We start from the raw sequence: 266,845 nt of genomic DNA on the forward strand, positions 1-266,845 counted from the left end.
CTCTCTTTGATATTAAGGGAACTTAAATAAATAGTCCTAAGAGTCTTTATGACTAATTAAACTAATTTTATTCATTCTCGTAAAATATGTTTTCAGGATTTATGATTGTAGTGTTATTATTCATTTGCCTTTTCTATTTTTATAATTTTAAGTAGTTGTCTCCCATTTTTTTTGTCGTTCTTAATTTTTGTCTTTTTTATTTACTAACCTAGTTCCTTTTTTTGCTCAATAAGTACTTTTACACTCCATTTAATTACATGATTTATTTAATCTCATGTTTTGTTTTATTTTTAAATGTGTGGTAATCGTGATTTTAAATTGAAATCCATAACCTCAATTATGGCTACAATTTCAATTTATCGCAATCGTCTCACAATTACAATTAGGACCATGTCAACATAATTGTCTCACAAATGCAATTAGGACCATGTTAAACACACTTTTCCACAATTTCCAACTAAGGTGCTAAAGTCTAAAGATACTAATTAGCAATACCCAAAAATACAAATAATGTGTGGCGGAGGTGAAGCTAAGTCGTCTACACTCCTAGATGCCATTATGCTGCCAACATCGCGCATTAGAGAGATTACAAAATGACTAGTGATGTGCTGAGAAACATACATGGGGCTAAATGGTAAATTGAGAAATGTAACTTTATTTATAATGTTTTAATATAAAAAATTAAAATATTAGACATACTTTAAAAACAAAAGACCATATCTAATACTAGAATACCTTTCTTAATTAACAAAAGCAAATTATACTCATTTCTCCTATAATTAGCATTTATTACACTCAGTATTCTTTTTTATTTTTGTATTACTTTGGTCTCGTGTTGATTAACGATTCTACTTTTACATTAAATGACATAATTATCCTTCTCTTTTACAAAACCAAAATAACACTCACTCTCTCCGTTCAACTTTCGATTTCTTCCTTCCATAGAATCCCTAATCTTCATCCCTCTTTGTCTTTTCCACTTTCACCTTTCGCCATGAATCAGATATAGATCTCATCTTCTTTGCCACCAAATTGTCCTCTGTTGTGCTCACTTGTTGTCGTTCTTTGTCGGATCTACGGCCTACGCTGCCCCCAACGGAAGAACCTCTAGGCATCAACTGTTCTCTGTTTGTGCCGCCGCGGACTCGCCTGATCTTGTGATTAATACCTTAGGCACTAATCTTCTCATCACAAGTTCATTTGTCTCTAAAAAAAAATGTTATTCTTGTCTTTTAGAATGCAAAAAGGTTTAGATCATTTGTCTCTAAAAAAAATGTTATTCTTGTCTTTTAGAATGCAAAAAGGATTAGATGTAAAGTATAGCACTGATGTTTTTCTTATGTAATTTGTTTTGTTTGTAAAAAGAAAAACTAGATCCCTTTTATTGTTCTGTTTCTAGTAGTTACTGTGTTTCAAGAGCAATGTTGATTTTCTTTTTAATTACTTGAGAAATAAATGGTTCATTTGTTTTGATTTTGTTCCGCCACTCTCGTATCTTAGGCCCTTGATTCATATGGTGTTTAAATGGGTTCACCCGCAATTTTTTTTTAATCCCTTTATCTTTGAATGGCTTACCAAGAAGAAGAAGAAACGAATGATATTTTTGGACAAAAAAAATCATTGAAAATGCCATGTTACCAGGCACATGATCGACTGACATTAGTGGTATTGACGCACCGGGTTAGGGGTTCATAGTGTCATGTAATTCAAACATTCAGAAATGATTTATATAGGATTCTAAGAAAGAGGAATGGTGAGTGTAATAAATGATAACCACCACACTATAATTTGCTCTAAAAACAAACACACACATAAGCGAACACATCAAAACTAATTGCAGTGTGATTTATATTGACCTATGTTAAATGTTTATATTTTTTTCGAATACATGCATTGATTCTAAAATATTTTTAACAATACTTTTTGAAAGTAATTTTCAAAATTAAAATCACTCAAATATTATTTGAGTAATTATTATTTGATATTAATCATGTTAAACAATAATGAAATAAATTTGTTTACATGTTGGTAATGAAAGGTCAGAATCACTTAATTATAAAATTTTAACCAAAAATTTACGGTCAATAAAAAATAAAACGAGAATTATAATGTTATATTATATTAAAATTTCAATACAAACTGTGTCTGTGACTTTGGAAATTTTAGGCACATACTAATTTTATTTCAATTAGGTTGATATTTAATTTCACAAAATGATTTTATTTCAATTAGCTTAGCTTCCACTTCTAGATTTTTAATTTATAAACTTTCAGCTTATTTATAAGTTTTTAGTAGTCTATGAATTAATATTGTCAACTAATGGTATTTTTGAAAAATTATTAGACGATTAAATAAATACTGTACTTTAGAACGGTGTTATTATATTCGGATGGCTACTTTTTATCTTATACTGTGATCATGTTAATAGTTTTTGGCATTCAATAGCCTCAAGGGACGAGGGATTAGAGAATGATTTTTTTGGCATTCAATAGCCTCAAGAGACGAGGGATTAGGGAATGAATATTTGTACGATACAATAGTACGCTCATTGATTCTATTTTATTCTTAAAAAAGGAAATAATCTTCTGAGGTGCTATTTGAGAGAACTAACAAATACTCATAGAATTCTAAATAGAGAACCATTTTGTAGGTCATATAACTCTGTCATCCTTTACTTTTATTATGCAAATTTTTAAAATAAAAAGCTTTTTAATGAGCATCTATGTTTGGAAAACTGATCGATAACCCACCAAAAAAAACATCTTTCGAGATAATTTTATCAACTTTTTGCTAAATAACGAGATAATCATAAATATGATCGAACATTTAGAATAAAAAAAGTTATAAGTTGTGGTTTTTATGTTAACTACACTAATCTATAATTATCCTACTCTAGGCAAGTTTGTATTCGGTGGTTGACTAAATAAGTTTTATTTGGATTCAAAGAATCTAACAAATTTAAATAATTTTTTTTATCTATTACTAAAAAGATAAAAATAACTCATAATACTAGAAATTATCTATTATTTGAGAAAAATATAATAAAATCATATATTTTTCTATTTATATTATCTTAAAATGAAAATTGAGATATAATAATCCAATCTCACATCTATAAAAGAGAATTATCAATATTTAGGTAGACTAATATAATTCCTACCTACATAGTACATACTTATATTTATTTATCTCTATGTCACTTATTTGAGTGTGATTATATATATCTCAATTATTTGTGGAGAATTTCATGGAGAAATGTCAGAAGATTGTGTTAAATATGATAAGAACAATAATTATCATAAATGTATTATAATTTGATCCAAATTGTTGGTCAAATTTATCAAAATAAAAAAATGGGAATGAACATTTTCTTAAGGTGACTCTCGATTTTAAGCAAAGAAAAAAAAAGAAAATTTAGAAAAAGAAGAGAATAGGGTAATCAATTAAAAACTATAAATTATCATTTTCATATTGTAACGATAAAAACTTTATAGTATCAATCAATTAAAATGCTATAAATATAAATTTTAAATTAATTATTATAAAAATTAATAATCCTATCTTGCATAACGTAATATAATTATTATAACTAAATATTATTTGTCCCATTTTGTTTATATATTTATATGAAATTTGCATAGATTTATATAAATTCATTTAATCTCTTCACACGTAGGATATATAGGAGTAGGACTCAAAACGATTCATTTAAGCGAAATTGTGCATTTTTTTATATGAAAAAGATCAAACAAGGACGGCTTAAAATATCTATTTGGCACTTTATAACCATTAACCAATATTTTTTCTCAAAAAATACATGTATCTTAAAAAAACTGTTTGGGGTATGCATATGCATTGAAAATATAATACGAGGGTGGCGTATGGTTTGCTGTCGGTGTTGAAATTATGGCAAGGCGGTCCACCCGAACCGCACCAGATTTTAAACTTTAGGGTAAAAAAGCATAAATAAATGAAAATAGTGGAGGATTATTATTATTACTAAGGTTATTTACAAGAGCAAGTTGATTAATTGATTATCATTAGTCCAATCTGAAACAGCACGTTGGTCAGGTCAGCCGCGGATGAAAGAAAAGTGAAAATTCAGGAACCACCTTTTAGCTTTTAGCTTTTGAGTGTGAGCATATCACGCAGCACATGTAATATTAACGTCACGCCATTTTCGCTCTCCTCACGCTCAGTGTGCATGTGAATCTCTCTCTCTGTATTTACTGGCACTAGCTTGCAAAAACTAACTGCAAATATACTCATTCAGTTACGCAATTTCCAGCCCAAGAAGATCTCGTTTCGCCGATCCAAACCAATCCGAAAATGAAGCCTAACAAAACCGTAAACCCTCTCATCACCTTCGAACACAAGAGGTATTGTTCGTTATTCACTTCATTCCACGCGTCTCTCGCTCCTCCACTCTCGCCTTATGTTAGATCCGTCAATTAACACTTCATTATCCTCTTTCATTCGCTTTATGTTTTGCTCTGGATTTCACTTGGACTACCATGCGACTTGCCGTTGAATTAGTGCATTTTGAAGATCGATCTCTGTCCGTTGAGTTTGAGTTGACGCTGATTGCGAGTTTTTCTTTCTTCATTTTAATTTTTTGTTACTTAGTAGTATTAAGTAGCGAATAGTGATAATTGGGAATCTGCGCTGAGGCAATCAATGCCGAGTGCCTTGGGAAGTGCGTTTTGTGCGGAATGTGTCGTCGACGGGCAATTTGAGTAGCGTCTTTCTTTAATTTGTTGTTTCGTCTCGTACTTGTTGTTTGTGTGCAGTTTATTATTTTTGAGTCTCTGCTGTTTTTTTTTTTTTTTTTATCTGTTTATTATTGGATTTTTTTATTTTTATTTTTTTGGAAATTAATGAGTGTTTGGTGTGAACACTGAACAGGGATGCCTATGGGTTTACTGTGAGGCCTCAGCACCTGCAAAGATACCGTGAATATGCTAACATTTACAAGGTCCGTCTTGATATGCTTTGGGTTTATGATTCCGGCCTTGCCACTTTTAAGTTTTTCGGGAAGGGTTAGGAGAGTGTTGTGTAGGAAAATTCACTTCCTGCTAAATTGAAGTATCTTACGAGAGTGTACTACTTGTTGGTGGAAATTGTTTTTGTTTTCATCCTCAAAGCTAGAAGCACTTAATTTTGTAAAGTTGGTGTTGTTCCAAGTGTAACACTCTTTTAATTTCAGGAGGAAGAGGAGGAAAGGTCAGATAGGTGGAACTCATTTCTCGATAGACAGGCTGAGTCTTCTGAATTGGTCACAGACGGATTAATTGTGGGGGAGGGGGGTGAGAAGGTTTTAGGTGATGAAGCTGCTGAGCAAGAAGCTGATGCTAGCTTGGAGAAGGGTGTTGATGGACATGAAGCAAGCAACCAGGTGCCTGGTGGTTCTGACAGTGCAGCGGAAAATGGTAGTCAGAAGGAGGAGGTACTGCTGTCTGAGGAGACAAAAGTTCACAGAGTCCAGTTATGGACAGAGATAAGATCATCTCTTCGAACTATTGAGGATATGATGAGTGTTCGTGTAAAGAAGAACACCGGATCAGTAAAAGATGAAAGAGTCAAGAAAGGTTTGTTAAAAGATGAACAGATTATTGAAACTGCAAAATCACCATCACATTCTGATGATGTTAAATCACCAAAAGGAGCAGCATGTGAGGAAGACTCTGAGGAGGAGTTCTATGATGTTGAGAGGTTAGATCCTAGTCCGGAGATGCCTGTTGTTGATGGCACAAATGCCTTGGCAAATGGTATTACTGCTGATGCTGCACAACCAGAGGCTTCATTTCCTTGGAAAGAAGAGTTGGAAGTTCTGGTTCGTGGTGGAGTACCAATGGCATTGAGGGGAGAGGTATGCATTATCTACTTGAGATTGCATTTGTTGTGAAATTTATTTATTGTTTGGTGAGTTACCCTCTTTTTTGTTATTGTGTTTCAGCTTTGGCAAGCTTTTGTTGGTGTAAAAGCAAGGTGGGTGGAGAAGTATTATCAGGATCTGCTATCCTCAGAAAGTGATTCTGAAGTTAAAACTGATCAGCAAAGCATGGAGTCAACTGACAGTAATGGGAAAACAGGTGCAGATTTTGGACATATGCCAGAAAAATGGAAAGGAGTCAAAGGACAGATTGAGAAGGTATTTTCTTTTGATATTTCATCCTTATTGTTCTTAATACTGTGATATTATTGGTATGACACTTTAAACAAGTTTCTTCTTAGTAGTCTATTATCATTGTTTGTTTGTGCAGGATCTGCCTCGAACATTTCCTGGTCATCCTGCTTTGGACGAGGATGGTAGAAATGCTTTGAGACGATTACTTACTGCATATGCTCGACATAACCCCTCAGTTGGTTACTGCCAGGTCCTTGCTTCTTTAAAGAGTTGCATGTTCTATTTTTCCCAACTTTTTTTTATAAAAGCTGTTTTTTCCATTATTTTTCAGTCAATCTAATGAGGTGTTTATATGAAAATGAAACATCTATACATCTGACTAGACTTAAAGGACTTGGTTCATACTGAACTTGTTAGTTAATGAGATACCACAGTGCAACGAATCATCAACTACAGGCATTTATGCTGCCTTATTTGTACTAGTCTTTTTTCCTTCCAAAAATAAAAATTGGCGACTTGAATTTCATCACTTTTAAATGATGAGTCAAGGAATCCAATGGCAATTGATAACATGAATTTTAAAAATCTTGCAAAGCTAAATTTGCCTCCTATTTACCTTTTACTAATATCTGATGTAAAATATTTATATATATGAATTCTAGAAAATGAAACTTTTGGATAGTCATTAACCTTGCACTACTTTACTTCAACAAAATATATTATTGATCTTTGTTTAGATAGTTTTGGACTTTGGAGCAATGTGTTTCTCCAGGTTTGTGTTCGATAGTATAATGAGTTGAAGATGATCTGTGTCACTGTGGTATAGAAATACTGTATCTGATATCCTTAGCAAACTACTTTGTAAATTGATTAGATGAATTTAAAACTACTTTGTGGCAAACCTCAATCAGGCAGGAGCTGTTTTGAGGTTGGATGCCCGACTGAAGGTGCATAGGGCCCTTATGCCTCGTGGGCACCTTTCTTATGTGTGATGTGCATGATTCATAAATAGTAGTGATCCGTCCTATACATGGATAATTAAATAATTTAAGCTTGTCATTTATTATATGCCCTCTCACATGGACATATCATGTATGTTCATGAAATCTATAACCCACTGATTTAGTTTGTTGAAATAATTTATATTGCAGGCCATGAATTTTTTTGCTGGCTTATTGCTACTTTTGATGCCTGAAGAAAATGCCTTTTGGTATGCCCTTAGATAACTGCTTGAGTATTATTTCTAGAGTATATGCACAAAATATGCACTTTTCGAAGTAAATTGTGGATAGAGCATCATTATTATAACTGCTGCTGTGTTTGATGAACACTGTTTCCCTGAGGAATGCCTGACTGATTGCTTTATGCTTATGCAGCATCTTCAGCAGCTTTTACATTGCAAATTTGAACTAATTTAATATTCAATCACTATGGTTTTCCCCAGGACCTTAATGGGCATTTTAGATGATTATTTTGATGGCTATTATTCAGAGGAAATGATAGAATCTCAGGTATGGTTTCTTTACTTTATATTATCGATTAAATTAAATGTGCATGAATAACTGTTACATTTTGACATAATCATTCAAATATATTATCATTTTATCAGGTGGATCAACTTGTTTTTGAGGAGTTGGTGAGGGAGAGGTTTCCCAAATTGGGTTTGTAAACTATTTTAATTCATTTTTGTCATTGAACCCACCAACTGAAATTTGTTTCTAGTGTCACATTTCTTACTTGTTATTTTCTTGTGTTCACTTTTTTTGCAGCCAATCATCTAGATTATCTGGGAGTGCAGGTGGCATGGGTTACTGGACCATGGTTCCTGTCCATTTTTGTGAACATGCTTCCTTGGGAAAGTGGTCAGGTTTTATGTTCTATCTATTTAGTAGTGTAGCCTAGTCTTACTTCACAAAGTTGCCAATGTGAAATGAGCATTTGTACGCTATTGTTTGAGCTTCCTTCTGATCCATTGTAATTATTTGGACTTCAGTTCTTCGAGTGTGGGATGTGCTTCTTTTTGAAGGAAACCGAGTCATGCTCTTTAGAACTGCAGTTGCTTTAATGGAGCTATATGGTACTGTCTGAAAATGTTTATTGGAAAAGGTAATCTAGCAATACTTATGCCATACATATCCTCACAACTTAATTTCATCATGTCTTGTAGGTCCTGCGTTGGTAACAACAAAGGATGCTGGAGATGCAGTTACTTTACTTCAGTCGTTGGCTGGCTCCACATTTGACAGCAGTCAGCTGGTACTGACAGCTTGCATGGGTTACCAAAATATAAATGAGACTCGTTTGCAGCAGCTGAGGAATAAACATCGGCCAGCTGTAATAGCTTCCGTTGAAGAAAGATCAAAAGGGCTTAAAGCTTGGAAGGATTCTCAGGGACTAGCATCAAAGCTAGCTGATATGCAAGTGCTTGGCAATTTATCTCGTACAGAATCTGGTTCCACTAATGCAGATGAAATTCTGATTAGTCTGACTGGAGAGGGTGAGATAGATTCCGTTCCAGATCTTCAAGAGCAGGTCGATTTTGTCTTTCCTTTTGACCCATCTCACTTTTTATCTGATTGTTATATAGTTGATGGTGCATTTTTTGCTATCTTTTCACATATATAACATTCTTCAAATTACTCAGACTGAAGTAAACAATATCCATGTTTTATAAAGTGAGTAATTAGTTTTGGCTACTCACTAATGATTGTGTTAAAATAGGAGGAAACAAAGGGAAATTGAATGAAAACCCCGTGTTTGAGAACACCACGGTTGAGGAACACAGTTGAGCAACTAATTACAAAATGCCATTGTTCTTATGTTGTGAACTCCATGCAGGTTGTCTGGTTGAAGGTTGAACTTTGTAGATTACTAGAGGAGAAAAGATCAGCCATTCTTAGGTACTTAAAAATATGACTTCTCTTGCAGTCGTACAACTGTTTTTCTTTTCCTCCTAACCTACTATAAAATCTAAACCATATGCCCAGTTCCATAAAGCATTGGTTATAATATATAATTATAGACTTGAGTACTTCTGTCTATGTTAAGTGTTAACACAAATGTTGACTTGCTGTGCAGCAAGAGAAGTTTAAATTTGTAACTTCAGAGTATTACGAATTATTGTTTGTGTCGGAAATTGATCCCTAAATTTTTGAGAATCACAGCATCTCATAAATTTGAAGAATTAAAGTCAACTATTCTGTTTTTATTTCATTTCTGTAACTTTGGATTCGTAATTAATTCTGGGAATATCCTATTTATTATTTCCTTTTCTGTTTTCTTCTTTCTACATAATGTATCTCTGCAAATATGAAATAATACTTAGACGAATCATTTTCTTCATACTCTGCTCATAGTTTGTTGTTTGGGTAAAATGTGTTTTAAGTTCTTCCATGTCAACTTACTCTTAGTATCTGTGTTTTAGAAATATGGTGTAATTAGTCCATGGTTCCACGTGTCACTCGTAAGCCACGTCAACATGGTATTATGGGCAAGGGACCAATTCTACGGATTTCCATAGATGTGAGGGCCAAATTCATTGATTTTAAAATACAAGGACTAAGATCTGACTGAAAATAGAGAGACCTAAAAGGCTAAAACACATTTTTCCCTTGTTGCTTTAATATGTGAAGAGTTGGGGCATGGGCAGGGCTATTAAGATCTTGTTTCTTTTTTGGGTTTTTTATTGGAAAATTTAGTGGATGATCTGGCCCATTAACCACTTGGGTGATTAACCCACTTAGAAAGCGGTTAATGATCAATACTTAACGAAAGGATTAATATGGTTAACGGATTCTCCTTTATATGTATGGCCGTCCATTGGTCCTTGATACCTATTCTCCCTTTGTTTTTTTTTTTTTTCTTTTTTAAACTTAAGTTACATGACATTGTATAATGTATGTATGTATATGGAGAGAGAGAAGTTTTCCCTGAAAGTTGAGAGATTCACTTTTTTGCAATCATTTACTCCTTTCAATTTTTTTTTTTATCAGAGCGGAGGAGCTGGAAACAGCATTAATGGAAATGGTCAGGCAAGATAATAGGCGGCAACTGAGTGCTAAGGTAAGTCATGAGTGCACATGGTCCTCCACTTCTCCGAATGTTCTTATCACACATTTGTATGGGATACTGATACTTGTATAATACTTCTACATCCTTTTTTTTTTGTCAAATTCCTTTTCTGGGATACCCACTGCTTTCAAAGTACTACTTGAAAATTCCAGGATACAGATTCAGGTCCATGATACACAGACAGGAAGTTCTATGATGTTTATACCATTGAAGTAGTATTTATGTGAACCTAGTTAATTAGATGAGAATAGACAGTGTTATTAAAACCAGCCCAGCTCGGCCGGTCAAACCACAGGAAACTAGTATGGCCAGTCCAGTTAAGTTTTAGGATCATTTATGTATTTAACCCTGTGAGAACCAGTTAACTCGGTACTAAACTGGTGAAAATTGAAAATTCATCCACCTGGCTCAGGCGGTTTTTAAATTTACAGCTTCCGATGTGCATCATATATTTGCAGCATATAGAGTGCCATCATCATCATGTCTTCTCTACAATCTTCCAAATGGTGTGATTCATATTGTTGATATAGAATTGCAGATTCATCCATATATCACACAATTCAAAATCATCTACAAATCATTTCTTCGTGATATACACATATGGGATCACGTGATTCAAATTGCAAATCTAAAGCCTCTTCTAACTATAGATTAGATATCCTGTAGACTAGGTTCTAATTTGTTATTTGAGTAGTTAAAGCACATAACACTTATCATCTTCAGGTAGAGCAACTAGATGAAGAGGTTGCTCAGCTTCAACAGGCACTTGCTGATAAACAAGAACAAGAAACTGCTATGCTTCAGGTCTCATTTTTGTCTGTTTGTATTCATTCTTGGGATAAAATATGCTTTCTCGTATGTGACGTGAGTTTTTGTTGCTGATAGGTCTTGATGCGGGTGGAGCAAGAGCAAAAGGTGACTGAGGATGCTCGTAGGTTTGCTGAGCAAGATGCAGCCGCACAAAGATATGCTGCGCAAGTCCTTCAGGTTGCCTTTTCCGTTTTTTCTCATCTTGTATTGCTCTTGTATTTCGTTAATATCTGTCACAAATACAAGATAATCATATTTAAAAAAATCATTGTTTTTCAGAAAGCCGATCCTGATTTGGGCATCGTTGTATTATAGGGGCTGATAGTATTTTGTAGCATCTAAGACATTATTATTCATTATTCTGTTGTAGGCTATACTTGAGCGCCATCTGGAATTTAGCCCTGGATAATAATAGATTATGTTTGTTTCTCAGTTATTTTATGGGTGGGGGGGATTGTGGTGATTGCACTATGCTCAACAGTCTAATTAGCATTATTTGATTTCAGGAAAGTTGGCTCGTCTTGTGCCTATTTTGAATTGCACTAATATTTAATTATTTATAAATCTCTATGCCTATCCAAAAAAACAAATCTCTGCTTAATTGTTTATCCATATGTCAAGTCCATGTCAATGCCTTTTTATACTGCTATATTATATTTCGACTAGCACAATGATGAATTTTTGTACTGCAACATCTTACAATCATACATATTATATTGACAGGAAAAGTATGAAGAAGCAACTGCTGCACTTGCTGAAATGGAGAAGAGAGCAGTTATGGCAGAATCTATGCTGGAGGCTACATTGCAGTACCAATGTGGCCAAGTTAAAGTTCTACAATCTCCACGGTATATTTAAGTTTTTGAAATATCCCTGTAGTCTTTACAGCATGTGTGCACCTACAAATTTTTTTCCGGTAGGGTTTTCGATTTAATATTTTTATTTTCCAAGTCTTGCAACGAACATCTGTTGTGATTTTGACATACATACCATCAACATTCAGTTTCTGGTGGTGATCCTTGAAGCACCACTGTAATAGTTGTGAACCTCCCCCAACGGCCCAAACTTTAGTGGAAAGGAAATGAAAATTAACTGCTTGACTTAATGTCTTCTTGATTTACAGATCTTCACAGTTAGATTCTCCAGTATCGAGAAACAATCAAGAGCCTGATATCCCTGCTAGGAGGATAAGTTTGCTTTCTCGTCCATTTGGACTTGGATGGCGTGATCGAAACAAGGTTAGCTTTATCAGCCATTCCGGAAGGTTCAATGTTTTAGCAATCATGATTACTTATTTGTAGTTGATAACCTGAATTTGTTGTCTGCAATAGGGGAAACCCACTAATGAAGAGCCAGCTGAGGGAAAGCCCAGCGTTGAGGAACAAAATACGATCAGTGAACAAGACGTCAATGGCCTTAAAGTACAGGAGGAGAGTAGAAAAGAAGTCAGTGCCTAGATTTTCTTTATATGCTTCTCAAGACAATTTGACGAGGAAAAAGTTGGTTCCTTCTTCCTTGTCTGTAAGTTTTGTTTAGGGTGAACATATAATTTCATATTCATTAATTGTTTGTTCTTTATGATGTAATAGAATAATAGTAATTGGAAAGTAAGTGAACGGTCGAGGTCAATTGTAATACATCTCTCTCGTTTATTCCATGGTTTTAGAATAAACTTTATGATGGCGACGGAAACATTCTAAGTATGTTTGGATGGAGTACCAAAAGAAACCGGGGTGGTGGAAAATACTAATTTATATGCATTGGTAATGTAAATTTTTTAAATTAATAATCAATCATAAATTATAATTATAATAGGTAAAAAGTTTAGTATAGTTTTTGTATTATAATTCCTCGAAATGCAGAATATAATTCTTTGAAACATCATTTTTTATGAACAGTTCTCTCAGATTGAAAGACTATGGAAGATTGAATAAACCAACTTGAACTGGAAGCTGAACAAGTAGTACATCCATGTACACAATTGATCACAAATTTTCACCCGCAACGATTTCTTCTATTCTTTCTAAACAATCACATATATATTAGGTCACCTCAATGCATCTGTACGAACATGTACGAAAATAACATTATTGATTCCCCGGCTAACTCTGAGCTTCTCGTCACTGTATCTGCAAGGAAAATTCAACTAGTGAGGGACATAAGAGATATGCAAAATATTTTAATTTGATCTAGTTTTTAATCAATTTTCAAAAACCATTTTTAAGGAATTTTAATTGAGGGGGATTTTAACTAAACATTATGTCTGGTTAAGAAGAGGGGAAGTAAGGTAGTTATTTTCTTGTTTGGTTCACAGAGAAAGAAAAAAGGTTTTAAAATAAATTTATTTTTGTATCTTATAATTTTAAATTTTAAAACATACGTAGAACAATAGAAATATTTTAAATTTCTTTCTCCTTCGCTCCAAATCCTCACAATATTGGAGGGAGCAAAAATTAGATGAGAAGGGATTTTGCTCTCTCCATATCCCAAAAATTGAACCAAATAAACGTGATCTGCATATATTGGATGGATTAAGAGAGAATATGAAGTCATCTTACAGAAGCTCCAATATGAAGTTGTTTTTCAGTTCTAGGGGATATCCGAATGGACCACCAATTATGGCTGCATCATCCATTGTAACGTCATACACTCCGGAGCCAGTTTTTCTGTCAAATTTGTCGCAAATTATCAAAGAACATTCGGTGGGGCTCGTATTTTCAAACAGATAATTCAAGGAACACGTATAGAGATAAATGGATACATGGATGAACTTTGTTTTTCTAATCTGTGCCCATCAAGTTATTCGCTGTCACTAGAACTCACTCCTATCCAGGCAACTGTACTGTGGTTTACTCATCAGATTGTCATATATCAGTTGCATACCTACTTATCTAGCAAAATACGGCTTGATAAAATACAGCCTATATTTTTGGAGGAATTTTACATACAGTTGCAGCATTGCTTTATTTCATCAATGCAAAGACCGTGCTTGTTTCATCAGCAGGATCTTTCCATTGACATTCATTGTCATTTGATCTTCCCCTCAGTTATTCCTTTCTTCAAATTAGTTTCTAGAATCTCTTTCCTAAATACTCGTTCACAAACTATTGCCAAAAATGTTTAATGAACTTGATCATCTAAAATGGACAAACACACAGGATAGATTTGAAATTCTTCCTCGGCCATCATTCAGGACATCTTTGAGATTCTTAACCACTGATCCTAATGATCGGCCCCCTCTTTTTCAATAAACTGATTTTCCAATAGGTTGAACCATGAAACTTTACCTGTAGCTTTTTAAGGGCAAAACGTAGTTGGAGTTCTTTAAATACTTTTAGTCTTATTTAGAGTTTCATCTCAGAATCGGTGCTGATCTTAATGTCAATTTTAATTTGAGAACAGTATAAAAAATATTTAAAGAATTGTACCTAAATTTTGTCCTCTTTAAATAAGTCAACCATTTCAATTAAAGAATATTCCTTCCGCGCAAAGAGGCAAAAATATCGTTATAATCTTATGAGAAAAGCAATTAGTTCATGACCTATAAAATAGCTGACATATCAAGATATAGTCACAATAACATCCTAAGAAAGACTAGAGCCCCTACCCTAACTTTAACCATGCCCTTAAGTATCAAAGCTACACACTTCATAAAAGATCCTTTGTCTCAGCCGCTTAGTACAGGCAACCCATCGCGACACCCTAAATAAGCTCTTATAGTCTCACAGTAAAACTAAAAATTTAGTCATTCTACATATTCCCATTAATGCCCTCGCAGAAATTCTCCTACCTATAAATACCCTGTTATATAAAGTTAGCTTTGGCAAAGAATTCCAAGCATACATTAAGCATATATCAAGATATATGTCACAATAACATCCTAAGAAAGACAAGAGCCCTACCCTAACTTCAACCATGCCCTTAAGAATCAAAGCTACACATTTCATAAAAGATCCTTTGTCTCAGCCGCTTAGTACAGGCAACCCATCGTGACAACCTAAATAAGCTCTCATAGTCTCACTGTAAAACTAAAAATTTAGTCATTCTACATATTCCCATTAATGTCCTCGCAGAAATTCTCCTACCTATAAATACCCTGTTATAAAGTTAGCTTTGGCAAAGAATTCCAAGCATACATTAAGCATTGCCTAGCATGCTTACCCGGGTTCTAACTAGTACTTCTATTCTCTCAATTCCTTAGATTCCCTTAAAATACCTTTACCTCGAAGCCTTAGCACATGTACTCTCTGGAGGTGGCGGGTATGTGCCCTATGGCTTTAAGCTTATCCTTGTCCAAGGCCGAAGACCCACCTTCCTCTTCGTTCACAAATTCTAGATCTAGCCCCTTAACTATCCAAAGGTTCTCCACTATTTGTCTATAGTCGCCACCAAAGGCAGAGAGGCTGGTTCTGTCATTGCCACTAAATGCCTTCCTACTTCCTTTGTTTTGATGACCCTCTCATGAACATCATTCGTAAACATGAAACAGTGGAAACTTACACAAAATTTCCACTCATGGAGAACTTAAGCCCAAGCAAGATATCAACCAGAAACTTTATTCCTCCATTCTTCCTGATAATCTGCAACAGCCATCATAATATACACTGAAGATTTGAGGCAGCATATGTGGAAATCAAAGTAAAGCTGTGTTTGTTTGAGGGGAGGGTGAGAGAAATAGGAGAGAAATAATGTTGGTTTTATGTGGGTCCTACACCCTTCACTCTACTTTAATTCAAATATTTTTCTTCTATATCCATCCTCTAAACCAAACACAACATAAATGCAAAAGATGAACCTGATACCTGCTTGCCCATCAGCCCATTGACAGCATTCTCTATCCAACTATCCGTCACAGTCTGTAGATAATAAGTTGCTTAAATAAGAATAGGCAAACTTTGCAACAAAAAATGTACCCATTTTAATAAGCTTCAATCATCATTGTCCAAAAAAAAAACATCAAATTAGTAAGTGATTAATTATTGGTGTTCCTATCTGACCTGTGAATTCCACATCATCTGCCACTCACCGTCTTCTAGTTCTGGTTCTTGGCCAATATTCTGCTTTAAGGAAATAAGTTCATCTATTGCCTGTTGGAATTAAGAGTGTGAAAAACATTGACAATTGAAACGTTCCAGTTATGTTTTAAAAAATAATAAATCAGCACTCTGACCTCTTTAATACCCTTCCCTGAGGAAATAGCTGTCAATAACCTTTGCCTAGGTTCAGTTTGCTTCTGTAACACAAATGTGGTTCCCTGCACTATAGATATGTTGCTAATAATTCTTAGAAATATAAAGCATATATAGAAATACTTTATGTTATTGACAATTAAGAATTTTACTCAGGGAATGGAACAAAAGACTACTAGAATGATGTTTTTACTGAAAATGCCTAATCACCTTATTTCCTTTTGAGATATGAAGGTTTCCTGAACTCGACAAATATGTGGTGTCTAACCAACCCTTTGCTTCATCTCCCAGTAGCCTAAATGGAACTGGATACGGAACTTTAAATGGAAGAAATTTAAAAGAAAAAGCAGCTCTGTCAAACCTAAAAAGGATTCTTTTTCCATCTTCAATTGATGCTGCTGCCTGTGTAAATTGAAAGACATAAAAACAAGAACTACAATAACTAAACCTTTATCCAACTATATGGAGTAGGGTAGATAGATCGAACAAACCAAATTTTCGATAGATGGAAGAACAGAGATGACAAAATATATGTACAGAGATATGATATCAAATTCTCTGTATGAATAAGTGCAAACATAAATGGGACTTCAACCATCATGCTAGATGTATAAAAACTATTGGAAAAAACTCCAGTCCTACATTGGCTAGAGATAAGACCAAGATATAGTATATAAGTGGGGGACAACCCTTACAAAAGAAATAATCCTTACAAAGTGAGTACTGATTAGTAAATGCTAAAGAATTTAAAGTAGAGAAGTGCTAAATAGTATGAGATGAAGTGTTACGAACTGATAAAAAAAAAAAAAAGATGAAGTGCTAGCACAATTCATTTACTAATATGGACTATTGGCAAAGCTTCTTAAGCTAAATGGCTACAGTGAGTGTCATAGTGTTACCAAGTATTAAAAAAAAGAGTAATAAAGTTGAATTTTACACAAATGTATATTAAATTTATCATATCTTCAACAGAAGTTATTTAGTATTACCTCCACTTTGAGCTCACCAATAGCATCAGAAAATGACACAATATTGCATACGCGTGGATCATTTGTTCGAAGATAAATCTCTTGAAATACACTAAAAAAACAACCCCGACAAAGGTTCTCCGAAAGAGCAATATGAAATGCCACATTGAGACACATCATCAAGCAATTTACAGAGTCTGTCTTGAACAGGCCATGACACTTGTTCTGGTAGGCTATTATCAAGTCTAAGAAAATTTCAGTTCAATATGCCTAAATGTACAGACAGTATTACATGTAGTAAAGGATAATATGTTTTGCTTTCCCTTAGGGAGTTGATATCAGTATTGATTAAGACTGTTGCTTCCTCCTGTGTTATTCACCTTATGGTTTTCATGATACTGAATGAAATAGTCGTTCCAAGAATTGAAGATGAATCCATGTGTTCCAAGATGAAGAAGCTTTTCATAAGGTTTGTGTTTCATAATAATAATAATATATGTCAAAATAATAATAATAATAATAATTATAATGACCTTTAAACTTTGAACAGCTGTAAAATACTCAAATTGTTATCACCATCATCATAATAATACTAATAGTAGTTTCAAACTTCTATTTTTTAATCGGATCCAAATCATACAATCTACAGTCAAGTACTATTGGAAAAGGCTGAGTGGGCGAACAATTTGCTGACATGGTAGTCGACTTTATGATGATTCGATAATAACTAAATTTCAATAACCTTTCTGAAGCAATTATCCGATCATGTGTATTTTTTTTCAAAGACACGTGGTATAATCTAGACAATAATAAAAATATAAGTAAAAATAAATAAAATTGGAAAATATGTTTCATTGGACATTCAGAAAAAAAAAATAAGGCAAGACAGAAACTGAATGGGCGATGCAGTTCCAGGTCTTGTGGTGAAAATTAGCTGCCAGCGACCCTCGATCAAATTTGAGTTTGTCTGCAGAATTAAATTTCATGGACCAACGGAAATTTGTCTTGCCTAGTAGTATGCTCGGTTCCAAACTTCCAACTACTGGAAAAAAATATGTGCAAGAATAACTAGCTAATTTATTTTAGTTGTGATTCATTGTGACTTTAGTCTCTAAAACTAATGAAATTAAAATAATAAAAAAATCCGAAACCACGTCACTCAGTTTAGTATTTTTGTTTAATGAAACACATTGTCTACTAGTAATTTAAGGGGAAGGAAGGAAGGTTTAAAAACCATATTGGAAAAGAAACTTGGAAGTAAAACAATGAGAATGCGATGAAATTGAAGACGAACCGGATCAGGTACACCCCCTAAACGTTCCAGGACTTGAACAGCACGCCTGAAAGACGAATAAAAAACAAAATGAATGCTGAATTCAAAAAGGAATTGAAGAAACGTGTCTGAGAGAGATAGAGACGTTGAGCTGCTGAGGAGAAGAAGAACGTCCGCGTCCTTGAATGCCAAGAAGGGCTTCGATGAGTGAGTTTTCAGATTCAGTAAACGATATTTGTTCCACTTTAGAGCACCGAACCACGAACCGATCTTTCAAGGGCCTCGGAGAACACGGGATCGATGAGTGAAACCCTAGATTTACAAGTTTCAGAGCCATTCTACTTGTTGTATGCAAGCTCAAGCTAAATTCTGTTATGTGGCGCCAAGATCAAATTGAATACGTGGCATGCCCGGAAACAATATATAGGTAGAATATCGCTTTTCTGCGCCACCCTCAAGTTTCAATATCCACACAACCAGATTACTGTACTCCATGTTTGTTGTTAGAAAGCCATTCATTTATTGCACAATATCTGTAAAGATATTCTAGTGTAAGAAATAATTTCTAGGATTAATTTATTCAATTAACATAATCACACGCTTGTTTTTTTTTTTTTATGAATTTTCAAGGCATCATATATTAATGGTTAAAATGAATTATTTAAAAAAGTCATTATTTTTCAGATTCTTTTAAGTTAAAAGAATTATTTCCTCGCAGGTATTATATTTTCATTTATTATTCACGAACGAAATTGAATAAAACTAATATTTTTGCCGACACCGAATATTTTATCTGTAAATTTTATAAATCATTATTTTTTTTAATTAAATAATCACCACAAAACGGGCCAACACTTTAACCACAACTTGAGACAGAATGCAACGGGGATAAAGGAACGTTAAAAGAAACACTACTTTCGAACCGGGCCAAGAGAAGAAAGAAAAGAAAAACACCATTAACATGATCAACAGCATGAAAGTCACAGGTCAAGCATTCAATTTAAGTGATACTTGCTACGTAACATGCTGAAAGAGTAGCTAATAAGACAAAGAAAAGACTGAAATCACGAAATCGGCTCCTTCACCATACAAGCAATTCCTGGACACATGACTGAATAATACCAAGTCACATTGAACTCGTTGAGGCACAAAATTAAGAAAAGACCAATGATCTCAGCAAACAATTCTTTTGGTTTTGCTAAGACACCAAGTGCAGTTGTGCAGAGCCTGCAGGCATGAATAGTGTCTGCGGACAAGATGAAGCAGCAGCTATTACGTATTCCACGCCAATTCCTAACTTTATATTGCCCTGTCTTTTTGAGATGCACTACAAACTCTTAATACCACGTAACTACAAGATTTACGAAACTGTTTGTCACAGGCATATTTTACACCTTTTGACTTGTATAGCCTAGCAGCAAATAGTATCTGTAAACACAAAAAACAATGGTTAGAATTAAAATATATATGCACCAGAATAGATAAAAAGTAAAAACAGATAAACAGTGAAGAATGTAACAGACATGAGAAAAATGATCATAAGTAACGGATGCCCATGAATTAAATTCAAAGGTCAATATTTTTTTATTAAAAACAAAAGAATAGATGGCTTTCAAATACACAACTGTAAAATGTATTTAATTAAGCATTTGAAGTTCAAGGAGAATAGGAAAACCAGAAATATTAGAGAAAATACCAGCAAAAACACTTCCATTTTCTCTTTCTAAAATAGCATCCCTGCATCCTTTTCTGAGCCAACCCTCACAATAATATCGAACCCCTGCATCATCCATCTAATTCCTCGGGAATATCCAACACAGTAGCAATTGGCACATTTGTGAAACCAGATATCCCATCGTAGTTAAATCTGGCAGAAATACTGCTTTCTATCAAACTTGGAGTCCAAAGCCACCAAACATTATGTTAAAGCAATCATTCACTTACATGTGAAAGAGAAACTCATGCATAATCAGAATCTATCCAAAAATCAATCAAGCTAAATGTGACTTACACAACTTGTAAATAAGAATATTTCAAGAACCTAGCATTACATGTAAGTGAATGATAGTAGTAGTATATTGGAAGAAAAAACTATAATTGGTCCTTTATGAAAAGCTTTCCTCGTTAAAAAGGATTGATTCTATTCAGCATTGTCTGATGAAGTTCATTATGGTAAACAGTGAGCATCACAAATAACTTTTTAATTAAAAAAAGACACTCATTAAGAGAAGGGAGGATAAATAATCAACAGAAACAACCAATAAAATATACAAAATCAATTGATGCATGAAATTAACTAAAAGTAGCTTCAGTACATAGTGTCATTAGTTCTCCTCACAAATTCACAGGTTCTTTACATGCTAATTAGGATAACACTTTGGCATACACTTAAATCCCTTGTACACAAATGAACCTGCAAACCTAAGGATCTCTCTTACTATTTTTTGAAAGACCTACCCAACCAAACTCTACCCCAGAAAGGAAAAAGAAAACGAAGGAAAATAAGGTCCTAGCCATTATGGCCCTCATTAATGTACATGAGATATGACAACGAAGAACAAAACCACTAGTCCTCCCCAATCTTTCATATTACCAAAACATACAAATTAAAAAAATATATAGCCACAAAATAAAAGTAAACCACTAACATACGATCTACAAATTACCAACATTTATGTATTAAAAAGTTGTAGAATTAATTTTACTCTAGCCTTCCCCTCAAAAGTCTATTCAGATGAACAACTTAAGTTGCTAACATGGGACAGACAAATTATCATCTCCGGAAGTGGTCTCTAAGCTTGTCCCAACTACTTGATTCTTGCTTCCATCCTTCTCATTTAAGACCAAGTCATTTGTGTTTTCATCTGTTGCTCCTTGACTTGTTGATTCTTCATTTCTGTTCAGCATTTCAAAATCATCACTCTCTTTGTTATCCATAACATCATTATCTTTTGCAAAAAAATTATCTGTCAAACACTGTTGTGTCACTACTTCATCCTGCTGCTCATCCTTCTCCTTCACTTCATCAAACACACAATCATCCCCCATTTCATGACCTCTGATCTCATCCTTCTTCGCAATAGCCTCATTTGGAACAGACCCTTCCATAAAAATATCATCTACACCTTCAGCCTCCAATACGCCATCATTATCCAACTTAGCACCAGCCTCAACATTTCCAACTCTCCCACTTTCCGGCAGCGAGTCAGCCATCTCAACATTGTTCTCAATTCCCAGAACTGGAACATCCGATCCACCCTCACTCTCATTATCAGATCCATTCTCCACAACTTCCTCGTTCACATCCTCCACAGCTTGATTCTGCCTCTCAAGAAACAGCAACCTCCTTCGCAGATCGCCCAACTCTCTCTCCATCAGGAAAAGGCGCTCCTTCAAAGTCAAATTCTCTTCCTCCAATTGAGCTATATGGGAATCCTGATCATCAACCCTATTCTCTAACACATTATTATACTCACCTCCATAATTCGGGTATATCATCTCGAACCGACTCAAATCATGATCCAGCCTCCTCTCCACCTCCACATGTTCCTCTACATCACTCTCACTGGACCCACCGTCCTCTTCATCCTCATAATCATGAACATCAGCTTCATTACCCGGCGATCGAAGCCTAATCAAACCCTTCATCGATCCATATCCATCAACACCCCACTCCTCCTTAGCCATATCCCCTAACACCTCCCTTGACGGCGACAATATAGGCGTAGGCAGCACTGCGGGGGTCACAGGACAAGGCGACACAAGCGATGCTATGCCACCGGACTTCTTGGCACGAATAATAAACGACGTCGTATTCCTAGGGGCATAAGGAGCGAATCTATTATTAAACTTCTTCTTAGGATAGAACTTACGCGCTTTTAAGCGATTTTGCGATTGCAACTCGTGCAGCGTTGGGGGCTGGTAACCGACGACACCGCTGTTGGAAATACTAAGAGTAGCGATTCCACTTGGAATGGGTTTTTCCATTCTTCTAGGGTCCTTGCGTTTGTCAGTTACCTTCTTCCCCTTCCAGTTACTCCAGTAGTTCGGTTTCATAGGGTTCTGAAACTTCATGTTAGGGTCCAGAGGAGGATGCTGAGACCAAACCTTGTTGTATCCACGATTCATCATCGGAGGCTGAGGCTGAGAATGGTTCATCATAATCTGCGATGTCTTCATTTGAGGCTGCTGCGCTTGCTGATTGTGCGAGAGCATCTGAGGCTTCACCTGATTCATAACCTGAGGTTGGTTCATCTGGTTCAAATTCATAATCATCTGCGATTGGTCGTTCATCTTAACGAAACCCTAGGCCTAACGGTTCGGGCTATAAATCGTTACGATTTCTAACGAACTGTCAAGAATAAGGTAGTATCGCCGATCGCGAAAACCGGCACCGGTAAAGAGAGACCGAAACCCTAAATTCCTTTTTTTTTTCTCTGAAATATATTCGGAAGGGAGAATATTAGATTTAGGGTTTGATCTTAAGGGAATCGAACTACGGCTGAAATCGTATTCCTCTTTCGAGATTTTCACGAATCTGAGAGAAAACCCCCAAGTTCTTGATTTTCTTTTTTTTTTTTTCTCGAAAATTCTGGTTATTATCGCTGAAGATTATGCTTCTGTGAGGTGCTCCTCCCAATCAAAAGGGGTTATATAGTGGGTCAGGAATAAATTAGACGGCTAGATGGTGATTTGGTGAATGGACGGTTTGGATTGCACATTCGTGATGAACACGTGGCACTCGTCTCCGAAAAAGTCGATTCTTGTGATTTCCCGTTTCAAGGTACGACTGCTCAGGGGAATTTTGAACCTTGCCAATTGATGTCTTCATGAGCATTTTATTTTATTTAACAATATTTTTTTAGGATATTATTTAACAATATTTTGAACCTTACGTATGTAGTATTATTTTTTGTGATATTAATTATGTAAAGTTACTAATTATATTATATTTTTTATTACTTTAGTAATATTTCAATTATTATAATAAATTACTTATTTGATTTTAAATGTTTACCTAAAATTAATTATATTCTTTTTCTGAATAAGTCTTTCAAATCTTAAAAATATTTTATTTTATGATTTTTATATAAATTATTTAATGTCACAAAAATTTGAAATATTAAATTAATTTCAAAAAATAAGAAGATTAAATTAAATACTTTATATAAAAAATCTAACTTTTAGCAGCCATTTAATGATTAAGATAAGATTGAATAAATAATTTTTTCCTACTCCATTCATAAAATATAATTTTCTTATTAAATATAATTTTCTTATTATGTTTGTTTTAGAGCACATATATTTTTCCTTTAAGACAATTATATTTGAATCGTGTGAGATTATTATGGACAATAAATCCTAGAAACTAATTAAATTAAAATAATCTAATATCAATTTTATTTATACGCTTAGTGTTATAATTTCATTATTTTATTGAATTGATCAAATGTGAATGTTATTAATGTTTTATTTGTTTGAAAAATGCTAGCACACTTTTTTCATATTCTCCCTCAAAGATTCTTATTATGATTTGTTATAATTTATTAAAAATTAAATTTTTGGTAGATTACATTAAATTTTTATCCATCAAAAAGAATTTTTTTTAAATAAAGTCATATATAAAGTGTCGCTCACATTTCTTTTTCTCGAGAGATGTTATTAATGTTCTATCTATATACACAGAGGACTATTGACTTTTTTATTTAGAAAAAATAACTATTGAAATTCAATTTGAAAAGAAGGATAAACTTTATAGATTAAAAGAGATCGACGAATAATAAAATAGGATGAACATAAACGGTTAGTGATTTGAAATAGTTAAGACATATTTTTCTGAAATAGTTATTAAATTAAATTAAAAATGGAAATTATAAATATATTTGGAAAATAAAAAATATATGAAATGTGCAGTTCATGAGATTAGAATAAGACATGTAACCAGGGACATATCTAGGAAATTATTAAATGGGTTGGAATTTTTTATTTAAATATTTAATTTATAATAAAAAATGTTATTTAAAGAGTCTTAATTAATATAAAGTTCATTTATATATAAAGTAAAATCTGACTAATAATTATTTATGTCAATAATTTTAAGATAATACTTAAATGATTCAACTTTAATTTCAACATATTAATCGTACAATTACTTAATTAATTATTTATTAGTTTTATACATAATATTAAAATTAAGTTTTATTTTAAATAATAAAAAAAACACGTCTTGATTTGTTTCAAAAGATTGCTATTAAAAAATTTACATATTATAACAAGTACTCATTTTTTCATGTGTTTGTCTATATTATTTTTACTTAAAATAAATAATTTTTTAAAGAAACAAAATTTATTTGTTTTAAAAAAAAACTTATTTTAAAGTTTTTTTTAGTTTAAAAAAATTTATCCATTATTGAGACTAGAAACATCCGGAAAAGAAATTTGAACTAAATCAACTCTAAGTTCAAATATAACGGAAGGAAAATCAAATACATGGAAATAGAGGAATAACTCGTGATATGATAATAACTAAAACTCATCAAATTTTATTTTGATTATATATTATATATAAATATTTTTTATATTATATTATTAATAATAATTAATGTTATTAATTAGATATGTGGATGGATAAATAAAGACTTGTAACAATACACAGAATATAATTTGTATACATAAAAATATTTGATAAAAAGACACTCTTAACGGATCCATTAATTAATATATATGTCTTTGGATTAGAATATGATTAATGATGACTTATATTATTAAAAAATAGTATATAATTAGTAGTAACATGTATGAACAGATTTGTTAATTATTATTAAATATATATATATATATATATATATATATATATATATATATATATATATATATATATATATATATATATATATGACTCATTGTTAATAGTTGAATAAAAATATTTACTTTTATGACAAATGAGGAAATATTTTATTTATAGATTTCATAATAACTTAAGAATATAAAAGAAAATTAACAATTAATAATTTAAAAATAATATCACATTTGTTATGATTAGAATGAAAAAAATGTTTTCATTTATTTCTATATATAAAGGATCAGACGTATAACTAAACTTTTCAACGTATACAGCCCACTAACCCAGGAAGTTAAGAGACAGGTCGAATTGGCCTTTCAAAGTTAATTTTTTTGTTAGATGTTTTATGGATTGTTTGCTTAAAATTTTTATTGTAAAGTATGAAATTTATGTTTCTTGTTATTTTGTATCATTACAATTAGCCATATAACATAATGATGACCGGTGAAGATATTTTGTATCCCCAAGAGCAAGTGCTTTCTCTTGGAGAATATTCAAGACCGGTGAAATTCATGTTAGAATCCTATATATGTCAAAAAGGCTTGTTCTTGGAGTAAATTTCTGCTTTCTTTCTGATTTTTTTTTTCCATTTTGTGTCAGACGGTGTCTGTCGGGAGGCGAAAGTTCAGTGCAGATTTTCAACTTGTCTTCCGGCTAATAAAGGGGTTGATATTCTTAACATTTATCTCAATTCTAGTCACCATGATTGCCCTACCTCATATGACAATTCAGGACATTGTTGTTTGCATTCTTGCCTTCATGCCAACTGGTTGGGGAATGCTACAGGTGAATGCTCTTTCTTTTTACTCTGCACTGAATAATTTATTGCTCTGGACTTATTTGCTATATTCTCATCCATGAAACGATGTCTGATTATGAAAATGTAAAGATTGGACTCGTTGACATGTAAAAATTATACACATCAATTTATCGAAGCACTTGTCTGCAATGAATCCTAGTGTGGTATGGTTTGGGATTCCCATTAATTGGACAATTGTTTTACCCTTATTTCCCTCAGTTTACTTGTTTTTAGTTTTCCTTGTCACTGTTTTTATTTTGCAGATTGCACAAGCATTAAAGCCTCTAGTACGCCGAGCTGGATTTTGGGGATCCGTAAAAACTCTAGCTCGTGGTTATGAGATTGTCATGGGTTTGCTTTTGTTTACTCCTGTTGCCTTCTTGGCTTGGTTTCCTTTTGTTTCGGAATTTCAGACCCGTATGTTGTTCAACCAAGCATTCAGTCGAGGTTTGCAAATTTCTCGTATTCTTGGAGGTCAAAGGAAAGGGCGCTCTTCTCGCAACAAGGAATAACTTGTCTACACAGGGCTTAATTATATTATATGCTCTACATTTCGTTGATTGCAGTAACAATTTGAGCACAATTTTGGTATCCTAGTTGTATGTTGTAACTAGGAACAATTTTGTTTATTTGGAACATCAATGAAAATTATTTCAATTTGACAAACTGCATAGGAGAATGCAAAATTAAGAGACCGGTTTGTTAACCGATATTTAGCTTGCTTTCTGTGTGGGATGAAAATAAGTATAGCCTGGTTAGGATCTTATAGTACCTGTCGTCATATCTGTGTTAAAAAAAAAAACCCTGTACCTAGCCCCAGCAACTTTAATCTGCATTCCTGCACCCGCCGAGTGTTAATATGCTCATACAGCACTTACGATCCTCACTTTACTAATGTATAAAATTAATATATAAATAAAAAAATTAATTTAAATAATTATTACAAGTAAATTAAAAATATCTACACATAATATTAAAAATAAATAAACATAATATTGATTATTCAAACTCTAGTTATAAATAAACAACATTACAAACATAATCATTCAATATATGGATTCTTCTTAATAAAAAAACATATTCTTAAGTTAATATTTTAATCGCTTAACAAAAAATCTAATTAAATTTGGACACCATGTGAAGATAGTATTCTTTAAGACTTGTTAAAAAATAATATATTGAAATTAATTAGTTTATAATTATGTTATAAAAAATGGATAGGAGATTTTACCTCATCACCATAAATCATAATCAACTTCTCAATATTTTTGTAAATGCTAATCTTCCAAGTCTACATGTATTGTTTTGGTCTACTAATACCAATAGAAACTAAACAAGTCTAATGCATAATTTTTTTTATAGAGAATTATATATATATAAATATATATATATATATAGACTTAAATATGTTTTTTATTCGTGATATATACTTAATTTTGTGTTTGATCTGTGGTAATTTTTTTCTTCACATCTACTTTCTGATATTTAAAAAGTTTTATTTTAGATCCATGTGTTAGTTAAGTTATTACGTGCTCGTTAAATATTTGATGACACGATACGTGAGGACTCAAAAATCGCCAAAATTTATTTTAAAATCAAATTTAAATTTTCTTACGGTTAAAAGTCGCTAGAATCAATTTAAATAAACAATAATAAAACAAACATTGAGAAAGAGAAAGCAAGGTCGAATGTGTCGTCGAAGAACAAGAGGTTGTTTAGTTCTCCTATATCCTGCTTTCAAATCCATCACCTCAACTGAGAATCAACTTGGATCATCGTGAGCAATTGTGTATGTAGTAGTATTGTACTTGACTGCATAGCATTGGATGGAGGTGAAAGTAGTAGAAAAAAATTTCCTTTCATCGGAGGAGCCTCATCGCCAGCGCTGCTCCTCCATCTGCTCCAATTACGACTACCCCAGTCGCGTCTATCTCTGCCATGCGCTTCTATTTCCTCCAATCTAAACCACCACCCAAATCCTCATCGTCTAACAACCCCAATTTGCATACTTGTTAGTTGTTGTGTTTTCTAAGTGTATCACCTTATTCGTTCAGGTTTTAACAATATATTTCTTTGTGGGGGGATCAACCATGTTTGGTTGACATAGTCAACAAACATTGACCATGATGAACAAACAATTTCAAATTTCTCAAGGCATTCATCGTACTCTTGTTCAAAAGGACAATCCACCAAATTCCTTCAGGTTTTCATGACATAATCCCATGCATTTTTTTTTACCAACCAGGGTTTTACACTTTGTCTTCACATTCTTATTAATGTGAAAATTGAAACAACAAATTGGTAGCCTTAGGGAATACAAACTGCATTCATCAATGTTATATCTCTATTGGTAACAATAACTTCAGGGAGTGTATCACATATGAGGAAAATGTCTCGAGACCATTGTCCAGAATGTCATCCCCGTTGGTGTTACACCAACAATACGACAACTTGTACCTGTTTATTTTGTATGTACTATCTGTAAAAAAAAAATACCAAATTATAAACATTGGTTAATTTCACAGGATGACTAAAAAATATGTCATGTACAACATCTTTATCTTTTAATCTATGTCAATGAATATATTGACATTGTACTCCTTTAACGTCAAAAAAATATTTCTTAATTTTACTATTCACTTTATCATATTAGCCATAATAATTTTTTCATTTTTAATCTATCAACCAACATATCAATATTCAACTAATGACTTAATCAATTTGATTGTGACTTCCCCACGTTAAAAACTTAGAGGAAGCACAAGAACTTTAAATGGTGTACAAAGTAATTGCCTTGAAGAACGACCCACCCCAACCAACCCAAACGCTATTCGCCTGTAACCGGTAGATCCGGTTGCCCACTACTTTTCCTTTTCTTTCACTTTTCTGTCTTCGCCATTCCACTACTGCATTTTTTTAAACAAACAGAGCAGAAAGCACAAAAACCGCTTTTCAGTAATTAGAGTGCGATTCTGCTCCTTTTTCAACTCGAAACCCTATCCCTAGGGTTTTTCAGGTTTTCCATTTCCCATTTCCTTCGCTTACTCTTGCTATTCCCGTCGTGTTTTGTTTTTCCGAGAAAAAAATTAGCGCGAAAACGAAAGCTCTTCGATCTCGTGTTTTTCTTTTTGTTTCGTTTAAATTCAAGTTTCTGAACTGCGTGAAACTTCTTTCAGTCTGAATCGCGTGATCTTCTGTTTATATGTGAAATGGTGGTTCTTGTAGTTTCTTGTTGCATTTCTTGTGCTTTTCTGAACATTGGAAGGTAATTTGTCTTGCTGCAGTGGATTGCTTGCTGGTGCTACTGATTTGATGCTATAGGCTGAGGTTGAAGTGGATCCACTCGATTCGATAACTCTTCTCATCAACTTTTCATCGTTTGATGCTGTTGTGAACCTTTAAGTTCAATAGGTAATAAGTACTGTGAAGCTTTTGTGACTCCCTAACGTAATGGTTGTTGGAGATGGTTACTCTGTAGTCTGTAATGCACTTTAAACATCACCGGAGTTCTTAATTTCTTATGATTCTATTGCGGCATGCATTTCATAATTGATTTTTGTGTGGAGGCTTGCATCTTCCACTCCACATTTTTGTAATGTACAAGTCAACTTTTGAGATTTAACAATAAGACAATATTGGTGGATGGATGGCGAAGTAATATTTTAACAAACATTTCTCTTGTTTACATTGTTGGTTGTTTTGATTTGCACTTATGTTTTTCCTGCAGGAATGGTTTTTGATTTTGACATTTGTTTTCTGAATTATTAAGATTAACTTGTATGTTTTTCACTTTATATTAATAGAAAATGTCTCGAGCTGAGGAACATTGGGAGCGGTTAGTTCGTGCTGCATTGAGGAGGGAAAGGACTGGTGATGATGCATATGGGCGACCTGTTGGTGGTATTGCGGGAAATGTACCATCTGCCCTAGCTAAAAATAGGGATATCGATGAAATTTTGAGAGTTGCTGATGAAATTGAAGATGATGATCCCAATATCTCAAGAATATGTATGTTTGTCACATCTTGCTTCGTTTTCCTTATGTTTTTATTTTATTTATTAATGTACCATTTTTCATTCTAACATATTTGAGATGCATAAAATGGGTTATTTGGCATTGAAGGTATTGTCTGCAACTCTGCATACTGGATTTTCATATCAACAAAACAAGAAAAAAGAGGAGGCAAATTATAAAAATTACCTCATTTCTCAATTGTTCACCATAAAAACTTTAAAATTGCAATTAGTTTATAATATATCTTTTTCTTTGGTGGAAAGCTAAGGTTTTCTTTGACACTATGTTTTGGATGTGGAAGTATGGAGAAAAGAAGTAAGAGAGATGAGAAAATGGGTAGATATTTATGAAAAAGAAAGCTGATATATGGTCTCTGCTACCTTCTTTGCCACATCATAGTTTTGAAGTCAATTGAAGTTTTGTAGTTTCATATTATCTCTGCTTTCTTGTGTGGTGCATGATAGGAAATTGTTAAACTTAAGTGGTGAAAAATGTGAAAATCCCTTTGGAAACATTTTTCTTGAAAATTCCTATATATACGTTGACCAACAAACACCTATAGATACGTATTGTTTGTTCTAATAATTCTTATTTGTTTGCAGTATGTGAGCATGCATATTCATTATCTCAAAATTTGGACCCCAACAGTGAAGGCCGAGGTGTTTTGCAATTCAAGACTGGTTTGATGTCTGTCATCAAGGTATAAATTTAGAGTCTACTTTTATGTAAGATAAAAATTGTGCTTGGGATATTTGACTTGTGCATACTGGTATCAGTGGTATGTTTTTATTTGTTTGTGACTTTGTGGTGCTTGATTGGCATGCTAGAATTTTGCTGCATGGTCTCTGAACTCATATTGCTGTCCCCCCATAGAGATATGCATATGGCCCTGTCTATGTGATCTTTCTTCGTCTCCTGAATACACAGCAGGTCAACATGGTGTTTCTGAACCATTCTTCTGATAGCAGTCCACTTCACCCCTCTCCCTAACCCTCTGGCGTTACAGGATAAAATATTCATGATGGACTACTTCTTTTTCCCAGTAACTCTGCTTCGTTCCTGTCTCATCTCCATTGAAGAAATTTTTTCAATGATTTTTGGTTGTTCTGACCCCCATGTCATCCCCAAATCTTTTGCCATTTCCCATTGCGCTGTAGCTTCTTCGATAAATCTGTTGCTCCCATGGTCCCTACTTTTTGATGTCTTCGTTTGTTCTGGCTGTAAGTTAGGATCTATTGAGTCTGAATCATAATCTGAAACTGAGAGGGCTGAGTATCCTTGGTTGCCTCTAATTGCTGTTTGCATTCCTTGTCGGGGTTGTTTTTGGGGATGTGTAGCTTTTGTTTTTATTTTTACAGGTAAGTTTTCTGTCCAGCTTGGTTGGGCCACTTTCTTTCTGCACCCCTTGGCCCTTACATACACCTTAAATGCACTCCCTTTCTCCATTGCCTGCTCTTGGTGTTTTTCCCCTTCGCAATGTGCAGCTTCTCCTTCAGTATGGATGGTGAGGCCCAAATCAGGATTAGGCCCAGTAGGTTCCAAGTGTGGGTCACGTGAGTTTTTGAATTAAGTTTTTTGTGACCCGTTGAGATTTTGACCCTCAACCTCTTGTTGACCAGTCTCCAAGACATGTTCTGCTTTCCCATAAATGCTTTCCCTGCACCCCGCCAGCTCACATAACACACTTTCCTTTTTTTCCCCTACGTTGGCAGTGCTTTTCGCGTTCCCGCCTGCACCTTCACCGCTAATGGCAATTTCTTCCGACATTGGGCCAGCTTCGAGCACGGTGGTTGTCCCCTTATCACATTCTGTCACGCACAGGTCAAGTATAGAGCCATGTGCCTTGCTACTTCCTTCAATACCCGCTGGGTATTCATTCCCTGGGAGACCGCTGGGTATTTTCTGGACCCAACGGATGTTGCTTCCATCCATGGAATCGGCGGCGAGACACCTCGGCGAAGGACTGCTGTACCCCGTCAATGGTGTGTCGAAGTCACTACCGTCGGATATGATTTCTTCCGATGACCCAAAGAAGCTCCACCGGTGTCGGGTTCGCCTTCCTTCTGCGCTGTGAGTTTCTTCCACCAACTGAACTATGTGGGTTTCGCCACCGATGAGGACTGCTACTAAATGGTGGATTAATGGTCGCCAAGGGGTTCTGATAAGGATCCTTGCCCTGTCCAACCTCCGCCGTTCTTCCACATCGTCATCGATGTCCACCAAGTCACAAATTGCTGCAACAATTTTACTTATGTTCCCAATGTCCCAAGCGAGTAATGGAATCCCCCAGCATTGGATCCGTACCATCCTATTTCCAGGCCTCATATCTGGATTCCATTTTTCTAAGGTGTGAAATAGGGACGCACCATGCTCAATTTCTTCTGTAATCATCTCCTCGGCTTTTGTGTCTGTGAGGCCAAGAAGGAGGACCATATCATCACCTAAATACTTAGGTATCTCATCTGACCCTAAGATCCATGGGATTTCTTCGTCAACTCTTTCGAAAGGCTCGTGTTTCTTCAACCTTCCCACTCATGCATCTGTGTACCATTGTTTCTCCCCTGCCAAAATGTCGAGTTGGACCGATGAGTGTGAATTCCCGTAGTTTACCTGGGGGGTGATGGTGTTCCTTCTTTGTTCGACCTTGTTTGTGCGTGTAGCAACAGCATCCGCGTATGTCCTTTGAGGTGCCATAGTGTGTGTCTCTGATTGTGGAGTTGCTGTTGTTCCGTCATTCTTGTCTGCTCCTCCCTCCTGCTTGCTTTGGTTAGCAATATGTTTCCTTTGATTCGCCTTTCCCCTCCCATATCTTGGGATGTTCACGTACAACTTCAGGCCCCCAACTATGATGTTATCCAGCTGCCTCTCCAGTCTGTTCACACGAGCTACTCCCTTGAATCTCACGAACCCATACCTCCTGCCTCCTTTGTTCCTTTGTTTAGATATGAAAATCTCCCTAACCTCCCCCCATTTTTTGAATTGGGTCCAAAGCTCCTTCACAGTTGTGTCCTCAGGAAACCTAGTGAAGTAGAATGAGGTGATGTCTGTCCTATCTCTCCATTGGGGAGTATGTGCACACTTTCGAAATCCTCATTGCCCAAACCAGGTGCTATACTAGAAGGGCAATTGTTGGTACTTTCTTTGTAGGCTAAAACCAGAGTTAAGGTGACAAATGCAGGTGCATGACCCAAAGGAGATAACGCGAGCAGTGGAGATAGCTTGTGCGATTGAGTGGGTTGGAAAAGAGAGGTATCTATTATTCTACACATTTTGATTCTTGAGGTGATTCAATTGTTAAAATGAATTTGTCGCTCAGCAATTCCTCTCAATTGGGATCCAGTAACCCTTCTCTTGAACTGGGAAAAGGTGGCTGGCAACAATAATGCTTCACAATCGAATTCAAGCTCCAAGATTGGGAGGGAGTACAGAGCCTCATTCAGATCATAGTAAGGGTGCCAAACAGTTACCCTACAACCAGTACATGCACAGAATGGAAGAGGGTCAATGTTTTTACTGTGGTGAGACATTTCTTCAAACCGTTGGTGTCCTACCAAGAATTTGAGAGTTATGATCTTAGGGGAAGATGAACAAGAAGGTGAAGGAATAAATAATCATATAGTGGAGATTTTGGGTTCAGAGGATATTGTTCAAGATGGAGGTGATTATATTGAGTGTCAAAATTTTAAGCTTTCCTTTTGCTCAGTGAAGGGATTGAATCCACAGTAATTCAGCTACTGTGTTGGCCAAGCTCTCACATTCGGCCCTAAGATTATATAAGATCATGTAGATATCCTGTTATAACAGTATGTGTTCTACTCTATCTGACAAGTGACAACTGTCAGTTCTAACAGAATGTAACAGAATTTTTGACATGCACTCTTTAGAGAGATTATAACATTTTATGATCTACATTTATTTTTTTTCTCCCTTTATTTTTTTAAAGTATTAACTGTTCTTTTTAAGTTTCTTCACTTTAGGAAACTTCTTCCATTCTTTTAGGGTCTGGTATAATTTATTATAATCTATGTTATTTGTTTATATTTTCAGCAAAAGCTGACTAAAAGAGAAGCTGGAACCATAGATAGAAGTCAGGACATAGCACGGTTACAAGAGTTCTACAAGAGTTACAGGGAGAAGCATAATGTGGATAAATTATGTGAGGAAGAAATGAAGTTAAGGGAATCTGGTGCTTTCAGCCGGGATCTTGGCGAGTATGTATTTTGACTGAGAAAATGACATAATACTCATTTGGATTGTCCTGTGCTTCCACTTTCCTCCTCCTGTTCCACCACCTGCCTCAAAATAAGTTATAAAATGTGGCTGCTTTTTTTTTTTTTTTTAACGGTGCTCTTTCATTTTTGTTGTGTTGATTGTTTACGATGGATTTGCCCCACCTAATGGTATAAAGCTTGATTTTGTTATTTGCAATAAAATTTAGCAAATGTATCATGCTTTTTGTGTTTGTATTACATTGAGTTCAGGCTTTAGGTTTTTGTAGTTGAGTGATGTTTTGTATAAAAGATTCTTCAAATTATTCCAAATCTGACAATTTTCAACTCATCCAGAATCTTGTTCATAGGGAAGAAAGTGAAGCATATGCATACATACCTGTAATAAAAACATTTAAAACTTGTTAGAATGAAGCTGATTCTGCTTCAGAGTCCCAACAAAACTATCCAAGTTAGAATATACTTGCTGCGATGTCCTATTGCCACAACCTCAGTAAGGTTCAGAGGTATATGCCATAACTTATTCCCAAGAAGGGTAGTATTTCCTTATTGAGCCAATAGATTGTCCAACCATAATCCAGGCATTCCAGTCAAATATAATAGCGCCATTAATACAATAATATGAAATACCATTAGAATGCTGCACTCGGTTAATTTGGATGATAGGAGAGTTTCATTAGTGTGTTTATTTGAAGGTTTGCAAAGTCATTCCTAGGAAAATGAACTTGGAAATGTGAGATTCCCAGGTTTGTTACAAGTTTTAAAAATATATTCCTGGGTATTATTGACTTCTAGAAAGTAATATTGTCATGTTTTGCTTGGTTTTTATTCCCATGGTGAGGGGTGAGTGTTGCATTCCCATAGGAATATTGAAAATTATTTTCTGACCCACCCAACTACTGTCTACCATTTTCATTCCCACTTTGTCCTCTTTTCATTTGAATTTTTAAAAATATTACTAGGAATCTTAAAAATTGTCGATACAAAGCTATATGATACAAAGCTACAAAGTGATAAGAATATTATTCATTATATTGTCTCAAGAAATGATATAGTTGTTATAGAGTGCAGGTGGCTTGTGTAATTAGCTGAGCATCTAACTGACAGCTGCAATATCTGTCAGCATAACTAACTGACAGTTATGTCTAACTAACAGAACTGGTGGTCTCTAGAAGACTCCCAGAGAAACGTCTGATATACACTATTATTCCCCCTTCAAACTTAGTGAAGATGTAAGGTGGTGATTGGTGAGCACATCAGCAATCTGGTCTTTTGCTGGAACTTGAAATACTTGAGACTTATTAATGACTTTTTCCCAAACAAATTATTCAGCTCCATGTGTTTCGTGCGCAAGTTAACGCAAGATTGGGACTAAGTAATAGTGCTTTGGTTGTATCAAAGTATTGTAGTAGTACAGAATTTAGAAGTGCACTGAGCAGAGATTGTACCCAGCCATCTTCAGTGGCACTCCTTGTTTTGAAGCCAAGGTTATCAATGGTGGAAGTCTAAAATTCCCATGTAAACATGCCATTGCCGCCTATGGCGCAGCCATATTGATTATTCATTAACATTGTTTGAAGCTGGAGCAATCAAAGCATTTACTCAACTATCCACACACTCAAGTTCAAAATAATTATCAACTGTTTCTCCTTTATTTATTCTTTCTTTCTTACCTTGTCAAAATTTCATTGTTTATCCAAAATAATTGCTCACTACATAAACTTTGTTCACGGACTTCTTTAATGATCTGTGATCTTTGCCATGGCTTTTAATTTATACATGCAACATGATTTGTGTTGATTATGCTCATTCCTTTTCACACTAAGTGTTTTCTTCTGAATACAGGTTGGAGCGCAAGACTCTGAAGAGAAAAAGGGTTTTTGCTACCTTAAAGGTTTTGGGAACAGTACTAGAGCAGCTGTGTGAAGAAGAAATTCCTGATGAGGTTGGGTTCTTACCTTCTAGGCACACTTAAGAATATAAAGGCTTAATTGCACTTTTTGTCCCCAAAGTTTCACATTGTTGCAAATTTTGCCCTCACGTAGAAAAACTGCCACAATTAAGACATTTTGTGGCAGTTTTTCCTTTGAATTGCCACAAATAAGACTATTTTGTGATGGTTTTTTCCATTAATTGTGGTGGTTTTTCTACGTGGGGGCAAAATTTGCGGAAAAAATATTAATGGGCAAAATTTGCAAAAAATAAAATTGGGGGCAAACATTGTGACATTGGCAAGAAGTGCAATAAGCCAAATATAAACTAATAGATTCTTGCTTTGCTTATTGTTATGGATTAACTTTTTTTTTAGGGAGCTCTGTTGTCTATTCTGCTAATGAAGTTGGTTTGCAATTTTGAGAGGATTCTCCTTTTTCAATATTTCTTTTCTTGTTTCTTTGAAATAGTTAGATAACAGTAAAATGTTTGAGACAGATCTTTTAGGGGAACTTCTGATAACCCCCTGCTGGCCCCTCTTAATTTTGGTACTTTTTTTATTTGTTTTCTTACCCTTCTTTCTTTCTTGCTGTTACTTGTTACACTTTTGTTAATTATTTATGATCCCTTGAATACCAGATATTTTGCTGTATGACAGTGGATTTCTACGTAGAATATTTTCTTTTATCAAACTGGATTTCTGTAGGGGGTGGTGGGTTTATATGTGGTTTTAGCGGCTGGTGGTGAAGAGGGTCCAATGAAATCATTCTTTATCCACTATTTTTTCCAGTTGAAAATATTCTTGCACCGATGAATATCTTTTTATTGAACTATGATAAATATAAGCACGTGTTAATATACAACATTGCAGTAGCGATGAGTCTTCTATTATTGCATGGGTAAAGGATTTTGAAATGGAGACAAAGTTGCTTTATGAAGGAAGGCAATGTTTGCCGTGTTGGTATATTTTTTTGCATTTGTTATACAACAACAACAACAACAACGCCTTATCCCACTAGGTGGGGTCGGCTACATGGATCAACTTCCGCCATAATGTTCTATCAAGTACCATACTTCTATCCAAATCATTAAGTTCGAGATCCTTTTTTATAACCTCTCTTATAGTCTTTTTGGATCTTCCTCTGCCTCGAATTGGTTGCCTTCTCTCCATCTGGTCTACTCTCCTCACTACAGAGTCTACCGGTCTTCTCTCTACATGCCCAAACCACCTAAGTCTATTTTCCACCATCTTCTCTACAATAGGCGCTACTCCAATCCTCTCTCTAATAGCTTCGTTTCTAATTTTATCCTGTCGAGTCTTACCACACATCCACCGCAACATCCTCATCTCCGCTACACCTACTTTATTCTCATGTTGGCTCTTGACTGCCCAACATTCTGTTCCGTACAAAATCGCCGGTCTTACCGCAGTCCGATAAAACTTTTCCTTTAGCTTGATCGGTACCTTTGCATCAAATAACACCCCTGATGCTTTTCTCCATTTCATCCATCCTGCTTGAATGCGATGATTCACATCCCCTTCCATTTCTCCATCATCCTGTATTACAGACCCAAGATATTTAAACCGTGTGACTTGAGGGATAATATGGTCTCCTATTTTCACCTCTGAGTTAGAAACCCTCCTTCTTTTATTGAACTTACATTCCATATACTCCGATTTGCTTCTGCTTAGGCGAAAGCCATTTGTTATTTTTGAGTGTATTTTTTTAGTAGAGTGCTAAAATTTGTTGGGATTAGTATTTCTGATATAGTTCCGTTTGAATTTTTCTCTCATGCTTTTTTTTTTTCTGGGTATGTTTTTTTTGCTCAGCAAAGATATATATTATATTAATAGACTAGTACCAGTGGTAGAATTTTTTTCTGGGTATAATTAGCTTCATAAGGAATGGAGTAGAATTTTTAAGTTAAATGATTGTGCAAGTGAGTTGGAGCTTGGAAGCTATAGGTGTATATCTTATCGATTTAGTTTGTTATTTTCTTAAGCTACTGTGTATAGGCTTAACTATGGTTTTCTGTACTTTCATATTTAGTTAACTAACTGACTAGAGTCAGTTGACAGTTACAACTATAACTGCCTATATAAGCTGAGGTGTAACTGATTCTCATTTGGGTTGAATATCACAATCTTTCACCTCATCTATGTTAGTGTTTTTCTTTCTTCTGAGATTCGTTTAGAAGCATGTTTTATGTAATTACTTTGACATTACTCGTGCAATTAGAAGCAAACAATTTCTGAACTTCAGCGTATATTCATCTGTTTTTTGTTACAGCTGAAGCGGCTCATGGACTCAGATTCTGCATTGACAGAAGATCTGATTGCGTACAACATCATCCCCTTAGATGCTTCCTCTTCAACAAATGCTATTGTTTATTTCCCTGAGGTTTGAGTTATTTTCTTTAAGATCCCAAATTTTGCATATTCATGTTTACTTATTACCTGAAAAAATGATTGTTAGGTGCAAGCAGCAGTTTCAGCTTTGAAGTATTTCAATGGCTTGCCGGAGTTGCCTAGGGGCTATTTCATTCAACCTACAAGGAATGCTACCATGTTTGATTTTTTGCAGTGTACTTTTGGATTTCAGGTCTGTATACCAGGGTTTCTGTGTGCTGTCATGTCAAGATTGGTGTGATTCTTTCAATTGTACAGAATCTTTTTGGGTTCTCGAACTAAGTTTTCTTTATCTCTTCTATGTAGTGAAACTAAATTTTCATATTTGTTAGAATGTTAGTTATGGTGGGTTAATCTTAGTATTGGCTTAGTATTTATATTTTATAGTCCTTTTGCAGCATATTCATTTAGGTCTTGTTTGGTAGAGATGATAGAAATAGGGTTGATGGAAATAAAAAGGATGAGTGGAAATAGGTGAGAAATAAAATTGGAATTAGAAGAGTCTGGTTGAAGAGAAATAGAGAAGAGATGAGTGGGAATAGGTGAGTAGTACAGTAGGTTCCACCATTTTAAAAATCATTTCCACCTTATTTCTCCTCCTCCAAACACCAAATTATTTCCATCCACCCTTCCCCCTTAATTTCTCACCTACCAAACAAGGGTTAGGGAGGCTAAAAATCCAAGTTGTTGCATCCCATTTCCATTTTTTCTCTATTCTGATTCAATAACAAGTGATGAATTTACTGGTTTGTTTCCTATATCAATTTTTTTTTTTGTGATTACTGACTAAGGGGAGGTTAAGACTCCTCACAAGATTCCTATTTCCAAACTCATTTTATTGAATTAGCTCTGAGATATGTGCTGAATGAAGCAAGTGCAACATCTATTGTTGTTCTCCCTTCTCAATATCACTAAGTCTCTACTAAAGTGGAAGTCTCCATTTAAATATTCACCTTAAAATCTTGAATACAATACTATCCCACATAAACACCGAAAAGTAACCATTGTTTCTTGGAAGTAAACCTACGGAATAGAATGGGTTAATGGATTCTCTCCAGTGGCATTTTTGCTGGATGAGATCCTGGCCCTTAAATAAATTTTGTTTATAAAATATTTTTTATTATAAAGTGAGTTTTATAAAATAAATGGTGAGATTATCACACATTCACACTTTACAATCTTTCTCATTTTTTTCCCCTCATAAGAGGATCCTTTTCCCTAGAATGGGTTGTAGATATTGCATTGCGTACGCGTGTTGTTTTTATTGCTATATCGGGAGTTACTCCACGCATTGCTTGACAGATAGTGGATTTGTTGTTTGTCTTTTGTTGAATCTTTTTCATAGCTTGATAGATAATTTGATAAGCCAATGATTTTTTTTCTGTGTTTCAGAATACGGTTAACCAACATGTTTACTAATCGATTAGTATAAATTGGATCAATTAACCACCCATTTTGATACCATACGTTAGGACTTAAGCACGAGAGGAGAGCCCAACCCGAAAGACTAGTCCATTAGGTGGGAGAATCTCAAGGCTTAAGTACCACATCAAGTAGTTTATTCTACTCAATGTGGGACTCCTAACGTTGCCACCCTTTTAAGGGATACTGACCCAGTGGTAGCCCTTTTCCATTGGATGGCTTCACTCAGATATTGGTATCCCGATTTGCACCTTAATCCAGCCTATTGGTGGCCTGCCCTTTGCGTGGCCCGACTTTCAACAAAAGCACCAATTGTTAGGACTTAAGCACAAGAGGAGAGCCCAACCCAAAAGACTAGTCCTTTAGGTGGGAGAACTTCAAGGCTTAAGTACCACATCAAGTAGTTTATTCTACTCAATGTGGGACTCCTAACACCATACTTGCTCTAAATTTAAATTAATTGGTGCCATTTGTTTTGTGGTTGAAATCTGTTTCATACATTTGTATTCTTACTGAATCCTTTTTTCTTTCTGGTGCTTATAATAATAACTTGTTGCTTCCAGAAAGATAATGTAGCTAATCAGCATGAACACATAGTTCACCTGCTTGCAAATGAACAATCTCGGCTTAGAATTCCAGAGGAAGCTGAACCTGTAAGTCTTTGATTTTTTTTTTATAATTTGAGGATCCTTTGTTTTATACTATTATTGCATTGGAAAATGTGGGCTATGGGCTGGTAAGTTTTGTAACATAATTGTGTATAGTAACATGGTTAGTTTCATGTTGAGTGCTTTATTTGCATATTATATCGTTTACTGAGTGAAATGAGTGGCTTATCCAAAAAAAAACTGAGTGAAATGAGTGAAGTAGATATTCTGAATTCTGAAAAATTTGGGCTATGGAAAGTTTTGTTGTTCTCAAGGCTGAATCAAAATTTGCACTTATTGAATAATGACTGAGAGTGGATGTGTGGAATTAAAAAAATTCTTTGACATACCAATGGTGCTCAGCTCATTAGTGTATTAAAGGGTGTCATTGTTTTGTGTGTGTGTGAGTATGGTTTAATTGAGTTTTCCAATTGTCAAAAAAAGTCCTGTCAGATAACAAAGGGTGAAGTATCCCATTGATCAGCTCCAACCAAAATCATGTACAGCATGCACTATTACCCTGTAACACTGCACCCTGACAGAAAATTATTGCATCCTCTACTTCCAATGCGGAAGGCCTCTAAAGTAAATAAAAAGGGACTCCCTTAAAATTAGAAGATACTATAATCAGTGGTCTAGCAACCTAATAGATGGTTTTTGTAATTAGGAAACAAAAACCTGTGGGGCAAGGTGTTGTATTGGATGTTGAGAATTCAGGACTGATCATACTGATATATAGCCTGATTTTTTATAGCTATTAGTCTATCTAAAACTATAACTATCTTGTATCTTTAGTACCTCTGGTACTTTTATCTATAAAATATACTTTTGCTGTCCAAAAAAAAAAAAAAACTTCTAAACTCATTCTATTCATAAGAAAGTTGTCTGTATGGAAATGATTGAATAAATGGGCACTTGTTTTTCAATTAATCCTATCTGCATTGAATTCTTTGTATATCTATTTCGGGGGTTTGAAGATGTACGTGAACGTACCGCGTTACAACAGGGAGGGACCGAGGCAGCGCATCACGGGGTGCCAACTTTCCGATAGAGAGGAAAACAACCCTGCCATAGCTGCTCCCATTCATAGACGACACCACAGTAATCAAGGCTCATATGCTGAGGTGCTAAGAAGGAATGTGCACACTGAGAGACCAAAGGAGACCCATAATCAGTCCTCTCAAGGATGTCAGGATTCCAGATCCTCCGTCCATATAACCTTAAGCCCTGAGGATACCAACTGGTTGAAAGGTGCCTGGGTAGGGAGGTTAGCAAATCCGGCTCTGTTTGAGAGAATCGAGGATGAGATGTTATGGGAAACGGGACTGGATATATCGCCTAGGTATATAGGTGATGATGTAGTGCTGTTACTTGGACTAACAGACAGTGGCGCCGAACAACTCATGAAGGATGGGAAACAGGGGGGGCCATCGTTGTTCTGTTCGATGGAAAAATGGACACCAACCTTGCGTACGACTTTCAGGTTGACATGGGTCCAAGTCTGGGGTATACCACTTCAGGCATGGAACCTGAAGCATATCAGGAGCATCGTAGCGGGATTGGGGGACATGGTGGACGTCGATGATGACACAGAGGCCAGACGGAGGCTCGACAAGGCTAGGGTGCTTCTGAAGACACAATGGAGTCCGCCAATCAAACACATGGTTGACGTTCACATCAACGGCGTCACGGGCGACAGCTTCAAAGTGCATGTCGTTGAGGAAAGTGGGGGAGGAAGCCATGAATGCTGTAGAAGACGGAACAGCTTCAGCGGGACGTCCGACGAAATCGTCTCTGACGACTCCTCTATCGGACTTCCTTCTCCGATTGACAGGTCTTGCAACCACCGCTGCGAACGAGGGACCAGCCCGACGGGAGTGGGTGGTTCCGACGACCGCCATACGGACGAAACGGTGAAGCACCACTTGGGGGAAGACGACAAAGACGAACCCCAACAGACAAACCGTTTGCCCAGCGGATCCCGAGATTGCATTTATCCATCAGATAATGCTATTGTCAGTCGCTCATTACCCAGCACCAGTCACACCACACCAGTGATAGTGGGGCCATCACCAACGGACACTTACCCGATATGCATGGATGCTACACGGGGAGGGGTGAGGAGCGACGGAAACATATCTGCTGCAGGAATAATCCTTTCGAATCACCATAAAGGAAAGCAAGGGGAGAGAGAGATAACAAATGAAGATGTTCTGTATGCTCTTCATAATTCAGATGCTGACGTCTCAAATATTCATATCGTGGCAGAATCTTATGAAGTGGAGGTAGCAAATTCTAAAAGCTACGAAGGCCAGGTGGACGTTTGTGAAAGAATGCTACAGGAGGACAGCCAGCCCAACCCTGTGCAGTTAGGAGGCCCAGTTAACTCTAAAGGCATTTCTATATGCACCCCCCCACAACAAAAACAGGTCTTAGGCCCAAATTGGCAGATAAATAACGGAGAACAAGGGAGCAGTTGTAAAGTGTACACACGTAAGAGGTGGTTCCAAAAGAAAAGTGCCATGGGTCAGCCTTCACTCTCTGAGGAATCAACCGTGCACCCACTTAAATCCCAACCTCAACAAGACCCACATCCTTTAAATCACGACCAGCCTGCAACTCCGAAAGAGAATTATGTTACAGAACAGCAATCATCTACACATCAAGGTACCCAGGAACCTGAAGATCTATCTAATTATCAACAGGCTTTGGAAGTCTGGAATCGAGCCAAGATGTTGGGGATTACAGCACAAGAAGGTATGCAGTCAGTTATCCCCAGACTCATAGATATGGACAGAAGAGACAAGCAGGAAGCAGTTAGGCTGGGAAATAGTAATGGTCACCCATGAATATCATCTCATACAATATTAGGGGTTTAGGGAGGGGTGTAAAATGGGCAGCTATCCGTAGGCTGCTCAGGAAGGAGCATGTTGATATGATCTGCATTCAGGAAACAAAGAGAGAGTCAGTCGATAATTTTCTGTGTCAATCTTTATGGGGAGATGATGGAGTCAAATGGGAGTTGCAGCCAGCTAATAATACTGCAGGGGGTATATTGTGCCTATGGTCTGAACAAACCTTTAAATTACAGACAAAAGTTGTTGGAAATGGCTTTATTTTCCTGAGAGGTGTATGGGTGAAGGAAGCTCAACAAATCAATGTCCTTACAGTCTACTCCCCTTGCGAAATTCAAAACAAGAGGCTGCTGTGGGATCAACTTAAACAGCTAAAACAGTCTTTTCTAGGGGACTTGTGGTGTATCCTTGGAGATTTTAATAGCATCAGGGACATTAATGAGAGATTCGGGATTTGTCAAAGGGGCGCAGGGATGACTGAAATTAAGGAATTCAATGACTGGATTGAGGATTTGGAGATGGTAGAGCCTCCATGGATGGGAAGGCAATTCACTTGGTTTAGACCAAATGGGACGTCTAGGAGCAAGATTGATAGATTTTTACTCTCTACCGAATGGCTGGACAGATGGCCTACAACCATTCAATCCACCCTTCCCAGAAACTTCTCCGATCATTGCCCTATCTTACTTAGATCTTCATCAGTGGATTGGGGTCCTAAACCTTTTAGGATCCTAGACTGTTGGATGTTAGATAAATCTTTCAAGGACATTGTCTCTAGTTGCTGGACCTCCTCTCAGATAGCAGGTTGGGGTGGTTACGCCCTAAAAGAGAAAATAAAAATTTTGAAGCAAGTCCTGAAGAAGTGGAATAAAGATCAGTTTGGTGATACCTTCAAGAGGGTCAAGAGGCTTGAAGGGGAGTTAAACAAATTAGAAGAGGAAACAAGCCATAGACAGCTCTCCACTCAAGAAGGGATGCAATTGAGACATTTGCAGGAATCTTTGTGGACAGCGGCTCAGACCCATGAATCTTTATTGAGACAAAAGGCGCGCATTAGGTGGCTCAAGCAGGGAGATTGCAACTCCCGCTATTTTCATTTTCTGATGAAGGCAACTAGAAGGAATAACTACTTGAAGGGTGTTATGGTTGATGGCAAGTGGATTCAGGAGCCAGCTTTGGTGAAGGAGGAAGTCAAAACCTTTTTCTCCAATAGATACCATGAATCTGATTACCATAGACCGACACTGGAGGGCATTTGCTTCCAGAAATTAAACCAGCACCAGAATGAGAGGTTGATTGCCCGATTCCAAGAGGAGGAAGTTAAAAAGGCTATTTGGGATTGTGGGAGTGATAAATGCCCGGGACCTGATGGATTGAACTTCAGGTTCATTAAGAAGTTCTGGTATCTTCTTAAACCTGATGTTCTGTGCTTCCTTGATGAGTTTTATGTCCATGGCGTTTTTCCAAAAGGTGGCAATGCATCCTTCATAGCATTGATACCCAAGGTGGCTGATCCTCAGACTCTGAATGCATATCGCCCTATTTCTTTAATTGGATGTATGTACAAGATTGTTGCAAAGGTGCTGGCCAATAGAATGAAGAAGGTGATGACTTCTATTGTTGATGAAACTCAATCTGCATTTATTGAAGGAAGAAGCCTTCTACACAGCGCTTTAATTGTAAACGAGGTGACTGAGGAGGCTAAAAGGAGTGATAAATCCTGTCTTATATTCAAAGTTGATTATGAGAAAGCATATGATTCGGTGTCCTGGGGATTTTTACTATACATGCTCCAACGTACAGGTTTTAACTCTAAGTGGATCAGATGGATTGAGGGATGCCTCAATTCTGCATCCATTTCAGTCTTGGTCAATGGCAGCCCTACGGGAGAGTTCCTTCCCAAAAGGGGGCTACGCCAAGGGGATCCACTTGCACCTTTTTTGTTCAATGTGGTTGCTGAAGGGCTGAACGGTTTGATGAGAAAAGCTAGGGAGGAGAATCTGTACAAACCATATCAAGTGGGACCCAATAAAGTGGAAGTCAGCCTTCTACAATTTGCAGATGACACTATCTTTCTGGGGGAAGCGGACATGGAGAATGTCAAAACTATTAAGGCTGTTCTAAGGTCATTTGAACTTGCATCTGGACTTAAAATAAATTTTGCCAAGAGCTCCTTTGGAGCTTTTGGACAATCTGACCTTTGGAAGCAGCAGGCTGCCACCTTTTTGAATTGTCAGTTGTTGGTTCTTCCTTTCAATTACCTGGGAATACCCATTGGAGCAAACCCTAGGAGATGCGCTATGTGGGATCCTATCATCCAAAATTGCGAGAGGAAGCTAGCTAAGTGGAAACAGAGAAATATATCCTTTGGGGGGAGAGTGACACTCATCCAATCTGTGCTAACCTCGATTCCTATTTATTTGTTCTCCTTTTTCAGGGTTCCTAAATCAGTGGAAGATAAGTTGGTGCGTTTACAGCGTCGATTCCTTTGGGGGGGAGGACCCGATCAAAACAAAATTGCTTGGGTCAGCTGGAAATCAGTGTGCTTGCCAAAAGACAAGGGTGGTTTGGGCTTAAAGGACATCACAAGTTTCAACACGGCACTACTTGGCAAATGGGAGTGGAATTTAATGCACCATAAAGGAGAATTGTGGGCAAAGGTGTTGGAGTCAAAGTATGGAGGGTGGAGAGGCTTGGCTGAAGCGGGTAGGGTGGGTCATCAATCAATCTGGTGGAGGGATTTACAAAAGGTTCTTTTTAATTCTAATAGTGGTCAGCTTATTCAAAAAGGTATTAAGTGGAAGGTGGGGAGTGGTAATCACATCAAATTTTGGGAGGATAGATGGATGGGGGAGGAGGACCCATGAGCAGTGAAGTACCCTAGGTTGTATTCAATTTCAATGCAGCAGCACCAGCTCATTAGATCCATGGGAATATTTCGAGATAGGGAGTGGGAGTGGAACTTTGCGTGGAGAAGAGCCTTGTTTGACAGTGAAATTACCTCAGCAGCTAATTTTCTCAAAGATGTTGCAGAATTTAAAATCCAACAACAGATTTCAGATAGTTGGGAATGGTCGGCAGATTCAGAGGGTCATTACTCAACTCGTAGTGCCTATGACTTGATTGGAGAGGGTGCAGGAGATAGAAGGCAGGAGGAATGTTTTGAGAAGCTTTGGAGGATGAAGGTTCCAGCTAGGTTTTTGGTGTTTGGGTGGAGACTTTTAAGGGATAGGCTGCCGACAAGGAAAAACCTGCAGAGAAGACAAATTCATCTAACAGATTCTCTCTGTCCTCTATGCAGAATCCATCAAGAGGATGCATCCCATCTCTTCTTCCACTGTAGCAAAGTTCAACCCATATGGTGGGAATCCATGTCATGGCTGCAACTCAACGGCGCTTCACCTTTAAATCCAAAGCAGCACTTCCTCCATCATTTGGGTCTTCAACCAGCTGGTGTGAGAAATAGTAGATGGCAATGTTGGTGGATAGCTTTGACGTCGTCCATATGGAAATGTAGAAATAGCATTATCTTCTCTAATGGGACTTTTGACGCTAACAGATTGTTCGAAGAGGCCATATTCCTTCTTTGGTCTTGGCTTAGGGGCTTTGAGAAGGATTTTTCCGTGCATTTCAATCAATGGTCAACTAACTTACCACAGAGTTTTATGTATTAGCAGGGGACTGCATAGTGTTCACATTGATACATGTAAACTTTTGCTTTTGTATCCATAGTTTGGTTCCCCCTCAGAATTTTAAGTCTGATTGTGGAACCATTTATATGGATCTCTTTTGTACTATGAGTACCTCTGGTACTTCTTTTTATATATATAATACTTATCTTTGCCGAAAAAAAAAAAAAAATAAATTGATTGGGAAAATTGTGAAATGTCTCACAAGAATACGCACCATAAGGATTATTAGTTCTGCTTGATAATCTTTCCTATATTTTACTGATTTGTCACCCAGATGTTGAAATTCATTTTTGCTTGTTTCTTTTTCTTGCTCATGTTATGTATATCTCGTTTTGTTTCCAGAAATTGGATGAAGCTGCCGTGCAGGCAATATTCCTCAAGTCCCTTCAGAATTACATAAACTGGTGCGACTATTTAGGCATTCAACCTGTTTGGAGCAGGTACTATTCCTGTTTTGTTTGAAAAGTTATTGAAATTTACTGGTCTATGGTTGCTAAGACTGAATGGTAGTATAATGGTTCTTTTGCAGTTTGGAGGCTGTCAGTAAAGAGAAGAAATTACTATATGTTTCTTTGTACTTCCTAATATGGGGTGAAGCCTCAAATATCAGGTTTCTCCCAGAATGCTTGTGCTACATATTCCATCATGTAAGTTAATTGGACAAGTCTGAGTCGCAGTTCTTATTATTTTTTGTTTTTTGTTTTTTAAGATTTTGCTTGATTTATTGATATTGGTTGCAGTAACTTTACCATCTAATAAGATTTTTTTTTTAATTTTATTAACATCAAATCTTAAGCTAAAGTTTCAGTGTAAAAGAAGATATCAAGACGACCTTGATAGTGATAACATTTTCAATGTTGTCCAATATTCCCTCTTTTTTAGTGTTAAGAATTATTTACTTATTTTTAATGTAAGTGTAATTTTTTGGAACTGTCATAATCTTTCATTGTTATATAGTTCGATGTGAAAGACATTTTTTCTGTAAAAAGAACTCTAAAATAATAGCTGTAGCACATATTCACCTGTTTTTAGTTCAAACAGACAGGCCAAAACTAATTATGTGTATCATTTTTTTTTTTTGATCAGCAAAGATAAAATATATATATTAATGAGTACCAGAGGTACTAGAAATACACTTGATCAGATTGGTTTCCTGATAGACCTAATCAGCAAAAATGATATTGTATTATATATTAGTCAGTACAAGTTGTATCGGCCACGTCATGTTCTCTTGCACAAGAACTAGGAATCTATGGTGGGAGGCTTTGAGATGGGTCAATAGAGTGGGCCCTTTCCCCATTCAGCCTAAGAATCATTTCATGCAATTCTCACATTGGAATAGCAAAAGTTACATAGACAAGAGATGGGAGGTGTTATGGATAGCTCTCTCCATGACTATTTGGAAGCATAGAAATTTCTTGGTTTTCAATAACCAGATTTTTAACCCTGAAAAAGTCATGGATGAAGCTTTATTCCATACTTGGTCATGGTTAAAATGTATGGACAAAGATTTCCATATTCATTTTAACCAATGGTCTACTAGCTTGAAGGAGGAACTGTCTTAGGGGGGTTTTTTGACCTTTTGCTTTCAGCTATTGTGCTTTTGTTCTCTTTAAGTTGGGTTTGGCAATTTTCTGCCTTTGTAACTATTTGATGATCTTTTCTTCAGTACACCTAGTACTGAATTATATATAATTCTATCTGATTTTTGCTGTGCAAAAAAAAAAAGTTGTACTGTGGAGTTTACACATTGGCCAGTTTGAGTAGGACTATGGTGTCCTAATACATGGTATATAACATGAATTAAGAAACCATAATTCTGACATTATACTTATCCCACAGCTACCCCCACTTGTTGAATTATCCCACTCTAATCACATAAATGCCTCCATGTTGCTGGACCAGTGGTGAAATGGCATGTCAAAACCTTTATCCAGATTTTTTAGCCAAGTCCAGCATAGAAAGATAGCATCCTCCAACAGCTTACTATCATTAAAACTTTTCTCTTCAAAAACAATCTTATTTCGATGCTGCCAAATACTTCCACGTCAAGGAGATCCACCAGCATTTCCATTTTTGAAAACTGCTGCCATTTTCTTTCCCAACCACATGCTGGAGGAAGTGCATTCTCGGGTTCTGCAGAAATGGTGCTGAAGTGTTTGTCCACAATGTTGATTCCCACCAAAGCGGCATAATTTTGCTGCAACTAAAGAAGAGATGTGCTCCAATTTATTTTTCTCATCTCCCCCTGCTGGCCATACCCATTTCCGTCGGGGTTCCGTTGGGATCCTACGCTCACCCACTCTCTGTTTCTCTCACCCCCCCACTCTCTCTCATCTCTCGGCTTAATTATGTGTATCATGAGGTGATATAAAATACTAACTTAATAGTCCTGTACTTCTATCTGAGGTTTTAAAAAAATTATCTGCAACTGTGATTTGAACTGCAACACCAAGGTTTTTAGAGTCTCTGTGACTGCATTGTGACTGCAATTGTGGCCGCATTTGACCGCAATTTTCTGCAGTGTCAAGGATTGCGACAAAACTGAGTTCATGTTTGGTTTGTAGTTGAAATGTTGCGGGGTACGCTCCAATGCAAATCCAACGGATAAAAGCAAAATGAACACAAAAGCAAAGGTCCTGATCCGTTGGCAAAATTATTTTTGCCTCAAACGTAATTTGGCAACGGATTCCCAAACTTGGTCTGAGATGTAGACTGCTAACTCAATAATCCTAATTAAGGAAATACATAAAATGTTACATAAATATCTGATGAATTTGTTGAGTTTTCTTACTCTTAAGTAACATAAATGATAAATCACCTTAATGTATGGTGTGATTCTCTAAAATCTTTTGTATCTTTTTTAACAGCTGCAATGATGCATACATATTCACCTACATATTCGGATGATTAATGATATACTGCAGTACTTTTTTTTTTCTTTTCTTTTCATGCCTGAATTTTTAGTTTGTCTTGCTTTTGTATCTTCGGCTTCAACGTTGTTTATGATTTTTGTGTCATGATTATGATATGCAGATGGCTAGAGAGATGGATGAGATTTTAAGGCAGCAGATTGCACAGCCAGCTAATAGTTGCACTTATGATTCTAAGGATGGCGTCTCATTTCTTGATAATGTTATCTTTCCTCTCTATGATATTGTTTCCGCAGTAAGTTCCACAAATGTTTTATGAATATTTATTTTAAAGGTGAAATAAGCTCATACACCAAAATTAGATGATGATCCCAATCGTAGATTGTGGGTTGCGTTCAAGAGATATACAAGAACATATTAACTTTTTAAGCAAATTTGTCTAACCACTCCAAGAAATGTATATAAAATGGAAATAAATGTCGAGTCTTGGAGTGTGTTTGGAATGTGTGTTTCTTGTTGTCAATATATGAGAAAATGGACTTGAAAATGCGTTTGATAGTGCCAAGATAGAGTATATCAGTGGGGAGCAATCCTCACCTTACAAGCTGGTTTTGAAGGGTTGAGTTGTCCAAACCAACATTCTAACAAGAACATTACTCAGGAAACTTTTTTGAAAATACATGCATTTTTCTGAATTATGATAATTTTTTTTATGAAAACCTTGGCAAAAAATCAGTATTTTTTTTTTTATTCTTTTGCTCTTAAACCATACCCCACTGCCTGCACAAAAAGAAAAAAAAATCTACCCCATTTTGTTTTTGTTTTAAACTTTTGGTTTTGGAGGATATGAGTCTCTTCCTAATGTACTTTAATAAATCCTTGTGTTATGTAGTGGGATCTTTCAAGATAGTATTATGACAAATAAGTTGGTTATGTTCATTGATTTGCCAAAAAGATTACTGTGGCAGTGTGGGTCAGCAATGAAGTATGAGAGTGTGCAGGCCATTTATTTTGGTCATTTGAATAAAAAATAGTAAAATTATTCAGTTATTTTTACCTTTATATTTTGCTAAATACTCAAATTAGTCCTCAAAGATTCATCAAGCAACAAATTAGTCCTATTAAAATTTTGGACATCAATTTGGTTTCTCAATGTTTAAAATTGACATAATTTTAGGCTTGCATTGTATATTTTTACATCAATTTTGTCCTTTAAAAGATGTTTTTTTTTGGGTGAATTTTGTCCTTTATAAGATGATTATTTATATTATGGTGGATTAATTTCATATCCTGTATATCTGTCAAGTACTAGTTTGAGCCTTTACTCTCTCTCTCTCTCTCTTTCTCTATCTTTTGGTTTCTATACTGTAATTTTAATTAATTTATCTCTGCAGTTCATGTTGTCTAAGTGCTGAAATACATTTGTTTGGGACTTGAGTTTATCCTTTTGGTTTAAAAATCTGAATTCATTATTTATGTTCATGGACTTTCAGGAAGCTGCAAACAATGATAATGGGAAAGCACCTCATTCCTCGTGGAGGAATTATGATGATTTTAATGAGTATTTCTGGTAAGAATTCTTTATTGACCATCTTTGACTATTTCAATTTTTTTTATTCCATTGACTGACCCTCCCTCCTTAAGGTCAATCCATTGCTTTGAGCTTAGTTGGCCCTGGCGGAAAAGTTCTCCATTTTTTCAAAAGCCACAACCCAGATCAAAGGTTTGTTTTGTATACAATTATGTTAGACTCCCTTCTAATTACAGTACATTATAATGCAGTTTCTTTCTATTGCTTTCATATTTTGGATATTGAATTCTGACGAGCATTGTGATGGCATTAATTAAAAGGCAGGCAGATTATTGTATCTCTGGTGAATTAAAGGGGCGTTTCACATAAGAAAGGTAATGAGAGAGAGAGAGTAGAGAGAGAAACAGTGGGTGGGAGAGAGTTATGAGTAGAGGTAAGGACTTACAGAGAGAAAAAGGGAGGCTGATAGAGGACCTACGGCGGAACTTCGCCGGAAACAGAGATGGACAACACAAGAGATACAGAAGAAAGAATTGGCGGCACCAAAAAGACATCATCTTTTTACTTCACACGATTCACTGAAGATGTAATTGAAAAAGAGCTGTGGTATCACTTCAGAAAGATGGGAGATGTGAGAGAGATATTCATTTCCAAGTAGCGGAATAAGAATGGACGGAGGTATGGGTTTGTTAGATTTAAAGGGGTGAAGGATGTACACAGATTAGAAAGACAACTCGACAACATTGTACTTGGTGGCCTAAAATTGTATGTGAACATCCCAAAATTTGGGAGGGCGATGGTGAGAAGAGTAAAACCAGCAGACAGACCCAAGGGATATGTTAGGTGAGGTGAAAGTGCAGGAAATCAATGATGAGTGTGAGGACAAATTAGTCTATGGGAGATGCCTAAGGAGGCTATGAGATTAGAGAATGGTCTGTATTCACCTCCCCAATCTGACTGAATACTCTTTATCTTGGTATTAAGTTGTAACTCAACCATAGATTTGAAATTTTTGAAAACAACAATGGTTTCAGCTTTGGATTTTATAGGAAAAATCCATGTGTACCTAGAGAAAGCATCAATGAAGGAAACATAATATGTATAACCAGCATATGAGGGGACGTGTGAAGGTCCCCACAAGTCAGTGAAAATAAGTTCTAAAGGTGAATATATAGAAGTGGAATTTTGAGAAGGTAGTCTATGAGCTTTACCCATACAACAAGAGGAACAAAATTTTGTGAAGTTTTTATTCAAATGGGAAATGTTACAATGACTAAGAACAATTTTCATAACATGATCATTTGGATGACCTAACCTAGCATGCCAAAGGTTGGTAACATTGGTAGAAGAAACAACAGATTTTGAGCCTATATTAGAGCTACTATTGACATTTGTAGTTGAATAAGAGAGGTCAGCATTTGTAACTAGAACAAAAGTGGACATCAACAGGTATGGACTGCCTTGAAGTTGAAGATTCTTAATTGTATAGAGGCCATCAACACCCACAAATCCTTGAAGGAGGACCTTATGTGTCTCCTGAGATTTGATAAGACTGACATGAGGATGAAATTCAAAAAACAGTGAGTTATCTTTGGCAAATTGACTCACACTTAACAGATTTTTCGAAATAGAAGGGACATGTAACAATTTGTGAAGTTTGAAAGTTATATCGGTATCAGTAGGAGAAATAAAGGTTGAGGAACCAGTTTTAGTGATACTTAAACCTTCACCATTGCCTATAAAGATCTGATCTGGGCCATCAAAATGGGTGAACTGCTTAATGTTTTGAGAATCACCAGTAACATGAAAACTAGCTCCAGAATTTGGTATCCAAGTGGAGCCAGCTGGAGCATTCCCATGAGAGGCTGAGTTTGTGAGCATGGCACTGGGTTGATTATGACTTGAGCTTGTTGACTTAGAATTGTGATTAACCTAAGTGTTGGAGGTTCTAGGTGGACTAGCTGAATAAGGAATGGGCTGCATCGTAGTAGGATCAAAAAGAGTGAGGGACTCATGTGGTTGAAAGCTAACATCTGTCCTGAAATGGAAAACATTTGTAGTGTGCCCATATTTGAGACAAATTTCACATTGGAAGTTAGCAAAACGACCAACACTGCGGCCTTTGCTAGAGCCACCACCCCCACGTCCTCGATCAGAAAAGGTACCACGGCCATACGAGTCTCGATAACCACCAGTTTTGTAGGTGTTTGGATGCGAGTAGCCTTGAGTGTAGTTTAGCAACGCAGAATTGGTCGTTTGAGCATCTCGATTGTAGCGTGTAAGACGAGTCTCATGGCCATGTTTATCAAACTCTCGAGTTAACTCGTCAACTCTTACGAGTTTATGAGTCCACTTACCCTTTGCGAGTTGACTCGTGTGTAAACTCTCTTTTTAGTAGATTCTGAACTCTAAGTAAACTCGGTAGAGTCTCGAGTTTACCACCGAGTTAACGAGTCAGTAAGTTACAAAAATTAGACCAAAATGTAAGTTATTTTGGGTTGTTTTATCTATTTAGTGTTCAATATACCTTCATTTAGTATGTTGTTCCCGATTAAAAAAATTGTCACCTTTAATAATATTAAACTCTTGTTCTCTAATAACATCAAACCCTCGATGAGAATGATCTACCACTACTATATCATCTGCAAGTCATTATCTAGTAGTGAGGCCTTACTAGACTCGGTTATTTAAGTATTGTGAAATTTATGATTTACTATTTTGTTTTATTATATCGTTGAAATGTTTAATTAGTATGTTATTTATAGATTTTGTTATTATTTTTATATGAGTGGACTCTTACGAGTCTACAAATCGAATCTATAGAACTCTCATGAGTTTATGTAAACTCTCGAGTTTGATAACCTTGCTCATGGCTATAGAGAAGAGCTTCAATTTCTGCAATGGAGGGAGTACGCTTCTTACTCTCGATAACAGAGATGACTTGTGCATAATTTGACGCTAACCCTTCAAGGAGCACATCAACATACTCCTCGTGATGAACCGGAACACCCACCTCAGCTAATTCATCAATGTTGCCTTTGATTTTGCGCAAGTATTCCTCAATTGATTTTCCATTAAGACCGACCGCGCACATGGCAAATCAAAGTTGTTGCGCACAAGATTTGGTGTGAAGGCTAAAGTACTCATGGATTTTGTCCCAAACTTGATACGAGTGATTGGAACCAAGAACTCTCAACAATACTGACTTTGAAAGTGTAGATTGTAGCCAAACAAGAAGTGTTGGATCTTGAACCTCCCAGGTTTCATATTCTAGATTAACTCGATCAGCTATGCGATCGTCTTTGGTGAGGTAACGTGGAGAAACGATGGGATTAACCAAAAATCGCTGCAGTTTGTGTGATATGATCATTGGCTCTATGTGTTGACGCCAGTGCAGATAATTGGAGTCATCAAGTTTCTCTGCAACCGAATTGGGAAATGACTGAGAAACAGAATTGGGAGGAGCGAAAGCCATGGACGCAGAATAGGAAGCTTCACAGAAGAACAAGCTTACGACAAAACAGCTTTAGATACTGTTTTCGATAAACTGAGTGAGAGTGAGAGAAAATGAAAAAGATAAAACTGATATTATTGCTCAAAAAGAAAAAACTCAACGAGTTAGACACAACAGAGGTATTTAAAGAGTTCTGACTTGAGAAACTAACCACAACTAACTCTAACTACCTCTAACTAACTTCTAACAGAATGTAAACTAACTCTAACTAACTTCTAACAGAATGTAACTACTTGGGTGCAGTTAAGTGAAAACTAACAGCCCTTACAACATATACACTGCTGTCTAATACCAGATGGGTGCAGTTAGCAAGAGCTAACAGCCCTTACAACATATACACTGCTGTCTAATACCAGATGGGTGCAGTTAGCAAGAGCTAACAGCCCTTACAATTATGAAACAAAACTGTTTACACAGTTATGTATTTACATACTCCAATATCAGGAATTATGATTCCCAGGATTCATGATTCCTGGGCACGAAAAAACTTATCTTGTACCAAACACCCCCTAAGAGTAAAATTGATGCCTACTCTTATTTTTTAATGGATGGCTGCTAGTGTTTCACATTATTCTACTGTTAGTCAGATACGAGAGAGGTTTGGAAGGGCTGTAATACCGAAATTGGTGCACATTGCACAATAGCAATGAATTGTTGATTTCTAGGAATTGGGTTAAGGTTTTGAAAGAGCTGATATTTCATTATTTGATTGGGAAAACATGTATCAAAGAATGTTTGATTGGCTCTGAAGATAACTTAAATGTATGACAGTATGAGTATCCACATATGATATTTTCTTTGGTCGATGTCCTTGGTTACTTATTTATCCTTTGTACAATGCAGAAAATGCTTATACCTGGCAGCAGTAGGCATCAGGGAAAAACATCTTTTGTGGAGCATCGAACTTTTTTTCATCTTTATCATAGCTTCCACCGATTGTGGATATTTCTATTCATGATGTTTCAGGTTTGTACATTTATTTATTTATTCTTACATAGTGATGAACTTTTGCCAAATGCTTGCTGTTCTCATCTGCTGTTTTTAGCACTGAACTTCTGTTTTTCCTCTTCAGACTTTTTAGTTATTATTAGAGTATATGCTTGAATTCTTTGTATTAAGGTCTACTGTCTTACAGTAGACCTGCAGTAGGCAGTCATTTGTAATGTAACTAACTTGGTTCTGTCACTAGTTACCAGTCTAGTCAGTTGCTGAGTCAGCACCTAGGTAGCACTATGGAAAATAATATTCTTAGATTCATTTTTCAGTTTCTGTTTCTCTTCCAACTCAGTCTTTTAGTTATGCATTCTTAAGTGGCTTTAGCTATGTATGGTTCATGTGTTACTTATTTTTGTATCAATGATTTTCTTTTTATTGTCAATTTTCAGGGTCTAACCATCCTTGCATTCAATAATGGAAAGCTTAATGCCAAGACTTTGCGAGAGGTGCTTAGTCTTGGACCTACATTTGTCGTGATGAAATTTTTTGAGAGTATGTATTTGTTATATATCTTTCGTCATATATTTTCTTGTCACCCTTTGGTTATATTTTCACATTTTCATTTTTTTCTTAGGTGTTCTGGACATTTTCATGATGTATGGTGCATATTCAACAACAAGACGCTCAGCTGTCTCTCGAATTTTTTTACGTTTTCTTTGGTTCAGCCTTGCTTCAGTTTTCATAACTTTCCTTTATGTGTATGTATGCCTTCTGTTATAATAATTTTGTTCTTATGTTCTCTCATCCTCATCCTTTTATCTATTTGTTTTGATTTTTTTTATTTGTGTGAAGTGATTTTACATTTCCAGCTGTTTGTGCATGACTGCAGAAAAGCACTCCAGGAAGAGAGTAACATAAATGGAAACTCTGTTGTCTTCAGATTGTATGTGATTGTCATAGGGATTTATGCTGGTGTCCAATTTTTCATTAGTTTCCTCATGCGGATACCAGCATGTCATCGTCTAACAAATCAATGTGATCGCTTTCCTTTAATTAGCTTTGTGAAGTGGCTGCGCCAGGTTTTTATTTCTTCAGTTGCATTAGTTGTTGCTAATTTTGTTTGTTCAGTATACTGTGGTATTATGCTGACTGATGGGTTTGCCTTTATTGTCGTTTTTTCTGTTGACTGATGAAGGAACGGCATTATGTTGGACGGGGAATGTATGAAAGGAGTTCAGATTTCATAAAGTATACACTAGATTTTCTTTTTTCTACTTTCTAAATTTCTAATACATGTAGGAAAATCAAGATTCTTGCTTCCCCACTCTATATTTTAGAGAGTTATGTTGATATATTATTGTTTTAAAATATTATGTGTGCTCCGTAATTAATTTTACATGCAAGCTGAAGTTTTGCATTGTTGCACTGATTAGTTTGATACCTTGCTCCTTTTCTCAGGTATATGCTGTTTTGGCTTGTTATTTTGAGTGCAAAATTTGCGTTTGCTTATTTTCTTCAGGTTAGTGATACATAGCCCTTGGATTAGTAGATACACATTTGGAATTATACATAATTTGTTCATGTGTGTATGAAGGTACATATACTGGTGAGCTTATATGCATGTATGATTTATTGTCTTATTTTTGTGGTTTGTAGATCAGGCCTCTGGTGGACCCCACAAGGGCTATTATAAAAGAGGATAATATAAATTACTCTTGGCATGATTTTGTCTCTAAAAGTAAGCACTGGTTTGTTTGACTGCGGTTATGTCTTTGCTGTTTTCTCTTTGATATTAGTAGTCATTAGGGTGCCTTTATTGTTGCAGATAATCATAATGCTTTGACAGTTGTTAGCGTGTGGGCTCCTGTGGTTGCTGTAAGTGCAGTGTCATTGTTTGTTTATCTCCTTCCTCCTTCAAATATGTTATCATAAAAGGAGGACATCTTGTCCCTTTTTAATCTTTCTTTCTCTATAGGGAAAAATGTCTGACAAGAAGTCCTTAAAGTTTGGTGTGAAGTGGCAGGGTTGTTAATATAGCATGTTTCTGTTATGCAGTCTCATAGTGTGTTTGGATTAGCTTTATTTGCATTGACTATAAGTTTTTCAGCGAAAAACTCTTTCTTGAGCAGTTTTAAAATGACATCTTCGAGTGTTTGAAAATATTATATACTTATCTCTTGTAATTTGAAATATTATATCTTCATGAGTTGCTGAAGTTAGTTCTGAGGGTTTTATTTCACTGGTTTAGTAGTTAATAAATAGTATAGAAGCTTTTAGGTGATTGGAAAACCTTCAATTTAACTGCTATTTAAAATTGCTTTCCTCCTCTCCCGTTTTTGAGTGTTTTAATGGCTGTTTCCAATTTGTTAATTTAAATTCTTTCAGATTTATCTTCTAGATATTTATGTGTTTTACACACTTGTATCGGCTGTCTATGGATTCTTACTGGGGGCAAGAGATCGACTGGGAGAGGTAAGTAGTCTTTTTTAAGTTGTGGTTGACCAATGATAAATCCTTTTGATAATTTGTCCTGTACATTTCTGAATTTAAGATTAGTTGGTATAACTTTTTTGTGGCCGTATGTGGTCACCAGATTAGGTCATTGGAAGCACTGCATAGACTTTTTGAGCAGTTTCCTAGAGCTTTTATGGACACACTTCATGTTCCTCTACCCAACAGGTGCTGCTTGTGAAATGTGCTTTTTCTTGTTTTATGATTTTCATTCTGTATTTGGAAGATTGTTGTATGTGTATGTGTCCTATCTCTGTTGTAGCTCTCTGAGAATATATCCTCTCTTCTTTCAGATTTTCCCCTTAAATAGTACTGTTATCTGTATAAGCTTATATAGTTCTTCTCGATATTTTATATTTTCAGGAGTTCCCATCAGTCTTCTGTTCAGGTCAGCCTTTTGCTATAGATAAAGGAAGAAATAATTTAGTTTAAATTCATATTTTTATTTGCTTGATACCTGTGTACTAACTCTAAAATAAGAAACTTTTTTATGTTGATGGGAAGGTTACGGTACACTGGTATCATGTTTGCTGAACATTTGTTTCAAACTTGACTAAATATTACTTATTCAATTATTCTTCATCCAAAGGTTGTGGAGAAAAACAAGGTTGATGCTGCTCGGTTTGCCCCCTTTTGGAATGAGATCATAAGGAATCTAAGGGAGGAGGATTACGTAACCAACTTGTAAGTCATGGATCTGCTATACATTTTTTTGGCTTTATTTTATCTTTCTTCTTTCTTCTTACTTAATATGTGGATGGCCATGTTTTCCTTGTTCACAGCGAAATGGAGTTGCTTTTAATGCCTAAGAATTCTGGGGATCTTCCTTTGGTTCAATGGCCACTTTTTCTACTTGCAAGCAAGGTATTTCAGTTATTATAATCATTGTCAAGTTGTTATTAAAAGGTCTTTTTTTTTAGTGTTTAATCAAATGCACTGTAATTGTTCAAATTTTATGTTTATGCTTGAATTTTTGGTCCTAGTGTATATTTGGATATCTTTATTCACATGATTTTTATGTAGTAGTTTCTAGATTTTATAATATTTCTTAATGATTAATACTATGAGTCTAGTCTATCACTAATGGGGTTTAATGTTCTGTTTTTTTTTTTTTTTTTGTGTTGCATCATAATATACACCAACAATTTGGTATCCTTTTATTCCGAGTCTGTTTTCTCTTCCTTTCTTACCTAAACACTTATCATTTTCTAGTTGTTTCAGTACTCAATTTTAATATCTTGATGTGGATACCATTCAATATACTTAAATGTTTGCTGATACAATTTCTTACTGTATTCATATAAGTGACAAACATTGAAAGAATTTTGGTTTCTAGAAAACTCAATCTTCATAAAATTTGGCTCAAAATGAGGGATGCCACCTTATAAGAAAATCAAATTAAATATCTTGGCTGTTGTGGTCACTTCAAAAAAGTTTGTGAAAAAAGGCAGATTTCCTCATTTGGGTCACAATACAGGACCCCAACTGATGTGGGCTTTTTGTGGATGATGCACAAGGAAATAGAATCATCACTCTACTCTAGCCGCAATTTGTGCCTTCCCAGATTTGTATTGATGATATGAATTGATGTTTTTGAGAATATAATTAAATTGTACAATATGAATAAAATTAACCAGAAGTCAGTCTTTGAACCAAAGCACGTGACGAGACCAGTCGCCATAAACACAAACAGGGAGCAGCAGGAGCATCTACAGAAGGCTTGGGTGGGGCGTTTAAAAAACAGGGGGATGTTTGAGAGGGTTGAGGAGGAACTGAGATGGGTGTTTGACCCTGAAGTCATACCCTGTTATTGGGGTGATGACTGGGTCATCCTTCATAACTTGCAGGAGTCCAAGGCTTCCCAGCTTATCTCAGAGGAGTCGAGGAGTGGGTCCACACCTCTCCTGGACCTTCAAAAATGGTCCAAGGAGATACGTCCAACGCATAGGTTGGCGTGGGTCCTCCTGTGGGGTTTACCGCCAAATGCGTGGGAGCCGGAGTATATGGGACAGGTCGTGGCGGAAATCGGTGACATGGTAGAGGTCCACGAAATGGTGGAACACCGACGGCGTATTGACGTTGCAAAAATCCTTATCAGGACGAAGTTGAAGCCGGGAATCCAAACGGACTTGAAGGTCCTCATCGACGGCGCAGAAAACCTGCTCCACGTGGTCGAAGACATCAGCGGTATAGGAAGGACGACGAGACTCAACCAACCGGCCACATGGTTTCCGCCATCACCTTTCTCGACGGAGCCAAACAGCCCTGCCACTGCCAGAGCTGACACCTTAGGGGACGACTCTACGTGTGCCTTCTCGGATGGTTGTTCCGACGACGGAGACGGAGGTTGTTCCACCTTCGGAGACCAGCCCCAATCCCTCCTAACATCCAAGGACCGTCAGACACAAACCCATGGTCGACGTTGTTTGGACCGGTCCTTCGACTCTATAGATGACGTGGACCAACCACAACCCGACAGGCCTATCTTATATAACCTCATGACCGTTGAAGACGCTGAGCCCAATGTGAGTGTCAACGGTCAAACGTTGTTAAAGGGGAACGTCTTAAATGCTGTGGTTCAAGGGGTCAACAGGGAGGCAACCTTTTTAGTTGATAAACCTGGCAGTAGGCACTGTGGCACAAAGGCAGGTCAGCAGTCTTGCACCTCTGAGGAATTTTCGGTTGCTGTAGCCCCAGCCTCAGAGAGTCACCAGGAGATGCAGAGCCCGAATATAGCTATCCTGCCAGCTCCTCCAAACCAACTCGAAGACAGGGGTGATATTCCCCTTGGCCAATCTGAGGTGTGTTTTCAAAAAGAAAAAGAAGAGTTGGGCCTCAGACCCCAAGGCCCAAATCCTGATGCTGCTACTAGATTCTATGTTAGGAGAAAGGTTTGTATGGGATCTAAAGGACAGGCCCAAGTCAAGCTGAAACCTTTCTTGGAGTCTCCTATATCCCTTAACGAAGGCCAGACTTCTACAGCCCCTATCCTGACCCCAAATAACAATTATCAGGATTTCAATCCGGGCCATTTTAACTCTACTTTGGAGAAACAGTGTGCTCTAGCAACAGAAATGGGTCTGACCCATGGGGAGGATATCCAGAAACTGATGCTTGATATGGAAAATAGGGATAAAAAGGCAGCAGTGGAGTTGGGTATTAAAATGACTCAATCATGATCATTCTATCATATAACTCTAGAGGCCTGGGCAGGGGAATAAAGTGGGCTGCCATTAGGAGATTGAATTTGAAGTATAAGGTGGACCTCGTGTGTATCCAGGAAACTAAAAGGGTTTCTTTTGATAAAGATATTTGCCAATCTATGTGGGGAGACTCCTCTGTATCTTGGGACTTTGTTCCTTCTATCCAAGCTTCAGGGGGCCTGCTATGTCTTTGGAATAGCTCAATGCTTCAGGTAGAAAGGAGGGTCCAAGGAAGGAACTTCATAATGCAGGAAGGGAAGTGGCTAAAAGAAGATCAATGGGTGCATATCGTTAATATCTATGCCCCATGTGACAGTGCTGGGAAAAGAGCTTTGTGGGATGAGCTGAGGCATCTCAAGGCTACTGATCCTAATGGCTTATGGTGTTTCCTCGGGGACTTTAACACCACTAGGAGTCTGCAAGAGAGATTTAGCTCATCCCAAAGGACTGCTGCCACCTCAGATATCTCAGATTTCAATGATTGGATTTCTGAGATGGAACTTCAAGATATCAGATGTTATGGCAGCAGCTTTACTTGGTTCAGGCCCAATGGCAGTGCTAAAAGTAGGCTTGACAGGTTTTTGGTTTCTGATCAGTGGTTATGTGTGTGGCCTGATACATCTCAGCATGTCCTCCAAAGAGACTTCTCTGACCATTGCCCAGTTATCTTGAAGACAGAGATGGTGGACTGGGGTCCTAAACCTTTTCGGGTAGTGGATTGGTGGCTTCATCATAAAGGGTACCATTCAATGGTCAAAGAGGCTTGGAGTGCAGACCAGCAGGGTGGTTGGGGAGGTCTTGCCCTTAAAAACAAGCTGAGAAGTTTAAGACTGTCAATAAAACAGTGGTGTAAGGATAAGGGGGATATTAATGCAATCAGGATTCAGAAGTTGAAGCAGAGATTAAGTGACTTGGAGAACTCAGCTTCTAATAGACCTCTATCTGATCTCGAAGTTAAAACCAAGAGAGCCCTGCAACAAGAGCTGTGGGATACTTCTCTTGCTTATGAGTCCCTTTTGAGGCAGAAGTCTAGGGCCAAGTGGATCAAGGAAGGTGATAACAACTCAGCATATTTCCACAGGGTGATAAACTACAGAAGAAGTTCAAATGCAGTTCATGGTTTTCTTATTAATGGTGCTTGGGTGCAGCAGCCTAATTTGGTTAAGAACCAAGCTGTAAACTTTTTTCTTGAAAGATTCACTGAACAGAACACTTCTAGACCCACCTTGGATGGGGTTCATTTCCCCTCTATTGATCAGAATCAATCTCAGGGGCTGATTGCTCCTTTTTCTGATATAGAACTCAAGGAGGCTGTGTGGAGCTGTGGTGGGGATAAATGCCCAGGGCCAGATGGGTTCAACTTTAATTTCATTAAGGAGTTTTGGGGGCTTCTCAAACCTGATTTCAGAAGATTCATCGATGAATTCCATGCTCATGGATGTTTCCCTAGAGGGAGCAATGCCTCTTTTGTGGCTCTTATTCCCAAAATTCCTCAACCTCAGTCCTTGAATGATTATAGGCCCATTTCCCTCATTGGCTGCATGTACAAAATTGTAGCTAAACTTTTGGCTAATAGACTGAAACTAGTGTTGCCCGGCTTAATTGATGAAAGGCAGTCAGCCTTCTTAAAGAATAGGCATATTCTTCATGGTATTTTGATCCTCAATGAAGTGGTGGATGAAGCTTTTAAGAGGAAGAAGTCTGCTATGATCTTTAAGGTGGATTTTGAAAAAGCCTATGATTCAGTATCTTGGTCATTTTTGGACTACATGTTGGAAAGATTAGGTTTTTGTAATAAATGGAGAAGCTGGATCTCGGGCTGCCTTCACTCAGCTACCATCTCAGTCCTTATAAATGGGAGTCCTACAAAGGAATTTGCCCCCTCTAGAGGTCTGAGGCAAGGGGATCCTTTAGCCCCTTTGCTCTTTAATGTTGTGGCTGAAGGACTTACTGGTATGATGAGAGAGGCTCTTAACAAAAACCTCTATAGGAGCTTCCTAGTTGGGAAACAGAATGTGCCTATAAATATATTACAATATGCTGATGATACAGTCTTTCTTGGTGAGGCTACTTGGGATAATATCCTTGTTCTGAAGTCCATGCTTAGAGGTTTTGAAATGGCCTCGGGTTTGAAGATTAATTTTGCCAAAAGTCAATTTGGGGTTGTGGGTGTGCAGGCCAATTGGGTTCAGGCAGCAGCTGATTTTCTGAATTGTAGGAAGATGGACATCCCTTTTCAGTATTTGGGTATGCCTATTGGTGTTAGACCTTCGAGCAGGACAGTCTGGGAGCCTTTGATTGCCAAGTTTGAAGCTAAGCTCTCTAAATGGAATCAGAAAAACTTATCAATGGGGGGCAAGGTCACTTTGTTAAAGTCTGTGCTGAATGCACTCCCTATCTATCTCTTATCTTTCTTCAAGATACCCCAATCAATTGTTGATAAGTTGGTGTCCCTCCAAAGGAATTTTATGTGGGGGGGTAACCATAATCAGAAGAAAATTTCTTGGGTAAAGTGGGATGTGGTGTGTCTCCCAAGGAGTGAGGGGGGTTTGGGGATTAAAAATCTGTCCAAATTTAATGCAGCCTTGAGGGGTAGGTGGATTTGGGACCTAGCCTCTAAACACAATCAGTTGTGGGGCAGAGTTTTAACTTCTAAATATGGAGGGTGGTCAGACCTGAAGTGGGGCAGAGATAAAGCCTGTCATTCCCAATGGTGGAAGGATCTTAAAAAGCTCTATCACCAGCCTGATTCAATCATATTTCAGCAGAACATGGCTTGGAAGGTTGGGTGTGGGGATCAAATAAGATTCTGGCAGGATAATTGGGTGGATGAGGGGTGCAACCTCCAGCAAAAGTATCATCCTCTCTTCCTGATCAGCAGACAACAGAATCTCCCCATCTCTAAAATGGGGAAGTTTTATCAGAATATTTGGAGCTGGGATCTCAAGTGGAGAAGGAATTTGTTTGACCATGAGAATGAGTTAGCAGTAGCTTTCATGGATGACATCTCTGCCATATCCATTCAGTATCAGGTGCAGGATTCAATGTCTTGGAAAGCTGAACCTAATGGCCTTTACTCTACTAAGTCAGCCTATAGGCTCCTCATGTCTTCTGCTAGCCCTGTTCCTCAAAGGAGTCTCATCCAGAATCTTTGGAAGCTGAAAATCCCCCCGAGGGCTGGGGTTTTCTCTTGGAGATTGCTGCTAGATAGGCTTCCCACTAAGGCCAATCTGCTAAGGAGAAATGTGCTTATCCAGGACTCGTTATGCCCTCTTTGCGGGGGTCATCAGGAGGAGGCTGGGCATCTCTTCTTCCACTGCAATTTGACCAGGGGTTTGTGGGGGGAATCCATGAAGTGGATCCAGGCTATTGGTGCTCTTTCAAATGACCCTGCTAGTCACTTTACCCAATTCTGCAATGGTTTTGGTGCAGGAAGAAAGCATAGCAAAGTTTGTGGGTGGTGGATCGCCTTAACTATTACTATATGGCGGCATAGGAACTCCTTACTCTTTAAGGGCATTCCTTTCGACCCTCATAAAGTGATGGATGAGGCCTTATTCCTTGCTTGGTCTTGGCAAAGAGCTAGAGAGAAAGGATTCCATACTCAATTTAACCACTGGTCTTCCAATCTTTCGGAGTTTTTTGGTTAATATTCTGTATTCCTTTCGTGATGGGTGTTGTTGGGCTTAGGGATTGTTGGTTGTCTGTTTTGGAAGGTGGCACGCCTGGTGCCTTGTATTTATCTTACAGTACCCCTGGTACTGTCTTATCTCATTAATAATACTATATCTTTGCCTTCCAAAAAAAAAAAATGAATAAAAAACTTTACATTTCTGATAACCTTGGTTCAAATTTCTAGATTTTATGCTGCTCTGTTTCTATAATTTGCAAACAGAGGCTTGTCCAACTAGAAAAAAATGTGCATGTCTAAATTTTAGTCATTGGTTACCAATAGGAAAGTGTACAATGTTTTGTGAACTGTAACATAAACAGGTACTACATCTTATTACAGGTTGCTTTGCATATGTATGTATGTTATGTTGGTTTTTCTCATTTACTGACATTTTGCTCTGTTTTCTTTTTTCTTAAGATTCATTGATTTGTTCTTTTGCATGATTGTGTAGATATTTTTGGCTAGGGATATTGCTGTTGAGAGTAAAGATACTCAAGATGAGCCTTGGGATAGGATTTCCCGAGATGATTATATGATGTATGCTGTTCAGGAGTGTTACTATGCTATTAAATTCATTTTGACAGAGATATTAGATGATGTGGGAAGGAAGTGGTAAGTATAAGTTGTTACAGTTAAGTGCATCTAGTTGTGTTTCCTCTATATGATAAACCTAATTTATGGTATTTGATATGTTTGTTTGCAATTGTTGCCATTTTACCAGGGTTGAAAGGATATATGATGATATTAATGCTAGTATCACAAAGAGGAGTATTCATGTGGACTTCCAATTAAATAAATTGGCTCTTGTGATAACAAGAGTAACTGCATTGATGGGTATCCTGGTTCGTATAATCTTTCAACTTATACTTCCTGGTTCGTATTTGTTAAGAAGTGATTACATGGATTAACAAGAGTAACTGCAAAGCTATTTTGAATATGCCTTTCTGGGTTAATCTTCCACCCAGCAGATTGATTTATTTATAATCAGAATGATTACATGGATAATAAATAACTAATTCTGTTTTCACGAGAACAATTAAAATATCACAACTTCCAAAGATACATTGAACCCAACTAACTATTAACTAAGCTACTTGGAAAGGAAATTATCTTCAAATGCTCCTCTTTCCAACAGTATTTAATCTTGTGATATCAAGAGTACATGTCAGAAAATAATGCTCTTGAATTATTTTGTGAAAGTCTGCCTGTTTGTTTCTATTCAGTATAGTTCTGCTTTGGCATATACTTCCCTTTTTTTCCATGTATTCTTTTCTTCTTTCTAATCAATTCTTGTATCTATTGTTTTTTTGAATATTTGTAAAATGGGACCCCTATGGTCTGAACTTATTCTTTATATGACATCCTGCAGAAAGAGACTGAAACACCTGAACTGGAAAGGGGTGCAGTTAGGGCTGTGCAGGATCTGTATGATGTTATGCGACATGATGTCCTTTCAATAAATATGAGGTTTGCCACAGTTTCTGTTGTCTGCATACATTAATTTTTAAATATAGTCTTCTTCCTGCATCAGGAATTTCATCCCTTCTGATTAATCTTGATTTTTTTTAATATAGGGAGAATTATGACACATGGAGTTTACTGAAAAAAGCTAGGGATGAAGGGCATTTGTTTGAAAAGTTGAAATGGCCCAAGAATACAGATTTAGTATGCTCTAATCATAATTGTCTATATTTTTGTGCAAATAGCTTGTCTTTGAATTTTTTAACCATTGATTGCATGCAGAAAATGCAAGTCAAAAGATTGTATTCACTGCTGACTATCAAAGAGTCTGCCTCGAGCATTCCAAAAAATCTTGAGGCCAGGCGACGACTTCAGTTTTTCACAAATTCACTTTTTATGAAGATGCCTTGTGCAAAGCCAGTTCGGGAGATGTTATCCTTTAGGTAAATCTTTTCTCTTGAAAGAAATTATTACCTTAGTGTTTTCATGCTTATCCTTTTTTGTGTGTGTGCAGTGTTTTCACTCCTTATTATTCTGAGATTGTGCTTTATAGCATGGCTGAACTCCTAAAGAAAAACGAAGACGGCATTTCAATTTTGTTCTACCTTCAGAAGATATATCCAGGTAGTTTGATTTTGCTTCTATCAGAATATCAAAGTATAACTGGATGGCCTATTTGATTTAATGTGGCTTAATTGAAGCTGATCAGGTTGGTTCTATTTCAACCTGAGCTGTATGGATTCCTTTCAGGCAAAAATTGCACTTGTCCAATTAATTTGTGGCTAAAATTGGGCCAGTCAAATGCTCAACATACTTCCGTGCTTGTTATTGTTTTTTTAATGACCAAATGAAGGGCTTGCCAATTGATTTTGGGCTAAATGTAAAGCAGCCCAATGATTTACATTCACAATAGCCTGATCCAGTTATTTACTTTTGGGTTGATATTTGGATCAACCTGCTTATTTTCTGTCTGAAAATAATTTGGTTAAATTAATTTGTTTTATCCCTATAATTTTTGGGAATGTTCACATATGTTCATATTTTTTTATTCTGAGCAGTTATAAGGCTAGACTGATTTCAGTAGTTATTCTGAGCTCTTAGTTGCTTTCAGGATATGTCACAGTAATTTATAAAATAATCTACATTGCTTCACCCATAATTCTTAATTACTATCTATCTATACGTTCTTGTATATACAATTTTAATTGTTATCCCCTAATTGATAGTTTTTGTAATTCACTGCAGACGAGTGGAAAAACTTTCTTGCCCGAATTGGCCGTGATGAAAATACACTTGAGAGTGAACTTTATGATAATCCTAGTGATATTCTTGAACTGCGATTTTGGGCTTCATATCGGGGGCAAACATTGGCCAGAACAGGTGATGTTCATTATTTTTAATGATGAACTTGATTTTCTTCTAATGTCTTCTTTGTTACTAGTTCAAGCGAGGTTATCGGTGATGATTAAATATATATTTTAATCAAATTAGGTAAAATTTCAAATTACCATAAAATGGTAAAATATTGTTTGGAAATGTTGAATTGATGCATAAATTATGTAAATCTTATTAGTAAAAATAAATACTCATTAATATTAATATTAATATAATACAATTTAGAATGTAATATTTCAAAGAATTTGTGTGATAAATAACGAGTGATGTATAGCAAGAGCAAAAGGCATGGATTGAAGCAAGGATAACAACTTAAAACCCAAATTTGTATCCCAATGGCAACTTCTGTATTGTGGTAAAATTAAGCCTGAGCTGACCATATCTAACCATGACCGCCTTTGATAATTTGTACCTACTCTAGGATTTTAGTTACCAGTTTGATAAGTTGGCTCCAATTGATCAATGGACTGATTCCGATTTCCGCCAGGGTGGATTGGCTGGTCCATGGTGTGGCTTATAGTGTCTTATCTATGTTCAATCACTTTTTCCCATAATTTCATAGTGTAGTTCTTATGCTTTTTCCCTTTGTAGTTTACACTTGTTAAATGTAGGTACCAAGTGTTGCTCTGCTTAGATCTGACATTTTCTTTTTTTCTTTTTTGCTCAGCAAAAATAAGTATATATATATATATATATATATATATATATATATATATATATATATATATATATATATATATATAAATGAGTACCAGAGGTACTATAGTACATGTAGATACTATGAAAACAGCAGATTCAGAACACTAAGAATCTGTCTGAAGCCATAGGATAAAAATACATGCCCTGCACAGATAAATGATTCTATTACACATATTATCCCTCCCTAAAATTAGAAAGCTGCTTTGAGCTGTGAAGACCAGGAGCTAAATGGCACTGTGAATCCCTTCTCCATGTTCTTGAGCCATGACCAAATTAGAAAAATGGCATCATCCATGACCTTGCTTCCATCGAAGTGGTGGTTATGAAATACTACCCCATTACGATGCTTCCAAATGACCCATGTAAGCGCTACCCACCAACTCTTCCACCTTCTAGCTCTTACTGCATCAGCAGATCTGTTGTCGTGTTGCAGAAAGTGATCTTTGGGATTATGTGGGAATGCACCCAAGGAGTTTACCCATGACTGAGTTTCCCACCAAAGAGGTAATGTTTGCAGAAAGTGATCTGACATTTTCTTACATCACAAAATCTTATTATTAGCTTTGTGATCCAAGTGATACCTTGTTTTCCTACACATTTAAAAATTTCAGTAGGATACATCCATCCTCTTAACTGCATTTTATCTCTACAACTCGAATTGTACAGTAGTATGCCAAATTTTGTTTGTTCGCTTAGGTTTCTATGGCCTCCATGTTATATAACTCTATTCTTGTCCTTGATTGAAAAGCTTAAAAAAAATATTGTACCATCTCTCTTTGATATCTTGATCTTTCCTTCTTAATCCTTAATATCTTGCTCTAGATCTCACATTCTCCATTATTTGTCCTAAGATCTTGGTAAAACTTTTCAAAAGCTTAGGATCATGCCTCACACACAACTTTCCTTGTCTCAGTTCTAGTATTTGATATCTGGCCCAATAAGAGCCCTTTAGTTTTGGAAAATGAACAATGCTGAAATTTACATAATTATGAAGAGTGGGGATTTCAAAGAGGACTCCGACAAGGAGACCCTTTAGCACCGTTTCTCTTCAACATAGTTGCTAAAGCCTTAAATGGCCTGATGTCAGAAGCTGTGGGGAAAGGTTTATTTAGTGGTTTTCCAATTGGCAGAAATAAGTTGGAAATTAGCATCCTCCAATATGCGAATGACACAATCTTCTTTGGTGAAGCATCTATGCAGAATGTCAGAGCAATTAAAGCAATTTTGAGGACCTTCGAAATGGTGTCAGGCCTTAAAATCAACTTCGCCAAAAGCAGCTTTGGAGTATTTGGCATGTCACAACAGTGGACACTTCAAGCAGCAGATTACCTCAATTGTAGCTTGTTGTCCTTTCCTTTTACCTATCTTGGTGTTCCTATTGGAGCAAATCCAAGAAGATATCAGACGTGGGATCCTATCTTGAGTAAATGCGAGAGAAAACTAGCAAAATGGAAGCAAAGACACTTATCTTTCGGGGGGAGAGTGACTCTTATACAGTCAGTCCTAACATCCATTCCTATTTATTTCTTTTCATTTTTCAGGGTTCCTAAGAAGGTGATGGATAAGTTGGTGAGCCTACAGAGGAAGTTTCTATGGGGGGGTGCACATGAGCAAAACAAGATAGCCTGGGTCAAGTAGGACACAGTATGCCTCCCAAAAGAAATCGGGGGCCTGGGAATCAAAGACATCAACGCTTTCAACCTAGCATTGCTTGGGAAATGGAAGTGGAACCTTCTTCAGCATCAGGGGGAATTGTGGGCAAGGGTACTTGAATCTAAGTATGGAGGGTGGAGGAGTCTGAATGAATTACTGAGAGCTAATACCGAATCCATATGGTGGAGGGACTTGAAGTTGCTTTCGAATCATCCGCAACATAGTGAGGCAATGCAGGATACAATTGTATGGAAGGTTGGAAAAGGTGACAAGTTCAAATTTTGGGAGGATAACTGGACTGGTGGAGATGTTTCGCTGTCAGCTAAATATCCTTGGTTGTATGTCATTTCTTGTCAGCAAAACCAAATTATCCAGTAGATGGGAGATTGCAAAGACACGGGGTGGGAGTGGAACTTAAGGTGGAGCTTTTCAGGAGTTATGGAAACTTAAGATTCCAAATAAAATTTCAGTGTTTGCATGGAGGCTACTCAAGGATAGACTACCGACTAGAGCAAATTTGAGAAGACGACAGGTTGAGGTAGAGGATAGTACATGCCCTTTTTGTAGAAATAAGGAGGAGAGCGCAAGTCACTTGTTTTTTCAGTGCAGTAGAATTCTTCCTGTATGATGGGAATCGCTGTCTTGGACGAATATTGTGGGTGCTTTCCCGCTAAATCCAAAGCAGCATTTCCTCTATCATATAGGTGGAATGAAGGGCGGAGTGAGGGCTAACAGGTGGAAGTGGTGGTGGCTTGCACTCACATGGACAATTTGGAAGCACAGAAATAATGTCATCTTTTCAAACGTTACCTTTGACATCAACAAAATGTTGGACGATGCACTTTTCTTACTTTGGACATGGCTTAGGAATTTGGAGAAGGATTGCAGCACTCATTACAATCATTGGTCCAGCAATCTTAGTATAGGTTTCAGTCAGTAGTTGTGGACTTAATGTTACTTGAATGTTACACCTTACTGTCAGCTTTCTAGCTAGACAATGGTTCACAGCTTGACCAAATTATGGTTTTGCGTGGAACCATTTGTGTGGCTACTAATTTTAATATGTATATTGTGGTACCTCTGGTACTCAAGTAATATAATCATTATTGTTTGCCAATAAAAAAAAAATGAAGAGTGGGGATTTCAAGGACCAAATCAATTGTTCATAAGGGCTCAAATACTAGTTTAGATTTAGATAAAGATGCTTCCATTGTTAGGAAATATCAAAGATTGCTCGATAAAGTTTAATGGCACTGCTTTTTCTGGTTTCAATGTATATAAGTATCACACAGCTGTCATGGTTATAGCAAGCATGATGAGTAAGAACAGAGAAATTAGTCTAAACAGATTATATCATTAGAACGAAATATTTTGTTTTAGTGGTGTTGATGGAGTGGATTGCTATTTATTGTTAGCAAGGTAGGAAACTTAAACACATGCTATTATGCAATTGTTGGAAAGATAATTGAACATGACAAAAAATGCCCTCTCAAAGTTTGTTACGAATAATTTTATGTTCCTAAGTTTCACTTGAAAGTAAAGGAACTTTTGTATTTCAGTATATTTTTAATACAAGCACCAATCACAATTTTATTGGCTAAAATGACTAACCCCTGTTAAGGGAAATAATAAAAGTGGAAATGGAGACATAATGAGATATTTGTCTAAATCTAATACTATCAAAGAAGGTATCTCCTGCTAGATATTTACTACATTTTCTGTTCTTTGTTGTTTGAAATGCTCAGTTCGGGGGATGATGTATTATAGGAAAGCTCTTATGCTTCAGACCTATTTGGAGAGGACAACAGCAGGAGGTAGGGACAAATAACTCCATGGTTTCCCTTACGTTAGTATGTTACTATGTTTGTAATTTTTTTCTTCCCATAATATAGATTTGGAGGCTGCAATAGGTTGTGAGGAAGTAACCGATACACATGGCTTTGAATTATCCCCTGAGGCACGTGCCCAGGCAGATCTTAAGTTCACTTATGTTTTGACATGTCAAATTTATGGTAAGCAGAAAGAAGAGCAAAAGCCCGAGGCTGCTGATATTGCTTTACTTATGCAAAGGTGGGTTCAATAATAATATGGATCAAACTTCATGTATTTTCTTAGTTATTGAATGCTCAAGTCTATAGTTGCATCTTTTTAACCCAAATTATTCATGATTTTAGAAATGAAGCTCTTCGGGTCGCTTTCATTGATGTTGTTGAAACTTTGAAAGAGGGAAAAGTGAACACTGAATACTACTCAAAGCTTGTGAAAGCTGATATCAATGGGAAAGACAAGGTGCTATTCTTCTACACTTTTTGTATATACATAAGCATTTTATACTTTTTATATGTATTCTTTAGTTATGATTCAGGACATAGGGTTCTTCTTAAGTTTGGTTGAAAAAACTTAGCTGTTAATCTGTTGTAACAGATTCTAATAACTGAATTATCTACAACAGGAATACGATAGCTATTTGTGTTACTTTTGCTAGCTTCTGTTATTGAATTAGATTGCCATAATTGCTTAGGTTGCTTTCTTTTACTTTTCCTACCTCTCTATTGAATTAGATAGCTTTGATATTTGTCACTCCATTTGTAAGTTTTTTTTATCTCACAGGAGATATACTCGGTGAAGTTGCCTGGAAATCCCAAATTGGGTGAAGGGAAGCCCGAGAATCAAAATCATGCAATTGTATTTACGCGTGGAAATGCAGTCCAAACAATTGACATGAATCAGGTGAAGTTTTAATAGCTGTCTGTTTTTGACTAATTTCATCATAATAGATTGTGTAAGGACCCATGTTGTATTTTCCCTTTGTGCCCCCCCCCCCTTTCCTATTTTGTAAGCCGTTCTGTCTTATGTGATGCATTATATATTTATATGTTATCTTCATGGCTTTGATCCACTTCATTTTATATATATAAACTTTGTAGAAAATTTACTGTTTCAAGATTTGTTTGATAATGTATAATTTCTTTGCTGTTGCTTTATGTTTTAATGCCTAGTACAATTTATTATAGGATAACTATTTTGAGGAAGCTTTGAAGATGAGGAACCTTCTTGAAGAATTTCATTCTGATCATGGGCTTCGTCCTCCTTCTATACTTGGTGTTAGAGAACATGTCTTCACCGGCAGGTATGTGCTGCTTACATCCTTTGATAGTGTCATTTTCGGACTTGGTTTTGCTGTATTTGTGGCTGTGTAACATCTCTGTTACTGTATGCAGTGTCTCATCTCTAGCGTCATTTATGTCCAATCAAGAAACTAGTTTTGTGACTTTAGGGCAGCGAGTTTTAGCAAATCCATTGAAGTAAGACCATTTTAAATTAAATAATGATTTCTTTTGTCAAGAATCAAACTAAGTATGACAATGATGCTCTATTTAGGGTCCGCATGCACTATGGGCATCCTGATGTTTTTGATAGAATATTCCACGTAACCCGTGGTGGTATCAGCAAGGCTTCCCGTGTTATCAACATTAGTGAAGATATCTATTCAGGTATGGCTGTTGCTTTTGCTGCATAGAAATTTTGCTTTTCTGGTTCAGGGGGGCAAAATGCTGCAAATTTGCAATCCAGTAATTTAGCTACCAATCCTACGATTTAGCTGTTTTAAAACCCTCTTTTCTACAGTATTATTTTATAAACACTTCAAAGCATAATTATTATAATAACCACTTTTCCAGTTACATCTATTCTAGTGAACATATTTGGTGATTATAGGAAAGTTACCACACCAAATAAAATGCAGTAGTTTAAATACATTGCTGGTAGTGATGGTATTTTATAAATTAGGCTGAATATAAGGTTTTCAGCTGATTTAACTCCAATGCATTTCCAAAAAAGATGAAATGGGTTATGGGTATTAGTGCTCTTTTCCATGTCCTCCCCCCTTCCATTGGTTGAACATTTGTTGTATCTTGCATTTTCACTAATGGGATTGTCAGGATTTTAATTATTTTACCCACCTCTCTTGGTGATTAGCTCTGTTGAAAATCCCACATCGATTAGTGATATGACCAAATTTATAGGAGTGTACTTACTTGATAGGAGTCTTTTCCTTTTTTCTGTATTATTGATGTTATTAGTCTTAGCTTCTAAGTGTTAGTTGTATCTAGACAACTAGAGTTTGACAGCTGTACTCAACTAACTTCAGTTAGTTGACAGTTAGAATCTAGTATATATTCCTACATGTAATCTGTTCACAATGGGTTGAATTCATTTTATCCTCAACATAGTTTAGCAATAATATCTTGTCTCTAAAACTAGAAAATTAAAGTATATAAGTGGGGAATAACCCTCTCTTTACAAGCTGGTTTTGTAGGGTTGAATAAAAACCAAACTCAAATCATAAGAAGCTCTTCCAAGTAGCTTAGTTATTTTATTTAGCTGAGTTTGATAGATCTTAGGAAGTTGTGATGTTTTAATTGTTCTCTGAAAATATTAGTATTTATCAGGTATCTTTGTAATCATTATTGTTATTATAAATAGATCAATCTGCTTAGTGGTAATCAAACTCAAGCAAATTCAGAAATTTATTGTTTCTCTTCTCTCAACATATTTACTTGTTTACTCATTTATGCTGTGTAATACAGTTTTCTTTGTAGTAGTGATGTAAGGATTTGGGTCAAGACAGACACCTGATGTGTTTTGGCTTAAGCTTTGTTGAGAAAAACTCAAGTCTCACATCGGTTAGGGATAAGACTTCAATATAATATATAAGTGGGAGACAACCCTCACCCTACGAGCTAGCTTTTGGGGTTGAGTTATGCCCAAATCCCACATTCTAAGAAGCTCTTATTGTATTGCTGTTCAAAATTGTGTTTTCTATTTGCCTCATTTTTCCCTCTGCCACTCTTTTTTTATATTCTTGTTCATTCGCAGGATTCAATTCAACCTTACGTCAAGGAAATATTACACATCATGAATATATTCAGGTGAGACTTGTTGTTTATTGATCCCTCTACAACAAATCGTTTTCTAATATTAAATTTACAGGTTGGTAAGGGAAGAGATGTTGGGCTCAATCAGATTGCACTATTTGAAGGAAAAGTTTCTGGTGGTAACGGTGAACAAGTTCTCAGCCGTGATGTATACAGACTTGGACAGCTTTTTGATTTCTTCCGGATGCTGTCTTTCTATTTTACAACAGTTGGATACTACTTTTGTACCATGGTATGCCAATTATGCGTCATTTATTTTTGTTGATTGAATAAGTATGTGAGTGCACCTAGACTACAACACAACACAACAGACAATGGAACCCTTATTACACTCTTTTTGCACACAAACCTTCAAAACTGTCCTTAGAACCTACGTAAACAAATCTCACAAAGTGATGGGGAGATTGCCAGTTGGATGAAATGTAGAAAACTTTAGTTATCATTGCATTTACACAGTGCCTATCAACAAAAAGAGAAAATCTGCCTATAATTGATAACTCTAGTGGTTAATTTTGGGCAATGAAGTGCCAACATGTGCCAAAAAAAATACAAGGGTAGCAGAAATTATAATGTTGAGATGGAGTAGCCTATCGAGGAGAAGATGATAGGAACTTGCTCGAGGTTGTTTTGTACAAAGAAAAACGAGAGTCACTCTTTTTGAGCAAAATGAAGCAAATGAATGATATTCTAATTAAAGAGTCTTAAAGAAGGGTTTTCTGTAATTGTGTTTTGTATCACACATATAATTCTTTATTCCAATATAGGGAAACATAATAATGAGTATAATACCTAATTATCAGCTGCAAATATTCCCTATTTACAAATCATATCTTTAACAAGTCTAGAGGAAGACCTACGAAAACATAAAAATGACCTAAAGTCAAATGGTTTTATTGATTGAGCAAGTCTTCGCGGTAATGGTTGTTTTGTGTAAAAGCAATAGCAGCTGGTAACTGGTTTTGTTTACAATTCAGAATGAGAGGGAGAAGCCAGAGCCATACATTACATAAACACTGAAATTGTAGCACATCTCATGGAAATTTCCCACAGTACCATTTTAGAATCATCAGCATACATATATCTATATCTAAGCTTTTCTTCATCTGAGGATTTTTTTTCCTTTTCATCCTGCAGCTAACAGTGTTAACTGTATATGCCTTTCTTTATGGGAAAGCGTATTTGGTAAGTTGGATTTTGTTAAACTTCTATGATTGTTTATCTGCTTTGTTCAAGATTATCTTTTCCTTTTGTTCAAAATTTCATAGTTTTATAGTGCCAAATGTTTATCATTCACGCCAGATTCAGGTCATGGTTAGTCTTGAGTTGGACATGGTTTAATTTCACTTTTTTTTTTCATAATCTAGGTGGGTTGTTTTTTCATTTTATGGAATTTTTCATTGTTTTGATTTGCAACAATCTCAGTTTACAAGTTTTATTCAGCAATTTATGTTTACATGTTATTGGCAATAGACAAAGAGGTTGTGTATAGAAGTTATCAGTACAAGGACACTGCTAGGATAGTACTATAGTTATGTACATTCAATACTTACTACTGAACTTATTTCAATACTAATGAACACAAATGCAATATGTTTCCAGGCACTATCTGGTGTTGGTGAAACCATTGAAGAAAGGGCTAGGATAACTAAGAACACTGCACTGAGTGCTGCTTTGAATACACAATTTCTCTTTCAAATTGGTATCTTCACTGCTGTGCCAATGATCTTGGGCTTCATTCTTGAGCAAGGTTTCTTGAGGGTAAGTGTGTGTGTCCTTTTCTTGAGGGTAAGTGTGTGTGTCCTTCCCTAGGCATGATTAAAGAACCAAATGCTTTGTTTTTCAGTCCCCACCATACTTTTTGCCCTCAACTATTCTTGGCCATTTTATCTTACTGTTACTATTTGTATTAAAAAAAAAAAGGCCTCAGGAACTTGCATCAAGTGTACATCCTGATTACATCATCTTTTATTTGGCTAGTATCCTACATCTTTTAGGCATTTGACTATTATTTCAGTTAATGAATTGGTATTTTCTTCTTCTCTGTTAAATCTGTCTTGATCTTATATATTGAATTCCCTGCAAGCAAATAATTAGAAAAATATTAATTTTTTTTCTAATATGTTTTTATTGATTTTTTATTTAATATTGCTCTGCAGGCCATTGTCAGTTTTGTCACAATGCAGTTCCAGCTTTGCACTGTCTTTTTCACATTTTCCTTGGGTACAAGAACACATTATTTTGGTCGGACCATTCTTCATGGTGGTGCAAGGGTTTGTCTGCCTACTCTATGCCGTTTCTTTCTCTACTTATCTTCTGAAATGTTAATATGTTTATTTGTCAACAGTATCAAGCAACTGGCCGCGGTTTTGTTGTCCGCCATATCAAATTTTCAGAGAACTACAGACTCTACTCTCGTAGTCATTTTGTTAAAGGGTGAGGCTTGGTATTTTTCTAAGTAGACAATACATGAGAATATCTGGTGTGCTTATTGTGCTACATTAAGTTTCCAAAATTTCAAATTATTTACATGTAGAAATTCAGAGAAACTCAGAGAAAAAGAAGAAAAGAGAGATGAGATTTTTATTGGCCAACCTTAACAGTAGTTTACAACTGATTATTTATAGGCTCAGTTGTCATTGTGGCAACTGGCATAACTACCTAACCGCCTAAGGTGCCCAAGGGTGCAGTTGAATAACACTAATTCATTCTCTTTCTAACATTCTTTGCTTATCTCATCAGTTTCCCAACACTGATAAGAAATTTCAAGCAGCATAAGATTTCTAAGTATGAAATCAACATTTGGCTTCTCTCTCATTATTTATTTCTTGATATTTATTTCAAAATTATAATTATTTGGCAAATTGTTTTCTTTTTTTTTTTTCCTCTTTCTAAGTGTCCATCTTTACCACAATAGAACTTCACATTTCTCATTATGATGCATTTCTTTATTGGGAAAAACCCAAGCCCCACATTGGTTAGGGATAAGGCCAATATAGAGTATATAAGTGGAGGACAATCTTCACCTAAAGAACTAGCTTTTAAGGTTGAGTTAGACCCAAACTCACATTTTAAGATGATATCAGAGCGTATCCTAGATTCATTAAATGGGCCACCTACCATATTATCCACGCACCAAGCTCAAAAGTGTTGGGCATGAGGGGGTGTATTGGGAAAAACCCAAGTCCCACATTAGCTAGGGATAAGGCCAATATAGAGTATATAAGTGGGGGCAACCCTCATTGTATGAGCTAGCTTTTGGGGTTGAGTTAGGCCTAAACCCACATTCTAAGATTCTTGCACAATATGATTATTTAGAACAGTTGTATTTGAGAATTCCAATTGGATTGATAGGTTGAAGATTTAGTGTGGGAATGGTGTTCCATTGAGAAAGAAATGTGCATGGATTGTTTGAGAGAGGGGATAACATGTTGCCTTTGCTCTTTTGATAATATGGTAAATTTTTAGGGGGTGATAAGGTTGTCTTGTTCCAAGGTCTGGACAAGCCTTAAGCCTCAACACTCAACACTCAACACAAGCTTATAGTGATATTTTGAGGCAATCTACCAATGAAGCACCACTAGTAGGAATCACATCCAAGACTTGGGGTCAATGTAGTTTGATTACCACTTGGCCCTACTTGATTACCCTGTACGTATTAATTAAACTCATTTATAAAGAAAATGATGATTGTAGCCTTGATAGCAAACTGAGGTGTCATGCCCAAGTGCCAGATTTAGCATTCACTGGAACCTCAATAACTCGATGGACCTCCTCAGTGTGATTAACAGAGACAAGATAATAGAGAGAGAAACTAAAATTTGTGGATCTTAAATTATGATTTCATTCCCAATTAGATTCAGTTACAACATATCTTTTATACTAGATCTAAGAGTCTTGCAATGCAAGCTTCTAACAGTTAGTTGCCAGCTTTCACTGGACATCAGCCTTGAAATCTTTGAAAGGTGCTTGAGCCTAATTAACCGATTAAGCATCAGAAATCATGGTCTGCTTGTGCTTCTCAAGTCTGCACTTGACAAAGGAGCTCTTAGAAACTTAAGAGAACACTTAGAGAAGATTGAAAATGAAAGAGGAAAAGTTACTAATTCTCATTAACCAGTTCAACAGTAGTTTACACTTACGTATTTATAGCTCAGCTGTCTCTATGACAGCTGTCACAACTAACCTAACAGTTTACTAACTACCCGAGATTGCACTTGAATAACTGCATCTCTTACAGAATACTCTAATACCCCCCCCCCCCCCCCTCAAAGTGGGTGGTACTTTGTTAAAGGCTCAAGTGCATTGTTGGAGAGAGAGGTTTAGTGACTGCATCTAACTGGGGTTAGCAGAAATGAACTGAACTTATTTGACTGCTGTTATTCCAACTGCTGTTACTCGAAGTACTCAAATTGTTGGGCTGATGGTTTAAGAATACTCTTGCATTTCTTTATTTATGAAATTATTCTCGTTTAGATTGGATACCTGTTTTCCTTTCCCTGAAATGTAATAATTGTATTCCTATGTTTTGTCCTCAGGTTGGAGGTTGCACTTCTGTTGATAGTATTTCTTGCTTATGGCTCTAATGAAGGTGGTGCACTCTCATATATTCTTTTGAGTATAAGCAGTTGGTTTATGGCTCTATCCTGGTTGTTTGCTCCATATTTATTCAACCCGTCTGGATTTGAGTGGCAAAAGTAAGTATTATCTATTTATCTTGAACTTTGACAGGCATGTCTCATGATTATTTTCCCTCACACGGTGTTTTTTTAGGGTGGTGGAAGATTTCAGAGATTGGACAAATTGGCTACTCTACCGAGGTGGAATTGGTGTTAAGGGAGAAGAAAGCTGGGAAGCTTGGTGGGAAGAAGAACTGGTAATTAGTGTTTTGCCTTGATCAATAAATGTTTTTTCTTGCTTTTATATTTCTTTTTATCCTTACCGATTAATATAGTGTTTGATAATTTAACTCCCATAAAATCTCAAATAAGATTAGTACAATGATGTCTTACAGATGTGTGTGTCCTATAGGTTCTATCTGGGTATTTGTGCTATTGCAACTGTTGTTCAAAACAACAATATTCACTAAGAACATCAGACACTATTCTAAAATAGTATTTCAACAGTGATAAAATAAATTGGTGTTGAATAAACTGAGAGAGAGAGGGAAGAGAAAAATCGTTGAACAGAAAGGCTGATTTTATTGATTATAGGTTACAAAAGAGGTATATATAGACCTCTGTTCTGTTATTGTAACAGATTGTAACTAACTAACTAACAGAACCTAACCAACTCTAACTAACTCTAGGATAGGTGCTGTTAGCAAAAGCTAACAGCCCTTACAATTAGTTTACAGAACTGTTTTTACAGTTGACTGACAACATACTCTAATAATTGGACACTTTTTTAGAACTCAATGTAGTAGAGATGATAATGTTTTGTTGGATCTTGGATGTATGGACACATTTGGTTTCATCATTGTTTGACTGTATTTAAATATCCGTGTCTCAATATTCATAAATTATTCCATCGACAGGCTCATATCAGGAGCTTGGGTTCAAGGATAGCAGAAACCATTCTGAGTCTTAGATTTTTCATCTTTCAATATGGTATTGTGTACAAGCTTAACGTGAAAGGAACAAGTACTTCACTGACGGTAATACATGCTTATATATAAGTTTATTTTTCTTGTTTCCAGATTTTGTGGAAGTTGTGTGATTAATTAATAATCAGTGTACCCAAGCTTTTATTTATACTGTTTACATGTTTTCTAGTCCAAGATGATCCCTAACATGACTCTCAAATTGCAGAACTCATTATAACTATACAGTTAATACCTAATTACTCATTTATCACATGCTTAATATCTGTAACTACTCTTACTGCTTATCTGTTTTTGAATTTGGTGTCATTTATGATTATAACATTGTTTTCTTGTATAATGTCCTGACTATGTCATGTCATATATTATTAAAAAAAGTGTCATGTTACCATGTATGTGACATGTATTTTATCCATGCTTCCTAGGTATCAGCCACAGCTTTCTGTAGTGATGCTATTTTTTTTTTTTTTTCTGAGAATTGACTTGGTTCTGTTTAAATTATCCATATATATATATATATGAGGAGGGATGAAGTTACTCCAAGAGTAACTCTTTTAGACTTACTCCTCATCCTCACCATTCATTTTCTTCAAATCTAATGGTTGTAATGAGTAACTAATCTTAACTAATCTATTAGAGTTTCTCTTAGAATAACTTGATCCCTCCTATATATATATATATATATATATATATATATATATATATATATATATATATATATATATATATATATATATATATATATATATATATGTAGGATGGCTTGATTTGTTCTATATTTGACCAGTTTAGTATGCAATTCTTTTTACATATCTACATGTACAGAATATGAACAGGTTTTTGAACTGACTGCTTATGTTTGGCATTTTGTATAGGTTTATGGACTCTCATGGGTAGTTCTGGCTGTGCTTATAATTCTTTTCAAGGTGAAAAATATGCATTGTGTTTGTGATCCATTTAAATGTGTATGTTGGTCATTTTGTATCTTGATGCTATCTTTTGTTCTTGCTCAATAGGTATTCACCTTTAGCCAGAAGATATCGGTCAATTTCCAGCTTCTTTTGCGCTTTATACAAGGAGTCTCCCTTTTGGTTGCACTGGCTGGTTTAGTTGTAGCAGTTATATTGACCAAACTGTCTTTACCGGACATATTTGCTTCTATGTTGGCTTTCATTCCTACTGGTTGGGGAATTCTGTCAGTGAGTTTTCTTTTCCTCTGAACCATGTGTTATTATTTGTTCTTTTCGCAATTGGATTGCATGTCTTAGAATTTGGGTTTAGGGCCTAATTCAATCGCACAAAACCAGCTTACAAGGTGAAAAATTACATTTGTTATATCTCTAGTCAATGTAAGATCTCAACCTCTTTTAGAGTTGAGGCTCCGACAGCTGTATTTTATGACTTGGGATCCTTTAAGAAACAAAAGGACAGGATCCTTTACATCTTCTTTTCTTTAATGAAATTGTACCTTGCCCATATGGATGTCAAATCTTTTCTATTTACATTCGTTGACATCTAGAATCTTATACACTTGTTCATTCACTTTTTTGGGGTACGAAGAACACTATTCAATGTGCTGAAATGGAGCTGATTTTGTATACAATGGTTTCAGCATCTCATTTGTATGCAGTGCCTCTTATTTTTGTACTTTGATTGTCCTTTTTTAGATTGCTGCTGCCTGGAAGCCGGTGATGAAGAGGCTCGGACTATGGAAATCCGTTCGATCAATTGCTCGCCTCTATGATGCTGGTATGGGAATGCTCATCTTTGTACCCATTGCCTTCTTTTCGTGGTTCCCATTTGTATCAACATTCCAAACTCGCCTAATGTTTAACCAGGCTTTTAGCCGAGGGTTAGAAATTTCTCTTATTCTAGCTGGGAACAATCCCAATACTGGGATATAGTTGTATTTGGCTCAGGCCTTGTTCCTAAACGAGATACAATCTATGGTGTCTTTTAAATTTTGCGGGGGTGAGTCGGTAAATCTTCTTGTAGGAAGCCTAGATTTCTGTAAAAATCGTCAGCATTGTGAATAGTTGTATCATCAATTTTCTAGTGTATGTCATTTAAATCGTCATGTAGTATTGGGTTTAATGCAATGCACTATCAGTTTTGAATTTTCTTGTATTCTTCCAATTAAACTATTTCCTTCCAGAATTGAAATTCAGCACTGCCTACTTTTAATCGTGCAAAATCTATTAGCTAATTTGCATAAACTCGTTCTCTATTCGTGCTTGTTTCCCCCTATTTTTGTGGATTAATTTGCGTAGACTGTCAGATTTTACAACGCAATTAGCTAACACTAAGAATAAACTTGCATATTTAAATTGTGACATTGGCAATAAACTAGATGCTGAGATCTTAGCTTCATAATAAATGAAGGGTTCATAAGCTCGTATCCTTCAATTAACTTGTGAATCTATAAGGGTGTGTTTGGTTTGCATTTTTATTTTCTGTTTTTATTTCCTGTTTTCATTTTCGGAAAATTGTTTTCATTTTCAAAAGATTAGAATTCTGAAAACATGTTTGGTTTGATTTCTTGTTTTTTGTTTTCATGAAATAAAAATACTGAAAATTTATGATATATTGACTTCTTGTCTTTTTGTATTTTTATATTTGTTTAAAATTACATTCGTTGTCACCGCAATTTCATTTTACCCGAAATGAGTTTTCTGTTCTCAACTGAAAACGAGAATTTATTGTTTTTATTTTCTTGTTGTTTCCTGTTTTCATTTTCACCGAAAATGTTTTCAGAAATCCAATCAAATACATTTTCATCACCGTTTTCTGTTTTCAGTGAAAATGAAAACATAAAACAATCAAACAAAACATCCCCTAATAGTTTCATACAAGTTAAATACTAAGTCCAAACATACTGTTAAAAAATTATCTTTTTAATTTTTAAGATAAAATGTCTACAGGCTGAAAAGGTATAAGATATTAATATACCTTTTTATCAATTGTGGTATTTTTTGTTATTAAAATTAATAAATCAACAAAAGAAAATTTAAACAAAAGAAAAGAAAAAGACCAATCTCAAAATTATTAAAGATTATAAATAAATACTTAAAAAGAAAGATTATAAATAAAATAGAAGACAAATATTATTTATTTATTTATTTATCTAATTGTTTTATGGGTTGTTAGCGAACATGTTTTTAACAAGATACTAGGAAGGGGGTAAGAAAACAAATGTTGTCCAACAATTGGTTAATCATTTGGGGAGCATTTAAAACGTTGTTTTTAATCATTGACACACGGTATTCACCAAATCTGTCCTCTTCTTCTTTTCTTTTTCTTTTTTTCTTTTTAACAGTGACACGTGAGGGAAAGAGAGAGAGCACTGTGTATTTATGTACTGAAGATTGGTAGAGTTGTCATAATTATATTGGCCATTTTAGATGATATAAACCTCAGGGTAAAGTAGACTGTCTCTTTTTTTCTTTGTATAAAACCATTAATTACGTGGCTGATAGTTTTTTTTTTAATTGGTCGTTAAGTTACACGATTTATTTTACACATATATCAATGTTTGTAAATAGTATTTCTTATAGTGAAAGACCTAATTTCATAGAGAATGAATGACCAAAATTCTGTGTCAAGCTATATAGGAGTATGACACAAGTCACTTGTGAGAGCTACATTGTGGTGAATCATGAAATTCGAAGATAAAATCCAGTATTTATTCAACGAGAGAAGGCGAACAATGAAGACAAGACCCAATTAATTAAGCACTATAGACCGTATAAGTGGTCCATAAACACAATTGAAGATTGAATCTGACCCTATGAATAACAATTAAACAGAGTACTAAAACTACTGGACCCTTGATAAGAGATTAAGACCCTAGCTAGCTACAGGCTCCAATTTGATTTTAACAGCTCCACCTCCAGCAGTTAATTTTTCCCATCCAGGAGGAGGAGCAAGCTGAAGCTCCATACCACTCTGACCTTCAACCTTCACCACCCTAACAGGAGGTGGAGGAGCAACGTTGTTGTTGTTTCGTGCCGAATAAGCAAAAGCACTAGTAGGAGGAGCATCGTCAGGAACAACAGTGAGTCCACCACTTACCCATTCTATACGGAGATTTCTCTTTCGGATTTTGGCCATGAGTCTCTTCTTTCTCTCACTCTTGGTCTCGTACTTGTAGTGACTCGAACTCACGTGCGCCGCAAACCGCTGCGACGTCTCAAACACGTGCCCGCACTTGGGACACGTGTAGGGCCCATTTTTCTTGTACGGATAGCTATGCATCCGACCATCGTACTTGGTGTCGCCGCCACGAACATGATTCTGCAAGGTACTGGTTTCATGGGGAAAACAAACAGACAGCGGAGAGGGACAAAGAGAATAAGCAAAATCATCGTCATTAAGAAAACCACGACGCGTTTTGAGTGGGGGCGTTGAAGTTAAACGGTGGCTAAGGCTAATTGGCCTGAGCGATGTGGGACTAGTTTTAGGAGCAAATGCTGAGGCGCAGAGAAGTTTGGCCTGCAGAATCTCGATGGCTTTCTTTTTGTCCGCAACAACAACAACAACATTATTACTGGAAACTGGGGAGGGTGTTGATGATACTGCATGCACCAGTTGGGCTCTTACAATCTGACTTGCTCTTATGATACTCTCAGTGTTGTTTTCACTGCCACCATGAACCAGACACGATCTTTCTTTTGCGGTCAATGAGGATTTTCTCACCTTAGTGATCCTTTGGTTCAACCCTAGTTGGCCCATTCCTTTCACCGTTAAGGCTTCGTTGGTGTTGGAAGCCGACCCAAGAGAGAGGGCAGTGCTAAAGTTGCTGGAGTTTGGAGAATTTAAGGCCATGGTCAAAGCAAACTATGAGTGTGCGTTGTGATGAGGATTCGTTGCCCGCTTTATAAGAGGTTCGTGTTAAAAAAAAAATTTTCTTTCATTTTCTGGTTTGGATAGTATTAATTTCATGCACCTTTAAAAAAAAATATTAATTTCATGCAGGAACGAATTTATTTGGCATTGAAACAATAATTTTTATCAATATAAAACATTTAGACCAGTATAATGTGTCAATTGTCAAACTGTTGCCTTTACTTATTAAATTCTGATGAGAAAATCTAGCAATTGAGCATATATAAACAAAAGTGTTTTAATGGCTTACCAAAAATGGTCCATTTCTGTTGATGACTTGACTGATAGTTTGACCATGAAACCTGAAAAGCAAATGCAAAATTAAATGTTGGCCTTCTTAAAAGGAAAGTATTTATATTTTACTATACAAATAACAAGTTAGCCTTTTAGGTCAACGAATTTAAAAAAATTAAAATATATTTCAATTCTTTACTATTTATTTTTAATATATATATATATATATATATATATATATATATATATGTGTGTGTGTGTTTTTCCTTGAATATGTATCAAAATAGTTTATAACAAACTTATATGAAACTACTAATATATAGACATTATCATTGTCATCACCATCACTATTATTTCCTCCACAATCATTGGCACAATCACATAGTGATGGTGATGGTAAGAAATGGTGTTGGGAGATTGGTGGTGACAATAATAATGATGAGATGATTATATGCAATTGTAATAATGATAGTGAAAGATTGAAAACAATATTGAATATCTGATAAAAAATATTTATAATTGATTTGATTAGCTGTTCTCATATTTTAAGTAAAATATCTTTATAAGAGTAAGCTCCTTATATATGTGATTGTGCTTACATTTTATGTCAAAAAATTTTAATTAAAATATATTTTTAGTTTTCATTATTTATTTTTAATTTGTAATGTGTTATCTCTAAACTTAAATTTAAGAAAAAATATCTAATTTCACGCTAGTTAAGGATATTAGTTAAGTTCATTTACACTTCCTAAATTACCCTTAATCATATTAGAGATTATATTCACATTTGAATTAACTTAAGGATATTTGATATTTTTGGAATGATAACTTTAAATGAAACTGAATTAATTGAAATTATCTTATATTTCAATTCAACCAACTTAGGCATTTTTTTGCTTATAAATTTAGAGGAAGTGTATATGTTTGCTTAATTCAGTCTTTATCATTTGCTATTACTATAACACCATGTGTGCGTGCGTGTGTTTAATTAAGTCAGTCTTAGTTGTTTGCTAATGATATCAAGAGCACTTTTTGTTCCGTAATACTTAATAAAGCTAAAATTTGATGGGAGAATCAACATAACAAAACACAAAAAAAATGATATTTAATAAAAATAATTAATAATCTTAGATGGGAGAATGAATATTTGATGGAAGTAGTTATCATCCTAAATTATTTTTACACAAATCAATATTTAATAAAGCTAAAATTTGATGGGAGAATCAACACAACAAAACATAAAAAAAAAATTAATAATTTTAGAATATTTTAGAAAATATATTTTAATTTTATTTTGTACTTCTAGAAAAAGGTTAATTAATTAATATCACAATGACCAAATTATTACCTCCATCTTCTACTTTCCATTTTATCGTCAATGTCTTTCCTTATTCTTTTTAAAAAATTTATTTATATATTATATCAAATGAAAATAACTCTTAACTCTAAATTCTCTTACAATTTTTATTTTTACATTAATCCTTATAAAAAGGTATGGAATATTTATTTTATGCTATCAAAATATTAAAATAAGTTTATTTTTATTTAATATTTTTCAATATTAAGTGAATATTGTATAATGATATAACATTAATGCTCACATATGTTATTATGGATATTTTTTTCAAGTTTCATTTTAATTTAAAGTTCTAGAGGAAGGGTTAAATTACATAACTTTGATAACTATTACATCATTTTATAACTTTTAACGGGATAATATTTTATTGAAACTCACTCTTAGATTAAAAAAAAAATTCACATAGATTATATATGTAAAATTTCATATTAATTTAAAGTCATTTGTTGTCTCTTTCGTATAAATTAAAATATGGATCATTTGATTATTTTTTTTGTTATTCAATTTTGATAAAATTGACACAAATAATCTTAATAATACATGGATATAATTCAACGGTTGGATTGTAACACCTCGCTATTTGTTTTATATATTTATTTAATAAATAAATATATTATGTATTGCAAAAATATTTTTTTATAAATAAATAAATAAATATTATTTTAAGTTATTATTATGGAAAAATAAAATGGGTTTGTATTTAAAAAAATAAAAAGAGTTTTATGAGTTAAGTTTTGAGCTTTGATTCATGACTCGTAAGTTCTCTTTATTTCCTTGGTTTTTATAATTTCATTCATCACCACCAACTGAACAATTTCATTCTTTCTCTAAGCCAAAAAAAACCTAACCCCTTCTCTTATTCTGTATTTTTTGAACCCTAACCACTGTAGAGTCTTCGGAGTGCACTCGTCAGAATCATGAGTTGGAATCAGATAGAATAGTGTCCCTGGTCTACGTTTTCTTCTTTTCAAGGTAATGGGGGGTGGGATTATGATTTTTTGTTTCCTTTTTTTTTTGTGTCATTTAGGGATTTTGGTTAATTGTTTCAATTACATATATTTGTTTGTTGTTGTTTCTCGACCTTTCTAATTTTTCTAACAAGTGATAGCTATCCATTGTGCGTATCGTGAATGTGCTTTGTATCAAAATTGAATTGCAATTCCCACGTTTTTTTCTTCTTTCAATTAGTTCCGTTGCTTGTGTACATTTACTGTCGTGAATTTTTTGTTGATTGTGTACTTAATTTTAATTTGACAGGATGTGATGAATTCCAATTATTTTTTATTCTTGCGATTGGATTGTCATTTTATTTATAATTAAGTTGTTTGAGAATCAATTTCTCTCTGACTGGATGCCCGATTACTTGTTTTGTGTAAATACTAAAACTTGCCTTGTTTTATATAATTGATACCTGATTACGTTCGTTTTCATTACTTGGTTTTATATTCGAATTATTGATCTATGTGTGTTATTTCATCATGTTAGTTTTATTTATAATCCTGTGGTATAATGGATATTTTATATGATTTTCAGAATTTCTACATTGAAGGATTTTGGCGAAATGATTTTGTGTGTCAGGACTTAATCCTTTCAAGCCTTGTGTTTTAATATTACTTTATACAATTAATTTTTATAACTTTTCTCCCATCTTTGATCATAGATTTTGGAGTACAGATTCTATGTTTTGTGGCATCACATGAGTTATGTATAGAAGCCTCCATGTTAAATGTTAAGCTATATTAAGTACAAAGATATATATATATATATATATATATATATATATATATATATATATATATATATATATATATATATATATATATATATATATATATATAACAAGTACTTATTTATATTATTAATTAATGTTTATGATATTATAATTTTGTTATTGTATAATTCTTAAAATTATTAATGTTGAAGTTTGTAACTATTAAGGTTTGATTGGATGTGTATGTGATGTGACACTGCATAATGTTCATGGGTACATGGGATGAATCAAATAATGTCTTGGTAATAGTTTGAAAAGATTTATATGTGACTCGAATTTCATGTAGGAAAAGGACCAGCATGTCAAGATGATATGAAAATGTCATGAATATCTTGAATGTCTCATGCATCATAGCATGTCAAGATGATATGAAAATGTCATGGATATCTTGAATGTCTCATGCATCATAGCATATCGTGTTCTTTCGAAGGATGTTGTTGAGCTAACCGAGGCAAACATGAATAAGTTAAAGTATGATTTTATTCTTAGGGGTTATTCAATTTGGAATCTGTGTGTGACTCATGCTGATCCCATAAATTGGAGTATCCTTACAAGATATAATAACCTTAACTCGTCACCGACAATCTTATCTCAATGAGAGTGTGTTATTAGCTTTTTCATGGTGCGGAAATCTAACAAGTGCATGTTCTTTTGAGCTTCTTTTAAAAATGTTTTATTGGTATCACATGCTTATAGAGTCTTAAGTAGAATCTGCATCATAATACATGTGTGTCTATGAGAATGTAAATGATTGTGTGACTATACAAATGTTTGTTAGTGTGATGATACATTATTTTTTTGTTAATTGTTTAAAATACATATTTTGTTATATGGGATGAGATGTATCTCATTCTCCTATCTTCCTGTCTGTGTTTGGATTGATTGTCATTTGTAAATGAAATTTGGTATCATGCTAAGGATGATTCTTGAGAGATTTAAACTTTAATTTAGAATCTATTTATTTTTTTTTATGTTTTTTATGGTTTGTAATGCTCTAATAGGTAGTCACATTAGGACTAGACTTATGTTCATTTTCTCTTTGAGTGAATAGACAATTTAGTCCCTGAGATTGTACCCATTTTGCATATTAGTCCCTAACTTAATATTAAATTCAAAATAGTCCCTATCTTTGCATAAGTGTTGCAAAATAGTCTTTCCGTTAAATTTTAAAGTAACGTTGTTAGTGAGGTCAATTTTAGTGCCACGTGAACTATCCACGTGACACTAAAGGATGACGTGGCATGACACGTGGACGTGCCTGATGCCACGTCATTTGATGATAACAAAACGAGTAAATAGGTAATTTAGTCTCTGACTTTGTACCCCTGTTGCATATTAGTCCATAACTTAATGAAAAATTCAAAATAGTTCCTATCTTTTGCATAAGTGTTGCAAAATAGTCCCTAACTTAAAAGATGTCAGAAATCATGCTTAAAGTGTCCATGCATTGCAAAGGTTGTGCCTAGCACGATTTCTAGCAGCGCAGATTCTTCCTTGGATTCCTTGTCATCTTTTGATTCCTCTGGTTTTTTCTCTTCTTCTTTCTTTTCTTCTTCATTTGCTTTTTTCTCCTCCACTTTGTTTTCCTCTGGTTTTTTCTCTTCCTATTCAAAACACACAAAAAAATCAGAACCCAAAATGATACATTGATGGTAATTGAAGAAAAAAAAAAGGAAAAGAGAATGATTATGCAGACCTCGCCCATTGGTGTTGACAACTACAGAGATAAGGTTGTTGCTGTGGATTTTTGGTTCTTTTTATTTGTGCAAGTGTGTGTGAGTTCTTTTTCGTATATATGCTTCAATTGATTCAAAACCATCAAATTTGAAGAAGTCACTCATTCTATCATCATCAAATGACGTGACATTAAAATTGACCTTACTAACAACATTACTTTAAAATTTAACGGAAGGACTATTTTGCAATACTTATGTAAAAGATAGGGACTATTTTGAATTTTTCATTAAGTTAGGGACTAATATGCAACATGGGTACAAAGTCAGGGACTAAATTGCCTATTTACTCGTTTTGTTATCATCAAATGACGTGGCATCAGGCACGTCCACGTGTCATGCCACGTCATCCTTTAGTGCCACGTGGATAGTCCACGTGACACTAAAATTGACCTCACTAACAGCATTATTTTAAAATTTAACGGAATGACTATTTTGCAACACTTATGCAAAGATAGGGACTATTTTGAATTTAATATTAAGTTAGGGACTAATATGCAAAATAGGTACGATCTCAGGGACTAAATTACCTATTCACTCTTTTCTCTTTGGATTTATGTTTTAAGTTATAATAATTTAGTTATGAATTTTAATTGGCCCGTGGAAAATCAATATATCTAAAATTGTTATTATCTATCTACCTGGTGATTACGAATACATCAAAGTCATGTGATACCTTTTATTCTATAAGAAAGTTTTTTAATCTTAAATGTTATACTTGCTTTATTTCTACAAATAGATTTGTGGGGTAAAAGGGTATTACAATTGGATCAATAAAAGTCACATTATATATCAAATTATAAAAATAATGTAATTAAAATCACACATATTATTTTTCTATTAAATCTATAAAAATAATTATATATTTTTTAAATCATAATTTATTTGTAACTACTAATAAACATTGAAATATATAGTCAACTTCATGAATAAATAGTGTATAAGAAACCATATATTTAATGTGTAAACAAAAGATAATTTAGTAGAAAAAATAAATTGTGTTAAGTGAATATATATATATATATATATATATATATATATATATATATATATATATATAACAAAGAGTAATAATGAAAAAGAAGTAGAAGTAAAGTTATAACAATAATAATAGGCTCCCTTTACGTCCTTTTAACTGAAAAAAAATATTATAAGTTAAAGATAAATATAAAATAAAAGTCTCATGCTATGAAAAAATACATTATAAGTTGAAGATATAAAGTAAAAATTAGATTTTTTTTCTTTCAAAATGATAAAAGATAATATAGTAGTGGTAAAAATAAAAGAATAAGTTTTAAAAACTTAAACAATAATAATGATCAAAATATAAAATAAGACAACAGTAAAATGAGAAATGAAAAAATACAAAGATATTACTAAAGAAATAATAAAATAATATATTTAAAAGTTATATTAATGTTCAATCTAATTAAATTAAAACAATGTTATTGTTAATTATAACTTCCGATCAGTGACTTAATATGATTAAATTAAATCAAGATTTGTAATGAAATTAAAATCTCGATTCCTCCTATCTATTTTATAAGAAACAAATACACTAAAACTTTTTTCAAAAGTAGTATAATATATAACAAAAACCACCACCAACCATTGTTCCAAATTTAAAACTTAATATGACCATTATACACCAAATTATGCATAAGTCTATCCTAGGTCAGAAGTATCTTACAAGTAGGAGTATAAAATATTACTATCATCTAGTCATAATAATAATAATAAAAGGACATATTAAATTTGACACAACTACTCATCAATATAACCGAGTAACCGTACCTCTAATCCTCTATGACATGGAGAAATGAAGATCTCCATTTCCTTTAACTCACACGTGACATTTATATTAAAACTAAAATTGATGGCCAAGATTTAAATAAAGTAAAACTTTTTAAAATAAAAGATAAAAAGAGATCCAACATATTTGACATATCATCATACGACGTGTAACTTTTTTTAAAAATTATATTTTTAAACCTTCATTTGTTTAAATTAGTTGATAGATGATTAATTGATAACATTAACCAATTAATTAAAAATTAAAAACACAATTTATATAGAAAAATAATACATGATTATGTTAGATTTTGTGAAGATGTGATAAATCACTATACTAATGGAGGTTACATATTGTCATCTGTTGACATTAAATACTAAAAAATTATTAATACAAAAAATATATAAAAAAAAAAAATTGTCTGTTTTTGGAGGGTTGTCGTTCTGCTTTTTTTGTTTTCGAACTTTTGTTTAGGAAAGTTTGTGCTGAAAACAGGTAAGTTTGATTGTATCCAAAGCCACCAAGAAAGACCCGTGTAGCCACCAAGAAAGACCGCCCTGTCATACATTAAAATAAAACATCAGATCTCGACGATCTAGAAGACTTCCCTTGCATTGTTCTCCAATCAAAACCGATTAATCAAGTTTTTTTTACCCCATTTTTTAAGCTGCAATTTTCTAATTTATCTAAATCAATCATCTGGTTACCTTGCCAATATTTATCGAACAAGGTTACTTATTAGTTTATTAAAAAAAAAATTCAACCCATAACATCTTTCTTCTCACTTCTTCCTTTAATCACACTAAATCAATTTTATAATTCTCATTAATTTTATAATTTATCTTATAAAAAAATTATATATTAATAATATAAAATTTTTTACACCCATCATAATCTCTTATATATATATATATATCAAATTTATTAATTCTAAAATAATTATCTTAAAATATTTTAAATAACACATTAAAAGTTGTACTTTAAATGCATACATATTAAACTTTTATCTTTTTCAACCACTTCGTTTTTTCCACTTTACACCGATTAGTCTAGTCTTTCACGTACACCAAGATTTGATTCTTCTGCCTCAACCATTATTCCACGAAAATTAAAAAAATGGAGTGTAGATGGCTATGAACAAATATACTTTAGAACTGCCGAGTCAAGCAAATGACACTTTTTAATATTTTTTTTCTAGATTTCTAAAATAAATATTAGTTATCTAAGTTATAAAAAAAATTATTGATTTTATATTTTGTAGTGATGAAAATTAAATAAAAAATTATAGGAACCAAAAATAAATTTTGCTTATTTTATAAAGACTAAAAATAATATTTTTTTTACAGGAATAGAATTAAAACTCGCTTATTTTACAGGATTAAAACATATTCAAATAATTATTTTTTTTAATCTCCATTCATCTGAGTTTTAATCTCAGACAGTTTACTAGTATTTTTAGAGCACAAGCGTAAATTGGCTACTTCAATGTGTGGCATCAATGGATATGGGTCCGTGCAGTCTCAATTTGCATGCCGCCGAATACTCCTCACATTTCATTTCACTCAAATGTTTAATGTTGCACCTGAAGTGTTGAATTTTCTTTTTCTGACAGTTATTCATTATTTCAATTAGAATAATTTTAAATTCTTCTATATATTTTTATTCTCTTGTATTTCTTTCTAACATTGAAAATTTCAAAATTCTCTTATGTCTATAATATTTCTTTCTTTACCATGCACCGAGGACTTTCGTCTCATTTTGTTGAAGCATTTGCCCTCAATGACTTCGACAATTCTTAATAGTTATGACCTATTGACAAAACAATAAATTTGGAATCATACTTAAAACATGAAAATTACTGCACTTTTTTTACAAAGGTTACATCGAGCAAAACTATCTCAATTGAAAGTTAAAAAAATAACTTAGTGTTTGATAAAATTAACTGTTTAAATAATTAAAAAAAATAATACCATAATTTATTTAAAAAATATAACAAAAAAATTAATAAATATATCAAAAATAAAAGTGAAAAAAAATATAAAAAATTAAAAATTAGAAACTAAAGTTTTAAAAAAATACTAAAAAAATATATTTATCAAATAAATAAATAAATTGTTTAGATAATAAAAATAATTAGAAATTAATTAAAATATCTTATGAAACTTGATCATTAAATAAGACTCACTGAATTAATCTAAATATCTAATTCAAACCAAATGAAATAAGTCTAAAAGCAACGGTGGTTTAATATATATCTAATTCAAACCAAATGAAATAAGTCTAAAAGCAACGGAGGTTTAACATATAATAAAGAAGAAAGATGAGATACGTCATGAATTGTGGTTTAATATATACGTGAACATGCATGTGCGCCCATGATCAGCCATCACAGACGAGACAAAGGAATTGTTTATTTTAAGGAAAGTTGAGTCCTAGTCAATTTTGCGGTGGTGTATAAATTCATAGATGAATCACATCACATATATTGTATCGAGTCTAGTCTCTACAATCACTCCTTCCTCTCATCCTCTATAAAGAAAGTGCTTAATTTGTGTTGTTACTTGGTTCAGTTTCCATGGATTGGGGGCTTGCTATATCTTCTCATCCTAAACCTTATTCAGTCACAACTGGTACCTATGTGTCCTACTTTCTTCTTCGATATCATGCATCCATAGCTTGGGTATTTACTGACTAATGTTGGTGATTGTAGGTGGAAATCTCTGGCGGAGTAAACACACCACCAAGAATATTTACTTTGCAAGTATGTATCACATATACTCCTGTTCCTTTAATTTTGACCGTTATCATTACTTCTTAAATATCTCAGTCTTTTACATTCGTTCACTTGCTCACAGAAATATATATTAGTAGAAGGAATCACTTTTAAAGCTGTGAGTTTTTCAATAAGGAGGGGTGTTTAAAATAAAATGATCCAAAATAAAAATAAAAAAACACTTAAAAAATTAAAAATCAAACCAAACTGATTTCTTTTTATTTATTTGGATAATTTTTTTTCCTCAAATCGATTTGGTTTGGTTTGGTTTATAGTTTTTGAAATCGAATCAAATCATAACACTTATGCTAACACTTATATTATTTTAGTGTTATGTATGTACAATTTAGGTTTTATAATATTTTGTAGTGCATGTATCCCAAGCTTATACAATGTATATCACTTTTTTTTTATAATATGTTTTTTTAAAGTTTGATTTGAATGATTTTTTGATGAAAAATGGAACCAAAATGAGCCATGAACACCCTTATCAATAAGTACTTGCAAGACAATGAAAATAAAAAAGTCAACATTTTAAAAAATAAACTTTTCAAAGAAAAATCATTTTTTTCAAATACAAACAATAGTATTTTCATAACTAGAGTTGACAAAATGGATGAACTGACCCAACCGTGTCCACTAGGTTAGACCTAATGGCCTACCAATACTCTACGTGGATCATATTTTTTAAAGTCGAGTTAGATTTAATGACCGTCATGTTAATTCATTTTAGTCCATTTTATTTTTTTGTCTAAATGACTAGCAAAATGAACGGACCAATCCAACCCAATCCATCAGATCAAGTGTGAAAAATGGGTTAGGTCGAGCCTACCCATACTTTATGTTGATCTTATATTTTAAAGTTCAATTAGGTCTTGAGGACCATCAGCTTGATTCATATTAACTCATTTTATTTTTTTGTATGAATTTATATAAATTCAAAAGAAAAAATAAAAGTTAAAAAACATTGGACCAAAATAAGTCTGACTGAATTCGAACCCATGTTTTTTGAGTCCAACCTAGTCCAATGGGTCAATCCAAATAGGTACAATTTTATTTGGGTCAATATTTTTTCAGTTCAATTCAACGGACTACCTTGACAAGCTTGGTTCATTTTGTCATCTCTCTTAAAAAATAAAAACTATATATATATATATATATATATAAAAGAAAAATTAGACCCATCAAGCCAAAAAGAAATTCTTAAAAAATTGTTCCATTTAGCTAAAAAAAACTAGCTAATTTTCTTTTAATTATCTATATTTTTCAAAATACAAAATAATGTAATAAAAAATAGAAAAAAAATCAAATTCAATTTATTTTTCTTATTAAGTGGGTAAAATAAATACATCCAAAGTTGTTAGATCTTGTGTGATTAATTAGAGACATTTTATAAAGAACATCATACACTATTAATATATTTTTCTATGTGTAAATGACTCTTGAACCTTACTCTATTTTTGAAAACTTTTTTTAAATCAACGTTTTTTTTTATGTTTTCTTTAATAAAATAAAATAAAGGTGAATTCTCTTATTTTAGTTTGTAATTGATATTTTTTAGTTGTGCATGGTTACTATTACTACATCCAATATTTGGTATTTTAGGTTCTTGGATATCAAAAGCTTCACGACACAAAAGGGAAACTCAAATAGAACATAATGTTTTGAGGTTCCAACAACCAAGTTTGGATCATCATTACAAATGCATCGGAGGAGGGTCTACATATCAAGAATGCAATAGAAAATTTGTTGTGAAGGCAATCTCTAAACAACCTCTTGGTTTTGAAGCTCATGCTTCCAATCCTAAGAACATTTTGGACTCTGTCAAAAATGTATTGTCTGCTTTCTACTGGTTTTCCTATCCATACACAATGATTGGCATAGTAAGTCAAACTTCTTTTATATTACTCTCATAAATAATCTCCAAATGTTATAGTCAATACTTAATTCAATTCATTTGTATCAAACACTTTTTTTGGATAATAATAACATCTTTAATGTTTAAATGGGCCATTTTTATTTGTCTTTGGACAGACATTATGCGCATTTTCTTCATCTCTTCTCGCGGTGGAAAAATTATCAGATATATCTTTATCATTTTTAATTGGCGTGTTACAGGTGAGACTCTAAATGTGTTATTTTCCTTTAAATAGCTAATTGTAGGTTATCTTTAAAATTCATTAACATTGAGTTTTAAAAATGTTTCAGGGTGTGCTGCCTCAATTGTTTATTGAAATTTATCTTTGTGGTGTGAATCAACTGTATGACCTTGAAATAGACAAGGTATGAGACTTACTATTAGAAATAAATAATCTAAATGAATAATAAATTGCTTTTCTTTATATCTTTTGGGCTTATGTATTATTTCGTTAAAAATATGATAACCAAATTCCATGTGGTATTTTGGTTGATGAAGTCTGACTAATTATTATAGCCCTTGATATGGTCGAAAAAACATGCAACTTTTTATAGCTTAACAAACTTTTGGGGTGGAAAAGTACCGTATGATTTGTCTTATTTCTAATTTATGTTACATGTTTTTTGCAGATAAACAAACCACATCTTCCAATGGCATCTGGACAATTTTCCTTTAAAACCGGTGTCATTATTTCTGCAGCATTTTTAGCTCTGGTGCCTTTAAGAATTTTCCTTTTCTACAATGTTTTTTTTAACATGAACTTCGTTAACAGAGTATGAGGGGACTTATTGTTTTATTTTTATTTTTCTTCAGAGTTTTGGATTTACTTGGATTACCGGCTCTTGGCCATTGATTTGTAATCTTGTAGTAATCGCTTCATCGTGGACGGCTTATTCAATCGATGTGAGTTTTTTTCATTTGCATATAGACTTTTTTTTTTTCCTTTACAATAGTTAAGACGTGAGTATAAGACTGTTAATAGTATATCCATAATAGTAGCTAGATTAGGAAGATGAATTAAAAAATAAGTTTTTTTTTTTAAATAAAAATTATAGTGAACTCTTATGGATCAAAATCAATCCAAGATAATTTTTTTCATATTTGATTTTTAAATTTAATAAAAAGTTTTAAAATAACTTCTTATATATTAATTTATGACTTCTTCAAAATAGTTTATTTTTTATAAAAAAATATTTTTAAAAATTATATTACAAAATAAGATAGGTTGAGAATTAAATTATTTCCTAGAAGTTGATTCTCAAGAGCAAACATTTTTAAAATATCCTCCAAAAGAGTGAAAATTCAAATCCTTTAGTTAAAATTTGTCTTCTAAAATGCTTTATATTTTCAAACATCCTTGATTTGAAATCCAAAGTATATATTTTATGCCAAAACATTTAAAATCCATTTGAAAAAATACATTCCCTCATTAAAATTCATCTCAAGTACAAATTAAGCTATTGAACGAAGATATTTCTAACAAACACGCTAATAGAAACTAATGTCAAAATATTTCATTTAAGGGTGTTTCGATGTTTTGAAAATTTTCAGGTGCCCCTACTGAGATGGAAGAGATACCCATTTGTCGCAGCAATGTGCATGATTTCTACTTGGGCTCTTGCATTGCCAATTTCATATTTCCATCACATGCAGGTTGTTCTATAGCTAATTAATTGTGTTTTTTATAAACGTAAGTTATGGACGAGCATGAATTAACTTATATGCACATAACAATAATATCAAATTTTTATCCCAGGTTGTTAGGGTTGGTTTTGTTGAGTTCATGATTATTTATTTAATTCATTTATTAGAACTTAATTAATTATGAGATGTGAATAAGAAAGTTGAAGAAAAACTAGATATGTAAAGAAAAAAATAAGCCTCATTTTAATTGCTTTAGTATAATATGTACATTTATATTGAAAGCTAACTTTGTCAACTATGGCTATCTCACTTGAATAATAAATAGCCTGAAACTAACTAATTATCAATAAGCTACAAACTTTTATATATATAAGTTACAAGCTACCACCTAAGATCTTCTTCCATGTTATTAATATATTATCGCCATGCATGTAGTCCTAGAAGTTTTATATTCTCTTAGTACCTTCCACATGTAAGAAAGATGAAAGGAAGCTAGGTATTTTTTTTATTGCTAACACATGTAACGTTGTCCAGACCGTTGTGTTGAAGAGGCCAATTGGCTTTCCAAGATCATTGGGTTTTCTTGTTGCATTCATGACCTTCTACTCCTTGGGTTTGGCATTGTCCAAGGTAAAAGCTAGCCTATAGTTTCGCAAAACACACCTTTCTTCTTTCCACCATCAAAGTTTTCCATTCAACATGTATATATAATGTAAAACCTTTTATTGGATTTATATAGGATATACCTGACGTTGAAGGAGATAAAGAGCACGGCATTGATTCTTTTGCAGTACGTCTAGGTCAGAAACGGGTATGTTTTTCAAATCAAACATCTCAGCAAAATTGGTTGTGGCATATTGTATATCCCTTAGTTGTTATTAACTATTTTTTTTCCAGGCATTTTGGATTTGCGTTTCCTTTTTTGAAATGGCTTTCGGAGTTGGTATCCTGGCCGGAGCATCATGCTCACACTTTTGGACTAAAATTTTCACGGTAATATGTTGTTTATTATATGTATAGTTACAATTATAGGTGTGCTGTGTCTTTTTTCCCTTTAAGAAGTTATTTGTTTTGAACAACATGGTGTGATTTTGATTAGCAAGTGTTAGAATATATTACAAAATTCTTATAATTTTTTAGTTGTAACTTAAGTAATTTATAGTGACTTATATTATCCCTTAGGATTGATTTTCTGACCTTAGTAATTAGGATTATGGGTCTATTATTAATTATCAATATAATATAAATTAGTGTTTTTATCTTCGGTGATACATTTTTCACATCAATATTGATATAATTTTATTATCATAAGTATTCCGTTTTAAAAAAATGATCTTATCAGTAGTCAAATTAAAGGGTAAAAAATGATCTTTAAATAAAGCGTACATTTTACATATGGATATATGAGAATATAAACTTGTGTAAACTTTTCAACAAAGGTTGAAACTTATGTGGTGCCACTGTTTTAGGGTATGGGAAATGCTGTTCTTGCTTCAATTCTCTGGTACCAAGCCAAGTCCGTAGATTTGAGCGACAAAGCTTCCACTGGATCTTTCTATATGTTCATCTGGAAGGTAATACTCTTAAAGATTGTTTGTCATCTAAGGAGGTTAATATCAAGATTTATATTTAAGAGAAATAGCTATCCAAATACTCTTTCTCTTTTAAGAAATAAAGTTGTGTGACGATTTCTATTGTCTTCAGACTTCTAATTGAGTTGCAAAACACAGGAGTAAATTAGCTAAATTAAAGTTGTTTTTTGTGAACATGAATTTCTGTGATTGAGATTATGCACTTAATCATATTTCGATGTGATTTCATTTTCTTGTGAAAAGTGCAAAACATATTGAGACGTTAATTATTGCCTGCTTATTTGTATATTATTTGTTTTCAAATTATTTGCACTAAATTCTTTGTCTTTGTTGATACAAAGTTGAATATAATAATTATGTATTGATTTATTGTGTCTTTTTGCAGCTATTGTATGCAGGGTTCTTTCTCATGGCTTTAATTAGATAAGGATATCGTGGAAGGCTTAAACAATGTTCTCGACACATACACCAAAATAAAAGGAATATATGTTTTGCATCTAAGATTTATTAAATAAAGCCGAATGTTGGTTCTTGTATCATTAAGATTTTTTTTTTAATTGTCGAAGACTTTATGTATTCATATTCACCTTGACTTCTACGGTCAAATTTTTCATAAGTGGAATAAAAGCAACTTGTTATACAAGTTTTTTTTTTTTTTTTGAATTTAGTGCTTTAAGAAAGAAAATAATAATAGTAAAAATGTTTCTTTTTAGTGCACGGTGCCCTTTAATGCAAAACTTTCAAATTTAAAGTTAAAACATTATTGTCAAATAAGAATCACTAAGCATATTTCCCACAAAATTAAATTTTCATTTTATTTTATATTATCTGAATATATTACCAACACTTGCTTTTCAAGTTTGAAAATTTTATATTATCACTTTTTGGTGCCAATTTGATATAATTCTTTTTTTGCTAACTCAATTCATATCTCCCATAATGTTATTTTTTAATAGTATATTAATATTATTATTTTATAAATATTTATGTAGAATATAGATATATTAATATTATTACTAGTAAATATTATTATAATCCCACAAGAAGAATTGCAATTTTAAGAAAATTAATAAAAAATATTATAACAATTTTTAATCGTTATTATATTAAATTAATTTTTAAAAATATAAAACACTAAAAACTTTAATATTAAAGTGACTAAAGGAATATTTTGAGCCAATTCACAAATATAAAAGAATTAGAATGAAAAATTTTAAACATAAAAACTAAAATAAAAAAAGCAAAAAAAAAAAAACAGAAGGCCAAAAAAACATGTCAAGATATTAGTTCCCAACAAACTAAATTCTCAATGGCGTAAAGCCATAGGAAAAATATTAATTTGTTAAAATTCATTTTTTATAATTATGGTATAAAAAATTATTATCATGATTTTATTATATATATATATATGTACATATGTGTGTGTGTTATAATGATAATAAAAATAAAAACAAATTAAATGTTATCTTAAATATTAGCATAATAATAATATAATTTTTATTAATCAAAATATAATAATTAAATACATAAAAATTATAAAAGAACAAACTATACTCTTTCTCCTTGTGTTTACAACTTATTATCTCACATTCACTTATTCTTATACCCTTATACAAACATTTCTCTTTAATGAATTTTTTTTATCCAAAATACCATTATTTTTTTCATGAACTTACTTTGATATTCTTACTTTGAAGAGTAAGTTCACGAAGAACACCAAGAATATTTCAAAGACAACTTCAAAGACACATTTTTAATGCACATAATAAACAACCCAAATCCAAACAAAACATTGAATGGAAAAATGAAATCTTTAGTTTAGTATATTTTGAAACCAAAATGCACTTGAAACCCCAAACAAATTTCATCTTAAAACCAATTGACATTAAGTAAATTTGTTCAATAGATATATAAGTTACACTTTAAGAAGTGAGGCAGTCGATGTGGGACTTGGGTATTTCCCAACAAATTGAAAAAACCAAGTAAACATTCCAATATTGACCAAATTTCACTTTCTTGGAAAATTCCTCACGAGACAAAGAAAAAGAAAAATGAAGAGCTATCATTATTCACTCATACAATTCTTCCCGTAACTAAGAAGCAAAAAAAAAAAAAAAACTTTAAGTAATTTTCCTGTCACTTCACTTCAATTCAATTAATTTCGCACTCAATTTTTTTCGTTCATTCTTGTTCTTTTGCTCCTCAATGTGACTTGGATGAAATGGAAGAAGGGGTGAATTAAGAGGAATTGGGCATCCCTATTGAACCTAGGAAGCAACGACTCTCTCGTGCACATAAACTATGTGTTTTGCGACGCCTGATCATACGTTTCGCACTGCCGCCTTTGCAAATTCCATGTGGTAGACGGAGCTACCTCATAACTACCAAGATTTGCACGATTTAATGCTTCCCGAGTAGCACCCATATCTCTCTATTTAGTAATCGATGAAGACGATGTGACTGAGGATGACGAAGATGGTATAGGTGTAGATGTTGTTGAGAATGACACCAATGATGGGCATGGTGAAGTGGAGCTCGTTCATGGTAGGGATATTGAGAGTGCAACAGAGATAACATGGCCGCTGTGGATGTTGAGGCTGGTGTTGTTGTAGATTTGGAAGGAAGGGTTATTGATAATGGTTTCTGAGAGTGGTATTAAGTGACAAGAGTGTTATGGATATTTTGTTCAAAATTTAATACCATTGGTAAGTGTGATAGTTTAGGAAGACAAAAAAAAAATATTTTAAGTCACAAAAACACGTGTAATAAGTTTCAAATATAAGAAAAATTTATGTAATTTATTTATTATAATAATATAAAAATTATAAATTATAAATTAATATTTGTATAAAACACATTATTTTTTCTCCTGAATCGATTATAAGTGTCTTTTAACTCTAGTCTAAGAAAATTTTATAATAAGAATCAAATAGAAATTATGTGATTATATAATAGATTATAAATTGATAACACAACAACAAAGTCTTACACACAGCTTAATTAAAACACATGTATTTAAGTAGGAGAGACTAGAATTCAAGCGATTAAAAATTTGCCTTAAGACAAAGAAGAAAAAGAAGAAAGAGCTCGTTATAAACTTTGACAAACGGGCAGAGCAGAATGTGGCGGGGAAATTTACTTTTCTTCTCTGTCCCGCTGTCGAAGCTGCAACCATACCCGTCATCACCACCACCACCGGCGTCGAATAGGTTTTTAGTTCACCTCTTTCTTGATATCACTTTCTCAACTTTTACTTTTCTCTTTCAACCTTCAATTCTTCCATGCATTACTCTTCTTCTTTGTTATTATTTTCATCTCTGACCCCTAAATGTCTAAACAGGTTTTTGATTCAGCCAACATGGACGCAGAAAATGATACAGGTTCTGTGAAATTCTTTTTTCCCCTTTTCAATTTTTTATTTTTTAAATTATGTCAATTGTTTATTTTCTCTGGTGATTTTTTCGTGGGTCCATCAGAGAGGAATTTGGATGGAGAGAACAGTGTTAGACGAAGGAGCAGCCAAAAAATCCATGTCTGGGAGTGGAGCACGAGAGCATAAGGACCAATTACACAAACTTCAGGAGAAGGTTGGGCTTGTTGCGTTGCTGTTTCTTAGGACTTTTTACCATTATTAAATATATGGTTTAACTTTATCTACCTTCATATGGTTCTTTGAATTAGGATTAAGGTCCATCATGCTGCTTGTTCTTATTTGAAAAGTTCTCTATAGTTTAACTGAATAAGTTTTGTAGTTTTGCATCCATTGTCTCGAGAAAGCATGCAAGTGCTGTAAGTTTTATTAGAGAAATTAGACATTGAGTGGCAGGGAAGACAAAGACAATGAAAGGTTTCAATTTAGGTTTTGATAAAGTAACTCACTGGTACAAATGTTTGCATTTGTGAAATTGGAACTAGATGGTTTTGGCTACATTCTATTGGTGATGCTATTAACAGTTTTTCCATTTCAGGACCCAGAATTTTATGAGTTCTTGAAAGAGCATGACAAGGAATTGCTTCAATTCAGTGATGATGATATAGATGTGAGTAATGTTACATTTAGACTCTTTTTATCCATCCTTTTACTGTGCCATGCATAAACTACTATGGATATGGTATGGGGTCCGTGAAATATATTGATTTGATATTTCAAATAGTTATCACGTGTAGTATGTAATGTCTTCCAATGCCATATTTGTCAAAGGAGTAAGTACCAAACATCATCGAGAGTTGGATTACTTCAACCCTTACCTATACCAAATGCCATTTGGGAATATATAAGTATGGATTTTGTGGTAGGGCTGCCCAAGTCAAAAGGGTTTGATACTATTTTGGTAGTAGAGGACAGATTGAGCAAATATGGTCATTTTCTCTTACTACTCAAACGTCCTTATTCAGCAAGGTCAGTAGCTGATGTCTTTACAAGGGAGATAGTGAGGTTACATGGAATTCCAGCCTCCATAGTGAGTGACAGGGACCCGGTTTTTATGAGTAATTTTTGGCAAGAGCTATTTAGGAGGCAAGGTACCACCTTGAGGATGAGTACAGCATATCATACTGAATCGGATGGGCGAACCCAGGTGTTGAATAGAGCTTTGGTATCTCCAAGATAAAGGTTGGGGATTGGTTGTATTTGAAGATTCGGCCACATAGACAAACTTCAATGCCTACTAGATTGCATCCTAAGTTGGCAGCCAGGTACTATGTATGGCCCTTATCAAGTGGTTAATTATTGTTGCGGGTGAATCTTATACATGTTGCTAATTAATTACTTAGAATCGATCTTAGTTTTGGGTTCATAAATTAAAAGAAAAAAAAGCCTTATTTACATGCATGTGATTTTACCATGAAAGAATTGAAGAATAACAAATTACTTGGTGGCCGGTGTTATTCAAATATACCAAAATAATATTATAATTTCTTTCAACGTGATCGTGATATATATATATATATATATATCCGTCTTAAGCCCTTACAGGCATGGCGTCTTTGACTTGTGCGGTAAGTAACCAGACTTCCAAGACTCGAGAACTGACTTGGGATGAGACTCCTCATTTATCATGATTCATGACAATGCAAAAGGCACGTAACGGGACTTTCCTGTTTAACACTAGTTTTTAAAATATATTAATTCTGTAAAATATGTTTCCTAAAATATGGTTAACTAGAATAGTGAGTATTGTAACTTTTTGGTTCCATATTTATTTTTTATGGATAATATATATATATTTGTGACTCCGTCAAAAACTTGCCTATTATACATATTTAAAATTTACTTAATGTACATATTATAGGTTTGATTACCTGCTGGAGATATATAGTAATTCATGCTCTGCATGCAGTTCAAACCTAGGCAAGGATTCCATTTATGACGTATTTTGACAGTGAACTTATAAAGCTGACATTTCATCCATTTCACTCTTTTCAATCCTCAAAAATGACTGCTTGATTAATCTAATCCCACACTCATCTAATCAATTAATTTAACTCTCAATTAGTGGTATTCATATACCAACAATTCTGGCACTCCTATTTTTGTTTTATCAGTATATTGCTTGTCTTTTTTTTTATATATATATATATTTTTGACATTTTGATTAAACCACATTTCTAATAAATGAACTAATTAATTTCATTTAAAATTCACACACACGTGATTTAAAGACAAGAAATAAAATAATTATTAATCGTGAATTATATAAAATAAAAAATGAAAACAAAAAATTGCAAATGATCCTGTCCTGATCATCTTTCCATTTTATTTGCAATAAAATAAGCAAGAGTGTAGAAAAGCGCAGTTTGTTCCATCCACGTCACTCTCTCCATCTGAAAGCAGCGCCGCCGTTGAGTTAGTTTATATCCGAGACGCCACCACAGTGAATATTCAACTTGAATACTCTTTAGGGTTTTTCCATGGCCACCGTGATCCGCAACCCTATCCTCTTCCCTTCCACCTCTCACCACCCCAACCAAAACCACACATTCCTCACTCTCCGCTTCTCTCAAACCTTACGCTCTTCTCTCCGCTCCAAATCCCGATTCGCCGTTTCCTGCTCCCAATCGGAACCTCCTCCTCCTCATCCTTCTTCTTCTCGGCGGCGTCCTCCGTACATCCCCAACCTCATTCCGGACCCTTCCTATGTCCGCATTTTCGACACGACTCTCCGCGACGGCGAGCAGTCCCCGGGCGCCTCCATGACCTCGAAGGAGAAGCTGGACGTGGCGCGGCAGCTCGCCAAGCTGGGCGTTGACATCATCGAGGCCGGCTTCCCCGCCGCCTCCAAGGACGACTTTGAGGCCGTGAAAATGATCGCCCAAGCGGTCGGCAACGCCGTGGACAACGACGGCTACGTCCCCGTCATCTGCGGCCTCTCCCGCTGCAACGAGAAGGACATTCGAACCGCCTGGGAGGCCGTTAAGTACGCCAAGAGGCCCAGGATTCATACCTTCATCGCCACCAGCCCCATTCACATGGAGTACAAGTTGAGAATGTCCAAAGACAAGGTCGTCGACATTGCCCGCAATATGGTCAAGTTCGCTCGCAGTTTGGGCTGCGATGACGTCGAGTTCAGTCCTGAAGATGCTGGAAGGTTACTACTACTATTTATCACTTTCACTGTGAAATTGTTTTATGAATAAAATGGTGTCACTTTGTACACTGAGTGTTGGTTGTTTTTTTTGTGTTTGTGCTGCTTACTAGGTCGGATAGGGAGTTTCTTTATGAAATTCTTGGAGAAGTTATTAAGGCCGGCGCCACCACGCTCAACATACCTGACACTGTTGGTATAACCATGCCCAGTGAATTTGGAAAGTTGATTGCTGATATTAAAGCTAATACCCCTGGAATTGAAAATGTTATTATTTCCACCCACTGCCAGAATGATCTTGGACTTTCTACTGCAAACACTATAGAGGTATGGTTAAAATTGTGTTTTACTTCTTAAATCATGTTGGCAGGGAGAGTGAATTCTGAGTTTGTGTGCTCTTGGATACTTTTAGGGTGCGCGTGCCGGTGCAAGGCAACTGGAAGTGACGATTAATGGGATTGGTGAAAGGGCTGGAAATGCCTCCCTAGAAGAGGTGAGGGACCATTTTCTGTTGCCTAGCCTAGTTCATGTAACATTTCATTGGAGCATGATTATTTGATGTTTCTGTGCTTGAAATCTTCTTTCTTTCTTTAAGGTTGTGATGGCCTTGAGATGCGGAGCACATGTCAATGGCAATCTCTACACTGGAATTGATACAAAGCACATCTTTCTGACGAGCAAGATGGTCTTATATCTGAAACTGATCTTTCTGTTATTTCTTCTCCCTTTTAAAGACCTTTAGTGGCCGTTCCATTTATCATAACCTTTTCCTATAGGTCGAAGAGTACACTGGTTTGCAGGTACAGCCACACAAGGCTCTTGTGGGAGCTAATGCCTTCGCCCATGAAAGTGGCATACATCAGGTTGGTTATGTCAAAATACATATATCCTTGTATATCTATGTAATAGGACTTAGACCTTGGTACTTAACATTGTATAATGTTCAAGCTTATAATTTGCGTGCATATGCCTGAAATGAGTTTTCAATAAGCAACAGCTGCACCTTTGCCTCCAACATGTATGCCCAAATTACTGATAAGATGACATGTCTTCGCAGAAGCTACTTAGAATATTGGTCAAAAATCAAAATTAGTTGCATCATGGGACAAAAAGTGAGCCTTAGCACTAGGTTGCAGCCTTTTGACTTCGTGATGATGTTTTCTACTTGTGAAAACACTATCTATGCTCATCTGTGCAATGTTGGGTACATCTAATCCTCTCCAAATCCCACAGTGATGGGAGCCTCATGCACTGGGCTTCACCACCCCTCCCCTCCTCCTCTTTTGTTTGTGCCTTGCATTTGAATCTTATACATATTGCTAAATTACTTAGAATCTTTTGGTTTCCTAAATTAAGAAAAAATGATTTCTTCTTTGTTGTGATTATACCATCCTGATCTAAATTAGATCATTCCATGGATCCTTATCCCATAGGAGTAGCTTGAACATGATTTCTGTGTTTGATTTTGATTTTGCAACACAGAAAGATATGCTTGATAAATGTTAAGCAATCTTTTTAAGCTTCAATCAAACTTCCATTTTAAGCTTTAATCTTTTACATACAAAAATTTAATTTGTTCATTTCCTTCACATAAGATACAGCCGAGCTTCATTCTATTTGTTTTTGTGCCTAGATGCAGCACCTTTCTTTTGTTCTGTTTTAGGTCCTTGTGCATTTTACTTTTGGGAGAATTCCAAAAAGTTACTATTGATACATAACATGAAGGAAGAATGATTACTTGGTGTGGTTATTCAAACCAAAATTAACCAAAATATTATGATGACTAAAACCACTTTAGTGGTTTCTCTCCCTCTTCATATTAAATATTTTTAACACTAGTTCCTTACTTGAAATCATACCTTTTATTTTTTTGGTGACTTAGCCTTAAGCCCTCATCAAAACTGTCCTTTGATTTCAGCCTTTTTTCTTCTTCAAAAACTGTTGTAGGATGGAATGCTAAAACACAAAGGTACATATGAAATAATATCACCTGAGGACATCGGACTTGAAAGAACCAATGAAGCAGGTATTGTACTGGGGAAGCTTAGGTATGTAATTTTCTTTTCTCTAGAACACTTATTTCTGCATGGATCTTGTACAAACTGCTAATTTCTATGTTCTTTTCAAATTCTTTAGAATTTATCATTTCCTAAGTATTATGTTTATATGCTGTCATAAAAAAATGTTTATATGCTCAATATTTGCTGTCAGCATGACATGATGAAACAAGTTGCAACGATAGTTTAGTTTATCCTATTATATAGCTGCAACTAAGTGATTCTTAAGCATGATATTGGCTATTTAATCATTTTTTGTTTATCGCTACTCTTGAAGTTGGCTTAATGTGAATATTCACTGCCAAACAAAAATGTGAACTGAATTTTATATGACTGGAGCTTTGAGAATCCCGCGTATAACGGAATCCTGGTTAACTTTGATGTTGATCTGAGTTTCAAAATACTACACCATGTTCTTCATCTTGATCAAACTCTTTATCACTTGTTGAGACTTGAGAAGGTTCCTCATACTCTGTCGAAAAAATAGTTGTATAGAGAGAACAGCCCACATGCATGAAGAGACATAGAAAGCCCTTAGTGTCTCATAATGTACTGACATTGAGAACATAATTTTATTCATACATTTGGAAAGTGTTCATTGTCATATACAACATGGCTTACAAAACGTTGATCAGAAAATTGTTGCCTTGCTGATAATATAAAATTGAGTTCTCTTGATCTTAACATGAGAAAACTTATGTCTCTAGCTTTCTGGACCTATGTAAGTCCTCATGGTACAAGCATACCAGTTATATTTGAGTGAGCGTACAAGAAGTTGTCTGACTTTGGCAGGGTGAAACTCTGCGGATAATGATGATTCTTGGCCTGCTTTATTTTGATGCTCAGAAGCATCCTACTTGTTCATCTTATCTGTTCCATGCCTGGTGGTTGACTATCAGGAATGTTTTAGTTTTGACACTTGACAGCAGTGTGGAGGATTGAGTTATATACTACAAATATGCATGAATTCCGAAGTTTATTACTAGACGACATAGTATTAGATGTCACCTGTATGTTAAGGTAATGCTACAGTAACGTCTAATCTATAAAGCATTTTAAGAGTACTTGTATTATCTGACATTTAGGGTATCTAGTATCTAATTGCAGAAACTTGTATGTAGCTTAATTAAGTAATAATTAATAGGTCATTTAGAGTATCTTTTCTGCTGATTTCAGAAGACATGGCTCTTTCCTCTGATACCTTGTGCAATCATTTGTATGCTCTTTTATCTTCTCTTTCTAATGAAAACATCTATTACTATTTTTGCAGTGGTCGCCATGCTTTGAGAAAGCGACTTGAAGAGGTATATATACGAATATTTGACTTGAAACAATAGGCTTATTGAATTTCTCTTCTGTTTTATGAGTTATTCTCTGTTTTTTCAGCTTGGTTATGAACTTAATGACGACCAAGTTCAGACTTTATTTTGGTGTTTTAAAGCAGTGGCTGAGCAAAAAAAGGTAATTAAGAACTAGTGTTACTGGTTGTACTATGTAAGTCATTAAATCTGGCTAGTGTTGGCTCAGTCAACAAGTTGGTGTGTCTTTTGACGTGTAACATTTGATATCAAACAATTAATGTTGCCAGTAATAAATGAAACCAGTGTCTCTTTTCCTGTATGGAATCAAAGTTCAGGGAGGAAATAATTGGTTCTATATCTGATGGATGCATGCTGATTAACTTGCTTTTGTTTTATATCAGAGGGTTACTGATGCTGACCTCAGAGCATTGGTATCAGATGAAGTTTTTCAAGCAGAGCCTGTCTGGAAACTTGGTGATTTGCAGGTAAATTGATATATTCTATGGAATTTGATATAATGGCTTGACAATAATAGAACAAACATAATCTAATCAATATCTATCTGGTGCAGGTGACTTGTGGAACTCTTGGCCTTTCTACAGCAACTGTCAAACTTTTGAGTAGTGATGGTAGCACACACGTTGCCTGTTCCATTGGTACAGGACCAGTGGATTCGGCTTACAAGGCTGTTGATCTGATTGTGAAGGTTTGAGTTGCATATATTCATCTTTGCTTTTTAGGTTAGGGAATTTTAATACATTGCATCATATTGGCCATATTATTGGTTTATTATTGCCAGCTGTTCTTCTTCCCTAACCCTAAACCTTTAATTCTAGTCACCATAGCCAACTATTGTTTTCAGGTGATTCAATCTAGAAATAGGACAAAAGGCAGAGCTGTCGTATGGCAGACTGTACATTTAGATGTTTCCTGATTTCCTTGTACTTTTAATTGAATAATACTGGAATTCTTATCACTATTGGTATGATGGAGGAATCTTGTACTCTTAATTTTTATGCAGGAGCAAGTAACACTTCTTGAGTACTCGATGAATGCAGTGACAGAAGGCATTGATGCAATTGCCACTACCCGGGTTGTAATTCGTGGGGAGAGTGAAACAAGTACTATTACTACCCATGCTTTAACGGGAGAAACTGTTATTCGAACATTTAGGTATGGTGAATTCTAAAATGGATTATTTTGGTGTATCTAGATCTTTCTAATTGGTCCGTGGACATGACATTTCATTCTTTTGATAGTGGGACTGGAGCGGGAATGGATGTTGTTGTTTCCAGTGTCAAGGCCTATATTGCTGCACTAAACAAGATGTCGGGTTTCAAGGAATCATCTCAATCTGCTGAAAAAATTTCAATTTCTTCATTGAAGATTTGAGAATTGTGTGGCGCTTCTTTGGTAACAATTGTTTGTGTTAAACCACGAAGAGGAAGACAATGTTGCAGCAGCATCCTTGCCTCTCGCAGTTCTCCATATTAAGGGTTGTCCCTGTATTTTGACCGGAATATATTTGCAACCTGTAATTTATTGATTCACCCAAGTAGCCTTTGCAAAGAATGTAACTTAAGTCCGTTTTAAATATTCAGACTACAGGGATTCTTTCCCTTTTCATTTTCTTGGGTGCCCTTTATTTGAAATTATAAATTATAAATGTGCTTCATAATTGGAGTGTCCCTGTCCGTTCCAGAATAAAGACATCTTAAGGTTTCGACTTGTGGCTATAATAAGGTGCCATGGCACCATTTTGTTGGATCAATGAAATATTTGTCAAAATCCAAAAATTTGGAAGTGGATGGCTGTACATTTGTGTTGAAATCTCAAATTGGAGGCAGAAATACTGCTGTAACAATTTAATTTTAACACGGAATCAAGTAGAGCGAGCTATATAAGCTATAAAATGAGGACCGCATTTTAGAGGGTGAAACGTAGAAGTATTAAATGTTCATTAGAAAGCTAAGAGTTGATAGTGTTACAAAAAAAATGGTATACTAAATTATGAGATTATCAATACTGAATATCGATCCAATTGAAAGGGATTTGAAACTTCTAAGCATGCGATTTTGTATTTAAATTGATTTTAAGATTTATGTGTATGGGGAAAAAATCATTGGGAAGGGTTTTGACTCTTGTAGAATTGTTAAAATTATTTCTTAATTTTAAGGGCGATAACTATTTTTTAATTGAGCTTCTCGAAAGTGAGAAAATGTATTTAAAAGATAATTTAGTTACAATTGTTTGAAAAAAAAATAACATTTAAGAATTTTAACATTATAATAATATTATTACGATTTTAATAGTTGTTGTTTTTTCAATAAATGGCAGTAACTGTATTTTATTCTATAAAGGGTCTCCTTATTTAAAAGAGTAAAGATAGTAATATGTCCGCATGGTTTTAGAAGAGTCAGGACTATGCCTGGGTGAATCATGTAAATTTTTTTAAAGTAAGCCTTGCCTAAAAACATGGTAAACAAGGGTTTAAATATGCATTATTTTACAAGGAATTAATCTATAAACTTTGTTGGATGCTTATTCTTAATGTGATGCATGCCTGAGCTGAGTATGATTTCCTTGGATAAAAGCAGTATTATATTTATATTTATATGCATTGAAAAACTAGTCCATGTCCATCATTGAGTGCATTAAGTGGTGATTTAATCATTCCCAACTGCCAAATTCCCTCATCATTTCTTCATAATAGCAGTCTTTAGTATGCACTATTCTAGATGTTGGTGTGCTTCCTACCAGCACCAAACCTGTCCTGAAAGAACTTTTCAACAGGCATAGCATAATTCTCTTTAAACGTTGTACTGTATTTGATTGCCCGGAGGTTGGCACTTGGCAGTAGTTGGATGAATGATGATACAATATACACCCAAATTTAGTGAGACATACTCAAGGACATTTATCTCACACTTGAGAAACCCACACAAATATGTAATGCGGAAAATATAGTTTGCCTAGTTTTTTAACGACATGGTGCATCGACCCACGTTGCCCACGAGTTATTCTTCTCCTTTATTTTAGTTGCCCACGACATGGTATGCATCAAACGTTATTTTCTAGTAAATAATCAAAGACTAAAAAAATTATTAAAATAAGTTAAAGAGAGCTTATTTCGAAAAGATATGCTAGGAAGTTTATTGAAATAAGCTGAAAAAAATGGTGAGAGTCATAAACTAACTTAATAAGTTCAAATAAGCTTTTCTAAGCACTCCTTAATTCTTTTCAAAATGTGGAGATCATTGAAATAAATTTTATCTTTTCACATATCTTAGATTTAAGTCTTGATGGACCTGTTTAAACAACTTAAGTCACTAAACTATCTACCAATAGTATTAAAAAAAACGTATGAAAAAAAGAAACAAAAAAAAAACAATTTGTGTAATGGGATAAATTTTACAGCACAACTCAAATCTAGACTTAACAATGTTTATTTGAACCTGACTTTTTGAAAGCAACCAGACCATGACTTACACTTTAAGAAATAAAATTTTGTACAAGTGTCACAAGAAAAATTCAATTTTAGCATATTGTTGTTGTGCAATGGTAATGGAGATCAAATTTAAGTTGTTATGTATTTACCCCGGGCCGATCCTATTGAGTTATTTCTTTTTACTTTCTACCTATGAATATTTTTTTTATAGAAAACAGTAAGTATTAAAGTTTATCTATGTAATTGGTCCCTTAACATAAAAACAGAAAAAATATAATTTAAAGTTACAAAAGAGTATAATTTACTCTTGAATTAATTATCTTATAATTATACAAGCATATAGATCTATCCCAATTGATAATTTTTCACAGATTAGAATTTTTTTTTAAAAAAAAGTAAGCTAGTAAAGATGATTTAATTTTGTCATAACAAAAATACTCTTAAATGAATTATAATTATATGATTTATTGTATTTACATCCCAAGACAAAACGAAATCACTTGAAAGCTGCACGCGCGTCTTGCTCCATTGGCAAGTGTTAAAGTTAATGCTTGCATGTCAAAGGGCGAATTATTGTAGCGTAAATGCAATCTTATCAATAAAAAAAAGAATACGATTAAAGAAAATTTGAGTTTGATCTCTACTGGTATTTTGCAGTGACAGGGGTTTTTGTTTTTACAATGGGGATGCAATGTTCTTTGTTTATTTAAGAAGAAAAAAACAAAAGAAACAAGAGAGTGTGACGAGAATGGTTTAATTTAATGAATGGGTCCACTTTAGTCTTAATGATTTGTTAAGAAATAAAAAGGGGGAAACGTAAGTAAGAGTTGTTGCGTGTGTGAGTATCGGCAATGGAAGAATGTTCATCCATTGAGGAATCGGTGGCGAGCGTGATCGAAGAAGCCAAGGAGGTTCAAGACGCCGTTTCCTCTCACATCTCAAAGGCTTCCAGCGATGAAGAACCTCTCCGCCAACGTGTCCGTGCCGTCGATTCCAGAATCCATTCGCTACGTTCCTCTCTCGATTCTCTTGTCTCCACCAAACAAATCCCTCCCTCCTTAGCCGTTAAGGTAGGTTAATGATTAGCCTCTCTTTAATTCTTCAATTTCAATTACTCCTTTACTGAATCCACCGATCTCATGTTTGGTTTGGTTGCAGTTAGATGAAGATTTGCAGAGAGCGAGATGCATCATCGTTGACGGTGACGCCTCTTCGCTCCTCCCTGGCCATGCACAAGGTTACTTTTCTTCACATCTCATAATCTCCTTGCTTTTCAATTACATGATATCGATTCAATCGCTTTAGGTAGCTTTTTGAGGATGTTTCTTGGTCCTATCAATGTTCGTGCCTCCAGGAAGGATGTTCAACTCAAGGTCAAAGAGGAATACAACAGTTACAGGGTATATATTTATAGATTTCTCAACATTCTCGTTAATTCAACCTAATTCTTGCCATTTCTCTTCTTGCTTCACACAATTCCATGTTTGTTGCAAAAGTTGTTTGCACTTTTAGACCACTCTTTTACCTGTTTTATGCTTTTGTTAATTATTTTATTTTCATTTTGATGAAATAGTGATGGGTATATCTTTCCTATCGTTTTCATCTTGAGTGCTGCCTTTTCCCACCTCTGGTTCCTTGTTTTGCCATCACAACACGCAGCTCCTTGATTTTGGAAGACTACCACTTGTCTTATGCTTCTGAGAAATTGAATGTTTGATTGGTTTCCTATTTTCGTTTACAATTCTTTCATGTTTATACTTGCAGACTTTGTGCTTATTAAAATGCCTATTATAAAAAAAGAAAAGGTGTTGCATGAACATAACGTGGTTGACATGAAAGCGAGTAATCCCACACGGTAGTTGTTAATCCTAGACAGCCTTCCCCAAAACTACTATAGCAGCATAGCAAATAGGTTGATGCCTTGATGGGTGCCGCACAAAAGATTATGTATTCAGGATAAATAATTTGTACCACTATCATATAAATTCTCAAAAACAAAACATTACCCAAAACTAAAGAAGTATTCATCTTTAATTATCAAAATTCGCATTTATGTAGTCCAGACAAAATTACCATAAATAACAACAAAAGTTCAGGAACACAAGGTTACAGCATCAAATTCTTAATAAGTTTAACTCTAAGGTGGCGGCTGTGAAGCAAGCTATAAATACAAGGAGGAAAGTAAAAAAAAAACATAACAGAGGAAATCTTGATGAGAAACACTCAAACCCTACAAAAACCTTGAGAACAGAGGTTGGATGAGCTAGTGATTTGCTCGAAAATGGTGAAGCTCAAATCAGCAGGAAAAGCACAACCTTAATCAGGGTAGGGGTAGGGAGTGAAATTCACAAAATCAACAGTAAATGTTGCATCACCACAATAGCTCAAACATGACTTGATGCTCTGCACATTGAAATCTCGCCATTTACTACCATGCTCTGCACATGTGCACATGCTGCCATGCAGAAAAAGTTTGTGAAACATTTACAGAGATGTCCCTTCTTTTGTTCAGGATAGAACTGCCCTGCTATTCCTGCTTTTTCCAGCAACTCTGCTTATTCTAAGATCGTGGATTTGGTCAGGATGCTTGCCAACTTTTCCTGTTCAGATGTACCAGGTATTTTCTTTTAAACCCCTCTCGTTTTATGTGATGTTAGTATTTATTTGCTTGCATGGTAAAATATTTGTCAGCAATCTATCATTGAGTATTATCATTTGTCATCATCAGGCGTGGCTGCTATTCCTTTACACCGGTTTGGCATTGCGAGAGAACATATTGAGAGTCAATGGAAGTGATATTCGTCCCTGGTATAGTCATTAAACTTGATGTTTGAATGGATCATAGTTAATGGGTATTGGGTTCCTGGTTCTATGCTTGTTGCTTGTTCTTTAATGACGTGAGTGAAACTTGTATGACTTTTTATTGATCATTCAAACCTTCATACTCTACAACTTGACTGTGCTATGTAGGATAGTAGGAAGCATTATTTAATTAGTTGGGTTGTGTGTGTAATGCATAAGCCTATGATAGGCGGAGGATTAGGCTTTAGGAATAGTGTTCATAAATATTGGCCTAGTGGCAAGGTAGTTGATCAAGAGCAAATATGGTTTCATTAGCATGGCTGTGGATGTTAAATTTTGGGTTTCTGCTATTAAATTGAGTTCTTGGAAATTTGTTTCTCTGCCCTCTTTCTTTTCTTTACTTTCTTTGGAAGGTACTATGGTTCCATTTCATTTCTGAGAGAATTTTGGTTGGGAGTTCTTTTTTTGGGTCTTTTCCCATATTTTCATCATGTGCTTACCTTGCAAGATGGACATGCTTTTTATGGCCCGAACCAACTATTCCCAAAGCTTAAGCTATTAGATGAAGATACATGAATAGTTTTATATTAGTATACTATAAAAGCTTTCATATGAATAGGAATATATATTTTTTGCATTGTCAGGTAGCTTGGCAGTAGTAGAGTTAATGGTTTGGACTATTTGTAGTGTTGGATATGTCATATGTCCACCTAACTTAAAGGTCATTCATTTTTCTCAAGCTGCATTTTGAGATTTTGTTGGTGAGCAGAATATGGTGTTTCAGAACTGTGTTGATTTGGTTGATGTTTGGTTCTGTTGAATGCCGTCAAATGCCTGATTTGCTGTGGTTTATTCTCTCATATTTTGTAGGACAGGCTTTTCTCAGCTTAGTTATAGGCTTCAGCTCATGGTTATTTTTTTTTTCAAAGCAATTAGTTAACTCTTTAAAGCTTGTAATTTTTTCCTTGGCACTTTCTGTAAAGAGGATATTTTCCGTTTCTTGGTAATTTCCTTTCTCATCTAAAAAGGGAATCATAACCGATGCCAATCTGTCTAATTTCTCATCTCTTCTCATCTAAAAAGACGAAGTATAATTGATGCCCCTTTGTCCTGTATTCTATTAAATTCCAAGAAGGGGAGGACAGAAATTTTATTCGGTTTGCGTGTTAATATTGTCATCCTTACATTGCATATTGGGAAATCTTTTGGCAAATAAACTTATTATATGGTTACAGGTGGATATATCATCACTATTGTGCTATGGTGATGGCCCTCGTGAGTCTCACTTGGGAGATTAAAGGACAACCAGACTGTGCAAAAAAGCAGGTTAGTTTCCTAGCCCTGCGCATACAGTTTTTTCTTCCTTTTTGTTTAATTATTTTGTGTAACTATTGTTTGTCTCAATAATGCATGCAGAGAGGTGTACAACTTTTTCTACAGTGGGCTATGATGCAAGGAGTTGCAATGCTTTTGCAAAATAGATATCAACGCCAAAGACTTTATACTCGTATTGCATTGGGAAAGGTTACACTAATAAATAGTTTACTTTTACTTTCTTTTTCCTTTTCTATTTTAGTTATATTTTACCCACCCTCACAAACATTCTATCATCCTTTTCAATCATGATTAAACTTTTCTTTTTCCTTATAACATTTATAGTTAAATCTTTCAGAGCTGGACTGAAAATATATAATATTTGATCCATGTTTTTCTGTATTTTAGGCTAAGAGGATGGATGTTGTGTGGGGGGAAACAGCTGGTGTGGATGGCCAACTGTGGCTGTTGTGTCCTATACTTTTCACATTGCAGGTAACATGGCTGTTATATGTCACTTAAGTTATATGTGTGACTATGAGCCGGTCTTTTATTCTCATGTGATATTCATGTTCCTATAATGTTCGTGATTTATGTTGTGTTGTGTGAGTGACAGATGATTAGTTGAGAAGCAAGTCTTGTGTTAATTTGCTTTAAAACTGAAATTGGGTTTTATTCACATTCTGGAAATCATTGACCTGACATAGCAGATGTTTGGCATTCTTCAATTATATTTGTACTCCTTTCTTGGTTCAGGGATTTGAGGCATATGTTGGGCTGTTGTTGCTCAGGACTGCAGTTGTTGGGGTTGTTTCTGAGTGGCAGGTACTAGTTTGTTTATCCTTGCTACTTTACTTCACTTTGTACACCAATTGATTGATTGGAACAGAAGAAAATAAATCCAGTAATATTTTGTTGCATAGATTAGCCTTAGCCTTTATAATGATAGAAGCTCTTCGGGCAGGTAATATTTTGCGGTGTTCTGTTGGTCTTAATGGCTGTTGGGAACTTTGCAAATACAGTACAGACTCTGATGGCAAAATCAAGATTTAAGGCAAAGATGAGAAGAAGCAAGAGCAAGCAAAGGCTGAATTAGCAAGTTGTCACTTTTTTAGCTTTTAATAGGATCAGGATTTTTTGCACTCATTTCAGTTTTGACCTCAGTGCAAGCTGGTGATAAGTTTGGCTTGTTGTAGCATCAATCATTTACGAGTCTAAGCATAAACATAAATTTGGTTAAAATGATACTACGATTTTTGTTAGCCACTTTTTTGGGTTAGCATGCTTGTTCCAAATGTCTCATGTTCCAAGTAACTTAAGTGCTTCGTTAACTCGATAGGTCCAGGGAAATTATCGGTAGTAGCCCAAAATTTAAACTAGAGATGGAAATCTACATCTTTCTGTTATTTTTTGGTCTGATCGGGATCAATTTTTTATTTTAAAACTGGATGAGAACATGTCTCAAAAATTATAATTTTTTTTTGTCCAATATAAATTTATTTTTAAAACTTTAATTAAATAAAATGGTGAAATCATGAACTGCATTCCTTCCAGAACATAAATAATTATTAGACAACCAAACATGCAACATACGAAGCAAGCGTGATTTCTAAAGGTTGTATACCATCACAGTCCAATTAAGGTCATTCAATAATTGATTCTAGAACAATCGTACTGATAAGTGATAATTGGCTCTTGGGCGGATCTAATATCGATTATAATCCTTCCTCAGTTATATTTTCCAAGTCAATGTAGTACCTTATAATTAACAAGCTTGATTAGAGTTCTGTCAAGGTTAAACTACTTAGTTTCACGCTTTAGTGTTTTGGAAATCAGTTAGAAACTCCGTTTCATGCTTTCCAAAGCATTTTTTCACTTTTCTAGGCAGCAAAACGTGATTGACAAAAATTGTCACTTCGAACACCACCGATGGTAATGTTGCGTTTATTTGTTTAAACTTATTAAAAAAGTTTTTTCTAAATAAAATAAGCAGTTGTGTTTTTTAATGTTTGCTTAAAGTACTTTTGCTTTTTAAAAAAAATGTTTTTTCAAGAAGCAAATTTTTATCTGCTTGAAAAACACTTTTCACAAATGTTTTTTTTTTCAAGTTTAAATAAACAAGCCCAATAATTCTTGAAGTATAGACATAAGCTAGGATTGAAGCCTTTACAAGTCCTTAATTTTTATTTATTTTTTATAGATTTTGTTCATTGTTCTAAAAATATATATTAATTTTGACTTTTTTGTTATAATATCTGTAATGTTATATTGCATCTATCACTCTTTGATAATGTGTACTATTATGTGTAATTCCCTTTATTCAAATATGGTAAATTAGACGTCTTTTATTCAAATAAATAGATAGAGAATAACAGCTAAGTTCGTGTCCTTTCAAAACGATGGGATATGTATTAGAGTAAACAAGCGAGAGAATCCATATTTTCAAACAGGCCGAATTCGATAAAGGATGCATGGTTGGATCTCTGTCTTGGATGAATTAATTATAAGGGTTTTAGTGTAGTAAATTATATATTAAAGTTAGCTATCAGAAACATGGTATCACTGAAAAAGCAACTTCCCCTCCCATTTTCTGACTTCTGTTTGTTTCTTAACTTCTGCTCCAATATTTGAGCTTCTGTTAGCTTCTTTTCTCCCCATGGCTCGCTTATCAGTCATTGACAATACTTATAGTCCCTGTTTCTTGCATCTAACTTACAATCCCAATTTAATTCTGGTTTCTCAACCTTTTAACCAGTGACAATTATAGTTCATGAAGTCATTAAAGGAAGCTTGCCTTGAATGCAAGAAAAAAATTCAGCTTTCTAGATCATTCCATTGCAAAACCCAATGGCACAAACAAATCCTTGAATGCAAGAACAAATTCAGCTCTCAAGATCAGTATCAACAACTCATTACTTTGTTGATGGCTCAAATGGTACAACTTACAAGCCATAAACTCTACTCCTGATGCTGATCATTCATCTGTTGGTATTTTTTTTCCCACCTTTTCTTCATTTTGTTTATGGCCATTCTTCTATATCCATTTTATATAATTCAACAACCCATACAGCTCCAAAACCAAAACAGCACAACACATCAATTGACTAGTCTAAAGACCCAACATAGACAACCTGATCAACCTTTTAGAATATCCACCAGACCCATAAAACCCCCAACTTACCTCCAGAATTCAGTGCAAATAATGCCTTAATTACCCTATAACTAACCATATTTCCTTTGATAATGTCACTCACATATAAGTCATTTGTGATGCAAGTCTCCAACATCTATGAACCTGTTTTCTATCACTAAACTGTTAAGTTTCCTGAATGGCAGGTACCAATGAAAGAAGAGTTATCAGCCATGGAGACAAAATAATACATGATATGTTGTTCCTTTACCTTAAGGCAAATACTCAATTGGTTGCAGATGGATCTATAAAGTAAACACCAAGGCAGATGGATCTATAAAATAAACACCAAGGCAGATTGCAGTGTAGAAAGGTTAAAAGCTAGATTAGTAGCTAAGGGGGTTCACTCAACAAGTTGGCATAAATTCAGACACCTTTTCACCAGCTGTAAAATTAACCATAGTAAGGGTTCTCTCGTCTTTGGCAGCAATAAAAGGCTAGCAATTAGTTCAACAAACATTAACCATGCTTTTTCTTGGTGATCTTTCTGAGAAAGTCGACATGGATCTTCCTCTCGAGTACAAGGTCTACATGGATCTTCCTCTCAAGCACTAGGTTGAGGTGGACAATATTGTTTGTAAGTTACACAAGTCCATCTATGAATTGAGTCTAAACAATGGTTTACCAAGTTTTCAACTGGTCTCCTTGGCCAAGACTTCACTCAATCTAAATCTACTTATTCCTTTTTCACATTAGGGTCAGGTCCCAATTATGCAGCTCTATTGATCTGTGGATGATATTATAATAGTTACCCTAAATCCTATTGCAATCAAGCAAGTGCAACATCTCTACAAAACCCTCAAAATCCTTGGCAACTTGAAGCACTTTCTCAACATTGAAGCACTTTCTCTAGCTTGGTGGAGCATTTGCTCTCATTTCATTTGTGCCTTACCCTCCTTGCATTTACTTTCCTAATTTACTGTTTCCACTGATAGCTAACACCTATCAATTACCTTACTCCAAGCAAAGAATATACTTGTCCTAAAGGAAATATCAAATATGTTGAGTGAGGATCGATGGACTGGAGGAGGGGAAGCACTAATGACAAAATATCCCAGGTTGTACCAAATATCCTGTCAACAACAAAAAGTCATTCAGCAAATGGGGAGCCAAACCATCAACAAATAACAGACTGCTGGATATGGAAACCAGAACCCAGTGGCCATTACTCTACAAGGAGTGCTTATCACCTGCTGCAAGAAGAAACAGCAGAGGAGACTTTGGATGAGGCATTAGTGGACCTATGGAAGCTAAAAATCCCAGCAAAAGCATCAATCTTTGCATGGCGAGACAGACTACCAACCAAAGCTAATCTGAGAAGGAGACAAATACAGATGAATGACACAATGTGTCCTTTCTGCAGAAGTAAGAAGGAGGAAGCTTCTCACTTGTTTTTTGATTGCCCAAAAACACAACCCTTATGGTGGGAATCCCTATCCTGGACTAAAACCATGGGAGCTTTTTCTGCAAACCCAAGGCAACACTTCATGCAGCAACCAATTGGCATAAATGGAGGGAAGCAGTACTCTAGATGGAAGTGCTGGTGGGTGGCCCTTACCTGGTCTATTTGGCAGCACAGAAATCGGACTGTTTTCCTAAATGAGCCATTCAATGGAAGCAAGCTGTTGGAGGATGCAGTGTTCTTAGTATGGTCATGGCTTAGAGAGTTGGAGAAAGATTTTGTAGAGCCCTATAATTACTGGTCTAGTAATCTACCAGTAGCTTTTTGTATCTAGGACGACAACGAAGGATTTTACACTGTAATAATAAATTAGGTCTGCAACTTGGATCCTAACACAATTGGATCCAGCAGCCTACCTAGAATTAACACTGTATCTTTAGTACCCCTGGTACTTTCATCTATTTATAATATATTATATTTTTGCAGATAAAAAAAAAAAAAAATGTATCATCAATGTTACAGGGATATGAGGATACTGGTTTCATTCATTGCAAACCAGCAATTCTGCCAATGGATCCTAATCTCAAGGTAAGTTCCCATGAAGGTGATCTACTACCAAATCCTTCACAAAATCATAGACTGATTAGAAGGTTGTTATATGTTGTCGTTTCTTGGCTAAACACTTGTTTTACTGTCAACATCATGGTTAATCCTAAAGTTCCTCATGTGCGAATGCAGTGCATCATTTACACTCAAAGGAGAACCCTGACCAAGGTCAGCTATTTTCCTCTTCATCCGCTCTGGCATCTTAAAGCTTATGCAGATGCTGATAGGAGAAATCGTCCAGATACCCACAGATTAACTACAGATTCATGCATTTTTTTTTGGGAATTCACTCATTACCTGGAAATCTAAGAAGCAACACAGTTACTAGATCCTCAGACAGGTAGAGCACCGAGTCCTTGCCTCCGCTACTAGTGAAGTCATTTGGTTAATAACCTTACTTAAAGACTCTGAAGGTAATGTAGGCAATACACTGGTTTTCTGTGACAACCAGGCAGATTTTGGCTTGAAATCTTTCATTTCATGAAAGGTCAGAGCATATAGAGGTGGATTATCATTGATACGAGAAAAGGTAGATGCTGGCCCCATTTTATGTTCAATCTGTGTATCAATTAGCATATTTACTAATCAAACCTCTCTCAGCTCTTCAAAGCATTCATATCCACAATGAGAGACAATGATATTTACTCCCCGTCTTGAAAGGGAGTTTTAGTGTCAGTTAGTTATCAGTTAAAAGTTATCAGATAGCTGAACTGCTGTAGAGAGTCAAATTCTTCTAGCAGTACTTCATGTGCTATATATACACTGTTTTACTGATCGATACAGGAATGGGCTTGTACAGTATTCACAAATTTATCAAATAATGATTGATAAAATTTGCCTCAAATAAATTCACTATGGTTGAGTTGGAGCATTGTTGGGTGTGACGCCCTTGCTTACTTTTAATTTACTTCGAAAATAAAGTGGGATTTTTTTACACATGCAAAATACATTTAATTAACATTATTTTGATGGATTATGTTATTAATATATACACAGACAATACCATTACCACTGACTTAGCTAGTAAATTTTTTCTCAAATGATTTCCCAACATGACCGCATCTTGATGCTTTTGTTTTTTGGTGGTAAAGTGGGGCAAAAAAGCCCAAAAACTGGAATCCCCGGGTGAATATAACACTTGAAAGATCACCCCATAACAGCAAAGAAACACAAGAGAGGACCCAGAATCCAGATTCATTAAAATCAAGCCTACTCCACACAATGTCATAAATTCATTTCTGGATTGAACTAGCCATCATGCATATTAATTCAAATGATAAACTGTCTTACTTTAGAGCATCTATAGACCATAATTTTCAGAGACATTACAAGACCAGTAAAAAAAACTATAACAAGACAAAAGCATGGGCAAATAGAAAGAAAGAAGTCCAACGAAAATTAGGGAAAGAGTTACTCAAGCTGAAGGAACAGGAGTATCCTTGACTGACTCACGCCATGCGTACTCTCTTGCACCATCCTTGTCCACGATTTTAATAACAAAGTTGGGCGGCGCAACAACAAGCCTGGATCTGATTTCCATAATGCACTTATCAACGAGATCAATTGCTTCTTCAACTGACATTCCACTATGGTAGTGTCTGTCCATCATTGAGAGTGAAAAATAGGAGCCATAACCAAAAGCCCCCTTTTCAAGCTTGTGAAGCGTTGCAATGTAGTCAATATAGTACAGTTCAGGGCCTGTCTCTTTGTCATAGCCAGCAAGAAGGATGTTCACAGAGTATGGGTTCTATAGAAAAAAGAAAATTAATGGTTGAGGCTTCAAATGAATCATTAACCAACTATTGTATGGTCTAAGGCACTGTTTGGATAATATGAATTGATCTCATAAAGCTAAATAGGAGAAGTAAGATGAATAAGAGCATAAATTGATTTTAGCTTCTTAATTTGTTTTCCTATAAGTGAGAGCCAAAGGACATGATATATGAGAGTTAGGGTTTAGAAGAGATACCTTGCGGAGAGCAGTGGCAAGTTCGCCACGTGTGAAATTGGCGGCGGCGGCGGTGGTGAGAGGGATGCCGTTACGGAACTGATACAAGGCGACGTTTTTCTGAATGTACTCAGTGAATTGAACCCTAAAAGAGAAAGGAAGGGGATAAGAGGATTGGAAGAGAGTGGGAGAGAAGAAACCCTAAGCCTAGATAGTAGATACCTGTCTCCGGGCTCGCCGCTAGCGGCGATGAGTTTGTGGGAATCGAGAAGCATGATCTTGTCCTCGTTGGACTTGTGGACGAGGATGCTGTGCACCGCCGATGAATCAGCCACCACGATCGCGAATCCATTACCCACCAATCCGAATACGCACTCCATCACTCTCTCTTCTTCTTCTCTATACCAAAGGTAAGGGTTATGCTAAGCCCAAGCGCCAGAGAAGCTTTATATGCGGAACCAAAACTGTCTATCAATTTTTATTTACCAGAAATATTTTATATATCTGCTTTGTCCCTTCAGCAAGTTACTACTACTACTACTACAATACTTCACCTCGCCTCCTAAAACAAAATTATACAGTAATATTTATTTTTTATCGATTGTTGATTTATGTTAAAATGTTAGTGGAATATTCGAATCTATAAATTATTTCTCTCTTTTTCCCTCAAGTATAAGTATATGATAAAATAATAGTAGAAAATATATTATTAATTATTTATTAGTTAAAAAAAAGCAATTTGGATTAGTGGAATAAAAGGGTTGCTTGTGTGGATGTCTCATCTCAAAAGCGGGCAATACACCACACCACACCTGGCTTTCTCTTTATCATTCGTTCCTTCCTTTCTTCGCATTGACAAACCCTAACATAGCATCATCCTAAGGTAATTTCTCTCTCCCCTTCTTTTCCCCTTTAATTCCGCTTCTCTTCATTGCCTAATTTTGGTTCCCCTTTCCCCTATTCCCCTCTTTCCCGTTTCCTCACTTTCTCTTTTCTCTTCATTTCCTTTGGGCCTCTTCGGGTGTTCTGCGTTTTTGCGAATCCGATTTGGCCTCAATTCCGCCATTCCTTTTTGGATTCGTCTTTTTTTTTCTTCTTCTTCTTTTTCATGGACCGCAGAGTCTATCACCATCGTCCTGCTCCTCCGGTAATAATTCATTTATTTCACTGCAATTTCTTCTTATGTGGTTTTCCTGCTTCAATCAATTTTATTTTAAACCTGTTGTCTTTTATAAGCCGTTATTAACAAATTAAACATGTCTAGTTCTGCAATTTCATTTCTTTGATTTATGATGTTTTTCAACGATATGTGATCAAGGTGATGGAAAAAAATATAGGGCGGGAATGTCGCAAGTCTTTTCTATCAGCTTATCTCGGGCATGGAGTTTTCATGCATTGCGCGTAATCAATGACCGTTATGATCTGATTCTCTGAAATTCACGCCATTAGCATCCGGATTTATTTGTCACTAATCGTTAATTTTTATGAAGTAATAATTGTGTTCTAAATCAAATAGCTGGCAATGAGCTCGTATTTATTACTTTTTAATTTAATGCTGAAAGTGGACCTATATTCCGGATATATGTTAAAAACATACCAGTTTGAAGAGTTTCTAAATTATATTGTTTTTCACGAATAACATCACATTTTGGATATTTATGCTTCTTGTGATGATTTGTAGGCACATGCTTCTCCCCCTGAATACTTTGTCCTCCAGGGGAACACAACTTATAAAGACGATCTATATTTAAGGAAGAGGACAGGGATGCGTCGGTGGCTTTGTTGCACATGTGAGGTGGAAGAGTCTTACCCATCAAATGAAAATGAGCACCTGAAAAGCCCAAGGAATTATGGAGATGGTGAGTTTCTTAATTTAATCCATTCTGTTGTTTTGTCCAGATATTGTTTACTAATTGAGAAAGAAATAAAAGTAAACTACAAAGGATACAAAAAAAAAAAAAAACCAGTTAATTTTAAGGCTTCTAAATTCTAATTTTTGTTTTCAGAAATGTCTTCAGTTTATTTCTCTAAGCCATTCACTTGAACATTTAGCCTCCATTTTATTTTTTATTCATATTTTCATTGTAATCAATAGTGCACTGTGGTGTCGCAAAGTATGGGTTGCTATGGGATTCAAATAGTGGAGTGTTTTTCAATAGCAGCCTTTGTGGCTGCAATTGGGGCTTTTCACCTACCGTTCTGCCATGGTATAGGCTGCAAAAACCCATTTTTATCACTAAAACGTTGTTGTTTAGGTTCTTTTTTTGAGTAAAATTGTGATATCTCCCTCATTTCCTAATAATTCTTTTATTTTAGAAACATAATTGATGCTTTTTTACGTCCATAATTGATGTTAAATCCTTCTCCCTAGACCATTCCACAAAAAGTTACTTCTGGTTTGACCTCTGTTCTGTCACACATCAGAAATCGTTATTTTTTTTCCTTATCCCTTTATTTAATTTTTTGACTTCTTCACTAATTTACTATGTTCTTATTGCTCCTAAATTGTGATTTATTATTTATCATAAATTTCTTTGATTTTGAGTAATACTCCGGCCTCAAATATAGAAAAAACTCTTCTCTTGGTCTGAAATATAAAGAAAATTTCAACTAACTTTACTTCATTTAATGCTACTATCTCTAAAATACCCTTCATTTAATTGAGGTTTTAGTTCCAATGACTCCTTTTAATTCCTGGTACCAAGTTTCTATGAAGGATAAGTTGGAGAAAAACTTAATTTTTAATTGAGATTGGTGCAATTAAATCTGATTAACTAACTTTCTTAGTTAGTGTGAACTAGATTTTTTTCTTCTTATATTTGAGATCGGAGGGAGTATTTATATACATTATTTAGTTTGTATTATAATATTTAAAATAGTGGTAATCCCGCTGTAGTATTTCAGAGCTAGCTGCTATGCGCTGATATTCAAGATTGATAATTATGGCTTTATTTGGATGCTTCAACAATCTCGACTTCACAATTTTACTGCTCTCATAGTTCACCATATAAGATCGCTGGTTCCTTCCTGGTAAAGATTACTCATGTTTCAATTATTATTTTCTTTAGGAAATCAAAAAGGCTCAAAGGTGTCAGCTCCTGTCAAGCCTGAAACACAAAAGGCACCTCCACCTATTGAAGCTCCAGCCTTATCTTTAGATGAGCTGAAGGAGAAGACAGACAACTTTGGTTCAAAGGCATTAATAGGTGAAGGATCGTATGGAAGGGTGTATTATGCAACCTTAAACAATGGAAAAGCAGTGGCTGTGAAAAAGCTTGATGTTTCATCTGAACCTGAATCAAATAATGAGTTTTTGACCCAGGCAAGCCTCTGCTGTCAACTAAACTAAACAAACTATTATAATTTATACACTGCAAGTATGATAGTTTCTTGATGGTTGTTGTCAGTTTTTGGTCGTCTCATGCATTGTTCTCTATTTCAGGTTTCCATGGTCTCAAGATTGAAGAATGGCAATTTTGTTGAGTTGCATGGTTACTGTGTTGAAGGAAATCTTCGTGTACTTGCATATGAGTTTGCTACTATGGGCTCTCTTCATGACATATTGCACGGTATGTAGCTTCTTCTTGTCCTATCTCGTATTTCATATCTATTAAGTTCTGTCAATGATTTTGGTTGTCTTTCCACTACAGGTAGAAAGGGAGTTCAAGGTGCTCAACCAGGACCAACTCTTGATTGGATACAGCGAGTTAGAATTGCAGTTGATGCTGCTCGGGGATTGGAATATTTACATGAGAAAGTTCAACCACCGATTATACACAGGGATATCAGATCAAGTAATGTGCTAATCTTTGAAGATTACAAGGCCAAGATAGCCGACTTTAACCTTTCTAATCAGGCCCCTGACATGGCTGCACGCCTTCATTCAACTCGTGTATTGGGAACTTTTGGGTATCATGCTCCAGAGTAAGCTTTGAGAACCTGCTAGTATTTAATTTTATATCTACATTTGCTTTCATATTTCCTTTGAGTTCATGTGCATGCTATCTTGTATTACAAGGATTTTTTTTTGTGTGTGTGTGTGTGTATGTGTGTGTGTGTTTTACACTTCTAGTGGTGCCTGTGTGTGTTCCTTTTACATACAGCTGCATTTCATGGTTTTTTGCTGAGGACTACCAAGTGGTTTTTGACCTTAAATTTGTTGATGATTTCTTTAGATGTTTTAATGGTTATGTTGTGTAACCTTGTTTCCCTTTCCAACTTCTTGGATTCAATGTATAAATTCAATTCACATGTGTAATCTTTCAATTTTTCTTAATGATGAAGCTGTAAGTCTTGATTGGTAAGTTATTGTCGTGGAGAGTGAATGAGAGGCTCCATAGTATCATTATAGTATCATTACTGGCTTTGGATGTGGTCCAGTTTTTGCTTAATTTCCTAGTACTCCCCACTGTTGGCTTAAAGTTACTGGAAGTTAAACTGCTGTTGGTTTTTATGATGAATATCCCAGCAATCTAGCTCAACATGTGGTTGAACAAAGTGTTTCGTCTATAGCTGTTATTGTTTTTATGGTTTGTGTCGATTAGGGATTATGCTGTGGTCCAGTTACCGAGGCTTGTGGATTCATCTGAAGCTTTAAGAAAACAATTAATGTCTTTGCCTGCTTAACTATGTTTTTCCATCTTTAAATTAATTTGTTTCTCATCTCATCCCTTTTGCCTCCTTTGAGATTTGATTTTGTTTTATTGATTCTTAGCTTCTTCTGTGTTGCCAAACTTTACAGATATGCAATGACTGGGCAGTTGACTCAAAAAAGTGATGTCTATAGTTTTGGTGTGGTTCTTCTTGAGCTTCTTACTGGCAGAAAACCTGTTGACCATACCATGCCTAGAGGACAGCAGAGTCTTGTCACATGGGTCAGTGTGCTGCTTAAACTCATACCTCATCGCTGCTGTTTTTCAATCATTTACCACTGGTTGTCAGCCATAGATATTTTGTTGATATTGATATTTTTTGTAGGCTACTCCAAGATTAAGTGAAGATAAAGTGAAACAGTGCGTTGACCCAAAACTGAAGGGAGAATACCCCCCTAAAGGGGTTGCTAAGGTATATATTTCTCTTTCTCACTCCTCTTAATTGCACAAGCACATGTGAAAAAGACTCTTGACTCTTGAATAAAGTTCTGGTGCTTGGATCTCCATCTTATGGTTGACATTAACAATGCTTATTGTTGGCCATACAGCTTGCAGCTGTTGCGGCGCTGTGCGTGCAGTATGAAGCTGAGTTTAGGCCAAATATGAGCATTGTTGTTAAAGCACTCCAACCACTTCTGAAGTCTCCCGCTCCTGCTGCTCCAGAAAGTTGAAGCAAATAAAATCGCTTAGATGTCTGCATCGTCTGCACAGTTCGATTCAGTTATCTCCAGATTTCATCAAATACTGCGGATATATCTATACATCTATATTTTTTTAAAATTTTTGTTTGAGATTGGATGTGTAGGATTGAATTGGCTTGTTTCTTGTTGTCATTGTTAAATTCCATGTATTTATTTCATCGCACTTGTAGTGCCGAGTCTGCTGACACCCATTGAGCCATAATGCAACAATAGGTTTGGGTTGTGTGGGTAAATGTTGTTTGTCACTTAACGTTAATGCCCTCCATATTCTTTATTTGTTTCTTGCTATCAAACTGAGCTGATACTTCCCCTGAAAGACCTACTATATTTGTTGGACCTTTACCTCTCCCTCTCTCTTTTGTGGTGTGTTTACAAGATTATAGTTATTGTTCTTGTAATTAATCCCCCCCATTTCGGTTCTTTAGTTGTGGAATAACAGGATTATGATTCGTGTTTTTGTGATTTTCGTATTCCCTTAAAAGTAGTTTCTGACTTAATTTGCATGCCACCAACCTGATGACTATCGTACAGAACGTGAATCCCCTCCGTTTACATTTTCATTTGGACTTTTAGTTGCATGTTACGCATGTATTTGCAGTTTTATATGGTATTATTTCTTAAATTAAATGTATAACGTTTAGTGTCATAGGGCACTTAGTTGAAGTTAATATATGAAGACTTATCAAATTTATTGATGTACAACGGACAATGTTGAAGAGCGACTTGAAAAGTCAATTAACTAGGAGTTCAAGGTCAAACAGGCTTTAAAATAGTATACTTTTTTCTTTGTAAAAAAAGAAATCTTTTGTTAATGGTTTTTTTCCTTCTAACTTTTTTTTATATATATATATATATACTAAACATAATAGCCTATCATCATCACTGTCATCTCATTTTCCAGAAAATGCGATAGGATGCAGGACTCAACCTACATTTGCTCTGCACTTTTTTTTTTACGGCTTTTGTACAATATATTAATATTAATTCAAATACTATTTTTTAAATTGCCAATAATTAAACTGTTTAATATAAATCTAAAATGTAATTAATGTATTTAAAGATAAAATATAATTATAGTATGATTTATTATTATAATTGTTAAGTACAAATAAAAATTGAATCTAATGATAAATTTGAAAATCTCTTGTTGGGATATAAGTGTAGAGCAAGTGCGCCCCAACCCTGCAAAACGAAAGAGTTTAGTGTAGCGATGGCTGATGTTTCAGATTCACGAGAACACCCCGTTCTTGGTTCAGCGCAATTGTTGGTGGAGCTGGAATCTGCGCTGGGCGGTGAGAAAACGGTGACGGCGCAGGCTTCTTCTTCTTCCTTAGGCTTGGGGATTGAGGTTATCGACGAAACGGCGTTGCTAGACTCCGTTGCGAAGAAGAACGGAGGAACCAAGAACAATCACCAGAAGTCTCAGCCCTCAAATAAGATTGGGAACAGAAAGTACTCGCGTAAGGAGTTGGAGGGTCTGAGATTCCTGAACATGACCCGACAGCGCAAGTTCTGGAAAGCAATTCACGCTGCCTTTCAAAGCACCGTGGCCATCGAGTATGACACTTTAGCCTCCACTCCCCTGCCGCCCCATAACAAACCAATCCTCAGTAAGTCTTTCTTTCTTCACCAAGAAATCGAATCTTTCTGTTACTGCAACTCTTGTTCTTTTTTATGGTGTTTCTTTGCTTGTACCTACCTTCATCACTTTACATCCATCGTTGTAAAATGCTTTTCTCTGCAAAGTAATAAATGTTTCTTTCTGGAGAAGCTGTCTAAATCTTTATTGCTCTGATTTTTCTACTTTTTTTTTAGTCCGATTGTCCCCCAGTTGCTAGGTCATATTGTGTCAATTTGATTTTTTCAATTTCTGTGATGGACAGGTGTGGCTGCTACTGACGGAAGATGGAGATATATGAATGTCTTTGTCCATTGAAGAATGAGCAAAAGGGACCTGGAACATGTCTAATATGCAACATTAGTTGACCATGTTCTGATTGTTGTAATTAGGCACTGACTTCAGTTGCATGGTTACTAGTGTAAAATCATTGTTTAGGAAAAGCCTTGTACAGTAGGCTTCATTGTAGATTTGAAAGATTACTTTGGTCATTCAAATAATGACGATGCTTTGTTTTTTAGTTCATCTTTTACTTTGCATGCTGAGAATTACATTGTTGTTTTTTCAATAATCAATAAGAACTTCAATTTCTTGTCTACATTGTGGTTCAATGAAAAGGACATGCTTTACCAGATCACTCTTGCTTTTACAATTACAGATACTAAATTATATATTTATTTCCTCTTCAAGCCTTAAATCATTAGCAAATTGACATTGCTGGTGCTGAAAGTTTTGCAATTGCTTTCAGGTGCAGTGTGTTGTGAAAATAGGGATAGTGAAAAAGGGACTCCTGTTGACCCTTCTTGTAGTCATAATCTTGTGAGTGAGGATGGGTGCTCAGTTGCAAAAGAGTGCAGTGAAGAATATGATGGTAGTGACGATGATTATGCTAGCATCCAGAGGCCTGCCTTTATGGTTGATGGAGAACCTAATTTTGATTCTGGTCCACCAGAAGATGGATGGGAATATCTTAGGCGTGTCAGGTATTATCATAACTGTCAGCAGCTGATTGCTGGTGCTATAATGAATTTATGCTTTGAAATTTTCTTTCTTCCTGATAATTTCTTTGCTGTTCTGCTCTCCCTATATTGTTAGTGAGTTAGTTACAGCTCCTATATCTTGGGTCTGTTAGTTAAATGATGGCAAGCAGGAAAATCTATACTGCTATTACCCAATAAGAGAAATAACTAGGTTCTTAAACCATATTTTGTTTCTTGAATAGGTGGGAGGCACATCAAATTCCGAAAGTGAAGGTAGCAAAACTTGATAGAGGTAAACTTAACAAGGAACAAAGTGCATACATGCCCCAGATTCCTGATATTGCCAATTGTCCAGAGTATCTGCTGCCATTGAAAGAGTGGGAGGATGTGTTTCTTGCTGAGTTTTCTGCACTGAGAAGGGTATGTTCTTCAAGAATCCATTTCTGTATGCCTTTTTTTTTTTCATCATTCATTTTTTGACCAAAAATACTCTCTTCATCCAAGAGTTTAAGAATTGTGCAATTCCTGTCCTACTTTACGCACACCACTTACTTACCTACACTTACACATCTTGGACCCATTTATAAGATCTTAACTGCAACTGGACATATATAGAATCATTTAAGTTTGTTTATATCATACTGCTATTCTCATTGTTTTGTTTTCCCAATTTCTGATTTCAGAATTTCTCATGCCTTGATGGTTCAAGTGCCATACATTCTGAAAATCTTCATGTTCATTCCTCACAACTAGTTGGGAACAATTGTGGAGAATTTTCTAGTGCTATGAGCAGAGATGTGTTACTTAATAATCATTTGAGAATTGGGAAGACAAATGATCAACCATCTAACTCGACTGCTGAAAATAACGATAGAACATTGTCTCCAGAGAATCCTGAAGCAAAAAGTTCAGCCGATCAAACTTGCAGCAGCAGCTCCCCCACTCTGCCATTGCTTTCTGTAATCTTAGCAATGGACTCTGTAGCCCGGGTATCAAGTTTGTTGAAACGAATTAGGTTGCTAGAGGCTGCAGGCACTATGACAAGGAATGATTGCATGTGGCTTTTTGCTCTCTGTGCAACAGTTGATGCTCCACTAGATGCTGACACTTGTGCTTCTCTCAGGAGTCTGCTAAGGAAGTGTGCCAGCATACGTGCCGGAAAGGCTGGATTGGATGAGGAGGTTGTAATGTTGAATATGTTGGCTACAATTTCGGGGAGGTATTTTGGACAATCTGAAAACTGAATTGAATTCCCAGTTTGTAACTTTGTTATGTTTTGGTAACTGGTATGGAGCCAATGACGTGTATGCTATCGTAATAACTTATTTGTTTAGCTGATAACATGGAGTTTCTTTAATATGTTCTTTTTTTTATTCTGCTTCTACTTCTATGTTCTTTTGGAGTGCGAAGATATATAATATTGGCATGCCAAAAAAGAAATTGATTATATTCCTCTATGTCTTTATAATTCTTAAGCTCAATTATACTTTTATTAAGGAGAAAAAATATAATAGTGTATGGAACGTTAAAGTTATGAGAGAGATGCGTGACAAAGAAATTATAATTTTAATGAAATGGGAGAAATTAAAGAAGTTTTTGTACGTAAATTCTTTTTAATAGGGCGATCTATTGCTCTTAAATGCAAGTAAAGGTTTATGTTGAATTCTAATGACAAACACTCTTTAGTCTTTACCACAGTTTTTGTCTTAATTTCTAATAAAAGTAAAAGAATTGCTTGTATTCTTTCTCTATAATGTGTAAGCGACAGAGAAAAAGAATGAAGCGCTAGTTAAATAAAGAGAAGTTAACGGATAGGCAGAGCTGAAAAGGTCGTTGGGCTTGGGCCTGAGGCTGGGCTTGAGGCTAGGCCTAAGGTAAGAAGTAACATTCATGATTTAACATTTTCTTCAAGAGTACTCGGTAAGGCTCATACAGATTACAGATTTCTTTTTAATAATTTACGAATTAATGATCCATGAGGACTTTTTCATAAAATTTCTTATGTACATGTAAATTTATATAATGAGTTTATATAATAAATTTTGTAACAATTAATTTTATATATATATAATTTTTTATTAAACTTATGATTTTTATTTAAAATTATATATGTAAGATCAAAATTAATTATAATAAAACAAAAAATAAAAATATAGTTAATGTAATAAATATTATAAAAAACTATAACTAAATTAGCTTTGAGGAAGGTAAGTAGTAACATTTATGGGATGAGACAGATAAGTGGTAGGAGAGTGGAAGCTGTTTTCTTGTGTGTTAAGAAATGACAAATTAAATCAAGTCCATATGTTCTCTGTCAACACTCTTCCCTCCCAATTCTCTCCGCCTTTCCCATGCCGTCGCCATTGCCGCCTCACCGTCGTGTGCTCCCCCTTCCGCCGCCGCAGTCGCAGCCGAAGATGCGATAACAAACTCTCCCTCCCCACCTCCACCTCCTCCTCATTCGAACCGAAGCTGGAAGCCGTTATAGACCTGACTCTCCTAACCGCTTTCCAATCTAAACTTGGGCGGTTCCTATCTTCCGGCAGAGACGCTTACCACAAACGCAGGCTCGTCGTTTCGTGCCGCCCTTCCACCTTGCATTTCCTCGGAACTTCAGCGGCTTTGACCTTCCTAGCCGTTTCTGTTTTCACGGTTTTGGCTCAATTGATTTCTAGGTTTTCGTCTTGGCGTCGCAACGCTTCTAGCTATATGCCTGTTTTGGTGCGGAGGGACCGAAGCCTCGGTGGAAAAGAGGTGGTTGTTGCGTGGGGTCAGAGAAGCGACACCAATCCATTATCTCCGCCAAGAATAAGGTGATTCGGTTCCAAAGGATATTTCCCAGATGGTGGCCAACTGTTATCAATTCCAACGCTTCTGTTTTTGACGCCGATGAACAGGAGGAATACAAGACGGAGGCTTATAGAGTGGTTCGAGGTTTGTTTTTTCTTTTCTTTTCTATTCAATGAAACAAGGTTGTTTGTTTGTATACTTATATTGACACAAAATATAATTATGCTTGAGCTTCGTATTAGCAATGCGGGGGAAGGGGTTCATAACTATATTCTATTTCCTATTCATTAAAATGCATTGTTTAATGGTAATTTGTTAACAACAACCATGATATGATGTGTTTCATTAACTATCACGGTTGTTCCTAGTGGTTCCAGTCTCTGGATAAATAATGATTCTATTCATATGCTTTTTTGTAGGTATAGATACGTGTTTAATAATTTCTATAGTGTTTTGCCATCATTTTTTTCAAGTTGCAACTCACCCACTTGATTTCCAGCAATTACCAACAGTAGATTGGGCGGAAATGACAACATGGAGAGTGATATAATTCGAGTCAGTTCTTTCCCTCCCTTTTTTTCTCTCTCCCCTGGTGATTTACTTAATTATCAAATCATATATAGCAGTTATTTTTATTTTGGGGAAATTAGTTTGTATATTAGGTTAAGCTTGATATATGCTTTTCCTTTGAGACTTGAGTAGTGCCTTTGAGAAGAAAACATCATAGTTTTATAGTAAACTCGGCAGCAACTACTACTTAAAAATTAAATTACTATGTGATACAGAACCTGTGTGAATTTTAACATTCCCTTCATTATTCCTAATTCCTATATAAAAGATGTCTTTTCAATTAATATTAACTAGCATAATGAAGCATGGTACTAAATAAAGTTCTCCAGTGGATGACATAGAACCGGTTATTAACCATTAAAAAATAATTAAGAGGTCATTTTTGAGACCCAATTTAAAGGAATATAAAGATGTGGGATAACTTGTGGGGCCCTTTTCAAGTTCTTAATGAGTTCTATCATTTGAGTGAAAAGTTGCTAAACTTAAAATTGATGTGGCATGGTAGGACCCATAAAAAATGAGTTAAGAACCCATCCTATGGTGTTCACTATTGGAGGATGCTCTTATTCTTGTTATAGTTATAGTTATTCCTCTTTCCTCACTTAGGCATAAGGCTTGGTTGTAGTCATCTCTTTATAGTTATTCTTTCTTAAAACTGGAGATGACCTCTTTACAGTGACTACAATTAGCATTTGTATGTATTCTATTTAGAATTTAGATATTAGATATTTTCATCTTGTTTTTGGTTTTGCAAAACGTAATTTGACTGGTAATTCTTAATATTTGCATGAATGAAGAATGCAAAATTTGTAGGGAGAATTTAAGATAGGACACAGTACCAACTAACATTATTTTATTAGAAGAAAAGGGAAAGTAAGAATAGGGTAAAAAATCACCAAGGAGAGTGAACAAAATAACATTGGGTGAAAAGAAAGTAAGAAGTGCAGCAAAGCTTCCCAATATCTATGCATGTCCGAAATTACTCCATTGAAACAAGTATTGGCAGTACACCAAAGACATGCCATAAATAGTAAATACAACCCTAGAACAGGCTATGTCCTCTCTTGAAATGCTGATTAGGATGATTAGGTAGATGGAAGGAATTTTCTTCTAACCTTGTCTGTTGCAGCATATCATTTATCATGTATTAATATGCTACTTTTTACTAGCACTTACTATGGGTATTTCTATGCAGCCTGAAATGGAGATGGTTAGCCGGGGCCTAGAAAAACACTTGAAACCGGAACAAAGAGAACAACTTATGTTTCTCTTTGGTAAAGTTTGTGGCGAGGACAGTCACAGGATTGCAAGAGAAGCCCTTGGGTTGGTAAGAACATGTTAACCCTATTTTGCAGATCTTGCACAAATAATTACTCGCGTAGAATTTAATTGTAATATAATTGCATCTTAAACTACCAGAGTTGTTAACTTGTTGTTATGGTAGTGCAACTGGGAGAAGTCTTTCTGAAAGAACATTCCCCACATTGAATAATATGAAGGTTTTTCATTCTCAAATAGTATATTGTATTCTTGGCATTCTTGTGTGTCTTTCTTTTTTAATTATTTTCGAAGTTAGTGCTTTTGTTCTTACTTTTATAGTGGACTGTTGATTTTGCACTGAATTACATTCCGCTTGTGTATGATGGTGATGAGCTAGTGATATGGATATATAACTATGCAAATATTCAAAAGCAAAATGCAAAAGCAATGCTATTCAGCTGTAGTGTTTGTTGAAATTAAGTGCTGTCTTCCTCAGTTTTCATGTTAGTTGTCTTGTGCTGTTTCTTGATTAGGTTTGTTGAATTATGGATATTAGAGGTAATTATCTTTATTCTTTCCTCCTTTGGTGTTTACATTTTGCTTACTCATATGATCTGTTTCTCCTTTTTTGTGTGCAGATGCATTCTCAAAATGGTTTCTCTGACCAACTTGAAGACAACATCGCTCCGTGAAAATTAGTCTCTGCCTCAGCATCGTTCGCCAAAAAAACTGACTGAAGATGCATTCTTTTAGAGTATATATACCTGTTTAATTGTTTAGATTATATCTGTTTATTCAATAATATTTAGATTTTAGATATTTTCTTTTAGTAATGTATATTATTTTCAATGTTAAAAGACGATTCTTTTATTGTTAACAATGTTAGTTTTTTTAATAATTTTAATGTAGTAGAAAATCGTCATTTGACTTGGCCATAAAGTTGATCACTACCTCACTCTATACAGCTTTAATAAATTAACAAATAAACCTGACAGGTTGGCACCGGGCACCAGGATGATCCTTGTATTAGAATTTGGATTTGGATTACACAATATAAATCAAATTAATCTAAATTGTTCGGTTGAATTTGGATAGATTTTGACAAATAATCACAATTGTTAATGAACAAAATCTAATATCCAATAATGAAAACAATAACATACGACTTTTAAAAAAAAATCCTAAATGTTAATATTAATACAATTGCTTGTTGCTAACAAAATCACAATATTGAAATCAATTGAAAACATAATTTACTAAAACAAATACACTGTCATATTAGACTCTTTAATAATATTACAAGTCAATAGACTAATGTTATTATTATGTCAGCAGTATAATAATATAATTGATACATAATATATTCATTAATATTTTCTTATAAAACAATTAATGTTTTTTAACTTTTGTAGTTGTGGTCAAAATCTTACTTAATGAACAGAATCTATTTTGTAACTAACTGTAATAAAGCTCCTTTGCTGTAATCAGATTTTAATATGCAATCGGAACATGTCAAATTATATGAAGTAATTTTCACACTATTTATTAAAATAGTAATTTCTAAAAGGAAAAAAAAAAAAAAAGAAACTTAAGAAAGTGTCGGCATTTACAAGGAGAATATAATACAAAGGTATGTACTACTAACATTTTGTTACAGGACAATTAATAGTTTTTAACTTTTGTTATTGTGGCAAAAATCTGACTTAATCAACAGAATTGATTTTGTAACCTAATTGTAATAAAGTTGCCTTGCTGCAATCCGATGTTAACAGGTAAAGTCTTGGAGCATATCTAAATGTAAAATAGTAAATTTCACATTATCAACTGAAATTAGTAATGTTTAAAAGGAAAGTGTCGGCATTTAGAGAAGATCAGAAGAACAAGAATATTCTGGTAAGATTTGCTTTCCATAAGTCTATTATTCTTGAAGACCTAAGCTTATTGAATAAATATACAGCACACAGCACAAGCCTGAAAGTTGAAGCGAAAGAAACGTCTAACCCGAACGGTGTAATAATATGGAGAGGGGGTAATTCCACCCAACAGAAGCAGCGACACTGACACACCAAACTACAAATCTGAAATCCCCCTTTGACTCCTCTCACTTTGAGACGCGTCATTCCCAACTTTCCTCCCAAACACCCTTTTATTTTTTTTTGTGAGTGATTTCAAAGCAAACAAATAAAAAACCATTTAACGCTCTCTCTTATTATTCCAATTTCCAAATCACAAAACAAAAATTCTCTCTCTCTCTCTCTGAATTTATACTCCAATTTCCATTTCCATCGATAGGAAGAAGGAACATAGCTGACTGAATTCGGAATCTGAATCGTACTCGCCTTGTCTTTGTTATTCGCACTCCTCGCACTTCGAATCCGTTGCTGGCAGCTGCAGATCAAACCTTGTTTCACCTGAATGCTCCTTCTGGACTCGATTTAGGTTTGTCTTTGCTTCCTCAAATCCGAATTCCACGCTTTACGTTCTCTCATGTTGTGTCGGTGAAGCCTTAATTTCGTATTTGGGTTTCCTTCTTTGCTAGATCTCACTTCTACGCAATCCTATTTTGTTTGATTTCGCAGTTCTTCTTTCGTTACCTTAGGGATCTCTGTTGTCTTAGGCTGTTTTGGTAGAGCAAGATCTGTCATTATTTTATTATTTTGAGATTATGTGGAGAGGGTTTTTCTAATGTTGATTCCGTTGCAGATCGAGTTCTTCGTACCCTGATAGTGTGGGAGGATATATATGAAAAACGGGGTGATGGAATGCAGTGTTTGCCATTCCAAATTGGTTTCCCCCTCCTCCAAGACTATATCAAGGGCTTATGATCGCCATAAAAGTAGGATATCGTCCAAGCAACGTGCTCTCAATGTCTTTTTGGTCGTTGGTGATTGTGTTCTAGTTGGCTTCCAGGTGATTATCATCTCTAAATTCAATATTAATGGAAATGTCAGTTAATAGCTATGAATCTCTGACCACTAGACATGATACAGACATCCTGCACATTTGTGATGTGTTTGAGGCTTCAGAGTCTGAGCTACTTTTTTTGTATATTAGTGTGTGTACTGCTGAGTGACAGACAGTACTTTGTTTCCCTCCATGTGGGAAACGAAATTTCTCTTGCATCCACTTGTTTATTGATTTGGAATTATCTTTTGTTTTCCTTGGTTTAATGATTTGGAAAACTAATTAATTGGGTTGGGCAATCTAGAAGTGTATATTTTTTTGTGCATTTGACAAGGATGGTTTTCCTTAGTCAAAGTATTATCTTGCATGTTAATCTATTGCCGTGTCCTTTCTTGCATTATGTCTAGTTGGCAAAACGAATTTGCAAATTTATTATAGGGTGCAAGACTCAAAAGCTTTAGGAGAGGATTGAGCTGAAAGAAATTGGCTCCTGCTTTGGCATTGTGAATAGTAACTTAGGGATGTAATGATGATTGTGATGTGAAGCATGTTATAGTCCTTAAAACAATTGCGTCATTTGCATATTTCATTTCTTTGACTTGCAGTTCTACTTTTCAAAACTAACAGATCTAATAGTCTGATATAAATTAGAGAGTTCACTGCTGTTAATTTGCTAACTCATGCAACCTCTATGCTTGTTGTTTAGTGACTGACATATGTTATTTTTTTTTAATTGGCAGCCTATCCTTGTCTATATGTCCAAGGTGGATGGGAAATTCAATTTTAGCCCAATTAGTGTTAATTTTTTGACTGAGATTACAAAGGTTTTCTTTGCTATTGTTATGCTTCTTCTCCAGGTTAAGATCACTTTCCCTTTGTCTATTTTCAAGTATTTTCTGTCTTTTCAATTACTTGTAATTAAAGCATGTATCAAGTGAAAAGTAGATTATGGAGGAGGGAATGGCACATATATGATATATTGAAGTAAATCATTAGTAAATTGTGATTTTACTAGGAGTTACTGTTTTTTCTATTGTGACAGGACATCCCTACTTTTCTGTGGTTAAGGGTCATAGAATATTAGAATTTATAACCTAAACACACGAGTGGAAAGAATGATTTTTTGGTTTGTAATGACCATTTTCTGAGTTACTTTAGTGGATGTCAGAGTATGGTTCTGTCATTTATCTTTTTGAGTAAACAGCAACTGAATCAAACGGTTGGTTGATTGTGCAGGCTAGGCATCAAAAAGTTGGGGAGAAGCCTCTTCTCTCAATTTCTACATTCATGCAGGTATAGATTTCTGAGAACCATATATTTTTCAGATTTAGAACATTTCTTCAGTGTTTGTCATTTACTAGGTCTAGGGCTCCTTGCTTCCTGGGGTTGAACTGGATTACTCAGTTCCCATTGTATAAGCATGTTTTGTAAAAAATAATAAAGAATCATCAACTACTATACTACTTTAGGGCATAGAGTGCATTTTGTAGCACAGTGTTTATTTGTACTTTTCTAACAGTGAATATGGAATTTGGGATAGCATTTTGTTAAGTCTTTTTGCATTTTTTCTTTATATGTCACCAAATTTAAACAATTTCAAAATTCTAGATGGTAGCTTTTCCTGATAGTTTTGATATTTATTTTGTATCTGGTATTTTGTCCCTTGTAGGCTGCTCGTAACAATGTCCTTCTGGCAGTTCCTGCACTTCTGTATGCCATAAACAACTATCTGAAGTTTATTATGCAGGTATGTAGAAGTAACCCCTAAACAATGCATAAGGATTGAGGCTACAATGCTAGTCATTAGAGATTTAACTTTTCTGGTTAATATGTACGTGTTAAGTTCAATAATTGGTAACTTTGTTTTTAATTCATGGGTTTTTGCCCAAAGTGGATAAATGTTGGTAGTGTGTATTTGTAGATTTACTTTTCCAAATCAGAAAGGCAGAAACCTAAAGCTATTGTAAAAGCATGATGGTTTGCTCGTTGCTTGCCTGAATACTAGGATTACTGATTGTTTAGCAGTCTTGTTTTGTTTATTATCTCGTTTACCTTAATTATAAATATATATGCTGCTGCTTTGTATTATGATAAATATCTATCTTCTAATCAGATCTAATGTAATTCATAGTTCTTCTCTCTTTTCTTCATTTTCCATCTAAGTGTTCATATTATAGTCAGCTGGTGTCTTAAAATGAATGGCCACTGCTTAGCCATGCATTTGTTTGTATCATGTTTGATATTCCATCGAGAGTATAGAATCATTTTCATTAGTTTAAAAGAGAATTGAATCAGGTGATGAAAATTCATATAACTTAATTATGATTGTTCAGTCACATTTTAAGAAATTGTTGGACCTAAGGGAACTTACGTGTTGATTTCACATTTCATGCAGCTGTATTTTAATCCTGCTACTGTAAAGATGTTAAGCAATTTGAAGGTAATTTCTAGTTCACTGTTCTGTATGATTCAATATCAGTATTATTGCCTGCTCTTAGTAATAGCTTGCCTATTGCATATGTTATATCCCTTGGGATGGCTGCTGGAAACCTCTCAAGTAAACCTACTACTTGTGTCTCACTTTACTAGTTTTGGTCCATTGTTCTTGACTGAGTTTTCTTTTCTATTTATTTCTGGAAATTCTCATATATTCTTCCCTCTGTTACTTTTTGACTTTTTATTCTTTTCCATTATTTTTCTGACACTTATTCCTTGAAGCAACTAGAAATATTCTTCTCTTGATAGTTTGCTTAAGTTGAACTAGTTTGTAATGACATACTCTTGACGTTGCATGTTTCAGGTTTTAGTAATAGCACTTTTGTTAAAGGTGATTATGAAGCGCCGGTTTTCCATCATTCAGGTTAGTGTGCTAAGCTCTGTCTTGTCTATAGGGATAAGAAAGGTGCCTTATGGCCATTATGTGGTTCTTTTCTGTTGAACCTTGGCAAGTTGTAACCCTTATATAAATCCCAATTGCTTCTCCTCCTTATATTTTGCTGGAAAATTGATTTATTCTTTTTGCTACAGTGGGAAGCTCTTGCTCTACTGCTTATTGGTATAAGTGTTAATCAGCTAAGATCTTTACCGGAAGGAACTACTGCTTTGGGTCTTCCTGTCACAATGGGTGCATATGCCTATACATTGATCTTTGTAAGTGATGTTTGTTATTTATTCTTTTGATATATTATTACTCTGCTATGATTTTAAAAAAAATCGGTTCTCCACTTTTATTTATTTGATTTCCTTTTTATTTCTTGAATTTTTAACCTGGAAATTATTTTGCAGGTCACTGTTCCATCATTGGCCTCTGTTTATAATGAGTATGCTTTGAAGAGCCAATATGATACAAGCATTTATCTGCAGGTGATGCATGGGGAATTGCTAAACTTTTCATTATTGGACTACATCTTTATTAAGTGCTGAAAATATGAGTTCAAAATTGTGTTTCTGATAGGAAGGAGAATTATGATTTCCTTCTAAAGCTGTACTGTCTAGAGTGTTGCATAATTGTAGTTCTTCCTTTTCATGTTTTTGACCAACAATTAGTTATTGTCCAGTCTTTGAACACTTGTGCATACACACATTCTTAGAATTGAAATGTAATTTTACAGTTTATATAATCTTGGTCACTGAGGCCTGCGGCTTTACATCACAGGTTGGGGATTGGCTGGGAATTGGGTAGATGTCTTAGAAAAGCAACTAACAATGATGCTCAATTTCTAACTCCAATCATCTTTATGACAATAGATAAACAAAATAAAATAAATGGGTAGTTTCAAGAACCACAGTTTAGGGATGCTAGGATTCTTAAACTAATTTTCTATCACCTAGAAATATTAATTCTCTATTTATTGATTTACAGAACTTATTCTTATATGGATATGGAGCTATATTCAATTTTCTTGGGATACTTGGGACTGTTGTTGTCAAAGGTGAGAATTAAATCTCTAATTTCTGGATAGTTGTGTGGACATTTTAAACATGGTACTAAGCTATTGAAAAAAAAAAAAACTCAAACAAATTGCATGTGTTGTTTGATTTATTTATTTATTTTTAAATTAAAGCAAAAGACCCGATTATTTTTCCCTAAAAGCTAAAATATTAACTTCAATGTTAAATCTCTTTCATTTTGAGCCAGCTGCAATTCTAGTGTTCGAACCATGTACATAAACCAGATGACACTTAATTAACCTCAATCAATTTTTTAATTCAAAATTGATCTTCACAAATGAACATGTGATGGAGTAGGCAAGCAATGAGCAGTTCTGTGCTTTAAAATATTGTATTCATGTGTTCCTGTAATAAATCATCATGTTTTTCCAATAGTCATTTTTATACACATGCCATGACAGTTCCATATTCCATTATTAAGTAGAATCAGTGATGGCTTAATTCTGTTTGTTGATTCAATCTCTATTGATAGAGAAAAAATCAAATGCTTTTTACCTGGGCTTATAATGTGTTTTCTGATGCTCAAACTAGCTGATTTTTTTCTGCTGTTTTAAATTTTCCAGGGCCTAGCAGCTTTGATATCCTACAAGGTCATTCAAAAGCCACAATGCTTTTGATAGCAAACAATGCTGCCCAAGGGATTTTATCCTCTTTCTTCTTCAAATATGCAGGTCAATATTCAAATATATTTTTTTATTCTTTATATTGCATTTATTAGAAGCTTAAACAAGATGTTGGCATAATATAATTTATCTTAAATTATGTTTTGTAGATTGACATGCTATCTGTCCCTTCTCCCAATAACCTATTTAATGTGTTGCAGATACAATTTTGAAGAAGTACTCATCAACAGTAGCAACAATCTTCACCGGTATAGCATCTGCTGTACTATTTGGACATACTTTAACAATGAACTTCGTTATTGGCATTTCTATTGTGTTTATCTCAATGCACCAAGTAAGTTGAATTTAGCAGATTCTGGTTGGTAACTATGATGATTTTTTTTTAAAAATCTTTTTGTATGACACTATTCATGCATGCTTTATTTTCAGTTCTTTTCGCCACTTTCAAAAGTTAAAGATGAACAAAATGGTGTGCTGGAACTGCATGATGTTCATGACAAACAAAGGTACTTGCTAATTTCTTTACTGATCTAAAAAAATTTCCCTTTTGTTAGCTGAGTCATTTATATGGGTTTTACTTTATTTTGGGTTCCGGAGAACTCTATTATTCATATGTTTTCTCTTTTTCATGCTCTTTGTATATTTGATTCCTTGACCAACCACCAGCTCATTCCATGGAACAACATGGAAAAATAATTCATTTCCTTATTTGGAAGTTCCTGAAAATTGGACATGTCTTGTTATTTTTTTTATGGCAACATGACAAGAAAGTTTTTGAAAGAAAACATGTTTCTTTCTTCCTTTGCAATAACAAATGGCTTCTGTTCATTCCAGGTCAAAGGAATCCTTTATAAATATGGCAGCTGGAGCAAATGAGGAGGTGCGGATCTGTTATCTCATTGTTCTGTAATTGAGAGTTTTTTCATACTTTCAACTAATCCTCAAGGTTTTGTTGTTAATATGCATTTTTCCAGGCCACTCATCGAGTTGGACATGATGAGAGACAGCCACTTCTTCCCTCCTAGATTGGTCTACTGTATGTTTTCTTTCCATTTTTATTGTTGATCTCTTGAAATTTTGGCTAATTATTTTATTGACCCTGCTGAATGATTTTTGCTTGTGTCGTGTATTATTTTTAACTTAAATAATATTTAAAGCCCAAGGTTAATGCCTTTGTGTTAGTGCAAATAAAATATCCCACTTTCTAAAGGTTTACGAGTCTGACCATTTTTATGCTATAAACAATCCAATCATTTTGTGTGTATATCATTGCAGGATTTTTAAAAAATATATATATATTTTTGGTGATATTGCTGGTAGCATTTGACCACACCACACAGTTTAAAGTAAAAAAAAAAAAAAAAAAAAAAAAGTAATTTCTGCCTTTCTGGGATAGCTTTCTTCTGATGGGTTCTCTCTCTCTACTTGGTTCATGAAGAAAGGCATGAAACTTGACTTCGGGAACTGGTGAACAAGCCATGACTTTCAGTTGCTGAAGATTTTGATAGAGCTTAGAGAATGGCTTCGCAAGAGCTTTTGGCATATCAATGTGGATTTTACTTGTACTACATTTTTTTTTTATCTTGGACATTTTATTTCTCTTTTTTAATTTTGTTTCATGGTATATTTACCTCATCCTGGTCTAGAACTATTGTGTTATTATTTACATTTATTACATGATTTTGTCATTTCGTCATTATGAAATTATACAGGTAAATAAAGAAATTGAGTTCCCTTGTAGAAAATTATATTTGCGTGCATATAAAGCAATAGGAAATGATATTTACATATGTTGTTTTGTGTCAGCTGTTGAATATTTTTTTTTTATATCATCTCTACACAGAGAAACATAATTTTGGAAACTGAAATCACTCGTCTATATAAATTGAACTAACCCCTTTCAGCTTGCATTTTAAAAAAAAAAAAAAAATCCTCCAATTTTTTTAATGTTTCAAATTAATCGAGTGTGATTTTGATTTGGTAGAAGACTCACCTCACCTTTTTATTATACAGCAAACTAGTGTCCAGGTACTGTTAAGAAAGTAAGGATTTTGAAATGTGTAAAATGCATTTTTCTTTAATTTTAAAATGTGTTCTTGTGTGATTTTTAATAAATTTTCTTAATTCATTAATCAGTTCTATAAGTCATTGGTTAACAAGACCTATAATTTAACAATTTGCATAAAATCTTAAATTCAAAAATACGGAACTAATATTAATTATTATATTATATTTTCTAATTATTAATCAATTACTTCGTATGATTTATCTGTATAATTAGATGAAAATATCATTAACTAATTTTTATATGCCAACCACATTGTGATTCACGCAAGACAGTATTCTTTATAATTTTGTTTTACTATATTATAACTGAAGTCATAATTTAAAAATCTGACTAAAAAACATTAAAGCGAGTCAAAATAATCGACAAATAAATAAATCATGCATCTTCCAAATGTCGAGATATGTTAATACCTATTAAATAAAAAAAGTTAAAAAAAAAATGGAAAGTCGAGAAGTAAAAATTGTCTACAATGAAAAACTCAGTAAATAAGATGAATTTAAATTAGAATACAAAATTTAGAGAGTAGAGTGTCACTCTCTTAATTGAATATTGGTAATAGTATCTTTCTTGTCTTGTTAATTTAGACGTGTATTTCACAATTCACACGTTATCTTACAACTAGTAGTACAGTATATGATAATAATAGGGCGGCGCATTGGCGTTCATTCTTGAGCAAGAAGGTTTCGCGAGTCAGAGTTGTTGCCCCAAGCTCTCTCCTTCCATATGAGTTCTACTTCATCGAAGGTCAATCCTTTGGTCTCTGGAACATATATAAGGACAAACACAAAGGCAAGCACTGATATAGCTGCAAGAATCAAGAAAGTGGAACCTATCCCTATAGCTTCAACAATCGAAAGAAAGCTCTGAGACACAACCAAATTTGAAACCCAACACACAGTAGCTGACATGCCCCCACAAATTCCTCTATATTCCTCCGGATATATCTCCGAGTTCACCGTCCATGGCACAGGCCCCATCCCCGGCGAGAAAAAAGCTATGTATAGGACTAAACCCAGCACTGCAAGCCATCCACTCGAAGATGATGATTCGTTTAAAAATGAGACAGACAAGACGATCAAAGATGCAAACACTCCTCCTAAGCTACAAAGTGCTAACATTCTGCGGCCGGCATGGTCAATTAGGTAAATGCCAAGAATTGTTCCAGTAGCATTCATGGCGGCAACTATGAGAGACAGAAGAAGAGCCAACTCATTAGAGTTGAAACCAGCCATTTGGACAATGGTAGGGCTGTAGTACATCACTGTGTTTATTCCTGTGAACTGCTGGAAAGCCTGCAGCCCAGCTCCGACGAGGAATGCTAGTTTGATTTCTTTAGATCTAAAAACATCACCGAATTTGATACTTTGGCGCTCTTGCGCGGACTGAGTGGTGAGAAAATCAACTTCGTCATGAAAGCGAGCAGGGTCGTAGTAGATCTTAGAGAGGACATGAACAGCTTCATTTTTCCTATTCTTGATAAAGAGCCATCTTGGGGACTCGGGGAGGAAGAGCATGAGAAGAAACTGAAGAATTGCAGGGAAAGCAGAGACACCGAGCATCCATCGCCATGTGCCGCTCACACGCGTGAAAGAAAGGTTAACGATGTAGGAAAGGAACTGGCCAGCAGTGATCATGAGAACATTGGTGCTGACCAAAGAACCCCTGATTTCAGATGGAGATGCTTCTGCAATGTAGACAGGAGAGGTGACAGAGGCAACACCCACACCCAAACCAACAAGAAGGCGTCCAAGAATGAGAAGATGAGGGTCTGGTGCTGCTGCCATCCCTATTGCTCCAATAATAAATATCACATCTGCAATCAGAGTCGCCTTCTTTCTTCCATAAGCATCGTTTATCCATCCTCCTCCTGCTGCTCCAACTATTGCACCCCCAATTGCCATGCTCACTATTGTTTCCTGAACCAACTCACTTTCTCTGACCCCTTCAAAATCATCTTTAATATATAGAAGGGCTCCTGATATCACACCTGTACTTCAACAAGGACAAAATTAATTCATTAATACAATAATCTATCTTCTGCTATTAATCGGCAGCTATATACCCACCTGTGTCGTAGCCAAAAAGCATGCCTCCTATGCCAGCCACAGCACTGAGTCCCAGAATATAAGGATTCTTGAAAAATGACATTTTGCGCTCAGGAAACAAATCCAAATACCCTGAGCTTCCTGGCGTCGATTGTATGGTGGTCATCGTCATTCTCCTCAATTCGATTCAATTATGCAATTACCAACGTCAATCCTCCTAATCTAGTTATCAACCAATTTACCCCCCCAACCCTGACTCAATTGAATGGAAACTGGCATTAAACCATCGGCAATGAGGAATGTGTATATTACTTTACTGTTTCCAAAGGTATCAAACGAGGAATTTTTGAAGATTCCCTCCCCAGATTAACGTTTTCCTTTGTCCGGTGATTCACAGGAGGAAAAGAAAGGACAGAGACACGCTATGGCTATGCAATCTGTCATAGGAAAATTCGGAGGATCCTTACCATTTAAAGACACCATCCCTCCCAAAATCTTATATGTAACGTCTTTTTCTTATAACCAAATCTCTTATTTATTAACTTCCCATTTTTAAGCTTTTTTTTTATAAAAAAAATTGCAGTTTTGAAATTTTTGATAGTTAATTTTTTAAAAAAATAAGCTCAAAAGGTAATTTTGATATTCTTATCGTACCTAAAAATAACTTTTGAAGAAAAAAAATCCAATTTTATAAAAATATCTTTAAAACTTGCTCCTACTCATCGTAGGTCTCAAATAAGAATTAGAATTGTTTCTAATTTGAAAATTGTAATTAATGTAACAAGAGGGCAAAAGTTTAAATAAAGAAAACCGTCTCAAGCCCCTCCCTGTAATTATTTAGATCCTTAGAAACAGGCACCGCAAACTCACATATTTGACTCTATTTTATGGAAAAATAAGATTACAACAAAATTATTGGCTGTTGTTTTCTGAAAATATTTAGCGTAAATAGTCACTTTTGTTCCTCAGTGTAATTCGCTGATAAATTTGTTCCTGAAAGATAAAAATACAAAATTTAATCCCTGAAAATGTAAAAAGTGCGACAAATATATCCTGCCGTTAATTTTCGTCCGTCACCGTTAATAAAATCACAGAAGGACAAATTTTTTTCATTGAAATGATTGCCAACGTGGATGGCCAGCATAGGGACATATTTGTCATAATATTTTTTTGACTTTTTGTCTACGACTCTGCTCACAAATGCGTCTCTACAAGATGCAAATATAAAATTTAGTTTCTGAAAGTATAAAAAGAAAAGTATGACAAATATATCCGGATGTTAATAATACATTGTAACCTATTATTATTATTATTATTATTATTATTATTATTATTATTATTATCATTATTATATGTTTGTAACTGCCTGTTATTCGTTTAGTACTTATACAATATATTTTTGAATTGTCTTTTAATATATATATTATTATTATTTTGATTTCCTCGTCAAACCTTGATTTAAAAAAAACTTTATCTTATATTTTATAATTTTATTAAATTTCTACTAAATTTCTCACTTTTAATCTTTAAAATTATTCTATATCTCAATTTTAACTTAAGTATTCTAATATTTAGATTGAAATTAACATTTGAAGTGTTTCGAAATAACAAGCCGAATGAACACAGCATTCCAAGATCCATGTTTTATCATCTCCATGCTGTCGGAAAATATCTCCTCCATTCTAGTGGGCAATTACTAATTATAAAATAGTATAAACAGCATATAAAAAAATTATTCAATTAATAAACGATCATTTTATTAAAAATAATAAGTGAAGTATAAAATACAAATATTTAATAATAATAATAAGTGTAGAATTTTAATCTTAAACTAAAAACGTATTAAATTTACATAAAGACTAAAATCAAATTTCAAAATATTTTACACAGTGACCAAGAATTTCAAACGTGACTTACTATTGAAAAGTTCTCAAACAATCGTTAAATCAAAAGTTATGATTTCTTATTTCTCACAAAATGTGCATGGATGTGTGCCTGTTCAGTCCAACATTAAACACTAATATGATGGGATATACAAATTATCACGACAACTAGAAAGAAAAAATGTATATTGAAAATTCAGATACATGAGAACGGAAACATATATTTTTTTTATCGATCGTTAAGAAACGTGAATTTAATCCTTCCTAACTTTTAAAACATGACGAATTCTTAAAAAGAAAGGACGAAATCCACATTATTTTTATTTCTTTCAAGTTTGAGGACCATTCATCAATATGAAAATATAGAAACCTTGATCACATTTGACCGAGAATATAAGAATTAAAAATACATTTTGTCCAAGTTATACAAATTCAGATAGATGGAAATTTTCTAGCAACAGAACAAAACATTCAAATTTATCACATCCCAACCATTTTTTGTATAAAATCATCTAAATTCCTTCAACTGTGTTACAATAGACAATATTATTACGTTAGTAGTAATAAACAAAATACATACCCTTGTCATGTCACCAATTCAGTTTCTAGATAATAACTTACTGAAACTAATATCAGTAATGTGAAAACTACAACACAGTAAAATTGCAAGAGTAAAAAACCTATGCCAAAGGATTCTGGTGCCAGATCCATGAAAATTAATGACACACTATTTACCCCCATCAGTCTCTTGGGCGGGCAAGCCAAAGAGAGCTAAGGGCACGCAACCTAGAAAAGTAGTCATGTATTGCAAGTAGTGCACGAGCCGACTGCCGAGTTGTCAATATGCGGTGAATTTGATGCAACGTCTGCTGGCGCAAGTTGTCAGCCTTTCAAATGACCACAAAAATAAACAGAGCCAAGTTATTTTAATAGTGATGTTTGTTATCAATAATCTGCCATGAAATGCTGTATGAAAGAGCATTTTCTTTGAGAAATATGTACCAAACTGATCGCACACATGTGAGTAAGAAAAGCATACCTGCTTAATGAATCCCTCAAGTGTCCCTAGTTTACCCATGGCCATAGCCATTTGACCCATGTAATTTGCCACATTGCCTGATGAACCAGAGGAGCCAAGTGATCCAGTGGATAATGTCTCAGAAAGGGACTGTTGCAATGCTTCCATGCCCTGGGACAAAGCATCTTCTGCTTGTTGGGAAGATTGCTGCAAGTTGGTGATACCCACTAACTGTTGCTCCGTCAGAGGTTCCAACTGATTTACCAGGAGCTGCAACCAAATTCATGCCACTCAAGTCAAGGGTCAAACTACTAACTGACTCTAGACCTCACAAATAAAAATTCTGTTTATCACAAATTCACAATAATCATGAGAGACACATAGAAACAGGTATTTAGGAAGTTCTAAGACAAAGATATAAACCATGTATATGCATTATCATGTGTAAATTGAGAATAAATCACCTTTTATAGTATGAATAATTGAAGTTTGGTGCAAGGGTTTCAAGCCATTAAGATTTGACCTGTGTAATATTTCCACATCTCAAAACCACGTCTAGAGAGGTTTCAATTGGTTTTGAAGCACTCAAAAAATGATAGGAACAATTCCTATCTAATAAAGGGAGACTGTATTATTACCAACCAAGTAGAGGAAAGTACATAAAATAATAGCAAACACTCCCAGCAAGGTTAATCTAGACGCCCCCAAACAAGATAGATCCTTGGTTATATACCAAAATTATTTTTTAAATAAAAAAAAAATGGATATATATGGCTCCAACGTGACTGGCTAAATCCGCGTACACCTCGGGTACTAGTTAAGATCATTTCTCCCCAAAAATGATAGTTTGAGACTTTGAGTTAAGATTACGAAGTTTTAGTATAAATTCTTGTTTTTACCGACACATAAAATAAATTTAATGTTTTTCCTCATTAAGATTGATTGAGTTGTAACAGTAATTTAACTAATTGCTTTCTTTTCTTAATACACTGCTTCATTGATTGAGGATCATTTGTTCTCTTCTTCTCCACATTTTCCTTGTACTCTTATGTAAATTAGGTTAGCATACTTAGATATTTGTTATTCACAGAGTAACCTAACAAACATATTTAGACTAATATTCTAGCAAGTACAAGTGTAATACAATTACTGTTAACAGTCCTAGTATGATAAAACTCCTAGCACAATAATAAGAATCCTAAATCCAACACTCTAAATTCTTGACCAACCAGCAATATCAGCAAGCAACTATAAATATAGATGCAACATGTCAACCCCCAATGTGTGTACAACTACTCTTTTACAGAACTCTCAGATTAAAACAAGTTGGACATCTTATAATTGTCCCAAAATCTGCAAGAGACTTTACTCTGTATGTTACCAAGAAAACTACTTTTTAGAAAAGCCACAATGTCTTTCAACAAACCTTGAGAGCAGCAAACTGAAGGGTTACAATCACAAATCAGCTCACCTTGAGGAGTTCAGATGACCGAAAACCACCAAGCCATAGAAAACACCTCTCTGCTGGTGTCTTCCACATTCCAGACAGCAAATGGAAGACATCAGCCTTAGCTGCATTGGCCTTCAGCCTAAATATCTCATCATAATGTGCCATTATACCATCGATAATCATGCGAAGTTCTGTATCACCTGCATGAGAATTTACACCTGCTCTTAGCTCATTAATTTGTCGATTCTGCTCTTCCAGCCACCTTGCATATTCTACATCAAATGCCATAGCCCCTGTAAAACAACATAGTTTTTTATTATCTCATATATCATATAACAGGAGAAATTAAAAGTTAAAACATTCCTGAAATAATTTGGTACAACATAACAGACACAAATAATAACACTACATTTTATGGACATTGATATTAAAACTTGTGGAATGAATAAAATATTTAAGAAAGCAGGATACCATTTCCACTCATTGAATGTGCTTGATCACCTGAGTTTGATATAAAGATTCCCTACAGGAAAAGAACAAAAGATTTGAGTTTAAATTGAACATGCCATGCCCATTGCTTGGCCAAAGTGTCATTAAAAAAAAAAAAAAAAAAAAAACAGAATATAATTCCAATAAATAATTGAACCCTACCTGCTGCCTAGCTCTCTGAAGCTCTTGCTCCAGTTGGGTCAACTTTAAGCGACTACTTTCGAGCTGTTGAACATAAGCCTGTGGAGTAATGTCATTATCGTATCAAGTATTGCATTTTAATTTAAGTGGGGTGATGTAAAAATAATTATTTCTAAAAAGTATCATAGAGGCCAAACAAATTAAAACAATATAAGAATCATTGGATTGCACTACTACCCTACTCATTAAAAATAACAAGTTACCATTCTAAAGCACTCTATTCTATAAAGGTTGAATATCCAGATTTATCATTTCACAGATTCCATTATAAGTGTAGTTAGGAAGAAAATTCCAGCTAACTTCCAGTGATATAACACTAGAGAGGGTAAAAATAAATGCAGTACTCACAATATTTAATTACTAAAATATATGTTTAAATTAGTCAGAGCTCAAAAAAAGTGGGTACTCATTTTCTGTATTTTCTCACCATAAAAGGAAGTATACTTCAACTGTATTGTTGAGTACCCTACCTGGGAGAATTAAGCAAACAGCCAGGAGCAGTCTAGCTGAATTCTTGAGTATTTTCATATTCCTTTTTGTATCTACGACTTTCCATTTTTTATGATATCCTATTTTACCTCTAGTTGCTCATTTCACCTTCCCCTTTGACAAATTGATTTTTCTATGAAAAAAGAAAATATTCTACTAGAACAAAATCAATGTCCATTGTACTCTCAGTTTGTCAGCAGGCCTACATAATCTGTAGACCCAAACTGATCATCCAAATAGATAAAATCACATAGATGAGAATATATACCACCATGAGAATCAGAACTACATGCAATATCTCCATCAAATTTATATATGCCCATTAAAAATCCAATCCTGTCTTTGTGATTTACAATGAAGCCATAGTAATATTAATTATATGGAGAAAGAAGAAAACAGAAAAAAGATATACACTTGTAACAACAAATATTAACAAAAATTATGTAAGTACATATTCCTACTTTCTTTCTCAACCGACTTTTTCTTGCAGCCTCGCGATTCTGAGCAAGCCTCCGGAGACTCTGCAATAATTAAAAAATCAATGATCATGTAACAAATACCATTTAAAATTTTAGATGATAACCGCATAACAAAATTTAAAAAAGAGTAAACATTTATTTTGGTCCTTCAATGATACACACAATATTACAGTGATACTTCTTTTATAAGTTGATATCAACATTGGTCCGTCAATTTTTATTAATGATGTCATTTAGTCCTTAAAGGACCAACTGGATGTTGTATATTCCTTCAGAGGGCCATTTGATGTATATATAATAGGAGGGGCAATTGATGTTGCGTATATCTTTAACGTGCCAAAGTGGCCATTTACTCTTTAAAATACACTTTACCTTCTGATCTGATTTATCCTTTGATCTGTCACTGGAGTCAGAAGCCACAGCAACAAGGGACTGACTTCTATCAAACTGTACACAAGGAATGCACAAATGTCAGATTGTAAGGAATATCAACTAAAAAACCTATATTTTAAGGAACAAAATGGAAAAGTTGAATCCTTGATGATGAGTTCAATCTAAACAGGTTCAAAATCAAGAAAGAAGAAAATTCCATGAAAGGTAAAATGCAACTTCACCCGTGGATTCTTATCATCCGTGTCAACATCTGTAGAAATATCAGTTCTAGGACTGGCGTCAGCCATGGCAGACTCTTCCTGGTGTTCCGTATCACCACTGACCAGATTTGATAATTGAACCTTTTGTAATTGCAAACTTTGTCACTCTGTTTGGTTTGTTAATGGGTTTTTATCGAGTGAAGTTGGTAACTAAATTGCAAAGAGAAAAGAAAGAAAAATTGTGAAATAAAATAATGTTTTAACCAGATAGCAATCACCTAATTTACCAAGCTGAAAGTTCAATTGACAAAAAGAACTAGAAAAAGTCACCTTATCAAAGGAATCAACTTGAACAGGAACCCGAGAAATTGTTTGGCTACTTACTTAGTGAGTCAAAAACTGAGTCTGAACCACATATCAGATAATATTATTAGAGAATGAAAGGATGGAGAAAAAGTCTATACATGTTAGCAAGAATAAAATAAACAGATCAATCAATCAGATTATCAACTTGGATATCTAGCTCTTTACTCAAGAGTAAAAGCTTGCTTATCTTTTAGCTGCGTGCACTTGTGAGTGTATTACTATTCCTTTGTGTTATCCTTCACGGCAGTTAGCCATATATTTATCAATGCTTTCCTTGTCATGCAATTGATGAGATTATGAGAACTAATGCACTGACATATATCAATCATTGTAACAAATAAAATTTTATGAACAGAAATCTCATTATAGCATAGGGAAAATTAATAATAAAGATCACTGAGAAGTGAGAAGAGGCATTTTAATTTTAACAAAAGACATAAATTATTGAGAAGAACTAATATAAAGTTTATTTAGAGAGAAAGTCCATTTAATTACATGTAACAGACAATAATACCTTAAATGAAATATTTTTTGTTCAATTCTCGATCTTTTACCCTAATCTAATTTCATGTTCCATTCACTTCTCTAATTGCTTCTTTTGCTACACAACACCTAGAGGAACTTTTAAATCTCTTATTCCTCCCTCTTATCAAGCATAAACAATTCACAATTTGTTGGAGATCATTTCAATTTATGAATTGCTTCTTGATAGAGCTTAGCTTAGCATTCTTAGCATTATTTCTGTACTAAAAAAATAAAAAATAAAAGAAGAAGAAGAAGAAGAAGAAAAATGAAAATTGCTCTCATGCTTCTATTAGTAATGAATATATTTTAAGAATTTGCCCACTCTCCCCATTTTCTTTCCATTTTTCTCCTCAACCAAACAAAAAAAATACATTGTTATTTGTGTTTTCTTTATATCATACAAAATAAGCTTCTTTAACAAGCTAACTGATAGCAATCAAGCAACTGCTTCTAACTAATTGTACACCGGTCATAAGAGAAACAAAACCAGCACTATAATTATACTGTACTAATTATATACTCCATCATATATTAAGGTGGTGCTAGCTTTTGCTTGAGCCGGGAAAGACAATAGCAATCCCACCCATTTGTGACATATTTTTGTTATTTTCAGATAGATAGCAATATTGGTTGGACCCTAGCGCAATATCATTTGATATGGAAACAACAAGTGACTTAGTTGTGGAAGGGTGTATATATTTGGACTTCATACATAATATATTGCTTTAAATGCAAGGGAATGTCCAAAGCAAATGTTTAATGCACAGAATCGAGTTTGACCAATCTCAGTTGATCGACCTCTGTGATAACGGTTGTAAATGAAGTTATTTCTGTAAAGTTACATATAAAGAAGAAATTTGAAAATGAATATTGCTTCTTATTGAGTTGTCACATGTTACCACTGTGTGGCTGTGGCTAACACATGAAATTGAAATTGAGTAAAATTACATGAAATTAAAAAGAAATATGTCAGTGGCCATTGCTTTTTATTGTGTGTCCATACTAATTTGTTACTACTGAATGAATAACAGATGTCCCGATAGGCCCAACAAAATAGGATAGACTCTAATACCATTTTAGAATTTAGGTTTGGTGCTACCTCAACTCCAAAAGTTAACTCATGAAGTGAGGGTTATCCCCCATTTATATACACACTGTTTTGGGCATATTACTAGTCAATGTGGGATCTCTAACACACCTTCCTCATGCTGAAAATTGGACACCTCAAGCGTAAAATTTGCAGGATTGGACATATGCAGCTGGTCCAATAGCAAGTGTCCTAATAGGCCCAACAACAATCAATAAGATAAACTCTGATACCATATTAGAATTTAGGTTTGAGCCGAACTCAACCCTTAAAACTAGCTCATAAGAGGGTTTTCCCCCACTTATACACAGTATTTTGGCCATATCAATAGTCAATGTGGGATCTCTAACACACTCCCCTCGTATCAAGGGCTAGACATCTCAAGCATGAAGTTTACAGAACCAGACATCGATAACAAGTGGCTCGATAGGCCTAACAATGACCACTAAAATAGGCCCTAATACACTCTTATAAATTGGATTTAAACCTAATTCAACCCCAAAAGCTAGCTATGAAGTGAGGGTTGCCCCTCACTTATATTACATACACTATATCACTAGTCAATAAGGAATCTCCAACAATAAGAATACTTCCCCTCAAGGCAACAACATCCTCTATGCGATATCCAACTGATTGATCAAAGTCAGACACACAAAAAGAATCAATTGTGCTTCCCTCTGTATAGCTGAAAAAAAATGTCAGATTTCAGCTAACAGCCTCACACAAGTCAGTTCATGTCTTTCTTTTCAGACAAACAACAGCACATAAAACCTAAGCTTCTAAAACTTGATGGAAGCAAAAACAAAAACTAGAATATTGCAATATACTAGTAATCCAAGATGCTTTTTCTCCTCACAGTGAATATTCTATTATTGCTTAGACAATGAATCCAAATATCCATTAAAGGAGTAACGACCTGCGGAACAAAAGAAATTTAGGTGGGGGGATGTAGACAGTAGGATTCCATAAAATGTTACAGATTTAACATTTATGAAATTGCATACTACACGGAATTTAGGTCCTACCGCTTCTGAAATAATGAAATCTAATACTAAGAGTAACTGCTAAGGCCTAAGAGGAAATATACCACGCATCGGAATTGGGCAATTGTGAATTGAAGCTCGCCATCCCTCTTGCTGTTCCCTTCTCATCTTCTACACAAACACCGGCTCTACTCCACACATACCATCATATCATATCCTCAATAACCTTTCAATACAAGACCTAAGGACCATGACCAAAATAAATACTTCACAGAATCAAAAACACAATCTTTGCTTGACTGGAGGCAGACTAACTAAACTACTCCCACTCTCAATCAAAACACGAATTGCAAAAGAAAGAGACATGTCGCTTCACATGAGGGATAACCAGCAAACTCAACTTCGACAAAAATGAAATTCAAATCTAGATAATTCCTGGACTTCCAGATATACTAACAGAAAACAAATCTGAAACAGTAGAAAAAAATTAACTGCAGTACCTCGAGTGATTAAAAAAAAAAACAATTGGGTGACGAAAATACAAAATTTGGAACAATCCAGTGTGCCCACAAGCTGAAGTCGTGGAAAACGCTAATTTGGCACCAAATAAAAGGTGCATAAAAGTCAAAGCAGCACACTTTGACAAACGAAAGACTAATTCGACACCAACCTAGCAACCCCCTAATGCCGAAACGAATAAATAAGAAGACACCAAATCCAATCTCAAGAAGATTAATTGTGAAAGAAAAAGGTATTGTTGTTGTTTTGCTCATGCTACCAAACACTGTAGCAGAAAATGAAGGGAACCCACCTTGAAATTCTGATGATGTGGGTGATGAAGATGAATGATGATGGTATCTGTTCAACGTGTTTTTTTTTTTTTTTTGCGAATAATTATTATTGTTGGATTAAAGTGAAAGGAAGAGGACTTGAGTTGAGTTGGGAAGAAAGAGAGAGAGAAAGGATCAGTCCAATTTCTAGACGTCTTGTTTTGTTCTGCTTCCGAGAGAGAGAGCTAATGGCTTTTCATTTTTTTTCATTTTTATTTTTTAATGTTCCAGTGCTTTGACATGATTCATCATTAATTGTATTTTACTACTATTTTTCTAAGAAAAAAATCTTGGCGTCTTCTACTCTTGTTGTATTTTTACTTCTTTTTTTTTTTCTCTGTCGTTTTGTCACTGTATCAGAGATACACTGACACGGTAATAACACAGCGCCTTACGGGGTTCACAGCTATTTTTTCACTTTTGAGTGTTGCGGCTTTGATCCTCTGCAAAAAAGTCACAGCTGTTATTGGTTAAGCACCTTAGACTTTTTCTTCTTCTTTTCAAACGTGAATAAGCTCATTAGGGTACATAAGTTTTCTGTGCTCTTTGTGGGTTTACGATTGCAATAAACAAGAGTTTTTTTTGTGAGTTTGAGAAATTGGGTTAGCAATGTGTACGCTTTGGGAATGGATTTGGAAACGAAATTCTCATCAGAAGGTGAATTAGACTCATATTACTGCATGTAGTTCTGAATTTGTTCTTGGACTAATTCTATGGGTGTTTATTTGGATTGTTGAATAATAAATGTATTGTTGGGAGTTGAAATTTGTTCTTTCTGCAAAAAAAATTCTTCAAACTCAGATCTTTTTAATTAGTGTCCACGAAGAAGATTAGGACATTTTAGAAAGAAAAAAAAAATCTTTAAAAGGGGAGTTAAATGACTCACGGTGATGAAGGATCAAAGTTAAGGTATGGAGCTTTCTGTAGAGTTATAAAAAAAAAATACATGTGTAATTAAAGAATACTTTAGTGATATGAAAAATATCGGTGTAATTTAATATTAATATAGTTGTATGTTGTTAATATTGAAGTAGTTAAAAATATATAATGATAAAAATAGACACATCTATATGATGTTTTTATATGAATTTTAATTTTATTTAATTGACAAAAATATATTTTAGATATTTATAATTTTTTTCTAATTAGTTCTAAACACTTATATTTTTTATTTATAGATAAATTATTTAAATTACACCGATATTTGTAATAAGCACAACCCTCAGGAATGGTATTTGTAATTTACTCAAAAAAACTATATCCTTAAACACTCGTGGTAATGGTCGATAAATTTCAGGCATGTGTTTACGTTGTTCACGACAAGGATAAAGAATATACGAAACAAAAAAAAAAATCTAGAAAATCTATCATGTTCAATATAGAGGGGAATAAGGGGCCACAAAGAAACAATTTAAACTTACACTTTTAGACGTTAAATTTAAAAAAAAAAAAAAAAAAACTGCCCATCCAGGAAATCCAATTACCATAGTTCTTTTTCCTGCTTCAAAGCAGAGAACCAAAATTGAGAGGTAGTACATAAAAATGTGAGCCCAGTACTGGAAATTCTCACTTGACCCTCAAAGTGGGATCTTCAATTGATGGAGCTGTAATGTTAGCAGTTGCATAGCCACCATAACCTCCTCTTGCACCACGTCTGCGACCACCCGCGTTATAGTAACTTTCACACTCGGGGGACTTCAGAAACTCATTGATGCTGACAGACTAACAACATGAAATCCAATAAACAAAATGGAGTTAAAAAGTCAACCAAATCCATTAGATATGAAAAACTAAAAGTTCATGGCCATGTGCATGATAAGATCCAAAATCTAAAGTAAAGGAGAAATATATCACATGTAATGTGTGAATATTACAGACTAAAAAATATCAATGAAAATGGTAGAATAAATTAAATAAGGAGTTAACACTTAACTACGAGCCTTGTCCAGAAATAACAATTTCAGTAATGGAACTGTTAATTAAATGATCAGAAGTAATGGAATCATTAACCAAAAACTGCAGTCATAGATAGACAACCAACAAAGTCACACCTTTTTTAATTTATCTTCCTTGTCAAGTGTCTCTCTGCGCTTGTCCTTATCACCTCCCTACAAAGAAAAAATCCAGTGAGACAAACATCAAGTATTAGTACAGCAAATTTAATACGTAAAACTAAACTAGAGTGAAAACAGAGAGCCGTAATACAAACAGGCTACTTTTTTTTGCTCTTGATTAATTCCTAGTTTTTGTGTTTTGAGACCTAAATCTGGTATCTGGGAGCCTCATGAGATAGCATGCATACACCTGGTGGCAAGCGAGCATATTTTTCCATTCCTGGTTGTTCATCGTAAGGATGCTCCACTAATTTGAGCAGCCTACGAACTTCTCCAAAATCACCTATTTCTGCAGCATCAATTGCAGTATATATTTAGGATTCACCAAACCCATCCAGATCTTCCTTTCATCGTCAGGAATGCCACTGGTAGAGACCTGCATTACCACAATGTTAGATGACAAAAGCACGACACATTTTGTTTATCTGATTTGGTGTGTTTGGTTTATTATTTGCACGTGTTCAAAGTCAGTTGAACAGAAAAGCACTTAAGTGGAAGGATTGGCTTCAATGTCCGTTTGAGCATTCCCATTAATCAGGAACACATTCTTACTGCAGCTTATGGCATAAGAGATTCAACATCTTATCAACTCACCAATTCTCTTGTGCAATACCCATCATTATTTAAATAAGAAGAAAAGGTTCAGTTGATGATTATCGCATGGTTGTGATGAGGGGCCCAACTAAAATCAAATTCTAAGGTTTCCAAAAAATCTCATGACATGACTACTTTGAAAGCCCAGTAATATGCAAAGCCATCAACTAGTTTAACTATGTACTTGCTTGTCTTCTGAAATCTGAATGAAAAAAGGTTGTATGCTTCTTGCAAACTGGTGGTTAGTAAAGATAAATGAACCATAAATTTGACCAGTATTGATGCAAGATTCTGTTACTTGAAACTTTTAGACCAGCCAAGGAAATAAAGAATGTAAAAGATGATTTATGTGATGTGGTTGGAACAAACTAGACTTTTTATGGGATGGCTTTGCACATGGATGAGTACCTAAAAACAGCATAAAGAAACAAAAAACCAAAAAGTTCCAGAGGTTCATCATAAATACACACCAAACCAGAATATTGACATAGTTTCAAGAATGGAAAAATACTTCCTCAGAAAACGTCATGCATATGCAACTTGCATGCAAGCCACAGAGATAGAAAGAAGAAAAGTCACTATTAATGCTTCATAATCAGTCTACATTCATTTTTTTACTACAAGTGGATAACTTAACCAAAAGAAAATACATGAAATAACAGTACCTCATGTATATAGGCTTTCAACCAACTGGTCCATGCTTCCTTACGCTCTTTACCAATATCTAACAGTACTGATTTTAGTGGGACTAACAGTTCATCATCTGGAATGTTTGTTTCTGCTTTAACATTTGAAAGCGTACGAAAGATGTTTGTGTAATCAACTTTGTCAACGGCCATATTGCTAAGAAGTTTATTAATCATCTGCTTATTATACTTAGGGAGGCCAAGCTTTTTGGTCATTATAACCTGATAATCATCCATAAATCTCGTTCCATATCTGAAACAAAGCAACCATGAGGCGAAACATTTAAAGGCAATTCACACCTATTTTCTCCTCTGAGGTTAAAAAATGGTATCAGAAAGTGTTACTACTACCTTTCCATAGCATAGTTAGCCTCTTTTTCATTTATTAAAGGAGCAGCTTGTAGTGATGTTGTGAACTGTGCAATATTCCACAAACCAATGTCAGGCTGGTTTGCAAAGCAGTATCTTCGACCTGGAAGATCTGTAGAATTTGGGGTAAATTTAGGATCAAAAGCACCCAAAAATCCAAATGGGCCATAATCTATTGTAAGACCCAAAATGCTCATGTTATCCGTGTTCAGCACACCATGAGTGAAACCAACCCCCTGTCATCTGGCAATCAGGGAAGCAGTACGCTCAGCAATCTCCACCACCCACCACCCATGCTCCTTTGAGTTGAAGTTCCCACCTTTCAGATTTTGAACTCAGTATCTCACCAAGCGTCATTGCCCAGCCCACATGCCAAATTGAGGGTTGTGTACTTGAACGGAAGGAGAGACTTGAGTGTAACAGATCTTCCAGAGAACACTGATCCATTGAAATGGTGAGAGACACTATCTCATTTCATTTCATAATCTCATATCTTCGTTCGTCCCCAAAATCATTACCTTTTCAATTAATTAATTAACACCTCCCTATTTTCTATAGTCCACCACACGACACGTATACCTCCTGAAGAAACAGTTTGGTTGCTGCTGTTGTTGTAAGTTGAAACTTTGTTGCCTGAAACTGCAACTTTGTGAATTTTTCATTTGAGATGTTGACTCAATATTGAGAATAATCGTAGCTGCTTTGTGATGTAGGAGAAGGTGTTTGAATAGATAATCACTAGAACGAGTTTGGACCTTAATTTGGGAATTAGGATTTTGGTCCTCTTTATCAAACTGCCAAGTTAACTTCAAGTTAGGAACTGTTTTGATAATATACTGGTGATTCTTCGCTGGTTTATATTGTAACTCATGCCGTTACATATACACACATATTATATATGGTTACAACATTATGCAGGTGCTGAGCAAGTGACTTGAATAACTTCATTTTACCCCTCCTTTATGCTAATTCTAATTTTTTATATTATGCACAGATTGTGGTCTTGACTCTTCACTTATTGAAGTTTGGTGTTACTTATTTATATCCTAAATCCCAGAAATGAATACAGTCAAGGCTGATTTAGTATTTTTCTTATTACTTTTAATTCTAAATACTAGAGCAGTTAATAGTGTTTCAAAGAAAACGGGTCAGGAAAATAACAAGAACAAAGGGCATGAACTAGCTGTATTTTGTCCTTGTGATCTGCCTGCCATCTTGAGTCCAATCACTGACCATGTCATTGATAATGAACACTTGCTGTAAAATCAGAATGAAAAGAACAGACTATATGACCAAAAAGTGGAAACTCATGACATGTGTCATGTCTGATTCATAACTGAAATGAGCATATTTTCATTTTTTTTTTTTTTGTCAAGCATTTGAAGCAGGGGGAATACCATTAATAATCAAAATAAGTACCACTACCAGCTTCCCAATACCAAATTCACACAAAGCAGTCAAGGCAGCAATTTCTTTCCTACAAAATATCTTTTTCTTTCCTTTCAACACAAGATATCTATCACATAGGCATAATTGTTGTGCACAATGTTGAGTACAGACCATGATAGTGATCTGTTCTACTGTCCTAAATTTCTTTGATAAAGCTAAATCTCATAGAATGATGAGTGAACGTTTCGAAAGGTTGCTTGCAATTAATTTCCATAATCTGGAATAACCACAGGAACAGATGATGATCTTCCTCCTTCCCATCAATGTCGAAATAGATTTCAACGACAAGAACATGCTGCTGGAACTGGAAATGTAAGATCTGCAATTGTAGGCTCTGGTCCATATCCTCGGATGCAGAACGACATGGAAACACAAATCCATAACATTGCGCAAGAAGCATACACCTCTGTCCTGCGGGCTTTTAAAGCTCAATCTGATGCAATAACTTGGGTACTTTTGCCTCAATTCATTGATTTGTCTTTCTATTAAGTATGTTGGATAGGATTGACAATGATTTTTTTTGTTCCTATGTACTTTAGGAAAAAGAAAGTTTAATTACAGAGCTTAGGAAGGAGCTAAGAGTATCAGATGAAGAACACAGAGAACTTCTATCAAGAGTCAATGCCGATGACATCATCCACAGGATAAGGTCATATTATATTTTATCATATTCTACTGAGCAGTTTCTGTATAGCATTGAGAAAACTGTGGTTTGTTCTGCATTTCAATATGGGGTGTAACCAATTGTGCTGTTAGGGAGTGGAGAAAAGGAAATGGGCTCCAACCTGGAACAGTAAGTACTGCCCAAAAAGTTCATGATCGCAATACCAGCCCTACCGTTTCAGCATCTCATAAGAAACAAAAGACATCAAAATCTGTGGCTTCATTATCCTTGGGTGCACTATCTCCTGCCGTTGATCCATCTATGCAACCATCATCATTCGCATTGAAGCATGGACCTCCATCAGGAACTAAGACCAAAAAGCAAAAATCAGTAAGCCTTTTTGTTTTGGAATATCAAGAAAACAAAAATACTGAGTTACACTTCCTCTATGGTCATTCTATCCCATTCTAAAAAACACCCATTGATTTGTGCATCCTCAATTATGTCCATACAGTTCCCTTCTACAGGACTTACAAGTTACAAGCTGAAGCCTGGTCACTAATCAGGGGGGTTCTTCAGGTGGCTTTGCAGCAAAAGGACCTGCTGAAGCAGCTTCTTATGATCCCTGAATTGGAAGCAAAGTTTGGACAAGGTGGCCTGAAGACAACCACTTCTATGAAGCTGTTATAACGGATTATAATGCTGCTGAGGTGGGTTTATGGTATACTATTAGAAACTGAGGAATACATGGACTCCTTTTAATATTTCTATTTAAATATTTTGTAGGGACTGCATGCTTTGGTCTATGATATGAATTCAGCAAATGAAACATGGGAGTAGGTCAATCTTAAAGAGGTAAAATTTTACGATATTAATATTCTTCTGTCTATCATTCACAAACAATCTAGGTTTAGCTTGGTTCTTTTTTTTTTTTCTTTTCTATTTAAGCAATATTTTTCTCCTGAGAAGCATAGCCAGAACCTTTTGTTTTCACATATCGTACATTTCCCGTGGTGACCATGTGTCTCATTTGAATCTGGTACCTTGAAATCGGTATGAAGTATCTTATGAATTTGATGAAATGAACATTTTTCTGCCTAAAACTAAAATCTAGTATGTTTTTGTGGTTGAAGGGATTGGCATATAGTCGATGTCCTTTTGCTATCTTGGACCAACATTTGCTTTGGTGATTTCCTTTCTGTGTATCTATAATTAATGCTAACAATGAAACTTCATGCATATGTGGGATGATTCTTTTTAAAAATCAGGCCACACCTCTACTTCAAAGATACATAGTTACATGTTCAAGTTTTGGTTCACTTAATTTATTGGGATCCTAAGCATGATGCTGTAACTGTCAACATATTGTGGTGCATCTTTTGCCCTAGCTTCCTGAGGCCTGCTAACTTGACAATTTTGTAACTTCTTTAAATTCAGAATCGGTTGAATTGTGAGATATTGGATTATTGTTATGAAATCCTTCTATTTTCATAGATTTCTGCTTTAGTGTTTCCATCTGTCAATATTTACCACATTAATAGCAGAGAAATTTAAATAAGCTTGTTTTATATAAACTATTTATTAAAACTTTTTGTTCATTTTGAGTGCAAACTATGTATTATTATTATTGTACTCGAGGATTTTCCTATCTGCCCGCTTAGTGTCTCCTCACTTTCATATTCATTATTCTTTATCAATTAGACTCGAGAGTTTGTGTTGTTGCTGCTAACAATTAACTCAGTCAGTGATGAAATCCTAGTCACTATCTATTCGTTGGGAGGGTGAAGATCCAGGAATATCTCGTAAAGGTAGGGGAATGACGAAGGTGCAGCCTAAGAAAGATTTCACTTTGTCACAAAAAGGGAGCAGGAAAAAGGCTAAAAATTATATTGAGATACTCCATACAGAAACCCTTATCAAGGAGGTATAAGCATCTGGAACAGAAATTTCCAAATCTGTGTTAGTTAGATTTAGCTCCTTAATATTACCTATTACCTATTACCTAATGGAATGGAACCAAAACAGGTTGAAAAGGTTTTTACTGCAACTGCAAGGCATCCTGATCACATGGAAATCTTTAATTTCAACAATAATGATGGCTCGAAATACAAGATGGTGATAAAGTGCTCCATCTCAGTATCCGCACGACTGTTGTAATCTAGAGGGACATCAGATACGTTACTTGTAAATTATAAGTTATGAAAAACACGGTTCTTTGATTTTAGAAATCCATCTTGTGTTCCCATAACAAAGTTTTTGGTTTTGGTGTCATTGGGAAGAGAGAAAGTGTCAAAATGGAATACGGGTGAACCAGAACCATCTCCTTCTTATGCCTTCAACCACACCGATCACCTCTTTCCTACTCTCACAATCGGAACCCCATTAACTCAAATCACCAGTCAAAATCATTCACCTCCAAACCAAAAATGACGCATTTGCCCCGACGAAGATTAATTATTTTAAAAATGTAACTATTTTTTAGAAAAACGAGGAACCGAACTAAACAACAAAAATAAATAAGACGAAGGATCAAAATTAACAATGGTATTCAACTGTCCTTGATTCATCGTTTTTACATGATCCTTCCTAATGGATTTTGGGATAATTCTAAAATCATTGAGTTAAATTATATTGTTGATCTAAACCGTATCCCTTCCTGTGACGCATACTATTAGTTGGTAAGAAAAACAACACCGGAAATGATTGTGAAACTTTGATGTTTTCTCCTTCCCCCCGTAATAGATTAGGACATCTCTTTCAAAGTATCATCAATTATTGTTTATATATTTAAGCATAGACAAATCCATGTCCATTATGATTCGCGTGCGAGGCCAATCACTTAACTCTTTTATATAAGTAAGGTACTAAGGTGTCGTGACTATACTTTAGAAAATGAAGTCGTTCGTTTGAACCTATGAGAAAAATGACGGATACCTAGAAACCAAATCCCGGGAAGATATATTCTCACCAAACAAAATGACAGTAAATTAAATATTAATTAATGTTTTCCTCCCATTAATTGACTTGGGTCTGTTTGAGTGTACCATGAAGCAACTACATGTATAAGAAGCAGCTAGCTGAACCATTACAGTACATTATATGTGTAGCATACATACATAAGAATTAAGAAAGCGATATGGAATACGAGGTTGTGAGTTTGTTGGCATTAACCATTTTGATTTTGGTCTGGAGAATGTTAATGGACCGTCGGAGGCAGCATGGTAAGCTTCCACCAGGACCAAGATGTTGGCCAGTGGTGGGCAACATTTTCCAACTAGCAGGGTGGTTGCCACACGAGTCCTTGGCAAAACTGGCTCATAAACATGGTCCAATCATGACCCTTTGGCTTGGCTCTATGTGCACGGTGGTTATCTCATCCAGCCAAGTGGCTCGTCACATGTTCAAAAACCATGACGTGATTCTTGCTGGAAGGAAGATTTACGAGGCCATGAGAGGAGACCATGGCAGTGAGGGCTCCCTGATAACATCTCAATACAACTCACACTGGCGCATGCTCAAGCGCTTGTGCACCACTGAGTTGTTTGTTACCACTCGCTTAGACGCCATGCAGGGTGTGCGTGCAAAATGCATACACCGCATGCTGCACTTGATACAACAAGCTGGTCAATCTGGCACTTGTGCTGTTGATGTTGGCAGGTTCTTTTTCTTGATGGATTTTAACCTTATTGGGAACCTCATATTCTCAAAGGACTTGTTGGACTCTGAAATGGAGAGAGGGGATTGTTTTTATTACCATGCACTCAAGGTTATGGAGTATGCTGGGAAGCCAAATGTGGCAGATTTCTTGCCAATTCTAAAGGGGCTTGACCCTCAGGGTATAAGGAGGAACACACAATTCCATGTTAACCAAGCCTTTGAAATAGCCGGGTTGTTCATCAAAGAAAGGATGGAAAATGGCTGCAGTGAAACTGGATCAAAGGAAACCAAAGACTACTTGGATGTCCTCTTGAACTTTCGTGGGGATGGTGTCACCGAGCCCTATACTTTTTCTTCAAGAACTATAAACGTCATTGTCTTTGTAAGTCCCTAGGCTCATGCTTCATATAATTAGTCTTAGCAGAGGATATTGAAACATTTGGAATTAATTATAAAGGATAGTTTAGTTTTCATCTTTAACTAATTTGTCATATATTCAGGACATTGGTAAGTATTGACAAAATACTTGGTTGTAGGAAATGTTCACTGCAGGGACAGACACGACAACAAGCACAATTGAATGGGCAATGGCAGAACTTCTGCACAACCCAAAAGCACTAAAGAAAGTGCAGATGGAATTAAGGAGTAAAATAGGACCAGATAGGAATATGGAAGAAAAGGACATAGAGAATCTTCCCTACCTCCAAGCAGTCATCAAGGAGACACTGAGACTTCACCCACCTCTTCCTTTTTTGGTTCCTCATATGGCCATGGACTCTTGCAACATGCTTGGGTACAATATTCCCCAAGGGTCGCAAATTTTAGTGAATGTTTGGGCAATTGGGAGGGACCCCAAAGTGTGGGATGCTCCCTTATTGTTTTGGCCTGAAAGGTTTTTGAAGCCAAACACAATGGATTACAAAGGACACCATTTTGAGTTCATTCCCTTTGGTTCAGGTCGAAGAATGTGCCCAGCGATGCCACTTGCCTCTCGTGTGCTTCCCCTGGCAATAGGCTCGCTCTTGCACTCCTTTGATTGGGTCTTGCCAGATGGCCTCAAACCAGAGGAAATGGACATGACAGAGGGAATGGGAATAACACTAAGAAAAGCTGTTCCTTTGAAAGTCATACCAGTGCCTTACAAAGAACCGGCTGCAAATGAATAAAATTATTATGGCATCAAAGCATTCACCAAAAGTTAACAAAGAATAATGTACAGATGGTTTACCCCCATCAAAGACTAGTGTTTGCAAATACTAATGTCTGAATAGAAGAATGCCATAAAGAACATGGTTTGAGTGGCATTCTAATGTCTGATTAGATGTAATCAATGTATATGTGATGATGCACACAGACTACACATGTATCTTTCATGCATTCCAAGTATGCTCCTTCACTGTTTCTAGCTCAAAAGTCTTAAAAAATATTGACTGTCACCTTAAGATATCCTTCCTACATACCAAAATAAGCTTGAGTGCTAACAGATATACCAAAAAATGTTAGTTACTGTAGCAGTGTTTGCTGTTTGTTATATGATCTAGCCTTCCAGGTCACTAATCTTTTGACCTTAATCTTGCCAGATTAAGTGAGAATCAAATACTAGTAAAATCCTTCACAGATAAGCGAAAGGACTGATGATTAAATTCTGCTCTTACCCCAAACCACCAAGTGAACCATTTCCTGATTGAAATGTTTTAGTGCTATTCCAAATTATAGCAAGAAAAATTCATATTTGAAACCCAATCACCAACAGCTGGATCTATTTTGTTACCCATTTCACTAACATAACGACATACACTAAAAAAGTAATGAAGAAATCTTCTGATGAGTTGCAAACTGAAAAAGACTGAAACAGGATATAACAATACATCCAGTCTTCAAAAGGCATGCTACCATGGATCTACAAGTATTTACATCCTATATACATCACAAAAAGGTCGGCTTGGTATGCTGAACAAAACATAATCATGTAAATTGTTCTGACCTAACATGCCATTTCTTAACGAAGCCTACGCTTACACCTACGAATTGCCCCTGCTCTGGAAGCATTTTCCTCATCACATTCAGGAGATTCTTCTACAACACCTTCCTCCTGCACAACCCGACCTCGGTTCCGTGATAGCTTCCTGATGGGTGTTACAGCCAAAGCAGGTTGGGAATCATCACCACCCATTCCTTCTTGAGATGCAACTACAGTGCAAATTTGAGTCCGTTGAGGCATTAATTCTTTTCCATCAGGCACCACATCTTTCATTAACTGTAAACAATGTTGACAGAGTTACAAAGAGACTCATAATTTCATGCCCAGGCCTTTAAACTAAAAATGCATTTGAACCATAGGATTATTTGCCTACATGATATAATTCAACACTTGATAAAATTAGCAATGTAAAGGGATGGATAATAACCGCAAAAACCAAAACTTTTGAACAATGTTGAAATAAACAATTCAATTATTCATATAGAATTGATAGAACTAAAACAAATCTAATGGCCAAAAATAACCATTCTTTTAATGTAGAATTAGACATTCATTTAGAAATATGAAATTCCTAAATATTATTTACTTTACTTAAATTTACAAGAATAATATTTTTGAAACAATCAAATAGATTGTTTTTCATTTCTCCTTCTCTGAAGGCTATTGGTTGAACAAAGTACTATCCAATAAACACTCAAACTATCAGGGTAAAAAAACACTCAAGACACTATTATCAGTTTTTCCTTTTTAAGCAACAATAATGCTGTAACACTAAAACGGCTGCATCCCCCTAAAAAAAATATTATAGCATTAAATTCCCAATATACTCCTTGAATTACACTTCACAAGCATTGTACCCGTTCATACCTTCCAATCTTGGTAATCATATCTGAATACAAAATGAGTATAAGAAACTTCTTTTGATGATACCAAGTTGGCAGCTGGAGCATTTTTAGGTGCTGAAAAAGAAGACAGCATAAGTACCCAAGGTGCAAAAAAGAAATAGGAAACAAGCATTCAGTTGATTGAGGTGGAAACACATCTTACAAACATAGTGCAAGCGATTTTCATCAAGGCTGATCTCAGCACGGCCATCTTTCACTAGGAATGATAGGGCAAACAAGTTTTCCACACTCTGAGCAAAAGACTCCCTGTTCAAAATTAAATTTTCAAGTGGGACACGCTTTGTCCTCCTTAAGATGTGAAACATAGTGGCCATGTTTTTGTCGGTATCAGTTTTTTCCTCTGTAACAGCCTCATCAAGCTGCTTGAAACAAACAACAAGGCATAAATACACAGAAACAACCAAGGCATGCAACATCTTATTTTCAACTTGAAGGGTGCTTTTGTCCTATAGCGAAAACAAGCAGTAAGAAAGAATGCATAAGAATAAGAAAAGGGGAGTGACCTGTTGAGGTCTAGTAGTTGCAATTTGACGAGGATCACGGTTCCTGCGCACTCCCATTTTGCGTTGCTTAAACTGGTTGTCCATGGGACCAAGCCTGTAAAAGAAGCAAAATTGTAAGAGAAAAGAAGAATTATAGAATAGTGAAAGGAGAAGAAGAGAGGAACTGACATGGTAGAAGAGCCATGAACGGAGAGGAAGATTGGGGAGGCGGCAAGGCCAAGTTTGTGCCAATCAATAGAGTGTTGGGTATGGGCGTAGCGTATGAGCAAAGATGAAACAAATTGAGAAGGGGTCACACCCTCGTTCGCCAACGACTTAACAGATCCCACTAGAGTGCGTGTGAGATCCAGCAGTGCCTCTGCATCTGCAACTTGCTCCCTCGGCTTCTCAACTGCAAATGTCCATGTCGATGTCGTGTGGAGCTATTAATTAATATTACAACAACAACAACAACAACAACAACAGTACCACAATAGCTACCTTGGACGTGTAACTTGTCGAACTCATCCAAGATGGTGTCGAACTTGTCAGACTCCGTGTTCATCAAATCATCTCTTTTCTCTGTTAGGATTAGGTACTGAGTTGGTAGGTTAAAGAGAAACAAATTAAATGTAGTAAATTGAAGAGTCTTACCATTGATGAGATTCTTGAGTTGGAGGAACTGGGAGCGTATGACCCTGCGAGTGGCCGGGTTCTGCTCGCTCGCCGCTTTCCTCACATTTTCCCCGCCATCGCCATTGCCTCTGCGCGAACCAGTCATGGTGTCAAAACCCAAACCCTAATTTGTTTCGGAGGGAATGGGGTTTTAAATTCGAACCAAATTCTTTCTCGATCCCTTTAGCTTTTAGGATTTGAATCTTTATGAGTCAGCAAAATTCAACCGCGGGTTACTTTCCCGCTTAGGTCAAAACAACTCCTCTATTCTTTTTCTTTTCTTTAAGTAAATTCAAATTTCTAAAAAATTGTTGGATTTTCGTTCCTACAATTTTTTTCCCATCTTGATAGAACTCAACAATAATGGAAAAGAGACAGTCAAACATATCCTCCATCCTAAGTAGAGCTTATTTGAATCAAAATACAAATAATATCTTTATATATGAATTATTTAAAATATATAAGTAAATTAATTTTATTTTTTAAAAAATTTTGTAGCATCTTGAAAGAAACCAATAATGGGGGAAGGGAGAGTTGAACATGTTCTCAGTCCACCCCGCGCGTTGACGTTCCTAAGTAGAGCACTAGAGTTTAAGAAATATTGGAAATTGAGTTTTTTGTTTGTTTGTCACAAGTGACAAATTAGAGTTTTGAGTTTCGGCTTTAGAAAACTCATTAAGATTCATTTAGTAGCGAAGGATTTAGAGAGTTTACTCAAGATCTTGGATTATTCTAAGCCCATTGCTATATAAAAAAAATACTTGAAATTGGAAAATAAAAATGTTTTTAAAAAATTATTGACCGACTCACCTTAGTAGGTTAATGTATTAGCTGAATACATATTTATTTTTCTATTTCAAGTAAATAGGTAGTTCGAATATATTAACCTATTTTTGTCAAGTGAGTTTTGTTAAAAAAGAAACTATTTTGACTTATTATCCTGAAATTTAATTTATGTGGCAAGGAATTGAAATATTGCGATACCAGAAGTTTCATGCTTTTACAGTACGTACGTTTTAGCAGCATGCTAGTATTCCGTGAATTGCTAAAAGAAATGAAGATCATATACGTATGTGTCTATATCTTATACAGTGTTGTGTAAAAGTGATACATACATCTAACAATCTAACAAACTAGTAATTAACATTTCTTCTCCAAATTTTGTTGTTTATCTGAATCCTAGAGCTGGAGTAGATTGAAGAAAATGAATTGCATGTTAATTTCCATCCTTGGGTCTCTTGATCAGTACTGCAGCAAGCTAATTGTAATTCGTTTCTCTATCTCCTTTACTCCAATCCACCACAGCTGCTGGTTCACACATATGACATCTTTAGCCTTCAATTCACACATCACTTGGTGTTAATTCCTTCTGAAAAAGTTGGGTGCAACTATACTGTGGCTCTATCCCTTTCAGATTTATATTAGCAGCACTATTTTTCTTACGCGTACACATAAGTAAGAAACAGAGTGTTTTCACAACAAACGTGTATACCTTTTTTCTTTGCATAACCGACAAAAATGTGCCATAAAATTGTTTTAAGTGATTGGTAAATATAAAAAAAAACACTAGTAATACTGGTGTTATAAAAAAAAATGTGTTATAGAATAAACAACCCAATTACGTCAGATTTTATTGATTTGTCATACTCGATTTGTTGTATTTTTTCTGCACAATTTTCTGTGTTCAAACCAAGCAAAGTGATGTCAATTACTTTACATTTTGCATTGTAGGTGAAGGTGATGAGTACACAAAACTGTTATTACTTGCATGACTATACAGGTTAACAAAGATAATACGAGATTTCGTTTTTTAACACGGTTGAGAACTGTGTATATTCTAGGTAGGTCCAATTCAGTATTAAAATTGCATAATTCAAGCAACTAATCGATCAGCTTGAGGATGGATAGATAGAATAAGCTGATTTTCATCAACTGTCAACAACGTTTAACAGAAGCTCCATCCATAATGCATTAATGTCATAATAGTATTAGTATATAAAAAAAATGCAAGTAAACTAGAGATGAATGAAAAATGGAATGTATAATTGAGGAATTCGGAACCACATAAATAATTCAAAGTGAAATATGCGGAAAGAAAAGAAAAAGTTGAAAAGGACTAGAATACGTCAGATTCATTGTTATATGCGGAAAAAGAAGCGGCAAGTCCCCACATACACTGTTAGTTTTTTATGGCTGAAATGACCAGTTTGTGGCAGAGAGTCGTCCATTAAAGAGTTTAAGATTTCTCCCCTTTCCTTTTCACTATTCTCATCCAAATTGTCACTTTCTCAACTCCAATCATTTAAGATTTCTTTCTCTCTCACACTCCGTATTTTTGGCTAAGCTACGTCAATAATAAATCTTACTTTTGAATGTGATATCCATATTGATATACCCCCTTGTCATGCAATATGTGAGTCACCCTCTCTCTCTATATTGCATGCTCTAATCCAACTATTTATACCATCAACCCTAGCCTCTTCATCCATTCATCAATATTTTCTTCTCATCGCTTAATTTGTAAGTGTTTTCCTTCATTAATTTCTCATCCAAATATATATTCACTTCATTCTCTTCTTGGCTACCTTGGCAGTTTAACTTCACGTGGCTTTGCATGATGCAGATTCCACCAAGAATGGCCACTTCATTTTCTGCCAACTCTCCCAATATTGCAGCAAACAAGGTACTACTATATCAATTAATTAATAAGAGAATAATATTCATAAATAATTTCTACCATCATGCACGTTACCTGTCTTACTCTTGCAAAGAGTAATATACCTTTCAAACATTTTAGAAAGGTAAATTGAACAGCGTTCTTTTAATATTTAACACATCTAAATTTACAAGGGGTCTAACGTGTCAAATAATTAATCATAACTACTATACTTATCCTCCATCTTTTTTCCTTCAAAATTTGTAATAAACATGGTGAAGAATAACTGATTATATTTATATATATGATGCATTGATGCTAAGTATATCGTGTAGAAAGATTCATTTCATTGGAAAAAGTATTAAGAAAATTAATTGTCTTTTAATTACTTTTGAATGATATCTGCTTTGAAAATAAATAGTTAATAGAAGGAGATAGCAGCAACAGAGAAGAATCAGTAATCATGAAGAGAAGTAGCAGAGCGGGTGAAAAGAAAACAGGAGGAGCCAAAGTTGCAAGACTCTTGCTAGGTACTAAACAAATGATCGATTAATCAACCAAAAATCATTTTAAATATAACATTATTATAAAAGTCATCATACGTTATCATCCGTGATTGGATGACACTTTTAATGTATTTTAATTAAATTCAAATAAATATGTGTTGAGCTATTTATTTGTGTAATTTTTTTTTGTTAAATTAGTTTTTTAGTTATCTAATTTTTTAAATCAATTTGGTTCTTAAATTTTTTTAAAAATTATTTATTTTTTTAAAATATATATTTTGTGACCGTTTAAAATTAATTAATAACAATTTTAAATGGTCATAAAATGTATTTTTTACAATTTAGATTGAATGACAAAATTAAATAAATTAAAAAAATTACAGAATCAAATTTAACATAAAAAAATTAAACAATTAAACAGACTAAATTAAACTAAGTAAATTAGAAAAAAAAAAACAATTTAACCATTTTTTTCCTTTTCATTTGTTTGTCTATGGTCCCATAATTGATAAAGTTTTGAGTCAATATATGTAGTGAATCAAGCACTAGCTACTCTAGCCTTCTTTGGAGTTGGAGTGAACTTGGTCCTGTTCCTAACCAGAGTTCTTGGTCAAGACAATGTGAATGCCGCTAATAATGTGAGCAAGTGGATAGGAACTGTTTATATGTTTTCATTGATCGGAGCATTTCTGAGTGATTCATACTGGGGTCGATACTTAACCTGCACGGTCTTTCAACTTGTTTTCGTTCTGGTACTTCACTTTACCAATATTAGTCTTTTGTATTGATTGTTCAACTTTTCTCCCTTTTCCTGACAGTTGAATTGAATTGTTTAATAGGGCTTAGCACTGTCCTCATTGTCATCTTGGCGTTTCTTGATCAACCCAGTTGGTTGTGGTGATGGCCATACTCTTTGTAAACCCTCATCAATTGGAGACGAGATATTTTACTTGTCCATATATCTAGTGGCTTTTGGTTATGGGGGCCACCAACCCACCTTAGCAACATTTGGTGCGGACCAATATGATGAGAAAAATCCAAAAGAGAAGAGTTCAAAAGTGGCTTTCTTCTGTTACTTTTACTTTGCGCTCAATGTCGGTTCTTTGTTCTCCAACACTGTACTAGTCTACTATGAGGATACAGGGATGTGGACAATGGGTTTCTTGGTATCATTGGTCTCTGCTGTCATAGCCTTCTTGGCTTTCTTATTGGGAACTCCAAGATATAGGTATGTCAAGCCATGTGGAAACCCAGTTGTGAGGGTTGCACAGGTATTCACTGCTGTTTTTAGAAAATGGAAGGTGTCTCCAGCAAAGGCAGAAGAACTCTATGAGGTCGATGGTCCACAATCTGCAATAAAAGGCAGTAGAAAGATTCGCCACACCGATGATTTTGAGTAAGCATTAATTGAGATTTTAATAGTAAAAAAAAATATGTGATTTTTCCATAACAACTTGGTTGTATTGAATTAGTACACCTGGCTAGTTGATAAGCATGATTATTGAAAAATTGAAACTTATATCTGTGATTTGTGTTATTATATTGGGCTGCAGATTCATGGACAAGGCAGCAACAATCAAAGAGACTGAGGAGCATAGTCCAAAGAATCCATGGCGGCTTTGCACTGTGACTCAAGTGGAGGAAGCCAAATGTGTGTTAAGAATGTTACCAGTTTGGCTATGCACCATTATATACTCAGTTGTGTTTACACAAATGGCTTCTCTTTTTGTTGAGCAAGGGGATGTCATGAACTCCTACATAGGAAGTTTTCATTTGCCAGCAGCCAGCATGTCCGCGTTTGACATCTTCAGTGTCCTTGTCTGCACTGGAATTTATCGCCAAATCCTCGTTCCATTAGCTGGAAGATTGAGTGGTAATCCAAAGGGACTAAGTGAGCTTCAAAGAATGGGAATTGGCCTAATTATTGGTATGCTGGCAATGGTTGCATCTGGTGCCACAGAGATTGCAAGGCTGAGACGTATTAGTCATGGCCAGAAGACTAGTTCCTTGAGCATATTTTGGCAAATCCCACAGTATGTTCTGGTTGGTGCTTCAGAAGTTTTCATGTATGTTGGTCAATTGGAGTTCTTTAATGGGCAAGCCCCAGATGGAATAAAAAGCTTTGGGAGCTCACTTTGCATGGCTTCAATTTCTCTTGGTAACTATGTAAGCAGCATGCTTGTGAACATGGTTATGATAATCACAGCAAGAGGGCAGAATAAAGGTTGGATTCCAGAGAACTTGAACACAGGGCACATGGATAGGTTTTTCTTTCTCCTTGCAGGGCTAGCTGCCTTTGACTTTGTGCTGTACTTGTTCTGTGCCAAGTGGTACAAGAACATCAATATTGAAGATAGTGACATGGGAGACCAAGAGGAGGAGCTGGAGGATGTAAATAGCAAGGTTTGAGAGTTTCATCTTATGTGTCCAATGCAAGTGTGTTGAGTAGTATTTATTTTCTCTCCCCCCAAGCATTAATATTAATGTATTCAGTCAATAAGAACTGCATTCTCTCTCTAGCCACCATATACTGCTGCGTTAGGCTTCTGTTTGTCATTAATTTTTGTTAAAGTGAATTGGATGTGTAAGCCAGTGATTTGTCAATTGCTGGTAAGTTATCCATTTATACCTTAGCTTAATCATTACATGACAATTCATCGTGTACATTTCCAATTAATGAATATATTATTGATGAATAGCATGTGTTAATTGATGTATGCTATTTCCATGTCTTATTTTCTTGTGGTACGTAACTTATTATTATTACTATTTAGCAGTTTTTTTTTACCTTAGTCTGTATATCGAACAAGATAAATTAAATATCTATTAATATAATTAAAATTTGTAATAAATAAATATTTTTAAATATATATTTGTGATATATAATTTAAAGTGTGATATAAGATTATTTTAAAGTTAAAATGAATATATAGTTAAAAAAAAAATCAAGTATATAAATGAAAAGAAATAGTTGAAGATTGTTGAGATAGAATTATTTTACCAATTGTGGAGGTAATATAGAAATACATTTTCCAAAGAAGAAAGAAAGAATCTTCGAAGGTTCTAAATTAATCTGTACGATCTCGAATATAAAAAAGAAAGAAAAAAATTAACTTAGGCTTATTAAAAAAGTTGGTTAGAATTTTTGAATTCTACTGATTTCATTTAAAATATTAAATTCTTTACTTAAATTATTCATCCTAAAACCTTAGTATCTTAATAAAAGAGTCATAAAAACAAATTCTCAATTAAGAGACTGCGTTGGATTAGGATTTCAAACAATTTTTTTTATAAAAAAATCTTATTGTATTTAATCATGATTTTTAAATAATATAAATAAGTCTTGCGATATTCACTTAGAAATTTTTAACAAATACAACAAAATCTCATAGTATTTAATTAAAAAATATAATTTAAAAAGTCTTATTATATTTAAAAATATACAAATTTTAATGGATTATTTTTTAAGATGAATTTCTATAAATTTCATTTGATTTTTTAGTATAAAACATTTATCAAACAATCTCACTCAAAGCATTGAGATTTTACTAGACTTCTTTTTTTTTACATTGGTTGGTAGACTTTCTTTTCTCTAGTTACATATATCTTCTTCTTTCTTCAATACTCAACACAAAAACGAGATGTACTCAATTAAAAGCGATATCGAACAACGGCAAAAAAATAATATTCTTCAAGATGTGTGTCATATATGTTTTTTTTATTCTTTTGGGAAAAAAAATGTCAAATATATTCCTCCTTTGTTTGCTTTCTAAATTAAATTAATGTTTATCTTATTTGTTAATGCTAATCATGTTTTTCTTATAGTGATTATCTCCATCACTTTTTTGACATAATATTTTCGTAACTATCCCCTTAATTTTGTTTTTTTCATAATTTAATAACCCTCCTACAAATTTTCCACCTCATCACTCCCTTTTGGTATATGCTTATCATTGCATATTATTTAAATATGTCATTGAATTTATCATGAAATGATTGTAGTAATTAAAAAAATCAAAAAATTAATGTATAATTTAAAATATATTATTGAAATTCAAAAGCAAAAATGAGAAGACATTATTGTAAAAAAAGTTAGTATGGGAGAAACTAAAGTTAGAAACAAATTACATATTAAAAGATTAAAAAAATTATATTGATTTTACTTTTTTTATCGAAACATCATCATTTCTTATTAATTTTTTCTCCAACTATTATGATTTTGAATGTATTTTTAAAAATTCAAATAGTCCTTTTAATTCCTTTAAATTATTATGATATAAATCTATTAAAGTCTAGACTATCATAAAAGTCTTAATTTGATAAATCATAACATTCCTATATAATCTTTAAAATCCTAATTGTAAAAGTGAAGTTCACTTTACAATGAGCTAAATCTCTAACAACTTATTTATCATTGGCTCAAAATCAAGTTTTTTTTTCTTAATTTTTTTAACCTCATTGATTTGAATTTATAAAAATTAAAATTATTATTTAAAAAATTAGCTTGCCAATAAACAAATCTGTCAAGAATTTAATGGTCATGTTTAATATAAAATAATTATACTCAGTCATCTAATCATAAATTATGATTAATATGATTTTAAAATAATTATTATAAAAATTAATAAATTTATCACACATAATAATTTGTTAATATATAATTTTTTTCTATCTATATATCAAACATGTAACTCACATTAAATTAAATTAATCTCATAAAATTATTTTAATTCAAAATATATTAAATCAAGTTGATCTATGTTGTCAATTCTCATTTCATCAACTATCCACATATTTTGTTTGGCCAACATTTAGGTGGCCAAACAATGGAACATGAAGTTGCACCTCATTGATCAACCTTTCAACACAATCCTAATCTACTTTTATCCCGTTTGTCAAGAGAACAAACATGTGAAGTGCACACAACCTTATATTCAAAAGCTATTTGACAAGAAATCCCCCACCATAGCAAAAAAATTGAACACAAAATTGAAAAGACACTCTAACATGTAACCACGATATTAGATATGGTGTCTCTTGTCCGTAATTACGTTGAAAGGGTATGCATTTATACTTTCTGTCCAAAAAGACATAAGTTAGTAAATTCATGTGAAGTAGGCCTTGCGTGTAAAAAAAAGCAATCATGAAACAATCATAAAATTATATACAAATATAATACAATGAGATTTCAACTTAGTTGTTGAAGTCATCATCATCAATACTATTGCACATCCTAAAAATATAAATGAACTCAAATCTTATGCATAATCACACTTTTAATATAAGCTATCAATGAGTCAAGTTATAACATATCTTAATTTTCAACTTCTTAGTGACTCTCACACTATAATACTTCACATTGTAATATTTCGTTCAACATCCTTGTTGATTAGAACCTTCCATCGGTCAAAAAATTTCGTAAGTAATTCTTTACAAGACTTTTATGTGTACTTTATTCTCACTCACATGTTTTTTGAAAAAAAATTTAAAAGATCACTCATCTCATAACTATTTTAAGTCAAGTATGTTTAACTGTGGAATTCTTATGTAATAGGTTACCGAAAAATAGATGCATCTTATTAGTATAGGTAGTATCAATTAATTTCTTTTATGTCATCCTCAACTGTACAGTCTCATACTTACACAACCCTTCAAATTCCTCTTTTTCTGATGTGATTCGTTAGAAATGTTACACAAATCATAAAACAATTGATCGTAACTATTATAATGATAAAGAAGATCTAACATAAACACCTAAATGTTAAGATATTATTGTTAACATAGATCAATATTAGGTATTTAAAATTATTAAATGATTATTGTATCAGTAATTTTTAGTGTTATCGATCTAATCAATCATAATATTAATTCCTGATTGTAAATTCAAAAGTTATAATTGGTAGAAGCCCACAGGCCATAAGAATATTGAAATAGAAATATTCTTTTTTATCAGTCAAAATAAAAATATTCTAACATTGTACGCTTGCTCCCGTGCCTGAATTTTGTTGAACAAAGTCACTAAATTGGGTTCATCATATATAGGGAGAACACTGTGTCAATTTTCACCTTTTACTAAAAAAAAAAATTATCGATAAATGTTAATTTTGATAGTAAAATAAATTAAACCTACAACATTTTCTTACTTCTCTCTTACTGCTCACCTTATATCTCCTTCTTACCAAATATTCCATGAGGACCGTTTACATTTTTACTGCGCTTTCTTGTAATAAGATTTAAATAAAATTCATCAAATAAAATATATTATTTAGCACTTATCGTATTTGAAAGCCAACTAAGGAGACATGGGACAGATTTCATATTATATGAAGCATCAATGCAATTATAAGGCAAGAATGTATCATCTTCTCTTGGTTGTGCTGCTGCCAAATGCCATGGCATGCAAGCTAATCATTCACTTAGGGAGCCAAATACATGTGCAAGAACATGAAGATTCCAAGCATCACTTAAAGATCCCATGAATTGTTTGCCTCCACCGATGACACAGCAAGCTATCATGGTTACGTGTTCTCACATCATATTCAACATTGCAAATTAATGAAGGTTACATATTTATTACATGGTTTGAAGAATTATATATGAAGAAAAATCGATGTCGTAAGGATTTTTTTTTCCACAATATATATATTATTAGTGCAAAGTTTTTATACTTTTTTTACTGCAGTTTTTGCAGTGCTATTGATGGCTTATTTTTGTTAAAGAAACTAGATTTTTTTTCTTGCACCTATCATAACTTCTTCTACATTCAACATAATTATTAAAATTCTAACCTTATTTTTGTTTATTCCTTCTTCTTTCCTTTGTTATTTTGTTTTTCTTCATACACCATTCATTTTTGTTTTACTTTGGCTGAGCTTCTCCATCTATATTATGGTTAGTTTGATCGAGATGCATTGTTGCGATAGTTCGTTCGCAGTTTGTAGTTGTCGCCGTGGTGGGTGCTGCGGTACAATGACGAAGGTAAGTTTTTTTCATTTGCAACTTTGATCTGCCGTAAAAAACATACGAAATTATAATTCATAAGAACCATACGAATTGTCAATCCGTATTAAAAAAAATTTAAAAATTTAAAAATTTATTTATAATGTTTTTTTTATAATTTTAGTTATATTTTTTAATATATTTGTATAAATAATATTACATTAAATAGTTTGTTCGAGTATATATATGCTTATCAATTTCAACATAATATATTAGTATATGCAGTAAAAAAAATAAAAAATTGTGTGATAGTATATGTTTAAAAATATATTTATTGATATATGCACATACTTATCTAGTGTAGAAGATTTTAAAATAAATTTCAACATGAATTTTTTTTAAAATAAATAGATTTATTTATAAATAATTAAAATTAATTATAAGTGATAACAATTCATATATTTTATTAAGAGATAAATTATTGTTATGTGTATATAAAGGTGAATTATTATATGTCAATCCGTATAGGCTGTACGTATGAAATTTCATTAGTTGTCATTAGTTTGTCATTGAATTTTTTTTAATGTTTTGTTAAGATAGATGAAGATGAGTGGATATATGAGAGCAAAATGTTTGAAGAAGTTAATATGAATGAAGAAAATGGAGAGGAACCTAGTGTGTTTGAAAATATTGTTTGCTCTGATGCCTTCAATACTTCTCAGGTATTGATATGATTTTGTATTTTGTTAAAGTAAGTAAATGAATGTCCCAAGAAGACTAAACATGTATTATCCCTTTTGTAGGTGTTTGTTACCTGTGAGAACGTATTACAATGAGCTCGTAATGTTGCATATGATATTGATTTTGTGACTGTGATAATGATGTCAAACACAGATACTGGAAAAAAGAGGAAGGATCTTATTTGTTTTAATTGGTTGTGAGATAAATGAAAAATATAAAGCATGCAAAAAAGATTTAATACGAACAGTGACTAACAATAAAAAATGTGGGTGTCCCTATAAGTTGTGAGAAAAACCAGTGTTGGAAAGTGAAGGGTGGATGATGAAGTTAATATGTGGGATTCATAATCATACATTGGCTAAGTCATTCGTTGGATATCCATATGTTGGTCGACTGACTAAAGATGAGAAAATTATTATTGATGTTATGACAAAGTCAATGGTCAAACCAAATATTATTCTGCTCACTTTAAAGGAGCACAATGCCAACAATTGTACAATAATGAAGCAAGTATACAATGGAAGATGCATAGTGTTCTTCTATAAGAGACAATAATAGTAAAATGTAACAACTAATGAAGTTTCTTGAATGTGATCAATATATTTATTGGCATAGATTGAAGGATGAACATGTTGTACATGATATATTTTGGACACATCCAAATGCAATGAGATTAAACAATGTTTGTAACTTGGTATTTTTCATAGATAGTACCTACAAAACAAATAGATACAAGTTGTCTTTACTTGACAATCCCAACTTTCATATTACATACAAATATCCTGTAATACTCAGTCAATCCCAACTTTCATCATCGTTGTCCACCACCATTTCTATCTTGTGTATCACTCCTTTGTTTGGATCAAACATAAATATTTCCTTGCTTAGTGACACCTCTGGCTAATCTTAGACAGTGCTCACTCAGAGTGTGTGCATTAATTCCAGGCTATGTTATCTTTTGGCAAACGACCTACAACATTGACAACAACGTCAATAATAAATATTGGAAGCATGTAAGAAAAAATCAGTACTTTATACCACTGCATGTCAAGGCATGTCTGCATTAGCAGGTGCAAGTGCAGGTGGTTGTAGCATAGTTGCTAAGTGAATGGGCAACATATGTGGATTTGGTATAATATATGTATCGTTATGCACCATGAGTGGATGTCTAGGAGGCTCCCTAAGTTTTAGCGAACTCATGAATGGGTGAGATATTCAATAAAACCATTCCATGTAGTTTGCTGCACATTGACCAGGAGAGCTACAAATCTGTCTAACTGGTGCAAGGTATTTAGAAAATTGAAGACATTTATCGTCATTTTCCTCTATGGATAGAGATGGAGCAGTAGGGAGTGGAGGAATGGTCTGAACATAATCAAATTGTCGTACTACCCTCTCTAGTTGGTGTCTAACAATAAATGAACCTCATATGATATGTCTAGAAAATAATGAAATGAGCTCAAATTTTCTAAATGCACGGTGGTCACCATAAGGAATCTAGCACACAAGCATCTGGCATCAACCTATCTAAGCGCTTATGATAGGTCGTCACTGGTGATGCCTTCTCACACTTCTAGCGGCAAGCACATGATTTTCTCTCATGGTAATCCTCATCAATAATAGTAGACATAATTGTAGGGAAATGCTCGTAAATCCAAGACTGCGCACATTAAAAAAAACAATAAACAATTCTAATTAATAGTACATTTAAAGTTTAAAACATATAATAATGATAAAAATCATTATAATTACCTGCAAAAAAGTGATATATCCTGCAAGATGTTTTGTGCCAGCTTTGGATTCAATATTCAGATTGTCATACATATGGATTAGTGCAACCGATTACTATGAATAGCCTTCAGATTGGCTGAGGTCACGAAATGCATCAAAGAATATCGCACTGATGTGTGTGGAAATCTTGTTAACAAATAGTGTGCAACCTACTAGATGCAATAAATATGCTCGAGCTGCTAGGGTCCACTATCTTATGTCACATTTGTTACGGTAAACGTCTTGCAATTAGGCTAAGTGAACATATGCCCCTCTACATTGCTCAGTCTCATCTTTTGCTTATTGTCTATTGACTTCAAGCAACTCAACTAACAAGTCAACAACTTCCTCTTCATCAATAGCATCAAATGTATGGAAGACACCTGTAATAAGGATGCCACATCATCCAGGGTTATAGTCAATTCTCCTATTGGTAAATGGAAACTACTCGTTTCCTTGTGGTACCTCTTCACAAAAGAAAATAAAAGTCCTTTGTCATCTGTCTCTAACGCACATGTAATTAGAGAACTTAATCATGTAGCAGTCATTATGCCTTCAATCTCATGTGCAGGTCTTCCAAATTTCTCCACCTTCCTCCCACGAGAGGCCAACTTTAACTAAGTATGTTCCTACAAAAATTAAAATTAATTAGGAAAATTAAAATGATAAATAACTATTTTAATATGTTATAATTAACCAAATAACTATCTTTCCTGCCCAAACTCTGGCTACCATATAATCAGCATATGACGTCAACACTGATGCATCTTGGGGTCTGTCTAGAAAACCCTCTGTATCAACACCTACATGATCCATAACTGACTCATGAGGCTCCTCATGAACCTTGTCAGCAACATGATCCACATGGTCAATATCCTAGTAACAACTGCAATTGTTCGTTGTCTACGTGCCGATGTTGTCGGCCTTCGACGTTGAGGAGTTTCTTTCTCATCACCGGTAACCTATCTACCTAAGACTCTTCCTAAAACTCTATCTAAAGTCCGACGCAATCCTTTAGTTTTAACCATAATCTACAAATTTATACATTAATTTCAATTAATGTCATCGTTCAAATAATAGTTGAGTTTCATATCTCATAACAAAAATATTTTCATTCTATTAGTCAAAAACTAAATAACAAAGTAACTAATAAATCTCTTAAAATCCTATTGCATTATTAAGTGTAATATATTTTAACAAATGTAATAAAAAAATTCAAATTAATATTAAATAATTAATCTACCAAACTAAAATATATCATCAAAATCAAACTACAATTTTATTTTAAATATTTTATAAATTATTGTTTCAAAATTCATAAATAAGTATTTAATTATTTCATAAATCAATATACAAATTCATTTTTTTAATTTTTATATTTCAAATCAGTATTTCATGCAAACTAAAATATATGATCAAAATCAAAGTATAATTTTATTTTTAATTTTTAATAAATTACTATTTCAATAATTTATAAATAACTATTTTAATACTTTTATATATTTATAAATGAATGAAGAAATTCATTTATATATTTTTTATACTTCAAATCACCATTTATACAAAGATTTTTTTTAATTATATTTTTTTATTCATTATACACAAACTTAATAACTTATTTAAAAAAAATAGAATCAGTTTCACTTGAGCAAACATAATGTGTTATTATGCCAAAATTATTGGACATGGGTTAATTAATAAAAAAAACTATAAATTGTTAAAGAATCAATTTATTTTTTGATACAGAAATAATAATCATATTTAATCTTTAAGTATTTAGTAACCTTAAATATAATAATATTAATAAAAAATACTTGTAATTGTTTAATTTATCAGCAAAACTATATTTACAAATAAATATTTTTATTGTATGCACGAATATATCATGTGAATGCATTAAGTACATTTTTTATGTATTTTAAATTACTTTAAGAAATCATGTTTGATATTAAGCATTTAATGAGTTTTTATAATAAATAATTTTTTATATTCTTAACTAAAACAATTCTTTGAGAATGAGATTTCTCAAAATCTGATCCCTTTAGATTTTTTTAAAAAAGTTATCTAAAACAAAAAGAAAATTAAAAAAATATATATTTGGTTATTTAACTGTATTGAACAGCCAATAATATTCACACAAAAAAATTAAGCATTTAAGTATTTAGTATTTAATGACTTTTACTTTTAATATATAAGATAAATATTTTAAAAAAACATTTATTTATTTCCATTATGCGTTCATGGGTACAAAATAAAAAAAAAAAAACACTTAGGCGATGTTTGATACAAGAAAACATTTTAACATCTCTAACAAAGTAACAAGGGAATAAAAGTTTCCTGTGAGTAATAGGTAGACATAAAATTTTCTCTTGATATTTGATTGTAAAGTTATTAAACTTTTAAAAAAAATTACTGGCTGTAAAAATATTGTTTTAAAGAAATTTAAATAAGCAAATATATTTTATAAAATAGTAGAATGAGGAAGGCTGTTGACGGCGAGAGGGAGAAAGTGACAATAGGAAATTTCAAATTTGAATGTGCGTTGAATTTTAGAAGCTGAGCTAAGACTCACCATTAGTTCAGTTATCATGTAGCAAATTAGAAGCTGTTTGATAAAAAAATTGAAAAACTAGAAAATTCTGCACAATTCAAACCTCGCTAAAACAAAATTATAACGCTATCACATTCCAGACTTGCGCAATTCATCATTTCCATGTGCGAAGTGACACCTTTCCCCAAAAGTGCAGGAACCTTTAGCAAAGTTTTCACACAGCTTAGTCTTGAAGTTGCTTGCAGGGGCAGAATTCTGCGAAGTAAAGCTTTTCATTGGAGGCCCAGAGGCAGAACTAACATTTAGAATAACTTCGTGAACCATGGCACTGGCTTGTTTGATCTGATCAAAACTGCCTTCAAGCTCGATGTTTCTAAGGTTAGGATCCGTGTCATGATCCCTTATGGAAAGTTTAGCTCCTGTTACACGACATATTTGCTTCGAGTTGACACCATTTTTTCCAATGACAGCTCCAGCTAGGGAAGCATTGATACTGATTTTTGCAGTAGCCGAGGCTCCAAAGCTGGCAGCAGCTCCATGAGCTGGATGTGGGGGCTCAACTCGCCCACCTACCCTGCTGCTTGGCATCTGTCCCATAACACGGGGATCTTCATATGATGGGGCTGTAGGCCTGCCAAGCTCCCACTCACCATGGGCAAAGTGACATTTGTCACCAAATTTGCAACCTTCGGCTGTGTTAAACTTGTTGCACAATCGAGTTTTAACAACTGGAGGAGAAGACCCATCTGGGAAGGATGGTGGAACAGGGTTTCTACCAACTTGAGGAATAACAGGATTGCTACCAACATTGATCAGCTGAGAGACAGCTTTGAATCCACCTGGAACATAATGCAGGAAGTGGCATCCTTCACCAAATGGACAGCCAGAGGTGCTGCATAATAAATGAAAACAGATGACATAAGACTAACATATAACCAACTAATAAGATTCCAAAAACTATACAGATAGGATTCACTTAAAACTTATCAAATCACAATGATTGATGACCAAAGTAACAAACAATACTGAATACCCAATGACAAAATAAAAATGGGTCCAGACCTATACAGTATATCACAAATAAGATGGCACACTTGGAAGTTCAAGTATTCTAATGATGAAATAAGAGAATAGTGCATGGCTACACAATAAATTGATAATTAAGTACAAATAACTAAAATGGAGAAATTCGAGCACCTCTTATATGAAGAGAAAATATGAAACAGATTCCAGCATGGTATGTTTAATTCACAATAATAGAGAAACCATAAATCATCTTCAAGCCTAAAATAATACTGCTCAGTATTCAGCAGCAAAGCAACAATGCTCAATCTGATTTCTCATAAAAGAAGCAGAAAACATAGAGAGGCTACAAACATCAAATTGCTAAATACAAGTACATTAATAATACACATTAACAATTCTAAAAAAAAAAACCAACAGAAGATAATGGAAAATCAAATATCCATACAACACAGTCAAGTATATTTGATAAAAATATCCCAAGTCATAGCCTAATTCTGTTTCCTTCTTTGCAAGTAATTTTCACTTGCATCCCTTTTACTATGTAACTTGGGAAAAAAGCCATATGACTATGATACTATCTGATATTCCTTCAACATAAATTCATTCAGCCTGTTCCCTCCAGATTCAGCAACAAAAAAAACCAGCAGCAGCAAAAAAAGCCTGGTCACTCCAGACTGCCTTAGGAGCAACAGTTCAGAAATGAGAGAGGAAGTAGTTATCAATCCTAGATAGTGGCACATAACGGCTGACCCCAAAAACACAATGGCAGTATAGCACATTGCCAGATGAATGCTATTTTTAATTCTTTTTATACAGTTTATATAATTCATACTAAATACATAAAAATGCTAAAAAATTGAAATGTTAAACAAAAAAAAGTTATACGTCTTATCTCTTAAGCAAACATACAAGTAGATAGTGACAAAGGATGGCATGGCTAACCAAAGAGATGGAGAAAAAAGGAGTGAATAAGTTTGGGTCTTTAGCAGTAGATGACCAAAAAACAGACCTCAGAGACTCAGACTAGAGAGACAATAAACAGAGACAGACTGATGGAACAAAGAGAGAAAAAAACTCATGAATAAAGTGACAAAAAACACAGAAAACATAGATTAATGAGAATACAAGAACCATGAGAGACAGAATTACAAGAGAAAATTGAATTTAAAAAAAAGGGGAAAATGAAAACAAGAGAGAAATAAAAAAATCACTAAATGGGTTGCCAGAGAGAGATTGGAGGGTCACATAATGGTCGCAGGAGGGTGCACAAGGGTCATGCGGTAGTTGCAAGGTAGGAGAGGAGATAAGTGAGGTATATGAACTTTGACAGGGTTTTCTATAAGCTGAAACCCTTTTTTACCCAAAATCAACTCCATAAAAACACCCCTCTTAATGTTAATTATTGGAGAGTATTCACAAGATTTTGGACACCATCAGCATAGTGGTGATAGAGCACCGCAGAAATAATTTCCCTCCTTCCTATTTCTCCTCTCAAACAAATGGCAGATATTTGATATTTCTATCCTATCTCCCTCCTTATTTCCTTCCACTCCATTTCCACCCAAACAAATAGAGGGTTAGAGATCACACTCCCAAATCCCAATGTTAACATTACCAGAAATCAAATACAATAGTAAACTATCGAGGGAAGCAAGGGCTGTAACTTGTGAGACACAGTTATCAAACACTCACAGAACGCATTTGTCTTCTAAAGCAGAAAGCAACAACACAATTTCTAATTCTTCCATAAAAACTAATACCAGCACAATTTCATCAGAAATCCAAATATAATCACCAGAATAAATCAGGAATGACAATAAATTTGAACAGAAATCCAAATGTGTGAATCATTGCAAATCAGCAGCTCCCTCAATGTATAGTAATTGTCAGAATAATGTGCAAATCGGTAGTGATAAAAATAAATGATCAATTACTAAATGTTCAAGGATGACCCACTTTATTATCAAAGGCTTTTATCAATTCAGACTCAAACTATAGAAAACATTAACGGAAAAACCATCAGGAACAAACTCATAACCTCTCCATGTTTCAAGTCAGAGAGATACCCAAAGCAAGGGAAGACAGCAAAGTCAAGTCAAAACTTGTGCCAGAAAACACAGGTTTAATCCTAATATTCTACAAGCGTTCGTAAAAGGTCTACTTTTATAAAGGAAACAGAAACAGAATATGTATTGTAAAAGGAACTGAAAACATATGTTAAGCTCCAATCAGCAGAGGCCACTTTCTAGCACAGAAGGGTGAAAGAGATTGCAAATTATCAACATAAAATTCAGCATCAGCATAGCATGGCCTTGCCCACCATCAAGCAGGAGAAGGATGTCAAAACTTCTACATAACTTAGTAGCAATCAGGATGACAAAAATACAAAACAAATCATAATAGTCAACTGTACATTGTATATATCAGCTAATCATTATAATCAACATAAGCAACAACATTATTATCATTATATCATAGAGATCATTTAAACACTAGATAATTTCCCCAGTTCAACACACAAATCAGAATGAAGTATGTTGTGAATGCTTTCAAGCATCATTCGACTTATCATTTAGTCTATTGATAGAAATAGAACATGTCTTAAGCCATGTACTGCTCTAGTCATTTCAGAGATCTGTATCAGACCTCTTGCAAAGATTGTAGAAAATTGTATACAACCAAGTATGTAGATCAAGTTATGCGTCCCATAGAACTGCTTTCATTTATATATAGCCCAGGAAGCACTTATAGAAGTGATGATTCTTGAGAATCAACAATTTTCTGTTCATAGTCTTGTTATCGTAATTAGAAGTAGAACCTGTATCACAGCTTTAACTACCCAATTCATTAGTCAAATCATATGGATTAAGCTTGCAGAGATTGTGTATTGAAATTTTTGTAAAAATTAGAAAACTTATACATATATCATGATCAAAGAGCATTAGATTTTATTTTAGATAAGTTAAAGATTTGAACCTGAAAAACTTTGTGCATGGCTTCGATTTGCTTCCTAAACCAGTTGGAAAGGAGTCCATTTCTGTTACAGAACATTAATTAAGTCCTCTCAGTTAAAATTTCATTGATCTTTTTATGATTCAACTTGGATAAGATCCAACAACCATTTCTTGTTATTATTTGACCAACATTAAGCCCATTTTTTCAGAGCAAGTTGCACGAGATAAAAAAGATAATGACAGAACGTAAATTTTAAGATATTATTGTCTAAAAGTGAAATATTGAAACAGTGTGTCTAATTGGTAGAAGAGAACATGAAATATAGGCCTAGCGTTTTTCTTGGTCTATTGATTGGGAGCTTAGAAGTAACAGTTGACGAGGGGAAAGTAACATAGAAAAGTAAAAGCAGATTGGAACAGTAATAGCTGATAGCATGTAAGAAAATAGTAAAGAGATAGCTAGCTGAAAAAGAGTGAAGAGTAAAGACAAACCAGGCCTCGATTTCTTGGCGCCGCCATTGAAATTGAAGGCAGCTTCATGCCTTCCCCTCTTGCGATCCATCGCAGCGACAACAATAGATCCACAAACCAAAACCCTAACCCTAACCCTAACCCTAAAAGCCCAACAGACAGAGTGAACGTAGCGTAACGGAACGTAGCGTAACGGAACGTAGCTCTCTTGTCTTACATCATCCAGTCAGTCAGTCACTATATATGTGTGGGAGGCGACCGACCTTCCCCAGCTTAGATCTATGGACGTCATACCCTATCTATCTATCTCATTCTTTATCTTGCATATTTTCTTATTTTTACGCTCCGCTTACGCAAATTTTTTGAGTAAAATAAAGAAATAAAAATAACATTATTTGGATGGATATAAATAGGAAAGAAAATAAAAATTATCCTTATTTATTTTAATGAATGAAAAGTAGATAAAAGTATAAATATTTTTATAATAATTAAAAAAGGCTCATTTTTTCTTAACATGAAATTATTTGATTATTTTAAAAAATAATAACTCTAATAAATTAAAATAAAAAGTGAAAAGAAAAATCATCACTCACTCCCCATTGGCCCATTTCATACCAACTTGTAATGGGTCTTGAAGAATATTTTTCTTAGTACTACTAAAAAATAGGTATTTTATCTTCTAAAATACTTTTTTGAGAATAATTTTTATGATATATTTTATTATTTTTTTCCATCCACATTAGTAATAAGTATTCATTTCTAATTATATTTTTTGAATGTATATAATTTAAACTCCAGATTTTATTTAACTGGTTCAAATTTAATATCACGACTAATGATTTATTAGTATTTTATTATTATTTTTTAGATACTTAGGAAAGTGTATTCAATTAAGATTTCAAATAATTTTTAAAAAAAGTTATGAAATATTTAATCAAGATTTTAAAATAATACAAATAAGGAAGTATATTGGATTAAGATTTTAAAATATTATTTTAATGTAAAAAGTCTTGTACATTTTAAAGATTATGTAAGAAAATTATAACTTATCATATTTCTTTACAATATTTTTATGATGGTTTAGATTTTAATGGATTTATATCATAAGAAGTTAAAGAGATACAAATAGACTTTATAAATTTATAAGATTTGAAAGTATTTTGTGAATTTTTAAAAATATATTCAAAATTATAAGAGTTAGTAAAAAAATAATAAGAAATGACAAGGTTTGAAAATAAAAGGTAAAACAAATATGTATTTTTTAATCTTTTAATGGTTGTATTGATTCTTGTTTTATGTCCTCCTATACTAACATTTATTGCAATAACATTTTATCATTTTTACTTTTGGATTTGAACAATAGATTTAAGATTATACGTTGATTTCTCTTAAAATCACTACAATTATTTTATGATAAATCTAATTATATGTTTAAATGAGATACAATAATAAACATATACTATAAGGGAGTGGTGAGAGTGAAAAATTGACGGAAGGGTCATTGAGTTATGTAAATGTCGAAATTAAGGATGACAAATACGAAAACATTGCATCGAAGAGGTGATGAACATAAACAGTATTAAAAAAACATGATTAGTTTATCACATAAGACAAACATTCATTTAATTCATAAAACAAATGAAAAAGTACAAAAGGAAGAAGTATATTTAATATTTTTTATTACAAAAGAATAAAATAAATATATATGACACATGCATCTTGAAGAATATTAAGGAGAGAAAAAGATAAGTGTGATGAGAGAAAATAAATTATAGTAAGAAAAAGAAAGAATAAAGTCTAGAAAAATCTCAAGGGTTTGAGTGAGATTGTCCGATATATGTTTTATACCAAAATATCTTATGAAATCCATAAAAATTATTCTTAAAGAATAATCCATTGAAATTTGAATATTTTTAATACTGGATTTTTTTTATAAGTTGTAAAAAAAAATCTAATTGAATATCACCGAATTTTGTTGTTTTTCTTAAAAAATCTCAAAAGCCTTAATTGAATACTAGAAGACTTATTTAATTTATAATATTTAAAAATCTTGATTGAATATCACAAGATTTTTTTTTTTATAAAAAGTATTTTAAAATCCTTTAAAATCCTAATCTAATACACCCCTTAAGTCTTGTGGTATTTAATAAAGAGTATTAGAGTTTTTTTAACGAATTCAACAAAATATGTTGGTATTCAATTAAGATTTTTACAACTTTTAAAAAAAAATCTTTTGGTATTCAAAAGTATACAAATTTCAATGAATTATGTTTTAGGATGAATTTTAATGGATTTCATAAGATTTTTTAGTAAAAAAAATACACATCAAATAATCTTAGTCAAACCCTTGAGATTTCATGAAATTTTCTTTCTTTCTTTTTATGTCAATCAACATGTTTTTTTTTATCATGCATAATCCCTTGTTTTTTTTGTTGAAAGCAATAAACATTTATAATTTTTTTATTCTTTCGACAAATGAATAACATGCATTGGAAGGTGTGATATGAGAGATCTTGCCAATTACCTTAATGTACAATTAAGACATATTGATTACATGTTTATACATATAAATGAACATAAAAAATATATAATTTTAATGAACATGAAAAGTTGACTTATGTTAAGTGAATAAATATATAAATGAGATTTAAAACAATTGAACATATTTTTTGTTTGATGAAATCATTATTGTGAAAATGATTACAAATATCCATATTACAAGTAGACAGTGTATAATTCTTGTAAAATTAACATGATTGATGGTTGAAGGAAATTGAGTCAATTATGTTTGTAAATATGTTGGGAGAAAACTTATTTGTTACTTAACATGTTTAAGATTTTTTATATATATATAATGTGTTTTATTTAAAGTGCTAAATAGAAACAATTCATAGATCTTTATCAATATTTTTGAATATTTTTAAAATTCATGAAATCTTTTAAAATCTTTAAAAATTCATAATATCATTCCAAATCATATAAATTCGTATTTTATAAATCCATTAAAATCTAAATTACAAAATCCTAATCATAAAAGTTAAAAAAAATCTTAAAAATCACTGTACTGTTAGACAATCTTACAAATCACTACCCAATTACAAAATCTTTAAAATCCACAATGGCCTTCCAAATCATATGAATTTATATTTTATAAGTCCATTAAAATTTAAACTACAAAATCCTAATTATAAAAGTTTTTTTTTAAATCTTAAAAATCACTACACTGTTACAAAATCTTTTTATGTCAAAATAGCATTTTAAAATCTTAGTCCAATAAATATCCTTTAAAATAATTTAACCATTTCACTTAAAACTCTATGACGTGTAAAAATATATTTATTTTTTAGCTCTTTAAAATGGGGTAAAAAAATGTTTTTTTTTTCTATTTGTTTATGCTACTACTGTAATAACTTTTGTCATCCACGGTCTTATATTTATAATTTTTAAATTCTTAGATTATTAAAGTTTTGAATATATTCACAGGTATCTGTTAGAAAAATTTAAATTAAAATAAAAATAAACAAACTTTGAAGTATTTTTTGTTGAACCTAGATATTTAAAGTTTTGAATATATTCATAGGTATTTGTTAGAAAATTTTAAATTAAAATAAAAATAAACAAACTTGAAGTATTTTTTGTTAGAACCTAGATTTGAGTATATTTTTATTTGAGATTAAAACAGAAATTAAGTATTGTTTAAAAGTAGTTTTAATACTGAAAATCTATTTTTTACTTATTTTAAAAGATATTGAAACCAGTTTGAGAAGAAAATTGATTGATTTTTCAAATTAAATCACAATACAGATTTATTTTGAATTTACATTTTAAAATTATCATAAAATACTAAAAAATTGTCACAAAGGAATAAAAATCGACACAAAATATTATTTTATTATGTTATAAACTAAAAAAAAATTCATCAAAATTCAGGAGATAAAAAAATTGAAAAAATTATTTTAAAGTTCAGGGACTAAAAAAACATCCCCTAAATTTAGAAACTAAAATAATAATTAAGCTTAAAAAAAAATTAAAGTCTCATGATAAAAAATGATTTTAAATTAAAGTTTCATGTTAATAAAATCATTTTTCATCAAACTTAACTTATTTAAAAAAATGCTTAATTACAAATTTTATCATCAAAATTTTATAATTTTAGAATTTTAGGACACAACCTTTACTTTTATAAATTTTACCACCAAAATTTTAAAATTTTGTGAATTTTATCATTCAATATTTTCTTTACTTTTGCACATGGATTATGGTTATAATTAATATAAAAAATGACTTTCTATATTGATTATAACTAGTATAAAAGATCACTTTTCTATATTGATATAATTAGCACAGATGTTAAAAGTCATAATTATTTATCTTTTGAAACCACCTAATTTTAAATCACATGGTTTGATAAAATACACAATAAAATTTAGAAGAATAAAAAAAAACAAATTGGAAGTTGAAGTTGATATCGAAACAGAACTCCCAAGGTGGACGGTTGAAAACAGTCAGTTGTAAACTCCGCAATGCTGATTTCCATTCTCTCTTAGTGTCAGTCTTATTCCTCCCGAACCCGAAATTCAGTCCTTAAATGATAAATAATATCCCAGTTGTTTCTGCAAAAGGGTGTTAGCTGCTAAACTTGGGGGAGTAGGAAAACATGGCTACTTTCGAGCAATTTTGGAGCAGAAAAACGTTACTAGGTCTTGGTTTGGGACAGTTTCTTTCTCTCCTCATCACTTCCACTGGTTTCACCTCTTCTCTATTGGCTAAAAAAGGTTTGTTTGCCTGCATCTTCAAAATTCTACAGCCTTCCATGCTAATTGCTTGAATTATTGTAAATGTGCCTTTTGCTTACTAAATTTCATGATCACATCTTCTTTTCTTTTCTTCCTTCTTTTACCCGACTCTCTTCTTCTGTTCGTTTTATGCAGATTTTTTGTTTTTTATGTCCTTTTATTATCTTGTTACAGGAATTAATGCACCAACTTCTCAGTCGTTTCTAAACTATGTGTTCTTGGCAATTGTCTATGGGATTATTGTTCTATACAGAAGGGAAGCACTCAAGGTTATAGACTGAAGCTTTGTTTTTTTCGCAGTACATTACACGAAGCAGTGCCTTAGACAATTAATATTTTTAATTTTTGTTTATTTTGAGTGACATTGAAGGAGGAATATCCGAAACATGTTTAATTAGATTAGATGACAGGAAGCTATTGGTGGTGGTATGTTTATAATTATCAATCCTTTCATTTTAAATGATAAACATCTGGTGAAACAAGGTTTGATATTGGTGGTATGTTTATAATTTTCCCTTTCTTTTTGTTACTTTGATAATAAAAAAAGGGATATTGGTTTATGAACAACACTTGAAGGGGACAGAAAGAAAAAATGAATTTGCAGAGCCATTTGGTTGCTTTGGAATTTGCATAGAGAAGTGTTGATGTAGCACTGTATAGAATATAGATCCAATAAATACTAATATACTTGTATGCTCTTTTTACTCTGTTTTCCTTTAAAAGATATATTTATATGCTCTTTATACTCTGTTTTCCTTTAAGCGTTAAACATTTAAAGATAATTTCACAAAATTCATATGGTTTTGGTGCAGGCAAAATGGTATTATTACATACTTCTTGGATTGGTTGATGTTGAAGCAAATTTTCTTGGTAAGTGTTTTCGATGGAAGTACATTTACTGTTGGACCATTCATATTTATTCTATTGAAGCAAGCTACCTGTTGAGTTGCATCACATTACTTTTTATGATTTACATGCTAATTCTTATCTAATGAACAGTTGTGAAGGCATATCAATATACATCACTAACAAGTGTGATGCTGCTTGACTGCTGGTCCATCCCATGTGTCATGCTTTTTACATGGATTTTCTTAAAAACAAAATATGGATTCAAAAAGGTCACTGGTGTAGTTGTTTGCATTGCTGGCCTTGTCCTGGTTGTATTTTCAGATGTCCATGCAGGCGACCGGGCAGGTTGGTGGCTTATAATTTCTTTGGGATTGACCCCTATACCTTGTGCATATTTAAACACCAACACTTACACAGGCACATTTAGAAAGCTAGAGTTGTGTGTTCACTATCTTTGTTCTTCAAACTCATTTTCGTACATGTTGATCTTGTCATTTGTAATTAGTAAAGTACATCTTTCTCTTTATGGTAGTTGTCTAATGGTATATGCACCATGCTATAGGGGGAAGCAATCCTAGTATAGGGGACATTCTTGTTATTGCTGGTGCTACATTGTATGCTGTCAGTAACGTCAGCGAGGTAAACTGATTGCACTTCTGCTTTTAACACATTTTGCAACATATTGCTATTTTCAATTTACCATGCGCACAATATGTGCACATACTGGTATTGAAAACTTATTTAATTGATCCAAACTCTCAAGCTAAAGTACTGATCTTGAATCTGGGATCTTGAGTCTTGACAGCAAAGTAAGAATGTGTTGCATTGCAAATTTGGGTTAATTGAGATGCTCCCACATGATTCATCCACACTTGAGTATATTAGTGTTTCATTATGTGTAATCTCGTTTGTTATTCTTATTTCCTTCCCATTACAGGAGTTTCTAGTGAAAAATGCTGATAGAGTTGAGTTGATGGCAATGTTGGGACTCTTTGGTGGCATTATTAGTGCCATTCAAATGTATCCTTGATTTCTTTACTTCTACTTATTTGTCCGTTTTCCAACTTGTGCTTTATGAAATTTGCATTTAGAAATCCATTTTATGACACTTGCTCAAACTTTGTTTCCAACATCTTCATTCTGTTCATTTGTTGCATAGAATTGCAATCTTTAAGTTAAACTCAGATATTGATTTATTTAGTGGTTAAATAAATCAACCTATGTTATAATTTTACAGTTAATTATGAAATGTTAAAATGGATCAAGTAGTTTTAAATTAATAACAATGGGATGAGATAAAGATAATTTTGGCATCAAAATTTCCCTTCAAATTCAGTAAGTGAAAAGAAAAAAGGAAAAAAAGACACTTGCATTTATTGCACTCATTACATTCTTAGTTCTCTTTTTCCTGTCTTGGCCTTAATGGTTATTATTACAGAAGCATACTTGAGCGCAATGAGCTCAAATCTATTCACTGGTCAGCTGGGGCAGTAAGCTCTCTCTCCCTCTCTCCCTCTCTCTCTCTCTCACACACACACACTGACACTATTATTTAAGAAATTGACTAAGTTCCACCAGTTTGGCTAAGATGTCTGCAAGGCTGTAATAGTCTGTCTCAGACTCTCATATGTACATGCTTGACTACATACGCACAGTCCTTCTCTTTTCATTTGGAAGAACCATAAAATCCTGAGTTGCTTTTTGTTTGCAATCATGGAATGGAAATAATGAGTTTGGTCCTTAGAATAGTGATGTGCCCTTTCTCTTGGGATCAGGGGTAAATATTTAGAACCATCCCCACCCGCAACTGGCTCAATGATTGTAGATTCTTCTCTACTTCTGTTTTCCATTTTACCACATCCATTAAATATTGTTTGTTTTGTATATCAATTATCAAGTCATTTATGTTCTAGCAACATGCCAAATTCTTATTTATGTTATTTATGTCTCTTTCTTGCCACGCTGATTGCAGGTTCTTCCTTTTGTTGGATTTGCGGTGGCTATGTTTATGTTTTACTCTTTAGTCCCTGTCCTACTTAAGGTTTGGATTCAAACTATACTGATTCTGCAGATTTTTTACTTTGAAATTATATTTATTATCACCACAGGAAAAGCCAATCACATTAGATGAAAGTAATTCTTTGGTTTTATTTTCTTTTTTTATTGAATAATTTTCTATTATTTTTATGCTGGTGTCTGTGTTTATTTCTTGGATTAAAAAGATTCAATAATAGTTAGCATCGTGAAAAATTATTCACCCTTAAGTTAAAGTTGCTTAGTATTTGGTCCATTCTCTCTTGACTGATGATAGCATCTCTTGTGCATCACTTACAGTGTTGAAATGACATTAAACCATCATACAATTTAGATTTATCTTTACCAAAAGGAGAACTAGCATTTAAAATATTCTCTCTTGTTTTGTCACAGATCAATGGTTCCACTATGTTAAATCTGTCTCTATTGACCTCTGACATGTGGGCTGTCTTAATTCGCATTTTTGCTTACCATGAGAAGGTCTGACAGTAACCTTCACTGGCTCTATTTTTTGCAGATGCAAGTGGCATGTAGTGTGCTAACATTTCTTGTGTGAATTTTGCTTTACAGGTTGATTGGATGTACTATGTGGCCTTTGGTGCTGTTGTTGTTGGTCTCATTATCTACTCTGGGTATGTAATTTCACACTTTGTAAGCATAAATTACTCATATTCTTTGCATGCTGAATCACTGACATAGTTTCTCTCAAAAAGGCCTATCTGCATGTACCGTTGGCCAGTGTTGATTTAAGTTCACAATCCTGTTTCAAGTTTTCCTCACGAGTACAGCGAGGTGCCTGCTGTAGTTTGATTTCTCTAATATACTAAGTATTTGCTGATCTGATTGCAGTGGTGACGGAGATGAGAATCAAGACCCTCATCATGTTGCTGAAGATGCTAGCCAAAGACAACATGATGAAGAAGCTACTTCAGGTAAATCATAATATAACAGCAGCCAGGCTGGAAGCTCAAAACACTAAGCACGCCTGAAGAGGTGCTTGAAAGGTAAAACCATGACAGAGTCTCCTCCAAAGATGAAGATTTTACTTCCATTCAATTTGTGTAGATGGAATTTTGAGTGTTTTGGACGGTTTTTTGAAAGTTGGTACTAGATTTTTAGTGAACATAGTTTGCTAAATATGATATTTAATTATTTTTGAAGAAAATCTATAAGAAAGATTTTCGGAGATAATAAGTAACAGCCGTTTATTTTTTCGTATGAAATTTGGGATGTTCGATTAAATTTGGTAGCCATTGTCCTGTGAAAGTTTTGAATGTAATATTTATCTCCATGATTGGGAGTAGTTGTTAATCCTATTTGGTCCTCTCGATGTCCAATTTCTCACAAGCAAGAAAATATCTCTCATATATAAATTGGAACTGTTGAGCAGACAATGTTAACACGGTTTCAACAACAACAAAAAAAAAAAGATCAATAGTAACACGGACACGTGCGTGCATAATTTATAATCAGCATCTCAGCATTATTATCACATGTAAACATTGATGTAAAAAAAAGGCACAAGGCGAAAAGAATATAATTAATATCACACTACTCTGGTTGGCGTTGGGGGTATTAACTATAAAAAAAAAAACCAATAACCCAAGTAAGGTTATTTGATGGGGTCACTGGTACACAGCAAAACACCTATAAAAATGAGTGGAAAGCATAATAAAAAAACAAGTATAAGGATAACATCTATTGTTAGAAATACGATTGCAAGATGTAGACCAGATGTATTGCCGTGCCGTTCTCTAAACTGTGTAGCAAAACAATTGCGTCATAAACTAATACTACTTTACCTTGCTATGATCTTATCTAGGTATAGTGCTCAATCTTATACTCTTTGACATTGCTATAAATCTCATCGGTAGCCACCACCACTGTACGGATGTTGAGGATAACCACCTCTTCTCATCATGGAGTTATAATTTCCAGGCATGTTGGACCCAGGCGGAAATCCAAAAGGTGGTGGCTGCATCTGCACCATACCCATAGGCACGTTCATGCCTCCATAGCCTCCCATACCCATATGTGCCATACCAACACCAGGACCCATCATCGGGTTTGGTGGAGGTCTAAGAGCACCCACACCAGCCCGGCCCATACCTGAACCAGATCCCATAGCTTTACCCATTGTTACAGTTGACGTTACCGTTGTCGTGGTGGGCTTCTCCATCCTCTTTTCCCTCCTATTAATGGCATCAAAGTCAACTCCAATATCTGCTAAAGGGTTTATTTTAGCTGCAAATGAACAACATGAAAAGTCAGTGTTCATCCAGATAAGATCACACATTAAAAACAGTTTGAGCACAGCACTCACGTCCAGATATATTCAAATTAACCAACCCCCTGCTAAGTGTGTCTGCCCAAACTGTCGATTTTGTCTCAAACTTGTCCTTGGGTGGCTGAGAAACAGCATTCTGTGAAGCATGTACTCCTTGACCAAGTGGTTGATGGTTAAATGACTGTCCCGACAAGTTCCCACTGTTAAACTGTGATGCTTGATCAATGGGGGATTGAGAAGACAAATAGTTTGCACTCTGTCCTGTTGAAGCTTGGGGAGCCGTGTGTAAAGGGATAAGTGGCATAGATCCTTGTTCATAGGTCTGGTTCATATGTCCACCTTGAGATTGAGGGAACATGGCTGAAGAAGCTTCTTGAGTCATAGAGCCAGCAGCCAGGGAAGGAAATCCACCATATATATGACTAACTGACTGTGCAGATTGATCAGTGTGAGATGGAAAGGGTTGCTGTGCATGTTGACTAGTGGGAACTGATGGTGGGGGTTGTAGAGGTTGGCCACCAGGAGCTGAAAAGGATTGTGCTGCAGGTTGACTGGTTACAGCTGAGAAATCTTGCTGCACGTGTTGACCAGACTGTGTAAAAAAAGACTGTGGTGCCATTTGCCCTGATGAAGCTGAAAAGGAGGATAAGAATTGAGCATCAGGAGGAGCTGAAAAGTTCTGCTGTGAGGTTGTCCCAGGTAATGGTGCAGGGGGAAGAATGTCTGCAAGAATATCAGTTTCCTGTGATGGCGGCGACATAGACAAAAGCTTAGTCTCATTGGCACTGGGAACTGAAAATGAGACTCCAAACCTAAAGTTGGAGACCGATTCTGTATTAGGACCACTTGACAGGGATGGCGCAAGACCCTGATGAGTCTGGGGATGAGATGGAGCAGTTTCAGTGGAAGGACCGGCCTTAAATGGTGAATCACCAAATGGGTCTTCAAACACCTGCCAAAAGTTAAACCAACAAAATACCAGGATTAACAAAGAGATAAACTATTGTAAAAGAATGAGAGGAGCTGTTTTACACCCAGTAACACAAAAAAAATCGAAGCATGCATAGACACAGTAATATGCCCCTCAGAAAGACAACACTTCCAAGTTCTGAGGTTCCCCTCCATTCATCGTGGTCCACAAACAGAAGTTATAGTAATTATTATGCTACATTTCTTAACAAGAACCCACCCACCTAATTGTAAACAATCAAGCATGCAAAATCAGAAATGACAGACAACAAAACAAAGCGAAAAGCATTCCAAGTCATACATAAATTCATGCTTAATAATACAGAGTAAATAAAATAAGATTCAAATACTTTCTTATACTGACAGTATAAACAAAAACAAATCCATACCGGATTGAAGTTATTGGATGCAGATGGCGGCAGTGCAAATGACGCTGTTGACTCAAGGTTTGCATTTCCTTGAGAGGTTGTGGTTTCTGATGCAGAAGGCACAAGAGCCAATGCATTTGAAGAGAATGAATAAGATAGGGAGCCCAACAAGTCCATTTCAACATTATTAGCAGGAGCTGGGGCAGCTAATAAGAAACATAAAGATATCATGAATATTGAATATAAAGCATAACAATTGTTTCTTGCAAAGAAAGCACAATTAAAGCATCACCACAAGCCCTTGAAAACCATCAATATTTAACTAAAACCCCCAAATAGTGATGATAATAATTCCATCCAATCTCAATTAGGATCATGCCATTGACGATTCAAGTGTGGGACCCAAGTGATGGATACATGAAGTGTTACATCTAGCCACACAACATAGTTGAACAATCATTAAAACTTAAAAGCACTTCCATACTTTCAAGTTCCAACTGGTCCACATATTATATTTCTCAATTACCCTACTCAGGCTTATAAGTGAAAAGTGCAATTATGAGCTTCACTAGTGAAATGCCCTGCTATTTCTTAACAGGCATTCACCTTTATACTCGATCTTGAGTTTCAGTTTCAAATGTATTGAAAATTTTATACAACTGTGCACATACATACCACTCTATAGTCTGCACGGAAATCAGTCTTACTAGTTAGTGACTATATAAATCAACAACCACAGAGACTCATCAATAAATAGGATGCCGAGCACCCATCTCGCTATCCATGCTACCTGATCACATGAGCAGATGAGGCATGCTATAAAATGTTTCATACTGTCAACAAATTTCAAAGTTCTCTTACAAACCTCCATGGTATTTACCACAAGAAAATCACAGGACTTACAAGCATATCACAAGCGGTACATAAACAAAAATACTGAACAGGTTGTCAAATGAAAAAAACATTTGTAAAGAAAGGCATGCAAAGAAAATTACAAATACAGCCTACTGGCAACTTTCAATCCAATAAATGGTGTGGCAATCCCCCAGTCCCCCACCCACGCTTCTCTGGCAGACACAATATAATGAATAAGAATTTAATACATAACTGATAACACAACAACAAAAGCATTATCCCACTATGCAAGTGATGAACCTGATGTGAATTAAAAAAAGTCAAATAAAGAATAATAAACTCCAACACGTGTATACATTTTTAAAACAAGAAACAACACACTTCTCACACCTGATACAAGATGACCACGAGGATCAAATTCATCAAAAGCCTCAACTTCACGGTTTTCAGATGTACCAGTACTGGCAGCAGCAGTTGCTTCTATTGGATTATCGCTTACAAGAGAAGATCCTGTAGGAGCAGAGGTTTTTTGGTGTGGGTTGTCACTTTTAGGAGAAGAGCCTTTTGGGGCAGATGCAGCTGAAATTTCCCCATCCCTGCAATCAAAATAGTAATATAGTTGCAGGTTTCTTTGGGAATAAGTAATCTCCGTATTGTAAACTTCATACCTTTCATAGTGTAAAGGGCTTTGAGAAACAGCTTCTTCATAACTGGGAGGAGCATCCACATTTTGCTCAGAAAGTTTCCGCTCTAACCTGCCCATTTTATTGCATATGGTCAATCAAAATAATGCCAAGAGGCATTATGGATGGAGGTGTGTGTGTGTGAGATAGAGAGAGAATCTTTATGGCTGATTTACCTTCCTTCCAGTGAATGGTCTTCGGCTTTAGCACTGCTACCTCTGACAGAACATTGTATAAAGGACTAAATTAGTAAAATGAAAAAGGAGTGTCACACAGCAACAAGCCAACAACATTACATTAATCCCTGTGTTTTCATGATAAATGAAAAGGCATTTTTATTTAACAACAAATGTTAATTGTTAGATTTATTAGTTTTTTTTTTAGTGGGAGTAATTTGAACCCATGACCTCTCCCTCCCTCCTTCTTTCAACCACCAAGTCAACCTTATAACTCCAGAATGCTTAAATTTAGAAAAAGAAAAGGATCTACATCGTCAAGTGAAATTTATTAATTATTACTGCTTAAAAAGACCACACCAGAATGGTTGTCATTTTGCATCAGAGACGCATGTAAAGGCCAAATTACAGCACTATTGTCTATTTGTACTTTTTTTAGCTTTGGGTAGAACAATGATGTGACTAAAGCCACCTTTCTGTTGCAATAATTGAATGGTCAGTGGCACGATAATTGTCAATATATCATCCTATAAGGTCAATTGTATAATAATTCAATAAAATCTTGAAACACAAGACTGGTTCCTTGTATTATGCTGTCATAGCTTTCCATCACAATATCATTTTACCCACACAATGCAAAGTCAGTTATATTGTACATGCTCTATACTATTTAAGTTGGTAACTTATCTTCTTTATGGTTATCACCCCAAAAAATCATAATCGCAAAATCACTAGAAATAAACAAGAGCATTAAATTTGTTATTATACTAATTAACCATTAGTTAAAATTTTAATTATAATCAAACATCAATTCTTGCACTACTGAGCACGTAGATCAGTCGGCATATAACTATTCTAGCTTAATCAGTAATCTCATATTAGAGTTCCTAGGAATGCAATTGATTTAAAACTAAGTAGGAAAAGCTTTGTTGCCCAAAGTGGTTTACCCGGCTCGAACTGAATTTGTCTGATGCCCAATATGGTGTTTGGATACAAGGGTTCAAGTCCTAAATCGCAAAAAAATTGTGCAATTTTCCAATTTCACAAAACTGACCCATTTGAAAGGTTTTTGACCTAGTTTCACCCAATTTGATTCAACAGAATGAACACAGTTCAAAGCTTGTTCATCTTGTGCGACTGTGAGCCCTAAGCTGCTTTTTCTTCATGAAGCATCTGTGTTATTGAAACCTGACCCCTATCCCTAACCACTGCTCTTCTTCCAACGTCTGAGCCAGGCACCACCAAGCATCACTGTTTGAAGTTCTATTCTCTGTGCCGGCCACCATTTATTCTATGTTCTCTATTATGTTCTTCTGGTGGTTAAGTTTTATGCCTTGTAAGTTGTAACTTGTCAAAACTTGATGTGCTGTGTACTTCTGTTTTGGAACTGTTAAGTTTTCTACTATACTATTTTATGGGTTAAGACTTATGAATATGATGCATGACATTATGGAATATGGATTATGAATATGATTTATGAATACAGATTGTTGTGTACATGTGTTTTGGAGTTGTTAAGTTTTTAACTACCAATGCATGTATATGAATTTATAAGCATATTAGTACATGTATATGAATTTATATGCATATTACTACATGTATATGAATTTTTTAAATCTTACAATTCGATTTAGATTTTTACCCCCATTCCGATTTAAGGGGTAAAATTCCAATGTTGACTACCTTGGTTCTCCATAATAAATTTTAAACTAAAAAGCTTAAAGATACCCTCATTTTTCTTCCCATCCACCCAAACATCAAAGCTACCCAAAACCAATTGATGAAAAGCCCAAAAAATCCATCAGCTTAATTAACGCAATAAAGTATATACAGATGATAACAACTAACAAGAGAGCTAGGATCCAAAACCAAATGAACCCCAAGAACTATAATTATTAACAATTAAAATAGTATCTATTTCAGATTTTTTAGATAAAAGAATAATATATTAAAGGCGTTATCTCATTCAGATACAGGCACACACCGAGATGAACGCTGACCATCATCATCAAAATTATGATCATGGTCTCTATCAGATCTCCTGTTTCTTGAGCCATATTGGTCATCGTCAACACTTCTACGGTACTCATCATCCCTGTAACCATCTCTGCTATAGCGTTCCTCATAATCTCTGCCATAACGATCTCTGTTACTACTATACTGATCATCGTCTCTATAGCCCCATTCTTTTTCTCTGCCATAGCCATAACCACTTCTATCTTCCTCCCTGCTTCCATAACGGTCATCTTCATATCTATCACCATAAGATCCAATGCTTGAATATGAACCAGGCCTATACATTCCACCAGTTGAATTGTTGCGAAATCTGGAGAATCATGCAGCACAATTACATATCTCCTCCAGATTGAGAAATCCACAAACATATTTACATGTCATTATACCCAGTGGTTTTACATTTGTGATCTAGAAATCCGAAACAAATTCAAATACACATGTGATGGATATTATAAAATTCAGGGAAAAAAGAAAAACAAATTATGCTTAAACAATATGTTGTTCTTCCTAAATAAGGTGTAAGTTTTTATAGCAATTGGAAAATAACAAAGTTTAATATATATATATATATATAATGAGAGGATAATTACTTGTCCCTGTTAGCAGCAGCCTTCTGTCTAACCTCTTTGATTCTTTCTTTATCATTGACAAGGAGAACGAGACTTTGTGATTTCCTCCTGATGTTGTTTCCCTGGTCTCTTCCACTGGAATCAATATATTGAAAATTGGACAATGTCTGTTGATGTGACATTTATAATATTATCAAGTTGCATTCTAATTTTTAGATCTTTTCAATAACATTAGAAACTTGCATGGTAAATACTTAAAGTTTATAAATGTTTACAATCAACAAAATGGAAATTACCGTTATTTGGTGGGCATGTTCTCTAATTTCCTCTATGACTCGCTCTGACCCATTAGCCACCAAGTATTCTAATACTGTCAAAGCCTGTTGTTGAACATTTAATGCATACACATAAGCACTGTTCTATTCCAAGAGAATAAGATCAGCAGTAAATGCAAAAAAAAAACATATAAGACATAATTCTTAGACGGCAAGAATCCATCATGGTTTGTAAATAAGTATTAAGACAAATTTTATAAATGGTGTACTTCAATGGATGCATTGAAGTATTGAGGGGCAATAAAAAGAGCATCATGACAATAATAAAAAAAAAGAAATAAAAGATTCCAAGAGTAACTGAGTAACTACATCTAAAACATAAAATAGTTGTACAAACCTTGTAGACATGCCGCCAATTCTTGCCAGTGTCATTAATCCGCTTCCAGATTACTGCCATGATCATTAAGTTTTCATGACTGCAAGGGAGCTAAAACATGAGATACTTGTTATACAATATCAAGCATAAACTGATGAGCTCAAGCTTACTAATTTCTGGATGCCTGTGCAATATCTGCAAGAAGTGATCCATGAGGACCCCACTCCTCATTGTTGGTAGCATCAAGAACCTGGAAGATGGGGGAGACCAATCTAATTAAAATTTCCACAACAAGATTATAAATGTATAACCTCCAAGATAGTCAACAAAGTATTTCTTTCATGAGAAAATATTATAGAAAAGTAAATTCAGATTACAGACTTCACACCATTATCTTGTTATGAGTCATGTGCAATCATAGTTTTATAGTGAATGCTCAAAGAACAAAATTTACCTTCTGTTCTATCCCAGGAACTTTCAACACTTTCTTATTTACTTCTCTTTTACTGCAAGAATAATGAAGAGAATAAGGAATTTATGAAATAGGGTTGGGTTCTTAAAAGGTAATAAACACCCTAAATAGAAATTACATTCATAGTATGTGATTATACACTAATAAACAGTTAGACTTACAGTTCCCTAACAGTTTGACCAATGGCCTTCTTCATTGTAGCTGGTTTTCAGTACTCGCGTGCAAGAACCATAAACTGAACTGCCACGTAGAAATAAAAGCCTATTTCAGTCTTTTGTCACAGACTAGTTCAAGGAAAAAGATTTCTCAGCAACATGACAGCTACTTGAATTCTGAATAGATTTTTTCCAAGCAATATTCTTTACTTGTACTAAGACAGCAGTTTAAACTTTAAAGTTTACCAAATCAATCGGTTAAAGACTTGACTTATTCATCAATGAGCATTAAATGTGTATATTGTAAAAAATTATGTCTTTACTTCTTGGGAGCAACATCAGAACTGAACTAGAGTTGAATGCGAAATTCTATCACGGAGAAAGAACTAACATCACAATCTGAAAATAAGTCTTACATGAACTTTCTGAGATCAATCCAAACTCTAAAACATGCAAATGAACTGCCAGATACCAGTGTTAAGCAGTGGCACGTATCTCATGAATTTCACCCCATCGTTTCTCGTAGCAATCAAAGTTCAGACAATCCGAAATTGTACAAGAAAATATTGACACCATAACTAAACGTAAATCCCAAGCTAATATATAATTCCTAGAAATGATAAAAGATAAAATCTTTATAAATATTGACAGAAAAGAAGAAGCAAGGAACAAATTATACTAGAAACTAAGCATCAAAACGAAGATCAGAAGGAGTCACAATTCAAAGCCAGAAGAAGCTTGACATGCAATACTAAGAATTGAGATAGAATCAGGAAGTTAAAGAGATGCATTCGATCCAGGAAACGAAAAGTGAATAAATTGAAGCAAAACTAAATCTGGGTAGGCGAAAAGAGATGAAACCTGGTCAAACTAGTCGGCAGAAAACAGAAACTGAAGGTGAGTTGGGTGTAGAGAGAGAAAACGAGAAATTGAGCCAACAGCAGCAACCAAGTTGCAATTTGCAAAGACTTGTTAGTTATCTCAAAAATAAAATTACGAGGAAAAGAGAGAGAGAAACAAAAATACAAAGGGCTTCTCTCACTACAATGTCGGAGTCACTGTGAAACGAAGCAAAATTCACAGTGAAACTATTCTGCAACTTACGTGAAGAGAATTAAAGAATAACACAGTACATGTAAGGAATAATAACCTTTTATTATGAATAGTTCAAGTTCTGATATCTGTTCCAACTTGTTTCTATTACTGATCAAAAAACTTGTTTTTGTTATGATTTCTTTCTCTGGGTCAATTTTGTTTTTCATAATGATTAAGTCAATATAATTATATTTGTTTATTGGACGCAAATTGGTTTCCAAAAGTTGACTAGGTAATAAGAAAAGAAAACTTGAATATTCTTTCTTTTGGCTGAATTGGAAACTTGAATATTCTACTCCCACATTGAAAGAAAATCACAAATAGTTGAATTTTTTTAGTTTATTAAATAGTATTATTATAAAAACTTTTATATTATTTATTAGAGAAAGAAATTATATATTATCCAATCATTTGATAAATTTATTAATTTTTAAAATAATTATTTTAAAGTAATTAATTTATAATTAGATGATAATATAAAATAATGCATACAAATTAAATTTTACTTATTAACTATAAATAATTTTAAAAGTTATCTATTTTGTAATACATAATAATTTATTATTAGAAATCAATAAAATAAATCTAACATTTATCATTTTTAATTTCGTAAAGTATAATATTAAAATAATAAATTAAATATTATAAATAGTGCGTAGACTTGTCCAACAGAGTGTTTTTATTGACATTTTTATTGAAACATTATCACATGTTTTCTTTAAAATAATAATGCATTAATGCATGCATCATTTTATGATGATCCACAGTCTCTTTCAAGGGTTTAAAAGATGTGCATCATTGTCTAGCAATTGTTCTTATTTATTAGAAACAGTGTCAAAAGTTGTTGGGCTGCAACTACTCTAGCACTAGGAATCCACTAATTGTCATAAAATGTTAGGGAAAAAGAGGCATACAAAAAAAATCATTTTAATAGTTTTCACCATTTTTTTAAATGTTAATTCAAATAATTATTTTTTAGAAATACTTGCATTTAGCTTTTATTTTTTTTTATATTTATTCATTTTTCATCCTTAAATTTTTATTAGATTTATTTTAATATTCTATATATAAGATAAAATTTTATTATATATTTTTTATGTTCTCCTCTCACAAGGTGAGATTTATTGGAAGAAGTATACATGGTCTGACCTTTAGGAATTCTAACCTTTGATCCCAATAAAGTTGGTAAACTTATTGTCAAGAATTAATTCTTTTATAGTCTACAATGCATCTCTTTAAAAACATAAAAAGGATAAAATTGAAAATTTTAAAATATAAAGGATCAAAGTAGAAAAATATGAAAATGTTAGTTATTTATAAAAAATGTTATTTTTTCTTGGACGATGGTGATTATTTATGAAAATGTTTCAATTATTGTAAAAAATATTATTATAACAAAAAATAAAAACTTAAGTATAGTTTTTGGTATTAACGGTAATATTTTTTTAATTATAAATGATAGTTCTTGAAAAGAGATATATTCCATGTCCAAGAAGAAGAAAGACGATACTAAGTTATAAAAGGTTTAGGAGAAAAAACAATTTCTGACATTTGTTGAGGTAAAGAGAATTACCTCTCAAAATAATAATATAAAGAAAAAAAATACAGAAGTATATGTTATAATAAATTTTTGTTTGATCTATTAAAAAAAATTGGGATTATGTTGTCACATCTTTCATAGCATTTTAATGTCAATTGCTTTTCGTGTTTGAATCAATTTATTTTGCGTTAGATGACTTCTTTTAATAGCTTCTTTAACTATATTATTTCTAAACAAAATTATCAAACCCGCATTTAGTATGTTTGTGGTCAATTTCACATAGGAATGAAATTATTTATGACTTGAAGTTTACACAAATAAATTAACAAAAATACTCATTAATTAATTAATTGTTAGAAAATAGACATTCAATTTTTATCTCTTAAATAAAGTCTTACATTGAAGTATTTTGAATAAAGAAAATATAATTAAGAAAAGAGATTCTATTAAAAATAATCGGTTAGATTTTTTAACAAAGATTTATCATAGACTGACCGAATATTCTTTACTGATGCATAATGATAAAAAAAATAATATTACAAAATTTATTTTTAAACCAGTTAATAAGAAAATATTACAATATATTTTATATGATTGATATTTTTAATCAAAGTTGACAACAACCTTAACTCAATTGAATTTAACTTATTATTTCGACATTATAGTTCATAAATTTGACAATAATAATGTTAGATTCATTATGCTTTTTATTTAGTTTTTGAATAATTTTATATTAAACAATTATTAAGTCAATTAATATAATAAAAGTATAAGTGTATGTTTTTTTTACTTTATTTTAAATTTGATTAAAAATATTATAATATACAGTATAAATAATTTTAAATCATTAAACATAATAAGATGAATACGAAAATTAATTTTAGTAACAGAATTTGAAACAATTGTTATAGTGAAAGGAATTGATTTTAGAAATAGGCTTTAAGAAAAGAAAAAGGTTGTGTGTGAGGCTAGCTATTCTGGATTTGAATTGGTTCCCGCTCTCACTTTGTTTTTTTCTGGATTTCATCGGAGGCTGAGCTGAGAATGAGATGCATCCACTCAATCCAGGTAATTAAGGAAACAACTTTTCTTGCACTCATAGTCATCAATCTATTTATTTATTTGGAATCTGCATCTGCATTCATTAACATTTTCATGTTCCGTTGCGATTGGGGTTAGGGTTTGATAGAAAGCATAGCCTGGGAATTGGGACCAAAATCACTATGCAATATAATGTCCCTGCTATGCTATCTCTCTGATTCTCATTTCCTACTCATTTTTGTGATGTGAATGCAGATCGATGCACATTGAGCATGCCTGCTTATAGAACAATGAATGAATGAATGAATGCGTACAACTACAACCGACTCAAGTCAAGGTTCGTATTGTCTTTCCCTTCTATTATTATATATAAGCCATGCCATTGCCATTGCCACTGCCATGCTCAAATTTATTTCAGTTACCATCTTTTTTACATTCAGTATCCCCAAACTGAATTTCCCATTACAGCAAATCCTAATTTGCTTATCTAAATATCCCTGTCAACTCTGATAAAAATATCTTTCTTTATTCTTTAAATTTTTGTTAGACATCACAAATGACAAGTTTCAAACAAAAAAAAAAAATCACCAAACAATTCATTTCTTAATAAAGTAGTGTATACAATTATTTTAGTAATTTGAAAAAATTATAAAATATTTCTACTTGTATTTTAAAAATAAAGTATTCTTAACATTAGGTAATGATGACCAATTCCATAAATAGTTACTAGACCTCTTCTTTATAATCATTGTTCGGTGCGGCATCCTTCTTTTTTCGCTTTTATATATATTGAAACATATATATTAATGAGAATTGATGGATGACAGCACCTATAACGAATTAACAATGAAAGGCACCGAGACAAATTTGCTTGTATGATAGCATGAACCACTTTCAACCCTTTTCTATCTTTATGTCTCTCCTTTTATAACAAGTTGCTACTTTTTATTAGATTAGTTAGGATTAGGAGAGCACTTTTTTGTTGCCTTGTAACAATGCAATCATTAGTACTTACGAATTTCTTTTTGATTTTAATTTTAGTTTGTTAATTTGGTGACAATTTGAGCTTAATACCACTTATGGTGGTATTATTAAAAAACGTTAGTATTTGTTAATTACTAATGAAAAATATTAGTTAAAGTTATAATAATAATGATAATATATAACAGTTTTATAGTCTAAGAATTAGGTAATTATAATCGAATCAAATATTTAATAAGATACTGATTTTTCTATAATCAAATATCAATTAGATAAAAAAAAGTTAAATCAAAGTAAAATAATGTTGTATGGAGCAATCTTTTACTAAATATTCGTAACACATTCCTAATTGTTTAGAGTTATCAGATATGTCTCGTTAAAGCTCAGTAAAAAAACACATAAATCTAAATTCTCTCATAATAACAGTTTTTTTTATTAATCTTCTTGCTAAATGAAGAAAGTATTAAATGCTTATTGTATTTTCAAGTTATTAAATATATTTATTTTTCTAATATTCTCTTCATTTAATATTTGGAGGGTAAATAGAAAGTAGGTTCATTGCACTTTTACTTAGATGTGAATTTCGATCATTAATAAAGAAAGTGTTGAATAATGTATTGTTAGCATTTATCTATATATGCTAAAAGAGTACATTATTGGCTAAGGGTGAAACAATTAAAATTCAATCAAATATATATTTCTCTGTAGCTAAATATCAGCTAATACAAATTTCTAATTATTAAATCTCAACCAAATCAAGATAATAAAGCGTATACACATTTTATTCTTAACCAAAAAAATCTGTCTCTTGGCATAGCTTTTTATATCATCGCAGCCCCTCTTTCGTCCATCAAAAGATGTCAATGTTCAAGATGTCCTGAATTCATAACAAACAGCATGCATGTGGTTTAATCTTGCGAAATTCGGGTTAGTAAACAATAACATGAATACATGATTGTGTTTTCTTTGGAACTTCTAAATTAATTTTCTTACGAGTAACGAAATTACATAAGGACAAAGGGCCCACAAATTAGTTATGTCGATTTTATTAGATTATCTGTGGTTATTTAATTAGATAATGGGGAAGGTGGGTAGGTCCACTTTTGTTAAATTTGAGAATGGGGCCTGCTTGGATATCACTAGAAGACTTGTAAATGTATAACTAAATTAACGATTGATAATTGCTACATGGTTTTTTTTAAACTACGATAAAAAAAATTAATTGATACGATAAAAAATTAAGTAAAAGTTGAAAAGTTAGTTTAAAATAAAAAAATTAGTTAAAAATCAGAAAGTTAACTTATTAAATTAGAAGTATTTAGTAAAACTAATTAATGAAGTAGTTAAAAAGTGTAAAATAATAAAAAATAGTAATGCCATAATTTATTTTAAAAAAATAATATGAAAAATAAATAAATATATTAAAGATAAAAGTAGAAAAAAATATAAAAAAAGTAGAAGTTAATTTTTTAAAAAATACTACTAATGTTTAAAAAAAAAATTAAAAACTATTAAAAAATTTATTTATTAAACAATTAAATGAATTTTTTAGCTAATAAAATAACGTAGAAACAAACTGAAATATCTTATTTTAAGATAACATAACATGATGCAAAATACAAAAAGAAAGTGAGTCAAGATTCCAAAGAAGGACATATTGCGTCTAAATAATTTTTCGTAATTGTAGCCTTGTTTTTTCCGTTTTTGTTTATCTTATTAGTTTATCATTTCTCTTTATTGAGTTAATAACTAAAACATTTAAGCTGAAAGCTTCAAACATAATAATAGATGGAGAAGATTAAGTAATATTGCAAAATGAAGTGATTAACTTTATTAGATTATTTATATTATTTAGTTGGCCACTATCATATCCCATAACGTTTTCTAAGAAAAAAACATGCCAAAAATTGAGTTTATAGGCATCATAGAAAACTTTGTGTGTTCTACGAATTGGGGCCTCCCTCCACCACCCCATGCGGATGGTCTAAGGCTTCATAACTACCCCTACAGGATGTTACTTAGCCAATATTTATATCCGGCCCTACCTAAATTTTGTTGGTTTACTCTAACATTTCTCACTTGTCTGTTATTAAACAATTTTTGGATATCAAAGGGATCTTAAAGTAATTTTAATGTGGCTGATTTTTCCTCTTTTACAATTAGTCCACTTCTGGGATAAGACAAAAGCAACTTTAAAAAAAGCTGATTGTTGTTTGAGATACGTGAACCTTCTCTATGTATTTGGAAGCCTTATATGCTCCACCAGAGCTATTTGAAATAGCGACAATAGTATAGATGCTAGTCGTGGGAAAGAAACATGAATTAATACGTGAACTGAAATTGAATTTGCTGCTTTATTACTAATACTTATTGCAAACACAACAACAGGGTACAACACAAAAATGCCACAATAAATAGAAAAGCAATCATACACCATCATATTAATCTATGAACAAATAAATTAAAGAGATCACTAAAACTGGACTGTACTTTTCACTTTCACTTGGCATTTACATTTCAAATCTCTCTTCCCTGTTCTGATTTGTCTGTCACTTGAACACAATAAGATCAGGACGTGCAAGATGGCCATCAAACAAATAGAACCAACTTGGTCAGAATCACAAATATTGTAGTGCAGAGATGACACATTCAGACTTTTATTCAAAGAACTTGGACAGGAAGATAGATGTTTCACTTGACTCCAAATAGAGCTTGCCTTTATTCCTCGATAAAAACTAGAACCTGAAAACAAATTAAATAGGTATTTTCATTACTAAAGTTCATACATGTATAGATAACAAATTTTCACTTCAGGATCGTGAACTTACATGATTTATCGTGAATGGTGCTTCCGCAATTCGAACTTACTTGTAGATAGGTGGAGGTGGGGAAGCATATATGTAAACTGGAGGTGGAGGTGATTTGTAAATGTACTTGGGAGCGGGAGCTGGGGAAGGAGGAGGTGGTGATGTGTAATGGTATGGTGGAGGAGGAGATGGAGAAGGTGGTGGAGGGCTCACATAGTGGTAAGGTGGAGGATGCGACGTTGGTGGTGGAGGGGATTTGTAGTAGTAGGGAGGATGAGGAGTGGGAGATGGTGGAGGAGGACTTTGATAGTAGTAAGGAGGTGGTGGAGATGGAGATGGAGGTGGAGGGGATTTGTAATAGTATGGAGGTGGTGGTGATGGAGATGGTGGTGGTGGAGAATGGTAGTAGTAGGGAGGAGGAGGAGAGGGAGATGGTGGTGGTGGGGAGTGGTAGTAGTAGGGGGGAGGAGGAGAGGGGGATGGTGGTGGAGGAGATTTATAGTAATAGGGAGGTGGTGGAGATGGAGATGGTGGTGGTGGTGAGTGGTAGTAGTAGGGAGGGTGTACATGCTCTTTAGGTGGAGGTGGGGAATGATAATAATAAGGTGGTGGTGGGGATGGTGAAGGTGGTGGGGGAGATTTATAATAGTAAGGAGGAGGAGGGGATGGTGAAGGTGGGGGTGGTGATTTATAATAGTATGGGGGAGGAGGAGAAGGTGATGGTGGAGGTGGAGAGTGATAATAGTATGGGGGTTTAGGAACTGGTGAAGGTGGTGGGGGAGATTTATAATAGTAAGGAGGAGGAGGGGATGGTGAAGGTGGGGGTGGTGATTTATAATAGTATGGGGGAGGAGGAGAAGGTGATGGTGGAGGTGGAGAGTGGTAATAGTATGGGGGTTTAGGAACTGGTGAAGGTGGTGGGGGAGATTTATAATAGTATGGGGGAGGAGGAGAAGGTGATGGTGGGGGTGGAGAGTGATAATAGTATGGGGGTTTAGGAACTGGTGAAGGTGGTGGGGGAGATTTATAATAGTAAGGAGGAGGAGGGGATGGTGAAGGTGGGGGTGGTGATTTATAATAGTATGGGGGAGGAGGAGAGGGTGATGGTGGAGGTGGAGAGTGGTAATAGTATGGGGGTTTAGGAACTGGTGAAGGTGGTGGGGGAGATTTATAATAGTAAGGAGGAGGAGGGGATGGTGAAGGTGGGGGTGGTGATTTATAATAGTATGGGGGAGGAGGAGAAGGTGATGGTGGAGGTGGAGAGTGGTAATAGTATGGGGGTTTAGGAATCGGTGATGGTGGAGGTGGAGACTGGTAATAGTATGGTGGCTTAGGAACTGGTGATGGAGGAGGTGGAGATTTGTAGTAATATGGTGGCTTAGGAACCGGTGATGGAGGAGGAGGAGATTGATAGTAATAAGGAGGCTTGGGCACTGGTGATGGTGGAGGTGGTGATTGATAGTAATATGGAGGTTTAGGTTTTGGTGAAGGCGGAGGTGGTGATTTGTAATAGTATGGTGGCTTAGGTTTTGGTGATGGTGGAGGTGGAGATTGATAATAATATGGAGGTGACTTCACTGGTGGAGGTGGTGACTTGTAAACATAAGTAGGTGATGGTGGAGGTGGTGACTTGTATATGTAAATTGGAGAAGGAGGAGGAGGAGACTTGTAGTAGTAAGGAGTCGGTGAAGGCTTGGGCTTGTAGCATTCTTCAAAATGCTTCTTGGAAGCATAAGCAAATGGCTTAGCCTTAAGCACAACTTCATATTTGTCTTTGGATTTCACCTTCAACTCTGTTCCCTCATTCAACTTGGTAGGTATGTTGAAGGGTGAACCCTTAGGTGGAGCATAAAGCTTGGCCTTGCACACTGTGGATCCATATTTGACATAGTTGAAGTCCTTAACCGTAATGCTATACTTTCCATTGCTCTTAGTTTCACCATAAGCCTTGATGATATTCCTTCCTGCTTTACATTTGACCTCCACAACAGCACCTACATGTCCCCCACCCCCAAAATAGTTAATTAAAATTGATAGATAATACATGTTATGACAAACATTCCTCCTTCAAAATGGTTAATTAATCCCTTTGTTTCTTTTTATCTTTCTTTTAAGGTTTTTACGTATAAATCAAGAAGTGTAATAAGAATTTTTTTCTTAAAAAAACGTCAATTAAAAAAAAAGAATACTATATTATTAGGTTGCCTTACTAAAAGAATAGTAAGTTCAACTATCCTTGTCAAATAACATATTTTATTTTTTAGTATCATTTAAAGGATAATGACAAGTTAAATTATGTTTTTTGTCACAACTACTATTTCATTATCTCTTATAAATTGTACTGACTCTAATAAAATTATATTCTATTTTTGTTCTTTTCTATATATATTGTTGGAGATAACACATAAATTAAGAATTTTAACTAATATCTTTGTTTATGTTAAAATTATTATTTATTTTCTATTATGATATCTGCCATTATTTTTTTATTTATAAAATATTTAAGATTTCAATTGAGATAAAGATACAATTAAAAATAATAATTAATATACAAATGTATAAAATAGTTAAGAATTTAATTGAGATAAATATGTAATTATAAAATATAACAATTAATTTTTTGTTTAACTTTTATTTTAAAAAAATATGTTTAACTTTTAAAAGGACAAATAAACAGAATTTTTTTCACTCTAAACAGCGGTGAATCCACCTTATAATTTGAAATTCCTGTTAACTACATTATAGTAAAATGTTCAATTCAACAAATATTTAAAAAAGGGTAATCTAGACACTTTAATTAGTGGTTCATACACAAAAGATAAATATATTCATTTGCTTTTCGTTCAAGTTGAATCCGTTTAATTTTTTTCCTCTCAAACCTTAAAAGTATCTATCTTAATTAAAATGATAATTAGCATAAAAGGTTAATTGCAAAAATGAGACAACTGAATAAGTGCTAGTGTAAAAGTAACTAAATCCTTAAAGACAAAGACATTTATGGAAACATACGAGCCTTAACCCAAAGGGCTGATAATGAACATAAAAGAATTGCAATTCGTGACTCCGATGCACCCAAAATAACAGTTTAACGATAACAGTACTTAGCATTAATTTTGAGCCAACAATAATGATGTAAATATAAAGTATAAAGAAATGAATGTGACATGTACGTACCTTTGAGGTGTTTCTTATTATGAGACTTTTCGGGATACTCCCAGTCATAGCACTTGTAGCTGTAGACTTTACCCACTACCTTCACAATCAAAGGATGGTGGTGCGGATGATAAGGGTGTGGGGGATACACAACTGGAGGAGGAGGAGAGTTATAGTAGTAAGGAGGTGGGTATTTGGGTGGTGGTGGTGGAGACTTATAATAGTAAGGAGTTGGGGATGGAGGAGGAGGGGACTTGTAGTAGTAAGGAGTTGGGGATGGAGGAGGAGGAGATTTGTAATAGTAAGGTGGTGGGGGAGGAGACTTGTAGTAGTAAGGAGTTGGGGATGGTGGGGGTGGAGATTTGTAGTAGTAAGGAGTTGGGGATGGAGGAGGGGGAGATTTGTAGTAGTAAGGTGGTGGGGGAGGAGATTTATAGTAGTATGGAGTTGGGGATGGAGGAGGAGGAGATTTGTAATAGTAAGGTGGTGGGGGAGGAGACTTGTAGTAGTAAGGAGTTGGGGATGGAGGAGGGGGAGATTTGTAGTAGTAAGGTGGTGGGGGAGGAGATTTATAGTAGTACGGAGTTGGGGATGGAGGAGGAGGAGATTTGTAGTAGTACGGTGGTGGTGGTGGAGGAGATTTGTAATAGTAGGGAGTTGGGGATGGAGGTGGTGGAGACTTGTAGTAGTAAGGAGTTGGTGATGGAGGAGGAGGAGATTTGTAGTAATAAGGTGTTGGAGATGGTGGTGGAGGAGATTTGTAATAGTAGGGAGTTGGAGCTGGAGACTTTTCAGGTGGAGGTGGAGACTTGTAATAGTAAGGGGGTGGAGGTGATGGGGATGGTGGTGGAGGAGACTTGTAGTAATAAGGAGTTGGAGCTGGAGACTTTTCAGGTGGAGGTGGAGACTTGTAATAATAGGGTGGTGGAGGGGATGGTGAAGGTGGTGGTGGGGACTTATAATAGTAAGGGGGTGGAGGTGATGGAGATGGTGGTGGAGGAGACTTGTAGTAATAGGGAGTTGGAGCTGGAGACTTTTCAGGTGGAGGTGGCGACTTGTAATAGTAAGGTGGTGGAGGAGATGGTGAAGGTGGTGGCGGGGATTTGTAATAATAGGGTGGTGGAGGGGATGGTGAAGGTGGTGGTGGGGACTTATAATAGTAAGGGGGTGGAGGTGATGGAGATGGTGGTGGAGGAGACTTGTAGTAATAGGGAGTTGGAGCTGGAGACTTTTCAGGTGGAGGTGGAGACTTGTAATAGTAAGGTGGTGGAGGAGATGGTGAAGGTGGTGGCGGGGATTTGTAATAATAGGGTGGTGGAGGGGATGGTGAAGGTGGTGGTGGGGACTTATAATAGTAAGGGGGTGGAGGTGATGGAGATGGTGGTGGAGGAGACTTGTAGTAATAGGGAGTTGGAGCTGGAGACTTTTCAGGTGGAGGTGGAGACTTGTAATAGTAAGGTGGTGGAGGGGATGGTGATGGTGGTGGCGGGGATTTGTAATAATAGGGTGGTGGAGGGGATGGTGAAGGTGGCGGTGGAGACTTGTAGTAATAGGGGGATGGAGTTGGAGACTTTTCAGGTGGAGGTGGAGACTTGTAATAATAGGGTGGTGGAGGAGATGGTGAAGGTGGCGGTGGGGACTTGTAATAGTAAGGCGGTGGAGGTGAGGGTGAGGGTGGGGGCGGAGATTTGTAATAGTATGGAGGAGGAGGTGAAGGAGAGGGTGGTGGAGGAGATTTATAATAGTAGGGAGGTGGAGGTGACGGAGAAGGAGGTGGTGGTGACTTGTAATAGTATGGTGGATCCTTGTGCTCATATGGTGGAGGTGGTGGAGACTTGTAGACGTAAGGAGGAGGAGGTGGTGACTTGTATTCATAAGGTGGTGGAGGAGAATAGTAAGGATAACCATCAGCATTGACGGAAACCACAGTGGAAGAAATGAAAGCAATGGCCAATGCCAAGGCCATTTGTGGCCAAAGACGACCCCTTATGGGGTCGCTGCCCCTTGCAGTCATGCGTAGAAGGAAAAAGCTGACCACCTCTGGCCAATGCTTCTTCTCAGATCCTCACTGATTTTGTTGGAAGAGGAGGGATGTTTCAGGGGAAGAGAGAAGAAGGGTTTGGTGTGTTAGTGATGACTGACAAAAGCTGCATGAAATACTTGGTACTTATAGTGAAAGTGAGTCGTTAGAGGGGAGCTGTCATGAGGGACCAATTCAAATTATTCAATTCCTTTCATTTTGATTTTAATGCTTTAAATTAAGCTTCCCCCAGCTGGCCTTGTGACTTTTTTTAAGTACTCTTTCTCATTTGTTTTCCTCCAAATGGCCAGGCTCCATTCCAATCTCCAACTACTGATCATTAAAATATAAATCAGCATCTTATACGTTCCATAATAGTATTGAACACTTGTTACCGTAATGTCCTATTCTTTTATCTTTCCTTCCAGGCTGCCCTGCAGAATTGCCTATCTTGACGAAAAAGTAACTCCAAAATGCTTTATTCATCTTCTCTCTTTCTCTTTTCCATTGTTTTCGAGGGAAGGGAAAGAATAGTGTATTTTGCATCCGGATCCATGAGTAGTCATGATTTTTGTTCAAGTCATCGATGGCAGGCATTGCAAGCTTTGGATCAAATCCTCTTTTGTTCAAGGGTGAAGATATTTTGACTTTTGAATACTAATTTTTTTTCATTACATCTCGAACACAAGCTTTTGGCAGCTTATGATAAAGAATAATCCAAATTTGCCTTAATATGCTACACACGTCCACGTGTTCGAGGGGTTACGATACAAATCAAATTAAGTCCAATACTATCAAATTATCATTCATTAAGAAAATGGTATATCCACAATTATACACTTTCACAAATCAAATTGCCTTAGTATAAGTTGATTCGAGTGGGGTGGAAAATAGTGGGGAGAAGGAGACAGAATGAGAAGTTGCAATGAGAAGAGTACAGCTTCGACATCTCTTTGGTTCACTCCACCTGTTAATGCTTTTTTCTTTTCTTTATCTTTCTTTGAGAATTTTCCCAGCCATGTGATTCCTCAATGATTAGATCAACATGTGATGATGTCAACACCAGCATGAAGTGCACGTTGCTGCTTTTGCAGCTAATTCGTGGCACCCAAACTTTAGAGGGAAACGAAAAAAAAGGCTAGTAACAGTAACCAGGGAAAAATAGAGATTTCCAGATTAATTTCATTTCGTGCAAGAAATAATGATTGGTATTTTTTTCGACCCCCAACTTTAGCTGGCTATGCCTTAAATCTATAGAAAACGACATTTTTGAAGCAAGTCATGGACCATTAAGTCTTTCCACTAAATGTTTCTGTTTGGGCACTTGGAAATTTCTGAACTATGAAGAAATATTTCGGTAGCATACATAGAAACTGTTCAAAAAAAAAAGAAGAAGAAGAAGGAAACGTGCACATAGAACGGAATTATTACTGCAATGTGTACTCAGGGAATTCATTGGCTTTTCTCTTAATATGTTCAATCGTGATGAATTTCAGAGGAGTTCAAAGATAACTACCTTTGCGTGATGTAACATAAGTTTATGACATGAATAATCAATAACTGTAACATGAATGAATGAAACGTGCACACTATTGTTCCCTTATAAAATTGTGTTTGGCAGTGTTGGATAATATAATATAATTGAACAGCTAAGCATTCGCTCATTAAAAATAGCCTTACAGTCCCAAAGGAGGAAATTAATCAGGTACATTTCTCTATGAAGCTCCGGACATCACTAGTTTTATTTTTATATGTTTTGAAGAGTCAAGATTCCCTGATAATCTCTGGAAATGGAACACTAATAGTACATGATTTTTACATAAGCAAAAATAAAATAAAATACTGAGATTGTAATTATATGATATGATATGATGTGCATTGTGCAGTGCTTTGAAGGGAAATGTGGTAACTTTTTTTGCATTTTAGTACATCTGGTCTATTTATTTACCGTTCTTAAGGCTAAGTCGCAGCGAATTCCAGTGTAGTTATATGTCCCATTGGTCAAGATTACCATATGATGTGTGCATTAATTAACTGGGTCCCCATGTGAACCTACGAATACTTGCAATTTCTAATATATAGCCACCCACTCACTCTCTCTCTCTCTCTCTTTGTTTATGTTAGTCAATGCCGTGTAGTAGAACGCCTCTGAATTAAGGTGTAAATAGAACATCAAATTCGTGAGGGTTGTTGAATTTAAGGGAAGATAAATCACTTGCATTTGATTAGAAAAATTTAAACGTTAATAGGATATTTGATTTTGTTCCATGCATAATGAGATTAAGATGTGGTAGTCATAGTGGGGTGGAAAAGTTAGAAAGAGAGAAGGATTGGACAGTTTGGAAGGGAATAATAAGATAGAGGAAACGTGAGTCCCTTTCGATGCTTATAATGTAGGAATAATAGGAGTAAATCACAGTGAAAAATCAAAGAAAGACTTTTCCTATAAGAGCAGATAATAATTGTATTAAAGTTGTTTGGAGGGCCACAGCATCAACCACTATTGGTCCTGAAATTCTCACGTTTAGGTGTGGTGCAGGTTGTTACAATTCTGCAGAATCAAGTTATCTCCATCTAACCATTAATCTCAGCACCTCATCTTCCCCTTTTTTCTTTTGTTCTTCCCCTAGGAATGAGATCAGTTATGGACTTTTCTAGTTATATTCAGAATTTCGGACTTTGCTTTTATGCTTTTGATTTTGATTAGATCAAAATGATCCGCAATACCAAATTCATTATATAACGAATGATTTTCGCAGCATTTCCTTATTTTGTCAATCTTCTACACTTCTCTCTCTTATTGTGACGATGGACTTAGAGGCAAAACGGGGAAGTTGAAATGAAATCTCTCTCTCTTTCTGTTTTGCAAAAGAGACATTGACTTAATACTAAAAAAGAGCATCAGAATACCATGACCAAATATATAAAAGACTTTAGAAACATAATAATTGGTTTTTTTTCGTCTTTCAATTATTAAGCGAGGAAATCTGGCCTAGTATAAGCATATATAATTAAACTTAGATGTAGAAAACAACACCCTCCAACTCCAAGCTAAGATGACAATATAGCCACGGGTAATACATTATGAAGGACATATATTGATGTTGACAGGTACATGTTTATAACAAATAGTTGTTGACCAAAATATTTTACAGCTAAAATGAGTGATGAGATTCAATTTACTTGATAATCTAATACAACAACAATAGTCATATCCTATTAGACGAGGTTAATTGCATGTAACAGGTCTAATCATTGCATAATTTTACACATGAATAAAATCAAAATGCATATGGGTAACTCGATTAAAGAAAAACTTTAAAAGTGTTCCTTTTGATATAGTATTTCTCTGACGAATACTCAAAGGACAATATGGGCTAGCAATAAATTTGTTTCTCGTGACGATGCCAAAATTTCACTGAAATTAAAAATGCCATAATAATTCTGATTACTTCTGCACTTGCTGATGGCTGCAGGGGGGGTATGGTATTGCCTTTGTAGATCTACGTCCTCAAGTGAAAAGTAAGTTGATTTTTTTTGAAGTGGCTTTCTTGTTCTTGCTTTGCATATCTAAGGAAAATAAAATGAAAATCAAACTCTGTTTATGTTTATGCTTTAAAGTTTCCGGATCCATAGTTTCACTTTCACATGATCGATCTATAATCGAATGGGATGATTCTTTTCTTTCCTCTCATCCTTTTTATATAAATTCACATGAAAAATAACTAAGGTGCGTCTTTCTTTTCTTTACAAAAGGTCCTAAATGCTATAGTTCCTTAATGCAGTTACGCCACCAATTTGCCACGTAAATGAATTATTTTCTCAAGGTGTCTCTGGCTAGCTCATACATACATCAATTAATTCACAAGTATATGCATTACACCGAGAAAAAAACTTAGAACTTAAACAATATTAAAAAAATGCATAGTAATCAAAAGAGAGTGAAATTAAATAAATATTACTAGTTATCATTTTAAGTGAAATTCAGTTCAAATAAGATTTTAAGTTTCAGTCTCATGAATATAAAAGCATGAATAATATAGAGAATTTTTTATTGAATATTACAATATCTTATTGATTGAGATGCAGCAAATTTATATACAAACAAGTGTATAATCAAATACAATTATGAAATTGATACATAAAAGATATGAGGGATATTTGGCTGATTTGAAATATAATTTCCTGGTCATCAATGCTAGCAAATCACAAATATCTTGGAGAATAAATGTCAGTTGATTGAGTAATGCTAGCTAATCACAATTATACTAAAGATGATGAGTCAGATTTTATAATAAAGATTAGTCATCAATAAAATTAATGAATACTCTATGTTAATGTTATTGTAATAAATAAAAAAAAGATAGTTGGAAGAATTTTTCGACTACTTAGCATGTATAAAATTGACTAAAAAACAAAAATATCAAAAAAAGTGTCTAATTGATAGAGCAGGAAAAGTAAGGTTAATAGTATATTTGTGAGTGTAATGCTTATATTATGAGTTGATTTTTTTAAACTAAATTTCAAATTATCGGAACAATTTATAATTATAAATATGTATTGTGCTAAAAAAGGGTAAAAACAATTGCTCCCAAACTCGTATATGTGGATCCATCCTTATTAGGAGTGCTCATGAGATAATATGGAACAAGTTTATTACTTATTTAACTTTAGTTCAAGCTTATTTGAATTAATGCTCGGAAATATATAGACCAACACCAAATTAGTATGACTTATTGATATTATCAGTTAAAACAACTAACTAAAGAAGTATAAAACTGTCATCAAGATAGTTTTTTTTTTTTTTTTTTTACAAAACACATGCATCCTTTATAAGAACCAATTTTATTTGAGAAGGTAAAATTATTATGAGTGATAAAATTATTTCACAAACTATTTAACTCAATTATATATACAAAACTTGAATTTATGACTACTAATTAAGTTTGAATAATTTGGCAACAATTAATTCAATCATTTTGGCTTTTTTAATTCATTATCTGGTTGATTTTATGTAAAAATGTAATTCAATCATATCTGATCCAATTTAAGTCGATCTAGATTGGATCGATTTTTTTTATTTTAATCATACTTTTTTAGAAAATATTAAATAAATGATAAGATATATAATAAATATTATAAAAAATTAAAAATACCAAAATTTTCATTTGTCAATACATAACTAATAATAATAATAATAATAATATATATTTTGAATATATACTATATTTGAAATAAATTTATACAACTTGATAGTTTTATTTATGCAAAAAATATATACATACTTACAAGTTTGATTTGGATTGATTTTAAAAGCATATTGGAAATCTGATCCAATTCAATAAAAAAATTAATTTTTAAAATTTTATCCATTTCGAATAGATTTTTTTTTTTGGAAATCTGATCCATTTCGAATAAAAATATATAATACTTACAAGTTTGATTTCAATTTTTGGATTGATTTTTTCAATTTCGAATAAATTGGATTATGAAGATCCCTAAATTTTATAATATATATTTCAAGATCAATAATATTCATATAATATTATTTATTATAAAGTAAAAAGGTTTTATTATTAATATACCATTGTTTTTAGGAAAAGTAAATATAAGGACATATCCAAAAAAATACATCAAATATAATTTCCGTAACTCAAATTTAATATTACTATTATTGTATACTTTTTTTAATATTTTTAAGATTAACACAAGACAAGTTGTAAGCACCCTAAATTTTGTATATAAAAACTATTGTAAACACGTGTACTTTTATTTCTTTGCCATCGGAAAAAAATAAATAAAAACTAAAAACAACAAGTGAGACAAAGAAGAACAGAAGTAGGAAGCAGTAAGCACACGTACATACTCAACAAGTCCCAAAGCAAAAACTGGGTAGACAAGTCGCGTTTGTTTTGGAATATTTAAATGGGAAATGTATTTTTTAATAAGAAGTGGACAGTAAAACGTTCATATTTTTTTTTTTTATAATTATAGAGTATATTTCTGAAATATGTGTGTAAAAATTGGGAAATAAACCATATACAACGTCATATGGTGTATTTTTATATTTAAACTTTAAATAACAAAATTGTATTTAAATTTGATATATAGGGTCAGAACTGTTTTGCATTGTTAGTAATAATAGTTGAATTTTATATGTTAGTGTACTGTGTTAAGTAGTGTTTTTTTTAATTGTTAAGTAGTATTTTGAAAACATAAGATACTACAATCTCACATTTATCATACTAAGAAGACTCATATACCCAATTAAAATTTCACGGATTAAAATTATATAATTATAATACCTGAGAAATTAAAAATGTAATTAAACTTATATTATATTATTTGATTACAGAATCAACTTGATTTTAATAACTAAAGGATTTAATTCCTAATGAAACATTTCAATAGCATTGATTAGTGGATGCAAACAAAGAATACGTAATAGTACTTTTTTAAAAGAATACATAATAATAAACTCAGCGACAACATAGAAATAGCCGTTGTAGAAGGATCAAGAGGGAGCAATTATATGGTTAAACCGTTTAAGTATAGAAGAATCTAATAAATTTCAACACCCGGTTTCGGTAGGCAATGGTTTCATAGGTTTATGTGGTAATATTCAAAGGTGGCAACTTCATGTAGATTTGAATTTTGAAGTTAGCTTTTTTACATTTGCTACCGCTATCAAAAGCTGACTCAAGTACATAACATTTTTCCGCATCTTGCCATGCTCTGTATGTCAAGTTTTTAGTTAAGTACTCAAGATGAAAATCAAAGGGCATACTGCTTCAAAGTCTACTTATAACTTATAAACATGTCCTTTCATAATTTCTCCAACTTGTAATTTATCAATTAGTCGCCCACGTGGATGTTTTGGTTGGATGCTAGTCCTCAAAGGGCCAATTTTATTTTATTTTTTAAAATAGATGGTCGTGTAATGATTTTTCTATATTATTTTTATTTTATTTTTGTAAATAGATAAATTATTATTTTATTTTATATCTTTTTTGTTCAAATTAAACTGTAACATGTGATTAAAAAATATTATTTTATTGGTTATTCGTTTTTTCTTATATATTACTTTATAAATCTATATTGATGTATCTATCATAATAAATTTAAAATATTTTTTTTTAATATAAAAAAGTATATATATACTTTAGTACATTAATAAAATGAACAATAATATATATAAGTTTTAATATGAAGTAATATTTTGTCGATGATATATGAAACTATATCATTTTTGTGAGAAACAAAATATAAATATAGAATTAATATTTTGAAAATACATAAGTAAATTAAAATTATAAAAAGGTAAAATTTGTGTAGGTTTATTCAAATCTGATAAAATCTAATAAAGATAGGATGTATATAAAAAAAATATAAATGCATCTTTTTAAAACTTGAACTTTTTTTGCTTTTACAAGGATGAGAATGGAGATCGATAAGTAAATAGCGGATTAAAAAATTTATCTTAGTGAAGAAAAGAAATAATTTATGATTAATTATGTTTTAATTCATATTAGCATTCATGCATATATTCGTATATAATAAATAGGGATAGTTTATGTTATTGCTTGGAGAATCAAGGTACAATGAATGTATTAGGCAGCCAGCTGGTTGGTAGGTATAATAATTTATCTTGTAGTGTGATGTGATAACAAACAAAACAAAGTAGTATATCGTTATCCATTATAACTCGATCTTTAAAGAAAGTTTCTCAAAGTGAAAAATAATTTGCATAAAAAGTAAACAATTCCGCTAATTAATCATCTCGATCTCGTGAGATCATATTACGATACAGGGAAATGATTAGTGCTCACTGCTCGCTCCTATGCGTCGTCAATTGACTACCAAACCCAAACTCTCTTTTCTTTAACCTCCTATACTTCATTATGACTTTGAGCAAGACTTGTGTGCAAGTTTAACTATCTAAATACTTTTACTTTTAGGAAAAATATATTATTCATAACAATATTTAAATTTATATTTAATTCATTACGTATCGATTCCATGTATTCATGAACAATGGACTTCAATCTTTAATATATTATCTCATTTTATTTACATTTCCAATGTAAACCACACACACACATATATATACAGGTTAAATGCACTTAAATTTGAATGTCATCATATATTTAATTCTTTTAAGGAAAAAAAATTAGGATTAAATCAGATTAAAAAAAAAAGGATGGTAACAAGTTGCAATTTACGATAGGCCGGATGGCCAATAAGGAATAACTATAAGCTCTCAATAAATTAAAAAAAAATAGTACAGTATATAATTGACCTGGGAGTCAATGCTGCTGTCATGTTCCAATTGCACAATAATGCTTTTATATATGTCGAATTGTCGATCGTACGTATATGCAAATGCTACTAGCTTTATACCAACTTTAGCATAAAAATTTGCATTATAAGTTGGGATTGGGAAGATGAAATATGACGAGGCTAATGTATTTCAAGTTTTCAACCCTTTCTAATCATAATTTGAATTGTTTTTTTCTTCTTTTGATGAAAAATCAATCATTTGCAATATTTGAGAAGGAAATATACTCCGTCACTATTATTTATATATATATATATATCACATTTTGTTTGGATGAATAATGTGAAGAAATGGGACTGCATCCATCCACAATCCGAAAGCAAATAAAAAATAGTATATATATTATATATTGTTGAATACAGCTGTGATTATGAAAAAGGCAACGTTAGGGTTTAATGATTGTGTTTGATGAATGAATAGTAGGGAAATGACAAGGAGATGAGGCATTGGGGGAGTTGATTGTTTGAATGGCATAATTGAGCCGCCGGGGCCCAGCAGCAGCAGCAGCATCTACATTAAAAATTGCAAGTTGTCCGCTCCATCCTCTCTTAGCATACGTACATGCAACTTTTAAGTGTCCACATGCTTTCACTCCTTCACACAATATTTCTTGTCTTCATAACTTTAAGAATTATGCCAGGACGTGCTTGACCCGTTTGACGCTTTTCCTCTATAAGAAACATAATTCAAAATCACACTTGCGCGCGTTTAACTATGAACAATTACTACTTTATTCTCAACGGTTTTATTACAGCTTAATTTCAAAACTAATTAATCTTATCACAACGGCTTCTATATTTAAAATATGTGCTATGGTTGGAATCTTCAATTAATGTCTCCTAGGCTAATTCAATGTGTGGTCGCCTATGATTCGATGATTTCAATTTCAATAAAACTTACAGTACAAAGGTCAACCTTGCTTCTCCAAGGAGTATCTTTGATGCCATTTTTTGTTTTTGATGTCGGATTTTGGGCAGTTTGATTAACATATTAAGCAGATCATATTGTAAATCGAAACTCCCCATATGTATTTTTATATTCGAGTTTAGGTCGGAGCTTATATGCTAACATGCATGTAATATGATAGTAGTTAAGACACCTGGGCATTAGAAATTAATGCTAGCCTAAACACATTTGTTTGTAAGTATCGTAACACAAGATATTAATTTAACACACTTCAACTCCGCGTGTTTATCCAGATGTGACTGCTCAGCTACAGATTATAGTAATGATAGTACTAATAATTTATGTTGAGAGACATATGTAGTCAATCACTATTAAAAAAAATTGATTTTTACGACGTCAAGCTCAACGATAATTCTTTCAAAATCATTATCATTTTTAAAGTAGTGACAATTTTGTAAATAAAACTAACATTTCAATTACGATTTTTTTCAAAAACGTCATTGAAACCTCAAAACGACAACGATTTTTAGGAAAATCATAGTCGCTTTGGAGTATTCAACCATCATCTTTGAATGAGACCAATTTTGATGACATTTTTGACTTACACCCTAACTCTGTCTCACTCTGATCACTTTGAAGCAATCGACCTCTTTGCGCCCCTCTCACTCCGTATGTGTCACTTTGCCTTTGTCAGCAGTGTCGTCGTAGTGTCTCCTGCAACGTCACTCTCTCACTGTCGCTTCCTAAGACTAAGTATCATAGGTTACTTGAATTGAACATAGTCTATCAAGTATAAGAAAGTTGTACAAGACTCTAGATGATTTAGTTAGAATGTGATTTTTGGTACCAAACTACACATATTTTGATGTAATAAAACTTTGATGCGAAGATACTCAATAAAAATATTTAAAAATTGGAAAAAATATTGTGTTTGGATTTGTGTAATAGAACTAGACATATATGTATTTGATTTTAATATATTTTTTGTAACTGTAATTTTTCTCTATTATGGTTTTGGTTCCTATAACTTTATTTATTTTAAACAAGTATATACTAATGATTAGAACTATGTAGGTTTCAAACATGATAAAATTTGGTTTCAAACTGTAAATCAAAATAAACATTTTTAAAAAAATAAAATTTCTAAGACGGTTTAAAAATGTTATGGAAAGGGAAAAAAATCATCTTTGAAAACTTTTTTATAGTAATAAATGGTGAGTGAGGTTTATAAATAAAGAACAAAAAAAGCATCGATCTTAGAGAGTGGTAGATTGGTAATGCCATGTAGTTGCAACTGGATCGTGCGACTTTGTGCTAGTGTGGAGGGATAACTAATTAACTATACCTTAAAAAAGAATTTTACTTGTAATGGAAATTTAAATTCTTATGATTTACATGTTAATTTGGATGGATACTGATTTACCAATTATTTTTTTTTGAATGGATACTTGTACTCGGAAATCAAATCTCTATTCATGTCATTAATGTAGTTTCATGCTTGCCCAAGTTCCGACATACAACATGAAAAATGGCATATATGACCCATTATGATGTTTATGTCCCGTGACTTTGCCGTCTAACTTAAGCAATTTTGTTAATTAGCGTAATTTCTTTTCCCTTATGTACACATTTCAAAATCTTAAGACTTCTCTTCTTTTTTTGAAAAAAAATAAAAAATAAAAAAGAGATTTGACAAATGGTGATAAGTTAATTGTTTCTCAGCGTACGCGCATACATTAATTTAAAGTTTTAAAAAGTATGTGTGAATAGATAAAATGTGTTAATAGTACCACTCCCAAAAGGTAACAGATTTCCATGCATGTAACATTACAATAACTCTCATTCAGAATAAGATCTAGAAATGAGGATATAGTATATAAATACTTGTAACGAGATCATAGTATGTGTACCGGCTGATAGAGGGAAAATCTGATAGGAAAATAAATGTAGATCTTTAGATCTATCATGGCTGTCTCGGTGAAAAGGTGCAGCACTAACAATAATGGATATGATAAAACGCAAGGAAAAGAAAAAGAAAAAGAAAGAGGACACTCGATCAGTTGATACTTGATACCTATCCTATATATATATACTATAATACTTGTTGGTCCTTTTTTTTTCAGAGGAAAAGAAAAAGGAAAAGAACACTCAGTTGATACATATCCTAGCTATATATATATAATACTACTTGATCCTTTTTTGTCTGAAAAAATTGTGACCCTTAATATTGATCTAATCTTACATTCATACATATTCCAATTTCCCTTCTTTCCCACCCCCAGGCCCCGGGCAGTATATTCCGCAAAAGTTTTCGTATATGCTGTCGTTTTAATATATTTCAATCAGTCTATGATGTTTCTGGACAATACAAAAGCATATTATGTCGTTTTCATTGAAAATATTTATTTCTTCTTTAATAATCCATATGCTTTGCATCTGTATGGCAGTATGTTTCGGACTTCAATTGATTCATTTGACAAGGAACAGTATTTTTTGAATTTATTTAAGTTAGCTAACTTGAATAGAATCAAACCCTTTATCACTTAGTTTTCTTTTTTTTGGTTATATTTTCATCACTTTACTGTGATGGCCTATTATTCTTTTACTGCACATTAAATGTTTGGTGGGTGATTTCTAAGATTAAATCATGCTTACATACAAAAGGTTGTATCTAAATGGTGACTTTAAAATGATTCACATACGTGCTTGTCTTTGAAGTCACATTTTTTTTATCAGGTTAACAGTTTCAAATAAAACAATTATAAAAACATGTTCGCATATTTCAACATTGTAATCTTTCTTAACTATCTAGCTGACCAATAAGCCTAAAAGGTCATATTGTTGTGGTACGTACATCTAGTGATGAGATCATAGAAAACCATTAGTTATATATATATTAATTTTGTAAGAATGAATAATAACAGAGTACTATACATAGAAATGATCACTATTTATAGATATAAAACATCACTAATATGTCTGGACGACAATTGTTTTTAAATATATATTTTTACTTTGATCTTTATCATTTCATTTTTACTTGATTGGAGTCTTTGCCATTACAACCAAATATTCTTGAATTGCACTGCGTTGAATCAAGTCATGTGATTATTTTTATATAAAAAAAAGTCATGTGATTACCATGCCTTTTTTTTATATATATAAAAAAGGCATCAGCGGTATAGTCTTATTTGAAAAAATAAAAGCAAGTTTAGGAAGAAACATTCAACATCTCAGAATAATCCGGGGAATTGGAATTGCTCTATATAAAAATGAATGTAGACATGAAATATCTCTTGCTTTACAGTGAAGCTAGGTTTTAAGGTGAAGAATTTTGTGAGGATCAATTATTGAAACATTACTATATAACTTATTATGCAAGTTAAACAAAACAAAAATATATATTTCAATGAAGTGATTGTGATGGGGGTGTTGAAGATGATATAGGAGAGGAACATTTTAAATGAGTGAAAAGCCAAAAGACAAGGAAATCAGATTAGAAGTAGCGGCAAAATTTGTGAGAATATTGGCCCCACCACAGACATGATTTTTCTTATCCCACGTGGAGTTGATTGGTCACATTTTTGTTATTTTATTTGAAATGGTAACCCAATCATGACGAGTAGTCACTACTCTCTTTCTAGGCATCGTTTGGCCAGAAGCTTCCGCTGTTTTAGTTGAAAAGTCGCCACTGCTACTTCAAGCATTATTTATCAAACTTATTTCAATTTCTCAAACTTTTCATTATCTTGTCTTGGCATCCTATGTTACTCTTTTCTTTTTAATTTACCTTCTCGTCTTATCAAGACATGAAAATAGATTGTCCCAAAATTCAGCTGAATAATCACCATTTAATAGAACTATTTTCATTTTATAAAACTAGCAATGATATGCTACGATTTTTCATAAAATAGAGTATAAATAAACTGCCATTTCATTTTCGTTCAGTCATCTTACAATTTATGTTTGCGAGTGCAGAGATAAGGACACCAATCAATTCACGAACTTCGTTAAAAAAACAAAATGCTATGAACCAGAATATATTATATATGTCCCATTTTCATTGCGCCACATATTGTCTTATTCTCATTATTCCTTCAAAAAATAGTGAATTGACTATTTCAACAAATATGTCTCTTTGCCTTGTCTCGGGGATCCATGAAACCACTTTTATTATGCCATGGATAGCCAATTTTGTGCACAATACTTGGGTAACTTAATTTTTATTAATCTTAGAAGTACAGATCACCAACCAACCACAAAACAGGAATTGAAACGTTAGCACAATTACATTACATAGCAATTTCCAAACACCCTAGCTAGGACGCAACTATTGTACATAAAAGTATCTGAATTTAACAAAAACAAGTTTAAATATTGATAGTCCATTTTGTATGGAACGGTACGTAGCAAAAGTCTTAATAAAGTTAAGTTAGCAAGGCTGTTAAAGTAATGAAAAAAGAAGTAAAGCGAAAGTTACCCACGCAAGGATGCAAGTAAGTAGCAACATTATCCATGAATTGATCAAATTTGTCCTCCTGTCCAACGCCACATTTATTGGGTTCCTCGAATCTCGAATCAAGTGGACACACTTTATAACAAATTTAGGTGTAATGCATTGCAATGTCTTCAATTTTTTATTTTAGAAAAGCAAAATATTGTGTTTAAATTTTATCCATTTTCAGATTAACAATTAGAATATATAAAGATGTATCCATTTAGGGGTGTTTTGGATAGTTGTTCGTTGTGATATGTTAATTACTTTGCGAAAAATATAAAAATCTATAGGAGGATAACTATTACTGTCGGTAAGAAAAGTCATTACGTCAAAGTTGGTATTGACCATCGTTTTTATTAAAGGCCCTACTTGCTAAAACTGTAGCAAACACATTAATTTGATAAGGTTAATTGTCTACCTGCTCCCTCCACTAGGAAGTTTCTTGTGTGTAAATGTTGCACTTTCAATTACTACTATTTTTACCCCTCAAGAGTAATTAAAATTAGCATTTAATTTGTAGAGTCGTCGAACAAGAGAAATGGTAAAATTAAGGCATTTGCTAGTACATTTGCACATTCACAAAAGACTGACTACTTAAAAGTGTGAAATTAGGCATATATTATACTATAATGTGCTCGATCAGATGAACCTCTCTCTAGCTTCCTGAAGCACTTTTCTTACCTCCGGCTCTTGAATTCTGACAACAAAAATATCATTATGCATGAACAATCATAGTGTTAGTCATTCAGGACGTCCAAATTATGTGCAGATCCACTTGGCTGCAAACAACGACACACAACTAACATATATACTTCCATATTCTTTTTTTTTTTATCGTAATTAAATACTAGTAAGATGTTTTCATATTGTCTTCCCTTCATTTTGTCTTTGTATCCTAATTAAATACTAGTAAGATGTTTTCATATTCCACCACTTTCACTCCCACTTGTTGTTCGCTGCTATCATAAATGCAACTCGAAAGTTGTGATTTGTGATAAGACATCATCTTAAGCTCTATGCATGCTCCTCAATTGCAGGACGTCATCTTGGTATGAAATCATAATGCCACTCGAAAGTTGGGCTCATGATAGATTTAATTTCATTGAATCAAGCTTTCACCTTTTTTTTATAGACCAATAATGAGAATACGGCTATATAGTAGCTTTTCTTTTTCCCTCTTTTCTGATCATGGAAGTACTGTACAAACTGAAAGAGTCTAGCAACCGAGTTACATCATACAGGATATACATGGTATGGTACGTTTAAAGAGCTTAAGATTGAGGGGCTATAAAAATGCACGTTATTGTTTAAAGCTTCTCAATTCTCAAAGGACCAAGTACTCAAGTTGAACAACCAGTTTCCTGGCTTCTTGCATGTCAGAGTCTCATTAATGAAACTGATTACGCTCTTCAATTGTCTAAAAGCATTATGGATGGGTTTTTTTCCGGCATGTTGTCAAGAAGCATGTTAAGCAGAAACTCAAGGCCTCCTCATTTGGATCTTAAAATGTTTACTGTTTGTGTACGGGCTTATGAAAATATTCACAAATATATGATGTTTTTAGAAAGAAACAAAAAATGTTCCAAATTAGTTGTCGATTTACAAAAGCATTGATGCATTTTTATTCTTTTTACTGCAAACCAATGATAATAATTGCTAATTCCCTTGTGAGTAAGTGGCATTTGTTGACAAAACAAAATGAAAATGAAAAGTGGGCTTCGGTTTCATCCGTTGCCCCATTCAATAGCAGGTAGAAAATTTATTACCACAAAAATATCAAACTTTTCCCTAACCAGTAGTCTAGTACTAATAGTTATCACAAAAAAAAAATTAGAAACTTATTTTAAAAATAATTAAATTTTGGATACATAGTCATTTTTGTCCCTGAATATGTAATTTGTTGACAACTACATTCATATGAAAGATGAAAATACGAAATTTAATCCCTAAAAGTATAAAAAGTGTGACAAATATAACTTTCGTTTGTCACCATTAATAAAATAATCAAGATTAGAAAAAGTGAAGTATAAGATATATTTATCTTTTATTTATAGCAAATTGTGACGAATTATTATAATTTGAAAAGTTTTGTACTAATTGATACATTGCTACAATGTATTTTGGTACACTGGTATAATGTTTATTTGGATCATTTCTATCGTAACAAATAAATTATGGTTGATAATCAATATTATCATTATCATTATGTTTGTTTTAAATTATGTTAGCCAATATATTTTTTAAGTGATTATTGTAATGTTATACTTGTAATAATAAAAAATGACGAAAATTTATTCTAAAATTATGTTTTATCCTTAAATGAAACAAAATTTTAGGTCTAAGAAATTAGTTCAATAAAAACATACTCATATTTAGGTCCAATAAAAAACTACTGACATTTTCGTCCAATAATGATAACTTATTGACATTTTGATCAAATGGAACGTACTAACGTTTAGGTCAAAAAAATTATCGACATTTTTCTTCAATAAAAAATATTGATATTTTCGTCCAACAAAAAATTACTGATATTTACGTCCAAGAATGATATCTTACTAATATTCTCGTCCAATCTACTTAGTATAATCACGTTAACAATCATTTCAGTGACAAATTCGTTCATTTGTGTCACATGGACTATTTTATTAACGATAACGAATGAAAGTTAACGATCAAATATATTTGTTTCACTTTTTACACTTTCAGAAACTAAATTTTATATTTCCATCTTTCAATAACGCATTTATCAACAAATTACATTCAGAAACAAAAGAGACTATTTATCCTTAAATTTTAATTCATTTAAGATTCAACTAATAAGTAATAAATACAAATTATCGTTATACAAATTTTATATCCTCTATGATCAAATGATTATACTCTATTAGGTAATACTTCGTTATACAAATTTAATTTATTTAAGGCTCAACTAATAAGTAATAAAATGCTTTGATTAAGCTAATTTTAAAGACAAAAATTATAAATTTCTAAAAATCTAAAAAAAAGTACTGAGTATGAGGATTTAGTCTATTATGTAGTACAAAAGCTACAAATAATTAGATTTTTTTTCTCGAAAGGGACAAACAATTAGATCTACAATCTGCTTAAATAAACTTCCGTATTTATAAGAAAATAAAAATATAAAATGAATTGAGCTTAAGGTATGATTAACTTATGCACTTGAATTTTATAGAAATACATTTAACTTTTTTTAAAAAAAATACATAAGTTAATTTTATCTAATAGAGAAGTCCAATGCAATTTACCTTCTTATTTTGTTTCCTTACAAGTATTTGTAGAGAATTCTATTCAAACTAAGGTTATATTTGAAAGTTATTTAAGTTAGTTTTTACCTTTTTTTTTTGCTAGAAAAATTGTTTGATTATTTGATAAATATTTTTTTTCCAGAAAATTTTAACATTTTTTGAAATGTTATTTTTTAAAAAAAATGCTAACTTCTATCTTCTAACTTTTTATAATTTGTTTTCTTTTTATCTTTAAAATATTCATTAAATTTTCTTATTAACCCTTTTTAAATAAAATAAGGTTTTGTTATTTTTTTTCACTCATTCACATTATACTTCACGAAATTTAGTTAGCATACATAATATAAGATATAATAACATACATAATATAAAAATGTAACAATTGAAATTAAAAATATAATTAAAATAATTTATCTATAAATAAAAATTACAAGAATTTAAAATTAATTAAAAACTAAAAATATAATATCTATAAATATATTTTTATCCATAAAATAAAAATAAAATTTATATAAAAATATCATCTATAAACAGTTTTACCAAACATATGATATAATAAGCTAGTTAAACAACTTTTAACTACTAATTAATTTTTCATCATTCAATTAACTTTTTAAGTTTTAGTTAACTTTTTACAACTAATTTTGTCAAATATAACCAAAATCTTATCAAACTTAAAAGCTTGAAGTTTTAACACAAACTTATGTTGAAAGTATGATATTTTTTAAATCACTAAAACATAGTTTATAAAAGCTTAGTTGGTGTTAAAAAAAACCTTTTGGAAAATAACAATTATTAAAAATAAGCAAATGTGATCCAATGAATCAATGATCTAGATTGGAAAATCAAACAAAAAAAATATGTCAATAATATAGTGTATCAAAATCATAATTTTTTATTTAATGTAAAATTTGATAGATATGATCTACATAAAAAACTTTTATTCCAAAAATAAATTTTGAGATATTCAATTGAAAGTTATTTAATAATGTAATAACATATTACACCGGTGACATTTGATCCTAACCTATATGATATATAGTAAAAGAGTAAATCTTAATCATCTAAATAACTATAGTCATAGTCAACATACCAACGTTATTTCCACAACATCTCATTATTTACGCTCCCTATATAAATTAAAATAAGCACATTTAATATTTCTAAAATGATATAGATGTTGATTTCACTCACAAGCATCACCGTACGGAGAACCGGGAGCAAAAAATTAATCCAGTTCATATTACATTCAATAATGCCAGAGTAAGTTCTATTGTCCAAGGAAATCTTTTGATAACGCAATGATTTCCCACATCGAGACAATTTGGCTGAATCTCATAAAATCATTTCATAAAAGTTTCTTGATATAAAATATATATCATGAAATCATTTCATAGAAGTTCATTGATATAAAATATATATCAGATGATGTGAGGTTCCGTTACTTGATCTTTAGCAGTTTGAGCTTTCAATATCTTTTGCAAGGCATCGTGACATCTGCATGTCGAACATTTGACCAAAAGAAATAACTTAAGTAAGAACTTATCAAGCATTTTAACTTTAGAAACGAGGAAATGATCTGATGGTAATTTGCCATACCTCCAAGGAAGATGGTCAAGGAACATGGATGGTGAAACAATAATATCTTTGAAGCTTTCTCTATTTGCTATGTAAGCTCTATAACATTTTTCCCTCTCTAGCATTCTCCACGATGTCTTAAGATCAGTTTGAGGTCTTTTCTTCTCCAATACAACATGAATTACAAAACCAGGCAGATACAGCTCTGGGGGATCATCCGCAGATGGATTTTCAGAATTTGGAACAGTATCTATAAACTGAGACACTGGATCATGATTTGAATGTGCATCTATAGCAAAAGGATTTGTAAATTCGGAACTATCAATTTCAATGATATGATCCCTTGCCCTAGTGTCAGACCAAAGAGAACATTGTTCATGCCCATTGTTGAGGCAATCTTCACTTCCAAAAGGATTCATATATTCACCATAGTCAGCAGTAACAAGATCCCTTCTAATAGCCTGAACCTCTTGTTCGATGCTACCTGCTGCAATAATGGAAGAACACATGATTTCCATCACTCATAATAGTGGTAACAATATGTATTCCCTAATATGTTATTAAAGATGAAAAACCTTTATTATCAGTCTCACACTGGCTTCTGCGGATCTGATGGTTTAGATCTGCCTGGATGGCCCCTGAATGATACTCAGGTTCATCCTCTGCCTTGGACTTATTTCTCTGATATTTGCTTACATCTAGAAACCTATGGGCAAGTTTGAAAATCATGGCACTATCTGCTTTAGGATCTTGTGATAGTGATGTGATTGCAGCTGCCCTTAGCCGCACAGTTGAAAGGCGCGATGAAAATTCATTTCCAAATATAATGCTGCATCAATGAAAGCAAGCAGAAACGGAAAATGTTACCAAACAGAATCAACTACAATCAAACTTTTTACTAGTACAATTACCTTGTAACAAATTCTGAACATGCATTTGCCACAACTAAATCCAGACATGGGAGTGGCCCATATGAGTAAACATGAAGATTAGGGTAGCGGTTATAAAGCTGTGGAAAAGCTCAGCAATTTATTTAAAAATCAAATCAAATGCTTAAAAGACTACAGCATGAAAGAAAGAAAAGACATGAAAATGAAAGAAAAGTTCTTTTTAAGTGCTGAATAAATGTTCAAAACTTGAAGGAAATGTTTGCAGCTGAATTTATTAAATAATCTCCCATTTATGAATTTTTTTTAGCCCTTCAATCATTTTCAATGCTTAATTGAGTTTTTAAACAGCCCCTTAATCTAATCTAACTTGAGTACTACTCAAAATATGCTAACAAAAATAGTTCTTATTTCTAAAAAATCTTAGGAAGTGCAAGGTACTAAGGGATCCTTCAATCCAAGTACAACAACAACAACAACAACAAAGCCATATCCCACATGGATCACGCTACACCATTTGTCATGGTTAAAAAGTTAGCATGTTGTGTACTTGAGTAACATCTCATAAAGATTCTGAACTTGAGGATACCCAAGATTTTGTAAAGGCCAAAATTCAATCCACTTCTTGTGACCTCAAGCCAGCTTCATATTTGCATCTACAATCTGCATTTTCTAAGGAAGCAAGGAATATGTGTGTGTGTGTGTGTATTTTTTTTTCTTTTTTTAGAATAGCCTTTCAGTGAATACCTGGTTCTTGATGCAAGCAAAATAGAAAATTATGTTTACCAAAGAAGATAGATCAGTAACTAGCTAATCCTATTTAAGTGAGAAATGTCATACTTGCAGTCCAAGCAATGCAGCTATAGCACCCCCAAGCGAATGCCCAACTATGCAGACATTATACCCAAAGCATTCACAACCAAATCCCAGTAATTTAGAAAGAAGTCCGTAGGATTCCGAGTCTGCATTTCCACTTCGAAAAACAATTGTTGTCAAAAATGAAGTTTATGCAATAAAGTCAAATGTTTTTAAATTAAATACAATTTAAGATTGAAGATTTATTTTGGGAATTGATAAAAAGATGATTTACTTAATTACATAACCATTCAATGGTGACTATTTCACTTCACAATAACCAAAGTGTTTATCATAGAAAGCAAGAAAGAGGAATAAGAAACAGTTTGATAGGACCAACTCTACAGAAGAAAGAACCATCATCAGTATAAAAAAACTGAAGTATTTCTTACCAGGCCCTTCAGGATTTCCTTCAATCTGCATAAAAAGCTCTCGTGCAGCCTCAACTATGCCTGAATGCCCATAGTGGGGGAATGGCGAAGTCACATTTTTCTTTATATTAGAATGAATGTAGTTGCAACTGCAAACCAGAACAAAAAATATTGAAGTGAGGGACCAGAATATTGTGTTGGAACATGTAAAGGAGCTATACAGTTGGGCTCTTATAAACAATTACACATTGAACTGAAACTGTAAGATATATAGAAGAGATGCTTTCTGCAGATATAAATAACTCAATAGGGATGTCATTACTTATTTTGTTTAAAAACATAGTTGATAATCATGCAGCATAATATGTCATAATTCAACTTCCAGGTTATGTATGTGACCACTTCAGAGTCATTTGAAAACCAATCTGACTACAATACCAGGTTATGTATATTCAATGTATATGTTACAAGCTGTAGGTATTAGTATCTATTACAATGTTTACTACTTCTGTGAATTTTATAATTGAAATAATTGGGAATTCTTGGTAACTTTTCATCCCCACCTTAGAGTTATCTATCTGTTTGTCAAAGTAATCAAAGGGATGAGTTGTAGGTATTAGTAGATTACAATGTTTACAACTCGTGTGAATTTTATAAATAAATTAATTGGAAATTTTTAGTAACTTTTCACCTCCACCCTAGAGTTATCTATCTGTATGTGAAAGTCATCAAAGGGATGAAAAGAGGGAGAATGAAAAATACTTTATCAAGCCAGCCAGGTCATCCACAGACATGGTGCATTCCTTGCATAACCCATCAGTTATTAGGTCCTCTGGGGTTTCAGTTCCTCGTATAGCAATTACTACAGATTGTAGTTGATGTAGAACCACAATAAAATATGCAGCTTCACACTTGACCTGGCATAGGTATAAAAAAAAACTTTATGAATAATTAAATATAAATTAAGCCAGTATAATATAAAAACAGAAATATGCATAACATCATACATAAATTGAGTATATTATCATCTTAAATTGGATAAAACTGAGTTTCCCCACATTTTAAAATTAAAAAATTACCCCCTGAACAAACCAAAACACCCACCCACCCACACCCACACCCCATAATTTGCTCAACACCAATGTCTTCCCTTCCTTGATTTTAACAAAAAAAAAACTAAGGCTAAACAAAAGAATCATACTATTGTTGGTTAGCGACATCTTCCTTATGAGTGTATTCTGTTATTGATTACAAGCTCCCTTCAATAAAATTTAAACATAAATGGTGGCAATATCTTTTCAGCAATATTATTTATTATCTATGAAGCACGAACACCCCAGTCCCTTGCCGTGTCCGGTGTCCGACACGCGTCCGTGTCAGTGTCCGACACCGACACGACACCCGTACTACGTTCTATATTTTGGACATTACAGGTGTTCACATGTCCGTGTCCGTGTCCGTGCTTCATAGTTTATTATTACTGATAATCACACCCCTCTTCATTTTTGTAAGACTTAGTGAGCCTTTGTACAGAATTTTATTCTTTTGGATTTTTTGCATGGTAAAACTGTGTCTCCTACAACCAAAGCATTGTAGAGAACATTTGGACATTTAAATTCTCTAACCTGGCTGACTCGCCCATGTATAAGCGCTTCTGGAGGCAAATTGACATACTTTAGAAAGGCTGCAGCATGACCTCGCCACCAGTTATCACCATCCAGTATGGGTGTCTAAGAAGATATGAAATAGGAACATAAAATCACAATATTGAAGATGAATTTTTTTTAATTTGTATATTGAAAAAGACATAATGTAAAGGGAGAGAGGAGAGACGGAGAGAATGGAGGAAAACCAAAGATATATATATCAGTAATTCAGTATGCCTGAGAGCCAATGAGTTCTAAAGAAAAATACCGACAAAACCATTCTGAAATTTCTCATGTAACACTCTACACACCCAAGACATATATGCATAGTGGTAATTGGGTAAAAGCAAGTACATCTTCTGCCATTGCTTCTTTTGTTGAAAATTCACCACTAATATGTTTCATAGAACTTTGATTATTATTTGTGTTCTTTTATATATAAATTGTTACATTTTGTTAAGCACTAACACAACCTGAGACCTCATAAAAGGAAGTGATTTCCTTCCCTAAATTAAAATCAGGAATCACAATTTTGACTCTTCTGTTAAAGTTTCCAATAAACAAAATGAGTACACAACGGATTAAAACTTTAGGAGTTTGCTGACATGAATTTGAAAATATATACATAAATCATATAGTGTATACATTTACTAAACTAAACTAGTACAGATAAGTTTTCTTTTGTTAAGATGAAAGAAATACCAACAGAGAGAAGAAAAAAGCTACAAAGATGAGGGAAAGTCCAAAAGTATCATTTTAGAGACACTGACTGGAAAGGAAAAAGTGGAGTATCAATCAAACCAGAGACAATAGAGCCCTCCAAGCATATCTTTGATAAGCAATATACAATTTGGAGTTTATAGATCATTTCAAAGTTACGCAGAACAAGTATCAAGACCTCCTTGACCATAAAGGTGTTATCAATATTCAACCAATAACACACTAATTAAAATGTTCAGGCCACTGAGAAAAGTGAGAATTCAGTTAAACAGGCCATAAAATTGAATATCCAACAAAATGCCACTTGTTTCGTGTCCAAGGAGACAAAATCCCTTGTCTATACAGCCATGCACAAGGAAATACAAATGGATTTCGGCCAACATCAAGCAATGGACCCTGCATCATTGAATGCAGGATAAATGTTCAAAGCAAGATAGTAAAAACAAAACATTAATTTGGAATAAGTTTATGATAGTAATACTGTGTATGCAGCTTCAGCAAATTTATGAAGAGCTTCAGCCTCCCTAATTTGCATCTCGGGTGCTTCCATGGATTCTTCAAAGGATTCTGTAGAGTTTCCGTGGCTTTGAAGTAAAGCTAAAGCTGGACCCAAAAATTTCATGATGTCATAAACAAGAAAGAGGTAACACGAAGGTGAAGTTAAATTGGTTCAGGTGAAAAATTGGTGAGGTTAACATTATCGCAATAATATGCTAGATGACTCATTAACACAAATACCCCTATTTGATTAATAGTATAAATCTTGCAATGGCTACGTCCCTCAAGTTAGAGAAATTGAAGAAACCTGCCAAGAGTTCCATATGGCCGGTTCCGGAGGCGCGATAAGCAACAAGATCACCCAATAATCGTGCAACTGAATAGACTTCATCTTCTTCGGGAGTACTCCTGCGTTAGTGATTTATTAAAAAAAAAAAAGAAAAAGGGAGCAGAGGTGAGAGTGAGTGAGGTGAGGTGAGGTTAGGTTAGGAGGATACAAGTATTTGAGGCGGCCTAGACAACACAAGGTCTCACGAATGGCATGATCGAAGACCTCGCTATAGTGGCATTTCGAAGCGTGATCATGGGTTTCGTAGAAAGACCTCCATTTGATAACATCGGATCCGGTGAAGCACTGGAGAATGGCAACGGAGGTGTGGTTCCATTTGGATTGTGCAATGGTTAAGAATTAAGAATATGATTTGATTGAAAGAAGCATGCATGCATAATATAATGAGAGTGAGGGACAGTGGTGATTAGAATAGGAGGTGGAGAAACGGTGGGAAGAGTTGAGGACAAGGTAAGCAGCAGAGAGAAATTGAAGCAGAGCCATTTCTTCTACAAATGAGGGTGGCAGCGGCGACTGAGGAGGTGGGCTACATGCACCAATACAAAACTTTCAAACTCACAAGTCACAACTACACTCAACGTCTTCATAATCAAGACTTAGAGTTAAGACATACTTCCTAATATAAGTAACAAACTTTTTTTTTCGATTATCTTCAAAATGTATTTCATTAATTAATAGGTCATGAAATTATCTTCAAAGTTAACATAATATAATTGACAAATCAGGGTTGGGAAGGATATTTTTCTTTTCGTGCAGTTTTGGGAAGGATAGATAGGTATCACTTTTGAGTTTCTTGTCTCAAAATGATGAATAATTATAAAAAACCTATTTTTGGAGTAAATAGATGTTTCCTCATACATAGACTTAAATATTTATTTTATATTTATAATTTATTTTTTAAGACACATATCATATCATTTGATTAATTAATGATGTGTCAGATTAACAAAATATTATATTATCACTTAATAAATTTAGACTAATAACAAATATTAAAAATAAAAATTTAAAAATGTAAGATAATAAAATAAAATGAAAATATTTTTTAGGTATTAAAGGAAAAAAACAAACTAAAAAATATATATATAACATATTTAAACTTAAATATTAATGTTCTATTATTCATACATTTACAAATGCTTGCCTGCTACATAAAAAGAAGTGTACGGTATATGTTAGAAAAGAAAATTTTTACATTTGCATTTTTTAGCCTTTAAAATTACATATAACTAATGTGGCTAGATTATGTTTGATTTGCTAAAACAATATAATATTAAACACTATAAATATACATATTTCATGTTTGATTAAAAAAAACACATGATGATACAAATAAAATTACCATCAACAACAAAAAAATTCATTTTAAACACGGTGAAATAACTTTTTTATCATTAGTATAAAAATATTTAAAAATTAATACTTATTTATCATTAAATAACTATATTTTATCTCTTTTTATTCTTCTTTCATTACTATCATTATTATTATCGCCTCCATCTTCACTATTATCATTATCATTACATTTATCATTATTGTTATCATCAAATCAATTATTGACTTTATTGTCACCACCATTTTCAACATCAACATCAATTTCATTCTCATTATAACAATCTTCACCATCATTGTTATAATTATCATTATTGTTGTTATCACTTTTAGGGATATTTGTGACTCATCTTGTCCCACCCATTGGCCTAATTCAAATGAACATTAGACAATTTTGACTTTAGGATTGTAATCATAAAATAGATTTAGATTATACTTTAAGTCATTCCAATGGTATATTTTCTTAAAAAATAAGAATAGTTTTTAAACAATTACATATTAATAATATGAATTCTTGACTTAATAATATTTTATGTAATATAATATTATATTATATTTATATTGATGCCATTTATCATAGAATATATATTGTGAAATATACATTAATTTTAATTGTATACTTCGTTAATTTTACTATTTAACTATATATATATAATGTTAAGAAAAACCTACATTATAATCACTATGAAAACAAGGTTAACAAAGGGGCAAGTGAACAAGTGGCATGGGGATAGAAAAATATGATATCTTTCAAGGAAACAATAAAGGAAACCACGAGACTCAAGTTTAGTGTGCTCGTGAAGCTGGAAAAAGAACAAAAAAGCCATAACCAAAAACACGAAGGGAATTTCAATTAGGCGTGGTATGATAGAAATGCTCAAAAGGTGAGATATTAAGGAAGACATTGATGACATAAACAAGAATGAAAGTGACTTCACCCAAAAGTCATTCCATGGCGAGAGGACGAGATGAACAATCGAGCATGGCTCGAATAATGAAGTCTAGCTAGAATATGACAATGTTTTCTTTCTTTTCTTTTCAATACAACCATTTTGCTGAGAGGTGAAATGCAAAGAGAAATCTTGAAGAGTACCTAGTCCATTGAGAAGAGTGAGAAGTTTGCAACCGATATATTTTGAGGTATTATCACACCTATAAATTTTAGCAACTATTTAGTTGATATGGATTGTTTTCATCATATAAGAAGCACAAGATGTTACTTTAAGTAATATCGTATGCTCATTTTTCGTTCATATAACAGGAGAAGTTATTCTTATTTTGAGTGATATCTCGTATTTTACTTGTCGCATCATCTGTTGTGTATTTTTATATATATCAGTTGTAAATAAAAAATCGATATAAAAGAGTATGAGAATCAAAACTGAAGACATCACTTAGAGTGATTCCTCCTAATACAAGTAAAAAAAAGAAGAACATAAAGTGTTATTTAGAGTGGTGTCTCCTGCATTTTTATGTGGTAAAAAATACTCATACTAGATAAATTATTTCAAAACTATAGTAAATCGGTAAATAGTTTTGTTTTTTAATTCATTTTGGTCAACAAGTCCATTTGTCACTAATTTAATTTGAAATATATTGCGTACATCTTTCATTTATTAAAATTTAAAATTAATATCATTTTAAAATAATTAACTACAATCTAAGCGAAAGAAAATAATAACAATTATAACTTCAATAAAGATTGAATATTAAAATATTCCTATTTCCTAATGGGTTCCAGACTTCCAATAATCAATGACAAGAGTTTAAAACAAAACAAGTATTTTTTTTCCCTCTTAAATCAAATATTAAGGATATCCTTTAATCCATTGAATCAAATACTAATTCTTATTGGTGGAATGTGATTATTGTTGATAAAAAAATGTTACTCTACTTGTAAACACAACAGGATAATTATTGTGTCAAGTTAAATCAAGTCTTTGAGACAAGTGGCATGGTGCCACACTTTTTATTCTTGCATTTTTTTTAATAGAGCCGTTTTCGTCCTTGAGGACAACTTGGATGATTTTTTTTTTCCTAGAGATACTTCAATGGAACAATTCTCAAGAACTTTAAAAATGATATATTTTTCATATTTTTATAGCATTGTATTTTTATCATTTTTAAAAACTTAATTAATTTTATTTTAACTTTATAATTTTAAAGAGCTTTATAAATAAATTTCACAATTTATCTCACACCTTTATAATTTATTACTCTTCTCTATTTTAGTTTAATACATTTTTATCTTAACTTTATTCGTATGATAAATAAAAAAAAACTTTATTTGTATGACATATTTGTATAATATATCATAAAAAATTGTTAGAACAGGTTCAAAATGAAAAAGAGAAAAAGAAAAGAGAGAGATGTTAATAGTAACCAATGCTGTATCTGAATTGTGTTTTTCAACCATATATAATTTCTCTCGAAGTTATTATTTTGTTATCAATTCTGGTTAGAGATCGATGAGTCTAGAATTAGTTTATTTAAAGTTGAATAGAATTATTGTTACCTTAATTAGAAATAATTTTTTATGTGACTTTTGGGCTAATTATCACAATAGTCAATTAATTTATTAGAAAAAATGTTGATGGTTAAAAATATTTGAGAAATACTAATAACATATTATTTAATATACTACTTTGAATAAAAGTTTATTGATTTTTTTTTCTTTAGATGGATTATTTCTTATTTAAGGAGTCTTTCTTTTAATTTAATATTTTTTAAAATAAATTTTAACTCATAATAGAGTGTGTATCAGAAAGAGTTTGAATTGAGAAAAGAAAAAGGGAGTATGTGATAAAGTGGCAGGTGAGTGACGTAACGAGCAGGCAAGTGGCATAGCATTGCATGTATCTCCTGGACTGGACTCTCTTGCCTCCATGTATCCTTCTTCGTTGCCTGAAAGCCTTGGAATCACAGTTTAGTCTGGAGAAGCTATTGCACATTCCTCGAGATTCTGTCCCTTGTAAAATCCGTGCTAAGCGAGGTTGTGCTACTCATCCCCGTAGCATTGCCGAGCGTCAGAGAAGAACTAGAATCAGTGGCAAGCTCAAGAAATTACAGGACCTTGTATCCAATATGGATAAGGTTTTCCTATTTCTATTTATGCCTCCTTCTTATTTCACTCTCTTCTGTCTAACTCACCTTCTTCTCTTTAATTCTAGCAAACATGCTATGCTGACATGCTCGATTTGGCCGTTCAACATATTAAAGGTCTTCAAACTCAGCTTCAGGTCCCTCTTCTTCTTTTTTTATATACTACTGTAATTATTTTCTCATCACTCTCTCTAAACTATCAAATAATTCTGACTCATATCTCATTCCCCCCCTCAATTTCCATCACATGTCTCTCCACACCTTTTACAACTTTTTTTTCTCCTTTCTTTCTATCACATTACTCATCTTATTCAATACTTCTCGTCCTTATCTTCTTGCCTTTCTTTTAAATTATAAATTTTGTTGTACAAAATGTCTTTACGATAGCATATTATCCTTCAAGGGAAATGATACTCATACAACCAACTCACATAACAATTCATTCTAATAAGATGAATAACTAGATAAGAGATGTGATGCAGAGAAGAAAAAAAAATGATATTTTCTATCACATAGTTAGGTACATGTTGAAGCTGTGAATTCTTTAAAAATAGAAAAAAGAATGGATGTGAAAAGTCACATCGAGTCGGTTAACTTGTACCAAGAATATACTGTACTTGTTCTCTTTAGTCTTCATTCCTGAATTATTATTTAAGCCACTCAAACATGCTCAAGTCCTCGACTCTAGTCTAGTCTGTTCGTTATCTCTATTATATTGAAGCTTACATATCTTCAAGGATAACAATAACAGAGAATAAATTGAAGCGTCACTTAATTTTATTACATCTGTTGATCTTGCCTACAATATTTTTTTGCCCTCTTTCAGAACCTTCACAGAGAACTGGAGAATTGCACCTGCGGATGCAAACAAAGCAAATAATTAACTTATTTTGTTTTACGAGATTCTATTCTATGGCAACGTGCATACAAGTCAAGGTTTTGATGGCAAAGAATGAAAACTGATTTTGTACCGATCTACTTGAATGAATAATGAAGGAACCGAAAGTTTTTAGATTGTCAATGCTACAATTGTACAGTGTATGTTGTAATATGGTAATCTAGAAATATTTCTTCGTTTTCTTCAAGAATTGCCTTTCAAAGTCCAGGTTCATTTTCTATTCAGATTGTTTATTTTCTTGTTTGGCTAAGTATGGTACAATGAATGACTAATTTTTGGAATCAGAACCTGAATACAAGTGAGAATGGGGTGAATTAAAATAATCAACCTGTTCTATGTTTGATCCAATTAGGAATGAAATCCATTTTGTTTTATTTCAATCTATTTTCATGTTCGGTGAATTACTGTGGAAGTTTGTAACCAATGAAAATGTGTACATTTCTGCCTGAAGCAAAAAGAATAAAATAATAAAACGTGATTGAGTTAATGTCATTTTGCTAGTAATGACTATTTTTGTCTCTGATCAAAAGCTTCGAATAAAATGACTTCTCATGGTTTCCTACACCAAAAAAAGGATTATATATTCATTCGGATAGAGTAAATGTAGGTATAAATTAAATCATTAAGAGTTCGAGATGTTCAATCAAGAATTCAAGATTAAGATCGGTACATTTTTCTAAAAGTTTTGAAAGGTAACAACTCCAGTGGAATCTTTATGTTTGGAAGTGGAATTACATGGACTGTGTTTTTAAAGAGCTATATATGTAAAATTTATTTCTTTTATAAAATGATTACAGTATACTAGTTCCATTGTGTTTATATTAAAGTTGTTCTCTTAATATATGCTCCTTCTTTAAATACTTTCTGAATTCATTCATGATGATACTATCATCAGCTATGCAAAAATGGATGCAGTTATTTGTGAAAATGGAGGTGGAATACACTGAATTATAAATCTGACAGGCTGGCAACAACTTTATTTCTTTTAAGATCTCCTTTGATTATTATGACTACTGTGCTAGGCTAGCTGCCTATTGTTCAAAAAAGCATACTAGGGCATTTTACATGGTAAAAGGCAATACAATGAGTCTTAAATGATGAAGATGACGATTTTGGAAGATACATAAGGCGCGCTTGATTATTATATATGAACAAACTCATTCCAAAGATCGTCTTCAAGTAGCTTTGACTGTCCATTTATGCTAAGTCCCATAACATGCTAGCTACGTCGACTAATCTCTCCATGGCGAGGAATCTCACAGGATGGGTAGATGGTGTAGATTGCGATGCCGCAAATAAACCTGATACAACATATATATGTTTTTCAAAAAATAATTTATTAAAATGTAGAATACAAAAAATCTTTGAAGCTTATGATTGCAAGCCCAAGGAGGCAAATTGATAGATTTGCATTACATTAATGCCTACAGCAAGACTCAATTTCATGCATGTGAACCAATGTCTCTTACTAACCACTTTAAAAACCTTTCAATGATATATATAAAATAGAAACAATTAATGTTAATTAAACTAAGCAATGTTAGACATGTGTCTTTTGAAATATAAAAAAAAAAAAATACAACAAATGACAAGTCTATATGAAGATGTGTTTGAGGTCTCCCAAGGTACGTTTTTATATGTTACGATTTCCACCTACATATGACCTACCTTGTTGATTTGCTAACATGGTGCATGCAGATGTGTTTGAGAGATTTAAGGACAAGGATGGTGAACTCAAAGGTGATGTGCAAGGGTTGCTTAGTCTATATGAAGCACCCTTTCTTGGCTTTGAGGGAGAAAATCTCTTGGACGAGGCAAGGGCATTTTCAATAACACATCTCAAGAACAACCTAAACATCAAAGTGGCAGAACAAGTTAGTCATGCACTAGAACTTCCATATCACCGAAGATTGTATAGACTGGAAGCACGATGGTACCTTGACAAATATGAACCAACAGAACCCCACCATCAGTTGCTAGCTACTCGAGCGGCTTGCAGTGTTGGATTTCAACATGGTACCAGAAAGAGCTGCGAGAACTGTCAAGGTTATTAAAAAGTTTCAATTCTTAATTAATTAACGTACGAGGGAGATACAAGAAGATAAATTAATGTAAACTAATTAATTGATGCTTTGTACGTTAGATGGTGGAATGAGATGGGGCTAACAAGCAAGCTGGAGTTTGTCCGAGACAGATTAATGGAGGTATATTTCTGGGTGCTGGGAATGGCACCCGATCCTCAATTCAGTGAATGTCGTAAAGTTGTCACTAAAATGTTCGGACTAGTCACCATCATCGATGATTTATACGACGTCTATGGTACTTTGGACGAGATACAACTCTTCACCGATGCTATTGAGAGGTTAATTTGTTAACTCTTTAGTGCTCTCTCTCTCGATCCAATTATATACAATAGTGGCCTGAGTTGTGCAAAGCATTCCTCCAAGAAGCAAAATGGTCAAACAAGAAAATTAATTATTCCAACATTTAGTAAGCACCTGGAACAACTACCATTTGTCCATAAAAAACGTACTGCAGGCTGAGTTAGAGAGGGGTGAAACAACAAATTCAATCACGTCCCACATGCATGAGAAAGGCATGCACTTCTGAGGAGCAAGCACGTGAGGAGTTGAGAAATTTGATTGATGAAGAGTGGAATAAGCTAAGATGAACCGAGAGCGAGTTTTGGATTCTACACTCCCCAATGGTTTTATGCAAATAGCTATTAACATGGCTCGGGTTTCGCATTGCACCTACCAATATGGAGACTGACTGCACCACAGACAACAGAATCAAGTTGCTACTTATAGACCCTCTTCCAATTAATTAACTATATATACGTTGTATTGAGTACGGTGGAAAATGATCAGGCCGCACCGAACAATACAATGGACCAAGTGAAATAATTACTAGCTAGGATTCCCTAGCTTTTTATGCATTTTGTTTTCGTTATTTCAATTTTGTTAGTACATTCTCATTTTGTTGTAAGGATATGACTTAAGATCCATAGTATTAGAGATTGACATATGCCTTTAAATATTGTTTCCTTCCAGAATTAATCCAGTTTTCTCTAAAGCCGGTACAAACATCTCTCTTCTTGTAGAGAGTGTGCAAACTTAATGCTGGAAGTCCCGCAGTTCTTATCTTAACTTCATCTGCTTTAAGATGCATACATCTCTCTGCAAGTACTGTATTTCTTTAACCAAAACCCTAATTTTGTTTTCTCCTGCAGGGGCTTTCGCTCTATGACTAAACAATGTCATGCTGCAAAGTTATTCTCAAAGCATATGAAGTTTGATGAACAGGTACGTTCCTTACATACTCTCTCAAATGGATCAATTCCCTTCATTTGATAACATTAGGATATCGATGGAATATTTGCCAAATTCAAGTTCATGTGTTGATTCTGCTAGGATATTTTCAATCCTCTTATGCTATCTTTCCTACCACTTCGACTTGTTAATTCTTCTTATGCAAATGCTCTACAATTCCTATGGTTCCGTCTCCAGTCCAGAGAAAAATTTGTAGGCATTACAGCTCACACATTTTAACTTTAACAAGTTCTGATTAAAAAATTCAATATATTATCCAATAAAACAAGTTTAGTTTCCTTACGTACATAGGAGCTATGATTTTAAATTTTTATCCATAAAGTTTCAATTCCCTTTATCCTTGAACCCTGAAAGAATTTAAATAAATGTGTTGTTCTTCATATAATTGTCCTTTATGATTAATGCAGATTTCTTTGTTAAAAAACCGTGTTAACATTGCTAGCGGCACACCAAGCAGGTTGGCCATCCCATACCCTTTTATTTACTAACCATCTGATTAAATATACCTTTTGTTAATGTAATTATTGTCGTATATCAAAATTTCAGGATAAAGAAGCTAATTGATGCTCTGAGGCGTTAGACCTTTCAAGGTTGCAAGTGCTTGTGCTTAATATGCACCCTGATGTAAAGGGCTATTCCTTGTTGACCCTTCCACAAGTCAGGTTTGCTCTTAAACAAACTTAATACCACGTCATCAACTCTCTTCTAAGATTTTGCATAAACTTATTAATGTTACATTCATAAACTGGCTGGCAGAGATGAATTCTGGGACCTGTTCAAGAATTATTTCTATCAACCGATGCTTGAGGGTCATCTGCGTATCTGTGTATCTGTCTCTATGGTTACCAGGTCGCTGTTCGTTTAAAGGCCAAACATAAACATAAACATAAACATAGACAAGGACATTCAATTCCCGATACATAAATCCTCCATGTTTTGATTTAGGCATGTATTCCTAGAACTTTATTATTTTGCCTGACGATTAAAGGGTGACATTAGTCAGTCATATGTTTAAGCATGTACTTTCATCTTTCGAGTATTCCTTCATATCATTCACATGTTGAATTTTAGCAACGATAAGAGTATACGTATGAATTTTGCGTCCAATTTAGTATTTCTTTATCTCAATCAGAAAGAGTTGAAATCTTGACGTTGGTTTCTTCTAATCAAGATGTCTAGAGATTTAACAGAAGCTTGAATAAATGAGGACTATATCATTCGCAACCAATGGTATAGATAAAACCATACATGGAGCATCTTATAATAATATCAGATTATGCTGTAGTTTATTGATCGAAGGTTAACACTATCAAGTGCTTATAATATCAATAACTAATTTTTCATGAGTACAAATATAACGGGGGAAATCCAATTAGTGATTTTTTTTTTCTTGAGTCACACCGCACAAGATGTTGACAGCTAAAAAATCAAGTGTGAGTCGTCTGCCTCAACCACTTGGTAGCTGACCACTTCTCCCCAGAGATTACCTCACATCCTCCATGCACACTATTCGGATCTGACTGTCCATCCAGTCCCTGACAAGATCAAGTAGACAATTTTGCATCGTAAATTTTCCATCCAGCTTAAAAATCCACAGGACAAACATAAGTCATATACTGTGTGATATTATAGCAAACTCTTTTATCAGACTTAAGTTTATGACATACGTTGAATCAAATTTATGTTTGCAAACTAAGATGTATAAAATGTTAAAAAGTGAGATGTAGGGATGAAGATTGCCTAAAACCCATACTGTGTGATTTGAGAAATAAGTCATTTCAGCAGATTTTAAGTTCCAAATTAATATGAGATGAGCCTGGATTCTATTTTATTTGTAAGGGATTTGTTTGCCTGTTGATAATTAAATTGATAACTCCCAGAAATTAGAGTTATTTAAGCCTTATTTTGTAAATACTTGTCTTACTTTACCCTTATAATCATTATTAGGTGTCCGTGGATAATGTCCATAATAAGCAAACTAATTACACTAACCATACTCCAGAAAAGCACTGCATTTCCTTTAATCGGCTTCACAGATAGCCCTTTGACAAGTTTCCCACCACAGCTGCATTCACCTGAACCAGCCTGAATTATATTGTATATTATTAACAGCAGCATCAGTACGGTCAAAATGCCCAACTAGAATGACAGAGAACAGGCTAGCACATACCACAGAATAGATAGCTATTACTAGCATGTTACAAATTGAGCATATTTCTCATGCTTAAGGTAAAATCCAATAATCTAAATAGAATCAATATATACCTTAATTCAGGAAAAGACAATAAGGCATAAGATTGACATAACTAGTTTAACCAGTAAACATAATCACGGGCATCATAATAATTTGGCATTCCATTTCTAAGCAACTGTCAGAACACGTATAAATTAAAATTTAACTAATTATCAACGAGATGAATGCAGAATAAGATTTGGAACAAAGCTGCTGGGGGGCATACAAGATACAACACAATATTTGATACTTCTAGGAACTAAACAGAGGAAGTGAAAAACAAAAGACCCAGTCATTAAACAAAACACACTCACTTTTCTCAGTTAGAACCTAAACTTATGGTCCAGACACAAATGCAGCATCAGCCTGGCATCTAATATTTCCTCTTGAGTCAGGCTATTCATATGCTGCTTCGTATGTATACAGCAACTACCAAAGTAAGTTAAATGACAAATTTCAGAAAACAAGAAGCTTACCAATGGAAAATATGTTTCTCCTCCTTCAATATTGTCACTTAAATACATAAGCATTGTGGCTATTCGCTGCCCACCACGCTTCAAGTTGAACTGTCTCAAAAAAGAAACACAAAAGGTTGTAGATGGGATTTCGTTGAAGCCACTTCAAGGAAATTATTATCTTGGCTATAACTTGAAAATTAACAAAGACAAATACAACTTACAGTATCAGAAAAATAGTCATGATGTGGTTTGTAATATTGATTCTTCTCGTACCTGTGCTGCTGCAGATGTTAGTCTTGATACTGGTAAAACCCATCATGTTCAGATGTAGCATGAAAAAATAAGTCATATTCTCACCTCAGGACTTGCATAAGCTCTCCATTTTCAATTGGTATTTGAGAATAGACAGAAATTCTTTTTTCAATTGCCTAGTTGAGCAATTTGAACATATTTTATCAAACTGTACAATTAATGTTATTCAATAAAATGTGGATTTGTATAAAAAAAAATTAAATATAAGGTTTTCAAGGAATCTAAAAGTTTTATATAATACATATACAGAGATCAAATTTATTATGATTAACTGGTGCAGCTTCATGCTTAGCACTTGCAGGTTCTTTCTAAGGAACTACAACAAAGACTAAACCAGTTCATATTTTAAAACTGAATCTGAACTGGTTCACTGAAATCCAAACCAGTTCTGAACTGACTCACTGAAATCCAAAATAGTTTGGTTCTGGAAACTGCACCATATTACCGGTTTGGTTTGTTTCAGTTTTTCATAGGGAACCAAACCATGCTCACCCTTAATTTAAACAGCAGAAATGTTTCCAATTTTTTTGTGATCAGATTTATGAATCTGGGGAGCAAAATAACTCTTTGTGTTTGTGTGTAACCAAAACCAAGGTGTCAATCACTAATCCCTAAAGGACCATAGGGGTGGCAATATGTTTCAACTTTCAAACCAAACTGGTCAGTGATCACTAATAACCACCCAACAAGGATTCTTATTGAACCAGGTAGTTTCATGCAAAAGTGTTTTAGTGTGTATCAGACTACAGAAAACTGTTTCAATTTAATGGTTACACCAGATGGTGCAGTCCATGCTTTTTACACTGATTTAATGACTAAAGTAAGACTTGAGGGGAAAGTAAAATTGTTAACTTACTTGTACCATAGGATATTTTCTCTCTTTAGAATTCAAAAACATACCAGAGCTAGTCCTGACATCACTCTTGATTCCCTGTACAAGATAGAAATATCATGTTTCATGAAGAAACACATGTTCATAGATGCCAATGACCCCATATAGTACTACTGCACAATATGTCCACATTTGTTTTGATATGGATTTCCTTTTCTTAATCTGATTATGTAGTGATAGAAGCATCTGAAAGTAGTCTTTTGGCCATGTTGGAAGAGGCTAAAGCAATTCTTACTATTTTTCAAGGTTGGCTCACAACCAGAACTGTGTTTAGCAGCACAAATTTGCCATTTTTGCCCAACACCAGAAGCACTTGTTGAAGTTTCTTTTTTTTCTTTTTCAAAACGGAAGTTCAATTAATAACTTTAGTTTTGACAAGTTTAACTCCAATTTTTCCCTTTTCATAATTTTGACAGTACAGAGCGCTTTTGCTTAACAACGATCATATGTATAGAATATCAAACCATATTCTAAGGATGATATGCCAACTGAGATAAGGCTTTATTGTTGTTATTGTCGTATTCTAAGAATGACATAGTACCAGATCTACAAGCCCATTTGGTCATTGTGTGAATAAACAAAAGCTTCCTTTAATCTTAACATTTCTTTTATTTCTGCAAGGTGTTTTGCCAAATTCTTTTAGGTGTTTTATATGTAAATGCATAAAATTGATGTCACAACCCAAAAAAAAAAATGGTATGATTGGAAAGCAAAGCAAGAGAAAAAAAATAGGAAAAAAAATTCTTTATAATATTTTGAACCTATTTGACCATTGTGGGAAATCAACAAAAAACTTCTTTTATTCTTACAGCAAAGCATATCTTTTAACTCTTCAAGGTGTTTTGCCAAATTCTTTTTAGTGTTTTTATATGACAGCAGAATAGCAGACACACAAAATTGCTGTCAACGAGTGTACTCCATAATATTTCACAATAAGGCCAAACAGACATGCCTTTATGTGACAGCAAATGCACAAATGTGAAAGAAGTGAAATTTTGTTATAATTAGTAAGCAACTCAAAGCAGTAAAAAAATCAATTCAGAAAAATTATTTCTTTCTATGGTTTTTTTTGTAACAGCGTATTTTAAAAAAGCAATTCTCAAAAAGGCCAAAATTTCACAGCAAGGCTAAACTGACACATTGATCAAAGGAGTGCACAAAACATTTGTACCATACTCGTATGCTGCACACATCCCTCTCAAGTACAATAAGACTTAGACTGGATTTTCTCTATATATCTTTGTCTCTTTGGTTTCTACAAGCTTCATAATCTCCAATGTGATGTATTTTGCTGGGTAGAATCAAAGAACTTGCCTAATAGAGGGTTAGTCCATAGAGGAGATCAAGCAATGATTTCTAAATAACTCTTAAAATGGATTCAGTTCTTCCTTTGTTTGAAGCATGGTATTCTTCTTTTTAAGTTTGAAAACTTCTCACTTATCTTTTTTCCTAGTCCTAGATTAGATATTTTCTGTGAGAAGGGTCTTCCCACCATCTGAAGCTATATAGTAGTTTACAAAAATATAATTAATTCATAAAAGAGAACAAAGAAATAAAAAAACAGAGTACAAAAGTTTTCCCATGGTGAATCTGGCAATACTTCACTTGAGCAAAATGAAACTTAAACCCAACCTCATCACCTAGCGTGTATTGATGATTATGATCAATCAAAGTGAAATTGCAAAAGAAAAGAAAACTGTCAATGTACCTTTCCAGTTTTTGTATCCACAACAGTTGAAATATGCAGGCGAGGGAGAGCTAAAGCCCTGAGATAATCACATTCCTGGGAAGATAAAATAATTTTAATACACTCATATGCCCATCATCAGCAAAGTTTTTATTCAGCAGATTATTTGTTTTTTAAATTGCTGTTAATTGCCCAGGTGTAGCATGTTTGATCTTATATATGGCTAACAAGCATATCACACTTTGGCTCTAGCAAACTAGCACTTCAAGAACAAACTTCTTTTTTTGATTCCCACAGTATCCTCCCACTCAGTAGGTGAGAGACTAATCTCCCGGGGCATGGTCAAGAACTAAAGCAGAGGACCCTACCAACAGAATGTTTTCCACACACAAATCTTGGAATCAAACCCAAGACCACACACTTAAGAGATTTAAGCACCTTCCGCTCAGACCAACACATGTTGGTACCTCATGAGGAAATTTTAGTTTACTCATTAATCTTCACTGATGAAGCGCTAAAATAGATCCACTCATCCACTAAATGGTACTTTGCCTATAGAAATTGAATAATATGCAACTAAGTGAAAAAGGTCCCAGATGACAAGAGTGGAGGCTTGATAGGGTCTTTCTTTTATGCTTAACATCCTTAACTCCAGTAGTTTATATGACCTTATACATATAGACACACACACAGTCCAAACATGCAGTTTCAAGTTTTCCCATGAATAACAGCACAGAATATAATGACAATTATAGAATGATGTAACTATTTGGATTTATACCTTAACTTTACAACCAAATTAATAGGCATAGGTATGTTAAAATTAACAAAGGTTTACCATAATATGGTTGTAATTCGGGGATTCTGAGTTTTAAGAGTGAAAAATCAGCATTAAGAAGGGAGGTCATACCTCCATGCTCAGGAAGTTATGAAGTAAAATAATTCGTGGAGACCAGTTAAGCACTTCAGGTTTGACCTACGGGAAGGAATAAGAGGGTGAGACTGAGAAAACATGTAAATATAAAAGTTTGGCAGAAAAAAGAGGGACAACAGAACAGACATACATATTCAAGGCGTAAGATTTCTGCTTCCTTGTCATTATTCCAAAAAGGAACACCTGAAAAACAGAAGAAAAGTTTGAAAAGGAAGTTCCAATCATACTGTAAAGAAAAGTAAAAGAATAGTGACCTCTTGGCAATTGAAGGTGACGATCAGTGTCGAGTCCACGCAATCTTCTAAATGGCAAAGAATCGGTGCCTAGACGGAGCAGTTAAGCTAACAGAGCATAAGAAAGTGTACCTATAATAATAAATCCTAAATTTAACCTATGAAATAATAATAGTATACCGTAAGAGTCTTCCAATCTTCGTATGATGGCCAATTGAGAGAGAGCGCCTGGGATTGCAGAAGGGAATAGTGAATAATGTTATAAGGTAGAAGAGATCGTACTTTTTATAAGAGAGGAAAGAAGATACCTATAATCATTCCGACGGTGACAAAAGTGAGAAGACCGAAAACGATCCTCATCGCCGGAGCCATGGAGTTGGAGATGAATTCAATTCAAGATCAGAATGTGAATCACACACACACACACACTCTCTCTCCTTCCTTCTTCAATCGTCAACTCAACAATCACAGACCGCTTTCTAATGCCCATTGCTGCTTTTATGCTCTCCCTTTCCTTCCTTACTTCCTTTGCCTCTGCTATTCGGAATTCCAACTCTTTCTATTTAATTCAAAAGAGTTATATATTTTTTTATTCATTATTTATTATATATAATTTTATAATATTTTTATTCATTAAACTAAAAAAATAAGATTTTTACTTCCTCTTCCGAAAATTTTCATGGGAGAGGGATTAAAAAACATTAATGGGAATATTCTTTTCTCATTAATCATATATTTTAAAATGCATATTAAATATGGAAAAATATTTACTAGTCTTTACTATAAGTGTTTATTTCTGTTTTCATTTTTTAAAAGTAATTTTCATTTTTAAATATTTAAGATTTAAAAAATATGTATAGAAAATAAATTATTTTAAGGTGTTACTGTGTTTTCACTTTTCAATAAAGATAGACAATATTAATATATTATTTTTATTTTTAGATCTTTTTTCTTAAAATATATTTATAAAAAATATTTTCTAAAATTCAGCGTACATATTTTCACTTTTATTTTTTATTTTCTTTTAAAACAAAAACAAAACATTCTCAATCCAAATATCACTTGACTTATAATTCTCGCAAACCAAAATCTTACCCAACTTCCTCTCACGTCAAAAGTAAATAATACATTTTGTTTACTTAACTCCTCAATTTTGTATTAAATTTTACCAAAAACTTGGGATGAAATTATTTATTGATATAAATAATTTCAATTTAGCTTGAAATATATTTAAAAATTTAGCATGATATATGATTTTTTTTAACTGAACATGATATACGAATTATCAAAAGAGTTTCATATTTTAATTTTCATATGAAATTAGCATTTCATTTTAAGTCCAGATCAAACCAATATTAATTTTCTTATTATTCTTTTTTAATCAAATAGGATTTTTTTATTTTTTTGAACTTGTTACTATATTTTATTATTTTACCGTTATACATCAAGATATAATAATAATAATAGATAATAAGTTTATGTTGTTTTATATTTGTAGTTATATTTTATATTTTTATGTTACACTATTATTATAATATTTAATTTATTATTTGTAGTTATATTATTGTTGACTATGTGTCTATCATTACGAGTGTTCTATTAGAAAAATGTCCTACTTTTTTTTTTCAAAATTAAAAATTAGGATAAAAAAGGAAGGAAAATATTTTTTATTTATGACAATTATATCAAGATATGTCATTCAAGAAATTAAAAATAGTGACAAAAATTAAATGTGCATTTATAATAATTATATATAAAGAAATCAAACAGAAAATTCGAAATTACTTTTAATTATTTAATGTATCATATAGATGTTTGTATAATTTAATTAATTATTATTTTATATTATATATTATGTATATTATAAAAAATAAGATTTTATATAAATGGAAAATGTCACATGACAACTCCAAAATCCTTCTCTGATTAAATGTAATTAATTCAATTTTAATTAATTAATTCAATATAATTTAAAATAATAAGGATTGATACTATTGACGAAAACTGCAATTAATTCAATTTTAAATGTAAATTTAATATATCAAATCAGATTCCTATTAAATGCATTGTATTAATGATTTAACTTTGTGTATGAATTTTATCATTCTATTACATGTTAATAAATTATTATGTTTCTTCATATATTAAAAATTAAAAATTAATATTTATCTAAAAAATTCATTAATTAATATTATTATGTTAAATATTTTAAACATTTATCCTCTAATTAAACGCAATTAATAAAATTTTAATTAATTAAAAATTCAGAACAATTCCATATTTTATAATTTTCTAATCATCTAATACCCATATTCAAGGAATTAATTTGGTAAGTATTTTTCAAAATCTGGTAAATACAATGAATATTATATTATAATTAATATGATTTATAAAGTCTTCATTTAGGAAAATATTAGTAAATCTGTTTAACAAATCAATATTATAATCAAAGGATTTTGAATCATGCAATTGATCACGTTAATTGTTAACAAATCAATCTATTAATTTTGAAGCAAATTGGATTTTATTTTTCTGGCTTTTCTTTTGCCATATATTTGTTGCAATCCTTTTGAATTTGATTTTTTAAACATTTTTATGTACTTTGTCAATTACTTCTTGTGTACTTTTTTTATTTCTATTAATTCAAATTTTACATGAAATTTTACACCATACTCTATCTCTCTCTCCCATTTTAACTCTTCTTCGCCTTCCTTGTCCACTGTATGATGATATTTCATACTTCTTTTATTTTGAGAAGAGACTAATATTTTCTTTTATTTTATTTATTCTGTTTCCATAGAGGGATCAATACAAGTAAGAAACACAAATTTATTGATATTTTTATTCTAAGCTACATTTTCTCTCTTTTAATTTACTTTCAATGTTTTCTATATATACATATTTTTTTCACTGTTTCCTTCTAATACAATCAATTGCTAACACATGTATTTTATTTTTTTTATTCAGATTATAAGAGGGGATAAATACAAGTCAAAAACACAAATTTACCAATCTTTCCATTCATTCTCTAAGATAAAGTTTTGAGTTTTTTTTTTTACAAATTTCTTTGAATGATATTTATATATTTATATCTAATGTTTACCATTATGTTCAGTCATTTTTCTCTTAAAAAATCTTATTTTACCATATAACATAATTTTTTTTCTAATAAGATAATAACACTATCAAACGATAAATTCAATAATTTTAAAACTGACTCTTCTCTTTTATTATTGTTGGTGAATTTTTTTTCAAAGGTTGTAGGCTTTATGTGATGGATGTGTATGCAGGGGCAGATCCAAACTGGAATAAGTTGGGGATAATAAAATAAAATAAACTTCACCTAACAATTATATTTACCAGTTTTTAAACAATTTTTTTATAATTTGATGTTCCAATATGTTAAATATTTACATTTATAATCTACTAAAACACAAAACGTCTTTCTTATATCTCATGAAAATAAATTAATAATTGAATTTATACTACTTTTTCAATAATTTTCTTTTTAATGTATATTAACAATTAGTCAATAAATTTTCTATCTTTCATCTTTATTACAAAATGTAGTATTTGTTACATTAAATATCATATTTGGAAATTCTTCTCTTTAGTGTGGTATTTGTGTCTTTCAACTTTTATCTCTTGTCAACGATATAGGTTCTCACAACTCATCATTACTGTAACTGTTATGTGTTTTCATGATTTAAAAATTACAACAATCTCTAGTCAATCAAATAATAGTTGTTTATATGAGATTTGGAATTTTTTTTCTTCAATTCTATTAAATAGAGTTTAACAATTAGATATTAATAAAAAAATTAATTATATAATAACTAAATTTTGATGAAATATAATATTTATGTAAAATTTGTTTAGAAAGATAAAATTACTATTGATTTTATAATTTAAAAAAGTTATGAGATAAAAACAGATTATATAATAAATAACTAAAATTTAATAAAATTTAATATTGAGATAAGATTTAAAAAAAAATAAGAGTACTATTTATTTTATAATGTAAAAAGAAGTTAAGAGATAAAATTAATCGTATAATAAGAATATAATATTTAGTTTCAAATCAATTTTTTTACTACGAAGAGCGTGTAATTTAGTTGGTTGATTGAGCAAAATCCATGAATGTTGTAAATTTGTTGGTACTGATGGATAAAAAAAAAATCAATTTATACTAAATAAAATTTAATTTTTTATAATAATAATCTATTATTTTTTTGAATTGGAGAAGAAATCAGAGCCCCTCCCCATAACGCAGGTCCTTCCCCGTGTGTATGAGGCAGAAATGGTGATTGTGATTATGGGTGACTTTGATGGAAAATGTTTGGTGATAATTTGAGAGTATTACAATATTAATGAGTTCTTTTTAGTTTATACTATTTGTTTTCTTTTTAACGTTTTTTCTGTGTTCTTATTCTTCTTTTTATTTGTAAAAATACTTGGATTAATGACTTATTTATGACTTTTTTTCATTAAAAGTTGTCTATGCAACATGAACAACAAATATACGTTTGAAAAAACAAAGACAGTAAGAGAAGGGTAAAGTTTAAATATTTTTCATAGAATCAAATGTCTATCACGATGAATTCCATAATTTAATTAACAATTTTTTACATCAATTCATAGTATCACATTTCCCATAGAATTAAAATTTATATAAGAAAAATTATCCCATAAATGTTATCTCGC

General features: G+C 33.7%; 25 protein-coding genes and 6 pseudogenes across 41 annotated transcripts; 18 read left to right on the forward strand and 13 right to left on the reverse strand.

Moving 5' to 3' along the window:
- Positions 1-4,025: 4,025 nt before the first annotated feature.
- LOC114369900 (ecotropic viral integration site 5 ortholog-like) lies at positions 4,026-12,700 on the forward strand. Its single transcript, XM_028327176.1, has 18 exons — positions 4,026-4,379; positions 4,906-4,975; positions 5,207-5,869; positions 5,957-6,151; positions 6,264-6,377; positions 7,279-7,337; positions 7,572-7,638; positions 7,737-7,788; positions 7,897-7,989; positions 8,121-8,204; positions 8,295-8,659; positions 8,966-9,027; positions 10,120-10,189; positions 10,922-11,002; positions 11,084-11,185; positions 11,732-11,856; positions 12,132-12,246; positions 12,340-12,700. The coding sequence occupies exons 1-18, from the start codon at positions 4,330-4,332 to the stop codon at positions 12,463-12,465; spliced, it is 2,493 nt and encodes an 830-aa protein (XP_028182977.1). The 5' UTR covers positions 4,026-4,329; the 3' UTR covers positions 12,466-12,700.
- A 90-nt stretch (positions 12,701-12,790) lies between these two features.
- On the reverse strand, positions 12,791-18,951 carry LOC114369903 (annotated as a pseudogene). Its single transcript, XR_003657737.1, has 11 exons — positions 18,583-18,951; positions 18,460-18,512; positions 18,059-18,132; positions 17,187-17,303; positions 16,408-16,599; positions 16,179-16,262; positions 16,006-16,095; positions 15,811-15,864; positions 15,509-15,588; positions 13,567-13,674; positions 12,791-13,137 (listed from the first exon to the last, which is right to left on the reverse strand). The product of XR_003657737.1 is annotated as a probable plastid-lipid-associated protein 12, chloroplastic (transcript).
- A 422-nt stretch (positions 18,952-19,373) lies between these two features.
- Positions 19,374-23,055, reverse strand: LOC114369901. Its single transcript, XM_028327177.1, has 2 exons — positions 20,135-23,055; positions 19,374-19,866 (listed from the first exon to the last, which is right to left on the reverse strand). The coding sequence occupies exon 1, from the start codon at positions 22,729-22,731 to the stop codon at positions 21,190-21,192; it is 1,542 nt and encodes a 513-aa protein (XP_028182978.1). The 5' UTR covers positions 22,732-23,055; the 3' UTR covers positions 19,374-19,866; positions 20,135-21,189.
- A 2,665-nt stretch (positions 23,056-25,720) lies between these two features.
- On the forward strand, positions 25,721-26,769 carry LOC114369552 (callose synthase 3-like). Of its 2 annotated transcripts, XM_028326780.1 has the most exons (3): positions 25,721-25,793; positions 25,880-26,065; positions 26,342-26,769. In XM_028326780.1, the coding sequence occupies exons 2-3, from the start codon at positions 25,982-25,984 to the stop codon at positions 26,588-26,590; spliced, it is 333 nt and encodes a 110-aa protein (XP_028182581.1). In that variant the 5' UTR covers positions 25,721-25,793; positions 25,880-25,981; the 3' UTR covers positions 26,591-26,769. The 2 variants fall into 2 exon arrangements, with proteins under 2 accessions (XP_028182581.1, XP_028182582.1); XM_028326781.1 differs by lacking the exon at positions 25,721-25,793 and having other exon boundaries at positions 25,817-26,065.
- Positions 26,770-28,969: 2,200 nt separating this feature from the next.
- On the forward strand, positions 28,970-83,427 carry LOC114369909 (callose synthase 9-like). The gene is made up of 53 exons (XM_028327185.1): positions 28,970-29,094; positions 29,363-29,489; positions 29,882-30,086; positions 30,695-30,792; positions 34,140-34,303; positions 36,167-36,266; positions 38,545-38,655; positions 38,731-38,856; positions 40,649-40,738; positions 47,622-47,719; positions 47,809-47,926; positions 50,316-50,447; positions 51,646-51,722; positions 51,797-51,875; positions 56,041-56,163; positions 56,583-56,685; positions 56,768-56,891; positions 57,023-57,212; positions 57,329-57,381; positions 57,592-57,652; positions 57,790-57,871; positions 57,959-58,008; positions 58,519-58,605; positions 58,727-58,812; positions 59,008-59,032; positions 59,234-59,328; positions 59,427-59,508; positions 65,972-66,132; positions 66,242-66,362; positions 66,890-66,987; positions 67,095-67,185; positions 67,264-67,424; positions 67,496-67,605; positions 68,227-68,361; positions 72,474-72,542; positions 72,621-72,798; positions 72,903-73,017; positions 73,339-73,458; positions 73,743-73,858; positions 73,950-74,033; positions 74,110-74,222; positions 75,607-75,659; positions 75,721-75,897; positions 76,800-76,847; positions 77,265-77,423; positions 77,822-77,935; positions 78,010-78,098; positions 80,201-80,359; positions 80,436-80,538; positions 81,199-81,318; positions 82,140-82,190; positions 82,281-82,463; positions 82,932-83,427. Exons 3-53 carry the CDS (start codon positions 29,885-29,887, stop codon positions 83,166-83,168), a joined length of 5,721 nt encoding a protein of 1,906 aa, XP_028182986.1. The 5' UTR covers positions 28,970-29,094; positions 29,363-29,489; positions 29,882-29,884; the 3' UTR covers positions 83,169-83,427.
- Positions 83,428-84,925: 1,498 nt separating this feature from the next.
- On the reverse strand, positions 84,926-86,117 carry LOC114370783. Its single transcript, XM_028328174.1, has one exon. The coding sequence runs from the start codon at positions 86,086-86,088 to the stop codon at positions 85,111-85,113; it is 978 nt and encodes a 325-aa protein (XP_028183975.1). The 5' UTR covers positions 86,089-86,117; the 3' UTR covers positions 84,926-85,110.
- Positions 86,118-95,500: 9,383 nt separating this feature from the next.
- On the forward strand, positions 95,501-101,617 carry LOC114370328 (glycinol 4-dimethylallyltransferase). The gene is made up of 13 exons (XM_028327638.1): positions 95,501-95,665; positions 95,746-95,796; positions 97,414-97,691; positions 97,843-97,926; positions 98,017-98,091; positions 98,356-98,439; positions 98,540-98,629; positions 99,278-99,379; positions 99,905-100,000; positions 100,110-100,181; positions 100,268-100,363; positions 100,840-100,944; positions 101,348-101,617. The coding sequence occupies exons 1-13, from the start codon at positions 95,611-95,613 to the stop codon at positions 101,387-101,389; spliced, it is 1,230 nt and encodes a 409-aa protein (XP_028183439.1). The 5' UTR covers positions 95,501-95,610; the 3' UTR covers positions 101,390-101,617.
- A 2,421-nt stretch (positions 101,618-104,038) lies between these two features.
- Positions 104,039-106,118, forward strand: LOC114371066 (nucleolar complex protein 2 homolog). The gene is made up of 4 exons (XM_028328470.1): positions 104,039-104,171; positions 104,303-104,342; positions 104,439-104,549; positions 104,931-106,118. Exons 1-4 carry the CDS (start codon positions 104,083-104,085, stop codon positions 105,057-105,059), a joined length of 369 nt encoding a protein of 122 aa, XP_028184271.1. The 5' UTR covers positions 104,039-104,082; the 3' UTR covers positions 105,060-106,118.
- Positions 106,119-106,738: 620 nt separating this feature from the next.
- LOC114371065 (2-isopropylmalate synthase 2, chloroplastic-like) lies at positions 106,739-112,630 on the forward strand. The gene is made up of 12 exons (XM_028328469.1): positions 106,739-107,549; positions 107,660-107,873; positions 107,959-108,039; positions 108,142-108,231; positions 108,323-108,409; positions 109,494-109,594; positions 110,874-110,907; positions 110,990-111,064; positions 111,306-111,389; positions 111,476-111,610; positions 111,926-112,077; positions 112,164-112,630. Exons 1-12 carry the CDS (start codon positions 106,873-106,875, stop codon positions 112,294-112,296), a joined length of 1,863 nt encoding a protein of 620 aa, XP_028184270.1. The 5' UTR covers positions 106,739-106,872; the 3' UTR covers positions 112,297-112,630.
- A 2,299-nt stretch (positions 112,631-114,929) lies between these two features.
- LOC114372530 (transmembrane protein 120 homolog) lies at positions 114,930-119,763 on the forward strand. 2 transcript variants are annotated; one of them, XM_028330134.1, is made up of 10 exons: positions 114,930-115,422; positions 115,511-115,589; positions 115,658-115,752; positions 116,865-116,969; positions 117,081-117,160; positions 118,390-118,480; positions 118,571-118,678; positions 118,877-118,963; positions 119,225-119,293; positions 119,392-119,523. In XM_028330134.1, exons 1-10 carry the CDS (start codon positions 115,204-115,206, stop codon positions 119,434-119,436), a joined length of 978 nt encoding a protein of 325 aa, XP_028185935.1. In that variant the 5' UTR covers positions 114,930-115,203; the 3' UTR covers positions 119,437-119,523. The 2 variants fall into 2 exon arrangements, with proteins under 2 accessions (XP_028185935.1, XP_028185934.1); XM_028330133.1 differs by having other exon boundaries at positions 115,182-115,422; positions 119,433-119,763.
- Positions 119,764-124,843: 5,080 nt separating this feature from the next.
- Positions 124,844-126,120, reverse strand: LOC114369919 (proteasome subunit beta type-2-B). Its single transcript, XM_028327201.1, has 3 exons — positions 125,837-126,120; positions 125,636-125,759; positions 124,844-125,413 (listed from the first exon to the last, which is right to left on the reverse strand). The coding sequence occupies exons 1-3, from the start codon at positions 125,992-125,994 to the stop codon at positions 125,081-125,083; spliced, it is 615 nt and encodes a 204-aa protein (XP_028183002.1). The 5' UTR covers positions 125,995-126,120; the 3' UTR covers positions 124,844-125,080.
- A 252-nt stretch (positions 126,121-126,372) lies between these two features.
- LOC114369918 (PTI1-like tyrosine-protein kinase 3) lies at positions 126,373-131,309 on the forward strand. Of its 3 annotated transcripts, XM_028327199.1 has the most exons (9): positions 126,390-126,497; positions 126,734-126,761; positions 127,296-127,473; positions 128,683-128,936; positions 129,057-129,183; positions 129,265-129,538; positions 130,356-130,488; positions 130,592-130,678; positions 130,815-131,309. In XM_028327199.1, the coding sequence occupies exons 3-9, from the start codon at positions 127,380-127,382 to the stop codon at positions 130,935-130,937; spliced, it is 1,092 nt and encodes a 363-aa protein (XP_028183000.1). In that variant the 5' UTR covers positions 126,390-126,497; positions 126,734-126,761; positions 127,296-127,379; the 3' UTR covers positions 130,938-131,309. The 3 variants fall into 3 exon arrangements, with proteins under 3 accessions (XP_028183001.1, XP_028183000.1, XP_028182999.1); XM_028327200.1 differs by lacking the exon at positions 126,734-126,761 and having other exon boundaries at positions 126,373-126,497; XM_028327198.1 differs by lacking the exon at positions 126,390-126,497 and having other exon boundaries at positions 126,519-126,761.
- A 793-nt stretch (positions 131,310-132,102) lies between these two features.
- LOC114369319 (gem-associated protein 2-like) lies at positions 132,103-134,938 on the forward strand. Its single transcript, XM_028326530.1, has 4 exons — positions 132,103-132,577; positions 133,334-133,568; positions 133,808-133,985; positions 134,249-134,938. Exons 1-4 carry the CDS (start codon positions 132,178-132,180, stop codon positions 134,807-134,809), a joined length of 1,374 nt encoding a protein of 457 aa, XP_028182331.1. The 5' UTR covers positions 132,103-132,177; the 3' UTR covers positions 134,810-134,938.
- Positions 134,939-135,803: 865 nt separating this feature from the next.
- Positions 135,804-139,004, forward strand: LOC114370799 (annotated as a pseudogene).
- A 1,111-nt stretch (positions 139,005-140,115) lies between these two features.
- On the forward strand, positions 140,116-147,408 carry LOC114372158 (CMP-sialic acid transporter 3-like). 4 transcript variants are annotated; one of them, XM_028329588.1, is made up of 17 exons: positions 140,116-140,343; positions 140,478-140,624; positions 140,889-141,095; positions 141,830-141,946; positions 142,326-142,382; positions 142,759-142,836; positions 143,485-143,529; positions 143,890-143,949; positions 144,117-144,239; positions 144,375-144,452; positions 144,952-145,021; positions 145,604-145,711; positions 145,864-145,997; positions 146,093-146,169; positions 146,498-146,543; positions 146,638-146,699; positions 146,939-147,408. In XM_028329588.1, exons 3-16 carry the CDS (start codon positions 140,928-140,930, stop codon positions 146,686-146,688), a joined length of 1,212 nt encoding a protein of 403 aa, XP_028185389.1. In that variant the 5' UTR covers positions 140,116-140,343; positions 140,478-140,624; positions 140,889-140,927; the 3' UTR covers positions 146,689-146,699; positions 146,939-147,408. The 4 variants fall into 4 exon arrangements, with proteins under 4 accessions (XP_028185389.1, XP_028185388.1, XP_028185390.1 ...); XM_028329587.1 differs by having other exon boundaries at positions 140,116-140,624; XM_028329589.1 differs by having other exon boundaries at positions 140,116-140,624; positions 147,102-147,408.
- Positions 147,409-148,209: 801 nt separating this feature from the next.
- LOC114370936 (inositol transporter 1-like) lies at positions 148,210-150,261 on the reverse strand. Its single transcript, XM_028328342.1, has 2 exons — positions 149,798-150,261; positions 148,210-149,718 (listed from the first exon to the last, which is right to left on the reverse strand). Exons 1-2 carry the CDS (start codon positions 149,946-149,948, stop codon positions 148,394-148,396), a joined length of 1,476 nt encoding a protein of 491 aa, XP_028184143.1. The 5' UTR covers positions 149,949-150,261; the 3' UTR covers positions 148,210-148,393.
- Positions 150,262-152,135: 1,874 nt separating this feature from the next.
- LOC114371928 lies at positions 152,136-160,135 on the reverse strand (annotated as a pseudogene).
- A 2,091-nt stretch (positions 160,136-162,226) lies between these two features.
- On the reverse strand, positions 162,227-164,504 carry LOC114369673 (UPF0061 protein Fjoh_2793-like). The gene is made up of 3 exons (XM_028326913.1): positions 163,915-164,504; positions 163,543-163,816; positions 162,227-162,659 (listed from the first exon to the last, which is right to left on the reverse strand). Exons 1-3 carry the CDS (start codon positions 164,127-164,129, stop codon positions 162,567-162,569), a joined length of 582 nt encoding a protein of 193 aa, XP_028182714.1. The 5' UTR covers positions 164,130-164,504; the 3' UTR covers positions 162,227-162,566.
- Positions 164,505-165,414: 910 nt separating this feature from the next.
- On the forward strand, positions 165,415-168,222 carry LOC114371874 (annotated as a pseudogene).
- An 835-nt stretch (positions 168,223-169,057) lies between these two features.
- Positions 169,058-171,135, forward strand: LOC114369609 (cytochrome P450 76A1). The gene is made up of 2 exons (XM_028326840.1): positions 169,058-170,024; positions 170,179-171,135. The coding sequence occupies exons 1-2, from the start codon at positions 169,122-169,124 to the stop codon at positions 170,806-170,808; spliced, it is 1,533 nt and encodes a 510-aa protein (XP_028182641.1). The 5' UTR covers positions 169,058-169,121; the 3' UTR covers positions 170,809-171,135.
- Positions 171,136-171,373: 238 nt separating this feature from the next.
- LOC114369610 (non-structural maintenance of chromosomes element 4 homolog A-like) lies at positions 171,374-174,005 on the reverse strand. Its single transcript, XM_028326841.1, has 7 exons — positions 173,665-174,005; positions 173,512-173,592; positions 173,200-173,422; positions 173,032-173,125; positions 172,671-172,887; positions 172,491-172,582; positions 171,374-171,899 (listed from the first exon to the last, which is right to left on the reverse strand). The coding sequence occupies exons 1-7, from the start codon at positions 173,789-173,791 to the stop codon at positions 171,642-171,644; spliced, it is 1,092 nt and encodes a 363-aa protein (XP_028182642.1). The 5' UTR covers positions 173,792-174,005; the 3' UTR covers positions 171,374-171,641.
- A 2,064-nt stretch (positions 174,006-176,069) lies between these two features.
- LOC114369944 (protein NRT1/ PTR FAMILY 7.1-like) lies at positions 176,070-179,545 on the forward strand. 2 transcript variants are annotated; one of them, XM_028327225.1, is made up of 6 exons: positions 176,070-176,205; positions 176,279-176,368; positions 176,763-176,871; positions 177,382-177,599; positions 177,687-178,243; positions 178,401-179,545. In XM_028327225.1, exons 2-6 carry the CDS (start codon positions 176,300-176,302, stop codon positions 179,254-179,256), a joined length of 1,809 nt encoding a protein of 602 aa, XP_028183026.1. In that variant the 5' UTR covers positions 176,070-176,205; positions 176,279-176,299; the 3' UTR covers positions 179,257-179,545. The 2 variants fall into 2 exon arrangements, with proteins under 2 accessions (XP_028183026.1, XP_028183027.1); XM_028327226.1 differs by having other exon boundaries at positions 176,309-176,368.
- A 9,257-nt stretch (positions 179,546-188,802) lies between these two features.
- LOC114372174 (zinc finger CCCH domain-containing protein 14-like) lies at positions 188,803-193,596 on the reverse strand. The gene is made up of 3 exons (XM_028329615.1): positions 193,321-193,596; positions 192,851-192,911; positions 188,803-189,740 (listed from the first exon to the last, which is right to left on the reverse strand). Exons 1-3 carry the CDS (start codon positions 193,388-193,390, stop codon positions 188,978-188,980), a joined length of 894 nt encoding a protein of 297 aa, XP_028185416.1. The 5' UTR covers positions 193,391-193,596; the 3' UTR covers positions 188,803-188,977.
- Positions 193,597-197,767: 4,171 nt separating this feature from the next.
- Positions 197,768-202,410, forward strand: LOC114370164 (solute carrier family 35 member F1-like). The gene is made up of 11 exons (XM_028327455.1): positions 197,768-198,074; positions 198,270-198,364; positions 198,908-198,965; positions 199,095-199,289; positions 199,507-199,583; positions 199,882-199,964; positions 200,383-200,434; positions 200,917-200,985; positions 201,372-201,458; positions 201,549-201,610; positions 201,828-202,410. Exons 1-11 carry the CDS (start codon positions 197,957-197,959, stop codon positions 201,919-201,921), a joined length of 990 nt encoding a protein of 329 aa, XP_028183256.1. The 5' UTR covers positions 197,768-197,956; the 3' UTR covers positions 201,922-202,410.
- A 45-nt stretch (positions 202,411-202,455) lies between these two features.
- LOC114370163 (clathrin interactor EPSIN 2-like) lies at positions 202,456-211,380 on the reverse strand. Of its 6 annotated transcripts, none has more exons than XM_028327450.1 (15): positions 211,330-211,380; positions 211,041-211,070; positions 210,186-210,264; positions 210,007-210,058; positions 209,723-209,802; positions 209,574-209,652; positions 209,198-209,281; positions 208,923-209,068; positions 208,301-208,642; positions 206,317-206,358; positions 206,126-206,212; positions 205,848-206,053; positions 204,624-204,808; positions 203,302-204,217; positions 202,456-203,222 (listed from the first exon to the last, which is right to left on the reverse strand). In XM_028327450.1, the coding sequence occupies exons 3-15, from the start codon at positions 210,218-210,220 to the stop codon at positions 202,843-202,845; spliced, it is 2,634 nt and encodes an 877-aa protein (XP_028183251.1). In that variant the 5' UTR covers positions 210,221-210,264; positions 211,041-211,070; positions 211,330-211,380; the 3' UTR covers positions 202,456-202,842. The 6 variants fall into 6 exon arrangements, with proteins under 6 accessions (XP_028183251.1, XP_028183252.1, XP_028183250.1 ...); XM_028327451.1 differs by lacking the exon at positions 211,330-211,380 and adding an exon at positions 210,596-210,789 and having other exon boundaries at positions 210,186-210,259; positions 211,041-211,310; XM_028327449.1 differs by lacking the exon at positions 211,330-211,380 and adding an exon at positions 210,596-210,789 and having other exon boundaries at positions 211,041-211,310.
- A 5,786-nt stretch (positions 211,381-217,166) lies between these two features.
- LOC114369948 (extensin-2-like) lies at positions 217,167-222,947 on the reverse strand. 2 transcript variants are annotated; one of them, XM_028327229.1, is made up of 4 exons: positions 221,159-222,947; positions 220,818-221,119; positions 217,665-219,637; positions 217,167-217,578 (listed from the first exon to the last, which is right to left on the reverse strand). In XM_028327229.1, the coding sequence occupies exons 1-3, from the start codon at positions 222,808-222,810 to the stop codon at positions 217,701-217,703; spliced, it is 3,891 nt and encodes a 1,296-aa protein (XP_028183030.1). In that variant the 5' UTR covers positions 222,811-222,947; the 3' UTR covers positions 217,167-217,578; positions 217,665-217,700. The 2 variants fall into 2 exon arrangements, with proteins under 2 accessions (XP_028183030.1, XP_028183029.1); XM_028327228.1 differs by having other exon boundaries at positions 220,818-222,947.
- Positions 222,948-241,043: 18,096 nt separating this feature from the next.
- LOC114371875 lies at positions 241,044-247,064 on the reverse strand (the record flags this gene model as incomplete). Its single annotated transcript, XM_028329182.1, has 12 exons — positions 241,044-241,321; positions 241,424-241,889; positions 241,978-242,231; positions 242,314-242,411; positions 243,130-243,251; positions 243,537-243,664; positions 244,278-244,432; positions 245,141-245,245; positions 246,176-246,277; positions 246,363-246,484; positions 246,687-246,787; positions 246,877-247,064. Coding segments are annotated over 12 exons (1,917 nt in total), but the record flags the coding sequence as incomplete, so codon positions are not given.
- A 3,803-nt stretch (positions 247,065-250,867) lies between these two features.
- On the forward strand, positions 250,868-252,251 carry LOC114369961 (transcription factor bHLH128-like). Its single transcript, XM_028327240.1, has 3 exons — positions 250,868-251,153; positions 251,231-251,299; positions 251,989-252,251. Exons 1-3 carry the CDS (start codon positions 250,914-250,916, stop codon positions 252,040-252,042), a joined length of 363 nt encoding a protein of 120 aa, XP_028183041.1. The 5' UTR covers positions 250,868-250,913; the 3' UTR covers positions 252,043-252,251.
- Positions 252,252-253,645: 1,394 nt separating this feature from the next.
- LOC114371877 lies at positions 253,646-254,890 on the forward strand (annotated as a pseudogene).
- A 351-nt stretch (positions 254,891-255,241) lies between these two features.
- On the forward strand, positions 255,242-256,154 carry LOC114371878 (annotated as a pseudogene).
- Positions 256,155-256,586: 432 nt separating this feature from the next.
- Positions 256,587-262,681, reverse strand: LOC114372687 (prolyl 4-hydroxylase 1-like). Of its 2 annotated transcripts, XM_028330376.1 has the most exons (12): positions 262,450-262,681; positions 262,322-262,369; positions 262,163-262,231; positions 262,039-262,091; positions 261,885-261,950; positions 260,996-261,070; positions 259,252-259,326; positions 258,441-258,511; positions 258,305-258,356; positions 258,102-258,191; positions 257,385-257,477; positions 256,587-256,927 (listed from the first exon to the last, which is right to left on the reverse strand). In XM_028330376.1, the coding sequence occupies exons 1-12, from the start codon at positions 262,511-262,513 to the stop codon at positions 256,820-256,822; spliced, it is 864 nt and encodes a 287-aa protein (XP_028186177.1). In that variant the 5' UTR covers positions 262,514-262,681; the 3' UTR covers positions 256,587-256,819. The 2 variants fall into 2 exon arrangements, with proteins under 2 accessions (XP_028186177.1, XP_028186178.1); XM_028330377.1 differs by lacking the exon at positions 258,441-258,511 and having other exon boundaries at positions 258,305-258,361; positions 262,450-262,680.
- Between the last annotated feature and the right edge of the window lie 4,164 nt (positions 262,682-266,845).

This window comes from Glycine soja, chromosome 10, assembly GCF_004193775.1.
Source record: "Glycine soja cultivar W05 chromosome 10, ASM419377v2, whole genome shotgun sequence".
NCBI lineage: Eukaryota > Viridiplantae > Streptophyta > Magnoliopsida > Fabales > Fabaceae > Glycine > Glycine soja.

Bases quoted from the DNA above. Each gene is read 5' to 3' on its own strand.
- LOC114369901 (XM_028327177.1), bottom strand. From the start codon at position 22,731: ATGAACGACCAATCGCAGATGATTATGAATTTGAACCAGATGAACCAA.
- LOC114372158 (XM_028329587.1), top strand. From the start codon at position 140,928: ATGAAAAACGGGGTGATGGAATGCAGTGTTTGCCATTCCAAATTGGTT. The intron at 143,530-143,889 runs GTAATTTCTAGT...TGCATGTTTCAG, and splicing joins AGATGTTAAGCAATTTGAAG to GTTTTAGTAATAGCACTTTT. The intron at 145,022-145,603 runs GTGAGAATTAAA...TAAATTTTCCAG, and splicing joins TGGGACTGTTGTTGTCAAAG to GGCCTAGCAGCTTTGATATC.
- LOC114370328 (XM_028327638.1), top strand. From the start codon at position 95,611: ATGGATTGGGGGCTTGCTATATCTTCTCATCCTAAACCTTATTCAGTC. The intron at 99,380-99,904 runs GTTGTTCTATAG...AACGTTGTCCAG, and splicing joins CATATTTCCATCACATGCAG to ACCGTTGTGTTGAAGAGGCC. The intron at 100,001-100,109 runs GTAAAAGCTAGC...GGATTTATATAG, and splicing joins TGGGTTTGGCATTGTCCAAG to GATATACCTGACGTTGAAGG.
- LOC114370936 (XM_028328342.1), bottom strand. From the start codon at position 149,948: ATGACGATGACCACCATACAATCGACGCCAGGAAGCTCAGGGTATTTG. The intron at 149,719-149,797 runs GTGGGTATATAG...GTTGAAGTACAG, and splicing joins GCTTTTTGGCTACGACACAG to GTGTGATATCAGGAGCCCTT.
- LOC114371065 (XM_028328469.1), top strand. From the start codon at position 106,873: ATGGCCACCGTGATCCGCAACCCTATCCTCTTCCCTTCCACCTCTCAC. The intron at 108,040-108,141 runs GTGAGGGACCAT...TCTTTCTTTAAG, and splicing joins GAAATGCCTCCCTAGAAGAG to GTTGTGATGGCCTTGAGATG. The intron at 109,595-110,873 runs GTATGTAATTTT...CTATTTTTGCAG, and splicing joins ATTGTACTGGGGAAGCTTAG to TGGTCGCCATGCTTTGAGAA.
- LOC114369610 (XM_028326841.1), bottom strand. From the start codon at position 173,791: ATGACTGGTTCGCGCAGAGGCAATGGCGATGGCGGGGAAAATGTGAGG. The intron at 173,593-173,664 runs GTAAGACTCTTC...TAATCCTAACAG, and splicing joins ACTCAAGAATCTCATCAATG to AGAAAAGAGATGATTTGATG. The intron at 173,423-173,511 runs GTAGCTATTGTG...GGACATTTGCAG, and splicing joins CGACAAGTTACACGTCCAAG to TTGAGAAGCCGAGGGAGCAA.
- LOC114369948 (XM_028327228.1), bottom strand. From the start codon at position 222,810: ATGACTGCAAGGGGCAGCGACCCCATAAGGGGTCGTCTTTGGCCACAA. The intron at 219,638-220,817 runs GTACGTACATGT...GGGGACATGTAG, and splicing joins TAATAAGAAACACCTCAAAG to GTGCTGTTGTGGAGGTCAAA.
- LOC114369609 (XM_028326840.1), top strand. From the start codon at position 169,122: ATGGAATACGAGGTTGTGAGTTTGTTGGCATTAACCATTTTGATTTTG. The intron at 170,025-170,178 runs GTAAGTCCCTAG...ACTTGGTTGTAG, and splicing joins CTATAAACGTCATTGTCTTT to GAAATGTTCACTGCAGGGAC.
- LOC114369673 (XM_028326913.1), bottom strand. From the start codon at position 164,129: ATGAGCATTTTGGGTCTTACAATAGATTATGGCCCATTTGGATTTTTG. The intron at 163,817-163,914 runs GTAGTAGTAACA...GCTTTGTTTCAG, and splicing joins GCTAACTATGCTATGGAAAG to ATATGGAACGAGATTTATGG. The intron at 162,660-163,542 runs GTACTGTTATTT...GTGGTAATGCAG, and splicing joins TGAAAGCCTATATACATGAG to GTCTCTACCAGTGGCATTCC.
- LOC114372687 (XM_028330376.1), bottom strand. From the start codon at position 262,513: ATGGCTCCGGCGATGAGGATCGTTTTCGGTCTTCTCACTTTTGTCACC. The intron at 261,951-262,038 runs GTATGTCTGTTC...TCCTTCCCGTAG, and splicing joins AAATCTTACGCCTTGAATAT to GTCAAACCTGAAGTGCTTAA. The intron at 256,928-257,384 runs GTTAGTGTAATT...TGATCTTGTCAG, and splicing joins CAGTGCTTTTCTGGAGTATG to GGACTGGATGGACAGTCAGA.
- LOC114370163 (XM_028327450.1), bottom strand. From the start codon at position 210,220: ATGAAGAAGGCCATTGGTCAAACTGTTAGGGAACT. The intron at 209,653-209,722 runs GTAAGCTTGAGC...GCTCCCTTGCAG, and splicing joins GCACAGGCATCCAGAAATTA to TCATGAAAACTTAATGATCA. The intron at 209,069-209,197 runs GTAATTTCCATT...TCACATCAACAG, and splicing joins AACATGCCCACCAAATAACG to ACATTGTCCAATTTTCAATA.
- LOC114372174 (XM_028329615.1), bottom strand. From the start codon at position 193,390: ATGGATCGCAAGAGGGGAAGGCATGAAGCTGCCTTCAATTTCAATGGC. The intron at 192,912-193,320 runs GTTTGTCTTTAC...GTTCTGTAACAG, and splicing joins CGCCAAGAAATCGAGGCCTG to AAATGGACTCCTTTCCAACT. The intron at 189,741-192,850 runs GTTCAAATCTTT...TTTATTATGCAG, and splicing joins CCATGCACAAAGTTTTTCAG to CACCTCTGGCTGTCCATTTG.
- LOC114369909 (XM_028327185.1), top strand. From the start codon at position 29,885: ATGTCTCGAGCTGAGGAACATTGGGAGCGGTTAGTTCGTGCTGCATTG. The intron at 30,087-30,694 runs GTATGTTTGTCA...ATTTGTTTGCAG, and splicing joins TCCCAATATCTCAAGAATAT to TATGTGAGCATGCATATTCA. The intron at 75,660-75,720 runs GTGAGACTTGTT...TTAAATTTACAG, and splicing joins CACATCATGAATATATTCAG to GTTGGTAAGGGAAGAGATGT.
- LOC114372530 (XM_028330133.1), top strand. From the start codon at position 115,204: ATGGAAGAATGTTCATCCATTGAGGAATCGGTGGCGAGCGTGATCGAA. The intron at 115,590-115,657 runs GTTACTTTTCTT...CAATCGCTTTAG, and splicing joins CCTCCCTGGCCATGCACAAG to GTAGCTTTTTGAGGATGTTT. The intron at 116,970-117,080 runs GTATTTTCTTTT...TGTCATCATCAG, and splicing joins TTCCTGTTCAGATGTACCAG to GCGTGGCTGCTATTCCTTTA.
- LOC114370783 (XM_028328174.1), bottom strand. From the start codon at position 86,088: ATGGCCTTAAATTCTCCAAACTCCAGCAACTTTAGCACTGCCCTCTCT.
- LOC114369918 (XM_028327198.1), top strand. From the start codon at position 126,723: ATGGACCGCAGAGTCTATCACCATCGTCCTGCTCCTCCG. The intron at 127,474-128,682 runs GTGAGTTTCTTA...TATTTTCTTTAG, and splicing joins CCCAAGGAATTATGGAGATG to GAAATCAAAAAGGCTCAAAG. The intron at 129,184-129,264 runs GTATGTAGCTTC...TTTCCACTACAG, and splicing joins TCTTCATGACATATTGCACG to GTAGAAAGGGAGTTCAAGGT.
- LOC114369961 (XM_028327240.1), top strand. From the start codon at position 250,914: ATGTATCTCCTGGACTGGACTCTCTTGCCTCCATGTATCCTTCTTCGT. The intron at 251,154-251,230 runs GTTTTCCTATTT...CTTTAATTCTAG, and splicing joins TTGTATCCAATATGGATAAG to CAAACATGCTATGCTGACAT. The intron at 251,300-251,988 runs GTCCCTCTTCTT...GCCCTCTTTCAG, and splicing joins GTCTTCAAACTCAGCTTCAG to AACCTTCACAGAGAACTGGA.
- LOC114369900 (XM_028327176.1), top strand. From the start codon at position 4,330: ATGAAGCCTAACAAAACCGTAAACCCTCTCATCACCTTCGAACACAAG. The intron at 6,378-7,278 runs GTCCTTGCTTCT...TTTATATTGCAG, and splicing joins CCTCAGTTGGTTACTGCCAG to GCCATGAATTTTTTTGCTGG. The intron at 7,338-7,571 runs GTATGCCCTTAG...GGTTTTCCCCAG, and splicing joins CCTGAAGAAAATGCCTTTTG to GACCTTAATGGGCATTTTAG.
- LOC114369944 (XM_028327225.1), top strand. From the start codon at position 176,300: ATGATGCAGATTCCACCAAGAATGGCCACTTCATTTTCTGCCAACTCT. The intron at 177,600-177,686 runs GTACTTCACTTT...ATTGTTTAATAG, and splicing joins TTCAACTTGTTTTCGTTCTG to GGCTTAGCACTGTCCTCATT. The intron at 178,244-178,400 runs GTAAGCATTAAT...ATTGGGCTGCAG, and splicing joins CGCCACACCGATGATTTTGA to ATTCATGGACAAGGCAGCAA.
- LOC114369919 (XM_028327201.1), bottom strand. From the start codon at position 125,994: ATGGAGTGCGTATTCGGATTGGTGGGTAATGGATTCGCGATCGTGGTG. The intron at 125,760-125,836 runs GTATCTACTATC...TTTCTCTTTTAG, and splicing joins AGCGGCGAGCCCGGAGACAG to GGTTCAATTCACTGAGTACA. The intron at 125,414-125,635 runs GTATCTCTTCTA...TTTTTTCTATAG, and splicing joins TTGCCACTGCTCTCCGCAAG to AACCCATACTCTGTGAACAT.
- LOC114369319 (XM_028326530.1), top strand. From the start codon at position 132,178: ATGGCTGATGTTTCAGATTCACGAGAACACCCCGTTCTTGGTTCAGCG. The intron at 132,578-133,333 runs GTAAGTCTTTCT...AATTGCTTTCAG, and splicing joins CCATAACAAACCAATCCTCA to GTGCAGTGTGTTGTGAAAAT. The intron at 133,569-133,807 runs GTATTATCATAA...TTTCTTGAATAG, and splicing joins GAATATCTTAGGCGTGTCAG to GTGGGAGGCACATCAAATTC.
- LOC114371066 (XM_028328470.1), top strand. From the start codon at position 104,083: ATGTGGCGGGGAAATTTACTTTTCTTCTCTGTCCCGCTGTCGAAGCTG. The intron at 104,172-104,302 runs GTTTTTAGTTCA...ATGTCTAAACAG, and splicing joins CCACCACCGGCGTCGAATAG to GTTTTTGATTCAGCCAACAT. The intron at 104,550-104,930 runs GTTGGGCTTGTT...TTTCCATTTCAG, and splicing joins TACACAAACTTCAGGAGAAG to GACCCAGAATTTTATGAGTT.
- LOC114369552 (XM_028326780.1), top strand. From the start codon at position 25,982: ATGATTGCCCTACCTCATATGACAATTCAGGACATTGTTGTTTGCATT. The intron at 26,066-26,341 runs GTGAATGCTCTT...TTTATTTTGCAG, and splicing joins CTGGTTGGGGAATGCTACAG to ATTGCACAAGCATTAAAGCC.
- LOC114370164 (XM_028327455.1), top strand. From the start codon at position 197,957: ATGGCTACTTTCGAGCAATTTTGGAGCAGAAAAACGTTACTAGGTCTT. The intron at 198,075-198,269 runs GTTTGTTTGCCT...ATCTTGTTACAG, and splicing joins TTCTCTATTGGCTAAAAAAG to GAATTAATGCACCAACTTCT. The intron at 199,965-200,382 runs GTATCCTTGATT...TTATTATTACAG, and splicing joins ATTATTAGTGCCATTCAAAT to AAGCATACTTGAGCGCAATG.